General features: G+C 42.0%; 4 protein-coding genes across 16 annotated transcripts; 2 read left to right on the forward strand and 2 right to left on the reverse strand.

Annotated features, from left to right (window-relative positions):
- The first annotated feature begins 8,199 nt into the window (after positions 1-8,199).
- LOC101389390 (transcription factor CP2-like protein 1) lies at positions 8,200-17,478 on the forward strand. Its single transcript, XM_087441090.1, has 15 exons — positions 8,200-8,352; positions 8,839-8,990; positions 9,112-9,185; positions 10,201-10,306; positions 10,415-10,521; positions 12,891-13,043; positions 13,285-13,395; positions 13,911-14,008; positions 14,267-14,321; positions 14,601-14,694; positions 15,086-15,176; positions 15,645-15,727; positions 16,234-16,379; positions 16,524-16,575; positions 17,172-17,478. Exons 1-15 carry the CDS (start codon positions 8,270-8,272, stop codon positions 17,207-17,209), a joined length of 1,443 nt encoding a protein of 480 aa, XP_087297216.1. The 5' UTR covers positions 8,200-8,269; the 3' UTR covers positions 17,210-17,478.
- A 2,096-nt stretch (positions 17,479-19,574) lies between these two features.
- FBXL20 (F-box and leucine rich repeat protein 20) lies at positions 19,575-134,795 on the reverse strand. 6 transcript variants are annotated; one of them, XM_014790743.2, is made up of 15 exons: positions 134,467-134,795; positions 85,514-85,575; positions 64,359-64,413; positions 61,602-61,676; positions 59,976-60,070; positions 59,240-59,308; positions 41,743-41,838; positions 39,690-39,816; positions 38,363-38,437; positions 35,254-35,384; positions 32,948-33,008; positions 31,403-31,447; positions 29,947-30,003; positions 28,499-28,711; positions 19,575-26,997 (listed from the first exon to the last, which is right to left on the reverse strand). In XM_014790743.2, exons 1-15 carry the CDS (start codon positions 134,512-134,514, stop codon positions 26,890-26,892), a joined length of 1,317 nt encoding a protein of 438 aa, XP_014646229.1. In that variant the 5' UTR covers positions 134,515-134,795; the 3' UTR covers positions 19,575-26,889. The 6 variants fall into 6 exon arrangements, with proteins under 6 accessions (XP_014646229.1, XP_087297211.1, XP_004434636.1 ...); XM_087441085.1 differs by lacking the exon at positions 134,467-134,795 and adding an exon at positions 133,632-133,964; XM_004434579.3 differs by lacking the exon at positions 134,467-134,795 and adding an exon at positions 133,625-133,912.
- A 4,042-nt stretch (positions 134,796-138,837) lies between these two features.
- MED1 (mediator complex subunit 1) lies at positions 138,838-161,358 on the reverse strand. Of its 2 annotated transcripts, XM_004434577.2 has the most exons (17): positions 161,132-161,358; positions 158,806-158,912; positions 156,507-156,585; positions 154,869-154,923; positions 154,632-154,764; positions 153,910-153,938; positions 151,560-151,631; positions 150,940-151,014; positions 150,349-150,422; positions 149,645-149,734; positions 148,774-148,885; positions 147,903-148,027; positions 147,524-147,642; positions 146,537-146,738; positions 144,478-144,573; positions 144,254-144,359; positions 138,838-142,346 (listed from the first exon to the last, which is right to left on the reverse strand). In XM_004434577.2, the coding sequence occupies exons 1-17, from the start codon at positions 161,154-161,156 to the stop codon at positions 139,100-139,102; spliced, it is 4,746 nt and encodes a 1,581-aa protein (XP_004434634.2). In that variant the 5' UTR covers positions 161,157-161,358; the 3' UTR covers positions 138,838-139,099. The 2 variants fall into 2 exon arrangements, with proteins under 2 accessions (XP_004434634.2, XP_087297217.1); XM_087441091.1 differs by lacking the exons at positions 154,632-154,764; positions 156,507-156,585; positions 158,806-158,912; positions 161,132-161,358 and having other exon boundaries at positions 154,869-154,929.
- A 6,108-nt stretch (positions 161,359-167,466) lies between these two features.
- CDK12 (cyclin dependent kinase 12) lies at positions 167,467-240,600 on the forward strand. 7 transcript variants are annotated; one of them, XR_015554716.1, is made up of 17 exons: positions 167,468-168,563; positions 172,733-173,617; positions 180,637-180,813; positions 181,619-181,758; positions 182,554-182,724; positions 185,805-185,994; positions 192,466-192,522; positions 192,903-193,004; positions 198,737-198,814; positions 200,042-200,158; positions 200,872-201,003; positions 203,007-203,218; positions 204,388-204,837; positions 220,706-220,814; positions 221,281-221,424; positions 225,092-225,191; positions 240,346-240,600. XR_015554716.1 is itself a non-coding variant. In XM_014790740.2 (15 exons), the coding sequence occupies exons 1-15, from the start codon at positions 167,515-167,517 to the stop codon at positions 220,707-220,709; spliced, it is 4,182 nt and encodes a 1,393-aa protein (XP_014646226.1). In that variant the 5' UTR covers positions 167,467-167,514; the 3' UTR covers positions 220,710-220,787. The 7 variants fall into 7 exon arrangements, 4 of the variants coding, with proteins under 4 accessions (XP_014646226.1, XP_004434632.1, XP_004434633.1 ...); XR_015554714.1 differs by lacking the exon at positions 240,346-240,600 and adding an exon at positions 227,272-229,486; XR_015554715.1 differs by lacking the exons at positions 221,281-221,424; positions 240,346-240,600 and adding an exon at positions 227,272-229,467.
- Positions 240,601-270,215: the final 29,615 nt, after the last annotated feature.

The raw sequence follows: 270,215 nt of genomic DNA on the forward strand, positions 1-270,215 counted from the left end.
TGGAGCCTGTTATTCCACGGGGAGTGGACACAGAAGGAGAGTCTCACTGGACTCGGGGAAGCATTCCCAGGGGAATCAGTGTCACCGGTGACCAAGGAAAGGCAGGAAAGTTGGTGGGCCCTGGGGCCCATCTAGTCTCACATCAGAAGCCTGAGGTGGGACAGATGTGGAGGAGGCAGTGGGCTGGATCCCATGACCTCTGGATGTCCTTTCTGGCTCACAGCCTTGATGTTTCAGAGCTGTCTTTCATGAACTAAGTCTGAGTCATTGTCTCAGTGCCGACAACTCCCACTGCAGTGGCTAGGGACAAGGCAGGAGCAGCCAGGCTAGCTCCTCTGGGGAAGGAGGAACATTGTCCCATCTCAAGTTCAGAGGGCAGAAATGAGGGATGAGCCGAGCAAGGAGCAAGATCCTACAGAGGGATAAGCGGCAGTCACACTCTCAGAAGGGCTCTGTAGACCAGAAGTCTAATGGGCTACTGGGGTGCCTCTTACTAGGAGAGCCGAGTGAACCAGAGGGGGCGCTGGGCTCTCTGGAGCCCAGGGACAGAAGGATGGACGAGATAACTTCGAATCTGTGTGCAGCACAATGTCCAGCATGTTAAGAGAGCCTGGTCCCCATTCTGATCTGATTTTTCTTCCTGTTCTGTGACCTTGGGCTGGAGGGACTATGGTTTTCTTTCTATTTATTTATTTATTTATTTATTTATTTATTTATTTATTTTCCCCCCAAAGCCCCAGCAGATAGTTGTATGTCACAGTTGCACATCCTTCCAGTTGCTGTACGTGGGACGCGGCCCCAGCATGGCCGGAGAAGCGGTGCGTCGGTGCGCGCCCGGGATCCGAACCCCGGCCGCCAGCAGCGGAGCGCGCGCACCCAACCACCAAGCCACGGGGCCGGCCCTGGTTTTCTTTTTAGATTGGCAGAATTGGACTAGATCAGGTAGAAATGGGGAGTTGGATTGAAATGGGGACAATAATTGTACACCTCTTAGTGTTCTTTTGAGGATTAAATGAGTTAGTATATATAAAGATCTGGGCAGAGTAAGTGCACAATAAATAGTTATTATTATTATTATGCATCCTTAACCTTGAGCTTGCAAGTGAGCTTCAGGGAATTCATGAACTCCTTGAAGCTGTGTAAAAATTTGGAGGATAAGCATTTTCTGGGGGAGAGTCCAGAGATTCATCTGCTCCTTAGAGACTCTAAGAGCCCAAAAGGTTAAGTGCCACTGGTCTGAATGACCCCCAGGGCCCCCTCCACTCTGAGTGGTCGAGATTCTCTGATGTGGAGGATTGCATGTCCTTCCCTGAGGACTGACCTATTTCCTCCCATAAGCACTTTCAGGTCAATCTCCTTCCTGCTGTGGCCTCTGCTCCCATGGGTTGCCAAGGGCAGCCCAAGCTGAAAACATGAGTGGCTGGCCTTTCTCTCCAGCTTTAGAATCAGGGCTCCTAGGGTGGGGGAGCCTGTCATGGTTGAGGCCAAGTCTGAATTCTCATCTCCCAGCTGGGGAGAGGAAGAAGGCCCAGGCTCAGTGGGGCTGGGGATGCAGAGAACGCAGTGAGAGGCCTGGCCTTGCCCAGTCTCCCCTATGTCCCCCTGCCAGCCCACCCCGGAGCCGCAGAGGCAGATACCTCTCTAATGAGCTAAGGCCCATGGCTGGCATCGGTAATTACGATTTTATGAAAATATAGAAGCCTCTTACGCAAGTGCCTGACACACTTCCCGACTGTGGCATCTGGGACAGCCAGGTCCCCAGGGGCTGGAGGAGGGCCCCTCCACCCCCTGCCGCCACCAACCCCTGGAGCTCGGGACACTGGCATAGTGCCGCCCCCCCACTGCCGGTGGCACTGTCCCTATCACGCTGTGGGTGAGCTGTTCCCTCTCTCTGTGCCCCAGGCTCCCTGGAGGGGAACAACCTGGGCTCCGGTGCATGCAGTCCCTCGCCCATCCCCCACCAAGCCGGGCTCTCCAGGAGACCTGTTCTCCTGTTGGGGGGTAATGAGGTTGGGATGTTTCGGTCTCCTCCACGAGGAAAACCTCTCCTTCCAGGAAGACATTCCCTTCTAGCCTGTTCCTTTTCTCCTTGAGGCTGGGGAAATAGGGCTGACAGCAGCCATGGTGTGGGGTGGATCACAGCCCCTGGTGCCCTTCCCCAGGCCCTGTGCCATTTTGCCCACCCCCTACCTCCTATGCCTCTGCGAGTGTCCTGAAGCCACTACTTTCTTTCTCTAGTCCATTCCCCCTACCCTCCCACAAAGCACTTGTTACCACGGTAACAGCAATGTCTTCTCTTTGGAGTAAACAAGGAGGTGGAGCCCAGTGGACTGGTGGGGAGGGCTGTTAAGGGTTAGAACTTTAGAGGGATGAGCATCGGGGGTCCCAAATTGTTAAAGGAGGATCTTTTGCTGGAGAGGGGCCCTAGGCACAGACTAGGGTGGAGGCTGTTGCTGAGAGCTGATGGGAAGGAGGGAGGATGCAGTTTGCAAGCAACTGGGCCCAGGCGTTAGAGGTGAGGGTGACTCTGGCTCACTAAGTGGGAGGAGCGTGAGGGTGACGATGCCAAGGAGATGTCGAGGCAGGGAGGTTGGAGCCTGCCTTTAACTCCTCCCTCAAGGTCCAGCTCATTAACTCCTCCTAAGGAGAGGTTTTCTGGCTGGAAGAGTCTAGACCCAGCTGAAAAAGCATGGGGGAACCTGGAGCCAGCCTGGGCACGCACTGCCCACAGAAATCAGCAGTAGATGTCCTGCAGGAGGGGCGTCCAGGCAAGGCCTTAAAGGGTGGACATTTGAGACATCTAAACCATTAGGTCCTATTAAGTGCTTGGAGTGGCTCTGGGCACTGGGGGTGTCTGCTCTCTGTAAATCCTGATCCAGAGAGCACAGTAGTACAGAGGGTCTCTCTGAGCGGACTTAGGGGTAGGGAACAGTGGGGACAGAGATGTGTCTCAAGCTGTTTGACAGAGGCCATCAGGTGGACTGGAAGTCAGAGGGACCAGAGTATTCTAGGCAGAGGGAACAGCCTGGGCAAAGGCTCAGAGATGTGAAACAGAACGGCCTGGTCTGGAAGCTGCAGGTAAGCAAGGAGGAGGAGGAGTGAGAGGGATGGGCAGCAAAAAGTGGACGAATGGCCTTGAATGCTGGAGCTGGGTTTTCCCGCACAAAGGAGCTCCTCAGTCTCCCTCACAGGAGCCCAGCTGAGCTTCCAGCAGTTCCATGGGGCCGGGGGCAGAGGCAAAACGGTTCACTCAGAACGTGCAAGGAATTTAAAGCTGTGGCTCTACATTAAATGTTTGTGCAGGCCTTGCATTCGACTCCAAGAATATCCAGGTTGGTTTTCCTACCAAAAAATAATTTTAAGCACTAACCACTATGTGCCACTGATGCCCTGGAAGGTGGGCCACGCTTACCCAGGGCTTTCCACAGCCCAGCTTGAGAATGGTGCTGAGAGTGACGGGAAGCCATGGAGGGTCTCCACAGAGGAAGAGTATTAGGGAGACTCCTCTGGCTCCCAAGAGCAGCAAACTGGAAACAGAGAGCCAGGGTAGTGGGCTTTTAGGGTCCTTTTGGACAAAGGCTTCGCTGTGGGGATGGACGGGAAGGAGTCCTCTGTCTTGGCCAGGGTGACTGGGTGGACGGCAGGTGTGCAGGGCAGTGAGATGACTCAGGTTCCAGCCTACTCCTTACTAGCTAAGAAGTTGCACACCCGTTTCCTAGTCTGTAAATGGGGACTGTCTTACCTCATGAGGTGGTTGTACAACCTTAAATCCTCAGGGCAAGCTGTGTCCATTGCCTGCAATGCCCTCCCTCCTGCAGCCTCCACAAGCTGCTCATCCCAAGGGAATTCCCAAATCAAGCAGGACCCCGATCATAGCCACACCTGATGAGACCACAAATCCTACTTCCTGCCCCTCCTGCCCTGTCATTAGTGCCCACTCATCTATCAAACCCACATCAGCCCAACCACTGTCATTCATATTACTCATCTTCAGGGCTCACAGCCCAGGAGTGGAATGGAAAATATTTTGTTCCCATTTTGCAGCTGGGGAGGCTGAAGCTAGGAAAGGCCCGAGGTCACTGTGTGATCATTGGAATCCAGGTTCCTGGGTCTGATACTTCTTTGGGAGCTGTTGAATGAATGAATGCATGAATGAGGAACGCGTCCCCCATCAGCCCCTTTCTTTGGGGGAGGGGTAGACCTCATTCTCCAGCTGTTCAGGTTGGAATGCTGCCTGGAGATTCATTTTAATTATTTTGTGTGTGTGTGTGAGGAAGATCAGCCCTGAGCTAACATCCAATGCCAATCCTCCTCTTTTTTTGCTGAGAATGATTGGCCCTGGGCTAACATCCGTGCCCATCTTCCTCTACTTTATATGGGACGCCGCCACAGCATGGCTTGACAAGTGGTGCGTCAGTGCGCACCCGGGATCCGAACCTGCAAACCCTGGGCCACCGAAGCAGAACGTGTGCACTCAACCGCTGCGCCACTGGGCCAGCCCCTGGAGATTCATTTTAAAATTCCACACATATTTATCAGGCAAAGTGGGGCACAATACAGTGATTAAGAGCAGGGACTGTGACCCAGATGGCTTGGGTTCAGACCTGGGCTCTGTCTTCTCCTAGCTGTGTGACCTTGAGCTAGCTACTCAACCTCTCTGAGCCTCAGTTTCCCCATCTGTAGGATGGGAGGCAATAATAGAATAGTAGAAAAAATGGCAGGTACCTCATAAGGTAGACTGTTTGAAAAGCACTCTGAAGTCACACTGAGCACTGAAGAACTGTTTATTAAATAATCAGACCCTCTATGCTTATAAGTGTTATATAAATAAACCTATACTTGTAAGTGTTAAATAAACAAACCTATGATGTACTAGGCCCTGGGGATACACGGAGAAAAAGACACCTACAGTTACTGAGGGCTCAGTTATTATCTCATTCAGTTTTCACCCTAGCCCTATGGCATAGAGGCTCTCATCATCCCCTTTTTATAGTAGCAGCATGAAGCTCAGAGAGGTTAAGTTACTTGCCCGAAGCCACACAGCTGCCCTTGAACTCAGAGTCTGTCTCAAGAAACAAACTCTTAACTCCAACACTAGTGCACCTCTTGGACCCCTCAAGGGGCTTCCACTCTGATGGGAAAACGGACATTAGACAATGTGCACAAAGAATGAAATGCATATCGAGATGACTGCCAAGAAGGAATCTGGTGAAGGGCGGAGACAGGACATAGAGAACATAAACGCCAACTGGCTGGGCTGCGGGAAGGGTTAAGAAGCAGGCAGTGTCTGAAGTGTGAACAGAGAGCACCTTTCCTAGGTGAGACTTCCTGGTGGTTGCGAGGGACTCTCAGGAATGAAGGATTCGAGGCTTAGCGCCCGGCCTACACGCTGTCTAACTCGAGGGAGCGCTGTTTAGTGTGGTGCCCCATGGAGCTCTCTCTGGCCGGCAGACATTTAGCTGGGAGGAGAGAGCACTCCTCCTGGAGTGGGGGCATTTGTGTACAGAGACACACTGACCACACAGGGATTGCCATATAGTATCGTCAGCCTCGTGTGTGTGTGTGTGTGCACGCGTGCTCTCATAAGTTTCTTTTTAAAATTATTTTGCCTGGAATTCAGGGTCCAAGCACTTTTGTCCACCAATGTGGGGGTAACAGGGGGTGCCTGAGCCCTGGGTAAGGTAGCGTTCCACTCACTCAGGTGCCCTGCCCTGGGGCCCACACACTAGTGTGAGGAAGAGAGAGAGCATGAGCCTGGTACACAGTAGGCACTCAATAACGTTTTGTTGACTTAATGAATGAGGAACCTTTCTCCTCTCAGCCACTCTCTCTGTGAGGGAGGGGTAAACCTCACTCTCCAACTCTCCAGTTTGGAATGTTGCCTGGGGATAGAAAACAAAACAAAACAAAACAAAACATTTTAGTTAGAGGAGAAGAAGGACACTGAATCCTTATTTCTCAGCAATTTTTACAGATAGAAAGTTACTTCCTTGGCTTAGGGAACCCCAAAGGATATTATTAGGATTGGGTTAAGCCATGGCCTAGAAAACGATAAAGCATTTGGGATGGGAAAAATCCATTAAAAAAAATCAAACCAAGGAATTATCCCTGAAATTAGCTGTGTGTGGGGAAGTTTCTGGAACAGTCATGTCTATACTGCTAGGACTGGGCTCTGGGGTCCTTGGTGGTGTCCCTGCTATCCCAAGGGGAGGTCCTGAGAATTAAACCCTGGAACAAGGTGCAACTCCGGAGAATTTCCTTTAATCCTCACTGCCACACTAAGTGGGAAGGAGGGCTCGCTCCCATTTTACAGATGCAGAAGGTGGGTTCAGAAAGGTGAAGAGATGGAATCCGGGCAGTCCTCCTGCCTCGTGGTGGCATCATACCCCCCAGGGCCTGAGACTCCTCTGAGAGTGGAAAGCTGGACCACAAGTTTCCTAAGGCCTCTCTGAGCCTAAGGATGGGCTGTTCAGACCCTGCACTGTGGCCAGCCCAGGGGCACAGTGAAGGAGTGGGGTGGAGGGCTGCGAGTGGCCAGGCTCCATACACCTCAAGCCCTGGCTTTTTTCTTTAGAGAGAGGACAAAGGACAACCAGGAACAGGCCCAGCAATGTCTGGATGGGCACAGAAGTGCAGAGACTCTGAGATGGGTGGGAGGAGGGAGTGGCAGCGAGAGTAGGGGAGAGGTGGGCTCAGAGCGGGAGGGGGAAGAAACAGACAGCTTTGGGGGTGGAGGGCGAGCAGGCGGGGGACTGGCAGTTGGAGACGCACTCTAGGACCAGCTCCTGGTGGCATCCTCCAAGGGGGCCCACACCAGCCTCCTTTTCCACCTTATCTCCTCTGCCCCACCGCCACTCCCACAGGCCAAGGCCAAGCCCCACCTGGACCCCTCCTACTCCCCTGCCTCTGCCCTTTCTGGGAGCCTGGTCTGCCCAACCTTGGAGGGTTCCACGGGGGCCTCCTGGCCTTGAATCCAACTTTGGACTCTCCCAGTCTTGGGGATAACATCGTGGGGATCTTGAGGACTCAGATTCCTTTGGCCCCCCTGCCTGGAATGTTTCCCATTCCCTCAGGGCTTCTCCCCTTTCTCCCCCCCCTGCATTTTGTCTGGCTTCATGGGAGGACAAAGCCTGTACAAGACAAGGGCCAGATACCTGGAGATGGAGGTACCTTGCCTGGTATGTGAGGGGTACTCTTGGGCTTTCCCTCTCCCCCAGACAGGCCCCCCAGAATCACAAAGCATGGATAGCTAGGGTCACATGCCGTCAGGCCATGTTTTTAGAGCCCTGTTTCTGCTCTCTGCAGGTCCTAGTCTGTTTATACCAAACACAGTAGTGGGGGATGGGTGCAGGGGGCTAGGGCTGCCTGTGTACAGTGACAACAGAGTTCTGAGCATGGGGAAGGAAGCCGTCCCCCAGACAGACTGTATTTGTCCATAAACACAGTTTGCCTCATGCCCCAAGGCAGAGGAGAGACAAAGAAACCAGCCCACTGGAGCTCCTCTCCTTCTATTGCCCTGGGAGTGGGCACTCCCAGGCACACCCTCCTCCTCCCCACAGGTGGGGTCTCCCTCCCAGTGCACCCTCTGAGTTGTTTCCACAGCAAGCTGGACTATGTTCTGTAAACTCCAGTCCCCTAGCCTGGCAGCCCCCAGTGAAAGGACAGGTGTCCTGCCATCACTGCACCTGTGTGTGTGTGCGTGTGTGTGTGTGTGTGTGCGTGTGTGTGCGCGCGCGCAGTAGGGGAGAGGAGGGAGGCCAGTGGGGAGCAAAGGCCCTTTGTAGGTCCATGTGATGCTGTGTGTCTGCCTGTCCTGTCCCCTGGAGTGGACAGGCTCCTCTCAGGGGGTCATGTGAGGGGTCCAGGCCCATGGTTTCCAGGACTCTGCACAGCTTGCGGATCTGGAGCCCATCTTGAAGACTGAGTGTGCCCCCTCATTGTCCCTGGGCCTCTTGGGGAAGGCGGGGGAGTGCACATTCATCCTCATGACTTTGTTTTGCTGCATCACCATCTCCCCTTCAAGTTAATGATTGGTGGGGAGCCCTGGGGACGTCATTTCTTGAGCCCCCCCAGCTTGGGCTGCCTCATGGGTCTCGACTTTCCTAAAGCCCTGGGTGCTCAGCTAGTGAGAGGCCCTGGGCCTTGCTCCACCCTTTATGCATATGTTTCTGTGTATAAAGGCTGAGGCCCCAGGTGGACGGCCCAGTGGGTCCAGCCCAACCCAGTGCAGAGCTCTCTGTCACACAGCTGGCCCTGCTCCCTTTCCAAGATGCTGTTTTGGCACAACCAGCCGGAGCACCTGTGGCCCAGTCCTGGGGAACTGTACCCCGGACCTCCAAGCAGCCTGCTCAGGTAAGGGCCAGATCCCTTTCCCCCAGCCCCCACGCAGGCCCTGGTCTGAGTTGAGGTGGACATGGTAGGGCCATCTGTTTCAAGTGGGTGGGCTTCGTGCTCTGGGTGCCTTTTGGGGTGGGGAAGTGGTCAAATGTACCTGGAGTTTAGGGGGTCCCAGGATGTCTCAAACACCCTGACCACCTACCCCTCAGGACACTTTTTTGGGGCATTTACTGGGTGTCAGGCAAGCCCTGAGGCTGCACGCAGGTAATTGATGGCAGATGTTTGCAGATGTTTAGCAGTATCTGGGATTTGCATCTTAGGGGAGGTCTCCCCGAGGCCAGAGGAGCTGAATGGGGGCCCCTTAGGCCCTGGCTGCTGCTGGGGTTCCTGCCACAGGAAACTGTAGGCTCCCTGGAGGGAGGAGCTGGCAGAGAGTCAAAGCCTCTCAAGGGATGGGGTGGACAGGGCAGAAAGCTGGCGGTGCCCTCCTCTCCCTGGCAGGGAGTCCCTGCCCTTGCCCTACCTGAAGCAGGAAGAGCTGCCCAACATCCCCGGCACGGAGCCTCCCTGCCCTGCATTCCAATATGTGCTCTGTGCAGCCACCTCGCCGGCCATGAAGCAGCAAGAGGAGACCCTCACCTACCTGAACCAGGGTTCGCTGGGCCTGGGGAAGGAAAGGGGCTTGGGAGGCTGGGCCCAGGGTGGGCTGGGGGTGGCAAGCACCATCTCTGCCCCTCAGAGTGAGGCTCACACACCCTCTTCATCTCTCCCTAGGCCAGTCCTATGAGGTGCGGATGCTCTGGAACCCCAAGCTGGGTGATACCACCCAGTGCCCCCAGGTGCTGAAGGTAGGTGCATCCCCTCCCAGAACCGGCAAGGGCTGGGTATAACTGTCCCTCTGGGAGGGAAGCCAATGTCATCACTGTGATGTCATTGTCAAGTAGAACCCTCTTAAGTCCACTTTTTTTGGTGTGTGTGTGAGGAAGACCAGCCCTGAGCTAACATCTGATGCCAATCTTCCTCTTTTTGCTGAGGAAGATTGGCCCTGGGCTAGCATCCATGCCCATCCTCCTCTACTTTATATGGGACGCCGCCACAGCATGGCTTGACAAGTGATGCCTCGGTGTGCACCCGGGATCCGAACCTGCAAACCCCTGGCCGCCGAAGCGGAGCGTGCGCGCTTAACTGCTGCGCCACCGGGCTGGCCCCTCAAGTCCGCTTGTTAATTTGACCTTCACAACAGCTCAGCAGGGCGCAGGAATTGTTGAGGAAACAGGCACAGAGAGGTTAAGTCTTTTCTCAAGGACACAGAGCCAGTAAGTAGCAGAACCAGGATTTAGAAGTACATTTACATAGCATTATTCAACACATGATTTCTTCTCTCAAAAAAATTGTTTATTTAGCTCCCATTCTTTGCCAGAAACTATTCTATGGGCTAGAGATTCAGCAGTAAAGAAATAGGTAGTTCCCTCCCTTAGGGGGCTTGCGTTCTACTGAGTGAGATGAACATGTAATTACACAAATTACATGCAATTACAAATTGATTTACAGATTGCAAATTGATAAGTGCTGCAAAGAAAAGACATGGGTAGAGTGACTAAGAGTGGGAAGGGATTAACTCCCCCATTTTACAGATGAGGAAACTGAGGCTCAGGGTCTCTAGGTTAGTTCCCTAGTTTCACAGCTTGTGAGTGGCAGGTGGGCATCTGGACATGGATCTAGTGATTCTAAGTCCTTATGCCCCCTGGGGGTGGGAAGCAAGGTGGGGGAGAGGGTGGGGTTGGCCTACCCTAGGTATGGAAATCGGTTCCCAAATGCTCGGGCACCCTCTGACCTGTGACCCGTGCCCTCCTGTACCTGCAGAGCGTGGTGCGTGTGGTGTTCCACGACCGGCGCCTGCAGTACACGGAGCAGCAGCAACTGGCAGGGTGGAGATGGAGCCGGCCTGGGGACCGCATCCTGGACATTGGTGAGTGGGGAGGGACCAGGGACCCTTTAGGGCCACCTTCTGGCTTGGAAGCCCTTGTGGGTGAGGAGGGCTGAGACTTGCTCCCTGTCTGCCACCCTGTGCCTGCAGATGTGCCCCTGTCCATGGGGGTGATAGAACCCCAAGTCCTGCCCTCACAGCTCAACATGGTGGAGTTTCATTGGGACCCAACCAAGAGGACCTCCCTCTTCCTACAGGTGAGTCTGAAGCTGGGACTGGGAGGAGGCTGGAGGTCAGATGGGGGTGGCAGCAGCCTCGGTGGGAAAGGAAGGTGAGTGTGGGTGGGGGTGAGCGGACAATAAGAATGTATCACTACCAGAAAGCACCTTCAGGAAAAAAATATGGATAAATGTTTATCGAATCTCACCATAGAGCAAGACTTGTGAAACACTAAGCAGTGGAAGAAACTGCCAAACGCAGGACAGAACATGGTTTCATAAAAAGTAATGGTCTGCGATACGTAGGCAAAATTAAAAGGAGACATCAAATGGGAAAAATAATTGCCATATATGACATATAGTGTGTTATATCCTAAATATATAGAAAGTTCTTACATATCAATAAGAAAAAATACATGAAACCTCAATAGAAAAGTGGGAAAAGGATATGAGACAATTTATAAAGAAGGATACAAATTGTCAGTAAATGTAGACAGTTCAACCTCATAAAATGCTAATTAAAATTACATACATAGACTTTAAAGACTTTTAAAAGACTTTTAAAAAACTATTAATGGTAAGGTTTGGAGAAACAGACACCCTCAGATCCTGAGAATGCAAATTGGTGCACCCATTCTGTAGGTAGGGTGGCACATGGGAAAAACATTAAATTAATGTCATACTCTTTTACCCAGTAGTTCCACTTTAAGAAATTTATCCTATAGCAGTGTTTAATACGTACACATAGATATATTTACCAGCTATTCACGGCAGCACTGTTTTTGAAGGATTTTAAACAACCAAAATGCCCATCGGAAGAGGATTGACTTTGAAATGTTTTAGTACAGGCTTACGATGGAAATTGTGTAGCCATTAAAATGATTCCTCTGAGGGGCCTGCCTGGCGGCGCAAGTGGTTGAGTGGGCGCGCTCCGCTGCGGCGGCCCAGGGTTCGCCAGTTTGGATCCCAGGCGCGCACCCACGCACCACTTGTTGGGCCATGCTGTGGCGGCATCCCATATAAAGTAGAGGAAGATGCGCACCGATGTTAGCTCAGGGCCAGTCTTCTTCAGCAAAAAAGAAGAGGATTGGCATCGGATGTTAGCTGAGGGCTGGTCTTCCTCACAAACAAAACAAAACAAAATGATTCCTCTGAGAAATATTTACTGACAAGAGAACTGCTTTCCCATAAACAAAGAAAAGGCAGAAGACAAACTTGTATTTAAAGTTTGATTTCTATTTTGTAAAAATAAAAAAGTGTGTGTATACACAAGTCTTTTTTTTTTTTTTTTTTCCCTTGCCCAGAGAAAAGATAGAAAGAGACCATACTGGAACGTTAACAGTGCGATCGCTGAGAAGTAGAGAGATGGGAGAGGCCTATATTCGTCTTCATATTTTTTTGACGATCTCCACATTTTCTATGTTGAATAGATTTCCCTTTATAATCAAACAATATTGCCAAAAGTCACCTGAAAGTCCCTTTTATGAGTGCCTGCCATGGTGTAAGCAGCTGGACTAGGAGTCAGGCCAATGTGGCACAATTTCAGTTCCACCACTTCCTAGCGTGGACCTTGCCCAGGTCACATAATCTCTGTGAGCCTTAGTTTCCCCACCTATAAAGTTAGCCCCTTGAACTGTTCTTCACAGGATTGTGGGAGGGCTGTAGTGGGCAGTGGGTGTGAACAGAGGGGAAGACCCTACCTGCCCTTGGAATCCTGGGGCCAGGCAGAACACAGGCTGCAGGCTGTGTGAGGTGGGGCCAGGAAAGTTTCCTGGGGTAGACTGCCAGATTTAGCAAATAAAATACAGGACACTCAGTTAAATTTGAATTATATATATATACATATATATATATATATATGTATATATATATGTATTTCACTATAAGTATGTCTCATGCAATACTTGGGACACACTTACACTAAAAAATTATTTATCTGAAATTCAAATTTAACTGAGCACACTGTATTTTGACTGGCAGTCCTACGCCAGAAGGGGACGTCTTGGCGCAGATGTGCGCAGGGAGAGCTTTCCAGGTAGAGGATTCTCAGGAGAACTCTGCAGGTGTGTTGGGGGTCGTGATCAGGCTGGCTAGGTGGGTCAGTGGGCTCGTTGATGGGTAAGAGAGTGCAGCCATGCAGAAAGGCTTGACTTGGCTCTTTAAGGTGCTCCCACGCCAGGGTCAGGAACTTTGCTTCTCATCCCATAACCATGGGGAGCCATGGAAGGATTTCCAACAAGGGAAAGAACCTAACAAAGTGACGCTTAAAAATAGACACTGGTTGGGGATGGAAAGTTGCTGTGGTAAGGGCTGACAGGTGACAGGCAGGTAAGAGGTTTTAGGTGGAATCTCTTGAATGTGAGTGGGACCTGGAGTCACCCTGCTTTCTCTTTGCTTCTTCACCTCAGGTTCACTGCATCAGCACTGAGTTCACACCTCGGAAAAAGGGTGGAGAGAAAGGCGTTCCCTTCCGCCTCCAGATCGACACTTTCAAGCCCAGTGACAAGGAGCTTCCGCCCGAGCACCTGCATTCGGCTGGCTGCCTCATCAAGGTGTTCAAGGTACAGGCAGAACCAGGGCCCCTTTCACCTCCCTCTGAGGGCTGTCACCTTGCCTTGCTGTCTGTGTGGATTCTGGCCCTGCTTTGCTGTGGACGCTCAGCCTGCGATCCTCATCTCTGGGACTGTTTCCTTCTCTGTACATGGAGGGATGGGACTTGATCTCCTTCTTAGAGTCCCTTCTGTAACGAGAAGTGGGCAGATAGAGGGGGCCTTTCCTTGTTTCCTTGTCACCCTCCTGTAGCCCAAAGGAGCTGACCGGAAACTGAAAACTGACTGGGAGAAGATTGAGAAACAGCCTCTGCATGAGAGACACAAGTATCAGGTCGCCTGTGAGAGCACGGTCTTCGTGGAGGTGTGTGTGTTGGGGCGGTGGAGGCAGGAGGGGAGGTTTAGAGAAAAGATCCTCACCGTACACATGGGGAAATTGAGGCCTCAAGGGCTGTGACTGCTCCAGGAACATCACAGCCCCACAGTGATTCCACTGGTTTTCTACAAGGATAAACTACACTGTCGTTCAAGACTTCCAGGAGCTGATACTTTCCAGGCTGCCTCTCCTGTGCCCTGCTATCGCTGCCACCTCACTTCTGCTCCCTCTGCCTGGAGCACCTCCCTTCCTGCTGCTGCTTCTGGCTAGGTCTTCCAGGAAGCCTTCCCCAACTATCCCAGACAGATCTGCAGGCTAGTTTACTTTCTTCCTTTGTGTGGAAACTTTGTCTGTGTGTCAGGGACTCCTTCTAGGGCAGGGACCAAGTCTGGCCCAAGGCAGGTCTCTTGTCAGCTCTTAAGATACAGATGGAGGGGGGTGAGCCAACAGCCACCATTGCACTCGGACTGTCCAGGCCAACCTTGCTGTTTGTTTACCCACAGTGTCCACCGTGGCCAGAGCCCAGTGCAGAGCCCCACTCGCCTCTCAGCCCTCAGGCTCTGACATCCCCCTACTCCTGTAAGCTCCTGTCCCCAGAGAGGTGAGGTGGGATAAGCACCTCCCATCAGCTCTTCTGGGTGAGAGTGAAGGGAAGAGCTCCTCAGCCCTGGCATCGGGGGAGGGACAGGGTTGAGCGTGTGGCTGAGGCGGGTGAAGAGGCTCAGCCAGGTGCCTTCTGGGGAATATGTGGGATGCACCCAGCAAGCTCCGCATCCCAGGGCAGGCCTGGGGAATAGTGGTGAGGCGGGAGACTGGCTGCACTGCTCCGCAGAGCCCCTGACTCTCTACACCCTCCCAGACTCTGCTCCTCACCACCATTCGCCTTGGACACCTTGGGGGGCAGCCCAGCTGAAGTGAGTCTTCCCTTTCCAACCCTCTCAACCCACTATCCCAAAGCCTTCTCAGCGGCTTCATCTCGCTCTCCAGAATAGGGTGGCCCTGCCCCCTGGTGGACAGATGCAGTATGGCCACAAATCGCAAAACTTCCTGATAGGATTGGGCACTTCCCGTGGGCAGGATGAGCCTCTCCTCTCAGACTTGGGGTCCCGAGGGCAGGGGCTGTGTTTCCCCTCCCCTTTGTTTTCAGTCCATGGGTCCATGGTATTACCTGGATCGCCTTTTTTATGCCTCAGGATCTGAACCCTGGAGCCTCCATCCTAGAGACGCAGCAGTGGTTGCATCGACACCGGTTCTCCAGCTATTGCCGGATGCTGGCCAATTTCACTGGTGAGGCTCAGGTCTGGCAGGGACAAAACCTGTAGGGGACTGAGGGCAGGACAGTCAGACAGGAAGCCTGTCTCTGTCCTGGCTTGCTGTGTGCCCTTCAACTAACTTTTATTTAGGGCTGAAAGTTGCCAGGCACTATGCTTGCTAGGCTCTCTTTTCATGTATTGTCCTATATAATTTATACACTATCCCTTGAGGACAGGGCTCAGAAAGGTTAAATAACTTGCCCAAGGATACAAAGCTAGCAAGCAGCAGAGCTGGGATTTGAATCTAAGTCTGACTCCCATGTCTGGACATACTAGGGCTATTCGTAGACTAATATTGGACGGTGTTCCTTGCCACCCTTGATCCCAGGCCTCTTTCCCTAATCTGGCCCTGTCTGACCCTGCAGGCACTGATCTGCTGAAGCTTACCCGCCAGGACCTTATCCAGATCTGCGGGGCTGCCGATGGGATCCGCCTTTTCAATACTCTTAGAGACAGGTGCTGGGCACTGCCAACTAGGGTCCCCTTCCCACTGTAGTGGCACTTACCAACTCAGCTAGCAGTGGTGTTTCATAGAATGTTCAAGCTGGAAGGCACCTAAAAGACCACTTAGTTCCACTGCCTCTTTTTACAGAGGAAGAAACTCAGGCCCAAGAAGGACAGTGACCTGCCTGAGGTCAGAGCAAGGCTGGCAGGGCTGGGCTAAAAAGTTAGGCTCCTGTGACCTCTTCTTTCTGTGGCCATCCCATCTGCATGACTTAATTTCTGGGGACAGAGATCGATTTTCCTCATCTTCTCTCCCCCTAGGTCCAACTTGCATTAAATGTCTAAGAAATGCTTGGTGACCTCTCTCCCTAGAGACTTGGGAGGAGGCGGGGACTCTCCCAGGTGGCTTATGGTGGCTATAAGTGGGAGCCGTTAGTTCAGGTATGAAGGGCTGATACATAGACTGTTTTCCTGGCCCAGGCCCATCCGTCATCGGCTGACTTTATATGTGGCTCAGGAGGCCTCTAGGCAAGAGAACGAGGTTCCTGAGAACCCCGACTCAGGTGAGGTTCTAGCCTCTCTCTCCAGAAAACAAGAAATTCAGGTGTGGCTGCATGAAACCTCTTCTGGCCTCGGGAGAGGATGATGCTCCACCATTCCTCGGACCCGGGATGCCCTCCTTGGCATTCCCCTGTCTTCCATAACCAGATTAGTCCTCTCCTTCCAGGATGTCTCCCTGGGTTTACTCCACCATGTTCTACTCCCTAACCCCATCTGATTTTGTCATTCTATTAGTATGAGGGATCAGAACATTATAATTGTTATTGTATTTGGGTTTCAGTCATTCATATATAGGTGTCCCATCTCCTCTTTAAACTGGGGGCTCCCCTCAGTGTGAGGTCTCCCCAAAGGTGAAGACTAAGTGGATTTATAAGCTTTTCCTTCTTTACTCCTTCTCCTCCCACCCCTGCCCCTCCCCATGAGGCTGTCACTTTGCCCCCTCCTTCCTCCTGGTATCTGGGGCTCCCTCCCCCACTGACCTCTGCCTCTCTGCTGCCCACACCCCCAGGCTTTTACCAAGAAATCTCTCTGAATGAACTCAGTGCTGTGGAGCTGATGGGGAAACTGGCGGAGCGCTTGGCTCTCCCAGCCAATCAGATCCACCGCCTTTTCCACCAGGGCCCTGGGGGCATCCTCATTCTCCTCAGTGACCAGGTAAATGGGCAGCGGTGCCCTGCAAGGCCCCACAAAGGCCTTGATCACTCATCCACCTCAGGCCCAGTTTCCCTCTCCCTGCCCTAGCTTATTCTGTTTGGCTCTAAGAACAGAACTGCCTTAGTGACCCCTTCTCCCTTGCAGGTGGTTCAGAATCTTAAGGATGAATCATACTTTGTGGCTGTGGTGAAGAAAGGTAGGGGTTTTAGAAGAACTGTGTTTGGCAGGACCTAGAAAGGGTAAGATTGTATTTATATCGTCTCAATGAGATTAAAAGGTTTCTTGAAGGTGCGTGTATGTGTTGGGGGGAAGGGGGGAGCAGTGTCCCAATCAACTGGTAAACATTTGCTGAAGGCCAGCTTTGTTTGTGTGAAAGGGACAGAGACTCAGATAGCTAAAAGATCGCTATTTATTGCTCAGGAAAAACGTGACTGAGTAAATGCATTTTCATGAGAGAAAAAATGCCGCAGTTTCAATGTCAGGCAGTTTATTAGAGGGTAAGGTAAGCCGCCCCCACCCCCACCCCCACCCCCCAAATCATACAGGGCAGAAGGGCAGGTGCGTGCTGGACGTTCCCTGGCACAGAGCACCTCCGACTTGTGGGTCTGGTTATTCAGATACCTGCTAAGCTATAGAGCACACAGGGAGGTTTCCTAAAGAGGTTTATTCCAGGTGGGCTTGGAAGAACACTTGGGTGTGGCAGATGTAGTGCAGGCAGCTTGGAGGTTTGGGAGCAGCCCAGTAGTGGTCGTTGGTGCCTCATCCCAATGGTGCCCTTTTTACTGCTTTCAGTGCAGAATCCAGATGGCTACTACCTGGTTCTGACCTAGGCCCAGGGGCACCCTGCTGCAAGGAGACCAGTGCCAGCCTGGTTCTCTGGAGCCCTGTGTTCACCAGAAGCCTTGTTAAAATCCTCGGCTGCTTCACTGGGCTCCAGCTGAAGAGCCCAACTGTCATGTGTCCTACCCGTGGGGAGGAGGCAAGCAGCCCCCAGGCTCACCTTTCTTTCTGCTCAGCAGCAACAGTTGTTGGAACCCAGGACACAGCCCCCCAAGCTGAGCTGAGATGGCCAAAGCTGTGAGGAAAAAAGCCTGGTGATATGGATAAGGAGCTTCTGCCCCAACAGTGCTGCTGAAAACTGAGTGTTTTAATTCGTATTTAAAATTTTATTCAGCCCTTCCTGTTTCTAAATTAAAAGTTATTTTTAAAAGACATATATTTAACATGTCGTTCAATTTTCTTGGTGTTATGGTCCTCCTGGGGAAACGTCTTCCGCTTAAACTGTAGAGTACGGCAAGGGATGGAGTCTGGGACAGAGAAATAAATAAATCTGGCTGGATTTTTTTTTCAATTAGTTTGGGCAAAAACGAATCACTAAAGCCTTCAAAAGACCATTCAACTATCAATCACTGCACTTATTTAAAACTTCAGCTCTAGAGATTTGGGAAATACTATAGCTATTCTTGAACCCTGAGGCTATGGGGCTTTATTTAAAATATGTAGTTGAATTTATTAATCTTTTAATTTTTAGGTCTTAAATCTTTCCCTACATTAAGGTCATAAATATAATTTCCTATGCATATTTTTCAAAGTTTAAATTTTAATTTTGCATTTCACTTTTAGGTCTGTAATCCACCTGAAACTGATTTTTTTTGTGCATCTCTTTTTCCATGTAGAAAACCAATTTTATATTAAATCAAGTGCTTTTAAAAAAGGTAAGTGATATTGGGTCATATCTTATTGTGCTCATTTCTTTTCATCCCCTTCCTTCAAAATTTTATTATGAAAAATTTCAAACATGTTGAAAAGGGAAAACCCATACAAATGGAGTGGAAGACAGGCCAAGGTGGCCTCTTTAAACTATCTGCTTAATTTCTTATTAATCATTTACCTCAGTTATCATTTACTGATCATCTTTGACTGATCATCTTTGGTCTTAAAACCAGGTGGCAGGGCCAGCCTGGTGGCGCAAGCAATTAAGTGCACGCTCCGCTGCGGCTGCCCGGGGTTCGCCGGTTCGGATCCCAGGCACGCACCCATGCACCGCTTGTTAAGCCATGCTGTGGTGGTGTCCCATATAAAGTAGAGGTAGATGGGCACGAATGTTAGCCCAGGGCCAGTCTTCCTCAGCAAAAAAAAGGAGGATTGGCATTGGATGTTAGCTCAGGACTGGTCTTCCTCACACACACAAAAAAACAGGTGGCCTCTGGCTAGGGAGGGTAGGGAGGAGGAAGGCTCTAAACACTTACATGAATTAATTAACAATGAATGGGGGAAAGGGAAGTTCGCTTATCCTTTGAAGTTCAAAGACCTAGAAACTGCCTCCCTCATGTCCAAGGCTGACTCAATATGGACAACTGCACTATTGGAAGGGACTATGTTGGCCCCAGATGCCCAGTCCAGACCAGGCCTTGATCTCATGCAGGATCAGTGGATTTCAAGTGGGGCCTGCGATTCCACAGGGCTCTCCAGGGTGTTTCATGGCAGGGTAGACACCTGAGATTTCAATTTAGGGTGCTGATTTGGCTCCACTGCTCATCTCCACCAAAAGGATAGGGGCCCTGTTGCATTAACCTTTGTGTATCTCTCAGTCTAGAGCTTCTAGCACAGACTACATACTGAAATACTTGTTGAAAGGAAGGGAATAAAAGCCGGTAACATGTGTTTACCATGTGCATTATTATCTCTTTTAATCTCCACAACTCTGAAGTAGGTACTGTTATGCCCACCTTACCAAAGAATAACGGAGACAGAAGGGTTAACTGGCTGAGATCAGAAGGGTGGGCAGAAGTCAGGCAATCTGAGTTCGGAGCCTGTGTGGTTAATCATCACACCACTCCATCCTCTCTCTCTCCCTAGTCCACATAAGGGCAATGCTCTGCACAGGGAAGGGACTCAGGTTGAACTGTCAGTATCAAATTAGTTAAGGCAAAGGTGTTTAGAAACTGATTTATGCCTTCCATTTCTTTTAAGAGACAAGTGGAGTTCAGGGTATTAAATAAAGGTTAATAAAGAGCTATTAAATAGAGGCTATTAAATAATTAATAAATAGAGAGTACTAATTAAAGGATATTTAAAAAATATAAAGATGCCAAAAAGAAGCCCCGTCATTCAGCCTCAGGAGCCTTTGTAGTTCTAGGGTTCAAAGAAGTTAAGAATCACAGCTCCAAGTAAGGCTATTTCTGCAGCAAAACGAAAAGTCTTCACAGCTTATTTCCTTTAATTACATCATAAAACAAATTAGAACATACAGGAAACAATAATAGTTACATAACAATTTACTTTATATATTTATATATAAAAAACATATTTTTTTAGTCCAAAGATTTTAAAGCAAAAGGAATCCTCTACTGCCACCTTGGATTTTATTTATTTTAAATAACCCTCCCTCCCCCCATCCTCAAGCGCCAAAAGTATTGAGTGGAAACACAGTCACTTGGACAGCTAATGGAACCTGGTGTTAAGCCACCATGTAGGGAACTGTGTCAGTCCCAGCGACTGGCTAAGCCTTGGGGTAGGCCTGGTGGGGAAACAAGTAAGCAGCAGCTCCCACACACTGAAGCACTCCAGGGTAGGCCGAATGGCTGGGGAAGGCTTAGGCCAGACAGCGATGTCTGGGATCAGACCCTGCCAGTCAACCGTTCTCTGCATTTTATCCTCTAAAGGGAGTGGGGTGGGGTGGTGCAGAGATGAAACAGCCAGGTTGAAGATAAACATTTCTCTCACAGCACCCCTCACCCACCCATCTCTGTCCCCAAGCAGGGTCTAACAGGCAAGAGTAGTCCTCACAGTCCTCAGAGCCCTGCACAGACCACATTTGTCAGGTCTGTGCCCTCAGGGTCACTGGAAGGTGGGCAAAGGTGAGGAGAGCAGTTGGGAAATGCGAGGCAGGTTACTTGGAAACAATTTCCAGGAGGAAAAAGGAGGTGGACAGAGTGGGAGGCATGTGAAGGTTGAGTCACACAAATGGAATGGAGAAAGGCAAAATTAAGAAGGCCTTTCTTCCCATACACTAACCCTTCGGACTGGGCAGTTACAGATCCTCAGGGGCCAGCTCTGAGAGCTGCAGCACGGTGAGAAAAGACACAAGTAGCTTTCGATGAGCCCCTCCCATGGATGCTGTATATGTTAGAAGTTAATGTGTAATTTGGGGGTAGGTTGAGGAGGGAAGTAAGAGAAGAAATCTCAGGCTCACCTCTTCCTGCAATTATTAGAAATTAGTCATCAGAGAAGCACAGATCAATTATTCTTAAGGGAAGGAAAAAAGCAATGTAAACCTAGGCAAGTAGCAGCAAAGGTTTCACTTATTACAGATCTATTATATAGCACTAGGAAAGAAAATCATTCACGTCTGCAGGGGGAAAAAAGTAAAGTAATTAATCAAACCATGCCAGTTAGAGACTCCTTTTCAAGTTAGAATTTTCTAAGACTTTAGGTTCTCATTCACTAGTGCCATAAAAAAGAGAAACAAACTAGAATAATGACTTCAGGGGCTGAGAAGGGTTAGGCTAGGATAAGAAACACACGTGTGTGTGAGCAGCAGTGTGATACAGATTTGAATTAAGAAGTAGTAAGAGACAAAGACAAGCGAAACTTAGTGGGGCCAAGTTTCCTTCTTCAACTTTAATAAAAAAAGACATCACTTCAAAGATTTCCCTGGGTTCTTCTGCAGTATAGACACCTCTCTTTTCCCATCTCTTCTCGGGGTGGGGATTCTCATTTACTGCCTACCTGCTCTTGCCCCAGTGAAAACCATGCCCAGAATCAGCTGGGAAGCAATGGTGGTTCTTTCGGTGGTACCAATCCCCATCAGATGACTCCGGTTAGGTGTGTGGAAAGTAGAAGCCCTCCTGGCCACTAAGAAGTGCATGGAGTTTGTTAGATGAACAGGAAAGTCAATCGACCACATGTGAGGCAGCTGTTGCGACATATTCACGACAGATGCTTGTACCTGAAGCAAATTACCCCAGTTCCAAAACTGATTTTCTCCTTCGCTTTGAATCTTATCTACCATTTCCCCACCCTAATTCTTCAAAACAAGACACTGCAAAACAGAGAAAATAGAAAGGGCCAACTGATACAGTTTTGGTTGCTCATGGTTCTTTTTCCTAAAACAAACCACCCTGGCTGAGGAAGCATTGAGACGCAATACCTGTGAACCAAACTCTACCAAGGGCTTACTCAAAAAACACATGAGGCAGAGATGGAAGAAGTACATTATGGAATTTCTCTTAAGATTCCACATGTGAGCTTGTCCAACAAATTTTTTTCTGCAGAAAAGTGTAACTTTCTTGGGCTCCAAAGATTCACTCAGACTCAGTTGAGAGGTTCTTACTGACTTTCCTAGGAATCAAAGGCTTCAGAGATGCAGAATTAATGTTCCTAAGGATAACAATAGACAAAATAGGTAGACTTGCCTTGGCGGGAGGAGGGGAGCTGCAGAAGCCCTTCATGCAGAAAACTCGCCTCAAATGGTAGTTTCTGGCAGGTGGAAAGTTTGTCCCAAGTGAGAGGACAAGGTTAGAGCAGCATGTTCTTTGCTGGAGAACAAGATGTTAAGTTAGGGCATCTGGATATAGCAAATACAGCCAAATTTTATTCCCAAATTACCTGGGTTAATTATACCCTATTGACATGACCTTATACAGTTTTCTGTATCTCCCAATCTTACAATTACAATTAGAATCTTAAAATTTATGACAGAAATAAAGGTGAGAAGAGGCTGAGACTCCATATTTCCCCTCACCCTTCTAGTGCTTTAGAGTTCTTTGGTCCAAGATCATTGTAAGGGGGAGGGTTCTGCCTCAAGACCTCCAATCAAACATCCTATGCCTCTTCTCAAACAAGACTCAGCTGATTCACACTGCCTGGGTTTCAGGTAGTTAAACATCCTAAAACTGTGGGCAGATAGAGAAGGCAATCTTCTTATAAAATGTTCCAGAAGCTCAAAGCATACCACTGAAAGAGTCTGTCAGCAGCACGCACAATGGGGATAGAAACCTAACCTTAAATCATGCACACAAGGAGGGAAAAGGCAGAATAGACCAATTTCCTTTAATCTCCTCCTCTCTCACTGGGACAACTGTCATGAGCAGTCTGTGACTTTCAGCACAGTAATTAAATGGCCAAGGGTCAACTGTGATCTGCACGTGTTCCTCCACTCCGAACAACACCGTCCTCTAAGAACATGCAGCCCACAGGCAGGTAGAAAACCACCTTCTTCTCTCAAGGGACAGTCGCACATTTCCTAACCACTTCAAACCAAGACAGGTCCCATCGCGTACTTTGTTTAGCCCCTCATGGCATTAGTGGGCTATCAAACCAGTAACAATGCATTTTGCAAGGCAGTTAGAAGAAATAAAAGAGGCCGGCCCTGTGGCTTGGCGGTTAAGTGCGCGCGCTGCGATGCTGGTGGCCCGGGTTCGGATCCCGGGTGCGCATCGAGGCACCACTTCTCCGTTCATCCTGAGGCCGAGTCCCACATACAGCAACTAGAAGGATGTGCAGCTACGACACACAACTATCCACTGGGGCTTTGGGGGGAAAAAATAAAAAAAATAAACAAAATCTTTAAAAAAAAATAAAAAATAAAAAAAAAAAAATAAAAGAACTTGACTGCTGTAGTGTTATAGCTACATTGAACTGTTCACACAGTCTGGAAAGCCCAAAATAAAGCATCATGAAAATATTTACCAGGTTTCCCTCTTAATGTATGATATAAGGAATACGTAGAATTTCTGACTTAGATATCTGCTAAATCAACTTAATGGATGTCTAAATTCACAAAAACTATTTAAGAAATACTTTTACATCCACTAAACAGCAGAATAGGAGGAGAAAACATTTTTTACATAAAGCACAATATGCTTTCATATTCCAAATGTTGGAAAACAGGATGACGCCAGATCCCCTTCCTCCTCATATCCAACAGTTTGATTTCAAATTCAGTAAGCAGACATCAAAGACCACTCACTAAAAAATGGCCTGAGCCACATGACAGTTACTGAATTCAAGACTGCCCAGGGTAGTTTGCCTAGATCAGGACAAGGACCCAAAAAAGAAGCTGGACTGGAGACACTTGAGAATAAATCAGCAGCATCATTGGGAGTGAGATGGAGGCTTTAAATAGAGGACAAGGATGGGCGTAGGAAGGAAATGGGAGAAGTCAATGCAAAAAAAAAAAAAAAAAACTGGCATCACTTTGGGTCTGATGAAGAGAATATAAAAGATATTGATGTAGCAAACAAACGATGCTGGAAAATGTAAGGGGAAAAGGCTGCTTAGAAAAGAGATGATCTGGATTTTAATAACTTTCTCCAGAGGCAATGCAATCATTCCTTCTGGCTATCTGCAGGTTTATGGCAACAGCTGGGTACCTTCTTATCCCAAATCTCTTCTCTGTTAACAGTATTTTTTCATTACAGAAGGCATAACGTGGAGGGGCTCTGGAGTCAGACAAATAGACCAACAGTTTTTCCTAAGGATAGTTTTTCCTACACCTCTGAAGCCTTACTGAATTTTCAAAAGTGTCTCTGATGTTGAGACAGGAAGTATTATGTTCAGATATCAGGACCCTTTCCACCTGACCAGAACTTACCATGTTCTGGGTTCTCAAACTCCTGGTACATTTCATCAGCTGGCATAGCTTGCAGATTGGCATAAAAATATATTTCCTTCCAAGTTTGATGGGCCTGCAGTTTTCTTGAGAAAAGAACAAGGCTCCTGCCTGACCATATACAAGCCAGTGCTGCACACTCCAGGGCCTTTATTCTCTTACTTGACTCTGTTCTTGTCCCAAAGAGGCAGAGATCGCCTGGGCAAGTCCACATGGACCTGCATTTAAGTAGGTCTTTAAGTAGAGCAATAGCATTTCTGAGACGTTCATGTACTGGTGAATAGCGTGGTTTTTTTGTTTTGTGAGGAAGATTAGCCCTGAGCTAACATCTGTTGCCAATCCTCTTCTTTTTGCTGAGGGAGACTGGCCCTGGGCTAACATCCGTGCCCATCTTCCTCCACTTTATATGGGACACTGCCACAGCATGGCTTGACAAGTGGTGCATCGGTGCATGTCCGGGATCCCAACCCAGGGCCGCCGCAGCAGAGCGCACGCACTTAACCGCTACACCACCGGGCAGGCCCTGAATAGGGTGTTTTAAACTTACATATATTTTTAAGTAAAGAAATACCTTAATAGCCTCAACTATTGGGCAATTCAAATCCACACACACTAATCAATTAGGGTTTTATGGCCAATTTGTTCAGGCACTATAAAAAAAATTACACGTTAGAGCAGATGGCCCCTAAATATTTCTTTTTAGTTTTGTTTGAACGAGTGACTTGGGGACCCAAATATTATCAACCACATCTGGAAGTGTGTGTGCATGTGTGTACATTTGTATGTGTGGGGTATAGCCAGGAGAGCGAATCTCACTTTAAAAAGTATATTTCTTATCTGGTAATTGGCAAAGAGGATAAGCGGAAAGGGGAATAAAAAATACAAGTAATTTGAGCTTTTGAAAGGGCATAATAATAAAATAGAATTTAAAAGAAATATAACATGTTAAATAATGGTGGAAAGTACAGATTTCTAGGACCCTTTCATCTGATTGCTTGTGGAGAAATAAACAACACTTTATTATTCTTACATATGCTTGTACAGCCAGCACCTGCAGTATTAAAACAAGCCTTTTAACAGCCTGCATCACGCAGAAGATGATCTAAGATCATGGTGGATTGCACATTAACATTCTAAAAGGCCAAAAAAAAAAGTCATCCTATGAAAAATCACACAAGGTTTCTAATCTTGGGGTTTAGAAATCTACTTCTTGTACTTTAGAAACTCATTTTATTTCCTTCATCTTCCATGATTGTTTTGGAGGGGAGGGAAGCTTTTTCTTCGACTCTTTGAATCATGAGCACTGAACACCCTGCCCTCAGCTCTGGTGACCAGGCTGGGCCGAGCCACTAAAGCCCCTACTTCCCCTCAATGTTCTCTTTCTGCTGCCCCAATGCCTTCACCTGGCTACCCTTGTATTTCATTCATGGGGAAGTCTGGAGCACAAGAGAGATATGGTTTACAGGTTCTGAAAAGGTTCTGGTCCTTTGAGGCTCCAACATTAGATATGATACCATCAACAAGAACAAACAGCTGACCAGCTGTTATAGGGTCATTCTTGTATCCCAGATAGGCTAAAATGGGGGGTGGGGCAGAAACCAACCACCTAGACTGCACAGCTCCTCTCCCAGCACTCCTGCTAAAGCAAAACAACATTACAGACACAAATCAGAGATGCTGCTGATCACACCTAGATTTCAGTGAACACACAACATGTCTGAGCTTGGGTGGTGAGGGCTTTCAGGCTCAGTTTTGGAATTTGCCATTCTACCCTTTACTAATAAGGCATTTCTCTCTCCTTACTAAGTTAGTGGCGTTTGATGGAAGGAAAATGTGTAGGTGGAATATTCGGCATATCATGTGTATTATCAAATATCACAAGACATAACAGAAACCAAAAGGCAAAGTTTGTTTTCATCAAAATAGTTTTAGCTCAATTTCTTCTCATAACCTTTCTTGCTTTTGTTATAGGTTCCCTTCAGACTGGCAAAGATTCAGCAGGGCCCCCTAATGGTAAAATTTAGAAATAAAAAAATATTTATTGATAATGTCTCTTTTAAAAATGTTTGGCAACCCCAACTAATCATTCAAAATGCAAACTGTAAACACAACAGCAGCAAACGAGTAACAACTGAGTGTGAGTAAGCAGACTATAAACAGATGACTGACTGAGCAAGAGTGCAGGAGGGAGCAACAGAGAACGAAAGACAGGTGCACAAGTGTACTACAGAGAGTGACAATTTGCGTGAATAAGTAATCACATTTGGACCACAGCGATTTCAATGCAACCATTTAGGAAACCTCTGGGCCAAATACTAAAACACAAGAGGAGGAATGGACGAGCCTTCTTTGTGAGCATGCTCAGCATGTTGGCATGGGAATAAGGAAGCACAGAAGCTCTGTAGTCATCTCACAGTGGATGACTACCATTTATAGGATGCAAAGAAATTCTCTTCCTGGTCCCTGGATACAGCATATATTGTTTTTTTATGCTTTCCTTGACCCTGGAGGACTGCAGTTGCTGCTCCAATATCACCAAAGAAACCCCTTAAGAAAATAAAGAAACCACAGTAGCAGTAACACTGGGTTTGCTGGAATACCCCCTTTCCTTCTACCTTGCCTATGATTTTCTTCTGGGCATGTCCAACAGGAATGGTTAAGTTTTACCAATCCACTTGATAAAGCCAGCACAAACTTCAGTTCCCTGGTCACAGAGCTAGAGTAGGTGGGGGTGAGGGTGGGTACGTGTATGCATGTGTGGCTCTGGAGATCTGGACGCTGCCCTCACTTTGTAACCCTTGCCCAGAACACTGGGGTTGCTTCCACTGGAGACTCCACGGTAATTCTAGAAGTGTCATTAAATACTCAGTTCACCACCGTTGACCACCTCCTTTGTCATAGGATGATGCAGCATCTGCAGAAGCGCTGTCTGCTGCCCCCTACTGATGGGGGTGGAGTGACAGGTGCGAAGTAGGCGTGGACTTTAATATTGGGTAAATGGGTCTGAAAAAAGACAGAAACATTACTGAGAGGGCTTAAACAGAAAGAGCAATGTTGCTTTTCAGAAAAAACACTGAGGGGTTGAGTGGACATGAAAGCAGCGCAACCAGTCGGGATGTTGAGAGGCCTGGTTATTTGTACCATCCCAAGTTATTCTAAATGACCAAATCAGCTCACATAACTTTGGCACACATTTCCATAATAATAAAACTGGGCGAAAACTTCATACTACTCTCTTAACCTGTCCCAAAGGGATTCCTACTTGGATTCCCATAGTTGAAAGAAACTATAAAAGCTTAAAATAATAATTTTTTCCAATCATTGTGGACAACGTTTCTTCTGATATTTAAAAAAAATCTCATTATCTTCCTTTAACAACATGCTTCTAGATTTTACTACATATATAGTTTCTGAATTCCTACTATGTTCAAGGCACTGTGCTAGTTACATAAGAGGGGTACAAAGATGGTCAAGATGGAGATCCTGCTCTTAGGGAACTTAGAGTCTAGACATGCACGTAAACAGCTAAATAAAAGTGGAAAAGTGCTAAGTGACGTGAAGAACAGATAAAGACTCTTCAGGATTCAGGGATGGAAGAGATTCCTGACAGCTAGGCGGGTCCAGGAACCCTAGTATAAGGAGGCCATGGAAGAGGCTCTAGTCGACCCATGGGTCTCCTTCTCTTCTGTTGTACAAGAAATATGGCCACAAGGCTTCCCCACTGCAGGTATGCTCTCAGTCCCCTGGGTCTGAAGGGAGAGGAGGAACTGAGGCCAACTGAACTCAAGATGAGGTTTGGTATCCTTTATGCACTCAGAGGCCATATGGCCAACATGGATTTTTTTATAGGTTGGTTATAAGGGCCTAACTAAGCACAGTGCCTTTCCCAGACCAGGTGTGAAGCAGATGTTCCAATAAATGTCTGTTGAGCTGAATAATCTAACATATAGATTCATCCAGCCGTTTATAACCTCCTTGCTGGCAACCTGTCTTCCAACCATTTGGCTATGCATGGGTCTCTCTATTATGGAGGATGGGGCAAAAAAAAAGGGTAAAAAACTACTTGATCCATTTGTTATCTTAAAAAATAAGAACTCCAGGAAAGGGGTTTGATGTGAAAGGAAATACAAATTAAATTCTTAAACCCCATGTGACTAAATATTTTGTTATTCCTTTCTTTCCTTTAAACCCCAAAATCTAGCATGTGCTTTTTTGACTCTGGGCATGTTATTAAGCCCTGGACATTACCGGAGAGACTCTGCTGGGAGGAGACCTACTTTTCTTCCCTTCAGTGGGTATTTTCCTACTAAATTTCCATCTGGAACAACAGGTAAAAACTATCTACCCTTATGTTTGCTCTCAATTTTTTTCTCTCTTTGCTAAATGTCCAAGTAAATATAAAAATCTGGAATCTAAATCTAAAAAAAAAAGGAAATGGGGGAGGGAGAAAGAAGGAAAGAGTGCTGAGAACACTAGAGCTAGAGAGTGACACAGCCATCTTTACCCTGAGTCTCTTGATTCCAGCCCGTGTGATTTGCTGGCAGTCATAGAGTTCTATCCGCTCAAGGCTGTGACAGCTCTTCAAGTGCTCCAGGGATGCATCTGTGATTAGTGGGCAGTTGTCCAGTTCAATCACCTCCAGCTGGTCATGGGCGCAGGCACCGTTCCCCAGGTGACGAATTCCATCGTCTGTGATCAGCTCACAGTGCGACAGACTCTGCAGCCAAATAGAGCAAGGAAGGACACTGTAATATCTTAGGGCATTCTTCTAGCCAGAGGCCTGTGTACAATCGGAAAGGAGACCTTTCTGGTTTGATTTTGATGTATGTGGAGCCATCACTGGATCCATGTGGTGAAATGAAGAAAACAAAATTAGTTGCTAGGGTTCTGCTTTTGACAATAAATGATTAACATTTCTGCGTGTGATTCTAAACATATTTTGTGAATTCATGTAATGAACGTGAAATAGCTCATAAACAAAATAAGATATCCACCCCCCACACAAATTAACATTTTCTTCTCTATAGGGACAAGTGGAACTGAAGCTTTTCCTGCACAAAATTTTCTGGAATTTGGACTAAATACTGAATACCTGGTACAGGAGCATGGCCAAACAGTTAATTAACTGAAGATGATTCTTACAGCTGTCAAGTGTGGTTACCTCTTCACATAAATCTCTTCACTTTACCAATTTTCCTTAAATCCCTGGTTCCTCCACTCGAAACTCAGAACCCTTGACCTAATTTTGTATAGTACTGTAATTTGGTTAGTGCCACCAAACACACCAAAAATGAGCCTAGATACAGAATACAGTCATGCACCACATAATGACCTTTCAGTCAATGATGGACCACATATACAATGTGTTCCCATAAGATTAGTACTATATAGCCTTGGTGTGTAGTAGGCTAGACCACCTAGGTTTGTGTAAGTACACTCTATGATGTCTGCACAATGACAAAATCACCTAATGATGCATTTCTCAAAAGGTATCCCTGTCGTTAAGCAATGCATGACTGTAGTCAAGCAGAATGCTTTCCCATAGTGTTACTGGAAGCAGTAGCAGAGAAATTCCTCGAGTAAAGCCTTGATTGGTTCTGATTTATGGGAACATTTGGTCCCAAGGTGAAGCAAATTGTATTTTGGGCCATCTCGGCCCCTGGATCTCTGGAAATTTAAACATCATTCAGGTTGGAGTATAATTCATGTGGGGGGGAGAACTCATACTCTCCATGTCGGGTTTCAATATCCAAGTATTGATACAGAAAACATTTAACTTTTCCATTCCTATCGCAGTTTCCCCCTTCACTCAGGTCCTCCCTTGGTCCTCTGTAAGTTGACGATTTGGAGACATATGCTTTCCCAAAATGGTAGCCAGACACCAAGAGGAAAGCAAGATCTGGGTTTTGATTAAATCTAATAAACACATAAAACTTTCAAAGTCAAACTCACCAATACTTGAAGCCGAGGACAGTGTATAGAAAGTTGGATTAATGTGCTATCTGTTATCTAAAAGAAACACATAAGTTATTTTAGGCATAATCCCAAAAATACTCATGGACCGTACCTTATTCTTGACTACATTTGTATCCTAGACTGATATCTTGATAGCAATAATCAAAAAACAGAATCTTAACGTTGAAATCCCATCAGCTACCTGAACCTGTTCTTTGAGAACATATCCAGACTAGGCTTGAACACATCTAGTCATCTCTAGTCTTCACCATTGAACATGTGTGTTGAAAATTCTGTTTTGTTTTTGAAATCAAGGAAAATCTGTCCCCTCGTAACTTCTTCCCACTGGACTTTGTTCTTCCTCCTCAGAACCATCACAGAAAAGAATCAGAAGACACTGCTCCATGAAAAAAATCAATGTAGGAACATCCTCATATTTTTAGATATTTGGCCTCTATTTCATAAGCCAACTCAGGATCGATAACCTGGGTGTCAGTTATTTTCCCAAGGGTGGCAGAAAGGGGCTCCTGGAATCTGGGTTAACTATGAACATTCAGGAAGGAAGAACAGTCTTTTACAGTTATCTTAGGATGGAAAGTAAATCAGTGCCTCTTTTCAAATACTTCTCCAATTCTGAGATGATGATGATGATTATAACTTACATAGCTTCACAGGGACTAAGAAATGGCAGAAGGTGGGGAGTTGGGGTGGGCAGGCAGGTGCACATCCCTCAGAAGTACTAACACTGGAAAGGACACACAGGACACTCAGGCATGTGCAAAACATAGATGGATGTGAACAAGTTTTAGTTTAGTAAGAACTAATAGTTGCTGAGTAGTGTCCAGATAACAAATAATTTAGAAAAAATTAACCTCTATATTTACCGAAGTATCTTCTTTATTTTTACCATTAAAAAAATTCATTGCTCTATTTTCTTTTTAGGCATCTCCCTTCAACATTTCTCCCCAATCAACTAATAATCTCAAGCTCTTAAAATTGGTAATAAAAGAAATTGTTGATAAGAAGGTATATGGTCAGTCTGCCTGCCCAAAGGGCAGGGTTCCATATGGAGTCAGGTCTCTAGGGCTGATGATCTATGGGGTCCAGGATCCAGTTAAGCTAAAAAAGGGCAGTGCTATATATCAGTGTGATGAGGCTTTAATTATTTACTAGTATCACAACCCTGTAGGTCTAAGAAAACATCTTGACGTTGTTATGGCCTGAACGCTTGGGTCTTCTTTCTTTCCAATGGCAACCTTACTGATTGTATTTTCCTAGTTCCTTAACACATACACCATGAGCACCTCGGCCTGGTATGTGTGGAGGACACCTCAATAAACAGAGAGCCAGCAGTGCTGCCAGGCGCTACACTAGCGTAGGGAATGTCCTGATGTGCCTGTATTATGTAAGTTTCTATCATACTGTATTTCTGAGTAAAAATCCACAATCTTACCTGAACACACTCTTCCAAGTCCATCTTTTCAAGCTCATGGCAATTCTACAAAATACAAAACCAAACATTTAAAATATGAGAAAAACTTAAGGCCAGAAAACAAAAGTAGTAGTATAAATATACTGATGAAATAAATCTTAAGAATTTCAGAGTTAGTGTCTTTCTAACGTCACTTTGTCTTATTCCATTAATTACACATTTTAAAAGGCCTTGATCACAGATAAATTTCTCAATTATTCCACATTTAAAGTGTCTAACATCTTACAAGTCCAAGGGAATAAATATGCTGAACACTAATACTGAGCTAACACAGAGATCCTTTCAACCATAACTAATCTAATGAAAATTATTTCTTTGGAAGGGTGGAAGGTAAGCTTTATATCCTCATTTAGTTATGCCCTGTGCCACCCCCCACTCAATTAGTATTCCATCAATCTGCCTGATAGCAAATGTCCTTCCCCATGTTCCATTACACTGGTCAAAGACAGTATAATTTTAAATATTACTATTATACAGTGATTTATAAACCACTCCAAGTATTAAAATCTTCTGGAGAATACAGAAAATCTCTTAAAACTTCTCCATTTAAACAGGCTTATATGGGGGCCAGCCCTGTGGCGTAGCAGTTAAGTGCGCACACTCCGCTGCTTGCGGCACAGGTTCGGATCCCGGGCGTGCATCGACACACTGCTTGTCAGGCCATGCTTGTCAGGCCATGCTGTGGCGGTGTCCCATATAAAACTGGAGGAGGATGGGCACGGATGTTAGCTCAGGGCCAGTCTTCCTCAGCAAAAAGAGGAGGATTGGCAGATGTTAGCTCAGGGCTGATCTTTCTCACACACACACACACACAAAATAAATAAATAAATTAATAAATTAATTAAAAAAAATAAAATAAAATAAACAGGCTTATATGGGGGGCTGGCACGGTGGAGCAAGCGGTTAAGTGTGCACGTTCCACCTCAGCAGCCCGGGGTTTGCAGGTTCGGATCCCAGGCGTGCACCAACGCACCGCTTGTCAAGCCATGCTGTGGTGGCGTCCCACAGAAAGTAGAGAAAGATAGGCATGGATGTTAGCTCAGAGCCAATCTTCCTCAGCAAAAAAAAAAAAAAAAAAAGAGGAGGATTGGCATTGAATGTTAGCTCAGGGCTGATATTCCTCACAAAACAAACAAACAAACAAATAAACAGGAGAACATGTTTCTTCCAAAATTACCCTCATCCACCAGTAGCATACCAAATAATGAAGTAAGTTTCTTTCACGAAGCACTAGGAAGTCCCTGCTTAGTTTATCATCTTATGAAAATGTGGAAAATCAAGTCTCATGAAGGAGCATCACGTCCTCCAATGCATGTCTGCATTTCCAGAGCAGTTTGTATCCTACAGGCCTGTAGCTGTAGCATGAGAACACTCAGAACACCAGCCACAGAGTTCCCCCATAACCCACACCCTTGATTCTGCTGCCATTCCACATTTCCCTCATTGCTCACTTTTCTGAAATAAAAATCCCGAACAAGACTTATAGAACCCGGAGAAAATACTTACCCTGGCCAGAGTGGTAAAGCCTACATCTGTTAATTGAGAACACCTTGCCACTTCTAATATTCTGTAAAAAAACAAAGTGAAAGTCAAGCCCTCTGTCCCTGAAAACTGGGTTTACTAAAACAGCAAGAATTTAAGAAAACCACCTCCTATTCCCTAAGGACTATATAATATAGAGTGACATTAACAGCTAAGCAAGTTTGTATACAGATCTTGCCATTCATTTTCACAGAGCCATCATCAAGTGGTCCTGAAAATATCACACTTCAGGGTGATATAAGCAGAAGAATATAATAGAAGCTTGTAGTTAATGCCAAAATGCATGAGAAATGCATTTAAAAGCCTTCTTGATGGCATACTGCTTACCACCCCCCCCCCCCCCCCCAGGGCAGCCTGCTCCTAGAAAACAAAGGAAACAGAGATAAATACTCTGTTTCGGCTAATAGCTTGCTAAAGTAAATTATTTTCTTTCCCCATTTTACATGTAGGTTCACATGGATTTAAACAGCTTTTAAAAATGCTATGAAGGGACTGGTTAATGACAGGCCTGTCGCAAATATGAAACTCCATACTTATGAAAAAATACCCATAAGTTTCCTGTCTCCTCCCACAGGTTCCCAGGGAGGCCCAGTGGGGAGGGGAACTGAGCTGGCAGCCACTCTCCTATCCAGGAACTGCTAAACACCAATTTAAAGACCAACCACAAGACTGGGGAATCAAAAGTAGCTCTTTTCTGTAAAAGTTTGGTGGTGTGTGCATGACAGTACCAAAGAACATTTACAGGTTTGCTTACAAATTACTTACTACAGAAGTTGAAAAAAAAAATAAAGCTGAAGTATAAGAAATCAATATCAATTGACAATCCATTAGAAATGACGGCTGTATCTAATGAGAAAGCATGATCTGATTGAAACCCAACTTCTGAGTATCACATTTGAGAGCCTTTCTATTCTAACAATAAAGTAAACCATGAAGGAGGACGGACTGAACACCCCTCTCTTCAAAACAGAAAACGGTAATACGTAATATTTTTGGAGAGCTCCTGAATAGTACCCTGCTCTAGGCTTCTGATACTACTAATTTTGACCATAAGTCTATGATCTATTAAGGAATTTTGATACTGTAGGCAAATTTTCTTTCAATAATTATGGTTAGGCCCATGGTAAGGTGATTACAAAAAAAGTTTTAAGTAAATTTTATTGGTTTACAATGATTATTATATGTAAGACAAGTGGTTTCACGGGTTCCACAGCCAGACTGCCTGAGTTTGAATCTTTGCTTCTGCACTTACTAGCTGGGAGACCTTGAACAGGTTATTTGACTTCTCTGTGCTTTGGTTTTCTCATCTATAATATGGAGATAATAACAGCTCTTACATGGTGTTATGATGATTAAATGAACTAATATTTGTATACCACTTAAAACAATGGCTAACATATAATAAGTACAATAAAAGTTTTGTTTTAAAAAACAAAAAATGTATGTGGGGATCATCCTTATTTATTAAAAAATAGTGTATTGTATGCTCTTATACAATCAATACGGGTTTGATACTATGTACATGCTAACACAGCATTCTTAGTAATATTCAGCCAACCCTACATTTAGGCAGAGAAGAAGAGCCACAGAGAAATAAGGCTTGTTCTTTTTAATTAATTAATTAATTTGTTTATTTATTGTTCCCCCCAAAGCCCCAGTAGATAGTTGTATGTCATAGCTGCACTTCCTTCTAGTTGCTGTATGTGGGACACGGCCTCAGCATGGCCAGAGAAGCGGTGTGTCGGTGCGTGCCCGGGATCCGAACCAGTGCCACCAGCAGCGGAGCACATGCACCTAACCACTAAACCATGGGGCCGGCCCGATAAGGCTTGTTCTAAAAGACCATCAGCACAAAGGAGGTTCTCTCGTGGGGCTATTTTTTATTTTTAAATACTCCCTGCTATACACCTGGCAACATTACCACAATATAAGTGACCACAGGGTGAGCTTTTAAAAACTTTCTTCAGAAAGGCATTATATGAAAGCATTAATAAGAGAAAATGCCTTTATTTCTTTTCTCAAGTAACAAAAAAAAAATGTTGATTTTTTTCTAGTATGGATAGGAAGAAGCAGAAAATGGGGACTACTGCCCCTCGGTTCAGGCCAATTACATGTAATCAAATGAGGTACAAAGCAAGTAGCTGGGCTTCCAAAAAGGTACTGGCCTTGGAGTATCTACCTTAAAATTTCAGCTTCCAAGGAATAAATATGGGTGAAGGAGGCCTCTGTTCCTTTCCCCTGATTTTTTGAGCTAAACAAGAAATGTTTACCTAAGCCGCGGGCAGTTCTGACCTAGAGCATTCAGGATGGCATCTGTGATGTTGGAGCAGCCGGAGGCACAGAGGGACTGTAACTTATGGCACCCTCTGCATATAGTAATGAGACCTTCATCTGTGATTTGCTAAAAAACAAGAGTAAAAAACCCCATAGATATTAGTAACTTAACAGAAGAAAAAGAAGGAAAAAAGTTACCTCCGCGAAAATGAGCACCAAAAAGAAAAAAAAAAGATTTACTATACAAGTTCAAAATTGATAATGATATTAAGTTACTGAAAAAAATGAAACAACTTGTAGATGACAGCTGCAATCTTGTTATCAACCATAGATCCATTTATTTCCATATTTTAGTTTTATAATATAAAGAATATCTTAATTTATGGAGATAAACAGTTGTGTCCAACTCAAATACAACTTTGTACGTTTTAAATCATTCTAGAATTAAGAAAGAAGACACAAAAAGATGTTACATTAAAAAAAAGGAAAAAAAAAGATGTCACATATAAACATCTTTTTTTTTTTTTTTTTTTTTTAAAGATTTTATTTATTTTATTTTTCCCCCCAAAGCCCCAGTGGATAGTTGTGTGTCGTAGCTGCACATCCTTCTAGTTGCTGTATGTGGGACTCGGCCTCAGGATGAACGGAGAAGTGGTGCCTCAATGCACACCCGGGATCCGAACCCGGGCCAGCAGCATCGCAGCGCGCACACTTAACCACCAAGCCACAGGGCCGGCCCTAAACATCTTAACATGTTGGATATGATCAGAACTTCAATCTGTCCTGCTAGGTTCATTAATTTTGGGTAAGCCTCAGAATAAAGCTCTCCTATCACCTTTGTTTAATCAAACAGTATCCTGAGGTTGCAAGGACAACTGAAAAAAAAAATAAATCAAACATGAAATATTCACTTTTTAAATTAGTATGTTCTCAATATTGTACAACTGAAACAAAATACAGAAAAAAACGGATACTAAGGCAAATACAAGATCTGTCATGAAGATAAATTAATGAGGTATAGACACATATGGAAGTACCTAAAAAAGTGCCACACAAATGTGATATACCGTTATTACTAAACAAGGATAACTAAAATGTAAAGGGAGAAGCAGCAGTCAATAAACATGCATATTTAGCAGGCTAATGGAATTTGTGTCCCACAATATTAGGAAAGTACTGTAGGGCTGTGCTGCGTTTTCCTGTTAATGTTTTAAAGTCGATAAGGGATTCCCTAGGAAGAAAGATGAGGAAAGTCATATCACCAATACTTTTAATTTTAAAAAGAGTAAAATTTACTTAACTTTTACGTTTTCAAATTAGTTAAAGAAAGAGAATGGATCAAGAATGTACTTTGGTCACTTCAATAGTTTTGGGCAGGAACATGAAGTCTCATGAATGTTGAGAATCATTTCATCACACTGTACAAAAGAAGTGACTCATACCCTAAGATCTGGGTGAGGGAAACAGTAAAATAAACATATGATAGAACTAGTTCTTTATGCTTACCAACTGTGATTTCTGCCTGCTGGAAGGATAAAGGAAACAAAACTAAAATGGCAAATGGTAGGCATGGTATATATGTACGTGTAAGTTTGTGTGTAACACACATATATATACAGAGTACGTGTGTGTATGTACAGTTATGTGCCACATAACGACATTTCAGTCAATGATGAATCGCATACATGACAGTGGTCCCATAAGATTAGCACCATATAGCCTTGGTGTGTAGTACGCTAGACCATCTAAGTTTGTGTAAGTACAATCTATGATGTTTGCACAATGATGAAATCGCCTAATGATGCATTTCTCAGAACATATCCCCATTGTTAAATGATGCATGACTGTATATAAATAAAACCCGTAGATGCCCACAACAGTTCTTTCCTATCACCGTAAGCTGATGGTTTCATGTTTTCAATAGCTGTGTAAGCTCTTTCTCTCAGGCCAAATATTTCAGTTTCATAAATGAAATTAGGTAAATTCTGGTAGTTAGCATCATGAGAATCAGAATTAAAAGGAATGTCATTCCTTTAACTCAGTCTCAGGAGACTCCTAAGCAGATTATCATCAGCATCATCCCTTAAGGGCTGGAAGGACAGGCTGCTGAAACTGCACAAAATGTGGCCCTTTCTGTATCACCTTTTTTTTTTTGTGAGGAAGATCAGCCCTGTGCTAACAGCCGTGTCCATCTTCCTCCACTTTATATGGGATGCCGCCACAGCATGGCTTGCCAAGCTGTGTGTCGGTGCGCGCCCGGGATCCGAACCTGCGGCGAACCCTGGGCCACCGCAGCGGAGCGCACGCACTTAATTGCTTGCGCCACCGGGCCGGCCCCCTGTATCACCTTTAAACTAGTATCACCTTTAAACTAAACAATCACAATGCTCTCAGGTTTCAAGTGATCAAACAAGAAGGGGGGGTATAATAAGCAGAAGGCTTAGCAAAAAAACAAGGAAAACCCTCATTAACTTTTTTCATTGCTATGAGAGGCTCCAACTCAAAGGCAACACACATATGTAATTTTTAAGGCAGGAGAGAAAAGCTACAGGTGTATTGTCAATGTCTAGGATCCTGAATAGTTTCAGCAAATTTTCTGAGCAAAATTCAGGGGGGTTTGGCGATAGACACAAAAAGTTGACAGTCTAATAAACAAGCCAAATGTAAACCTCAAATACTACTTGAAAATAATTTAAAGGGTACACTTTGCTTGTCATCTGTTTAGATCAGCATGGTACCCAACAGTTATGATCCACTAATAGATCTTAATTGGTGTGATTGCAATTAATTTACCAAAAATACGTTAAATACTGAAGTTTGCGAATAAAATTACTTCTAAAAAGTAGAGTTTTCTTAAGCCAAAAAGAAACGGGTGGAGTTACAGTTAGCTTATTTGGAATTCTGTAAAAGCTACCCTCTATCTTATCTATGTTAAAGCCCCTAGGAGTGCGTATTGTTAAGCATGTAAAGAATTATCTGTGTGTTTACTGTGTCCCCCAGGGCTGAAGTGGGACAACCCCTGGTCTTGATGATGGAAACTCTTCAAGTAATATTACTGAAATGAATTACAGAAGATACAGAAGAGTTGTAGGAAGGATGGCTTACTAAGCAAGTCTGCAAGTTCAAAGTCACCAGTTCAGGACAGTGTGCACCTATGTACTTGAGTGCTTCATCTTCTAGCTAGAGAGATTAAAAAGAAAGAGAAAAAATTATTACTGACGTTGTTTCAAAGGATAAAGATTTAAGAGTGTACACATTGATCAATACAGTCTAAATATAGCCAACCAAGTTTCAAAGGAACAATGAACCAAAAACAATGAAATACCATCACATAAAGGTATAATTCATAGGATTAGTACGGTTATCAGCATTTTTCATCAGTTCTGACCACATCAAATTCATATTATCGCCAAATCAAGGAAAAGATAAAACATTGCCTAATGTTTATAAATTTTTCTTCTGATAAATTAAATATGGCTCACAGCATTTTGCTGAGGGATTATGAAGCTAAAATAATTTTCACATATCTACATTCTCTATAGTTTTTTAAAAACAAACTTTTGGGAGCAGGAGCTGAGAAAGGAACCCACAGTTTATCTGCTGCTGGTAGATCAGCACCATGCACAGAGTGCAGAGAACAGACGGCAAGTAATTGATTATAATGATGCATTTCAATCAATATTTTTCAGGATTCCATAAATAACCAGAAGCTTAAGCTGTTGTTTTAAGGCAGTCATACTTTCAAAGCTCTGTTTCAAACAATGGAACCCTTCCCACTATGGTGAAAGAATGAGGGCATTTTTAATGGACTCCAAGGGTTGGTTTTAGTAACCATTAATAAATTAAGGTGATAAGAGCCTAGCCCTACTTTATCAGTCTCTTCTAAACCCACTCTTGATCCTTCCAGAGGCTACCATGTCAATTTCTTTTTTTTTCCCACTGTAAAACACTGAGATAGCAAAATTTTTAATGACAAAATATGTTGGATTTGTAATGTGACTGGCAGGAAATAAGCATCAACACTATAAAATGTGGGTTTGCTGTATACTTGGTACATTTAAGAAAAGCCTCTGGTGGTTAAACAACTAGTGAAAATTGCTAAGACTACCTTCCTTGCCTATCCAGTTCAAGATCTCAGGCAGTGACAACATGACACGGTTTCTTTTCAGATTAAATTGCATGAAACTCTTCTTGCCTATGGTGCATGTTCCGTATGATTTTGTCTCCCCATCTTGCCTCCTCTCAAAAATTTATCTTTGGTCAGATGTTAATTCTTCTCATATTTTTTTACTCAACGGAAAACAAATTTTTGGCAAGCAAGTGTCTTTGGTCAATAATACACAACAACTACATATACCTCAAGCCAACATCTGGGGCTGCCTACAAAGTTTATCGTTCCTCTATCATTCATAAGCACTACATGGAGTATTACCTGTGTGCAGCCTTTTAAGAATAAGGCCTTGAGCCCTCCACAGCCTCTCACTAGTGCTTGGATGCCATCCTTGGTTACTTGGTCACACCAGGAAATGTTCAATTGTTCCAATAGTGGACATCCCTCACTTAGGATAAAACAAAATGAAACAAACATATGACTAAACCCAATTCCAAAGGCACCAAAGTATCATTTTATTGACTATTTAGTCAGGGAATGGATACAGCCCCAAGCTCTCCCCCAAAAATATACACATTACTTAATGTAGATTTAGAATATAGGTAATCCCATAACAACAACAAAAAATGTGGATTTATCAATGTTTGTGGTGCTCATGTGGGACTGTATCACTAGGAGAGCTATCTCAAATCCAGCTTAACCAATAAGCACAAAATACAATCTTGTTTTCCAGACATATTAAATTTTTATGGAGATTCATACTTTTCAAAATATATTCTTTTTGCACTTATCACATATTTAAAAGGTCTCTATATAGGAAATACAAATTAAGTGACTTATTCAGGTTGACAGTAATTAAAGAGTTTAGATTCAAACCCAGATTCTCTATCAAATAAATCTACTACTTATTAAAGTAATAATGAGAACATTTAAATTTTTGTTTAAAAAACTACAAAGGATCTACAAGTTTTCCTTATCTAGGAAGTATTCAGACTACTGTTTCTACAGGCTGAACTTAGGATATATTGTATTCAATACCTGTCTTCTATCAAATGCTAGCTTCATCTTTGATCTCTGATGTCACATTTGAACTATGGAAGAATCCTGAACTCTACGACATTCTTTGGAAAATATCGCCTTAATTGTTTTATAAAATAAAGCCAGGGGATCTTGGTTCAAGTTCATTCTTCAACATTAACAGTGTGACTTCAGGCAAGCCCTGTAGGAAGCTGCCCAAACGTCTCAATTCAAGATTAGCCATAGCCCCTTGTATGTTGTCCCCAAATGATGCACTCATTTCAATCACAGCACTCATCACACTGCAATGTGAGGACATGTTTAGTGGTTTTTTTCCTCCCACTAGACTCTGAGCAACTTAAGGCCAGCAACAATATCTTATTCAGTTACATCTCATGGTTAAATCACAGTACCTGGCATTCCAAAATGTTCCACATTTTCTTATCTATAAAGTGTCTGTCCTATCTACCTTGCAAGGGTTTCAAATAAATGAGATCATTTATGTGAAAATATTTTATAAACTATAAATATTGTTATATTATCCTATTTATTATCGTATATGGCAAACAGCCTTAGACACATATGTGCTCAATATTCATAAGGAAGGTCTAGAAGGAGCCACACTTTTAGATTCCTTATACTTAACTAAATCCCCATTTCTTGTTTTAATAGCTTAATTCCTACTATTCATAAACGTAACCAATACATGGGACTGCAATCATTTATAAAAGGTCAATAAAAAAGTAAAGTTACAAACAGAGTGGGCATTTCACTCTCCTAAGAAACATCTTCTATAGTGTACTTTAAAAAATACATTAAAACAATTAAAATTTATTGAGTGCTTACTATATGGCAGGAACCCTGCTAAGCACTTTATATATATTAGGTCCAACCACATGAAACTGTTGTTTTTATAAGACAAAAACTGTCAAATACTGGCAACTTTATATGGTTTGGCCTAATATCATCAAATAATAACAGTCCTCATAACAATCCTATGAGATGACAAGGAAAAGCTTACAAGGGTTATATGTGTTCAAGGTATGTGGTTAATAACCTGACTCCAGAACGCTGCTTTAATCACTAAGCTCTAATAATACGTGCCATTTTGGGGAGGGAGAGGGCAGTCAGGACAAGCCTTCATAAAAATCTAATCATTCATGTATAAACTGTACTTACACTGTTCAGAAATCCTAGTTACCTCTAGTCATTTCACCTGAATGTGTCCTGTAATATGGGCAAGTGATAAAACTACAGTATATATCCATAAAACATAGTTTCCTTCAATTCCAATTTTCAGCTATTAAAAAAAAGTATTTGTTCTGATAATTGGACATTCTTGTTATAAGAAATTTACCTCAGAGCTTTCAGAGACATGTTTGTTATTGATGTACAGGAAGCCAAGTCAAGGTGCCTGAGTTTGGAACAGAACTTGCTAAGGCTAGTACATGTACTGAAAAATGGAAAAAGGAGAAAATAATGAATACAAAAATAAGAACATCCTTAGTATATCATACACGATTCTCATTAAACATGTATGTATATATAAGAACTGTAAAACTTCCATACCCCAAATAAAAGCAGTTATAAATCCTGGGACCTTTCACGTTGAGAAACAGGCAGATGCCATTCACAAAGAATAAAAAAGGCTGTGCTGTGTATGAGAATTTGCATGAGGGGAAGATGGTGCTTGATTCACATTTAGAAATGTTAATAGCTACTGAAAGCAAACTACATATGTGCTGATAAGAGATATGCACGCACTTTGCAAATCCAGAAACACCAGGACGCTAGCTAGTACCTGCTAGCAAGTAATGCAACATGAAGATTGAAAGCTCTGTCTCTGCTCTTTCACTTAAATCTCTGCTCAAGATAACCTTTTGCCTGGGAGTAATGAAATTATTGGGTTTTTGCAAGGTATACAGAGGATGGACCACTACTGGGCTGCAACAAGCTAAGTTATGTAATATTACTATCTACTTTATGAATTTCTTAAAGGCTCTTTTTCCACAGTGGTCAGGTTCTCAGTTTAATTTTTTTAACTTATGGAAAATTTCAAATATACACAAGAGTGAATAACAGAGAGCACAGATGTATTACCATTAAGCTTTTTTTTTTTTGTGAGGAAGATCAGCCCTGAGCTAACATCCATGCTAATCCTCCTCTTTTTGCTGAGGAAGATCTGCTCTGAGCTAACATCTATTGCCAATCCTCCTCCTTTTTTTTTCCCCCAAAGCCCCAGTAGACAGTTGTATGTCATAGTTGCACATCCTTCTAGTTGCTGTATGTGGGACGTGGCCTCAGCATGGTCGGAGAAGCAGTGCGTCGGTGCGTGCCCGGGATCCGAACCCGGGCCACCAATAGCGGAGCGCGCGCACTTAACCGCTAAGCCACAGGGCCGGCCCTACCATTAAGCTTTGACATTTATCAATATTCTACTATTGCTATTTCATCTATTTCCCTCCTTTTTTTTGTTCCAGTATTTTAAAGCAAATCCTAGACATATTATTTCACCTGTAAATATTCCAGGACATATTTCTAATAGATAAGGACTTTAATTCCTTAATACCTGATACCCAGTCTGTGTTCAAGTTTCCCCAGTTGTCTCATAAATGCCTTTGTCAAGCTATTTGTTTAAATTAGGATCCAAATAAGAGCCATACATTCTACTTGGTTGATGTTTCTTAGGACTTCATGTGGACCTATGTTTCCATTTCCTCTGGGTAGATGCCTAGGAGTAGAATTGCTAGGTCCTGTACTAAGCTTATGTTTGACTTTTTAAGAAACTGCCAAACTGTTTTCCAAAGTGGCTGTACCATTTTACTTCATACCAGCATTATATGAAGGTTTCAGTTTCTCCACATTCTTGCCAACACTTGGCATTGTCTCTCTTTTTCAGTATAGTCATTTTAGTGGGTACAGAATGTAATCCTATTGGGGTTTTATTTTGTAATTCTGTAATGAACACCCTTTCTTGTGCTTACTAGCCATTCATCTCTTTCCTTGGTGAAATATCTACCCAAGTTTTTATCCCAATTATTAACTGAGTTGCCTTATTATTGATTTTAAGAGTTCTCTATATGGTCTTGATACATACTTTCTTTAATTTCTCTCAGTAATGTTTTGTGGTTTTCAGTGTAGATATCTGGCACTTCTTTTAGAATTATGTTATCTGCAAGTAAGGACAGTTTTACTTCTTTCCTATGGGTATGCTCTTTTTTGTTTTTCCAATTTATTGCACTGGCTAGAATCTCCAATAGAACGATGAACAGAAATGCTGAGAGTTAACATCCTTGCCTTGCTCCTGACCACAGAGTAAAGCACTCAGTCTTTCACCATTAAGTATGATGTCAGCAGTAGGTTTTTCATAGATGTCTTTGATCAGATAGAGGAAACTCCCTTCTATTTCCACTTTGTTGAGAATTTTTATCATGAATGGGTGTTGGATTTTGCCACGTGCTTTTTCTGTATCTAATGATGTATGCTATCTATTGTTGCATAACAAATTACCCCAAAACTGAGTAACTTAAAACAACAAGTATTTATTATCTCACAGTTTTTGGGTCAGGAATACAGGCATAGGCAGCTTAGCAGGGTGCCTCTGACTCCGACTCTCACAAGGCTGCAATCAAGGTACTGGCCACAGTTACAATCATCTCAAAGGTTAACTGGGTGCAGATTCCCTTCCAAGTTCATTTAGGTGGCTATTGCCAGAACTCAGAAGATCCGATTCCAAGCTCACTCATTTGGGTTTTGGTAGGTTTCAGGTCCTTGCTGGCTGTTGGCCAGAGACCTCAGTTCTCTGCCACATCAGCCTCTCCACAGAGCTACTCACAACTGGGCAGCTTGCTTCCCCCAGAGCCAGAGCCCTGAGAGAAAGCAGAGCAAGACAGAAGTCACAGTCTTTTTGTAACCTAATCTCCAAAGCAACATCCAATCTCTTTTATAGTATTCTATTGTTAGAAACGAGTCACTAGATCCAGTCCATGCAAAAGGGGAAAAGATTACACAACGGTGTGAATACTAGGAGGTAGGGGTTACTTGGGGGCCATTTTAGGGGCTGCCTATCACACTGAGATATCATGTGGGTTCTGGCCTGTATTCCAGAGGACAGTAAATCTCACCAGCTGTATGTGGCCCACAAGTCAAGAACGCTTTTAACGCTTTTAAACAGTTGAAAGAAAACCAAAAGAAGATACTATTTTGTGACATGCGAAAATTATATGAAATTCAGAACTCAGCACCCAGAAATAAAGTTTTATCGGAACACAGCCATGCTCATTTATGTCCTGTCCATGGCTGCTTTTGTAAAACATTGGCAGGGTTGAGTAGTTGTGACAGAGACTGTATGGCCAACAAAGCCTAAATATTTCCTTATTTGGCTTTGTATAAAAAAAGTTTGCTGACCCCTGCTTTATTCTACTGTTATGAGATATTATAATTTTCAGATGTTAAATCACACTTGTATTTCTGATATAAAACCCACTTGGTTATGATCCAAAATCCTTTTATATGTTGGCTGGATTCAGTTTGTTAAAATTCTGTTAAGTATTTTTGCATCTGTGTTCCTGAGGGATACTGATCAGTAGATTTCCTTTTATTGTGATGTCTTTGTTTGGCTTGCTATCAGAAGAATACCGGCCTCACAGAGGAAGTTATGAAGTGTTTCCTATTTTATGAATGAGTTTGAAGATTGGTATTATTTCTTCTTTAAATATTTGATGAACTCACCAGTGAAGCCATCCGGGCCTGGGCTTTTCTTTGTGGGACGATTTTGAATTGTTCACTGAATTTACTTGTCATAGATCTGTTCAGATTGTCAGATTATTCTTCTCTTGAGTCAAATTTGGTAATTTGTGCCTTCCCAGGAATTTGTCCATTTCATCTAGGTTGTCTGTCAGCATAAAGTTATTTATGATATTTCTTAAGGTCTGTCCTTCATTCCTGCTTTTGATAATTTGTTTCTTCTCTCTTATGTTCTTAGTCTAGGTTTGTCAATTTTTTGGATTTTTTTCAAAGAACCAGCTTTTGGTTTCATTGACTTTATTACTGTTTTTCTGCTTCCTATTTCACTGATATCCAATCTAATCTTTATTATTTCCTTTTTCTGCTCGCTTTGGGCTTAGTTTGCTCTTCTTTTTCTAATTTCCTAATGTTGAAGTTTGTTATTGATTTCAGCTTTCTTTCCTCTTCTCTGACGTAGGAATTCAGAGCTATATCACTGCTGTAGTTGCATCCCCTAAATTCTGATAGCTTTTCATTTTCTTTCAGTTCAAAATATTTTTAAGATTTCTCTTGTGATTTTTGTCTGTAAGAAGTATGTTGCTTAATTTCCAAATACTTGGGGTTTTCCCAGATTTTGTTCTGTTGTGAATATCTAGTTTAATCCTCTAGATCTGGTCAGAGAACATTTTATTTTATTTTAATCTTCTTAAATTTATTAAGGCTTGTTTAGTGGTCCAATCTATGCTCTATCCTGGAGAATGTTCCAAGTCTGTTTGTAAAGAATGTTTATTCTGTAATCATTGGGTGGAGTGTTCTATTTGCATAGTATTTTTCCATCTTTTTACTTTCAACTTCTTTCTGTCTTTGAATCTAAAGCATGTCTCTTGTAGACAGCATATAGTGTGCTTTTTAGTCCACACTGACAATCTCTGTCTTTTGGGTGAAGTGTTCAGTCTGTCTACTTTTTTTTTTTTTTTTGGTGAGGAAGATTAGCCCTGAGCTAACATCCATTGCCAATCCTCCTCTTTTTGCCAAGGAAGATTGGCCCTGGGCTAACATCTGTGCTCATCTTCCTCTACTTTACATGGGACACCACCACAGCATGGCTTGACAAGTGGTGTGTCGGTCCGTGCCTGGGATCCGAACCTGCTAACCCTGGTCTGTCGAAGTGGAGTACGTGAACCTAACCGCTATGCCACCGGGCCAGCCCCAGTCTGTCCACTTTTAATAGAATTATCGATATGGTTGGATTTTGCATCCCATTTTGCTATCTTCTTCTCTCTGTTTCATGCTTTTTTTGGTTTGTTTTTCTGTTTCTCCTTTACTGTTTTCTTGTGTTAAGTATACCATTTCAACTCCTCTGCTGATTTTTTACTATTTTTTTAAGTTATTTTCTTATAGTTTGCTCATGGATTATAATATGTATCTTAATTTACCACGATTTATTTCAGGACAATAACTTAACTCTCACAAAACACAAGCATTTTGCTCCAATATATCACCATTCCCTGCTCCCTCCTTTGTCCTATTATTTTCATATGTTCAAATATATTTCATATATTACTTCTATATATGTTACAAATACAGTGTTATAATTATTGCTTTATACAATCTTATATCTTCTAAAGAAGTTAAGAGAAGATATGAGAAAGTTATAGAGTCTTAGATTTACCCACATATTTACCATTTCTGATGCTCTTCATTTACCAATTCCTGTGGATCTGAGTTACCATATGGTATTTATTTCCTTCCATCCTGAAGGACTTCCTTTAGTATTTCTTACGAGGCACATTTGCCAGCAACAAATTCTCTCCGTTTTTGTTTACCTAGGAATGTCATTACTTGGCCCTCATTTTTGAAGGATAGTTTTGCTAGATAGAGAATTCTTGTTTTTTCCTTTTGGCACATTGAATATGTCACATGGCTCTGGCTTCCACTGTTTCTGATTAGGTCACCCATTAATCATACATTCCTTTCTTGTACATGAGTTATTTTCCTCTTGCTGCTTTCAAAATTTTCTCTTTGTTTTTAGTTTTCAACAGTTTGGCTCTAATGTGTCTAGGTGTGGATATCTCTGTTTTTATCCTTCTTGGGTTCACTGAACTTCTTAGATCTATAAAATAATATTTTTCACCAAATTTGGGAAGTTTTCTGCCATTAATTCCTCACATTTTTTTTCTGCCCCCTCTCTCCTGTCTAGGATTCCCATTTTATGTATGTTGGTACATTGGTGTTGTCCCACAGGTTTCTTGAGGCTCTGTCCATTTTTCTTTAATTCTCTCTGTTCTTCAGACTGGATAATTTCTACAGATCTCTAAATCTACTGATTATCTGTTCTGCTATCTTCCCCCTGCCGCCAGCTTTACTGAGATATAACTGACATATAACACTGTGTAAGTTTAAGGTGTACAATGTGATGATTTGACATACAAATACATCGTGAAATGTTTACCACAATAAGGTTAGTTAACACGTTCTTCGCCTCACATAATCACCATTTTATTGTTGTTAGGATGAAAATACTTAAAATCTACTCTTATAGCAACTTTCAACTATACAATATAGTATTATTAACTATAGTCATCATGCTATATATTAGCTCCCTGGAACTTATTTGTCTTATAACTACATCTCCTTATTTTGTTCTGTTATCTCTAACGTGCTAGTGAGACTGCTACTGAAGTTTTCAGATATTGTATTTCCAATTCCAGAATTTCCATTTGGCTCATATTTTACAATTTCTATCTCTTTATTGATATTCTCTATTTAACACGTCATTGTCATCATACTTTGCTTTTTTCATATGCAAATACTTAAAAAAATTGAGATATATTTGACATATAACATTATATTAATTTCAGGGGTATAATAAAATGATTCAGTATAAGTATATATTATGAAATGATCACAGTAAGCCCATCCATTACCATACACAGCTCCAATTTTTTTCTCATGATAAGAACTTTTAAGATCTACTTTCCTGGGCTGGCCCCGTGGCTTGGTGGTTAAGTGCGCGCGCTCCGCTGCTGGCGGCCTGGGTTCGGGTCCTGGGCGCGCACCAATGCACCGCTTCTCCGGCCATACTGAGGCCACATCCCACATACAGCAACTAGAAGGATGTGCAGCTATGACATACAACTATCTACTGGGGCTTCGGGGGAATAAATAAATAAATAAAATTATAAAAAAAAATCTTTAATTTTAAAAAATCTAGTTTCAGTATACATGACTTGCATATATTTTTATTAAGTTTATTCTTAAGTATTTTATGTTCTTGGATGTTACCATGTTATATTTAAAATGTTTTTCCAATTGTCCAATGCTGATATATAGATACAGAATTGATCTTTGCCTATTTGCCATGTTTCCTGTGAACTTGCTCAAACCCTATCATGCCATTTATTTCTTACTTTCCAATCTGCATGCCTTTTTCTTCCCCTTTATTATACTAGATGGACTTCCAGTACAATGTTGAATAGATGTGACAGACCCAAGATCCTTGCTTTGTTTCTGATCTTAGGGAGAAATTGTTCAGTCTTTTATGATTAAATATGATGTTAGGGCCAGTCCCGGTGGCCTAGTGGTTAAGTTTGGCTCCACTTTGGCGGCCCAGGTTCGGTTCCTGGGCGTGGACCTACATCACTCGCCTGTCAGTGGCCATCCTCACAAACAAAAAAAGAAAAGAAAAAAAAGAGGAAGACTGGCAACAGATGTTAGCTCAGGAGAATCTTGCTCAGCAAATAAATAAATAAATATGATGTTAGCAGCAAGTTTTTCATATATAAAATTTATCAGGTTGAGCAAGTTTTCTTTTCCTAGTTTGTTTAGAAATTTTATCATTAATGGGTAATTAATTTTGTAAAATGCCTTTTCTGGATCTATTTATATGACTGTATGATTTTTCTTCTTCGATCTGTTATTAAGCTGAAACTTAATAACACTGATTTTGCATTTTAAAACAACCTTACATTTCTGGGATAAATCCAAATTGGTTACGATTTATTACCCTTTTCATATACTGCTGGATTCAATTTGACAATATTTTGTTAAGGATTTTTACATGTCTATGAGGGATACTGGCCTGTAGTTTCCTTTTCTTATAATTCTTGTCTGATTTTTGATGGCTTCAAAAAATGAGTTAGAAAGTTTTCCCTCATCCTCTATTATGTTTTGAAAGATTTTTTCTTAAGATTAATATCATCCTTTTCTGAAATGTTTGATAGAATTCAATACTGAAGCTATCTAAGCCTAGAGATTTTTTGTTATTTTGTTTTCAGTGGTAAGGTTTTTTTTTTTTTTTTTTTTTGTGAGGCAGACTGGCCCTGAGCTAACATCTGTGCCAATCTTTATTTTTTGTATGTGGGACGCTGCCACAGCATGGCTTGATGAAGTGTGTAGGTCCGTGCCCAGCATCTGAATCTGTGAACCCCAGGCCGCCAAAGTGGAGTGTGCAAACTTAACCCCTATGCCATGGGGCCGGGCGCCTTGGTGGTAAGGTTTTTAATCATAAATCCAATTTTTTGTGTGTGTGTGAGGAAGATCAGCCCTGAGCTAACATCTGCCAATCCTCCTCTTTTTTTGCTGAGGAAGACTGGCCCTGGGCTAACATCCGTGCCCATCTTCCTCCACTTTATATGGGACGCCACCACAGCACGGCTTGACAAGCAGTGCCTCAGTGCGTGCCCAGGATCTGAACCCGGGCCGCCAGCAGCGGAGTGCGTGTACTTAACCACTAGGCCACCGGGCCGGCCATATAAATCTAATTTTTAAAGATATAAGGTTATTCAGATTTTCTATTTCTTCTTATCAGTTTTAGTAATTTGTGTCTTTCAAAGAATTTATCCATTTTATCTAAGCTGTCAAGTTACCGGCATAAAATTGCTCATTATATTCTCTTACTATCCTTTTAACATGTGTAGAATCTATAGTGATATTTCTTTTTAGAATCTTGGTATTGGCAATTTATGTCTTTCTTGACTAATCTAGATAGAGGTTGACCAAGCCTACTGATTTTCTTCCAATCCATGTGCATGGGATGTCTTTCCATTTTTTTCTGTCATCATCAATTTCTTTCTATAATGTCTTGTAGTTTTCATTGTATAGGTCTTTCACCTCCTTGCTAAGATTTATTCCTAGATATTTTATTCCTTTTGATATAAATGTAAATGGTATTATCTTTTTGAGCTCTCTGTTAGTTTTATTAGCATACAGAAATGCAACTGATTTTTGTAGACTGATTTTGTACCCTGCGACTTAGCTGTAGTTGTTGATTATTTCTAATAGTTTTCCAATGGATTCTATATATAAAATCATGTCATCTGCAAATAGTGAGAGTTTCACTTCTTTGTTGCCTATTTGGATTCCTTTTATTCCCTTTTCTTGCCTAATTGCTCTGGCCAAAACCTCCAGTACTATGTTGAGTAAGAGTGGTGACAGTAGGCAGCCCTGCCTCATTCCCATTCTCAGAGGAATGGCTTTCAGTCTTTCCCCTTTGAGGATGACGTTGGCTGTGGGTTTGTCATAAATAGCCTTTATTATGTTGAGGTACTTTCCTTATATACCCATTTTGTTGAGAGTTTTTATCATAAATGGATGTTATATCTTGTCAAATGCCTTCTCTGCGTTTATTGAGATGACCATGTGGTTTTTATTCTTTGTTTTGTTGACGTGGTGTATCACGTTGATTGATTCGCTGATGTTGAACCATCCCTGCGTCCCTGGTATAAATCCCACTTGATCATGGTGTATAACCTTTTTAATGTATTGCTGTATTCGGTTTGCCAATATTTTGTTGAGGATTTTTGCATCTATGTTCATCAGCAATATTGGCCTGTAATTTTCCTTCTTTGTATTGTCTTTCTCTGGCTTTGGTATCAGGGTGATGTTGGCCTCGTAGAATGAGTTAGGAAGTGTTCCATTTTCCTCTATTTTTTGGAATAGTTTGAGAAGGATGGGTATTAAATCTTCTTTGAATGTTTGGTAAAATTCACCGGAGAAGCCATCTGGTCCTGGACTTTTATTTTTTGGGAGGTTTTTGATTACTATTTCAATCTCTTTACTTGTGATTGGTCTATTCAGATTCTCCATTTCTTCTTGGTTCAGTTTTGGGAGGCTGTATCAGTCTAAGAATTTATCCATTTCTTCTAGATTGTCCAATTTGTTGGCATATAATTTCTCATAGTAGTCTCTTATAATCCTCTGTATTTCCGTGGTATCCATTGTAATTTCTCCTCTTTCATTTCTAATTTTATTTACTTGAGCCTTTTCTCTTTTTTTCTTAGTAAGTCTAGCTAAGGGTTTGTCAACTTTGTTTATCTTCTCAAAGAACCAACTCTTTGTTTCATTAATCCTTTCTACTGTTTTTTTGGTCTCAATTTCATTTATTTCTGCTCTGGTTTTTATTATTTCTCTCCTTCTGCTGACTTTGGGCTTTGTTTGTTCTTCTTTTTCTAGTTCTGTTAGGTGTAATTTAAGGTTGCTTATTTGGGCTTTTTCTTGTTTGTTAAGGTGGGCTTGTATCACTATGAGTTTCCCTCTCAGGACTGCTTTTGCTGCATCCCATATGATTTGTCTGGTATTGCATATTTTCATTTTCGTTTGTTTCCGGATAGTTTTTGATTTCTCCTTTAATTTCATCGATGATCCATTGGTTGTTCAGTAGCATGTTGTTTAATCTCCACATTTTTTTCACTTTCCCAGGTTTTTTTTCGTGGTTGATTTCCAGTTTCATAGCATTATGGTCTGAAAAGATGCTTGTTATGATTTCAATCTTCTTAAATTTATTGAGGCTTGCTTTGTTTCCCAACATATGGTCTATCCTTGAGAATGTTCCATGCATGCTTGAGAAGAATGTGTAGTCAGCTGTTTTTGGATGGAGTGCTCTGTATATGTCTACTAGGTCCACCTCGTCCAGTTTTTCATTTAAGTCCACTGTTTGTTTATTGACTTTTTATCTGGATGATCTATCCACTGATGTAAGTGGGGTATTAAGATCCCCTACTATTATTGTGTTGTTGTTAATGTCTCCTTTTAGGTTTATTAATAGTTGCTTTATGTACTTTGGTGCTCCTATGTTGGGTGCATATATATTTATAATTGATATGTCTTCTTGGTGGAGTGTCCCTTTTATCATTATATATTTCCCTTCTTTGTCTCTCTTAACCTGTTTTATCTTGAAGTCTACTTTGTCTGATATGAGTAGGGCAACACCTGCTTTCTTTTGTTTGCCATTAGCTTGGAGTATAGTTTTCCATCCTTTCACTCTGAGCCTGGGCTTGTCTTTAGAGCTGAGATGCGTTTCCTGGAGGCAGCATATTGTTGGGTCTTGCTTTTTAATCCATCCTGCCACTCTGTATCTTTTGATTGGAGAGCTCAATCCATTTACATTTAGGGTAATTATTGATATATGAGGGCTTAATGTTGCTGTTTTGTCATTTATTTTCCGGTTCTTTTGCATTTCCTTTGTTTCTGGTCCCATTTGTTTCAGACTGCCAATTCAGTTTGGTTGTTCTGTCTTAATGACTCTTCTAGTTTTCTGTTTATCATATGTGATTTTGTTCTGATTATTTGTTTAGTGGTTACCTTGAGGTCTGTATAAAAAATCTTGTGTATGAGATAGTCCATTATCTGATGGCCTCTTATTTCCTTATACTAAGTCAATTCAACCTCTTTCCTCTTCCCCTTCTAAGTAGTTCTTGTTATACCTTATCCTATCTTGCGTTGTGGGTGTGTGTTTACAGTGATGAGGTTATATTTATTTTTGGTGAATTCCTTCCTTTGATCTCTGATTTTGGTATTTAAGTGGTTGCTAACCTATTCTGGTAAAGATCTACTATTTTTCTGATTTTGTCTACCTATTTTTCTCCTTGCTCCAAGCTTTATATTTCCTTTCTCTTCTTTTTTTCAGGCCTGAGGGCCTTCTTGAGTATGTCTTATAGTGGGGGTCTCGTGGCCATGCACTCCCTTAGCTTTTGTTTATCTGGGAAAGTTACTATTTCTCCATCATATTTGAAGGATATTTTTTTGTTTTGTTTTTTGTTTTTTTGTGAGGAAGATCAGCCCTGAGCTAACATCTGCCAATCCTCCTCTTTTGCTGAGGAAGACTGGCCCTGGCTAACATCCGTGCACATCTTCCTCTACTTTATATGGGGCACCGCCACAGCATGGCTTGCCAAGTGATGTGTTGGTGCGTGCCCAGGATCCGAACCGGCGAACCCTAGGCCACCACAGCAGAGCGCGCGCACTCAACCGCTTGCACCACTGGGCCGGCCCCTGAAGGATGTTTTTGCTGGATAGAGTATTCTTGGCTGAAAGTTTCTGTCTTTCAGTATTTTGAATATATCATTCCAGTCTCTCCTAGCCTGTAAAGTTTCTGTTGAGAAATCTGCTGAGAGCCTGATGGGAGTTCCTTTGTACGTTATTTTTTGTTTTTGTCTAGCTGCCCTTAATATGGTTTCTTTGTCACTGACTTTAGCCAAGCTTACCACTATACGTCATGGAGTGGGCCTATGCCTGTTGACGTATTTAGGTGACCTATTGGCTTCACTTGCTGGTATTGCCTGCTCCCTCCCCAGATTTGGGAAGTTCTCAGCTATTATTTCCTTGAACAGGCTCTCTGTTCCTCTTTCCCACTTTTCTCCATCAGGAATACCTGTAATTCTTATGTTACATTTCCTAATAGAGTCAGATATTTCTCAGAGACTTTCTTCATTTCTTTTTAGTATTAGTTCTCTCTCCTCTTCCATCTGGAGCATATCTGTATTCTTATCCTCTATAACGCTAATTCTTTCCTCCATATTGTCAGCTCTGTTCTTTAAAGATTCCAGATTCTCCCTTCCCTCCTCCATTGTGTTCTTCATCTCCATCAGTACTGATTGGTTTTTCTTTATGATTTCAATCTCTTTTGTGAAGAAACTCCTAATCTCATTGAATTGTCTGTCTGTGTTATCTCGTATCTCGTTGAGTTTTTTTATGATAGCTATTTTGTTTTGTTTTGTTTTTTTTTTTTTTAAGATTTTATTTATTTTATTTTTTTTCCCCCCAAAGCCCCAGTGGATAGTTGTATGTCGTAGCTGCACATCCTTCTAGTTGCTGTATGTGGGACTCGGCCTCAGGATGAACGGAGAAGCGGTGCCTCGATGCGCACCCGGGATCCGAACCCGGGCCACCAGCATCGCAGCGCGCGCACTTAACCACCAAGCCACAGGGCCGGCCCTATGATAGCTATTTTGAAATCTCTGTCATTTAGGTTATGGATTTCTGTGTCTTCAGGGTTGGTTTCTGGGTGCTGGTCATTTTCCTCTGGTCTGGTGATTTCATGTACCTTTACATCGTGGTTCCTGAATTTGTTTTGTTTTTCTTCATCCTGGAAATATCTGGTTGCAATTTCCACCCGCTGCCACCATGTGGGGGTTAAGGGCTGTGTAATCTGAGGTCCCTGCACTCTGCCCCAGCTGCTTGCTGCCACTGGCCGGCCGCTTGGTCAGCTGAGCTGCAGTGTCCGGCATGCGGGTGGTGGGGGGTGAGGTTGGGGGGTCTTTCTCTTTTGCCTGCTGGGTCCCTGGTGTGGGAGGCTTCTCTCTCGCCCCTCGTTATCCGCTCTCCTTGGGTGCTCAGATGTTGATGGTACCCGTGTAGCAGTTCTGAGTCCTCTGTGTGGGAGTTTCCCACTGGCTGAGAGAGCCCCAAGAGCTGCGGCTTCCCCGCAGAGGGCCGCCCCTCCCCCCTCTCTGGGAGCCACGAGGATCGGGATCGCTGATCTGATGGGGAGGGAGAGGAGTTCTCCTTACCTCTCCCCACTTCCTCCGGGGGCCCCAGCATGTTCCATTCTCAGATGTGCAGCAGTGTGGATCTTTCCGATCTTCCTTTTCACTGTCTAGGAGTCCACTGTTGGTCTGTGACTGTTCCTTTTGTTGTATCTTATTGGGGGAAGATTTTACGGGAAAGCTCACTCCACCATGACGCTGACATCACTCCCAAGCCTACTGATTTTATTTCAAAGAACCAGCTTCTGGTTTCATGGATTTTCTCTACTCTATGCCTACTTTTAATTTCATTCATTTACAGCATTACCTTTTTTATTTCTTTCCTTTTACTTATTTCGGATTTATTTTTCTTTTGCTAGTTTTCTAAGGAGAAGATTAGATCCTTGATTTTAAACCTTTCTTTTCTAATATAAGCACTTAAAGCTATATAGTTTTCTCTAAGCACTGCCTTCGGTGCATTCCACAAGTTTCAAATGTTGTGTTTTCATTATCACACAGGAAAACATATTTTCTGATTTTCTTTGTACTTTACTCCTTGGCCCATGGGTTATTCAGAAGGGTAATACTTAATTTTCAAATTTTATAGATATGTATTATTGTTACCTAATTTTGTTGAGGCTACAGAACACACTCACCATGATTTCAAGCCTTCTAAATTGATTGAAATTTGATTTACAACCCATTATTCAGTGTGTCTTAATGAACATTCCAAGTGCACTTGAAAAGAATGCTTCTTTTTTTGAGGAAGATCAGCCCTGAGCTAACATCCACGCCAATCCTCCTCTTTTTGCTGAGGAAGACCGGCCCTGAGCTAACATCTATTGCCAATCCTCCTCCATTTTTTTTTTTCTCCTTTTTCTCCCCAAAGCTCCAGTAGATAGGTGTATGCCATAGTTGCACATCCTTCTGGTTGCTGTATGTGGGATGCCGCCTCAGCATAGCCAGACAAGCAGTGCGTCGGTGCGTGCCCGGGATCCGAACCCGGGCCGCCAGTAGCGGAGCACACGCACTTAACTGCTAAGCCACGGGGCCGGCCCTGAAAAGAATGCTTTTTTTGGTGCTTTTTGGTATAGCATTCTAAAAATGTCAAATAGGACAAGTTCATTGATAGTGTTGCTCAAGTCTTCTATAGCTTTATACTGTTTTTTGGGCTACTAGTTTAACCATTTACTGAAAGAGGAGGATATTATTTAATATCTTTTCCATTTACTCTTTTTCCTGAAGTTTACATCATTGATATCAATAACCACTAAACTTTCCTGTGATTACTGTTAGTAACAGTATATCTTTTCCCATCTTTTACTCTTAATCTCCATACTATCTTTAAGTTTTCCTTTAAATTCTTGAGCATATATGTAATTGCTTTTTTTTTTTTTAGATTTTATTTATTTATTTTTTTCCCCTTAAAGCCCCAGTAGATAGTTGTACATCATAGCTGCACATCCTTCTAGTTGCTGTATGTGGGACGTGGCCTCAGCATGGCCGGAGAAGCGGTGCGTCGGTGCGCGCCTGGAATCCGAACCCGGGCCGCCAGCAGAGGAGCGCGAGCACTCAACCGCTAAGCCATGGGGCCGGCCCCGTAATTGCTTTTTTAAAACTCTTTATCCATCAATTTTATAATCTCTGTCCTTTCCGGGTCTGATTCTATTGACAGGTTTTTCTTCTGGTTCTTCTTCTGGTGTCATTTCCCGCTTCGTTTCATGTTTTTTTTGCATGTAATTTTTGATTAAATGATGAAAATTCTGTATGCTACATTGCTGAGTGTCTAGATTTTGTTGTCTTCCTTTAAAGAATGTTTAGTTTTGGTTTGGCAGGCAGTTAAGTTAGTTGTGGTTCAATCTGATCCCCAATTTTTTCTTTTAATCATTATTAGGGCAGGTTTGGTTTAGTTCTACACCAAGGTGCGACCTTTCTGAAGTCTCTTTTAAATGTCCCAAGGGGTTCAACGAGCTTTCTCCATTTTGGGTAGTTAGAACTTCCCCCAGCTTTATGTACGCTCTGGCAATTCTTCAGTTTACAGTTTCCCAATAAGTGTTCTTTCCTTATTAGATGTTCTCTGCCCAGCTTTGTGGGGTCTCAATATGTAGACACATATTCTACTATTCATAGATACAAAATCTACTATTCAGCTGAATCTATGTAGATTTCTGTAGCCCTTTTTTGAGTAGTTCTCCCCTCTCTAGACAGAAATTCCAGCCACCTTGGTTTCCCTGAACTCTGATCTCTTTCTCTTCAAATTAACTAGAACTTTGTGCTCTGCCTGGGTTCCTTCTCCTTGCACCATTATCTGGAAAATGCCATCAGGCAGAAAGCCCGGGTAATCATATGGCTCACCTCATTGGTTTCTCAGTCCTGTGTTGCATGTTGTCTAACATTTCAAACTAGGTGTTTTCTATGTTTTGTACAGTTTTACAGTTGTTTACAGCAGGAGGGCAGTTACCATCATTGTCAAAAGCAGAAGTCTCCATCTTTAATTTTTGAAGTTTTTATCATTTTCTTTTATACCGTGTTTAAAGTATCGCATTTCTAAAGTCACTTCTAGTGACAAGCAAAAATCTGAACACTGCCCTGCCAGTGGTTATTTAACGATTTTTAAGATATTAAGTTTTTTTTTTTTAAGAAGCGATAAAGTTAATGTGCTTATGTTAAAAGCTTTTATTTTTTAGAAATGCATATATACAGATTAAATAATACGATGTCTAGGACCTTTTTCAAAATAAGATAAAATGACAAGGGGTAAGTGAGCGGGGGTATAGAATAAACAAGACTAGCCATAAAGTGATAATTTCTCAATTGTCAATTTGAAGCTAGGTGATGGGTTCTCTATCCTATTTTGTCTACTTTGGAATGTTAAAAATGTTTCATAAGAAATCAATAGTCAGTAAAAGAAATTTCTTTCTGTGTGGTTATAGCTCCAACTCAATATGGTTAGGTGTTCATATGTCTTATTTTGTTTTCAATTTTTAGGGACTGCTTTGATTTCTTTTTTACTTGATTCATGTTTTAATTATGTAAAACAATTACATGCCTATTCAAGTGAAACTATAAAACATGATACTTGGAGGTCTCCCTTTCATTCCTGCCTGTTTGTGTTTTCTCTCTCCCCCATAAGTATTCGTTTTTGATTACCTTTTCACTGTTTCTTTTTGAAAATATAAGTAAATATGGATATATGTTTGTATTAGGTCCCCTGGCCCTACAAAAAGTATCTTATTACACAAACTCTTCTGCAGTTTGCTTTCTTAACTTAACAATATGTCCTGGAGATCTCTCTGGAGTACTATATAAAGATTCTCCTCATTCCTTTTATGTAACCAGTCCTCTACTGATAGACATTTGGGTTGTTTACTGTCTTTTTGCTATTAAAAATAATGCAGTATTTGTTATTACAAACAGTAAAAATGAATAGCCTTGTAAATAAATCATATTATATTTTTGCCAGTGTATCTTTGGTATATAGGACAGATACCTTGAAAAAAGCATAAATAATATGTCACTTTTCTAGATACCAGGTAGTCAAATTCTTAATCTCTATAACATTAAGTATTCAAAGGAAAAAAAACCAAACAGGTAATTTATCCAAAGTAAATTTAGGGCTACTGGTATATAGTCATGGTGGGGGAGGGTAGTAAATTTGTCTCTCGTATTAAAGGTTTCCAAATCAATCTATAGGAATAATACTTGTTAGCGGAATCAATTAACAACCACAGTCCTTGTCTTTCAGACACTTTCTTATATTAAAAGTTAACAATGTTGTGACTGCAAAGAAAAGAAAAAAAACCAATGTGCACCCTGTGTTTGGAGTGTCTTCCACTTTCCTTCATTCACTCTATTCTAAAGATCTCATGAGGCCTTTCTGAACAGGAAGATTCAGTGAATAATCCTGGCCCCTGTCTGTGTAAACATGCTTCACTTCACCTCATAATAGGCAACAATTTCCCTACATAATATTTAAATGTTATTTGATACATGTTATTACCAATAGATATCTTTGGGCTGAATTTTTTTCATGTCTACCTTCTATGTCTACTGTGTCTGTTGACAGTAATGTCTTCTGAATGATAGCTCCTAGTAGCTTCTTGAAATATAAGTAGTCTTAGTAATTTATATTAGTATCTCTACTGCATATTCATTGACTACAATTTTTAAGTTTCTCTTTAAATACCAAGCTAGGATTTAGGCCAGATTCCAAAATAAGTTTCTTATTCCATTTCTACTTTAATGTCGCTTTCACCTTTTAAAATATCTTTCCTCTGTAAAACCAAAATGAAACTTGCTAAATGTATCTGGTAGCCTGTATTTAAAGCTAATGTAGGCAGGACACAAGGGGCTATGACTTACCCTTTTGAAACATAAAATACTTACGCATCTGTAGTCTTTGTACACCCATTTAGATTCAGTACTTCAATGTTCCTACAGTTTTGTGCAAAGGTCCTTTACAGGAAAGAAACAAAGTAAAAGGTTTGGAATGAAATGGGCACAATTCAAGGTATTAAAAACAATAATAAAAGATGTTATTATTGGTAATATTGAATGTTGGTACGAAAGTAGTTCACCATTATGAACAAATTAACTTTCAACTATAAACTTATACAGTCATCTTTTTTTTTTTTGGTGAGGAAGATTGGCCCTGAGCTAACATCTGTGCCAGTCTTCCTCTACTTTTGTATACGAGACGCCACCACAGCATGGCTTGATGAGCGGTGTGTAGGTCTGCGCCCCAGATACGAACCAGCGAACCCTGGGCTGCCAAAGTGGAGTGTGCCAACTTAACCACTACGCCACCAGGCTGGCCCTAAACATTGATCTTTTTGTCAGCCCAAGTTAAATTATCCTAACTTTGAGTAAACAAAGTTAAAAAAAAAGTTTACTCAAAGCTCCAAACCATTTATAATATAGGGAATCTGGCTTTTTTCAGGGAGCACTTGTTCTTGTTTTATTCTCAAAACCACCCCATTACTGAATATTTTTGTGTTATAAGCAATGTATGTGTGTTTGGGGTTCAGAATAGCTTAGGAATATAAAAACTATTTTAGCCTTTTCTGAGTGAGATACTATACTTTGGTCAAGAAGATCAGTTAATCAATAGTTACGTTCTTACCTTAATGCATTGTCTCCTACTCCAAGACACCCACGAAGACTTAACTTTCGTAAAAAGCCCCCACATCTTTTTGAAATATTCTCCACTACCCGGCCCTATAAAAAAACGAGAGGTAAACAAAAAAGATAAGCCACCACATTGTTTGAAAGGAAAATATCCTCATTTTTATTAATGTATAAACAAAGATGAGACTTCTGCTTATTTTAAAGACCTAATTAATTCAATAAGAAAATTTCAACTTACTATTTGAGAAAGCTTTCCTCATTAACCCATCTCCCTGAAACACACATAAATCCTATACTGTAATTTATTTTGTTCAATTTTTAAGATATTCTGTATGAGGAAATGGTGCTCTATAGTTCTCTTATGCCACTATATTAATGTAGACTGCCCTTCTGGTTAAACTGCAGTAATTGAAGGACATTAACTCTCATTATTTCTGTATCCTTTCCAAAGTGCTTACTATAATACTGTAAATACATCACAGACTCAATAAACACTTAATGAAAGCTTGCTGAATGATTTTGTGGGCCATGTTGCTTTAAACATTTACATCCATAAAGACCAGAGAAATGCGAAAAACATAAAAACCCAGCATAACGTCAGTGGGTATTATTTTAAAAGCACTTTCTAAAAATAATGGAAAGTTCATGTGAGGCTTTTTTTAAACTTCTTACATGAATCCTCAAGACAATTAAATTCCACTGGAACTTAAAACCCCAATTAAAAAAATTTAAATCCAAATCTCATTTAATCCTTATAATACAATGAGGAAGCTATTATTTCCACTCTACTGCTGGAAAAACCACGGACCACAGAGCTCAAAATCAAGTTAAAATAATTTAAGCTTAAGCTATTATGCTTCTCCATGTTAGAGATAATAGGCTACACTAAGCAATGAAATATGTGGGAAAAGTGAGAAGAGAAAAAAAATCCCTACCAAAAATAATTCAATAAATGACTTTGGCTTTATTCTTTTTTCATTCTCCACAAAAAAACTATCTGTAGGCTCCCCAACAACCAAAATGCTCATCTCAAGAATAATTTATGGGCCAGCCCTGGTGGCCTAGTGGTTAAGTTCGGCATGCTCTGCTTCAGCAGCCCAGGTTTGGATCCTGGGTGTGGACCCACACCACTCATCTGTTAGAGGCCAAGCTGTGGCGGTGGCCCACATACAAAAGTAAAAAGAGGAAGACTGGCAACTGATGTTAGCTCAGGGTAAATCTTCCTCAGCGATAAAAAAAAAAAAAAGGAAGAAGAAGAAGAATTTATGGAAATATCATCCCCCAACAAGTTGTTAACTCTACTTATTCTTCAATAGACAAATAAAAAAAGACTTCTCTAAAATAAGCAAACACAGGTTCACATTTCCACCATACACACAAAAATTTTTTTAGTCTTATTAGAACTAAATAATTTAGTATTATTTCAGTAAAATAATTCTACTCATTCTCAAAAACTGAACAAGCTCTTGGGAAAGTTGCAGGCTCCCATGAGGTTCAGATGCACTGAAAGTAATAGTTTCTTTCTCCAGGGAAAGGAGATTTACATGGTTGGGACTAATCTGTGCCATGCTGTAATTACATTCTAACAAGAGAAATGGGGCCACACACCACATAATCATACCTCAATATCCCTCTGGAAATCAAACAGGTCAATTCGCTGCCAGTTACTGCCATCCAGAGCCAGAACATTCCAGGCCTATTTTGAAGAAAAAGAGAAAGAATGAGCAGAAGCTGAAATGAAGGGGAAAAGCAGCAATATTCAAATTCACAATTCAACCTACTAATGAGTGACCTGACCAAAACATTTCTCAGCTTCCCACCATTAACTCCCAAAAGGTCTGCCTTATTTCTGATTCATACTTTGTTCTCCAATTAGATTATATCATAAATGAGTAGGTATAGAAACTAGCAGCTATGAAGGATCTTACATTAGGGGGTTGGGGAAAGGACAGGTTGTGATAAGTTATCATAGCCAGAAACTGTTTTCTAACTGGAAGATTCTAGTTTCTAATCTCAAAATGACATAGTTCAGCTGATGAAAAAAGCAAGTCTGTTACTCTATCCCTCAACTAGGAACAAGATGAGGGTGAAACCAAAGAAAGAGGACAGTACTGTGAATATTGCTGTCTTCAATACATATTTGCTATCCACAGAATCACTTGGTTGGACTTGAACCTGATATGGTGACCTGGGACTTAAAAAAGACACTATCATTTCTCCATATACACAATAGAACCTTAATGCTTTCCTCATTACCAATTTGCTCACTCGGGCATGTTTTTCAATTGGTCACCTTTCCTTCCAAGTTGATTCAGTGGTAATTTTAAAACAGTAAAAATTTAAGACTTCTCATATATTTCTTCAGTAAGCTAAAGGGAGGTAAGAAAGTTTCTAAGCTTTTCAACATTTTAGGATTGGGTGAAAAATGACTCCAGTAAGAGTTAATTTGTTGTGGATCATCCTGTATTTTAATCAGAAGGCCTTTAAAAGCTTTCCCTATTAAATTTAAAGTATAAACAAAAGTCTTAATATTGTTGAGTTATAAACTTGAATATCATCACTTACTACAACAAATCAAAATATAGATACAATACTGAAATTCTAAAAAGGAAATTGTGGATACACTTATAAGCCCCAGGGTTAACTGTCACATAATCAGCAAGAAATACTGTATGGTAAACAGGTATTATTCTACAAATCTTGAAGGTTTTCTCAGGAGCTCAATATTACTTTTCTTTCTGTGGCTTCATATTTTCCCAATGTTTTCTTAAATGGCTAGCCATGAGAGACACAGACAAAACTTTTAAAGATCATATGTTTACTAGATTCTTGGGCTAAATATACCTCTGATTTGGTTTGTTATTTCTCATTTCCTTATACTACTTTCTCTAGCAAGCAGGAAACATGTCAAACTGAGACTAAAATTAGGAACCACAGGTTCCTCTCTAGAGTTGTGTTGTTTCTTTTTTTTAACAAATTAATTAAATACTTCAAGTGCAGAGAATAACAGGATAACTACTGATGTACCAACTATCTGGATTTAATGAAAATTGGCATTGTGCTTTCCTTTCTTCTAAGTTAAAACATATTAAGAGGACAAAGGAAACTGCAAATGAAAACAACAATTAAAACTCACTCAATTCAACATTCCTGACATGAGACTCTGCAACCAAACAGCTTTAGACACTGGTCTGGGTATTGTTTCTCAATAATGACCTCAGCTTCACTATGGAGACAGAAAGGAAACCCCACTCTTTTGTACCAGCCATGTCTAGAGCAACCACTCAAGTGCCAGAGACAGAAATATCATGAACAGAAATCATCAAAATACTACTGATTGTTTCGAAAATAGCCGATACACAGATTTAGTATGGTTTTTAGGATGCAGACATTACATTAAATGCAATGTGGCAAGACATGGTGAATTTTCTATGGCAAGTTTTGTGGGTTTTCTTCGGCGGGGGGGACTGTTGGTAATTTGGAAAACCTGGGTCCACCTACAAAGATAAACACAATATTCTACGAAATAACCATGTTAAATATCTAGCACCTAGGATTGTACCTAGTACATAGTAGGTTTTCAATAACATCTTTTAAATGAGCAAGCAAAAAGCCATTGTCCACTTTATGAAAAGATGATAATTGCAGGTATTCATTTTATTAAGTTAATTATTGTACATCTGTATTACAAAAGAGACTAGGAATGGTTCATAAAGCAATTTTCCCACAACAGAGATTCTATTCTTTATATTAGTGGAAGCCTTATGTGGAAGATTATGATGTTTTCACTGTTTTGTCACGGCAAAGTCAATTGACAAAAATGGATAATTAAGTGTACTGTAGAAACTGACTTTGAGAATGAAATCTGGTTTGCTCTACAATTTCTTAAATATTAAATTCTGGCTATTATCTTTTGAGGAAAGAATACAGGGAGGTAACATGAGAATTAGACCCTCAACAGCCGTGTGTGTGTGTGTGTGTGTGTGTGTGTGAGAGAGAGAGAGAGAGAACGAGAGAGAACGAGAGAGAGAGAGAGAGCGTAAAATGAAATAGGAAAACATAATGAAACACTACCTTATTACAATTCTGAGCAGAGCCTAACTTTTTAGTTTGCACGTTTATTGCTTTTTCCTTGAAAATGTTTCCTCTGTTTGTATTATACAAATAATCAAGAGTTCCAAAAAATTAAAGTTAGAGACAGTACATATAGTAGAATTCCATTGTAGAATTCCATGGGTTCATGTATGCCACGGGTGAAACAACATCCTTTGAAACATAACACACAGTTAACATCTGAAGTAAATGGTTCGCCTACTACAGAAGCTGATATTGTGAGTGCCAGGAAGGGGTCCCCTGTAATCATGTCAACCATTCTTACCCTGGAGACCTGAGCACAGCGACACAAGGTAACAACATCCAGAAAAGAAAATATCCTAAAAAGAGATGGAGACAAACTTTATTATACGACAAAGTAGTTTCTCCTGAGTTTTGCCTATAAATAATTGGCTATGTTAATACACGCACAAAAAGGCAGAAGTTCTTGTAAACAACCACACAAAAAGCTGGAGCAATTTACAAAGATAATACTACCCATATAAAACACAGGAGGAGAGAGTAATCTTTGACTTGATAATATATGTGTAAGTACCAGACAAGTTCAATTACTTACATCAAGGGATGATAAAATTACATCAGTCAGAAATATTTTAAGTAAAAAAACAATTTTCACACTTCTGGTTATCAAAAGAAATAGGTTAGGGGAGGGATATCTTTATAAAGAATTTTACAGTTATGAAAAAAAGGATAAAATAATACTGTAATGCCTAAAAAATAGTGATTATAAAATGCTATATCTCTATATATTTAAATCTAATTTAGGAAATTATAAAACGCATTTAACACATCAATGTTAGGAAATATGTACCTCCTAGAATTCTTCTCAGTCTTACAGAGGTTAAATATTTATTTTGAAGCATTATTATTTGAAATAATTTATTTGCTTAAAGCCTGATAACTCTCTACACTATAAGCCACCTGTGAAAACAGGTCCGAGTGGGAACAGAGTGAATAGCTAACTTCTGCTTAAAGCCCTTCTTACCCATGAACACCCTCTAAGGTCATTTTGATCTGAATAACAAGGTAAGCTCTTCCACTAGTGGCAAAAAGTAAAATATAACATGTACTTTAAAGATTTGAGTAAATTAAATTTTGCTAAAAGAATTTTATGGCATTCTTTGAGATAACTGGAGATACCTGGAGTGTTACAAAATGGAGACCAGGAAGCATTAATTTAGAGAAGAATGAAGGCTAGATTTTCTATTCTGTAATTACTTTAAATGTAAAAAGCTTCTGAGTTAGCTTAAAAGAACAAAATTTTGTTGTTTAGTGATTAGAAGCTATCAGTCACATTTTGAAACTTGGAATAATCTGAGTTAATAATTACATCAGACAGAGAGTTATGTGCATTCTGTAAATATTTTCAGTTTTTCAAAACTTTTTTTTATTTGGGTAAAATATACATAACATAAAATTTACCATTTTAACCATTTTTAAGTATACAGTTCAACGGCATTTACATTCACGTTGTTGTGCAACCATCACTATCATCCATCTCCAGAACTTTTTCACCTTCCCAAACTGAAATTTCCTACCCATTAAACAATAACTCCTCATTCCTCCCTCCCCTAGCCCCTGGCAACCATCACTCTACTTTCTTTCTCTATGAATCTGACTACTCTAGGTACTTCATATGAGTGGAATCCTATGGTATTTACCCTTTTGTGACTGGCTTATTTTACTTAGCATAATATCTTCAAGGTTCATCCATGTTGTAGCATGTCAGAATTTACTTCCTTTTTAATGCTGAGTAATATTCCATTGTATGTGTACACCACACTCTGTACATCTGCTCATAGACGGAAAGGCTGGATGTCTCTCTTGTTCCCTTGAGGTGGCCTTGCTACCGCCCTGATGGGTCTCCTTAATAGCATGAATCTCCCATCTTCTTTCATGTGTGTGAGGAAGACCAGCCCTGAGCTAACATCCATTGCCAATCTTCCTCTTTTTGCTGAGGAAGATTGGCTCCGGGCTTATATCTGTGCCCATCTTCCTCTACTTTATATGGGACACCGCCACAGCATGGCTTGACAAGCGATGCATTGGTGCGCGCCGGGGATCTCAATCTGTGAACTCTGGGCTGCCGAAGTGGAGTGCGCGAACTTAACCTCTACGCCACCAGGCCGGCCCCTCCCATCTTCTTCAATACTGATTACCAACTCCACTCCCAAATAAATATATATACCCTCAATCTAGGTACCCCAATTCCTGAAACAATAAGTTTATCTAATGCAACAAACATTCCTGCATTGCTAAAATGCTGCTGCTTTTTCCTGTCACCACTATATAGTACCTTAATGTGGAGTTTCATAATCTCAAGATCCTGCTTCTGCCAAATCATCACTAATCGCTGAACAATTTTTATAAATATAATATTACACATGGGGGGGCACAGGTGACAAGCTTTACAGGTAACCATCCTAGTCAGACTTCAGTTCCTTTCAACAAAAACGTTCTCTACAAAAGAAAGCACAATAAATGGACATGAAACATCAGGCTGGGGGTCAAATGCAGACCTAGGAGACTCTCTGAAGCACACATCCCAACAATGACAATTCCATTCTTAGAATACTGACTGAGGATCTAAATGTCCAGATGTCAAAGAGTTAGCTTTTCATCTGGATTTTGACATTATAGTACATTAAAAAGAGAGAGAGAAGACAAATAACATTCACTGTGCTCCTCTATTCAAGTAATAAGAGCTCGGCCTTTGCAATCCTGATTTGGTTCCCTAGTAAGGCGGCTGTGATAAGCCTCAATGCTTGAATCCCTTCTACTACTCCAAAGGAGTCTGTCTAAATGTCTGCTATTATTTAGTAACCTTTGATTTCTATTTATTTTACGTACCTGAAAATAGAGATAATTATCTTTAGAAACCCAAATATAAGAATTGGTGGGACAGGCTGCCAAGGGTTTTAGCTAGAACGGGGAGCTCACAAGGAGTATTTATTCTTCCAAATATGGTAACATTAACTTAAATAAAAGCATCACTATACTTACAAATACGTATTTGCAGGATAAATCAAAGGGAAATGATACTGATATCTCTACATGATAGGCAGAATAATAAACTACATTATACTCAGGACTTTCTTGCTTTTCATCATGTAGGCTAGGTATCTCAGACAGCGTTTACAGTGGTCCTTTTCTCCACACTTTAATCCTTTGTAATTCCTTTTCAGGATACCTATGGCAATAACCAGAATGGTTAAGATCAAAGAGATAAGAAAACTGAGATGGGGGCCGGCCCTGTGGCTTGGCGGTTAAGTGCGCGCGCTGCGATGCTGGCGGCCCGGGTTCGGATCCCGGGTGCACATCGAGGCACCGCTTCTCCGTTCATCCTGAGGCCGAGTCCCACATGCAGCAGCTGGAGGGATGTGCAGCTGCGACACGCAACTATCCACTGGGACTTTGGGGGGAAAAAATAAAATAAAAAAAAAAAAAAAAAGAAAACTGAGATGGAATGAAGGGTCTGCTATTGTTGAAGGATCCTGCTTGACTGCTTCAATAAAAGTCCTCCCCCATCTCTTATTAACACATTGTTGAAAAACCGGCCTTGCTTTAGGCTGCCCAGGTTTAAGCGAAGTAGGCCTCAACTTCTCCACTCTTGATAAAGAATATCAGGAAGCAAAAAAACCTTGGCCCAGGTTTCTGAGACATCATATGGGAGAAGGCAGGGTACAACAATATATCTTATTGTTGTACCAAAAAAGAAAGAAAAAAACCCAAACCCTTAACACCAAATCCTTAGAGGAGAACATGGGCTGGATGTTAAAATCAATACTGAAAGTAGATTTGGGGATATGGTTACCCATGGTACAGTTCTGCAAAAAGGATTTATTCCCAACTTTCTTTCCCTTCACAGTCTTATGACAAATATCCCAAATCTTAATGAGTAAAAATGGTTATCAGAATGTTCATGGCAGCATCATACAAAATAACAAAAAGTTAGAAACTACCTTAATATACGTCAATAAAAAAATGCTTAACCCATGGGGGCCGGCCCGGTGGCACAAGCAGTTGGGTGCGCATGCTTCGCTGCAGCGGCCCGGGGTTCGCCGGTTCGGATCCTGGGCACGCACCGACACACCGCTTGTTAAGCCATGCTGTGGCGGTGCCCCATATAAAGTAGAGGAAGATGGGCATGGATACTGGCCCAGGGCCAGTCTTCCTCAGCAAAGAAGAGGAGGATTGGCATCGGATGTTAGCTCAGGTCCTCCTCACACACACACACACACAAAATGCTTAACTCGAATAGCTGAAGCAACCCTGAGAAAAAATAACAAAGCTGGAGGCATCACAATCTCTGACTTCAAAATATACTACAAAGCTATAGTAATCAAAACAGCATGGTACTGGTACAAAAAACAGACACACAGATCAATGGAACAGAACTGAAAGCCCAGAAATAGGGCCGGCCCTGTGGCTTAGCGGTTAAGTGTACGCGCTCCGCTGCTGGCGGCCCGGGTTCAGATCCCGGGTGCACACTGACGTACCACTTCTCTGGCCATGCTGAGGCCGCGTCCCACATACAGCAACTAGAAGGATGTGTAGCTATGACATACAACTATCTACTGGGGCTTTGGGGGAAAAAATAAATAAATAAAATTATTAAAAAAAAAAAAAAAAAAAGCCCAGAAATAAAACCACACACCAACGGGACAGCAAATCTTCGATAAAGGAGTTAAGAACATACAATAGAGAAAGGAAAATCTCTTCAATAAGTGGTGCTGGGAAAACTGGACAGCCTCACGCAAAAGAACGAAAATAGATTATTATCTTTCTCCATCCACGAAAATTAACTCAAAATGGATTAAAGACTTGAAGGTAAGACATGAAACCATAAAACTCCTAGAAGAAAATATAGACAGAACATTCTCTGACACTGGGCTTAGAAGGATCTTTTCGAATATCATATCTACTCGGCAAGGGAAACAAAAGAGAAAATTAACAAATGGGACTTCATGAGACTAAAGTTTCTGCAAGGCAAAGGAAACCAGGAACAAAACGAAAAGACAACCCACCAACTGGGAAAAAATATTTGCAAATCATATATCCAACAAGGGGTTAATCTCCAAAATATACAAAGAACTCATACAACTTAACAACAACAAAACAAAAAACCTGATAAAAAATGGGCAGAGGACATGAACAGATGTTTTTCCAAAGAAAATATACAGATGGCCAACAGGCACATGAAAAGATGTTCAACACCACTAATCCTTAGGGAAATGCAAATCAAAACCACAATGAGATATCACCTTACATCCGTTAGAACGGCCATAATCACCAAGACAAAAAATGATAAATGTTGGAGAGGATGTGAACCTTCATACACTGCTGGTGGGAATGCCAACTAGTGTAGCCACCATTGAAAACAGTACGGAGATTTCTCAAAAAATTAAAAATAGAAATACCATACAATCCAGCTATTCCACTAGTGGGTATTTATCCAAAGAACTTGAAATCAGTAATTCAAAGAGACTTATGCACCCCTATGTTCAATGCAGCATTATTCACAATAGCCAAGACGTGGAAGCAACCCAAGTGCCCATCAACTGATGAATGGATAAAGAAAATGTGGTGTATATATATACAATGGAATACTACTCAGCCATAAAAAGACAAAATCGTCCCATTTGCAACAATATGGATGGACCTTGAGGGTATTATGTTAAGCAAAATAAGCCTGACAGAGAAAGACAAACACCATATGATTTCATTCACATGTGGACGATAAACAAACACATGGTCAAAGAGAACAGATTAGTGGTTACCAGAGGGGAAGGGGGTTGGGGGGTGGGCATAAAGGGTACAGGGGGACATACATATGGTGACTGTACAACTGAAATTTCACAATGTTATAAACTATTTCATCTCAATAAAAAAAATGCTTTAATAACAGTACATTCATTCAATGGACTACTGTACTTAGCAGCCATTAAAAAGAATGAGGTAGAGCTACATGAACTGACCTAAAAAGATGTTAATGATTACTAAATGACAGAAACAAAAGTTGTAGAACAGTATTTAGGTTTTCATTTTTGAAAAATATAAAATATGTATACATGAACACATGCATTTAAGTATTGTACATATCATATATCTAGATATATGTTACCTTTGTAGGGGAGAAGAGGCTTTTTTGGTGGGAGTGAGCGTTGAGAGAGCAAGGATAAGGAAGCCATTTATTTATTATTTTATATTTTTTAAAAGTATTGGGCTCAGGAGTAATTTACATTTTATTTGTTAAAAACATTTTTTTTTAAGGCACTAGATAAAGATCTTTGGCCACATGATGTGTTAAAGCCTGCTCTGAATTTAGAGTTCTAATACTTGTCTACTGTCTGGCAGAAACTATACCACATTTTCAAAATTGCAAACTTCTTATTCCTCACAAGAGACCATCAGTTAGCAGGACTTGTTCATTAAAACTGTATGCTAGTGTCTTTATTATCTAATGACAAATGTAGGTTTACTAGGCCACTGTTGTACGTAAGAGGACTTCTAGTATAATTATGACATTATGGCTATCATCCATGATCTTGTGCAGAACTCTGCTAAAAGCAATGTATGTTACCTGTAGCTATCGTGGATTTATTTGAGCTTTGACTCTTTAGATAAGAACAAGTTATAGATTAAGTTATAAGAGCTCTCTCTCTATACACACTTGGCTATTAATGTGAACACAAAGATGACATCTTCCACATTCCTAAGTGAAACAGAGCTGGCAGACACAATCTCTTCAAGATCAGATAATCTTTAACCTCTTAAATTAGGGCTGTGCTTTGGCTCCCCCTTCCCTTTTAACTTGAATGTCAATGCGAAACTGCTCTTAAAGCAAATGCACACCTCTGGCCATGAGGAATAGAAAAATACGTTTCTTATGTGTTTTTAAAATGATCTTATTGTCACAAATAAGGAGAGGACACATCAGACAATGAGTCTTGTTATTCAGCTTCTTAGAGTTAACTATTATTTTAACCAAGATTATATTCAGCAGAAATTATGCAAACCTAATCAATTCCTATCTGGTAATACGATGTAGCACACTAAATCATTTAGTTCCTTAGGTGTACAAGTGACTACCACTTTATTATTATTTTTTTTAAGGTTTTCTTTGTTTTATAATTTTATTTATTTTTTCCCCCAAAGCTCCAGTAGATAGTTGTATGTCATAGCTGCACTTCCTTCTAGTTGCTGTATGTGGGACGCAGCCTCAGCATGGCCAGAGAAGCAGTGCGTAGGTGCGCACCTGGGATCCGAACCCGGGCCGCCAGCAGCGGAGCGCGAGCACTTAACTGCTAAGCCACGGGGCCAGCCCACCACTTTATTATTAACCAGACGGAGTTGACTAGGAAGTTCTATCTCTCTAAATGAGATGCACTATAGGAATGTTAATGAGGTTTTCTTTGACCATGTTGAGCAACTGGCAATAACACCTTCTATGAATATTTTCTAGGCAAAAATTATCTTAGCTATGCTCTGTGGTACAGAATTTTGAGCAATTCATTAACCATTTGTTTACATGCTGGAAATAATTTAGAATTTTTTCTTAAGGAAATAAAATTCAACATGAAAATAGTATAGTTCTTTTTTGGTGTCAAGTCTTGGTTAGGCTTTTTATTTTTCATCGAAGAGTGACAAATCTACTACTTCTTCACCTTGTTTGAAGTATAAGAATCAATCATCAATCCACAACTAAGAACATGTGTACTCTAGAACCTCATAAGAAATACAGTCCTCGGGGCTGGCCCCATGGCGTAGCGGTTAAGTGCACGCACTCCGCTGCTAGTGGCCCAGGTTCGGATCCCGGGTGCGCAGCAATGCACCGCTTGTTAGGCCATGCTGTGGTGGCGTCCCATATAAAGTAGAGGAAGATGGGTACAGATGTTAGCTCAGGGCCAGTCTTGCCCAGCAAAAAGAGGAGGACTGGCATGGATGTTAGCTCAGGGCTGATCTTCCTCACAAAAAAATAAATACATAAAATTAAATTAAATTAAATTAAAAAGAAATATAGTCCTTGTGTTATCCTAATCCTATGAAAAGTCCAGCTAAGAGAAGTGATATTTATAGAACATCATCTAGGGCCGGCCCCGTGGCTTAGCGGTTAAGTACGTGCGCTCCACTGCTGGCGGTCCGGGTTCGGATCCCGGGCGCGCACTGACGCACCGCTTCTCCAGCCATGCTGAGGCTGCGTCCCACATACAGCAACTAGAAGGATGTGCAGCTATGACATACAACTATCTACTGGGGCTTTGGGGGGAAAAAATAAATAAATAAAATCTTTAAAAAAAAAAAAAAAAAGAACATCATCTAAAGGACATTCACGCATGGTTCCTTTAAGTATGCTACATTCTGTCTGTGGTAGGCATGGTGACTGACTCTCCAACATCCATTTCATCCCAGTTAATTACTCTAAACTTGTCACAGTGATTGGTTCAGGCCTAAACCAACTTGGGCTAATGAGATATAAGAGGAGGCTTTATTGGAGTATTAATGCCAGCCCATCTCTCCCCTCAGAGTGAACAAAGACACGTGTTGATCCAGTATTTGATGGTATCCATCCTGTGTCCATAAGGAAAAGCAGCTTTAGGACCAAGCTGATGCTGTTTATGGCAGAACACAGACAGAAAATGCTAATGACATTGTGGATCCCTTAAATCAATAAACCTTGGGATGTAGGTAGCCTGATCTATGTTTGTATTTTCTTTTTATAAGATAACCTCCCATACTGTTTAAGCCAATTTGAGTTGAAGTTTCAATTACCTGCAGCTGAAAGCAACTTTGGATCAACTGGACTGTCAGAAGCACCCATTTTTAGACACTATTATTTTGTTTTTAACTTATAAAATGTCCTATAAGATGTGACCATATGAAAGCTGTGACTGAATTTGCTATGGAACTTTATCTACCAAATCTAAGTAGACTCTCATTTGAGAAATTTCTCTTAGAAACTAGTGCTAGGAAGAGCTCTGTTTTCATGTTGTAATACGTTTATTTCTTCTTTTCTGTTAAGAATGATATTTCATTTATGCTGCCAATAAGATTAAAGCTAAATTTGAGACCCAACTATAGCAAGTGTGTAAGCTCTTACAAGGGTGCATCTGTTTCCTTTCTGGCTTTGGTTTTCTACTTTTCTTTACATTTTTCATGGTCCTGATTATTTATTTGTATTTATTATATTTGCTCCTGATCTAAGCCACCTCAAATGCTCTGGAGACAAATTAGATTAGTAAATAAAATCAAATAGGTTCCAGAGTTACTGACATACCAATTTACATATATATTAGATTAAGATATGCACAAAATATTGCTAACTCATAAGACTTCAACCACTTTAATATAGAACATTTAAGCCAAGAGAAAATGTATAAGAGTACAATTTATCTGGACATATGGCCAAACCTCAATATCTGCCACACACACCTCTTTTCTAAAGGGTTTCTACCACATCAATCACCAGGTGATGACACCAACTTGGTACCTGACTGAACCAAGGTTGACACCTGACCCAAAGGCTGCCAATCTATGGGATAGCCACTAGGCTATAGGATGTTTGGGCCCCAAAGTTCTTTATTTCAGTGTCTGAAAGGCCTTGTGTTTCCTCCTGGTTTCCTTATTTCTCATGGGTACTGGTCAATCCAACAGAGATAATATAATACAGTCTCTTAGTCTTTCATGGCTTTTGTTATTATATATATGTTGATGACTTCTAAATCATGCTGCTAGGCTTTAGATCTGTGTACATATCTGCTGCCCCCCCCCCAAAGCCCCAGTAGATAGTTGCATGTCATAGTTGCACAGCCTTCTAGTTGCTGTATGTGGGATGCGGCCTCAGCACGGCCGGAGAAGCGGTGCGTCAGTGCGCACCTGGGATCCGAACCCGGGTCGCCAGCAGCAGAGCGCGTGCACCTAACCGCTAAGCCACGGGGCCAGCCCTACATATCTGCTTTTGACATCTCACTTAGATATCCACAACTACCAAAACTAGACTCATTTTCACTATTTTCGTCCCATTAACTCTGTTCCTCCTATTTTCTTTACTTAGTGTTTCCACCATCCACTTAGTAGAAAGCAAAAAACTTGGGCATCATCTTTGACTCCTTCCCCATACTCCCATTAGCATCACATCAAATCAATCAGCAAATATATTGCCAATTCCAACTCTTAAGAATCTCTTGATTGAGTCCATTTTCTCCCTAGCCTATCACTACCACGGGGTTCAGGCCATCACTCTCCCCAATAAAGATTACTGCAATAACTTTCTATTTGCTTTCCTTGCCTTCAGCAATAAACATTTTAAAAAAACAAAACCGCAAAGTATGAAAAGTGAAATACTTCTCTCTTCAATCTCAGTTCACCAGAGGTAATTACTAATAACTTAAATAATGGCTATGAAGAAATGCCCGGGGGGGGGGGGGTCACACTCTTTAGACTAGACAGAAGACTAGCAATCACCCATTTAAAAAATTAACAAATTAGTCAACTCTTCATGTTATCTTTGGGACCAATTGCGTCTAAGGGAAGAGGGGCCAGCATCAAAGAAAAAGTCCAAGAAAGCTTTGATACAGCTGAGTCAGAAAGTGTGGGATAAGGTTGAAGAATCACTGAACATGCCCAGAACAGCATAAAAGGAAGCACAGGCTTTTTATCATATGGGCAGAATTTTTTGTTTTAAATTATATAGAAATAAAAACTTACTGGGCCAGCCCAGTGGCGTAGCGGTTAAGTGCGCACACTCCGCTTCAGCGGCCTGGGGTTCGCAGGTTTGGATCCCGGGCGTGCACCAACGCACCGCTTGTCAAGCCATGCTGTGGTGGTGTCCCATATAAAGTAGAGGAAGATGGGCAGAGATGTTAGCATAGGGCCAATCCTCCTCCGCAAAAAAGAGGAGGATTGGCATCGGATGTTAGCTCAGAGCTGATCTTCCTCACAAAAAAAAAAACCACTTACCATATAATTGTATATTTTATTACAACTATATTTATTATTACAAATTTATTATAAATTATTAGATTATACATTAAAAATAAAATTTTATATAAATTATATACATATATTTGTATATATACAAATTTATCCTCCTAAAGTGCACAATTCAATGGTTTTTAGCATATCCACAATATTGTGCAACCATCATCACTATCTAATTTCAGAAAATTTTCATCACCCTCAAAAGAAACCCTGTACCCGTTAGCACTCACTCCCTATCCCCCCCTTACCCCAGCCCCTGGAAACCCCCATCTCCATAGATTTGTATTTTCTGGACAGTCCATATAAATGGAATAATACAGTATGTAGACTTTACGCCTGGCTTCTTTCACTTAGCAGGGTTTTTGTGTGTGTGTGTGTGTGAGGAAGATCGGCCCTGAGCTAACATCTGCCAATCCTCTTTTTGCTGAGGAAGACTGGCCCTGGGCTAACCTCCATGCCCATCCTCCTCCACTTTATATGGGACTCCACCACAGCATGGCTTGCCAAGCGGTGCGTCAGTGCGTGCCCGGGATCCAAACCGGCGAACCCCGGGCCACCGCAGCGGAGCGCACGTACTTAACCGCTTGCGCCACCAGGCCGTCCCCTCACTTAGCAGGTTTTTAATCATACATTCATGTTGTAGCACATGTCTGTACTTCATTCCTTTTTATGGCTGAATTATATTCCACCGTATGAATATATCATATTTGTTTATCCATTCTTCAGTTGATGGACATTTGGGTTGTTTCCACTTTTTGGCTATTATGAATAATGCTGCTATGAACATTCATGTATAAGTTTTGTTTTTTTTTTAAATAATTTTATTTATTTATTTTTCCCCCAAAGGCCCAGTAGATAGTTGTATGTCATAGTTGCACAACCTTCTAGTTGCTGTATGTGGGACGCAGCCTCAGCATGGCCGGAGAAGCACTGCGTCGGTGCACGCCCGGCATCCGAACCCGGGCCGCCAGCAGCGGAGCACGCACACTTAACCGCTAAGCCACGGGACTGGCCCTAATGTATAAGTTTTTGTGTGACCATATTCAAGTACAGGAGTGGAAATGCTGAGTTGTAAGAGTAAGGAGAATATCCACGAGGAGAATGGCCTAGCATGAGATAACGGACAACAAGCAGGATAAGTGGGCAGGCTGGAGTGGGGTGTCACAGGTTAAGGGGGCTGAGAAGGACACCCATGCAGTTGATTCAGCACAAGGAGTTGGGAGCCCGAAAGAAGTGAGGGTGTCCACACACTGGGGTGACCTATCATGGGGTGTCAGAGGCTGAGCTGGTGAGGAGGTCATCCACACGGAGGAGAAACTCAGCATGAGTTCTGGAACCCAAGCAGGACAGGAAGGTGTCCACACAGAGGAGGGGGGTGGCCTGGTATGAGATGTCTTAACCTAATGGGGTGAAGAGGGAATCCTTGTGAGAGTGTGAGACTGGTTATAATCAGGAAGACCAAGTAAATAACAAAATCTATTAAGGATAACAGAAGTCAGGTTTCTCGCTGTCACAGAAGGGAGATACAAATCTGGAAAGCGAGAAAACTCGACTGAATGATATAGTGTTGGATCAGAATTGACGATATCAGTGGGAATACACTTTTCAACACATATAGCTATAGAAATAGATGTGAATATGCGTGTGTGTACACCAACTCTTAAAGCATATTTTTCTTTTGCAAGAAAGAAAAAATATTTTAATTAAAATATTTGATGGGCCGGCCCCGTGGCTTGGTGGTTAAGTGCGCGCGCTCTGATGCTGGTGGCCCAGGTTCGGATCCCGGGTGCGCACCGAGGCACCACTTCTCCGTCCATCCTGAGGCCGAGTCCCACATACAGCAACTAGAAGGATGTGCAGCTATGACATACAACTATCTACTGGGGCTTTGGGGGGGAAAATAAATAAAATAAAATCTTTAAAAAAAATAAAAATAAAAATAAAATATTTGTTAACTACTTTTAAAATTTAAAAAAACCTTAATTTTTGGAAGTATATCTGTATTTTCTTCCTTCTCTTTTTTATTTTGTATTTTCTTATCATATGTGCCTGCGTGCTTTCCTCCATTCCTTCCTTCCCGGAGACAATAACAAAAGCAGGAAAGATACGTAGTATGCTGAGCTTACAACATGATTTGCCAACTTCTGACTCTAAATACTCCATACATAAATGTCAGCAAAAGACACTATTTAATATAGTTCATTATTATACAGATGGGAATAATAAAGCTCAGACTGGGTTTCTGAAAGCACTCTGTTCAGTATGTCCAGTATGAATAATCCATAACAAAACGTGGCTAACAGCCATATATAGCTTGAAAGACAACAAAAACATAGTTTTAGGAGAATTGAATCAAAAATATTAATTTCATGTTTTTATGATTATGTTTGCTAAGTTCTTGATAGTCTATAAAACAATTCTGTCTTCAAAAAACATGCAGAATATAATTGACAACTTAAAAAGAGTTCTTCCAGGATGAATATTTTTGAAGCATTATAAACAATTATTACATGTTAAGATGCTTAGAATAAATTTGCTCTAAAAAGATCTTGAAATAGGACAAAAATAAATTATCATTTGGGAAACGCAGTTCTGAATTTTTTTCAGAGCTCAAAGTTTTCATCATCTTTTAAATAAATTAAATTTAGTCCATCTAGTATTCCATAATTGTAGTGCAACTTTTCTTGATTAAGTGCACACTCAACATGCTATATAAAAACTGATAGCCTATAGTCATTCCCTGAATGCAGCACAATTGAAACTACTTGATTCAATGTTTTAATGCGGTAGAAGTAAATTAGTTATCACACCCTTCAAAAAATACAGACACAACTATTAACCCTGAACAAAATATAAAAAACAACCAAGAGAAGGCTGGACAGTGAACAAATGCAGGGAGAAATTAAAGGAGAAAAGGGAACAAAAAGAGACTTCACAGTTTTTTAATAGCTTTTATCTAAAAGCAGGTTATTACTTTGGGATCTTAGAACTTGGACAGAAATCTGTGAAGGGGAACCAGAGAACAGAGTTTGGAGCAACCATAGGCAATGGAAAGTGAGGAGAGAAAGGACAGAGCCAGAGTGAGGGAGTACGTATTCTATCCAAATCTCTGACTGACCTCTGAATACTGCAAGCTTGGGGCAGACCCCAGCAGCTCAGGGTAAAGAAACTGAACTTACATTTCAGGGGCCACCCACAATAGAGGAAACAAAGTTTTGCAGGCTGGGTACAGCCAAGTTAACTATCTGCTAAAAACAAACAAATAAATACATTGAATAAGGATGGAGAGAAAAACCCCAAACTGAATACAAACAGAGATGAATGAAATGAACCATATTTTAAATGAATAATGATAAAAAAGAACTAACCAAAGTAACTTCTGAACTCTCAATATCTTCTTCTGTATATCATCAGGCAAAACACAAAAGACAAAAAACCCCAAAACATACACACACCCCTATCCACCTTGAATTCCTAGCAATTAAACTGAAAGAAAAGCTACTAGAAATCATCAACATTGTAAGCTTCTTCGAACAGAATATGAGATGCCATGAGTGCAGAAAAGGGTTAACACAGCAGACCTAGCCTTAGAAAGGCCTGCTCGCAATGTTGGCCCTTGGATGGCATCTGAGAACTTGGATTTTGGGAGAGTTTCCACTATTTCCTGATAGACAACGTTTCACTTTTGTTGTCACAATTTGTTGCTGGAGGATTCAAGCACATCCTGTGTGACTCCACTGGGAAAGGACTCTTGGAAGCTTACGCTTGCTTTCCTCTCTATTTCACCCCACGCACCTTTTCCCTTTGCTAATTTTGCTTTGTATGCTTTCCCTATAATAAATCACAGCCATGAGTATGGCTATATGCTGAGTCCTGTGAGGCCTCCTAGTAAATCACCAAACCCAGGGGTAGTCTTGGGGACCCCCAACACAGCATGCTTATCTATTTTAGACAAAAAATAATCCTAGCCAATTCATTCTTTCCATCAAAGTTCAGAAAGTTCATCTCCCACCAACTCACACATACATATCACATGACAGTTAGGACCCAACACCCCCAACAGTTGAAAACATAATGAAAAAAATTGCAGATTCTTATAAGTAATAATAATCCTCATTCTGAAACTGCACTTTGTTTTATAGCTAGAAGGACATGTGTGGGCTCAAGCAGTCTTATCACTCATGTCATTTTTACAGTTATCAATATCATCCTCTGAAGGAATCTTGAAGAAACAAGTCACTTGACAGTAGTTCTTGGGAAACAGACACAGTCTTTGTCCTATGACCACTGACATTCATTTTTCAAGAGGTACTCCTAAATAAATGCATATGGTTATGCTCTGAAAGAGAGTACTGTCAACCCTGCTAACTGAATTTCACATTATGCAAACGGGAGATTCCCTCTTGATAGAGCATATTTAATAATAACTTTGTTTCAAAAGGGAAGGAAGAGAATCAGTAAGTCTGTAAAAGTTAAGAGGAAACAAGAACACTTGCTTAATTCATTGTTAACTTGGCTGTGGCCTTGCATTTATAAGGAAGTAGTATGGTCCTAACAACACAATTTTTCTCCTTGTAGGTTAATATATGTTGGATTGAATCATGTAATATGTAACTTAAAACCTAACCAAGCCAAATGTTGTATATTAAACTATATTTTTTAAAATACCTAATACTCAGGGCCGGCCTGGTGGCTTAGTGGTTAAGTGCGCGGGCTCTGCTACTGACGGCCCGGGGTTTGGATCCCGGGTGTGCACCGACGCACCGCTTCTCAGGCCATGCTGAGGCCGCGTCCCACATACAGCAACTAGAAGGATGTGCAACTATGACATGCAACTATCTACTGGGGCTTTGGGGAAGAAAAAAAAAAAGGAGGAGGATTGGCAATAGATGTTAGCTCAGAGCCAGTCTTCCTCAGCAAAAAGAGGAGGATTAGCAGGGATGTTAGCTCAGGGCTGATCTCCTTCACACACAAAAAATAATAATAATAATTGAACAAGTAAATGGAACAGAAGGGAAAGTTCTTCCTTACAGGAGAATTCTAATTAATAAATGTAGAAAGCATTATGGAAGTAGAAAACCTTGGCAAACATGACAGTGGTAACTGCTCCAGGTAACATCAATGGATGTGGAAATTAGTGGACAAAAATAAGATGAGTAACAGAACATTTACGTACTCTCAACATATCTTCCCCACAAGACATTTATCAATTACAAAGAGAAAAATAATTTCACAGTGGAGAAACAAAGACACTATCCTAACTAAGTGATCAAAGTTAACATCACCAGTAATAAGCATTTTGACATCATGTGCCTCCTGTTATGACACATGGAGAAGGGCACAACACCATTTTTGCAGTATACTTGCCAAAATGCATAACCTGAATTTAATCATGACAAAATATCAGACAAAGCCAAATTGACGGACATTCTATAAAATAACTGACCGATACTCTTCAAAAATACCAATACTGGGCCGGCCCTGTGGCTTAGCGGTTAAGTGCGCACGCTCCGCTACTGTCGTCCCGGGTTCAGATCCCGGGCACACACCGACGCACTGCTTGTCTGGCCATGCTGAGGCTGCGTCCCACATACAGCAACTAGGAGGATGTGCAACTATGACATACAACTATCTACTGGGGCTTTGGGGAAAAAAAAGGAGGAGGATTGGCAATAGATGTTAGCTCAGAGCCAGTCTTCCTCAGCAAAAAGAGGAGGATTAGCACGGATGTTAGCTCAGGGCTGATCTTTCTCACAAAAAAAAAAAAAAGTACCAATATTATGAAAGATATAGAAAGAATAAGGAACTGTCCTAGATTAAAGGAAACTAAGCAGCATGACAATTTAATGGAACGTGTAATCCTGGATTGGATCCTAGGCCAGAAAAAAAATATTACTGGGACAATGGAGGAATTTGAGTAAGGTCTGTCAATTAGTTAATAGTACTGTATCAATGTTAATTTCCTGATTTTGATAACTGTATTGTTAATATAAAATATTAATACTTGGAGAAGGGTATTCTCCAATTCTTTGTACTATTTTTGCAACTTTTTGTGAGTATGACACTATATCAAAATGAAGAGCTACAAATAAGAACATCTAAAAGAAAGATACACAAAGGCATAATGAAAAGAAAGTTTTTCTTCTATTCCTATCTTTCAATTACCCAGTTTCCCTTCCCAGGGGCATCTGCTGTTTCTAGTCATGAGCTACATACTTTAAACAAAATTTAAACTTTTTTAGGAAATATCACATTCAATTAATTTCAATTAATTATAAACACTCCAGATTGAATTTATTGATATTTACACTGATCAACTGCTATCTGTTTAGTGTAATGTCAAAATATCAAGAAAGCCTCTTTCCTACTTGTCTTTAATGATTTAACAAAATCCACCATTTATATACTTAATTGCATCATAAATAGTATGTTTTATGGTGTCAAATCATTTCCTTCCTTCCTAGGATATCAATTTCACTCCATCTCCAATTTAGGAAGGGATAGGTTCTCATCAGTAAGTACAGAATCAAGTGTTTGGAACTCAAGCTCATTTCCTCACAAAAAATCATACTATATGTGGTAGATAGGTTCCCTGCCTAGTTTAGAAAGCAGCCAATTTAAACTATAATGTGAACAAGGGTCAGTTCCAATATAAAACATATAAATTAGAACCAAATTCTCATTCATAAAAATGTTGTTATGGAAAAAAATATCTCCAGTGTTTCAACTTGATAAGTCAGTCACATATCATCCTTCTTCAATCTGCCCCCTCTTCCAACCTCCTAACTCATGGCTGCTTTTTTCCATACCCTAGAAAAAGAGTCAGATACTCTTTACTTTCCTTCCCACTCACAAACCCTGGCATGGCAGCGTGCTAAGCTAAATGGCAAAGGTAGTGCTAGCATGTAGTTATATTATTCCTCACTGTAACCAATGCTGAAGAGTGAGGAGGACAGGCAGAATTAAGGAGAGAAGATTCATATATGGGTGTGTGTATATATGGTAAACTGTAATACTATTCACATATATTCACACAGGCTGTCTCCTATATAATTCCCAACTCCATCAATGTTAGGCTTGGGCATGTAATTTGCTTTGGGCAATGGAATGAAAGTGGACACGAGGTACACTCCATCTGAGTAGAAGCTTTAAAATCATTTAGGTGATCTGGCTTGGTCTCTTGTGTACCTGTCCTTAGCCTCAGATAGAGGCTGCTCTTTCAGTCTCCCAGGAATGAGAAGCTAAGTGCAACGGACCCAAAGTTGACCTACTACCTGTAAGAGAGCCACTGCCAACCTGTAGCCTCATGTAAAGGTAAGAAAAAAAGCCACTGAGATTTAGGAGTCATTTGTGGTAGCAAAAGCTGGTTGATACAGGAATTCCTCTACATCCAGTTTCCCCTGCAATACTGCCTGTCTGGCAACTATAGACCTGATAGCTCAGCAACATGTACTAGAATGAGGTCAGAAACAGTGACTAAATCAAAACCACAATAAGATATCACCTCACATCTGTTAGAATGGCTATTATCAAAAAGACAAGAAACAGTAAGTATAGGCAAGGATGTGGAGAAAAGGGAATCCTTGTGCACTGTTGGTGGGAATGTACATTGGTGCAGCCACATGGAAAACAGTATGAAGGCTCCTCAAAAAATTAAAAATAGAACTACCATATGGTCCAGCAATTCTACTTCCAGGTATTTATTTGAAGGAAACAAATATACTAACTCTGAAAGACATCTGCACTCCTTTGTTCACTGCAGCATTATTTACAATAGTCAAGACGTGGAGGGCCGGCCCCGTGGCTTGGCGGTTAAGTGCGTGCGCTCCGCTGCCGGCGGCCCGGGTTCGGATCCCGGGTGCGCACCGAGGCACCACTCCTCCAGCCATGCTGAGGCCGCGTCCCACATACAGCAACTAGAAGGATGTGCAGCTATGACAGACAACTATGTACTGGGGCTTTGGGGGAAAAATAAATAAATAAAATCTTTAAAAAAAAAAAAAAAAGACGTGGAAGCAACTTAAGTGTTCATCGATGAACGAATGGATAAAGGAAATGTGGAGTACCTATACAATGGAATATTATTCAGCTATAAAAAAGAAATATTGCCATTTGCAACAACATGGGTGGACCTTGAGGGCATTATGCTACGTGAAATAAGTCAGACAGAAAAAGACAAATATTGTATGATCTCCTTATACGTGGAATCTAAAAAACAACAACAAAAAACAAAACAAAACAAAACACTAAACTCATAGATACAGAGAACAGATTGTTGGTTGCCAGTGGCAGGGGAGTGAAGGGCTGGGTGAAGTGGGTGAAGGTAGTCCAAAGGTACAAACTTCCAGTTATAAAATAAGTAAGTCCTAGGGATGTAATATACAGCAAAGTGAGTACAGTTAATAATATTAATATTATACTGTATATTTGAAAGTTGCTAAACGAGTAAATCTTAAAAGTTCTCATCATAAGAAACAAAATTTTATATCTTTGTGTGGTGATGGACATTAACTAGATTTACCGTGGTGATCATTTTGCAATACATACAAATATGGAATCATTATGTTTTACACCTGAAACTAATATAATGTTATATGTCAATTATATGTCAAAGAAAGAAAAGAAAAAGAAAGAGCGACTAAAGCCAGAAAGAGCAGGGATAGTCAATGCTGCAGTCTAAAGAATTACAGAAAAGGTTATCTATGTTACCCTCATCTCTTGCCTAGATTTCTTTTTTTCGAGAGGAAGACTGGCCCTGAGCTAACCTCTGTCAATCTTCCTCTTTTTGCTGAGGAAGATCAGCCCTGAGCTAACATCCGTGCCCATATTCCTCTACTCTGCATATGGGATGCCACCACAGCACGGCCTGATGAGTGGTGCGTCAGTCCGTGCCTGGGATTCGAACCTACAAACCCTGGGCCGCCGAAGCAGAGCAAGCAAACTTAACCGCTAAGCCACCAGGCTGGCTCTTTGCCTAGATTTCTTTAATAGCCTTCTTATTGCTCTCCACTCCTATCCCCCAATCTGGTTAGCACATAGTATCGAGACTAATCCTTTAAAAATATAAACCAGATCATGTTACTCCCCTGCCACATCATGAGGGGTCTTGTAGGCCACTGTAAGGAATTTGGGTTTCATGGCAAAAATGGAAAAACTCTAATAAAATATAAAAATGTAAACTATAACAGTGTGCGGCCAGTTACCAAAGAGTCAAATAATTTCCCTAAATCTTAGTGAGATTTAAGGTAAACTCCTGTAGTAAAAAATAACACTTAATATTCAAAATAATGGCATTACATAAAAAAAATGAGGTATGTTAGTGTACTCAGTTTATGATAACAGTGAAGAACATAATCTATTTAAAAAATATTTCTCTTTAAGATGGCTACAGTTTTGCTGAAATTTGAAGGATACTCAAGATATTACTCAATGTATTCAGGATATATTCTCCAATGGCTCTGGGTAGTCTAGGGTGTACTGCTATTATTTCAACATAGTCAACCAGTATGTATGTATGCATTGCTTCCATGGAAAAATCCATTCCAAGTTCAATTCAGTTATTTTTTTCTTAGTATTGCTAATGTGTAAGGTACCATTATAAGGGATTGGATTGGTTACGGGCTAGACTGTAGTAGCAACTAAGAGCAAGAAGTAGATGCCTTTGAGCACAATAACTTGTTAACTTCTAACATTTGCAAATGTGAATGTACCTTTCTTCCGCAGTCCTGATATTGTACATAAGTGAACAAAGAATGGTATGATTCAACGCCCAAATAATGAGCACTGAAAATAATTCCCCTGATGCCTGCTTCTGCCTAGGTGATGCCTAAGTCAGAGGTATGTAAATTGGGGGCTGTGTGTTTTATGTTATGGGTGATCCCAAATGTAGTTTCTACATGTTAAAAACAAGGATGGTAAAATCATAAGTGTAACATAGGAAAGGAAAGAGTTTCAAATAACTTTCACCTTTTTATCTTTAAAATAAAGGGTTATAACTCTTCTATACGGTGCCTCAGTATATGTAATATTTTGTTGCAAATATAAGTCACTTCATAGACACATTTTGATATTGGGATTGGGAAGTGAGGGAAAGGGATGGATTAGAATCACTCTTCAAAAAAACCAGTACTATAATAAAATAAAACATATTACCTCTTTCACATTATATACAAGGGAAAATTAATTAACAAAATCATATACTATAGGTACAAACTGGGTAGGCGAAAATTGTTACTAAATTAAACATTCAAAATCTTGATTCATATCTAGAAAATATAGAGTAAGACTGTTTAACAAAAGAATCAATAAATTTATAAATTCAGATAATCCAGATGTTAAACATATACATGTATGAAAATAAGTAACAAGTCTAAAAATTTTTAAACAGGCAAATATGATATACACACACAAAAAACCCATAAAATTAGCATTCAGACTTACCGTAATAGGAGTTCTTTGGGAAGTTTTTTATTGATTACAGCTTCATCACTATTGGAGAACATCTGCAAAACAAAATCATTGTGTCAAGTATTACTTAACATTTTACTATATTCAACTCAATAGTTTAGAGGTAATCTTCCTAGGAGAGAGGTGAACAAGTATAGTGGATATTCTAAACTTATAATAATATATTAAAGTCATATTTTCAAAGACTCCTTAGGCTGAAAAACATCTTTGAGACATTTAATTTGCTCCCTGTCTTTAGAAAAAATGAACTAATAGGGGTGAGAAAGATGACATTATGTGCCAGATACCGTTTTAAGTGTTTTTCATGTATTAATATACTGAATCTTCATACTATTCCTAATCTTCATTTTAGATATAAGGAAACTGATTTACAAAAGGTTTACTTGCTTAAAATCACATCACCACAGAGGGATGGTTTAAAAATGCCATTAAGGTAAGGTGATTCCTCAAACCTAACTCACATTTACTTGTTCAAGGAGGTGCTCAGAAACCTGGAATGGGGAACAGTCTCTTCTGTGTCTTATATCTCATGCAGAAAACCAATAATGCTTCATAACCACCAGCATATGCATTCTTGATGCACACAAATGACCACTTAACAAATTAATAAAATAATTCACAATGGATACTTTTAAATAGCCACCATTTCTTCCACAAAGGAGATCATCCGGTAAACTTGTCTAGTACGCTACATAAAAAAACCACATACCTATACCCAGTAAAAAGCATAGTAAAAATAGCAAATAGATGCCATTGAAGCTGAGAGAAACATGTTCAGTCCCTATTACTAAGTGTTACAGAGATGCCTCTTGACTTCATGCAATGAAACTGACCAAACACCCTGCCAATATCAGGCACTTTTCCAGGGAATGTGATACAAAGAATAGAAGACATTATCTCTGTACTGAAGGAGTTCTTGCTCTACAATGAAGAACAGAGAAATAAGCAAATGCTTTACTAATTATTAGAGATAAATGACAGGAGGTATATGACAGCAGAGGATGAAACAACTAACTCTGCCCGAAGGTATTATCTAAACTGGGTCTTAAAGGAAGGCCAGCAGTTAACTAGGAAAAAAAGAGGAGATAAGATGTATAAAATGTTGGAGTCATACATGAAGCTCCTGGCATTTCATGATTCAACGCAGAAGCAAGGGAGGGGAAGTAGAAGGAGTAGGGAAGTAGTGGACAGAATGTACTTTCCCCTCAATCTCAGACATACAAAGAATAATTACAATTAATATCTTCTAATAACTATAATAACCTACCTTCTAGCTAAATGGAAAGCTCTGCAAGGACAGAGACCACGCCTTTCATGTTTGCTGTCATATTTCCAGGATTGAGCACAGAGTCTGAAACATGGTAGAAACTCAATAAATCTAATAAATGATCTGTTAAGTGGATGGTGGGGTTAGGTCATGAAAGAACATTGTATACCAGGCTACAAATTTGAAACAATTCTGTAGAGAAGAGAAACCTAAAGAAATCAAACTCTGGACTGCTAGCAAGGAGATAAGCTAAGAATATATTGAAATTATAATTCAAGTAAAAGATGGTCTCTGTCAGATCTACAAGGGCAGTAGAAATGAAAAGAAACGAGAGAAAAGAACGATTTTAAAGAAGCAAAAGGACTTGGTGACAGAAAGTTGGATCATGTACCAAGTTTTAGTGCAGCAAACAGACTACTTACAATAAAAGTAATGCTATTACAAAGGCTATTTATGACAAACCCACAGCCAACATCATACTCAATGGGGAAAGGCTGAAAGTCATTCCTCTGAGAACAGGAATGAGACAAGGCTGCCCACTCTCACCACTCTTATTGAACATAGAACTGGAGGTTTTGGCCAGAGCAATGAGGCAAGAAAAAAGAATAAAAGGAATCCAAATAGGCAACAAAGAAGTGAAACTCTCACTATTTGCAGACGACATGATTTTATATATAGAAAACTCTAAAGAATCCATTGAAAAACTATTAGAAATAATCAACAACTACAGCAAGGTCGCAGGATACAAAATCAATCTACAAAAGTCAGTTGCATTTCTGTATGCTAATAATAACAAACTAACAGAAAGAGAGCTCAAAAAGATAATACTATTTACAATTGCACCAAAAAGAAAAAAATATCTAGGAATAAATCTTACCAAGGAGGTGAAAGACCTATACAATGAAAACTACAAGACATTATTGAAAGAAATCGATGATGACAGACAGAAATGGAAAGACATCCCATGCCCATGGATTGGAAGAATAAACATAGTTAAAATGTCTATATTACCTAAAGCAATCTACAGATTCAATGCTATCTCAGTCAGAATCCCAATGACAGGGGCCGGCCCCGTGGAGTAGTGGTTAAGTGCGAGTGCTCCGCTGCTGGCAGCCCGGGTTCAGATCCTGGGTGCCTACTGACGCACCACTTGTCAGGCCATGCTGTGGTGGCGTCCCACATCAAGTGGAGGAAGATGGGCACGGATGTTAGCTCAGGGCCGGTCTTCCGCAGCAAAAAGAGGAGGATTGGCATGGATGTTAGCTCAGGGCTGATCTTCTTCACAAAAAAAAAAAAAAAAAAGAAAAGAAAAGAATCCCAATGACATTCTTCATGGAAATAGAAAAAAGAATACTAAAATTCATATGGGGCAACAAAAGATCCCAAATAGCTAAAGCAATCCTAAGAAAAAAGAACAAAGCTGGAGGCATCACAATCTCTGACTTCAAAACATACTACAAAGCAATAGTAATCAAAACAGCATGGTACTGGTACAAAAACAGACACACAGATCAATGGAACAGAATTGCAAGCCCAGAAATAAAACCACACATATACGGACAGCAAATCTTCGACAAAGGAGCTAAGAACATACAATGGAGAAAGGAAAGTCTCTTCAATAAATGGTGTTGGGAAAACTGGACAGCCACATGCAAAAGAACGAAAGTGGACCATCTGCTATCGCCATTCACAAAAATTAACTCAAAATGGATCAAAGACCTGAAGGTGAGACCTGAAACTATAAGACTCACAGAAGAAAATACAGGCAACACACTATTTGACATTGGTCATAAAGGAATCTTTTCAGATGACATGCCTACTCAGACTAGGGAAACTAAAGAAAAAATAAACAAGTGGGACTTCATCAGATTAAAGAGCTTCTACAAGACAAATGAAATCAGAATCAAAATGAACAGACAACTCTCCAGCTGGGAGAAAATATTTGCAAAACATGTATCTGACAAGGCGTTCATCTCCATAATATATAAAGAACTCACACAACTAAACAACAAAAACACAAACAACCCGATCAAAAAATGGGCAGAGGAAATGAACAGACACTTCTCCAAAGAAGACATACAGATGGCCAATAGGCACATGAAAAGATGTTCAACATCACTAATCATCAGGGAAATACAAATCAAAACAACACTAAGATATCACCTCACGCCCGTTAGAATGGCTATAATCACCAAGACAAAAAACAACAAATGTTGGAGAGGATGTGGAGAAACAGGAACCCTCATACACAGCTGGTGGGAATGCAAACTGGTGCAGCCTCTATGGAAAACGGTATGGAGATTCCTCAAAGAATTAAAAATAGAAATACCCTATGATCCAGCTATCCCACTACTGGGAATCTATCCAAGGAACCTGAAATCAACAATCCAGAGGTTTATGCACCCCTATGTTCATTGTAGCATTATTCACTATAGCCAAGAAGTGGAAGCAACCCAAGTGTCCCTCGACTGATGACTGGATCAAGAAGATGTGGTATATATATACAATGGAATACTACTCAGCCATTAAAAAAAAGAGAAAATCGTGCCATCTGCAGCAACATGGATGGACCTGGAGGGTATTATGTTAAGTGAAATAAGGCAGAAAGAGAAAGACAAACACCGTATGATCTCACTCATATGTGGAATATAAACCAACACATGAACAGAGAAAACTGTATTGTGGTTACCAGGGGCAATGGGGGTAGGGAGTGGGCACAAGGGGTGAAGGGAGACATGTATATAGTGATGGACAAACAAAAATGTACAACCAAAAATTTCACAATGTTATAAACTATTAAAACATCAATTAAAAAAAGGAAAAAACGAACACACACACACAAAAGTAATGCTATTGCCTGACAATTACATGTTTTAGGAAATTATCTGACATCAAAGAATAATCTGCTTCCCTACAATTTCTACCCACTAGTGGAAGTCATTAAAAAAAAAAATCATATCCCTATTCTATAAGGCAGTCTTTCAAAATGAAGCCATCTAAGATGCTACACCATTATGATCATTATTCTCCGGGTACACTGATAGGAAAGAACACATGAAAGAGTTAAGTACTAAAAAGTTAAATAATCAAGAGTCGATGACATAAACAACAATGTCTTGCAAAGACAGCTCAACTATCAAAAATTGAGACTTGGGCAACTTTTCAGAGTTAAGATAGCAAACAACATATATCTTAAGCTTGAGATCTTTGGAAAAAAAGAAGTTTGTAAGTACAAAATGGTATCACTAAACGCCCAATCTACTCGACTATGCCCAACTCAAATCCACAAAAAGTAAAAGATAATCATTTTTATATTAGAAATGCTAAGCTCTTTATCTTGTATGCTCCAAGTCAAAGCTGCATATCTCACCTAGTAAGGTACTATGCTCACTTGAATATACACAGTAATTAAATTAATAAAAAGTATGAACATGTTACATGTTGTTCACATGACTTCTACAACTGTAGATGACAAAGGAACAAAAATCCTACCTAGTAGGTAATTTCTTTCCTTGCTTCAGTCTAGAGAGACTGAATGCTATTGTCTCTAGGGGAACATGAAGGTATGTGAAGGGAAAAAGGAATAGACAGTGTCCTGGGAGGATCTGGGAAACATCAGGTGTATAGGACATCTGTCCAGGTTTATATTTCCCTCCCTTTCCTTATGCACATGTATATCCTACTCGAAGTTTGCAAGAAAGGAAAAGATCAGTGGTTCACAAACTGTGGTCACTTCACCATAAGCATCAACTGGGACCTCATTAGAAATGCAAACTCTTGGGCTATACCCCAGACCTATAGAATCAGAAACTGGGGGTTGGGGGGGAGGTGAAGGGAATGAAGGGCCATCTGTAGTTTAACAAGCCCTCCAGGTGATATTGATGCTTCCTAAAGTTCGAGAACCAGTGGACCAGATAAAGTAGATTGAGGATCTTAGGACTCAAGAAATTACAGCTCTAACAGATAATCAGAATATTTTATTATTTGAAGTGACACAGCAATGGAGCTTTGAAAATAATCCTAGAGGTAGACACACAATAATTGTAGATGTTTTCTAGAAAATCCAAATGGCTTCTGCTCCAGTTCATGGTATTGTTTGTAAAACAAATGTTTCACAGAAGCAATAGAATATATGTTTTAGATATTTCACCATTTCAGCTGAATCCAAACTCTAGGTTTCTCATGCAAAATACAAAGAGTGTCAAAACCAATTAGATCCAAGCTATAATGTATTACAACAAATTTGTGAAGCATTTTAGATATAATCATTGTAGAGGAAGTAACTGTTAAAACATTTGACATTCTTAGGTAATCTGATTTTACATTAACACAGAAATATATCATTATGTATTTTTATAACCTACCCAGAAACAATTACGACGACGTAGTCAGGGGAAACACATGAGGACAACTAGATTGTTCTCTATTATTTGTTTCAAGGTAGGACATCAGGCTCTAAACAAGTAAACAGACACTGCAACAGCCCTGTCTTCTAGGGATAGGACATTCTCAAATATTCAGGTTTTTAAAAATCTAAGTGATCTGGTTTGTCATACATTAGCATTTATTGTTGCCTGTATAAAAGTATAACTGTTTTTCTATAAATTACATGGCTCATAAATATAACTTTGAAACCACTTGTTACAAATTATAATTACATCATCTAATAGAGTTCCTGAACGGTAAGAAGCATTTCTTGCTATTATTTTAGATTGATCAGCTTTTAAATCTTTGGCAGATTTTGGAGATTAGTTTACTAACATAATAAATTTAAACGCTTAGCACACAAACAAGAACAAGGAAACCAATTCAAAAGCCTTTAAATCCAGGATCTGAGTGAGAAATGACAGATAGGTTGAACAAAGGAAATAGGAAAGAAAGAAATACTTGCTCAACAGTGACCCCTACCGATTAAATTATAGTTAACTCCAAAAAAGGAAATGAAAAGATCTGACCTAGGGCCGGCCCCGTGGCTTGGTGGTTTAGTGCCTGCATTCCACTACTGGCGGCCCGGGTTCGGATCCCGGGCGCGCACCAACGTACCGCTTCTCTGGCCACGCTGAGGCCGTGTCCCACGTACAGCAACTAGAAGGATGTGCAACTATGACATACAACTATCTACTGGGGCTTTGGGGGGAAAAAACAAGGAGGAGGACTGGCAATAGATGTTAGCTCAGGGCTGGTCTTGCTCAGCAAAAAGAGGAGGATTAGCATGGATGTTAGCTCAGGGCTGATCTTCCTCTCACACACAAAAAAAGATCTGACCTATATTATTTAAGCTTTATAGAAGAAATACAAAATTTAATAAGTATTTTGGCAGAGAATATTAGTTATCTCCCAATATCCATTCTCCTCTTCTACAGTAACAGAATTCCCAATTTTTAGCTAGCACATGGCTGTGTGGAAAGATTTTATTTTCCTTGCAGCTGGATAAGGCCAGGTTACTAAGTTCTGGCCAATGCGATGTAAGAAAAAGTGATGTGTGCAATTTTGTAAGTGTCCTTAAAGAGAGAGGATGTGCCCCTTTACTCCTTCCTTAATTCTGCTGCTTGAAGTGTGGTTAGGATGACTGAACTCCATCTTGTATCATGAAATTGAAGGCCACAGAATTAAAGAAAAGCAGAAAACTGGGAAAAGCCTGAGATGACTGCAGAGATACCATGCTTCTGGACTTTATACAAGAGTAAAATAAACTTCTATCATATTTAAGCCACTTTTAATTTGGGTCTCTGATACATCCAGCTAAATTTACTAATACATTTTTGATTTTAAAAGGTATCTGTGGGCCGGCCCTGTGGCTTGGTGGTTAGGTGCGCGCGCTGCGATGCTGGTGGCCCAGGTTCGGATCCCGGGTGCGCATCGAGGCACCACTTCTCCGTTCATCCTGAGGCCGAGTCCCGCATACAGCAGCTGGAAGGATGTGCAGCTACGACGTACAACTATCCACTGGGGCTTTGGGGGCGGGGGGAAGGTATCTGTTGTTTTGCAAGATCAAAAGAGTTCTGGAGATTGGTTGCACAACACTGTTAGTATATTGTACACTTAAAAGTGGTTAAGATGGCAAATTTCACATTATATGTATGTTTCCATAATTAAAAAACATTTTTAAGGTAATTTTTTTCACATTTTAACATTTCTGAATTTGGAAGCATCTTACAATTAAAATCAAAAACGTTTTTTGTGGTTTATAAAATAATGGTGCATTTAATAATTCACAGCAACTTTTAATTATATACAGTCATGCACCACATAACAATGTTTCAGTCAACAACAGACTGCATATATGATGGTGGTCCCATAAGATTAGTACCATATAGCCTAGGTGTGTGGTAGGCTATACCATCTAGGTTTGTCTAAGTACACTGTATGATGTTCACATGACAAAATCACTTAACAATGCATTTCTCAGAATGTATCACAACTGACACATGGCTGCACAGTAAACTATAACCAGTAAGAAGAAAACAGGAATAAAATTAAGGACCGTTTGCTTCTCCTCAAACAGGCTCTGTGCTTTTTGTTTATGCTATTTTCTGTAGAGCACTCGTGCAACCAAACTTGCCTATTATGTCATTAGAAATAGATTAATGTCCACTGGATATGGTGTCTACGCCATGAAGCCTTCCTCACGTGATTGTTTGGATGTGATTGTTCCCTCTCCTATGAAACCCCGAAGAACCTCAAAGTTCAGAACACCAGTTCTGAGCTGCTGTGGTATCCCTTATTTCAGACTGTAAGCTCTGAGAGGAAAGGGGCCTTGTCTGTTTAGTTCACTGCAGCATAGTCAGCAACCAACACAGTACCTAGAAATTGCTAAACCAGTGAATGTGATTTATACTATAGGAATCTGAATACTCTTTTGATTGTAAATTCCCAGCAGGTTTCCATGGTTTTTTCACTTTGTATCTCTATAATACAGTGCTTTGCAAAAAACATAACAAATAAAAATATTTAATAAAATGAATGTTACCCTAAATTTAGTAAATAAGATGCAAATGACATCAGCACAGTAACAGATTGAATATCATTACAACAAATAACTTAACAATTACAATATCTGAAGAAACAAAAGTTTGGAGGCTCAATCTATGGCCCATTTATTTCAAGGGATATGAGTTACATTAAATTTCTTCTTAAAAAAAAGTTGTAATAATTGCTAAGTTTTCACCATTAAGGAATCATTTGTATACAGCTTTTTTTTTTTTTTTTTTTTTTGGTGAGGAAGACTGACCCTGAGCTAACATCTGTGCCCATCTTCCTCTATTTTGTATGTGGGATGCCGCCACAGCATGGCTTGATGAGTGGTGCATAGGTCCACACCTGGGATCCAAACCTGCAAAGCTTGGGCCGCTGAAGCAGAACACGTGAAATTAACCACTACGCCACAGGGCCAGCCCCTGTATATAGCATTTTTAAACAGCTTTATTATGGTATAATTCATGTACCATAAAACTCACTGGTTTTAAGTGTATACTTCAATAATTTTTAGTAAATTTATAAAGCTGTGCAATGCAACCATTACAATTCACTCTTGATGAACTTCCATCACCCCAAAAACATTCCACGTGCATGTGTGCAATCAATGCCTGTGCTAATTCCCAGCCTCTAGCAACCACTACTCTACTGTCTGTCTCTACCGATTTTCCTTTTCTGGACATTCCAAAAAATGGAAACATAAAATGTCATCTTTTGCATCTGACTTCCTTTATTCTGCATTATGTTTTTGAAGCTCATTTATGTTGTAGCATGCACCAGTGGTTTGTTCCTTTTTACTGCTGAATAGTATTCCAGTGTATGGAATGCCATATCTTGTTTACTCATTCCTAGCTGACAGACATTTGGATTGCTACAATTTTTTTACTATTATGAATAATGATGCTATGATCATTCTCATACAAGCCTTTGGGTGGTTGAAGTATGTTTTCATTTCTCATGGATTGAATCTAAGGTGGAGAATTGCTGAGTTGTATCGTATGCTAAGTTCATTTTAAACTTTTAAGGAAATCGCTCAATTGTTTTCCAAAGTGGCTGTACCATTTTACATCCCCACCAGCAATGTATACGGATTCCAGTCCATATTTTTACCATCACTTGCTACTGTCTATCTTTTTAATTTTAGCCAATCTAATAAGGTAGTATTTCACTGTGGTTTCAATTTGCATTTGCCTAATTGCTAATGCTGTTGAGCATCTTTTCATGTGCTTGTTAGCCATTCAAATGACTTCTTTGATGAAACGTGTATTCAAATCATTTGCCCATTTATTTGGGTTATCTTCTTAGCATTGCAATTTAAGGGCTCTTTACATATTTAATGGCTCTCTATATATACAGGCCCTTTACCTACCACATGATTTGCAAATATTTTCTCCCATTCTATGGGTCGTATCTTCTATTTCTTGATGGTATCGTTTGAAGCACAAATGTTCTTTATTTTAATAAAGTCCAATTTATACATTTTTTAATGGATCATGCTTTTGATGTCATACATATGAACTCTGCTTAACCAAAGGTCATAAAGATTATCTGCTACATTTTATTCTAGAATTTTTGTAGTTTTAGTTCTTACATTTAGGCTCATGATCCATTTTGAGTTAATTTTTGTATACTGTGTGAGGTGAGGACCCAAGTTCACCTTTTCCCATTTAGATACCCCAACCGTTTCAACACCATTTGTTTAAAAGACTATTCTTTTCCCATTTAATTGCCTTTATTGAAAACCAACTGACCAGAAATGTAAGCATTTATTTTTGGATTCTCAATACTGTTTCATTAATCTATATATCTATTTTTCTGCCAAAAGCTCACTGTCTTGATTACCATAGCTTTATAGTAAGTTTTGAAATCAGGCAACGTTAAGTCCTCTTATTTGGTTCTTCTTTTTCAAAATCATTAATTTTAATTGAAGTAAAAATTGGTATATAACATTATGTTAAGTTCCAGGTGTACAACATTATAATTCGACATTTGCATACACTACAAAGTGATTACCACCAAAAGTCTAGTTACCATTCATCACCATACAAGTGACCCCCTTTACCCATTTTGCCCATGCCCCCAACTCTCCTCCACTCTGGTAACCACCAATCTGTTCACCGTATCTTTGAGTTTGTTTTTGTTTTGTTTATTTGTTTTGGGTTTTTTAAGATTCCACATGAGTGAAATCATACAGCATTTGTCTTTCTCCGCATGACTTATTTCACTTAGCATAATACCCTCAAGGTCTATCCATGTTGTTGCAAATGGCAGAATTTCATTCTTTTTTATGGCTGAGTAGTATTCCATTGTATATATACAACACATCTTCTTTGTCCATTCATCCATCAATGGACACTTCAGTTGTTTCCATATCTTGGCTATTATAAATAATGCTGCAATGAACAAAGGGGTACATATATCTTTTCAAATTAGTGTTTTTGTATACCTCAGATAAATACCCAGAAGTAGAACAGCTGGCTCTTTTGATAGCTCTATTTTTATTTTTTGAGGAATCTTCATACTGTTTTCCATAGTGACTGCACCAATTCACATTCCCACCAACAGTGTATGAGGATTCCCTTTTCTCCACATCCTTTCCTTTTTTAAAATCATTTTGAAAATTCTGAGACCTGTGCATTTCCATACAAATTTTAAAACGAGCTTGCCAATTTCTGCAAAAAACCTGCTGGGATTTTGATAGAGATTGCATTGATTCTATACATCAATTTGGAGAAAACTGACATCTTAACAATACTGAATCTTTCAAACCACAAACTTGGAACGTCTGTTCACTTATTTAGGTCTTCTTTAGTTTCTCCCAGCAGTATAATTTTCAGTGTATAAGTCTTATGTTTATTCCCAAGTATCTTATCCTTTCTGATGCTATTGTGAATTGAACTGTCTTCTTAATTTCATTCTAGGATTATTCAATGCTAGTATGTAGTACATCTTCTATTCATTATGTTTAACCTATTGTGGCTTTGACTCTAAAATGTGTCTCTTCTACACAGATTCTTGTTTTTTTATCCAGTCTGACAATCTATGCCTTTTGATTTTAGTATATGACCCATTCACATTTAATGTAATTATGGGTTTGCTTGGATGTCTTTCATTTTGTTTTCTATGTCTCATGTCTTTTTTTCCTCTATTTCTCTTTTATTATCTTCTTTTGTGTTAGATACTTTCTAGTATATCACTGTAATTCCTTTGTTTTATTTTTTTTTAATTTATCACAATCTATTTTAGATTACTACTAATTTATTCTGGTAAAATACAAAAACTTTGCTCCAACAGAAATCCATTTCCTCTCCCTTCCTTTCTGTTATTATCATGTTACATATTTATCTTAAAATCTCAATAATATAGTTTTAGAATTATTGTTATGCAATTATCTTTTAATTCAGTTAAACTAATAAAACAGAAAATTTTATTTATAGCTTTCTATTTTACCTCTGTAATTACCTTTTACAGTGCTTTTTCTTTGGGTTACTATCTGGAACCATACCCTTCAGCTTGAAGGACTTCCTTCAGTATTTCATGTAAGGCAGGTCTGCAACAACAAATTCTCTGTGTTTGCTTATCTGGAAATGTCTTTATTTTGCCTAAATTTTTCAATAATAGCTTTCCTGGATATAGAATTCACATAAATTTTTTATTTTTTTGATTTATTTTTAAAGGGAAATTCACATAAAACACACCATTTTAAAGTGTACAATTCAGTGGCATTTAGTGCATTCACAATGTTCTGCAACTACCACCTCTCTCCAGTTTCAAAATTTTTCATCCTCTAAAACACCCTGTACTCATTAAGTAATCATTCCTAAGACCTACCACCCCATAGCCTCCCACACCAGGACCTAGCCAACCACTAATCTCCTTTCTATCACTATGAATTTCCCCATTCTGAATACTTCACATAAATGAAATCATTCAATATGTGACCTTTTACATCTAGCTTATTTCACTTTTTGTAACATTTTTGAGGTTCATTCATATCGTACCATGTCTCAGTAACCCATTCCATTTTATGGCTGAATAATATTCCACTGTATGAATATACCAGATTTTGTTTATCCATTCATCCATCAACATACACTTGGATTGCTTCTATCTTTAGGCCACTGTGAATATTGCTGCTATGAACACTATTTGTGCACAAGTATTTTGATGAATAGTCTGTTTTCAATTCTTTTCATAGCTATCTAGGAGTGGAATTTCTGGGTCATATGGTGTTTCTATGTCTAACTTTTTAAGGAACTGTCAAACTGTTTTCCACAGTGGCTGCACCATTTTACATTCCCACCAGCAATGTGCAAGCGTTCAAATTTTTCCACCTCATTGGCGACGGTTCTTATTTTCCTTTCTTTTTGTTTCTATTTTTAAGTATACTCATCCTAGTGGGTGTGAAGTGCTATCTCACTGTGGTTTTGATTTGCATTTCCCTAATGACTAATGATGTTGAACATATTTTTATCATCTTTTCATATTTATATATCATCTTTTTTTTTTTAATTTTTTATTTATTTACCCCAAAGCCCCAGTAGACAGTTGTATGTCATAGTTGCACATCCTTCTAGTTGCTGTATGTGGGACGCGGCCTCAGCATGGCCAGAGAAGCAGTGTGTCAGTGCACACCCGGGATCCGAACCCAGGCAGCCAGCAGCAGAGTGTGCGCACTTAACTGCTAAGCCACGGGGCCGGCCCTATCATCTTTGATATATAAATTTATATATCATCTTTGAGGAAACGTCTATTCAAGTCCTTTGCCCTTTTAAAAACTGGGTTTTGTTGTACCTTACTTGTAGGAGTTCTTCATATATTCTGGATATTAGACCCTTATCAGATATATGATTCGCAAATAACTTCTGACATTTTTTAGGTTGTCTTTTCATTTTCTTGAGGGTGTCTTTTGATGTGAATACAGAATTCTTAATTGACAGTTTTTTCTTCCTACACTTTGTTACCCAACTGCTTTCTGGTTGCCATCGTTTCTGATGAAAAGTCAGCTGTTAATTATATTGCTGATACTTTGTATATCATGAATTGTTTTTGTCTTGTTTTCCAGATTTTTTCTTTGTATCTGGATTTAAATAGTTCAATAAAAATGTGTCTAGATGTAGATCTCTTTGTGTTAATCCTACTTGGAGATCGCTGAAATCTTTTGGATGTGCAGATAAATATTTTTCATCAAATTTGGGAAATTTTTACCTATTCTTTCTTTTTTTTTTTTTTTTGAGAAAGATCAGCCCTGAGCTAACATCCATGCCAATCCTCCTCTTTTTGCTGAGGAAGACCGGCCCTAAGCTAACATCTATTGCAAATCCTCCTCCTTTTTTTTTTCCCCTTTTTCTCCCCACAGCCCCAGTAGATAGTTGTACATCATAGCTGCACATCCTTCTAGTCGCTGTATGTGGGACGCTGCCTCGGCATGGCCAGACAAGCGGTGCGTTGGTGCACGCCTGGGATCGAACCCGGGCCACCAGTAGCGGAGCGTGCACACTTAACTGCTAAGCCACGTGGCCGGCCCCTACCTATTATTTCTTCCATTATTTTTTTCTCTCTCTAACCTCCTTCTGAGACTCTTATTATATGTTATGTTGGTACAACTGACATGTCACAGATCTCTGAGGTTCTGTTCATTTCATTCCTTTTTTGGTGAAGTTGGATAATTTTTATTGATCTGTCTTCAAGCTCACTGATTCTCTCTCTGTGATCTCCAATCTGCTATTGGGTTTCTCTAGTGACTTTTTCAGTTATTCTATTTTTCAACTCCAGAACTTCCATTTGGTTCTTTTTTAGAATTATTATCTCTTTATTGATATTCTCTACTCAGTGAGTCACTGTCATCATAATTTCCTTTAATTATTTAAACCTGATTTCCTTTAGTCTTTGAACATATTTATATTAGCTGCTTTGAAAGTGGTAACTGGCCTTTTGAAACTGTATATGGTAAAGTACAGTAAGAAATATACTAAAGAGAGAACTGCACAGTTTGCAAAGAAATATCCAGGGTCTAGAACTTGCTAGATTGGAAAACAAAATTATTCTTCATCTTCTGTCTCTCAAGCCAACAGGATTCTCAAAATGAGAACTATCCTCAGAGTAAATATCAGATCAAGGGTATGGCTGTAAATTCCTTTTAAGACCTCAGGAATTTTTTTTTTATTGATGTCTTAATAGTTTATAACATTGTGTAATTTTGGTTGTACATTATTGTTTGTCAGTCACCACATAAACGCCTCCCTTCACCCCTTGTGCCCACCTCCCAACCCCCTTGCCCCTGGTAACCACCATACAGTTCTCTCTGTCCCCATGTTGGTTTATATTCCACATATGAGTGAAATCATGCAGTGTTTGTCTTTCTCTCCAGCTTATTTCACTTAACATAATGCTCTCCATGTCCATCCATGCTGTTGCCAATGGGACGATTTTATCTTTTTTATGGCTGAGTAGTATTCCATTGTGTGTGTGTGTGTGTGTGTGTGTGTGTGTATGTGTATATATATATATATACCACATCTTCCTTATCCAATCATCAGTCGAAGACCTCAGGAATTTTTAAAGCCATGCCTCGCTGACTCTCTCAACTAGACAAAAAGGCCTATAAGAAGCGTAAGGGAGGGGCCGGCCCCGTGGCTTAGCAGTTAAGTGCACATGCTCCGCTACTGGCGGCCTGGGTTCGGATCCCGGGCGTGCACCGACGCACCGCCTGTCAGGCCATGCTGAGGCCGCGTCCCACATACAGCAACTAGAAGGATGTGCAACTATGACATACAACTGTCTACTGGGGCTTTGGGGAGAAAAAAGAAAACAAGGAGGAGGACTGGCAATAGATGTTAGCTCAGAGCTGGTCTTCCTCAGCAAAAAGAGGAGGATTAGCACGGATGTTAGCTCAGGGCTGATCTTCCTCACAGTGAAAAAAAAAAAAGAAGCGTAAGGGAAATATACCACAGTAGCCTGACACAGCAAAGTAGAGTGAGTTCTATCTTAAAATGAGTTATAATGGTGTAGCTTTTGGGACACAGAATAACACCAATTAGATTCATAGAAAATCGCAGAAATTTTAAAGGAAGTTGTACAAGCTGGATTAAAAGGGACAGAGACTGTTCAAAATGAAAAAACGCCTCTAGGCCCGCAACTTTCTACAGGAAGGAAGTATGTGAGACAGCTACTTGGCTTCATAAGATATTTCTTATGTAAAAAGCAGAGACCTCCCAGGAAGCAGCGTTAAGAGCTAAGAACGTGGTACCAAGAATCACAGAAAACAATGAAACAAGGAACCATTCCCAGGTAGCAAAACTGGGCCCCAATCAAGTCACACTTCCTGCTCCTGGAGTAGGTGAACCTGACATGTGCCCACCTAGATTTCAGAATTGATATGGACCAATAACTGCCATGTGCCTCCTGTTACTTCTTTATTTGGGGAATGTCTATTACCGTTATTCTATCCCTGTGACAACAATGTATGTTACATGTATGAAGCAAATAACTTTTCTTTTTAGTTCCTAGGTTTCTGGATCAAGAGGAACTGCACATGAGGACCCTCATCCACCTCTGAATCTCATGCAGATAACAAGTTACAGGTCTTCACCTTTATCTTTTGTTAGGTCTTGGGAGGGGATATTTTGCATGTGCTAAGAATGGGAATCATTCAAGCCAGAGGCGAGACCACGGCAGAACCTTATAATAATAGTTCCCAACAAATCTTATCTCCTTGTGGCAACGCCCTTTTGCAGTGGGATTTTGCTGCCCTCCTCCCCCCTTCAAAAGGTAGGTCTGTTTTCCCAACCTTTGCATCTGAGCTGACATGGTGAATTAATCAGACCAAAAGAATGTGGTGGAAGTAACACTGTGTGATTTCCAAGGCTAAGCCTTAAGAAAGGCTTACTGAAGCTTTACCCTCCTGAAATACTCCCATCACCATGTAAGAAAGGCCCGGCTAAACTTCTTAATTATGAGAGACTATGCAGAAAAAGAGTACCAGCTGACAGTAACACAAAGGTCTCAGACTCAACTGAGGCCATCTTAGACACTCAAGCCACCAGATGACTGCAGCTTCAGGAGTGATCTTTTCCAGCAACCACCTGAAGAACTGCCGGGCTGAATAATTAATTGTTTTAAGCCACTAAGTTTTAAAGTGGTTGTTAACAGCAAAAGCTATGAAAATAGGCTGTACATTTAAAAAGTTTATGACTCATGATGTAAATTTCACAGATTTGAATAAAACTTGAGACATAAAATGGTAGCCCAACCCAAGTCAAATCTTTTGGTGGGAGGAAAATTTTAGGGAGATTAAGAATGAATTTTCATAAACAAAAATCCAGAGTTGAAGCTGCAGAAGATTTTTTTTAAAACTACTTTTTCCTATAAGTAATTTTTACTGATTATGCCATTCCCTCAGTCAACCAACACCAGATGTTTTTCCGATTGGCTAGTTTTCTTGCCAGAATCTAAGAGAAAAAACATTTTTGTATGGGTAAATAAACCTAAAACAAAATAAGTTTGTAATTCCTCCACCCAACATCTTGTCCCTAGTAGAAATATAATTGCTTTTTAGAAGAAAACTACTGCCAGTGCATTACCATCTCATGACTAAATTTATCCAAAGAAATCCCTAGATAAAAACACCAAGGAAGGGATACATTTAGAAAACAGACACATTACTTAATAGGTCAGACTTACTGCTTTGGACACCTTCTAACATCTGACTCAATATTCCAAGTTTTCTTTTATCCTGACTTCTGTTCTGTTTACTGAACCAAAATCTATATCCACTACCAATTCACTGTTCTCAGTTTAAAATAAGTATACATTTTTATTCTGTTTTCTGTTGAATATTTCTTTCACTTACTCAGTTTTAACTATCCTCAACAACATTCTAGGGCCCTCAGGACTCCAGGGCCTTTGATGAACCACTAAATAGAATCAGAACTCACTTTGGGTGCTGCTCAATCCTGGAAATCTTCCAAGCCCTGTTGAAAATTTCTTTTGCCGTTATGAAATGAAAGGAAAGAATTGAAAATTCAAAGTAGCAATATAATTACATGTCTTTTTCTCTCCTCCTCCTCCATTTCCCCCAGCCCCACCCCACCTATATACACACAAAAGAACTAAGAGGTAGATAATGCAAGGCAATGATGGGATCTGACTCAGGACTAGCAAGCATTTAACTGAATCTCATATTCCAAAATGCCACAGAGGTTGGTAAATCAAGGGAAAGTAGAGTTTGATTTCCTCATGTACAAATTCTGGTCAATGTGCCAGAAAGTGAAAACTGGCAGAATCTGTGGAATTTTCCAAGACATATGTCAGATAGTAATTTTACAATTCACTCACAGACACATATTTTAAATCATCTTACTGCTACGGAAATATTTCCAAAGCAATAGTATTTTAATATAGCCATGCTACTTATTTGTAGAAAAAGCATTCCCTTGTTTTAGATATTATAAGAGACAAAGTACACAGTACCCTAGCTATCCTAACTGCATGCCAGATATCATATTTTGGATTTAAAAGGAACCAAAAGAAACAATATGTTAAATTAGAATAAAGACTGTTTGGAGGGAAGAAATAACTTCGTAAGAAAGTCATTAAGGGAAAGTGATACTAAGTTAATAGATCAAGGAAATCTATTAGTCTTCTTAGGCCAGGATATGAACAACACAGTGGTGCTATTATGAACAAGATAGCTAAACAAAGGACGCATGATATAGCTAGGTATTTGGCTGGTATTAATTAATTGATAAATATCTAGAAAGAAGTGTCTATAATATGCCATATAACTGAACTGAATTTTCCCATAAAGAGTCAACCAAGACAAAAGGACTTTAGAAAAATAGAGTCCACTCTCTCTACACCCTATCAAATCTTCTAGGAGGTTCTTCTGATATTTGCCTCTATTTTTCTAAATGTGCTTGATTTATCAAATCTAGATATTATCTACTGACATCCTGCAATGGAATATAACCACTTAGCTTTGATCTCTAACCCCACCCTCCACACCCTATGTAATTGTATCACAGCACAGAGTCAGTGTGAATGTAGGATTGGACAGATACTCATTCAGTGCTGAGACAATTAGAACAAAGGACTATGCACTCCTCCTTACAAATTAATGACTACCTCATGTTTTTCTACTTTCTACATATTTTTAACTTTTCCTCAAATGCCCTAACATCTGTCACATGTCTGTCAATATTTTCCACATGTTCAAACACAGCAGACACTGTTTTTTCTAGGAGGCAAACCTTCCCAGAACCCTTTGTTCTTTCTTCTGCTTCATTCTGTTGGGGGATTCTCTAGACCGGCAACCCAGCTATCATCCTTGGGCTCTCCCTTGGCTCTTCTCTTTGATGGAATTCTGCTTTTTGGACCCAATTTCTTCTCCCTTGCTATTTAAGGGCGCATCCCCTACTAACTTATGAAAAAAAGGCTCATGAGATCTGAAATTTTGGAGTCACTTGCATGGCTAAAAATATCTTTATTCTAGACTCACATTTGACTGATAATTTGGCTGGGAATAAAATTTGAAGTTGGAAATCCTTTCCACTGAAGATATCTGAAGACAAGGCTTGATGCATTTCTATCTTCTTATGTTACTGCTGTGATGTGTAATACCATTCGGATTGGTCCTTTGAATGTAATCTCTAGTTACTCCTTCTGGAAGCTTCTAGTATAGTCTCTACAAGTCCCAGTTTACTGAAATTTCATGATCAAGCCTCTTGGTCTGTGTCTTTTTTATTTTGCAAATCTATGATTCAATTTGGAAAATACTTTGGAAATTTTTTTGGTATCATTTCTCACTATTTTCTATATCCTTTCATTTTTGAATTTCTGTTAGTAAAATACTGGACCTCCTGGTTTATCTTTAATTTTTAAAATTATTTTTCTCATATTTCCTTCATTTAATTGTTTTGTTCTAATTCCTAGGAAACTGCTTCAACTTAACTTCCAATCTTTCCACGAATTTTTTTGGGGGATGGGGGGATTATATTTTTTATTTCCAAGAGTTATTTCTTATTTGTTGAAAGATTTTCAAAATAGCATCCTGTTCTTTTGAAGATGTAACATTTCATTTCTGGGAGATTAATACACGTTCTTCCTCTCCACCCAACCTTCAGGTTTTCCCCCCTGTTCTCTGCCTTGTCTCTTTTATTTTGTTTGTTTGGTTGTTTGGCCTCTCATTTTGGAGGCTTTCCTGAACTATCTGGTTATCCTTAGCTGTCTATTCCTATTTATGGCATTAAAAAGCTAAATGGAAGCTGTGATTTCACAGACCCACCATTCTGTATGCAGATTTTCATTTAGTTCCTTGCTCCATACCGCTATTCTCTTCATGCATCTGATGTTCCTGGATGCAGAACCCTCAGCTTCCATTTTCTTGGAGAAAAAATCTCCAGTTTCCTAGAGAGGGAAGAAGTAGTTGGCATAGGATTCAACCACTTCATATAAGACTTTCAACCATTACCTATTTTTTTAATTGATGTTTTAATAGTTTATAACATTGTGAAATTTTTGGTTGTACATTTTTGTTTGTCCATCACCAGATGTGTCTCCCTTCACTGCTTGTGTCCACTTCCTACCCCCATCGCCCCTGGTAACCACAATACAGTTTTCTCTGTCCATGTGTTGGTTTATATTCCACATATGAGTGAGATCACACAGTGTTTGTCTTTCTCTTTCTGGGGATTTCGCTTAACAAAATACCCTCCAGGTCCATGAGTGTTGTTGCAAATGGCACAATTTTGTCTTTTTTTATGGCTCAGTAGTATTCCATTGTATATATATACCACATCTTCTTGATCCAGTCATCAGTCGAGGGACACTTGGGTTGCTTCCACTTCTTGGCTATAGTGAATAATGCTACAATGAACATAGGGGTGCATAAGCCTCTTTGGATTGTTGATTTCCGGTTCCTTGGATAGATTCCCAGTAGTGGGATAGCTGGATCATAGGGTATTTCTATTTTTAATTCTTTGAGGAATCTCCATACCGTTTTCCATAGAGGCTGCACCAGTTTGCATTCCCACCAGCTGTGTATGAGGGTTCCTGTTTCTCCATATCTTCTCCAACATTTGTTGTTTTTTGTCTTGGTGATTATAGCCATTCTAACGGGCGTGAGGTGATATCTTAGTGTTGTTTTGATTTGTATTTCCCTGATGATTAGTGATGTTGAACATCTTTTCATGTGCCTATTGGCCATCTGTATGTCTTCTTTGGAGAAGTGTCTGTTCATTTCCTCTGCCCATTTTTTGATCGGGTTGTTTGTGTTTTTGTTGTTCAGCTGTGTGAGTTCTTTATATACTGTGGAGATTAACCGCTTGTCAGATATATGTTTTGCAACTATTTTCTCCCAGCTGGTGGGTTGTCTGTTCATCTTGATTCTGGTTTCATTTGTCTTGCAGAAGCTCTTTAATCTGATGAAGTCCCACTTGTTTATTTTTTCTTTAGTTTCCCTAGTCTGGGTAGGCATGTCATCCAAAAAGATTCTTTTATGACCAATGTCAAGTAGTGTGTTGCCTATATATTCTTCTATGAGTTTTATAGTTTCAGGTCTCATCTTCAGGTCTTTGATCCATTTTGAGTTAATTTTTGTGAATGGCAATAGCAGATGGTCCATTTTCATTCTTTTGCATGTGGCTGTCCAGTTTTCACACCACCATTTATTGAAGAGACTTTCCTTTCTCCATTGTATGTTCTTAGCTCCTTTGTCGAAAATTAGCTGTCCATATATGTGTGGTTTTATTTCTGGGCTTTCAATTCTGTTCCATTGATCTGTGTGTCTGTTTTTGTACCAGTACCATGCTGTTTTGATTACTACTGCTTTGTAGTATGTTTTGAAGTCAGGGATTGTGATGCCTCCAGCTTTGTTCTTTTTTCTTAGGATTGCTTTAGCTATTCGGGGTCTTTTGTTGCCCCATATGAATTTTAGTATTCTTTCTTCTATTTCCGTGAAGAATGTCATTGGGATTCTGATTGGGATTGCATTGAATCTGTAGATTGCTTTAGGTACAACCATTACCTACTTTTTTTTTTTTTTTTGTGAGGAAGATCAGCCCTGAGCTAACATCCATGCTAATCCTCCTCTTTTTGCTGAGGAAGACCGGCTCTGAGCTAACATCTATTGCCAATCCTCCTCCTTTTTTTTTTTTCCTCAAAGCCCCAGCAGATAGTTGTATGTTATAGTTGCACATCCTTCTAGTTGCTGTATGTGGGATGCGGCCTCATCATGGCCGGAGAAGCGGTGCGTCGGTGCGCGCCCTGGATCCGAACCTGGGCGGCCAGCAGTGGAGCATGCGCACTCAACCGCTAAGCCACGGGGCCGGCCCAACCATTACCTACTTTTAATCTCAAGCCTTATCCCTGTCTTTTCAGAGAGTTTTTGCTACCAAGCGTTGAGTCTTTTTGGAGATTTGTTGGGTAAACTTGCTTGCTTGCCTCTCCAGACAACACAGGGTGTCCCTTTCTCCACTTGGCTAAATCACTTAACACTCTTCCATCTAAAAATGGCTGAAATTTCTCATCTCTCGTCGTTTCTTTCTTCCACTCATTTTTTGTCCCTGTGGTCTTAGGCCTCTTTTTTCCCTTTACTATAATTTTAGTGCTATTTGAAAAGGAAAGGAAATAGATGAATTGAGTCAAACCCATGTTTAACCAAAATTCTCATGCACTAGTTTTAGATATCTTGGATAAAATCATACTTACTAAATTTGTGCAAACCATAAAATTCATTAGGATGAAGAATACCTTGGATAACAGAATCGGGATTTAACATGATTTCAAAAGGATAGTATCAAGAGGAAACTGAACAGGGATAAATCTTTCATTTAGATTAAGCAATTATGGGTTATATGAATACAAAACAAAAACTTCGAAGCTATTTAGAAAAATTTATCATTTTTCTTTCTCTCTCTCTCTTTTTTTTGGTGAGGAAGATTAGCCCTGAGCTCACATCTGTTGCCAATCCTCCTCTTTTTGCTGAGGAAGATGGGCACTGAGCTAACATCTGTGCCCATCTTCCTCCATTTTATGCGGGACGCCTGTCACAGCATGGCTTGATAAGCGATGATAAGGTCCACGCCCGGGATCTGAACCTGCGAACCCCAGGCTGCCACTGAAACAGAGCGCACGAACTTAACCACTACGCCACCGGGCCAGCCCCTACCATTTTTCTCAAGACAGTTCTAGAACCTCTCAGTATCCTGAAATCCATATTCTAAATAGCTTAAATTAGAAGTTCTAAATTTAAATAGCTTAAATAAATTTGTAAAACTGTGAGCATTACTGGTCAGCCAGCCTTCCCAATATCAGGGATGCTATGGAGTAGATTCTTTCATTGAGAAGGCGCTTGAACTAGATGACATTAAGTTTGCTAACACTAAAAAAACCAATAAAAATAAAGAAACCAAGAGACATAGAGGGTTATTATATAACAATAAAGGGGTCAATTCATCAAGAAGATTTAACAATTGTAAACATCTATGCATCCAACATCAGAGCACTTAAATACATAAAGCAAATACTAACAAAACTAAAAGGAGAAATAAACAGCAATACAATAATAGCATGGGATTTTAATACCCTACTCAACAATGGATAGAACTTCCAGACAGAGAATCAATAGGGAAACAGAAGATTTGAACACTACAGACCAAATGGACCTAACAAACATATACATAATATTCCATTCTGCAGCAGCAGAATACTCATTCTTCTCAAGCACACACAGAACATTCTCCAGGACAGAACGTATGTTAGGCCACAAAACAAATCTCAACAAAATCAATAAGATAGAAATTATATCACATCAAGTATCTTTCCTGATCACAATGGTAGTCCGATGCATGTTTTCCAACACCATCAAGCAGTTCTTCAATCCTTAACAGACACTGACTGATGCCCTAGAAATTTAACTCAATTCTGTCACTATCTACCAGGAGATAGCATCATATCCCACAAGTTAAGGGCTCAGTCCCAAGAGACTGCCCCCAGTTCAGATGCCAATTGCAAGCCCAGGTTGATACCTGTGCTTCTTACCAATTGGCTATAAACTGGGTGGTTCCCACAATCCCCTCCTCAGGTTCAATTAATTTGCGTGAGCAGTTCACGGAACTCAGAAACATTAACTTATATTTGCCAGTTTATTTATAAAGGATACAGATGAACAGCCAGATGAAGAGGTACACAGGGTGAGGTGTGGAAGGGTTCTGAGCACAGGAGCTTCTGTCCTCTTAAGAACTGGGGTGGACTACCCTCCTGGTGTGTGGATGCCACCAACATGGAAGATCTCTGAACCTCGTCCTTTTGGGTTTTTATGGAAGTCACGCCTTCATTACATAGGCGTGACTGATTAAATCACTGGCCACTGGTGACTGGTTCAACCTCCAGCCCCTCTCTCCTCCCCAGAAGTGGCAGCAGGGGACAGGGGAGATGATGGGGGACTGAAAGTTCCAACCCTCTAGTCATGGTTAGTTCCCCTGGCAACCAGCATCCAACCTTAGGTTACCTAGAGACTTTCCAAAAGTCACCTTATTAACATAAACTCAGGTGTGGTTCAAAGGGGCTTGTTATGAATAACAAGACACCATTTCACCTTTATGGGTCTGAACTGAGGACAAAACACCAAATATTATAACAAAAGATGTTCCAATTGCTCTTACCGCTTAGGAAATTCCAAGGGTTTTGGGAGTTGTCAGCCAGGAATCATGGACAAAGACCAAACTATGTATTTATTATAAACCATAATATCACAGGTATGAAACTAGAAACCAGGAACAAGAGAGAAATTGGAAAATTCACAAATACATGCAAATTAAACAACCATACTACTAAACGACCAATAGAGCAAAGAAATCAGAAGAGAAATCAAAAAAATCTTGAGACAAACAAAAATGGAAACATATATCAAAACTTATGGGATGCAGCAAAAGCAGGTCTAAGGAGAAAGTTTGTAGCTATAAATGCCTACATTAAGAAAAAAGGAAGATCTCAAATAAATAATCAAACATTACACCTCAAGAAACTAGAAAAAAGAACAGGGGCCAGCCTCATGGTGTAGTGGTTAAGTTCGCAGGCTCTGCTTTGGCGGTCTGGGGTTCTCAGGTTTGGATCCCGAGGGTGGACCTACGCACAGCACATCAGGCCATGCTGTGGCAGTGTCCCACAGACAAAATAGAGGAAGATGGTATGGTACAAATGTTAGCTCAGGGCTAGTCTTCCTCAGCAAAAAGAAGATGATTGGCAATGGATGTTAGCTCAGGGCCAATCTTCCTCACCAAAAAATTAAAAAAAAAAAAAAGAAGAGCAAAATAAGTCCAAAGTTAGCAGAAGGAAATAATAAAGATTAGAACAGAAATAAATGAAATAGAGAATGGAAACCAACAGAAAAGATTAATGAAACTAAGAGCTGGTTCTTTGAAAAGATAAAATTGACAAACCTATAGCTAGACTAATAAAGGAAAAAAGAGAACTAAAATAAAATTATAAATGAAAGAGGAGATATTACAACTGATACCACAGAAATACAAAGGATCATAAGAGACTACTATAAACAATCTCCCAAATAAGGCAACTGCTTAAGATGTAGCCAATCAAATAATTTGTTTACTTTTATTCTGCATCTTATCTTTAAAAACTTTGCCCTTAGCTCCTATCAGTGGAGCACTTCTAAAACATCCGCTGGGGCCAGCCCCATGCCTTAGCGGTTAAGTGCTTGTGCTCCACTACTGACGGCCCAGGTTTGGATCCTGGGTGCGCACCAACGCACAGCTTCTCCGGCCATGCTGAGGCCGTGTCCCACATACAGCAACTAGAAAGATGTGCAACTATGACATAACAATTATCTACTGGGGCTGTGGGGGGGGCGGGAAGGAGGAGGACTGGCAATAGATGTTAGCTCAGAGCCGGTCTTCCTCAGCAAAAAAAAAAAAAAAGAGGAAGATTAGCATGGATGTTAGCTCAGGGCTGATCTTCCTCACACACAAAAAAATCTGCTGGTCTAGTGCTGTGCAATTTGAATCTATGTTTGCTCAAATAAACTCTTTAAAATCTTAATGTGCATCGGTTTATCTTTTAACACTTCTAAGACGGAATTATGAATAAGTAGAAAATCTGAACAGAGCAATAACGAGCAAGGAAATTGAATCAGTAAAGAAAAATCTCCCTTGGGCCGGCCCCGTGGCTTAGCCGGTAAGCGCGCGTGCTCCACTGCTGGCGGCCCAGGTTCGGATCCGGGGCGCGCACCGACACACCGCTTGTCTGGCCATGCTGAGGCCGTGTCCCACATACAGCAACTAGAAGGATGTGCAGCTATGACATACAACTATCTACTGGGGCTTTGGGGGAAAAATAAATAAATAAAATTATAAAAAATAAAATAAAAATAAAGTATTTAAAAAAAAAAAAGAAAAACCTCCCAACAAAGAAAAGCCCAAGACTAGATGGTTTCACTGGTAAATTCTACGATGCATTTAAGGAAAAATTAATGTCAATCCTTCTCAAACTCTTCCCAAAAAACTGAAGAGGAGAAAACACTCCCAAACTCATTTTACAAAGCTAGCATTACCCTGATACCAAAGCCAGATAAGGAAACTATAAGAAAACAATAGGCCAATATCTCTGATGAATACAGATACAAAAATTCGGGCCGGCCCAGTGGCTTAGCAGTTGAGTGCACACACTCCACTACTGGTGGCCCGGGTTCGGATCCCGGGCGCGCACCAACGCACCGCTTCTCCAGCCATGCTGAGGCGGTGTCCCACATAAAGCAACTAGAAGGATGTGCAACTATGACATACAACTGTCTACTGGGGCTTTGGGGGAAAAAAAAAGGAGGAGGATTGGCAATAGATGTTAGCTCAGGGCTGATCTTCCTCACACACACAAAAAAAAGATACAAAAATTCTTAACAAATAATAGCAAACCAAATTCAACAGCACATTAAAAGAATCATACACCATGATCAAGTGGGATTTATCCCTGGGATGCAAAGATGATTCAACACACACAAATCAATCAAAGTGATACACCACATTAACAGAATGAAAGATAAAAATATGATCATCTCAATAGATACAGAAAAAATCATTTAACATCCTTTCATGATAAAAATTGTCAACAAATTGGATATAGAAGGAATGTACCTCAACACAATAAAGGTCATATGTGACAAGCCCACAGCTAATATCACACTCAACAGTGAAAAGTCAAAAGATTTTCCTTCAATATCAGAAACAAGACAAGGGTGCCCACTCTCACCACTCCTATTCAACATAGTACTGGAAGTCCTAAACACAGTAATCAGACAAGAAAAAGAAATAAAAGGCATCCAAATCAGAAGGAAGAAGTAAAAGTGTCTCTGTGCATGACATGATCTTAGATACAGAAAATCTTTAAAACTCCACCAAAAAACTGTTTGAACTAATAAACAAATTCATTAACGTTGCAGATTATAAAATAAACAGAAAAAATCAGATGCATTTCCATACACTAACAACAAACTAGTTGAAAAATAAAGAAAACAATCCCACTTACAATAGCACCAAAAATAATAAAATACTGGCTGCCGGCCCAGTGGCATAGCGGTTAAGCTTGCTTGCTCTGCTTCGGCAGCCCAAGGTTTGCTGGTTCAGACCCTGGGTGCACACCTACGCACCGCTCATCAAGCCATGCTGAGGCAGTGTTCCACACAGAGCAACTAGAAGGGTGTACAACTATGACATACAACTATCTACTGGGGCTTTGGGGAAGAAAAAAAAGGAAAAAAGGAGGAAGATTGGCAACAGATGTTAGCTCAGGGCCAATCTTCCTCAAAATAAATAAATAAATAAAAATAAATAAATAAAATGCTTAGCAATAAATTTAACCAAGAAGGTAAAAGATCAGCAAAATAAAAACTATAAGACATTGATGAAAAAAACTAAAGAAGACACAAATGGAAAGACATCCCATGTTCATGGGTCAGAAGAATTAATATTGTTAAAATGCCCATACTACCCAAAGTGATCTACAGATTCAACACAATCTCTACCAAAATTCCAATGGCATTTTTCATAGAAATAGAAAAAATAATCTTAAAATTCATATGGAACAACAAAAAACCCCAAATAGCCAAAGCAATGTTGAGGAAGAAGAAAAAGCTGGAGGCATCACACTTTCTGATTTGAAACTATATTACAAAGTTATAGTAGTCAAAACCACGTGGTACCGGCATAAAAACAGACACATACACCAATGGAGTAGAATCAAAAGCCCAAAAATAAACCCATGCATAGACAGTCAACTAATCTTCGAAAAGGGAGCCAAGAATACTTGACGGGGAAAGGACAGTCTCCTCAATAAATAGTGTTGGGAAAACTGGATATTCACATGCAAAAGAATGTGAATATCCTCTACGAATGTGAATAAACCTCTATCTTACATTGCTCACAAAAATTAACTCAAAATGGATTAAAGACTCAAATAAATGTAAGACCTGAAACTGTAAAACTCCTAAAAGAAAACATAGTGAAAATGCTCCTTGACATTGCTCTCGGGAATGATTTTTAGGGTATGACACCAAAAGTACAGGCAAGGAAAGCAAAAATCAACAAGTGAGACTATATCAAACTAATCTACACAGCAAAAGAAATGATCAACAAAATGAAAAGGCAACCTATGTAATGGAAGAAAATATTTGCAAACCATATATCTGATAAGGGGTTAATATCCAAAATATAAGGAACTCATATAACAACAGCAAAAAAACAGGCAATCCGACTAAAAAACGGGCAAAGGATCTGACTAAACATTTTTCCAAAGAAGATATATAAATGGCAGGTACATAAAAAGGTGTTCAATATCACGGAAATGCAAATCAAAACCACAATGAGATATCACCTCACCCCTGTTAGAATGGCTATTATCAAAAAGACAGGAGAAGATAAGTGTTGTTGAGGATGTGGAGAAAAGGGAATCCTTGTGCGCTGTTGGTGGGACTGTAAATTGGTGCAGCCACTATCCAAAACAGTATGCAGGTTCCTCAAAAACATAAAAATAAAACTACCATATAATCCGGCACTCCCACTTCTGGGTATATATCCAAAGGAAATGAAATTACTATCTCAAAGAGATATCTGCACCTGCAGGTTCACTGCAGCAGTATTTACAATAGCCAAGACATGGAAACAACCTAAGTGTCTGTCAACAGATGAATGGATAAAGAAAATGTGGTATGTATGCGTGTGTGTATATATAAAATGGAAGAACAAGGAATTCTGAAATCCCACCTCTCCATAAAAGTAACCAAAAAACGGGCAAAATAATTTTTTTCTGAACTTTGGAAATTAACCAAAGACTTGCAATAACCCAAAGAGTGTATATTCAAGAAAAAAGGCTGAATCTCAGTAAGAACAGAGAGTTTTGTGGCATTTTAACTTACCCCAATCCCCAGATCAGCAGTAGCCTTGAAAATAACAGCTTGCATTGCTGGTAACTGAGGAACCAGAACAGATCTCATTTTCAAAGTGTTGTAATTATTTGTCTTGACCTGCCTTGTCACTCCCTGAAAGACCAGCTCAAAAGGCTTGTCTTTATTTTGCCCTACTCAAAAGGGGCCTAGTGCTAAAGAAACTATCCCACTTTGTCCAAAACATTTACAGTCAAATGTTTTAGTCACTGCTGCCTGAGGGGCAGAAAACCAGTTGGGGCAAACGATAGACTAATCAAAGAGCTTGGCAGAAAAGGACCAGAGAATGAGATGCCCATAAGGGCATTGAAAAGCTCCAATATATTCCTGGGAATCTAGAAGGCCACACGCATGCCCAGGGTTGTGCACACGCTCAGGAAAGACCTGAGAAGGCTCTAAGCTGTCACCTCTGGCTGATCTTGAGGCTCTGCAGAAGCAGGAAGTGAAGGCTAAGCCATAATTGTAAACTGCCTGGCTGTGTGTTGAAGACATGCCCTAACATGTACAAAGAGCCCCTCAGCAAAGACTGAGAGAATTTTTGGTTCCAGGCATTTAAGGAAATCTCTGTACATTCATTAGCTGACTACAAAGCTAATGGAACAGAGATTTCAGTAGCCAGACACGACAAAGAATATACTTTACAGAATTAGTTTGGAAAAGACACTTAACAAACACTACTACTACAATAAACAGCATGAACAAACCCAGGAGGGGGCAGAATGTGATTTCTAGAATTGCCACATTTTATTTTATCTTATTTTTTTGTGAGGAGATCAGCCCTGTGCTAACATCTGCCAATCCGCCTCTTTTCTTTTTTTTTTTTTTTTTTTGCCGAGGAAGACTGGCCCTGGGCTAACATCCGTGCCCATCTTCCTCCACTTTATATGGGATGCCGCCACAGCATGGCTTGCCAAGCAGTGTGTAGGTGCGCACCCGGGATCCGAACCAGCAAACCCCGGGTCGCCCCAGCGGAGCGCGCGCACTTAACCGCTTGCGCACCAGGCCGGCCCCTAGAGTTGCCACATTTTAATATTCAAAATGTCTAGTTTTCAACAAAAAAATTACAAAGTATGTAAAGAAATTATTTGCAAACCATATACAAGGGTCTAGTATCCAAAATAAAGAACTCTTACAACTCAACAATAAAAACAGAAATAACTCACTTTAAAAATGTGTAAATAATGTGAATAGACATTTCTCCAAAGAAGATGTACAAATGGTCAAAAAGCACCTGAAAAGATGTTCAACATCATCAGCCATTAGGGAAATACAAAACAAAACTACAATGAGACATCACCTCACACCCACTAGGATGTTATAACAAAAAAAGGGGGCCAGAGGTGGGGGAGGGGAGAGAACAACTGATAGCAAGGATATGGAGAAGTTTGAACCATTGTATGTTGCTGATGAGAATGTAAAACAGTGCAACTGCTGTGGAAAAGAGTTCAGCAGTTCCTGAAAATGTTAAATATAGAATTACCACATAACCCAGCAATTCCACTCCTAACTACATACCAAAAAGAATTGAAAATAGGTTTCAAACACATACTTGTTCATAAGAATATTCATAACAGTACTATTCACAATAGCCAAAATGTGGAAACAACCCAAATATCTGTTAATGAATGAACGGATAAACAAAATGTGGTATATCCATACAGTGGATTATTCAGCCATAAGAAAGAATGAAGTACTGATACATGCTTCAACATGGATGAACCTTGGAAACATCATGCTAAGTAAAGAAGCCAGTCAAAAGATCACATACTGTATGATTCCATTCATATGAAAGCCCAGAAAAGACGAATCTGCAGAGACAGAAAGTAAATCAGTGGTTGCTTAGAACAAGAGGGTGGTGGGGTAAAGGGGATAATAGATAAAGGGTACAAGTTTATTTCTGAAGTCTAGAAAATGTTCCAGAATAGACTGTGGTGATAGTTTGCATATAACTGTGAATATACTAAAAGCCACTAAATTATACACTATAAACTTCTTTGTAATGTGAATTACATCTCAATAAAAAATATAATTTAAAAATGTGTACTCAAAGAGTTCTTTGAAGAAGAAAGACAACAATAAACTCACAGTGGACTTCTCTTCAGTAACAACAGAGTTCAGAAGACAACGGAGAAGTATCTTTAGAGTGCTGCAGGAAAATAACTACAACTGAAAACCTTGTACCCTAGCTGACCACAGCTGACCCCAGCAATGAGGGGAAAAAAGATGTTTCCATATATAGAGAAATTAGGTGAATTCACCACCCACAGGTCCACAGTAAAAGAACTTTTAAAAAGGATCTACTTTCAGAAGAACCAGGTATTTCTGCTTCTGCTTACCAGAGTGACGGACCAGACTATTCTCACGAACCCTCCAAATAAGGACCACTAGAAAGTTGAGTGAAATATTTAAAATAATGACTATAATAATCGTAGACTTCTATAAAGCATGGAAGAGCAAAAAATAGTATAAAGAACTACCAGTCCAGGGGCTGGCCTCATGGCTTAGCGGTTAAGAGCGCACGCTCTGCTGCTGGCAGCCCAGGTTCGGATCCCAGGCGCTCACCAACGCACCGCTTCTCCGGCCGTGCTGAGGCCACGTCCCACATACAGCAACTAGAAGGACGTGCAATTATGACATACAACTATCTACTGGGGCTTTGGGGGAAAAATAAATAAATAAATATAATTAAAAAAAAAAAAAAAAAAAGAACTACCAGTCCAAAATCTAGAATGTGAGAACCCAAAGAAATAAGCTCAGTACTAAAGAATAAAACAACTTTATATCAATATTATTAGATAAAATTTAATTCAAGGACAACATCATTAAGAGTCAAAGAGGGATATTTTTTATAGATATAGAAACAATTCACCAAGAAAAGTTTAACATTCTTTAAAGTTTATATATCTAACAACAGAGCTTCAAAATATATGAAGCGAAAATTGCACTATAAGAAGAAAGAAACAAAGTTAGACATGGCCTAAGAAGAACTTTAACATTCTTCTTAAAGAAAACAAAAGACAAAAGTGGCAAAAAGTTAATAAAGACCTAGAGGATTTGAATAATACACATAACAAGCTTGATCTAAGAGATATGTGTAATGAACTGAGTCAAATAATAATAACTTAAACTTACTGAAGGCATATTGTGCACTCTTTCAACAACCCTAGATGGAAGGATTCTATTCTTATCTCCATTTCATAAATAAGAAAACAGAGGTGCAGAGATTAAATATATTCTAAGGTCACACAGCTTTAAATAGTGTTCTCAGCCAAAATGTGAACTGATGAAAAAATTAGTTCTGCCATAATTAAACAGTGTACTGTATACCAGTAATTAGAAAACGATAAAATCTTAAGAAAATAATGGATCCTTAATGTTTTATTGGACAAACACTATGATCCCTTTCAAAAGTGTCATCATCCCTTTTGAAGTTTTCTAAGTTTAAATAGCCTTTTTAAAATTTTGTAAGAAACCAATACAAGGTCTACCCTCCCCTCTCTTGCTAAACATCACTAGGTTTTTCCTCCTCCATCTAAGAGTCTTTTTTGTTTCCTCTACTTAACGGTCCTGAGGCCTTCCTCCTCTGTTGATCCATTATATTACATACTGAAATATTAAAAGAAAAACCATAATTTTGACATGTTCAGAAAAGAGGTTATTCTGGTCTCCAGCCTCTGAATGGTAAGCACTTTTCTTCTTCCTTCCTGCAATTCAGTCCTTTTAAAAGGCAGTCTCATTTTAAAATTTTGTGTCTGTGATCTTTTTCTCCACATCAAACCCAAGCATTCAATAAACAGAAAATCCTACTTTGTTCCAACACATAAAATATTTACAAAAAATGATAATATACTTGGCCACAAAGAAAATTTTAAAAATCTGTTATCATACAAGCCACTAATATCACATACAATACAATAAAATCAGAAATGAACAATAAAATAATCCCTTAAGATCAATATGCCAGAAAATTTCAAATACAGACAGGAAATAGCAGAGCTGAGATTTGAACCCACGCATTCTGGTTCCACAGTTGTGCTTCAAACACTAAAGTCCCTCTAATTATTATACTCCAAGTCAGTGTTTCCCAAAGTGTGGTACTCTCTTAGGCATAACCCTCATATTTCTCATAAATGCAAATTCACGAGCCCAGGTGATTTATCAGCTTTCCAGGTGCTTGTTATGTAAAACTGAAGTTTGAAAACCACCACTCTAAATCATGGATGTTAATCCTAGAAGAATCTTTGCTTTGGACTCTTTATAATGTGAGATAAAGAACACTTTATTGTTTAAGCCACTAAAAAGGTTTTCTATTACTTGTAGCTGAGAGCATCCAAACTGGATACAAAAATGAATATACACAAATCAATACACAAACTTTATAGCTTTCTAATGACTGTAAATTCTATCAGCTCTACTTTTAAAATATATCCAGAATCCAATTCCTTCTTACACTTCCACCACAATTATCTTCAAAGTAACGTTACCGCCCAAAGTGGGGTACATCTGCCCACTGCAAGACATGCCAATAGTCAAGTGGCAAGGAGGCAGGAGAGAAAGGACTTTTTAGTACAGGTTGCTAGCAAGGGGGAAGATGGCCCACTCATGGCCGAAAGAACCACCTTACAAAACAAAGATTATAGGCCAGTTATATAGGGGGCAGGTCTCCACATGGGGGAGGCATCTGGTCTCAGGGTGGGGCATCCATCTGATCTCCAGGTGGAGGCAGATATCTTGTCTTAGTTCCTGACAGTCGTTTGTTTTATTGGATATGCATGCGAGACCGGAGCAACGCCCTATACCCTGATCTTTTAGCTGTGCTTGATGATGGCTATCAGCATAGACTCTCTGCCCAGGGGTCATCACATTCCTAAGGAACTCAAAGGAACTAAGTTATCGACTTATTGCAGCTGAGAGGGGCCATAAAATCCATAGAGGATGTCAGCTAATCAGAGATCATTCAAAGTTACAATATTATTTCTTTTCTATAATATGGCTTCCCTTACGTTAACCTTGTATTGAGCTGGTATCAGTAACACTATTACTTTTCCGGATTACTGCAAGAACCTTGAACACCAGTTATATACTACATCTCCACAAAGCAATCTCCACAAAGCAAGGGTGATCCTTTCAAAACATGAATTTTACCATTTTCCTCTTCAGCTCAAAAACCCTTATGGCTTCCTTTGTCAGAATAAAATTCAGAGATTAAAATGGCCACCAAGATCATTCTCGATCTGCTCCGCTCTCCATCCGCTCCCCTCCATTCTCACCCATAACTCTCTGACCTCCTCCTTACCACTGTTACCCAACCTCACCATGTTCACTGTTCCTAGAATACATCAAGCACACTCCCACCTTCATTTGTGCATTCCTTTGCCTGTAATGGTTTTTCCTTGCTGCCTTATTTCTTTAAGTCTACTCAAATGTTAACCTTAACAGTGAGGTCCTCCTTAACCATTCTGTATAAAATATAAACCATTCCCAGCTCCCTTCCTCTTTTTCCTGCCCTTCATTTTTATCCATAGCACTTATCAGCATCAGATATATTATGTAATTACTTTTTTAGCTGTTCATGTCAATCTCCCTTCATTAAATTTTAAACTCCATTAGGGTAGGATTTTGTGTTTTGTCCACTTTCATACCCTCAGCGTCTATAACAATAACAGGCATGTAGAAAGTACTCAACAAACATTTGCTGAGTGAATTAATGATTAGAAAATTGTAACAGAAAAAAAAGCCTATTTGTAATAACATTAAAAATTATAAAGTATGTAGAAATAAAACTAACAAAAACTGTGTAAGATCTTAAACGAAGAAACCGATAAAAATCTGCTGATAAAAGTTGAATAGGGTGGTGAACATGCTGTAATCTACATAGAAATTGAAATATAATGATGTACACCTGAAATTTATGTTATAAACCAATGTTACCTCAATAAAAATAAATAAAAAAAAAAAGGAAAAAAGTTGAATAAATACACATATCATGTTCATGAATAAGAAGGAAAATATTAAAGAGACATCAATTCCCCCAAATTAATGTATAAAGCCAATTAATTAAAATTGTAGTACTGACAATAAAAAAATAGATGGAAGAAACAGAACACAGTTCAAAAAAAGACCTCTGAATTCATTTAAATAGTTTTATGATAGAAATGGCATTTCAAAACCAGTGGGGAGAAGATGGAATAAATTGTGTTAGAACAACTGTCTATCAATATGGAGAGAAGTTCAGTTAGAACTCTACCTCAAGGTAGATTAAATAAATTAAATAAATTAAATAAACTCCAGGTAGATTAAAAACTTAGATGTTAAAAAAAGTTTAATGTAACAAAACAACTATAAAAATACTAGAATAAAATACAAAAGAATATAATCTTGAGATAGGGGACACTTTTTTGTGTGTGTATGAGGAGGAGTGGCCCTGAGCTAACATCCGATGCCAATCCTCCCCTCTTTTTTCTTGAGGAAGATTGGCCCTGGGCTAACATCTGTGCCCATCTTCCTCTACTTTATACGGGACGCCGCCCCAGCATGGCTTAACAAGCGGTATGTCGGTGCGTGCCCAGGATCCGAACCTGAGAACTCCGGGCCGCCGAAGCAGAGCACGCGCACTTAACCACTGCACCAGCAGGCCAGCCCCGAGACTTGTTTTTTATAAACACAAAAAGCAAACATAAAGTTAAGAGACAAACCCACTCAATGAACATCTTTGCAAATATACAGGTAGACAAAGGGTTAGTATCCAATATAAAGAATGCCTAAGGGGGATTAAAAAAAAAAGACAAAACACAATTTTTAAAACTTGACAAAGGATAAAATAGGCAATTTATGGAAGAAATATAAATGATCAATAAAACATGAGGACTAAAACAGGAAGACACTCAACTTCGGTAGTAATGAGGGAAATACAAAATAAAACAATTTTTCATCTATCATTGAAAAATCTTAAAGTTGGGAAACATCACATGTTGGTGAAGATGTGGCAAAACTCATTCACTCATACACTACTGGCCAAAACATAAATTAGGAAGGCGTTTTGACAGTATGTAATAAATCTAAAAAACATATATTCCCTAAGACCCAGAAATTCCTCTTCTTGGTATTTACCATACAGGAAAACTTGTACAGTACACCAGAAGGCATATACAAGAACATCTGTTGCATTCTTGTTAGTAATGCCAAGGAGAAAACCTAACAGTCCATTAACAGCTAGCTACACAAACTAGAATATTAATACTATGTAGCTGTTAAAAGAAATATATCTAACAAATCTCTAAGACATATTGTAGTTAAAGTTTCAGAAGGACAGGCACAGCATGAGGCTAATTATGTAAACACACACACACACACACACACACACACACACACACAAAACTAATGCCATACAAAAAGCAGAGAAAAACTTGCAAGGATACACCCAAAGTTTAAAACTGGCCCTTATCTCTTTAGGTGGAGAAGGGTAAAGTGAAGAGGATCAAGATTGGGGGCAGCATAAGGGAGAATTTTTATCATACTTAAAATGTTTTAACTTTTTGTGTGTGTGTGAGGAAGATCGGCCCTGAGCTAACATCTGCCAATCCTTCTCTTTTCTGCTGAGGAAGACTGGGCGTGGGCTAACATCTATGCCCATCTTCCTCTACTTTATACGGGACGCTGCCACAGCATGGCTTGCCAAGCAGTGCGTAGGTCCACGCCCGGGATCCGAACCAGCAAACCCCGGGCCGCCACAGCGGAGCAGGAGCACTTAACCGCTTGCGCCACCGGGCCGGCCCCAAAATGTTTTAATTTTTTAAATAAAAATTTATTCACGTATTGCTTATGTAAATTAAAACTTTTAATTTTAAAAAACAGAAAAAAAAGCAAGGTGCTAAACCATATGTCTAGTATAATTCTGTTTGTTCAAAAATATGAACATAACCATACATAATTTATAAAAGGATACATAAACATTTAACAATGGTTACGTCTGGAGAATGGGAGGATGGAGGATTACTTTTCACTTGAAACTCACTTTAAGGGTGAACAGAAAATTATACTTTAAGTTCTCCTCCAAGAACAAATACTAAAGCAACAATTTAATCTCCATTTCCAGTCCCAAATTAGACCACAGGCCTATTCCTATAACTGTCTTTTTTGTAAAACAGAAGTGGCAGAAGCAAGACATGTCACTGAAACACAAACCAAGGAACCTGAGGCTACTTTAGGACAGACAAAGAGGTTGCTAAAGTTTCCTTTGGCTAAAATAATGGTAATACTTCACAGAGACTGCACACCAACTCAGCTGCAGTAAATAAAAACTAGAAGAAAGATCACCGAGCTAGTCTTGGTTAATTTTTACTTAAGATTTCAATCTGATCACTGCCTTTTTCAAGAGTACCAGTGGCATTAAGCATAACAACTACCTACAAATACTATTTGGCTCTCTGTGGACCTTCAACCTGAATGGGTATCCAGGACTAATTCTGCAGAGGAATAACATTGTTTCCAATTAAGGTAGTGTGGAGCATACATGTGCTCCCCTGGTTCCCAGCCTGACTGCTGCTGCATTCAATCCTGTGGTTTATCACTCTCATGTTAATTTCTCTCTGAAACAATACTGTTACTAGGGAATACTGACAAAACCCCATCCAACTGACAACAGCCAGAACATGTAAAGCATTGAGGAACAAAACTGGATCCTAGGTAGGTATGTAGTATTATCAAGACTAAAAAGGTAATGTATGAGTTAATTATACATTTCATTTGAATACATAACTCCAGAACACCTTATAGTTTATGGATGGGATCACTTTAAATGTAAATTTCACATTACTGAAATAAATAATTTAAACACTCTAGAAGACAGTAATAGTGTTTCTTGGTATCTTTCTGATACTAAAAAGTTATTTTGATTCTACTAAACCTACTTGATCTTTTACCTAGAAATGTCTATGTTTATTCATAAAATACTACATCCTAAATTTTTATTTTAACTCAATAGTAGTATACTGCTACCTTTCATCTTTAATAATATACTATGTAAAACTGAACAAAATGCTGCCCAGACTTTATAAATCAAACCTAAGAACAAAACTTGCAAAAACGCTGAATATGAAGCCTTAAAAACTTATATTCAAGGTTCTACAAATACTTACTATAAAACTGTTCTAATATCGCACCCCTAGTCTTCATGAGGAAGAATAATAGTAATCAGATCAGTTTTACTCAACACATACGAGATGATATTCTAACAGCTTTTGGTCCAACTGTGATTTATTGCACAAGTATCTGAAAGGAATTTACTACTTGGTATGGTTTATACAGAATATTTGTTCATGATTGTTTAGGGGAGTTATTTAAATAGGCTAGTAAAGTATGGCTAATAAGCCAAAGTAAGGGTTCAATTCCCATACTTTGCAGTCCCCACACAACTAACTTCGCTGAATTCTATGGCCACAAACTCAAGGGTTCATCAATCCTAATCAAACATCTTATAAATGCCTGCTATGGAGCAAGAGAAGAATAATGGGTGAATTGCTCAAAACAACCCATTCTCAGTCACCATACCCTAGAGGCAAGTATAACAGACTTCATGTCAACTGGATTAAAGTTCTGGCTTTTATAGTCAACTATTTAAGGTTGGGAAAATAGGTTTTCAGAGAATCTGCTTTCTTATCTATAAAATAGAGAAATATCCTCAACATAACATATAAGAATTTTTGTTAAGTTCAAACGAAATCATAAACATGCTCGTCAATGTGTACAACTATTAACTTGTTACTTAAGATAGTTCAAAATATCTGTCCTTCTGAAGGGGAGTTAGTAGGATGCCCTATATACTATCTGTGAGGGTCAGCATTATGCAGAGTCATTCATAAATTCCTTAACAAGACTTATTCTTTGCCTTAAAAACAAATGGAAGACTGCGTGTATAACTACTTACTATATAACCAATTCCTGGAACTACTGGGGAAAGAGTTACTTTCCTGTTACTCTTCTTCCAACTTTGTTTAATGTCTGCTTAAATCTCTGAGGAATGTTTGGCTTTAGAATGAGCAGCTACTCTGATTAGCTCTGTCATTAGTAGTGCTATTTTGTTTCCCTCAAGATGTATCAGTAAAACCAAAGATATTATTAATAAAAACTTGCCTATATTTTCCCTTGGTCCTCCCTTGTAACCATGGATAGAATGTCAGAGAGAAAGATAAATAATTCACATACTTGTATTCTTAAAAATAAATTCTTACACGTGACAGCAAAGTGCTAATATTTTTCAAAAGCAGGGTCAGTGGATTTTTTCTTTTAAAAGCACTAAATAAAGTGTAATGCATCTCATATAGCAGTATGAGGATCACAGAAAGTATGAATGCTTTTCATAAAATTGGTTTTTATCTCACTCTCCCATTTATCTATCACTGCATTTACCAGAATCCACTAAATTATTTTTCTCATCTTTCTTCCAAACTAGACTACAAACTCCCTGAGGCAGAAACAATGTTTTGGAGCAGCTTTGTACCTCTAACTATCTGACACATAGTTACTGCTAAATAAATTTTGAATAAAACTGAACTCTCAACAATAGCATGCCTTGGTTTTCTATACTGAGATTTTCTGAGCCCTAGACAAGGTCAGATAAGCTTTGCTGGGCTCCCGGACATACCTGTTCTTGGTAGCCTGAGAGGCCATATAGTGTGGTATGGTGGTATCATTAGTGAACAATGTATTCGATCACGTAAAATGTACAAGTTGTAAAATAACTATATTTTAGGTGCTGTACATTAGATACTGCACCTTGTTTCTAAGGCTAAAACATCTAGGATAGGATAGAAACCTGAGAGAAGAGGTATTGATTTTATGATGTCAAATTCATAGTATGTAAATCTATTTTCCCATGGAGTTCAGGTTGCAAATACAAGTTACCTTTTGTATCTCCCTTATCACAGTGTTTCTTTAACAGAAATTTACATCACTATCTCTTAAAGAATTTCTAGGCAACTTGCATGCCCAGATCTACTCCCATTCAGTGAATGCGGTGGTTTCTAGGGATTAGTATTATGCAAAATCTTCACTAGTGATTCTGATAACCATTGAGGTTGTTACTTATTTATCTCTACTACAGAACTCAGTTACAATAAATGAAATTCAGTTTCATTTATTTCTCCTCAATAATGTCCATTTAACTCAGGCAGTACTATTGAAAAGTATGAGTTTTAGGTTTACTCTTTAATTAACATTAATTCAGTTTGTATTATGATAGGGAAACAGATATTTAAAATCTTATTTTAGAGCTGTAAGGACAAAGAGGTAAGTGGTTTCTCCCAGGGCTCAGTGTGAGTTCACAGTAGTGCCAACATTAGGTCCCTTGAGATCCTGATTCCTATATTTAGGCCAAACTTTTCTGTCTGGACCAGAGAGTGATGAGCTCAGATGAAATTTATGTCACTTAGGGCCTATAATTCACCTTTTGAGGCATATAATCTAAATACAATTATTCCATCTTAAGGAATGTGCTGACCTCAGTAAAAATGCATTTTTTTGTTGTTGTGGAAATCTAGACTTGGGAAGCTCCTTTTGTATAACTCCAGTCAGCTGTGACTAAGAATACCAACTATTAAGTCCCTTATCTTCCTGAAGTTACAGTTCATGATAATATGTTAGGAAAGTTACAGCATTAAATAAATGTTTTAACTTATCCAAGGAGAATTCCAAAATATATCAGGTTTTTTCCCTACAAATGGGTTGCAGAAATAAGTTATGATGTGATTTTTCAAAATGAGCTTTTTTATTTGAAGGACATGTAAACAATTTTCAAAAAGCTGATAAGGATGAGAGTGGGGAAAGTGTATTAGCAACGCAGGGCTCTTTTTCAAAAATAAATGCATCTCTACTTGTTCATGTTCAATCATGCCATAGTTTTATTTTCTACAAATCAGAGAAGGAAGGAATGTCCAGTGTCTGGGGTAAAAGCTGACTGATCTAGTGTTTTAAATGTCAACTTACAATTTGGTGCCAGATTCTCATCTTAGGAGACATTTATCCACATCTGCCTAACAATTAACATAATAATAGTTGCAGTATAAACTCCAGATTGAAACACTGCTAAATCATTGCTCTTCAACTAGATTAAAATTCATAGGTATTCCTGTTTAATAAACCCAATATATAAAACTGAATCAAATGAATAAAGATAATTACATTCTTTCCTTTATAATAGATTTTTTCCTTTAAATTCTAAATTCCTTTAAAGCATTTAAAACAATAATTTACAAAAAGTCTAAGTAAACACTTCTCCATAAAGTAATATAATAATAGTCATCATTTACTGAGCCCTTATTGTATGGTAGACAATTTGCTAAATGCTATGCAAACATTATAGAATTTAATCCTCACAATCCAGTGCAGTAGGTATTACACCCATTTTAGATACTGAAAACTTGAGACTTGGAGAGATTCAATAACTTGTCCAAGGTCACAAAGATGGTTGAGTGGCAAACCCAGGCTTCAAACCCAGCCTTCAAAGCTAATGTTCTTCAATAGATTCTCTATATATAAATACATAAACTCTACAAATCCTGAGAAATTGGATTACAGCACACTAAACTCCAAGATATCACACAACCATTATACCCATTCCTCACTCCCTTGGCAAGGTGTTTATTTGGACAGACATACGTACTGCAGGTTTTTTTCTTCCAGTGTCCGCCTCCATTTTTATCAGAATTCAGGGCAAAAACAAGCAGGAATCAAAAACAGAATACAGGGCCGGTCCGGTGGCTTAGCGGTTAAGTGCGCACACTCTGCTGCTGGCAGCCCCGGTTCGGATCCCGGGCGCGCACCGACGCACCGCTTCTCCGACCATGCTGAGGCCGCGTCCCACATACAGCAACTAGAAGGATGTGCAGCTATGACACACAACTATCTACTGGGGCTTTGGGGGGAAAATAAATAAAATAAAATCTTTAAAAAAAAAAAAAACAGAATACAGGTTAAGATCACACGAAGTCTAACTGTTTCGTCCTTACTAGCAGTTGTAAGAAAAGAAATGTAAGAACACTGGCAATAAACTGAATATCTAATCTCTAACCTACAGCAAGTTGGCAGATTTATTTACAGAGAATCACAGAATTTCCATGCCAGAAGAAACGAGTTGAGACAATGGAGATCCAGAGAGGTGACTTACCCAAGGTCACACAGATACCAGTACATATACATACAGAAACATGCACACACACACGTATACATATACATACATACATACATGTATAAAATATATATATGGGAGTACTTATTTCATAGTTCAGAATTGAACTATTTCCCTTTGAAAAATCCTTACGACATCACCTTAATGCTTTCATTCTCTCCTTACTCAAATTAATTTCCAATTTAATTACTCAAATTAATTTCCAATTTAGAACATCAAAAGATATAGATGAACTGGTTCAAAAAAAAAGACGACAAAAAGAGATGACATTCTAACAGAGACTCTGGAAAACCTTGCGGCTAACAGTTATAGTTGACATCAAATTTTTAATTTGCAGGGAACTGCAAATCCCTTCTTTTCTTTTTCTTCACTCCACTCACCTCTAAAAAGGAAAAAAGAAAACAAAAAACAAAACAAAACTGGCTCTTCCATGGTAACTGTAACTCAGGATACACTGAGTTGCCAATGACCTTCCCTGGGCCTAAACTGTCAACCAAGGGTAACATATGCACAACAACAGGTACTCTACATTTAAAAACCTACCCTAATCTAGAAATTTTACTGTTTTCTTTTTGCCTGTCCCTCCTGCCACATAAATTCCCTCACTCTGCAGATAGTAAAGCACCCAGAATAGCTATACCCATAGCATCTTATTATTATTGCAAATTGTAAGGAAAACTGAGAATGTTTTTCCAGTTTTTACTTTTAAATGATTATGAAATGGTATCTGCCTGCATCCTCCAGTTGATCAGACAGTCACAGGCACCAACAAATACCAAAATAGTTGGTACATCTGATTATATAAAATTGAGCAGGCCTTTGATATATTGCCGACTTTCACCTCCATGTTGTTAGATTACTGCCTTAGCACCGAAGTAAAGCAAGATCAATTTACTACTTACTTTCAGTGTTCTAGTTCCCTTTTTTAGCTTTTACTAGAAATTCCTGGGATGAAGGACAAAAATGACAGAAGATATTGCCAATATTTGTTTCCTAACTGACTAACTCTTTGTCTACCATGATTTAATAGGCAACTTTAACCTCACAGCAACCTGAGAGACTGAGCAAAAATGGATTAAATTAAATTACATTTCCATCTGATTACAACTGTCAGATATGAGGCTTATTAAAGCCAACAGAATACCAGAAAATCAAATTGGAGGAAATATGATTAGGGAATAAAGAGGTTACTCACCTATAGCTATAACTCACATGCCTACTAAATAGTTATTTAATATATGCTCAAAATAACTACCCAGCAGGGCTGGCCCCGTGGCTTAGCGGTTAAGTGCGCACGCCCCGCTACTGGCGGCCCGGGTTTGGATCCCGGGCAGGCACCGACGCACCACTTCTCCGGCCATGCTGAGGCCGCGTCCCACATACAGCAACTAGCAGGATGTGCAACTATGACATACAACTATCTACTGGGGCTTTGGGGGAAAAAAAGGAGGATTGGCAATAGATGTTAGCTCAGAGCCGGTCTTCCTCAGCAAAAAGAGGAGGATTAGCATGGAGGTTAGGTCAGGGCTGATCTTCCCCACAAAAAAATAAAATAAAATAACTACTCAGCAAAGCCACTCTTTTAAGAGAAACAGTCTTCAAAAGCTAATGTAAATTTGTTTTGGATTTATTACATTTGAATACATATCTTTGTTTTTTAAAGTTATATAATTAAGCAAGATGAAGCAAGCACAATACTATTGCACAGACCAATACCACCACCTATTGTTAGTTTCTATTAAGTTAAAATCTTTTATCAAATGGGTCCAAGTGCATTAAGACACAAAACTACAAAACCACAGTTGGATGCCTTCATTTCTGAGTCAATTTTTGGGTGGGGGTCTGATCTAAGAATTCACTAAGTCTGGAAGATCACGTAGGAAAACAGTGTAAAGGCAACTATGCACAAGCAGCTAAATTTGGTCAGTTTAAAGGCATTCTTGGTTCTTCCTCCCTCCCTTGGATTTTCCTCATGTAATGGAATATTTTATTTTCAACATCTAAAAATACCCTTCCAAAACCGCAGTACTAGTTAGATTACTGAAAATTTTAATTCAGTTTCCAAACTGTCACCAGTTGGGAAACAATAACCTAAGGGCTAGGGCTAGGAATGGAATCCTTGGCCTGTAACAAAAGTACTTATTAATTTGCAAGAAAAATGAGACCAAGATTTGAAAAAAGACAACTCTGGGGATGAAAATAGAAGGACTTTAAAAATTAAGATGAAAAAACAACACTGACACTAACAGCTAAAACTGACAAATGACCTAAAACATAAGAATATAAGACTCAAAGTGTGAATACTTCTAACAGAAATACTGATTTAAAGAATGAAAATCTTCAGTGTAGAAACAGGTTACATCTAAGAATGTAGGGCTTAAATATCAAGAATACATTTGGTAAAGTTTTTGCCAAGCTAAAAATTTTTAACAACTTAATAGAAAACATAATTTTCTTTTTTTTTCTTTTGTGAGGAAGATCAGCTCCGAGCTAACATCCATGCTAATCCTCCTCTTTTTGCTGAGGAAGACAGCTCTGAGCTAACATCTATTGCCAATCCTCCTCCTTTTTTTTTCCCCTCCAAAGCCCCAGATGGATAGTTGTATGTCATAGTTGCACATCCTTCTAGTTGCTGTATGTGGGATGCGGCCTCAGCATGGCCAGAGAAGCAGTGCATAGGTGCTCGCCCAGGATCCAAACCTGGGCCGCCAGTAGCAGAGCACGCACACTTAACCGCTAAGCCACTGGGGCCAGCCCTAATGTTAAACTTTTTAATAAATCCAAATAAAACAGAATTTTTCCTTTAATAGTACTACTATTCTTATAATGGAGCTACTAAGAGTATGACAAAGTAGAGAGGCTTAACTAAAAAAAAAACCTAAACTTGCATTCAAGGGCTAGCCTAGATATTTACACGTGCCTTCATTAATTTCACTGAGTGTTAAGATAACACAGGTTACAGTACTTTAAGTGAAGGATAGCTTCATTCTCTTGATAGCAAAGACATAATAAAATATACCAGATAGAGAACTTTAGGAAAGCTCTTTTCTACACATTTTATGCTATGTTATGCTAAAAACAGAGCAGAATGATAGACTGGAGTCAAAAAAATGCAGACTGGAATTTGGCTCCCCCACTTACTGGCTGTACAACTGAACACTTCTCAGTCTCTAGCTTTCCTCAACTGTAAAACAGAATTGTGAGAATTAGAAGTAACTGAGGTAAAACATCTAGCTTAGCGCTTGGCTTTCAATCATTGTTATTAAATTTGAAAGGAAATTATCAAAATTTGCCACAAAACTACGTTTACTATAAGCAATATAACAAAAAGTATTTGAATGATGAATTTCAACTAAGAGACTATAACAATTCAGCACACATTATGTTAACTTACAAGGGTTATTACTGCACAGATTAGTGCCAAAGTGACACAGCAAAGAACAATGATTTTTACATCTCTCTATCTTTTTAACTCTTTTATCCAACAGTCATCTACTTTGGCTATTCTACAGAATGCTACATATCCAGCTAACAGGTACTCTTCTCCCTTGATTTTAACTTAAATTTTTTTTTCTACAGCTCTACCCCTGTGCGATTTAAAGTGTGTGGCCTCCGGCCCGTGGCTTAGCGGTTAAGTGAACGCGCTCCGCTGCTGGCGGCCTGGGTTCGGATCCTGGGCATGCACCAACGCACTGCTTCTCTGGCCATGCTGAGGCCGTGTCCCACATACAGCAACTAGAAGGATGTGCAGCTATGACATACAACTATCTACTGGGGCTTAGGGGGAAAAAAATAAAATAAATAAAATTTAAAAAAAAAGTGCGTGGCCTCCAGTACAACATCCAAAAACATGAAACACACAATATTCTCTATAAAAAGATTTTAATGAATCAATCATAAAAAGATAAGCTTCAGCTATCTTCTCTCCAGAAAAAAAATGTGGCCAAGAAAACAATCTTTCACTTTCTGTATTAACCATAACTAATTTCAAATTAGTTATCTGCTATAAAAATTTCCTGCATTCACAAAAATTCTCAGAAATCAGCTATCCACTTAAAATCATAAAGTTATCAGTCCTTTAAAAAGCATCGTGTAATTTTGAGAATTAAAAAAAGTTTGATGTAAATGTTTTAGATATGAAAAGCCTGCTGTATCTTATTTACTTCATTTATCCACTGAAAGTAAATATCTTAAATATTTTCAATGAATTAGCAATATATTACTTCATAAGAGACCAAATAGTTTATTGTTTTGCTACTTGTAAATTAAGTCAGTAAAGAGGTAAATGATTTTAAGAAATAGATAATGAAACTCATTAACACATATCATTTCCAGCCCTTCTCATTTATATTCTGGCATGGAACACTTCAGATAATAAAAGAGTAGCTTCGGGTTTATAAATAAACACTTCAATCATGAACACCGCACAAGGGGGTTCCCCCCTCCTCTTATTCTTTTTTATCTTCTCAGACACGTTTAGAAACCTTCAGTTGCCAGTTACATACCAATCAAGGTAAATGAATATGTTTAATGAAGCAATAAATTTTCTTATTCTTTTAGTACCACCACTACAGATACTACAAATTAAAATATAAGATAATTATACAAATAGGATATAGCAATGCAATTTTAAAGCACATAGTACAAAAGAACTCTTTCCAACAGTTACACAACCTAAAAGTGAATAGCAAAATGATAAAGAGCAGACTGCAATAGCAAAAGACTATCCCTCATTCACATCTTCAGTATTTGGGTTTTGCTTTCAAGATTCCTGTTAACTGCTAAATGTCTATTCAGTAATTTTAATGACGGTCTGGACTTTTACGGCAGTACTGAATACGAAACCACCATAAATTAAGCTTACTGGGCCTCTCTACATTAGGGCAACATAAAGTTCTACTAAAGTAAACACCAAATCATATCTACTATAATACTTTCTTCCCATTAAGTTAAATATGAAAACTCTAAGACCACTTCCTTGATTTTCTCCACTCTTTGCCTCCAACAGTAATATCATGGCTCTGAATTTAAACCTCCCCCAAACACTTTCTATCTTGATCTTTGTGGATAAACTAAAATATTTTTCCCACAAGCATAAAAAGAAATCAAAGAATAGACTAAACGAAGACCCTTAGGTAACAATTTCACCCTCTGCACCTAAGTTGGCAAGTTTCCTGAAACTTTTGTCTCACCGTCTTACAATTTCATCCTTCAAATGGAAATGAAGAAAAACACCAAGTGAGATGTACACTGAGCTGTGAGTGATCCCAGGTCAGCCTGATTCTCTGCCAGAAAAGGCCAGGTAACATTTACTCTTCGTGTTGTAGAAGTTTCTTTCTCTCTTTTATCCCCTCAATAAACCTACCTGTAAATTACTATACTACCGTAATTGATCTGTAATTACAACACTTCACTTCCCAAAGGAATCACTTCCCTACATGGTGAATACTTTCCGAAGACTTTCAGATGTTTTCTTATTTCTTCATCCATTCCTCAATTCCAAGGAACCTCTCTTGCCAGACGATGAAAAGTTTTAGAGACAGACTTAAACGGATTTTCTAAAGTCTCTCAGACCTTCGTCCCAATCTCAAAGCCTCTACACATCTAAGAGTTCCCAGAAACAATGAGCTACAAAAGTACAGACTAAACGGGAAAGAAGAGGAAGTATCAGAACAATACCCAAACCAAACACAGCACCAAAAACCCGTGGTCGTCTCTACCATCCCAGTCTACCACTCCCACTTCCCTAGTTTCACCGAGGTCTCTCAAACTCGGAGAAATGGCCCCCTGGCCCATCATTTCCCCCTCACTTCAAGAAGAAACGCTTCGAGAAGGTGGCAGAAAGAAAAGAAGCAGGCTCCGATCGATCAGGGCTGTGATGCTTTTTCTGCCGGGTGGAGGGAGAAAAGCCAAGGGTTGTGTAAAGAATGGAAAACTGAGTGATACTGGGGGGAGGGGGGAATTAGAGCGCCAGAGCTAATCCCCTGCCGGGGCCCACGGGTGAAAGAACCAGGAGGCGACCAGCCAGAACTAGGGAAGCCGGGCTGCACTGGGCTTTCGGGTCGCGAGAAAGGGGAAAGAAGTCTGGCAGCCGCAGCGGCCGGCGGGTGACGGCGCCAGGCAAGGGAGGAGGCTCCGTGCGTAGCGAATTTTTCGGGGCACGAGCGCGGAAATCGCCTTCCTCACGCCGTCCTAGCCCCCCCAAGTTCACACCTCAAACCTGCTCTTGGTCACTCCGTTCACGTCTCTCCTCATGGGGCCGGCGGGTGCGGCCGGGGCCCGGCGCTGCGGCGTGCGGAGTGCAAAGACGGGGGCCCCGGGCAGGCCCCGGAGTTCCGGGACCGGGAGGAGGCAGAGGAGCGGCGGGTAGGGGCCGTAGGCGGGGAGGGGAGACCTCTTGACTCCAACAGGGCCTCCTCCACCTCACGCGGTGCCAGCGACGGCGACGACTGCTCGTCGCTAGCTCTTCTCTCTCCTCAGCCTCAACTTCAACCCAAAACAAAAACACTCCCCACCTGCCAGCAACGCCGCTCCTCATTGGGCAGAGCCGCCCGGGCCTCGGAACTGCGTGGGGAGGGGGAGGAGGAGGAGGAGCGCGCGGCGGCCGCGGTCGCGGTCGCGGCGGCAGCGGCGCGGGATCACCCCTCCCCCACTCCCGGGCGCAGCCCGCGACGGTCCGCCCGGGAGCAGCCGGAGCGCGGCGGCAGCGGCGGTGCGGCCCGCTATCGCCTCCAAGGCACACAAGCCCACCGCGAGGAGAGGCAGGGAAGTGCCTATATGTCTGTGTGTATTTGTGTATGGGAGGGGCTGTGGGGCGGGTGCGAGTGCGCGCGTGCTCGCGGACCGGTGAGAGAGAGGAAAGCAAGACAACTGCACACAGCACCGGAGCCCCCGCTTCTACCCTCCGCGGGCAAACAGCACGCACCAACCCACCAAGCACTTGAGCTTTCTGGCTTGTCCTCCCAACCCCCTAAGTCTTGTCGCTTCTTCCCCGGTAGCCTGCGCTGACACACATGTCCTTCCCGGCCACCCAACTCCCTTCTCCTCTCACTCACTGTCGCCTTGAACCCAAAGTGTAGCAGGCGGTCCCTGCTCGGAGCCATTTTCCTCCTCTTTCTGGTTGTCTCTAGATTGAGGCAGTGCTGCTGCTGCTGCTGCTGCTGCCGCCGCCGCCGCCGCCTTTGCTGCCGATGCCGCCGCCTCTCCCGCCCCCGTGGATTGCATTACCGGGTGTTGCAGGGAGGCCTGGGGGGCCGCTGCGGGGCGTGGGTCTCCCTGTGCATGGATCAGGAGGGCAGGGGAATAATTGCGTTTCCCTCTGCTCCGGGGATATCCAGCGAGGCCGAACCTCGAGCCTTGGGGTCAGGGGGTGCAACGCTGGAGCTGGGAGACCATTCTTTAACTGGGGGAGGGGCGCGCTTTGGTGGAGGTGGGGGCGGGCGAGGCAGAAGGGCCTTTGGCTTCCCCCGCCCCTCCGCTGCCTGGCCGCTGCTGGCGCCCAATGGGCTCTGGTGCCTGCCCGTTCTCCAATCAGGGCTCTGGTTGGTGAGAACCTGATCCTGACGCCACTTTGGCGGGAGAAACAAGCGTGTCGAACGAGTAGGCGGGGGCATTTGCCGAGTGGATACTACGAAATTCATCTGACTTCTTGGCTCATTTTATAGAAGCTAGCTTGTATCATCATACTATTATACTTTAGCAACTCCAGCCCTTAAGGTCTCGAAATTTATGACCGAATTACCATGAATTAAAGAATAAGAGTTTACCCTTAAAAGAGCGACAAACTACAGAATTGTGTGCCAAAGATAAATTAAAATCTGTATTATAAATTCCAGCCGTCCTGGCAAGACCACTGCTCTTAATTGTATTCCAAAGCAGATAAGAGTTTGTCTTCATACCTCTTTTAATTCGTAGTTTTAGTGACTGGCTTGTTAAGAATCTGGTTAAGAGATGAGCTTATTTAAGAGCAACTAGTGCTGGAGATGTTTAAATTTTTTTAGGCATATTTTAGTTGGAAGGCTTATTACCCAACTCTTCAAGCACTTTTTTTTTTCTTTTAATCTTTTCGTTTTCATCTTAGAAAGGGCTTCCTAAGGGAACCTAGCTTCAGAAACTCATTCTCAGGCCCACAAACCCAGCTCTAGGTGTTAAAATCTTCGTCTGTCCCAGATTCTTTTAATGTTATTACTTCACTTCAGCCATATAAAAACAGCCTTTTAGTTCCGTCTCATCTAAGAGCAGTTTTCTGCGAGCAAGAACTACTGATGAATTTGGTGACTAAGGCCTTCAAAAGATAGTAAAATTGGCTGGAGCAGATAAATCAAATGAAGAAAACTTTCACAGGTCTGTTTCCCTATGTCAGTTATCCTTTCCAGTTAATCTGTTTCGAGTAATACTTACTCAGGGAAGACTTTTGTTTTTTGATTGAATTTTTGATTGATTGGACTTTTAAAAAGCTGAATAAATGAAAATTATTCAAAGCTTAAAAATTTATCACACATAGGCATATTACTTTTTATCAAAGAAATTTATTTGCATGTAAATAAACAGGTTCTTTTGTAATGTTTCGGGAAAAAAATCCCACAGATTTTGTCTACTTTCAAAAAAATGAAAAACCCCAAAGTATTTACAGAACGGCCATATGCACAGAAAATCAAATTGGAAAGATTTTTTTTAGAAAAGACCCTCCCCAACTGCTCCTGATGTACATTTTTAAAACTCAAAATTTAAAGCCCAACTTTTACAGCTGAGCATGTTTCCCAACCTAGCTTCTGAGATGTTAAGTACTTCCTACCCCTCACAAAACTAACTCAAGAGTAGAAATAAGCAGGGAGGGGGTTTGAAAAGAAAAAAGATAGAAAGAAAATGAGATTGCCCAGGGATTGTGAAATATGAGTTTCCTATACTGGCATCTGCTTTAAGTGACTCAGCTGGATACTGTATGATTCACTGGCTCCCTGAAAGGGTTTCTTCTGAGAATTCATGATATTGCTGCACTAAATTTTCAGACCTAGGCCTTAAGGAAAATCTTTCCAAGAGTCATCAACCTCAAACCTGGTTTTGGCAATTAAATCCTGCTTCATCTCCCTCCCCCCGCCCCCCCCACTCCCCAAATACTTTTGTTTTAAAACACGTTTTGAACCTGAAATCTTCATGTACATCAGAGCAGGTTTTGACCAAGAACCCCTAACATGAAGCCAAAAGACAGAAGAGGAATCAGGTCAAACTAAGAATACATAAGACACCAGCAGCAGAAGATAGGTAGATGACTTCATGTCCTTGCCGTCTTTTGAAACAGGAGAATGAGTACACCTAGACAGGAGGGAGGTGTCCCAGGCTTGGTTTATTCTGCCTCTTCTCCTCCACCCTGTGGAGAAATGCAGTGCTCCCTGGTTCTCAGGCAGGGTGAAGCAGTTTAGCCCCGGCTCCCTGTTAAGCAAGTTCAGATGCTGGGTCAGTGTGTGGGGTGTGCCCATCGACATTTCAGGGGCTTATCCTTCATCCAGATCCTAACTCGGGATTCTTTGATCTGGGATGAAGACAGAAAGAGAGAAAAAGCTTCCCAGTTTACTCATTTTGGTATTTGTTGGCTCTGCTTGGGGGAGCTGAGCCCCTGATACTATGCAGTACATTCCCCATAAGATTTTCCCCACCCAGAACAAACTTAAAAATCATGTAACTTTTTTTTTGTTTTTTCCTGCAGAAACCAATGGGATAGGATTCAAAACTAGGTGAGAAACTTGTGAGAAATCCAACCTGGTTGTATGTCTGAGAGGCTGCTACTGTATCAGCATCACAAGATAAAGCACTCTGGTATCACCGCCCATGTCCTCCTTAGTGTGACCCAAGACATTTGACTCTGATATGGTAACCGATAACTTTTCTTGCTCCACTTTGCAATGTTTCGTTTCCTACTTCTTATTACCTTGGGACACAAAAGTGGCAGAGTTGTTGAGAGCTGATGACCAGAAAAGGGAGAACACTAGAGGAAATCAGAGACAGTCAGGAAAGAAAGCCAAAGCTGATTTTCCAACTCTATGCTAACTGCAACCTGCAGAAAGAGCTGAATATAGAAATCTTCTTCTTCAACATCTGATGAAGTCACTCCATTTATGACATACACACACACAAAATGAATCACCTGGCTTTTTTTTTTTCTTTTTTAATCCAGAAGAGTTGTGCTGGGGACTGTGCCCCGTCCTGCTGATACAGATCCTGAATGGAATCATCAGGAATGGCACAGTGCAGGTGTCAAAATCAAAGTAAGGCCGCAGAATTTTGAGAGGACCCTCCAAATACTGAGAACTTGTGTTGCACTCAAATGGTCTCCTGGATTTCTATATTTATGAGAAGGGCTTCTTATTGATGTCCCCCAGAATCCAGACTCAGACCAATTCTTCCAAAAAGGTCCAATTGTGTTGCTACATAGTAGCAAGGGTTTATCTTCATGCCCACCTAGCATTCCAGGCCCCCATTACTTCAAGTGAGCTTGAAATTATTTTAAGTGAACTATGGCTGCAAATTTTTTACTGTTTTATCTAAGGGAGCATACAGTGGAGTGATTAAAGTCTGGACTCCTTTTCCTTCTGCTGAAGAGAAACGAGGAGCCCAGCTCTCAGGAATGGCATCAGTTCTCCTACAAACAAAATGCTGGGATGTGGACTTTTGGCACATTGTGGAAATAGGAGAACTATTAATTCTGTAATGGTTTTTATGCCACTGCATCAGGGAGGCTGTCCCACATTAAACCTTACTGCATCTGAAAACATGTTTATATCCCAAGAAGCCAGCCCAGCTTTTTTTAAAGGGAAAAAAACTATAAATCAATACCTCCACAGGGAGGTAACTCCTAATATTCCTATGATGTCTGAACCCTATGAAAAACCCCCTGACACAAAAATACCATTTTGGTTTTTCTACTTAACTCCAAAGGTGGGCCTGACTCATCTGCTTGGGCTTGATGCTACACCACCAGCACAAGCTACAAGCTCCCTACCACCAAATAAACCTTGCTCTTCCACCTCCCATCATTTTGAACCCTGAACCTCATAGAATAGAAAGAAACACTGTATAAAAACAGATAAAGGGTTAAAATATTACAAATAAATAGCTAAAATTATCTTCCCTCCCCCCATCACTCCTAAGAAACAGACACCAAACATTACTTAAGTGTCCAAAATGACCAAAGTCCTTCATTTGCCCATGCTTCAAATGGACAACTACCCAAACAAAGGTGAACAACCTTCATGCAAATGCATCAAGGAATGTATTGCTTTTTCATTTTCTGCCCAGCCCTTCAAATACATGCACTAAAATGAGTTTAAAACGTAGCCTAAAAATGGAAAAAGGGAGAAAAAAATATATATGAATATTTCCCACAAAACTGTTTCCCTCCCTTCCCTCTCCCTATGCCCCTCCCACCCCCTCCCTTTCATAAGCAAGTATTTTAACTTTTTTTTTTTCTGACAAAGGAACAAGTGATTCTTGGTAACCAGAATCAAACCCTATGGTCTCTTTAGTAGGGTCTGGCTATGCCTTTCTAAATTCACCCAACTCAGTGTCAAAGCCATGCCATTTAAGATTCTTAAACACAAAATCAGACCTGTCTGACTCACCGCTTATGGTGGTTTGCCTACAAACTTATTAGTTTTTCTCTGGCCATGTTTTTTGTCTTAAAAAGTAAGGTTCCTAATTGCCAATCAGGGCCACATCCATAAGATCATCATCTTCCTCCCCAATCATAAAGTCAGGGCTGAGCCTTGAGGGCCTGTCTGTAGATAAGATTGTATTACTTGTCATAGACAAGGACTGGTCTGAAGAGATGGGTGATTTAGACCAACTCTCTGGCTTGATGCTATGAGATTTTTTCTTGTCTCGGTCTTTGTCCCGGTCACGGTCCCTATCTTTGTCTTTTACTTTCTTCTTTTCTTTTTTGTGCTTCTTATGCTTCTCTGTGCTATATTCTGGAAGTGGTCGGATGCCATCATCTGAGCTGGGACTGTTTTGATAAGATTTCTCTGCTATGGAGGACCCTGACTCACTTTCACTGTCCAGATTCTGGGGAGTATATGCTGGTGACTTACTATGGCTGGGAGAGCCACGTTCATGCTTTGGAGTGGAACCGCTGATAAGTGGAGAGCCATAGTTTTTGGAAGAGGCCATCTGAGGCCTGAGCCCTTCACCACTACTTTCCCCAGGTTTCTGCAGAGTCACTTTGGCTTTAATGCTGGGGGATCCCCCATCATGCTTGCTGATGATAATTTTTGCCACACCCGTGCTCCCCACATTTTTTGACTCTGAGGTCTTCTTAGACGAATCCACTGAGCCCCCCGAGGTGGAAACCTTTGATTTGTCTTTATCACTTTTCTCACGCTTGCCCTGAAACTCCCCTCCTGACATGTTATGTTTGGAGGATATAGGATGGCTAGAATTTGTGCTCACCCCCATCTGGCCGTCCATTGGGTCTTCACCCCCAGGGCCACTGGTCACAACCCCATGCTTCAGTTTATCTATGACAGCTGTTAAGGACGGCTTCTTATTTCTACTGGGAGATTTCCCTTTGGAACTCCCATGCTGGTTCTGAGAGGATGACATGGAAGAGCCACTTGAGGAAAAGGAAGAGGAGGATGCTGTACAAGAATTAGATGATGGGGGAGTTTTCTGAGACAATGAGCCTGAGGATCCTAACCCTGAAGATGACTTCATGCCAGTGCTTGAACTAGTTCCAGACATATGAGAACCACCAGAACCTGAACTGATAGGGGACTTGGCTTTAGAGGATGGAGGAGTCCCAGGAACAGGCTTCATTGGAGAAGCAAGCTTATCAGAGCCTCCAGGTGGCCTTGAATGAGAAGGGGATATGTTTGGTTTACTTAAAGAAGGATTCATAAGTGATGATGGCTTCCCTTGAGGTTTCATCTTGGTGCTGCTGGAGCCACTGCTCAGTCCATGCTTGGTAATGGGAGACGACCCTGGCTTCCCCCCAGACTGGGATGAATTTTTGGACTGGCTACATCCAGAAGACCCTTGGCTAGAATATACACTGCTACTTAACTTGGAACTTGAGGAACCATCTGATTTACTGCTTTTCATCTTGCCTGAGGTGGAAGCAGAAGATGAGGAAGAAGAGGAGGAAGAATGGCTATGGTGGCTTTTACTGCCTGAGGAAGACACAGAACCACTGCTGGTATACTGGCTGTGAGAGGAGGGCTTGCCTACCATCACAGTTCCCTTAGGAATCTGAATAGTGATTTTGGGAATGGGTGGTGTAGCAACACCTGGGGGAGTCTGAGATCTTCCTGAACTGCCTGGAGATTTGGATCCACCTGTACTGGTAGGTGGGGTGAAAGGTCGGTTAGAACTGTGAGATGGAGACTTTCCCTCAGTGTCTGCCTTCTTCCGCTTTGGAGGCTTATCTTTGCTTTTGCCATCATTAGAAGGGGTCCGACTGCGTTTCCCTGGTTTGCTATCTAATCCTGGCCCTGACAGACTACTATTACTGGTGCCATTGCCTTCCTTTACTCTCTTTTGAGTCTTTTCTTTCCCTAAGTCGCCAGTGGTCAATAAAGGACTCTGGCTACCACTGTGGTGCTCCATAAGATCTGCAGGACCCAAAGCCTTACCAGCCACTGCTATAATACTGAAATCAACTGTGTCAGCTTGGTTATTGCCTTTAAACTTAGTCTCCCCATTATCGCCTCCAAGCATTGGCACCCCCAAAGTATTTAGTGCCTGAGATGCAAATCCTTTGAAATCATCATTATCTCCACTTTGGCTGCTTTCATCAAAATATTCTTCTCCAAAACCACTTTGGCTCTGGCTGTTCAACAAATCAGGATTGAAATCTACTCCATCAGGAAAAAAATGATTGGTAGGAGAGTCACTACTGGGGCTTCCAGCAGCATCTGCAATAAGGTCAGCTGGGTCAGTGTATGGATTTTCATTATTATTGGTTTGAAAGACATCAGGGTCAAAGAGGGCACTCTGAGAATGCCCAGAGCTTGAAGAATCTCGAACAGGGGTACCAATGGGTGGGCAATCGTCACCAGTGCTGGGAAGCTTAGAGGCTTCTTCTGCAATGTCTGAAAGGATATCAGTTACATCTGGGCCAATGCTGTCTGAACTGGATAGTCGGACCATCCTTTGAATACTGGGTTGGGGGTGAGGTACTGGTTGTGGGTAAGTTGTTGGGGGAGTGCTACACTGGCTTGCAGCTGGAGTGATATGTGGCGTATCCAGCGTGTCAGCTGTCATGTTGACATCAAAGATAGGGTTCTGTGAGTCAACATCCATTGAAAATAGCTCCCTCTGAAAGTCATCTTCAGTCTGGTGCTTGGGTTTGTCAGGTGGTAATCTTGATGACTTCTTCTTCTTTGTCTTGTTGCTTCCCGAGCACATTTCCATCCGGGGTGAGCCGGAAGAGGAGTTCTGCCTTTCTAAAGGGCTGCTTCCATAAAGAGTTGAGAAATCCTGTGCAGGATTATCTTTAAGAAGGTTCATAAGCATCGGGTGGTTCTTGGTGTTGCCGGCCATCGAAGAGACAGGTGGCGGCGTGTGATGAGGAGGGGTCGGACTCGAGCCAATGGTAGACCCCCCGTTCCCTGTGATTTGCAACAAACTGGTAAGAATTGGGTTCTGAGACACCTTGCTGAAGTCCTCCCCATGGCCCACCGACTCATGCCGATCTTTGATGCTCATGCTCATATTAAACAAGGTGGTAATGGGACCCCCCGGAAAGGTGTTGGTTGGTGTAGTGGTACCACTCATTGGGTTGTTGCCTGTGGTCATGCCATACCCTGGGCTGCTAGCCGGGGGCAGGTTCTTTTTCACCATGTCTTCAACTGTCTCTGCAATGAGGGACAGTGCTGGGGTGTCGGCCTGAATGGTTTCAGCTTTCCTCCGAATAGCCCTCATCGTCACAGGGATGGACATACATCTATAAGATAAGCAGAAAAAAACAAAAGTTAACATTGCACTAGCTGCTGAGTGAAACCCATTTTTCATCTGGGAAAACAAGCCTCAATTTTGCCAGAGTTTTAGATATGCCATCAGAGGTTTGCAGTGAGCAGTTTTCAGGTAAAGCAAATAACCCGAAAGGCAGGAGCAGTTCTATGAAATGCCAGAGTTTGGGGTAAATTCATTCTAAAAAGAATCTGGAGCAGCAGGCAATTGTCAACCTCTTTTATCTTTTGAAGCACCACCAAAACAAACCAACCATAAACAAGAGTCCAAATAAATAGACATCATATCGAACTAAAAGAAAACTGGTAATAATGAACTCAGTAAAAAATGTCCTCCTTTTGGGGCTTCATATGTGATTAATGGGATATATGATTTAGCTTAATTAATGAACTGCTAGAAAAATCTCTTGACCCATCAAGTTCTAAACCTTAATGGCTGGGGTGGGCCCGGTTGCGCAGCGGTTAAGCGCGCGCGCTCCACTTCAGCGGCCCGGGATTCACAGGTTCGGATCCCGGGTGCACACCAACGCACCACTTGTCAAGCCATGCTGTGGTGGCGTCCCATATAAAGTAGAGGAATATGGGCACGGATGTTAGACTAGGGCCAATCTTCCTTGGCAAAAAGAGGAAGATTGGCATCGGATGTTAGCTCACGGCTGATCTTCCTCACACACCCACAAAAAAATAATAAAAAATAAACCTTAATGGCTTAGATCACCCCAAAGCTATGTGAAAATTGTTACTACTGGTATGAAATCTTGTTTATTTATTTTTTTAATTTTTTTTTTCCCCCCAAAGCCCCAGTAGATAGTTGTACATCATAGTTGCACATCCTTCTAGTTGCTGTATGTGGGACGCGGCCTCAGCATGGCCGGAGAAGCGGTGCGTCGGTGCGCGCCCGGGATCCGAACCCGGGCCGCCAGCAGCGGAGCGTGCGCACTTAACCGCTAAGCCACGGGGCCGGCCCAAATCTTGTTTATTTTAAAGCAAATCACTTTTTATCTTACAGATAAATTTATATTTATAAACATATGTTTGAAAACATTTTGCTCTAGAACATGTCAGCAATCTTTCTTAAGGGACCAGATAGTAATATTTTAGGCTTTTGAAGATCATATAGTTTCTGTCTGACTACTCTGCCATCTTAACTCAAAAGCTGCCATAGACAATATGTAAATGAACAGGCACAGCTGTGTTCCGATAAAATTTATTTACAAAACAGGCCACTAGTACCAGCTCTAGAAAAATCTCAAAATTACATATTAATGTTTCTGGGCAGCTGACTGGCTTAAGTATCTTCTCACATACTGCCATTTGACCTGTTACATATGTTAAAAAGTGACACAAGGGACAAGACTAGTGGCGTAGTGGTTAAGTTCACGCACTCCGCTTCAGCGGCCTGGGGTTCACGGGTTCGGGTGCTGGGCGTGGACCTACACACCACTCATCAAGCCATGCTGTGGCAGCGTCCCACGTATACAGTAGAGGAAGATGGGCACAGATGTTAGTTCAGGGACAATCTTCCTCAAGCAAAAAGAGGAAGATTGGCAACAGATGTTAGCTCAGGGCCAATCTTCCTCACCAAAAAAAAAAAAGTGACACAGAGGAAAAGCGAAAAAAGACCTACATCTTATTTCATCTCTCTTGCTCCTAGAGAACCCTAATGCCAGGCCTGTAGTTACCTACTTTACTACCTACAGCTCTCATAATGGTATTTAAAAAACGAAAGCTCATATTGCTCTTGAATCTGAAAGCAGAGAAGGATGAATTCAAAGCAGTGACTAAATGCTTTCCTCCTAAATTTCCAATTCACTCTAATACTGAAAACAACATTCATTATACACCTCTTAATAGGACTCTGATGGAAAAGGGCCAGTGCTACCTTTGAACAACTTTGGCAATGAAGTCATCTGTGCAGATGAGTGCATCTGACAGCCCCTTGTAGAGTTTACAGCTCACATGTGTTGAGTCCTGCACATCCATTACCACTGAAAGACAAAATATATAGGAACTTTTTGAGATAGATTCAGCTTTGAACTTTTCAAAAAAAGGTAAAGGGACTAAACTGCTGCCCTGAGAGAGGTGCTAGCCACCCACACAACTCACCACACACCAGGGAGTCATTCACAGGGTGCTGAAAAGATACACTGAAACGGGACTCTGAGAGGGGACACACTTCAAATTGCAGGAGCCCAGGAGAATCTAAAAGGCAAAGAAAAGGATCATAAAATTATATAAGACTTGAGACAAGTAAATAATAATCTCTACACAAAATGAAATTCTCTCCCTCCTTGGAAACTAAATCCCACAGATTTTTTTTTTTAACATTTTTTTTAAATTTTTTAATTAATTAATTTATTTATTTTTCACCCAAAGCCCCAGTAGATAGTTGTATGTCATAGTTGCACATCCTTCTAGCTGCTGTACGTGGGACACGGCCTGAGCATGGCCTGAGAAGCGGTGCGTCGGTGCGCACCCGGGATCCGAACCCCGGCCGCCAGCATCGGAGCGGGCGCACTTAACCGCTAAGCCACGGGGCTGGCCCAATCCCCCACATTTTTTAACACACAAAACCTATACTATGTCATCCACAGGTGATAAAAAGAATCATATTCCAAGGAATCTGCCAGTTTAGGTTATAAATACTCCAAAACAAAGATGTAACTAATCTTAAATTTTCTAAACTAAAGGTATTTAATCCCTAAATTGTTAAAGACCTTGGCAGATATAAACACCCTGCCTTGAAAGCAAATTCTGAAAATAAACGTAGCCAAGAGGAATTTCTCATTCAATGTGATAAGCAGATATCCAGAACCACTGCCATAAACCCTGCTTTCTATCAGTGTTTGCAGCTGTTAGCTGTGCAACCCAAAGTCTGATAAGCAGGGATGTAGGTGCTATAATCTAAAATGATATATTTAGGGGCAGCCCTAGTGGCGTAGTGGTTAAGATTCAGCATGTTCCACTTCGGTGGCCTGGGTTCGGTTCCTGGGTGCAGACCTACACCACTTGTGGCCATGCTGGGGCAGCAACCCACGTACAAAATAGAGGAAGACTGGCAACATGGAAGACTGGCAACAGATGTTATCTCAGGGTGAATCTTCCTCAGCAAAAAGAGAGGAAGATTGGCAACAGATGTTAGCTCAGGGTGACTCTTCCTCAGCAAAAATAAATCAATAAAATGATATATTTATGCCAAATACACATACATCTGTCATAATAGGTTCCTAAGCCAAACATGCTAGCAGCCTAGAGACAATGATCATATCTTTTCTTGGGAAAAATCATGCATCCCTGTAGGACTAACTTCATAAATACCTTACTAAAACCATTTTTAGATGCCCTGAAGCTATTTGGAGAATTCTCCTAGGATTCAAATACATGAAATAGAAGGGCAATAGGCACACCTGCATATGCTCTGTGTCATTACTCCAACTCTCTAAAATTTCTCATTTCTAAAGCAATTCTTATTCCCATAAAAGACATCTCCTGATTTACCCTCCCTGTTTCTTCTTGCCTACCATTTGCACTGATACATCTCTCTCACAGAAGTGCTTTACAACTAAGGTAAAAAAAATTTGACTATGGTTAACTAGAGCAGCCAAAATTCACATCAAGGTTTCTAATAGCAAACTGTGTTTGAAAAACATCAGCATTCCAGAATCCTGGGAGAAAAAGAAAAGGGCACAGGTCTCACCCCTTTTCAAGCTATATGATTAAGTTCTCCAAAGAATGGGGAGAGGAAATATACTCAGGACTAAAAGCTAGGAAGCACTGTCCTAACAACCTAAAGTTTAGATATCCAAAAATCCTCTCTTCGTACAGGATCCCAAGTTCTATCTTATATATCTACTGCAAGGTTCAGGCCTTTAGGTACCCAGTTATATCACTATATGAAGAAAAAGAGTAAGTCCACTGCAAAAAAAACAGTGGTCTTTCAAATCCCAATTTACAGATTGGTTCCATCAAAATTATTTGTGGAGCTTAAACTAGATTCCCAACTCCTCCCACTGGGGTTCTAATTCAGTTCATCTGGGTGTGTAAACCAACTATCTGTATTTTTAAAAGCTGTTCCACAGGTGATATGATGGGCCACCAAATTAGAGAACCGGTAGAGTAATCAGTTTCCATTTACCAGTAACTATATCAAAAGGAAAGGCAGTACCTTCTTTCAAAATAGTTCTTTTGACACAGCTTCCAATTAGGGTGTTATAGGCCACTTGGTGTCTGATCAGATTTAGGATAAGAGGAACCCGGCCAGGATGTTGAAAGGTGATTTTGTTAACAAGGGTTCCCTGTAGACTTCTGCCATCTGGAAGAGGAGCATCCTTGTTGAGGAAATAGCAATGCTGCTGACCTGGAAGAGCCTGGGTAAAAGGAAAAAAAGAAACAAATTCTATTTACTCACCCATTGTACTCCAACCACAAACTATCCTGAAAAGAAATCTACTCCACAAAAATCAGCAGCAATTTCTTGGTGAATAAAAACTCCACAGTGAATTCTTTGGTCAGCTGATGTTATAAATGCCAATTACTCAGTTGGCTGAAAAGACCCGTTTTTTGTAAATATTCTTCTATTGGTTTCCTAACCTAGCTAACATAAAAATTACCTCAGAAATCTAAGAGGTTCCTGAACCATACGTGCAAAATCTGTATTTTTAACAAAACACCCTATATAATTATAATGTAGCCACAATTTGGCAACTACTACTTTAGTCTAGGCTATTATCAAACATTCAAACAAATTCAAGTCCAGATGAGGTTTTGGAAGCTGAACCTTTCTTTACTCATTCTAGCACCTTCTTCTCTGTATGTACTTCAAGGACCTTCCCAGATTATAACCTCATGATACTTGAAAGAATTGAACAGTAAGAACTCTTAACACCTACTTATAAAAGCTCAGAATACCGTTAAAGAGACTTTCATCTGAAATTTCAACAATGAAATGTACATTGTTGTTTCCTGACTTGGAAGCTCATGCTCTCTTCCTTTAGTATGTTTTAGAGCTTTCTGTAATTTCCTGCCTGACTGAGAAAATTGGATATGACCCAGCAGTCCAAAAGAATGTTATCTGACTTCAGTAATCCTATAAAGGAAGATTCTGATCTTGGGTCCAAACATAATCTACAACAATCCACAGGGCCTTACTTACAGCATAAAATCGCATGTTGTGATTCAAAGGTATGGAGTCAGGGTCCTTTGACAGCTCAAATTGAGTGATCAGTTCATAGAGGGGTACATAAGTTGGTTGAGTTTCAAACAATGGAATTCCTGGAAAAATAAGGATCAATATAATGACCACAATAAAATCAAAACATTGACAGCTCAGTTTTCCCTTCATGACTTCTACTTCATTCATCCATTTTTTTCAAAAAGTACTAAGCATTTACTAGTACAAAGCACCATGACATCTATACCCATCAGGTTTTTTTTGAGGCCTGCCAAGACTGAAAGAGGTCTCAGATAATCTGATTTTGAAGTTTGCTTTTCATATTCATAAGAAGTATTACCTCCTGATGCTTAAAACTCACCTGTGCAATTCTGAAGTTTCTGAACAAATGCTCTAGATACTGGGATTGGCTGGGGAAATTTCAAGAAGAAACAGGCAGGGAGATCAACACTGTTGGCACTGGTGACTGAGGAGAAGGAAGGGGTCCTTCAAAAAAAAAAGAAGGGGGTGGATTGGATTTTGACTTGATATGAAAATGAAAAATCTAAACACCTATTCTTAGACATGTCTGTATCATATAAACATACAAAACCTATCAAAAAGCTCACTCTTTCAACTTTCTTCCCCCAATTCCAAAACATCCTATTTGTTAACCCAAAAATATTTAATCAAACATCTATCCTGAGGCATGTTCTCTAGTTATTACTCCAACATTAACTCCATATCCACATAAGTCCCATAAGAAAAAATGGAGCAATCATTAAACCAGAGGAATTAGCACAGTTTGTGAGCAGACTTCAGAGAGGAACATTCAAATACTGCAGATATTGAAAAGAGCAATTAAGTGGATACAACAAAAAGCCAGTCTCTAGAAAGTCAAGTGGGGAAAGAGCCAAGTGAAAGTAATACTGTTTCATACCAGGCTTAAAGTTGAAAAAATGGACTTTGGTACCCTAGAATTATATTTAACTTACTATTTGTTTTTTGTGTGTGTGAGGAGGTCAGCCCTGTGCTAACATCTGCCAATCCTCCTCTTTTTTTGCTGAGGAAGACTGGCCCTGGGCTAACATCCGTGCCCATCTTCTTCCATTTTATATGGGACGCTGCCACAGCATGGCTTGCCAAGCGATACATCGGTGCATGCCCGGGATCTGAACCGGCGAACCCCGGGCCGCCGCAGCGAAGCGCACACACTTAACCACTTGCGCCACCGACCGGCCCCCTTAACTTACCATTTGTTGTCAACTGGATGTGACCCCATAATTAATGGTGCAATTGGGAGTTTATACATAGCAGATGTTCCTTCAATTGTCACTGATGCATTCATGCCCAAAGATCGAGGAACTAAGAATATGAAAGAAAAATGGTATTCTCCGAACTAATACAAATTATAAGGATCTTAACATTTAAAAAAAACAGGCTAACTTCTGCATAATTTCTCAGCCCTAATTTGTCTGTCAGATACTGTAATACCTTTATAACTCAGAAATGCTAGAAGTTACCTTTCTAACCAACCAATATTTCTGTCAGTAAATAAAACAAAATATAGTAAGCAATGCAGTCCAAGGAAAAGTTTTTTTAAAAGGCTCATTACCAATACTACTTTTTCCAACTTCAGAATGCATTTAAAATAGAATTATAATTATAGGATAGTCAATGATTGAAGTTACAAGGGGACCAAATGCAGTATTAGGCCACTTCTCATTATGTTTTAGCAAATTAAAATGCAAATAGAAAATAACATCCATTACTGTAATTCTTTAGTAAGTTGGCTAATTTCTTCACCTTTAAAGTAATAACTAAAGGGGATTATTTCAAGTCAGATGGTTTATATCTTTTCATTCACTCATTTACTTATTCAAAAGCACTATTAAACTGTTATTATTATGTATATATGTGTACATATATATGTATATAAGTATCTGTGTGTGTGTGTGTATCAGGTGCAAACTCTGGGAGGAATGGCAAACTCATTAGGGAGTGACAAACTTATCAGGGAGTAGCAAACCAAAAAGTACAGGCAGGCCTGGGCATTCAAATTTTTAAAAATATTTTTTTAAACACTGAGCAAAACCTTCAGTTGTTTTACAGTTAAAGTCTTACCATTATTCTCATGCAAAATGATGGGAGATGACGTTTTATCATCCAGCAGGTCAGAAGGAGAGGCATAGTATTTCAAGTTCATTAAATGACCTATGAAAAATAAAACATCACTACACCTTTATCAGGTAGATTAAAAATAAAAACATTCCCATTTCTTTTTTGTGTGTGTGAGGAAGATCAGCCCTGTGCTAACATCTGCCAATCCTCCTCTTTTTTTGCTGAGGAAGACTGGCCCTGGGCTAACATCCGTGCCCATCTTCCTCCACTTTATATGGGACTCCGCCACAGCATGGCTTGCCAAGCGGTGCGTCGGTGCACGCCCAGAATCCAAACCGGCGAACCCCGGGCCACAGCAGCAGAGCGCGTGCACTTAACCGCTTGCGCCACTGGGCCGGCCCAAAACATTCCCATTTCTATAAATCTATATACAAGAAAATAGTTCCACAGATATGAGGACTCATGCTCCAAAGCAGCTTAGGAAATATGACAGAAGCATAAGTATTGATTCTAGTGGCAACAATTTACTTCACAATTAAAAAAATAAAACTGGGAGAGGACAGGTGTTGACACCTTATAAATTATTAAAAAATATATAAATCACTGGTAATCTTCTCCCTCTCTTTATAACCCAAGGTGAAATTTTAAGTAATGACCCTCAACTAAAATGAGACATTTTTCTAAATAAGCAAAATAGGATCACATACCCCCACTTCTTGGAGTGAGATAGCCAACACTGCCGTGAAGAATCTTATCCAAGGGACCAGCATTGGTTGCTTTCCTGCAAGACAAATGATCTATGTTTGCTTGTGTTTAAGCCCTGAAGGTATTAGTGCACAATGTGATAATGAGTTCAGCTCTTAAAAGCCTTGTAATACTATCCTAACAACTCTATCCTATAATTGGGCGTATAACAATTGTATTTCACCTTCAAAGTGAAGGGATTATTTTCAAGTATACACCAATATGTAATATGATGAACAAAAATTACAACTAGACTACTATTTATCAGATGGGAGGCCAGATTTGACAAGTCTTCAGATAAAACCTATTGAATATCAACCAATAAATTACAGATACTGATACTCAGAAAATGGAATGCCATCATCATTTGGGAAGTAAAAGGAGATGGACAAGATTTATAATATAGGTAAAATATAGATGTATAATAATATAGATATTTAGATATCCATAATATAGAAATATAAAATAGGACCCTAGTAACCCCCTAGATGAAAAACTTTAAGAACAAGGTACTCAGAAAGGTCATACAGAATTTACACCTTAGCCAGTCTTACCAATACATAACTGCCATTTTAGATAGATCCTGTTCTAAGGACTGGAGAGCCAAGTACATTTTAGTCTTCAGTTTGCTAGAGAGTAGAAGAAGAGAACAAGAGTTAAATAGTTGAAAAATACACACACACACACACACACACACACACAAACACTGATATTGAAAGCCTAAAGAGCAAGTCTATATTGGAGGCAACTAAAATATCCATTAAAAAAAAAAACTTTAAAATGTTAAAAAAAAAATCAATAGTGAGCTATCAAAGCTAATTTTTATCTCTGTTTAAAAGAGCCAAGCAGGTTAGAATCCCAACAGAATCCCAAGTAGGTTAAAAAAAATGACAATCTAGTTCCACAACGACTAATTTCTTTCAGCCTAGAAATCAATGTTGAAGAAATCTCAAGGATTATAGTCTATCTTTTAGCGTTATAATCCATCAATGCAGGTACTGTTTATTTAAAATACTTTTAAAAGACATAAAGTTGGAAGCTGAGCTATGTATTGTCAGTATGAATAGAAATCACAAATGAGATAGGCAGAAGAGTTGGCAAATTTCTAAGCACAAAATGGTTTATAGAGTTATACTGATTTTTCCAACAAAAGCAAAAAAATAAAAATACTTACTTGTCTCCTGGAAGGTTATAAAGATTAACAAGACCCTTAAGGTGCTTAGAAAATTCATCAAAATTTTTTTCCCTATAAGGAATTCAGGGAAAAGGGGAGAAGGAGGAGAATAAAACATACAATTACTACTCAATCTTAACAGCAAAGTGCCAAAAATCATGGCTATATAAAACATTTTAATAATTTGCTTTATTCTTTTTCTCCCAGCCAAAGTTTTCTAGAATCAATCAAAAGTAGAAAAGGAAAATGAAATGTTTTCCTTTCTCTGCCCCATTTTTCTGAAGAAGGTGCTAATAAGCAGTACAAAGGATAGTCAAAAAGACCTGATAATTCATATACTAATTCACTCCTACATAATGAGACCTGGGTTTAGATAAATCACTTTCTTTTACTCTTAATATGTAACTGAGATGACTGGATGTCATGAGGGAAAAAAACACTTTTGTTTGGAGAAGAAATAGAAGTAAATAAATTGGGAAGATAGAACACTTGCACGTAAATGGCAAGATGAGAGAGGGGAAATGAACACTATGAGAGAGATGGGACACCTAGAGAAAAGGGGATGGGTAAACTGCAAACTGCAAACTCCAAAATGTTCCTATGACTAGATCTGCCCCAGGAAAAAGAAACTACCACCATCACCCCCGGCCTCCTCCTAGAACCCAATACTATTCAGGCTTGGATTCTTAATCAAATGGGCTTTTGTGGGCAGGCTTAGGAATCCAATCCAACTCAACAATACTAACTCTCAAACTTTAAAAAAAAAAATGTCTCTTGAAAGCTAAATTGCCCCGACAATGTCAGATACTTGGTCAGGCATTTTTGAGCATTTATTGAACACTCAATGCCCAAAGTGCCATGAGACAGTAAAAAGAAACAAGAGCAGGGCCGGCCCAGTGGCTTAGCGGTTAAGTGCGCATGCTCCGCTACAGGCGGCCCGGGTTCGGATCCCGGGCATGCACCACCGCACCGCTTCTCCGGCCATGCTGAGGCCGCGTCCCACATACAGCAACTAGAGGGATGTGCAACTATAACATAAAACTATCTACTGAGGCTTTGGGGAAGAAAAAAAGGAGGAGGATTGGCAATAGATGTTAGCTCAGAGCCGGTCTTCCTCAGCAAAAAGAGGAGGATTAGCACGGATGTTAGCTCAGGGCTGATCTCCCTCACAAAAAAAAAAAAAAAAAAGAAACAAGAGCAGCAGCAAAATGTATTCCCTACCTTAAAATTACCGTCTATACAATGACTAAAAATATCAGATAAAGGCTAATATTCTTTTTGAGGTACCCACTTCCAAACATGCTTACAAATTAGCTTTAGAACACCATCAGTTCCTAAGTTGGTGCAGTCTTCTACTCCAGATTAGAACCTGAAATATTGGCTTTCTGAACTATTCTGGTAATACACCTTTGCTAGACTTATTGATTCAATGAAATCATAAAAGGTTATTTTTTATGTTGCACTGCAATTTTTTTAAAGCTGGTTCAAATTTGGTGCATTTGGCTATAAGCACATTAAACTGATCATTGAGAAAGCTGTGTGTAAAACTTATTTCCTCAATATTAACACCCCTTCTAAGACATCTCCATGTGGTATTTGAGAACGTCACTATATTTAAAACATAAAATTGATGTAATGATTTTCTCAAATTCCCAGAAAGTTAATTCTGGGTCTAAATTTAAGCATGGAAATTTCCACTCAATTCAAAGGGAAAAAATAAGCCAGTGGAAAAAGCCATCAACTACTAAAAGGACTGTCTTCAAGCCTAGTACTCTACTATGCTGAGAGTTTATCACACATATACCTTAAATGTAAAACAATTTTTCTCAAAATTAAAGTGAAAAAAAGTTCTTTTCATGGTATTGACTCAATTTTCTCAAGCCTTCTCTGATTCAATAATTAGGTTCCATTTATTTTTGTTCCACACAGAATTCCTAAGGCTAGATCAGTAGTTCACAACCAGGAATGATTTTGCCCTCTAGGGGACATCTGACAATATCTGGAGATATTCTAATTGTCACAACTCAGGAGGTACTACTGGCAACTAGTGGGAGAGACCAAGGATGCTGTTAAACATCCTACAATGCACAGGGTAGCCCCCTAAGAGCACAGAATTTTCCAATCCAATTTGTCAAAACTGCCAAGGTTGAGAAACCCTGGGATAGACTGAGTAGGATAAGAAATCAAGGTAAGTCAATTCTAAAAATGAACAAGTACAGACTCTAAAAAATCTTGACCCAAGAAAATAAATTTCTTCCTCAGGAAAGTAACTTCTGACCAGCCTCAAAACCCAGCTATAAAGAACAGCATCATCTGCCAATATCAGGGAATATAAATGTCATTTGCTCACCTTAGCTGCTGTACAAGCTCTGGACAGCTCTGAAATAAAAGAAATCATATTAAAACTTTAAACTACCTTCAGACTTTTAAAGACATCAAATTTTTTCTCTTTTATTAATAGTACATGCTTTATAACAAAAACATTAAAACTATACAAGGTTCTAATATTAAGGTATCAAAAAGCATCTTCTTCCTACTTGGTAAACTATGGGGTTGGGGTGGGAAATTAAAAATCAAAATATACGAAATAGTTTATAAAAGAATCAACTTTCAGTAGCTTGTTTAAAACATTAGGACCTCTCTTTAATGCCATCCTTGGAATCCATATCCAACTGTCTGGTTACACACATTTTATATTCATCTATGAAACATTAGCTATGTACAAGATTATCTGTCCTTCTTGATTACAAGCTTTTTGAGGATAGGAACTTTAAGTTATTTATCTCTGTATCCCCAGCACCTATTCAATTGCGGCTCATGTTTGTTGATATGAAATGGAAAGGGTTCCTCTGGTGTTTCCACTTGTCAAAGCCTTTGGATGATGTCAGAGATGGACCCATGTTATTCTAAATTCCATTCTATAGCTATTGATGTTGTAGCCCATCACATCATCTCTATAGTGGCTCATGAAAAAACCTAAACCCAAACTATTTCAAACCCCAACAATTCATTTTAATATTAATGTCCCTAAGTAAACCCCACAGATTCCAGTGAAATATCAACAACACATACCACAGGATTCTCCCCATGGTGAGCCACTTTTACATCACAAAGCTGTCCTGCAGGATCTAACTGCACTTCCACATAGAACATATCTGACGTGATGTAACATTCAGTGCCACTGGCACTGAGATGAGAGCCCAGTCTAGCAGGAACAAATCAAAACAAAAATTAATAGAGGACACATAAATAAAGCCACCCAAAGTCAACACTAAGGTAAACATTTCTGCCTACAGATAGACTACTTACCCATTCTGTCTTGCTATAGACTCCAGACGATCAGTCATTGCTGGTAAAGATGTCACTATGAAAGGGTGAAAAAAGGAAATCACAAAGGATGCTCCAAATAACTTAAATTATATTCTTCAAAGACAGAAACATGCTGAGGAGTATAACCATCCTTCCAAAGCCATAAACACATTCAATAGTTCAAATGCTTATAATTTGCACAAAGTTCATTGGTCAGGCTTAGCTGTGACCTAGGTAGTAATAAGGGTCAAAAAAAACATCTATTTGAAAAAATTATTGGACCTTTCTCTTCTCCCTTTTCCATTACTTATTTGGGACAAGTTATCTTTAACTGAAAGAAGAAATATTTATCTGCTAATGTTAGAATAAGGAAGATTAACATCAAAACCAACATAAACACTCAATGTTCATAGCAGCATTATTCACAATAGCCAAAAGGTGGAAACAACCCAAGTGTCCATTGATGGATAAATGGATAAACAAAATGTGGTATATGATGCAATAAAATATTATTCAGCTTTCTTAAAAAGGAAGGAAATTGTGACATATGCTACAAAACGGATGAACCCTGACGACATTACGCTAAGTGAAATAAGTCAAAAAGGACAAATACTGTATGATTCCACTTATATGAGATATCTAGAGTAGTCTTGACTAAAGTAGAATGGTGGTTATCAGGAGCTGGGGAGAGGGGGATATGAAGAGTTATTGTTTAATGGGTACAGAATTTCAGCTTGGGAAGATGGAAAAGTTCTGGAGATGGATGGTGGTGATGGTTTCACAACAATGTGAATGTACTTAATGCCACTGAACTGTACATTTAAAAAGGGTTAAAATTGGGGCCGGCCCGGTGGCGTAGCGGTTAAGTGCATGCACTCCGCTGTGGCGGCCCAGGGTTCACAGGTTCGGATCCCAGGCGCACACCGACCCATCGCTTGTCAAGCCATGCTGTGGCGGTGTCCCGTATAAAGTAGAGGAAGATGGGCACAGATGTTAGCCCAGGGCCAATCTTCCTCAGCAAAAAGAAGATTGGCAGCAGATGTTAGCTCAGGGCTAATCTTCTTCACAAAAAAATAAATAAAAATAAAAGGGGTTAAAATGGTAAATTTCATGTTATGTACATTTTACCACAATTGAAAAAACGAAAGCAATATTCAGCTAAATCAGGTTCATTTGCGGTGGATCAGAGGAAAATCTATCTTTAATTTCATTTTCCCCCCAAAATAGATAGAAGTAGTAATGAATGCATAATCAAGCTCATGATTTAAATTTTATGTTTGCTTTCCTGAAAACACTGTCCATAAACACTGTAAAAATATTTTAGATAGAGTTAAAATGTCCATCTTCTAATTAGAAGAGAACATGTGAAGAAAAAAAAAAAAGAATTCTTCCTTGCTATCTTTTAGTTACCCTTCATCAATTATATTTTGAGTCTCTACCAGCCTACAAAATAAGATCAAAAATAAATGTTTCAAAAGTTCAGGTAAGAGCTCATCTCAACTCCATAAGGAAAGCAAGAACACCACCTAGCATAGACAGTTGACCTATCTCAATTTATATTTCTAGTGTAAATATAAAACAGTCTTTCTTAAACTGGGGGTTTTAAGAAATCAGCATATTTCAAAGATGTTTACAAACCTTTGAGAGCTTTCTGCAATGTCTCCAAACAGCTGACCAAATGTTGGTGCCCTCCAGAACTCATCACAACCCTCTTCTCCTGTATTAAGTGGGAAAACATTTGAAGTAAAATTTAACCAAGCCAACAGTGTTTCAGGTAAACATACACATTATCCTACTAGGAATATTTCAGCATAGTCTATAGACAATATGCTATAGTCTCTATACTCTATATTCTCTATATACTCTAGGTAGTCTGTAGACTCTTAACTGTTACTCTGTCCATCCATCCAAGGGAGGAAAAGTTCATATACACAGATACATCCATATCTATATACACTAAGGTAGAAAAAGGTATTCCCAGATCTAAAATAAGATAACCTTCAGAGAAAATTAGGAAGAACCAAAATGTAATAAATAAGATCAGCCTTCTGTAGAATTAACTATATCCTAAGATTTAGTCAGTTAAATGGAGTGGCTTAGGAGACTTGGCAATTCCCAGATCCAACAAGGTGATTTGCATGTAATCTATGAAATACAAGCAGATCATGGTAAAACTAGATTGACTCTAAGAAACAAATATGTAGTCCAGAAAAGGGACTCCCAAAGAGCAAAAAATTTGGCATAGTTTTTCTAACTCTATCCAGAGAAGTTTCTCTCTGCACAACATTCCACAAAAAGTTTCTCTCTTGCACAGTTCCCAGAACTGTGAACAGTTTTATAATACCCGGATAGTTTTTCAGCCTTTTCCATTCCCAAATCCATCTCTCATTGCTCTAATTTCACCCTCACAAAACAAACATGTGATTAGTTAATAATCCGGCTTCCCTTGTACCTTGAATAGACAAGGGGGTGCTCTGGACAATGGATACCAGTATTTTGGTAACTGGAAAGATAAACCCTCTGTTGTAAATTAATAAATTGGCATTCTGATTTACACATTAATCTACTGAGATTTTGTTAGCATGTCAGTTTTTGAAAATTCTTCCAAGTCTTACTATACCAATAAATTAGGTTTCTGAATCTGCAAAAGTGAGAAGTAGACAATGGAAGCTATGGTGACCAACCAAGACACTGGTACCCCAAGAGAGGGTCTTAGTAGCCACCTGGAATTCCTCAATCTCATGATGTCTCTCTAATGCAATATCATTTATAGAACATATTTCAAACTAGAATATGGCTGCCTTGCAGTATAAAAATGACAACCTCTGAATTTCCAGACTGGAAAAATTGCCATTCTTTTATTTAAGACATTTTTTAAAAAAATACCTTCTATGTACACAATCCTGAACCAAAAGATACACATAACATTTGTGGAATTTACAGTTACAGAAATCTTTTAGCAACACGACACTCTGATAGCCATTATCTCCTTTGATCCTTACAACAAAACTATGTGGAAAAGCAAACTGGTGTTGTGTGCATCTACTTTCCAGATGAGGAAACTGAGACTCAGAGAGATTAAATAATTTTCCCAAAGTCATGTAGGTAGTAAGTACTGGAGTCAAGCCTAAAATATAGGTCTTTGACAGCAAATTCAATTATTTTGCAAGTGCTCTACTGATATGACCATTTTAAACACTAATAAATCTACTAAACTGAACTTACTCTGGACCCAAAGTAAGATTTGGAGGGGAGGAGGGGGTACTTTCATTCAAATACAACATATATACAGAGAAGTATATGAATCTTAAGTAAAGAGATCCATGAATTATCACAAAGTGAACACACCCATATTACCACTGCCCAGGTCAAATCATAGAAGTAAAGTTTTCCTACATTATTGACTACCTCTGGAATCATATGGATGAACTTTCAACATCCTGCCAACACCCCCCACCCCCCTACTCCCTGTCTTCCACTTAACTAGGGCTCCCCATATGGTGAATGACTCAGGAAGTAGTACTGTAGAAAAAGAGCTTGACAGAGTGAACAGGTGAAGCTAATTAAGAATAAATTGCAAATTCTACTAGTAGTATAAATACAATAAAAGTACTATCACATTAGAATCAACAGCTTTACAGGAAGTGAAGAATAAATGTCTCTCTATAGCAATCTATCCTGTGTGCCTCTATAGGTGTATTTCTTATCACCTTTGCCTAAAGTAACCCAGTGTACTGTAACTCATGATTAACACCATTTTATAAATATACCTCCCTCTTAGACTCTTAAAGTTGATAGCCAGTGTACTCAGGTGTTTTATGATAAATAAAACTGCAGACACACTACAATAACTACTTTTAAAAAGTCTACACAGGAGCTTAGCTTATTAAATAATTATCTAAGCACAACACTTTATCCACTTCACTACAATCCTCACCATGACTTGACGCACAAGCTTAATGGTTTCACTCCAAGGTCTGTTTTGGTTAAATTTTGCATGGAGCCGTTCCAAGAGAGAACTCATCTTACTCAGCTTTTCCGATTCTACGATATAAATCAGAAAACATAATTAGAAACTCTTCTTTCAAGACCTTCCACAGTTTTTCCTGCAAATGAAACTCCCATACTTCATCCTGTTAAGAACTCAGTTAAAATATTTTTCAGTGTCATTTACTTCAAAACATACAAAGAGGGGCTGACCCCATGGCTTAGCGGTTAGGTGCACGCGCTCCGCCACTGGTGGCCCGGGTTCAGATCCCCGGCGTGCACCGACGCACCACTTCTCTGGCCATGCTGAGGCCACGTCCCACATACAGCAACTAGAGGGATGTGCAACTATGACATACAACTATCTACCGGGGCTTTGGGGAGAAAAGGCAAAAAAAAAAAACATACAAAGAAATTTATTTTTAATGATAAGAAGACACACAAATTATGGGTCTAATCTAACAAACACCATAGAACAAGACGGCTTTCTATTCAAACTTTTAATAAGAACCAAAAAAAGAACCATCTCTAATAATGTTTCAGGATTGAGACTACATTTCATGGCAAAATCATTTCATGATATGCATGAAATCCTTTGTATGATACATTTGAACATGGCCTTACTATGATTAGTTGGTTTTCAGTGTGAAAATACAGACTTTCTTAATTTTTTGACATAATTTTAAGAGATCAATTTATAAGTACTATCAAGAAAACAGGCTTTATTTCCCATTCAGATTTTTCCTATTTGAATTCAAACTAAAACTATATGGACAGGGAAGACATCACTGACTAAAGATACCAGTGTTTTGGACAACAGATACCAGGATGAGTTTCCAGCAGAGGTAACAGAAAGGTAGAAAAGACTGGCTCCTGGATTAGGTGTGTGAACAAACCTACACTCTCCAACCCTCTTCTAATTCTTGTACTGCTTAGTATGAGCAAGGACCTGTGCTAGAGACCACTGGCAATGCAAAAACACACAATATGCCTGAGATGACATCTGTGAGGGGGTGTGGATAAGTTAATGTGGAAATAACCATCACACAAAGCCAAAAGAGATATGCTCTTAAAAACAGAGACACATTCTATTGAAATTCAAAGGAGGAAAAGTTCATAATTAGTTGCGGAGATGCTACAAAAAAGATGTCATTGAAAGATGAATAGAATGTCAGCAATCAGAGTTGAGGCAGTGACATCTAAATCAAGATTCAAACACCTTCCTCCAAAGCCCTCATCTTCTAGAAAACTGGTTTGGGGGCTGTTTCAGCCAGTTTATAGTGCTGGACACATTTCTGGCAATTCCCACTTTCAAGACATTCATTCAAGCACTATTGTACGTGTGGGGTCTACAACAGCGAGCAAACTAGACAAAATTCCTGCCTCATCGAGTTTCCATTTTTACACTTGTCATTCCTCTATACCCGAGGAGTATACCTTTCTTCTTCCTCTCATTCAAAACACACTCCCCTTCTTTTCCTTGAGAAGCCTGAAGATAAATATCTTTACACAAATGTTCAAATCAAACATTCTTTGAGCAACTATTATGTGCCAGGGACCATGCAACGATGAGGAACACAAGGGCCCTGATCTACAAAGCTCAGAGTAAAGTGGAGAAGAAGAATTAACAACAATACAGTGAGCTGTATTAATAGCACTATGTCCAAAATACTAAGGAAGCATTTAAGCCGGAATGCGAAACTTTAGAGAATCTAAGTAAGTTTCCACAGAAAAGTCATTCTTCAGCATTTCTAAGTTAGGCCAGCCATTGAAAGGATGAAATTCAGCGCATTTTTAAAATATACAATAGCACAAGATCGGAACACTGTGGCATTCTAGGGAACTGCTGGCTTTTAATATTTTAAGGACCTAATCATTTCCCTTACGCCAAAACATCCTCCAGTACTTTGACACACTGCTCTGTTATTTTTTGTCATTATTCAGACGTCTCTTCTGGAACGAGATGTAAGCAAGTTTTAGATTCACTCGCCTGTTCTCCCATCACTTTAGACTAAAAACGCTCTGAGGCCCAATTGATTGCCCCTAGCTATGCAGGAAACCTTCACAGAAGTTGGGAGCCCCCATTACCCCAAAGTCGGAGCTCTCCATCACCAGGGAAGGCACAGTCAGAATATAAAACCCACACATACCCCGCCTCCTGGACTCTGCGCCCCCGGGAAAGTGGCCCCCGCGGAGGCATCGGTCCCCCAGCTCCTCTTACAGGTTGGCTCCCCCCAGCTGTGTCCCGCCCCCCTCTTTCCCCCTCAGTCACTCACCCTCGGTTTCCCCCTGAGCCTTCATCCTGACGGTGGGGAGGGCCCGATTCCTACACAAAAGGATAAGCCCTTCCCCACCAATAACGGGGGAACCAAGTTGGTTCGGGATCCCGGGACGCAGGGCACCAGCAGTCCCCACTCTTCCCGGGAAGGCTCAGTCTGAAGTCCCCGGCGGCAAGAAGAGAAGGGTGCTCGCGGCCGCCGCCATCTTCCCCAACGGAACTTCCCAAAAATCGCGAGATTAACCGTGATCCTGCGAGAGAGAGGAAAAGGGCTGGGCACCAAAATATCGCGTAAAATGGTTAATAGGGTGCTTCTCGCGAGATTCTTCCAACAGCGTTCCCTCTCGTCTGTCTCAGACTTTTGGCGCTAGGCGTAGAGTTAGCCAGCGGGTGCTCTTCGGGTCTTTTGCGAAAACTGGTGTTTTCGTTTTGGCATTTAAGCAATTCGCAGATTAAAATCCCCCACTCTCTTTACTGAAAGACTAGCTTTTTGGAGAATATTGGTATCGGAAATATTTTACTAAAGATAGTATGTTTTCTTGAGATACTAGATGGATTAATTATGCCATAAAAAAGATATTGGCCGGGCCGCCCGGCGTAGCGGTGAAGTTCATGCGCTCTGCTTGGGCGGCCCGGTTCGCCGGCTTGGATCCTGGGCGTGGATCTGCGTACCGCTCATCAAGTCATGCTGAGGAGGCGTCCGACATAGACAACTAGAAGGACGTGCAACTATGACACACACAACTGTCTACTGGGGCTTTGGGGAGAAAAGAGGAAAAAAGAAGGAAGATTGGCAACAGATGTTAGCTTAGAGCCAATCTTCCTCAAAAAAAAAAGATATTGGCTCTTTGTAACTTGACGTTCCAAGCCAGCCCAGTACCCTTAATTCCTATTTCCTAATTTTTAATTTCAGACATAATTTCTTGAGCAATTCCAATATTTTTGAAGATCTGGGAGATTTTGGATTAAGGTAAATTGTTAGCAATCAGAGCATCAGATGCTGTTAATTATATTTAGAGTCTTAAAGGCGTTCACAACTGATTGTGTCCCTTTTTTGCAATCATAGTCAAAACAAGCAGGTTAGCTCATACTCTACAAGTCACAAAGAATGTGTAGTCGTATCTCTTGTATCAGTAAATCCTCACAAAGAGAAATTTGGCGTAATGTTGAGAAGTTCATGGCCGCTGGAACTGAAGAACCAGGCTAAAATATAACAATGCTAGCATTAGGTGAAAGTTCTTAACATAATTAAGGCTACTTTTTTTTTTTTTACCATACACATCCTTGAAAATAACTGCTGAAAAGTTGGATTTTATGTAGTTTGCTGCAAGGATACTAAGGAGTGGACTTCTGCTGGCTCTCTAGTCTCAGACTTTCCCCACATTTCAAAAATGCTATTCAAACATCCTCCAAAGCAATTCCAGCAGATAACTATAGTTCAGGTGAGCAGGCACAGCAGTGTAAATTTAATAATAACAAAACTTTGGAAATGTCTGGGAACATGTTTTTATTGCCACAAAGATACCTATAACCATGCTCCTTGAAAGTAGAATTCAAATTTTATTTCCTGCTTATTCCTCTTATCCTCATTCCTTTGAGTCACTACATAGTGAGTTTCTTGGGGCAGGAATTGCCCCTCATTTCTGAATTCCCACTACCTAGCACTATACCTGGGCATAGTAGGCAAATCTTTTCCTGGGCCTGCAAAGCCTTGCTAGACCCAGCTCTTCTGCCCTTGCCAACCCCCAGCCACACTGGGCTTCTTCATGTGCAGAAAATTCCTGTACTCCTTCCTCTTCCAAGGTCCTCAAACAGGCCTTTTTAACTGCTGGGAGGCTTTCCCCTATTCCAGTCTTTTCACCTCATTAAGGCCCTCTTATTCAGATTTCAATTTAAATGTCTCTTCCTCTAACTAGCGAAGCAAGCCTTCTCTAAGCCCTGATTTGATCAGATTCTCTGTTATATTATTATTTCTTTAATAGCACTTTCACCATGAAAATTAATTAAGTGCATGATGATTTCTTCAATGCCTGTCTTCCCTGCTAGACTGTCAACTCTGGGAGGGCTGCACTGGTTCGGTTTCTTTCACTACTGTCTAGTGACATTGCCTAGCCCAGCTCCTGACACATATCAGCGACTCAGTGTATATTGTTGAGATAAATTGATAGGGTTGCCAGATAAAATACAGAATGCTCAGTTAAATTTGAATTTCAGATTTCTATATTTTTTAGCATAGAAGTATGTTCCGAATATTATATAATGTAAATCTAGCAACCTTAAAATTGATGAAGTACACACAGCATTTATCCACGAGAGAATTTCCAAAGATAGTTCATATTTTAAAGATTTTATTTATTTATTTATTTTTCCCCCCAAAGCCCCAGTAGATAGTTGTATGTCATAGCTGCACATCCTTCCAGTTGCTGCATGTGGGACACGGCCTCAGCATGGCCGGAGAAGCGGTGCGTCAGCGCGCACCCGGGATCCGAACCCGGGTCGCCAGCAGCGGAGCGCGCTCACTTAACCGCTAAGCCACGGGGCTGGCCCAATAGTTCATATTTTAAATGCTATTTCCTTTCCTGTTGTCAAACAAAGTGCTCTTCATTCAGCAAGTATCTACGGGGTGCTAATACTTGTGTATTAGGAGCTGGTAATATAAACATGAAAACAGCCCTAGCCCTTGATGGGCTCACCTAATTTAGACTTCTGAAAATATGAATGGTCGCTATAATCATAGGTACTCAAAAAATTTTTGTTAATTTATTATTATGCCCAAAGTATCAATGTTAGCTACACAGCTACACTTCCTCATGGAAACTCTCTGTACAAGTAAACAATAATGTCTGTTCTAAGTGTAGCTAGAAATTTTAACCCTTATAAAGCTTGAAAATGGAGTACACTTTACCAAATTCCGCTCATAGAATAGAATAAGTTATAATTTCTCATCTGAAAATGCAGATGAAATGACATTGTTAAAAAATTTGTACTCTAGATGTAAAGATAGGAGAGATGTGTCATTAAACAAGAAAAGCATTTAAGGCCCACACAGGAAACATCTTTCTACATGGCAAGAAAGAGACAATGGACAGATTTTAAGGGACTCATCTTTGAGGGAGACTTTGGAGGACTCTTGAAATCTAAAATCTAAACCAATAAATTAGGGGCCAGCCCGGTGGCGCAAGCGGTTAAGTGCGTGCACTCTGCTGTGGCAGCTCAGGGTTCGCCGGTTCGGATCCCAGGCGCGCACCAACGCACCGCTTGGCAAGCCATGCTGTGGCGGCATCCCATATAAAGTGGAGGAAGATGGGCATGGATGTTACCTCAGGGCCAGTCTTCCTCAGCAAAAAAAGAGGAGGATTGGCAGATGTTAGCTTAGGGCCGATCTTTCTCACAAAAAATAAATAAATAAACAACAAATTAGTCTGTGGGGGGCAAAGTTATTGTAACTTTAGTTAAATATTTCCTCTTGTGTACAGCCTAAAGAGAAGCTTTCTGACCTGTTTTGGGGGATTTACAGAGAAAGTATAGTCATTACCTGACTGATCACCTTGGGGTTCACAGATTTGCCCTGACTCCCTGCCCCGGGAGGTCATGCAAATAAAGCAAATGGCACAGTCCTGGAATTTCTGAGTTCAAAGTTTTTCTGTAGAGTGAACTAACCTTTATTTTACAAAAGCAGTATTCTCACTAGTTGTTGAACCAATCCAGGCAGTTTACAATCTGAGATTTCCAGGAATAGAATTTTTTCCCCCAGCTTTATGTAATTGATGTTAGAGTAGACTTTTATCCACCAAAAAGAGAAAATGTAGTGCACTAGAACGAGTACTGGTTTAGGATTAAAGAAAGAGCTGTCCCTGCCCCTGGCACTGACTACATTTAGTATAAATGTGCTCCTATTCTTTCTGAGTCTCAGTTTCAACCTTTAGTAGATGCATATAATAATACCCATCCTGGCTACCTCACCAGGTTATTTATTTGTTCAACTGATATTTATTGACAAACTTAAAAGAGTTCTGTGGAAAACTGAAAAGTGCTATAGAATATAAGATATAAAACTTCAATGAAAAGCTTCACTTTTTTTAAAATTTTTATTTATTTATTTTCCCCCCAAAGCCCCCGTAGATAGTTGTATGTCATAGCTGTACATCCTTCTAGTTGCATGTATGTGGGACGCAGCCAGGCCAGAGAAGCAGTGTGTTGGGGCGCGCCCAGGATGCGAACCCCGGCCGCCAGTAGCGGAGCGCACACACTTAACCGCTAAGCCACGGGGCCGGCCCCACTCTTTTTTGTCTTTAATCAAGATTTATGGACTCAATACAGGTAGGGGCCAGCCAGTGGCTTAGTGGTTAAGTTGGTGTGCTCCGCTTCAGGGGCCTGGGGTTGGCAGGTTCAGATTCCGTTGTGGACCTATGCATCAAGCCTTGTCGTGGTGGTGTCCCATATACAGAATAGAGGAAGACTGGCACAGATGTTAGCTCAGGGACAATCTTCCTCACCAAAAAAACCCCCCACAACATTTAGGTAAAAAACTTTTTTTGGTACCCATGAGACCAAAAGTAACAAGAACATTTTCAGGGAGTGATTTTGAGAGTGGATTCTTCTGCCTTCATTCAGAATTATTAGGCTCCTAATTTACTGGGTGATCTTCCCTTCTTTGCTTAGATACAAATCATATGTCAACTCTTCCTAGCCCAATTCAAATGCCCTACTTTCATAAAGCTTTCTCTTAACATTCCTAAACTCCTTTTCCACCTCTGCAGTTCTCTGTATCATCCTTATGATATTTATCACCTTATATCTTGTGATATGAATATATTCTCTATGTCCTACTTGAGGGCCCTGAGTGAGCCTTATTACACAGAGAAGGATGTTAAAGTCTCACAGATAAATCTGTTGAAGAAAAGAAGCTTGGACAAGTCACTTAACTTCTCTGTGCCTTAGTTTCTCACTTAACCCTATTTCAGAGGGTTGCTGTGAAGATAGAATGAGTTAATGTGTGCGAAGGAGTTTTGAAAAGTAAAAAAATGAGGGCAGTGTAAGATACTATTTTTTCTTATTCAAAAATATTATGCTTTTCTTGTTCATAATTATAATCTTTTGTGTGAAGATAAAAGGCTAAGTGATTCCAGAAGAGCTGTAGATGATCCCAAGAAGTGATGAGCTTTCAAGTTCTGAGATTTTAAGGAGCGTGAACAGGGGTCATGCCACAAAATGAAAGAGCTTTTGCTTTAGTGTCAGACATGAAGAGTCTTGTCTTTGACACTTGCTGGACTAGCTTTGTTACCCTAAGTTAAACTCTTCTGAGTCTGGGGTCCTTATCTGTAAAATAGGGATGAGGATATTGTGTTTTGCGGGGTAGTACGAGAATTAGACATAACGCACGTAGTATACGCTATAAAAGTGGAAAGCACTGTTAATACTTAGGGCCTTGGGTTGAAATGTCCCCACATTCGCCTTGTCTTGTTGACAATATTTTCATCCCGGTAGTTAAAAGATTTGTTAAAAGTATGCAAAAACTAGTTTGCGCCGGAGCCGGAGTATTTGTTCAACGAGTTATCAATAAAGTTTGAATAAAAAAAAAACCCCTAGCTCCGTTTCAATAAAGCTTTGATCAAATAGGGAGCGGGGAGGTTATCGCGAGAATCTGCTGGAAGGCGTTTCTTGCTCGGGACCTGCTCTCGCGTTGTTTGACCAACAGTGGCGAGAGGTGAAAGGGAAGCACGAAGTACCGCGAGAGCCGACCGGATTCTCGCGATATTTCCTGGGATTGCCCCCTCCCCCTCTCTTGCAAGTGCCGTTTCGGTTTAACCTAGTGTGTGACTGTGAGTCTGTGTGAGGGAGCGAGTGAGTGTGTGAGGTACTGAGGTGAGGCAAAGGCAAGAAAAGGGGCTCCCTCAGGAGCGAGGGACAAAGGGGTCGTGAGGCATCTAGGCCGCGGGACCCCAGCGACAGGAAGCCGCCCCGAGCCGGGCTACCGGGTAGGGGAAGGGCCCGCGTAGTCCTCACAGGGCCCCAGAGCCGGAGTCGGCCCCACAGCCCCGGGCCGTCGGCTTCGTACTTCCTCGACCTCCCCGGCGCCGGGGCCTGAGGATTGGCTCGGCGGGGGGAGGAGGGGAAACAGACTTGAGCAGCTACCCGTTGTCTCGCAACTCCACTGCTGAGGAACTCTAATTTCTTCCCTGGCTCCTTCACCCCCCACCTCATGTAGGAGGGTGCTGAGGAGTCGGGAGGGAGGAGGAGCCTGGGCTACCGTCCCTTCCCTCCCCACCCCCTTCTAGGGGCGCTTTGGTAGGCGTGGGGTAGGGGTTGGGGGGGAGGGTGGGGGTTACTTTTTGAAGTGCTGGGGAACTTTTTCCCCTTTTTGAGGCCAGGGGAAAGGGAATGCCCAATCCAGAGAGACATGGGGGCAAGAAGGACGGGACTGGAGGAGCTTCTGGAACTTTGCAGCCGTCATCGGGAGGTGGCAGCTCCAACAGCAGAGAGCGTCACCGCTTGGTGTCGAAGCACAAGCGGCATAAGTCCAAGCACTCCAAAGACATGGGGTTGGTGACCCCCGAAGCAGCACCTTTGGGTACAATTATCAAACCTTTGGTGGAATATGATGACATCAGCTCAGATTCAGATACCTTCTCTGACGACATGGCCTTCAAAGTAGACAGGAGGGAGAATGATGAACGTCGTGGAACTGATCGGAGTGACCGCCTGCACAAACATCGTCACCACCAGCACAGACGTTCCCGGGACTTACTAAAAACTAAACAGACAGAGAAAGAAAAAAACCAGGAAGTCTCCAGTAAGTCGGGATCGATGAAGGACCGGATTTCATGCAGTTCAAAGCGTTCCAATGAGGAGAATGATGACTATGGAAAGGCACAGATAGCCAAAAGCAGCAGCAACAAGGAATCGAGGTCATCCAAACTCCATAAGGAGAAGACCCGGAAAGAACGGGAATTGAAGTCTGGGCACAAAGACCGGAGTAAAAGTCATCGGAAAAGGGAAACACCCAAAAGTTACAAAACAGTGGACAGCCCCAAACGGAGATCCAGGAGTCCCCACAGGAAATGGTCTGACAGCCCCAAGCAAGATGATAGCCCCTCAGGAGCTTCTTATGGCCAAGATTATGACCTTAGTCCCCCAAGATCTCACACCTCTAGCAATTATGACTCCTACAAGAAGAGTCCTGGAAGTACCTCAAGAAGGCAGTCAATTAGCCCACCTTACAAGGAGCCTTCGGCCTACCAGTCCAGCACCCGGTCCCCCAGTCCCTACAGTAGACGACAGAGGTCTGTGAGTCCCTACAGCCGGAGACGATCGTCCAGCTATGAAAGGAGTGGCTCTTACAGTGGGAGATCACCTAGTCCCTATGGTCGACGGCGGTCCAGCAGCCCTTTCATGAGCAAACGATCTCTGAGTCGGAGTCCACTCCCCAGGTGAGCTGTTTGTCTAACAGTCCTTTTTTACTTAGGGTGGGTTATGAAGAACGAGCAATTAGTCATGTTAACATTTTGTTGAAGACCCCAGTGTTCATCGTTGACTAGAACACTTTACTAATGGCTAGTCATTCAAATAGATGAATCTGGTCTCTTCTTAACCCAGATTTTGAGAAGTGGGGAGTTCACATGGCTAAAATTACTAAAGGTAGGTACTTGCAGTGGTGGGATCTTCGGTTGTAAGTTCCTGTGTGTGAAAAATCATAGGCTTCTGCTTATTGAGTACATAGAATTGATAATGGTTCCCAGAGTTTCTCTAGCTATTTCTGTTGCTTTGTCTTAATTTTTTTTTAAATCATCTTGGTATTAGTGCTTTAGACTTCATTGGACCTGATTGGAGATGTAAGAAATTACATATTTTCATTTGTATTATCTTGAGGCTGTTTGCCTAGGTTATCTGCCATTTGTGCTGTCCACTGAGACTCCAGACCTGTAAGTTTATTTATTTCCTAAATGACAATGTTTTGATGACTCCTGTCTTTTAACTAGTGTTTCTAGTGGAAATTCAGCTGATTAGTCCTTTTTCCTTTTGAGGGGATAGCCTAGCAGAAATCTCTTCCAAGGATAATTTGATTTTCTTTACAGCATCACCATTGACCTACCCTGTGACCACTGGCAATTTTCGAAATCTTTCTCTAAAAATCGGTAATAGTGCCTTCACCATGATATTTTTGCGAGAAAGGCATGTTTGAAATTTATTTGTTGGAGTGAATTATCTACGGAAAACTGTGTTCTTGTTTCTAGATGATGAGATGTACCTCCCTCTTTGTGGACTCACCTTTGTCCAGAACCTGGGCTTTGGAGTTATACCTGAGTGGAATCCTAATCTTGTTTTGTGGCCTTTGGCAAATAATTTAATTTCTCCATGCCTGAGTTTCTTCATGTGTAAAATGGGAACAGTAACTACCTACTTCTAGAGTTGTTGTGAGGATTAAATTAGTAAATATCAAGTGCATAGCACAGTGCCTGCCTGGTACTTGGAGCCACTCAGTAATACTATGAGTGAGGAAAATGTTGAACACTAGTAGAGAAATTATGCTAATTTGGAAAAATCCATGCACGTCTTTTATATGTCAATATGAGTAATTTTTGCTGACTTAAAGTTATAATTATTCATAAACTAGTTTGAATTCATTAAGCTGCAGAGTTCCTAGCTATCAGGGTCTAAAGTTCCTTAGTTTTTTTCCCCCCCATTTTATCACAATTTTTCAAGGACAGAAAAGTTGAAAGAATTGTAATGAGGATCCATATATGTACCACCTAGACTCTATGTTAATATTTGCTATATATTTTATCTCTATCCATCTCTCCCTCAATCCATCTTTTGTTTTGATTCATCTCAGAGTAAGTTGCACACATCAGTTTACTTCATTGATAAACACTTTAGCATGTATACCATTAGCTAGAGTTCACTTTTTTTTGGAGGGGTGAGGGTTTGTACAATTTATATATAATGAAATGGATAAGTTTTAAGTGTACCATTTGTAAAATTTCTTAGTTTTTCCTAAGAAATATTCTCAGACTATTTGTTTTCTTGAGGGAGTAGTTTCATTGTTTCTTCTGAGAATTTTTATTGTTGTGGGGTTTGGGAATAAAGAAGTGCATTGAGGCTAAAACACTAAAACAAGTTTCAGTAAGAACTACTGCTTTGCAATGATCCTTTTGGATTCATATCTCAAGTTCTCTCTTCCTCCACTCACTTAAATTGGAACTAGTGCAGTAATGGTAAAAATAAATCAAGAAAGAATTGGAGAGGACCGGCCCCGTAGCTTAGCGGTTAAGTGCTCGCGCTCCGCTGCTGGCGGCCCGGGTTCGGATCCCCGGATCCTGGGTGCACACCGACGCACCGCTTCTCCGGCCATGCTGAGGCCGCGTCCCACATACAGCAACTAGAAGGATATGCAGCTATGACATACAACTATCTACTGGGGCTTTGGGGGAAAAATAAATAAATAAATAAGAATTATTAAAAGAAAGAAAGAATTGGAGACACAATATGATAGTATAGGATGCAAATATGAACACTATGTCATAATCCCAGAGTCACATGGCACATTTTTAGTTGGCTTATAGAGAGCATTTTATGTTTGTATGTATGCATTGCATATTTTTCTTCATTTTTTGAAATTCCAAACAGTACACAAATTTCATAGAGTAGAGGAACATACAGATCTTTTCTGTGGTATTCTCTGTGTTTTTTCCTTGGGAGGCACAGTCAAAATGAAAGAAGCTACATTGTTTTAAAAGACTGAAAATGCTTTGGCAGAAATGCAAGATCTGTGCACCCACCAAATTAGTAGTGATTAATAGCAATTTCATTTCAAATGGAAGGAACCTAACAATTCAGGGGAAAAATAACATTTTTTTGAAGACAAATTTTTTATTGCAGCCTGCGTTTATCTCTTTGTTGTCCCTTCTCCCTCCCTCTTTTTCCTTGAAGAGTGGATCTGGACCTCAGATACAGCATCTGTATCACTAAAAATGCCATAAGTATATGGCCATCCAAATGTCCTATGAACAGTAGGCTTCTGTTCAGAAGTTGAAGGGTTTGTAGCAGAGTTCCTTAGGAAGATTTAGTCACTCTGAAAGATGAAAGAAATAATGGTTTGTAGAGCATGGTCTTTGACATTACTTAGTCTTTGGGTTTTTAGAAGTTTACCTTGGGATAGAGATGTTAGTTTTGTCCCAGCTATAATTCAATCAGAGAAAACCTCTTGTTTCAGCCAGTTATTTACAAGAGAAGTATTAGTTTTCCTAAAGGTAAGTGGATATTTGGTAAATCCACTTAACTACTTTCAATATTTTGTGTTCTCATGTTCATGTATATGTTGTTTTCATTATTTTTAGTACTTTGATTCCAGTAATGACTTTGTATTTTAACTAACTTTTTGGAGCAAACTTCCAAAAAGTGGTATAGGTATAAGAAAACCATGGCTAACATTATATAAATTGTTTCCCCTACACATATATGCTATTTGTTTTCAAACATTTTGATTCATGGCAGTCTTAACCAGTGATCAAAGATCAAGAGAGATATTGAAGATCTGGAATGAGAACAATTTGTTTTAGACTACTGGGCAAATTATGTTTTGTCCAGTCACATTTTTAGTGCTAACTTTTTTTTTCCCTTCACATTGAGGCCTGAGCACTTTAGGCTTTATTAAACAGCAAAAAGAATTAACGAGGGTTGGATTTCAGTTTAGAATAATCTGCATCATAGATTTCCAGGTTTTCCTTCCCAATCCTTCCTTAATAATGAAGAAAATAAATTGAACATGCAATAATACCTTGCTTTATGAGTTCCTAAAAAGTTGATTGGAAATCATTTTATATTTGAAAGTACCAGAAGCCATCATAGTTTTGAGAACTTCTAATAAATTATTTTGTTAAGACAATTTACAATTTCTCCAGTTTATCTGTTTCATAAGTCTTAGCTCTTGTATGTTGGGGGTTTGTTTAGTAGAGGCACAACTTAATTATAAACTGAGTGTACAAGGAACAAAATCTTTTCTTAGTTAAAAACGTTAGGTTTTAGTGAAGCATGCTAGTTACTTTTAGCTTCCTGATTGATATAACCCACCTTTAGTATAAAGTATGACTTTTTTTAATCATGTTTTCATTTTATTAGATATTTAAACCAAAATTTAAAAATTAATCATTATGAATATGGGTATTTTCCAATGTGGGGAAAAACTATCCATCCATCTTCCTTCAGTTGAATAAGTAGTGAATAATTTTTAGTGTTATATGATTAAAATATGTTGTCATGCAGGATTTAGTTCCTTCTAATCTATTTTTTAAATAAACTTTATTTTTTAGAACAGTTAGATTTACAGAAAAGTTGTGAAGATGGTACAAAGAGTTCTTATATGACCTTGCACCCAGTTTCCCCTATTAACATCTTATATTAGTATGGTACATTTATTACAATTAATGAACCAATATTGATGCATTATTATTATTTAATGGTACCTAATCTATTTTTAAGATTGCTAAATTACTCAAAGTGTAATTTTTAAGTTACAGTTCTCCATAGTTTGTTTAACTGATCTCTTTTCCTCTGTATTGCTGTAGCCTGTCCATTTTAAACTGCCCTTTTCTTTTTCCAGTAGGAAATCTATGAAGTCTAGAAGTAGAAGTCCTGCATATTCAAGACACTCATCTTCTCATAGTAAAAAGAAGAGATCCGGGTCACGCAGTCGACATTCCAGTATCTCACCTGTCAGGCTTCCATTGAACTCCAGCTTGGGAGCTGAACTCAGTAGGAAAAAGAAGGAAAGAGCAGCTGCTGCTGCTGCAGCAAAAATGGATGGAAAGGAATCCAAGGGTTCACCTATATTTTTGCCTAGAAAAGAGAACAGTTCAGTAGAGTCTAAGGATTCAGGCTTGGAGTCTAAAAAGTTACCCAGAGGTGTAAAATTGGAAAAGTCTGCCCCAGATACTGAACTGGTGAATGTAACACATCTAAACACAGAGGTCAAAAATTCTTTAGATACAGGGAAAGTAAAGTTGGATGAGAACTCTGAGAAGCATCCTGTTCTTAAAGATTTGAAAGCACAGGGAACAAGAGACTCTAAACTCGTAGCATTGAAAGAGGAGATTGTTACTCCAAAAGAGACAGAGACATCAGAAAAGGAGACCCCTCCACCTCTCCCCACAGTTACTTCTCCTCCACCTCCTTTACCAACTACTACCCCTCCACCTCAGACACCTCCTTTGCCACCTTTGCCACCACTACCAGCTCTTCCACAGCAACCACCTCTGCCTCCCCAACCAGCATTTAGTCAGGTTCTTGCTTCTAGTACTTCAACTTTGCCCCCTTCTACCCACCCAAGGACATCTACTCTGTCCTTTCAGGCAAATTCTCAGCCCCCTGTACAGGTTTCTGTGAAGACTCAAGTATCTTTAACAGCTGCTATTCCACACCTAAAAACTTCAACGTTGCCTCCTCTGCCCCTCCCACCCTTATTACCAGGAGATGATGACATGGATAGGTAAGTCCCATAGTTAACTGGGAAAACTTAACCCTCTTGATCTAAGTGTAATACCTTTTCTGTTCTCAAACTTTGTTAAAACTCCTCTAATGCATGGCTATTTAGAATGCTTTTATGAATAGGAAATGCCTTTGATGTTTGGTTTTCAGTGGAAAAGTCCTTATTTATGACATTATTACTTAGGAAGGGAGAATTACAATTTGAGGTGTAGTAACTCTTTTTGTCATAAGTTTATTGATAAGGCTAATTTTGATTGACATTTTAAAAAATCAGTAGCGTAGCGTTTTTCTCCCTAAATTTGTATGTTGAGAAATTTAATAGCTGTAGAAAAATTAAAAGAATAATACAATTAACACCCTTATATTCTTCACCTACATTCACCAATTGTTAACTTTTTGCCCTATTTGCTTTAACTGTAAATATCATGACACTTCTGAATTCTTTAGCATGTCTCTCCTAACAAGAACATTTTCCTATATCATAATAATACCTTTATCACCATAAAAAACTTACATTGACTTAATTAATGTAATATTAATAATCATATCAATAACATAATATAAATAATAATATTAAATATCCTCAGTGGTCCCAAAAATGTCTTTTATAGCTTTTCTTTTCCTCCTGATCCAGGAGAAAAATAAACCAGGTTTTTTTTTTACAAGTGCTGCTTTAAAAAAAATTATCCTGTAAGAAGCAAAACAACAATATGTAGAATCTTTAATTAGAATATAAATTTACAGTGGAGGGACCGGCCCCGTGGCTTAGCGGTTAAGTGCGCTCACTCCGCTACTGGTGGCCTGGGTTCGGATCCCGGGCGCGCACCGCGGCACTGCTTGTCTGGCCATGCTGAGGCAGCGTCCCACACACAGCAAGTATAAGGATGTGCAACTATGACATAAAACTGTCTACTGGGGCTTTGGGGAGAAAAAGGGAAAAGAAAAAGGAGGAGGATTGGCAATAGATGTTAGCTCAGTGCCGGTCTTCCTCAGCAAAAAGAGAAGGATTGGCATGGATGTTAGCTCAGGGCTGATCTTCCTCACAAAAAAATAATAAAATAAAATTAAATAAATAAATAAATAAATTCACAATGGAATGACGGGAAGAGCTCTAATTTTAGTGAGTCCTCTGACTATTGAGAACTGAAATGATTATGAAGCATGAATCTAATTTTATGGAAGGCATTAGGAAATATATTTATTTAATTTCTTGGTAGGACTATCCAGGCAAGTATCACGAAACAAACGTGATTTAGCAGTGACATACACCATGGCAATGTCTGTTAACTGTTTTTTCTACTGAGATCTTGCCCTCTTCTTCTCTAGGATATGAGTTTCATTTATTGCAACAAACTTTCATTGTAAGCACAAAAATAAGTACCAGTGATCTTGTATCGCAGACCAATTTCGAAGCCTCCCTTGCTTTCCAGGTGACATCAGTAATTTCAATGGTGATCCATTTCAGCCCTTTAAGTCAGTATTTTTCCAGACTACCCTCTGTGCCTTTTAAGGAGGTGCAAGTGCAATAAATGGGGGGGGGGGGGAAAGACTTTTATTTTTTATTTTTATTTTTTTTTAAAGATTTTATTTATTTATTTTTTCCCCCCAAAGCCCCAGTAGATAGTTGTATGTCATAGCTGCACATCCTTCTAGTTGCTGTATGTGAGACTCGGCCTCAGGATGGATGGAGAAATGGTGCCTCGGTGTGCGCCCGGGGTCCGAACCCAGGCCGCCAGCGGTGGAGCGCACGCACTTAACCGCTAAGCCACGGGGCCGGCCCTAAATGTGATTTTTAAAGAAAAATTCCACATGCTCTTTCTCATATTAATAGGTATTTAGTAATTCTGCCATATCCTGAGAACTACAAAGGAGAAGAACAGAACCTGAAATTTCTGTAGAAAAATGTGTTTGAGGTACACAATATACTTCTCATAGATACAAGCTATGTGTTTTTATTGTTTTTGTTGGAAAAAGAAATAGTCAGTTGAGCATTATACAAAAGGACCCTAGGCCATTATCTACCCATAGGTTCCTCCTTTAAATATTAGTTTTCATAGTGGCTAGAACAATATCAGTGTGGCTAAGAATCTTCATTTGAACTGTTTACTTGGCTAACTAAATAACTTCTGAAGCTACCTACCATGTGTCAGTGCAGAGTGCAGATTTCCAGAAGTGGAATGATTTTGATAGAAGGCACATAGGGGTTTCTGTCTTTCAGATTGGGGATGAAGGTAAAGTAAGACCATTCAGTGCTTATTTGATTATGTGTGGCTGTCTTTAAGAATGTGTATGAGAGAGAATGAAGTGATCAAAACTATTTTTGTTATAGATCAATTCTGATTCTGAAAGTATAACTTTTATTTCATAGTCCAGTATACTTATTTTTAAATGTGTGGTGATGATCAGTTTTCCACATACAATATAAGTAAATTATTTTTTTTATTTTTTTTTTAAATTTATTTTATTTTTTCCCCGCAAAGCCCCAGTAGATAGTTGTATGTCATAGTTGCACATCCTTCTAGTTGCTGTACGTGGGACGTGGCCTCAGCATGGCTGGAGAAGCGGTGCGTCAGTGCGCACCCGGGATCCAAACCCGGGCCACCAGCAGCGGAGCGCACGCACTTAACCACTAAGCCACGGGGCCGGCCTAAGTAAATTATTAAAGGTAGAAGAATAGAAATGAAGATTTTCTTCACTATCAGTTTTATTTTTTCACTATGTATTAATTTTATTGATTTATTTATTTATTTTTGTGAGGAAGATCAGCCTTGAGCTAACATCTGCCTATCCTCCTCTTTTTGCTGAGGAGGACTGGCCCTGGGCTAACATCCGTGCCCATCTTCCTCCACTTTATATGGGACGCCGCCACAGCATGGCCTGACAAGCGGTGCATCGGTGTGCACCCGGGATCCGAACCCGGGCCCCCGCAGTGGAGCGCACACACTTAACTGCTCTGCCGCTGGGCCAGCCCCTGACTATGTATTAATTTTAAATTCAAGATGGTTTTTGTTTTTGTCTTTATTTTACTTATTTATTTGTTAATTTTTGGTGCACTCTACCCATGTACCAGCTGCACATATCTTTCACATGAAAAATAATTTTTGTGTAAGAAAAATTTTCAGGAATAAATCTGAAAGTCTCATATGGAACGCACTTGTATTCCTCTGTTTTCTCATGTGAGACTGCAGCAGCTTAAATGTTGAGAATGTGACTTATACATCTTTTTATTGCCTATAGTGCTTTAAACATAGAACACAGTGCAATAAGTAAATATTGGTTATTTGTTTTTTGGGGAGTTTTTTTGCTGAGAAAGATTTGCCCTGAGCTAACATCCGTTGCCAATCTTCCTCTTTTTGCTCGAGGAAGATTCACCCTGAGCTAACACCTGTGCCAGTCTTCCTCTGTTTTGTATATGGGTCGCTGTCACAGTATGGCCTTCGACGAGTGGTGTAGATCTGCACCTGGGAACTGAACTTGGGTCACTGAAGCAGAGTGCACCAAACTTAACCACTAGGCAACTGGGCCAGCCCCAATATTTGTTATTTGAATGAATAAGTAAAACTGCTGAAGGAGCCAGGGTCAGGGCTTGTATGAAATGACACTGGCCATGTAGTTAAGAAATCAGTTGGCACATGGATGACATAAAACTTGTATTAGAAGATTTGTCTTCTTTTAAGGTTCTTTTGAGAAAAGAATGAAGCTTTTCTTTCAAACGTATGTATTGGGCAGGAGTGTATTAACCCAGGTATCAAATGCAGGAGTGAATTTAACTAATGATATTGCAAAAGCCTTTTGGATTGATGGTCTACAGTTCTTGGTTTCAAGAAGCAAAGGCTGCCAAACACCCCCCTCAATATAGTACATTCTTCATGAACATAGCTGTTCATGGGGATCTCCTGCTTTTAAGGAGCTGGTCTGTATAATCTTCTTTAAAATTTCAGTTAACCACATAGGGCTTTTCAAATCTTCTTTTCTTCTCTACTTTTTTTTTTTTTTTTTGGTGAGGAAGATCAGCACTGAGCTAACATCTGATGCCAATCCTCCTCTTTTTGCTGAGGAAGATTGGCCCTGAGCTAACATCCGTGCCCATCTTCCTCTGCTTTATATGGGATGCTGCCACAGCATGGCTCTACAAGCAGTGCATCGGTGCAGGATCTGAACCGGTAAACCCCAGGCTGCTGCAGCGGAGCACGCGCACTTAACCGCTTGCGCCACCAGGCCAGCCCTCTATTTTTTTTTTTTGATAGCCTGGTTCATTTGGAGTTTATTAGACTTCAGTAGAGTCGACATTATTATTTCTTTTTTTTTTTGCCGAGGAAGATTCACCCTGAGCTAACATCTGTTGCCAATCTTCCTCTTTTTGCTTGAGAAAGATTCGCCCTGAGCTCACATCTGTGCCAGTCTTCCTCTGTTTTGTATGTGGGTTGCCGTCACAGCATGGCTGCCAATGGGTGGCGTAGGTCCACACCTGGGAACTGAACCCAGGCTGCTGAAGCAGAGCACGCTGAGCTTAACCACTAGGCCCGGGCCTGGCCCCGAGTCTACATTATTCTTAAAGACTGTATCTTTAAAGTATTGAGCTTTGAAGAAAAGAAAGGATCTGTGTGAGCATTCAAATTTGATTTAGGATTTTGCTTATAGAATGCTTGGTTCTCATTTTTAATGTATTCAACTCAAATTTTTAATAGAAGTTTGTAAAAATAAATCACTTTTTAAATAACCTGCTTTAAGGGGAAGGGGATAAATGATCATATTTAAGTTAGTTTATGCTATTAAATTTTGAAAATTATCTATTAAGAAATTAATTTTTAAAAATAGTTCATCTGTAAATTTGTATTCTTTCTTTATTAACAGTAAAGACTTTTTATTAGAAGTGTCTACATTGTACCTACAAATTAAATCCCATCATCATGAATTTCAAGAGACTATCCAGAGTCTAAAATTTGGGTAGTCCTGGAACTTGGCAACTGTTTTTTTAATTTTTTATTATTTTACACGAGCTTTATGCGACCCACTCACCACATGTGAACCCGTCTACAGGTATAAATGGGGAACCAGGAAGTACTGATATTGATAAGGTAGATCAGCACTTCCTGGTACTGAATCTTCAAATAATGACTTAGATATTCAGTATTTCTCCCCTGTGTTAGACCCTCTCTGCATCTATCATATGTCCTCAGCACTATGAGAGCTATATTTTACTGAGTACCCCAAACTAAAGGCTAAAGACCGTTATGTTGTTAAGCATTGCAATTTTATGGGCCATCGTTATTTCAAGGTTTTTGGTACATTGGACTTTGTTGAAACAGGATTTGACCTCTATTCAACTTGTATGCCCTGAACTGGTAGTATATATCCTATCAAACACATTCTTTCTTGAAATAAACATGCTAAAAATGTAATTTTTCAGAAGCAATGTATGTTTTCCTAGTAGCAAACTATATTTGAACCCATAAAGTAAACCTTGGAGAAAACAAGACCTAAATTTAAAACATACTGAACTTACATGAAATGATGGTGAAAGAATTCAGATACTTTGATTCTAGTGAAGCAGAACCAAGAAGTAATCTATTTCTGAATCATGAGGAATTGAAATTTGTAAAGAATATTCTGACATTAGTAGTTGAGAAATTAGGAATTTTCTTTCCCTGACTGTCTTAAAAATTGGAGAAATTGTTAAAATCTTTATTGCATCCTGACTCAAGAGTTTTCTGGTGATAGGCTTTGTTCCCAGGGTAGAAAAATCTTAGTGCAAATTATTATAATGTTGTGTGTTCATCTCTATCAATAGTTTAACAGAAAGTTTCAGATGATCATTTTGCACTCCATTGACTACCGCAGTTCTGGTTGATGTGGTTCAAACTAATCTAGATTCTGTTGTTCTGTCTGATTTATAAGAGATTAAAGTGATGAAAATTGGTAGGAAGTAGTAGCTTTTGAGATTATGTTTCACATACAAGGGCAGCAGTTTGCTTTAAAAAGATACATTGCAAGGAATAGATCTGTTCTTTATGGTTCTATGGAAGTATTCATGAAATAATATATATTTTTATAACCACTTGTCAAAAAAGTGGAGGAGGCTTCTACAGTGGTTAGGGTTCTCAGATCCTGTTCAACCTTCTGATACTGTGACGGAATAGAAAAGACTATCTAGCATGATTTTATTTGTAGGCATGAATTAGTATGCTGTGCTGTCTTTTCTGAGGACATGCATGGCACAAAGTCCTTCCTTTACTCATAAATAAATTGAGATGGTTAAAAAATTGGATCTGAAAACTGACTTTTCTAATCTATTCCAGAAAAGCCATCCTCCCCGCCCCCCAACTACTATAATTTGTTGATTATCATGAGAGGCTTTCTGCTACCAGCTGCTTTAATGGTTCTGAAATAGTTGCTTAAACTCTTTCTCCTTAGATTTTTAGATTGAGGGTTATTTATCCATTTTGGCTGGTCAGATAGGATTGCCTTTTGCTTCCAAACTAATAGAATTAAGTCAGTGTATTTTTTACTGGTTTTTATTTCCAGCTTAGCTATATTTCTTGCTTTTTCCTTTTTCCAAGTTCTCTCTATAGCTTTAGTAATATAGTAGTGTTACATTGTTGAGCTTTCATTCATTATTTAAATCTTTGCTGGTTAAAATATAGAGTAGGTTTGGTGACTCCATGAGTTGCAGTGGTACTTTGGGAATTTAAGGTGATTACTTCCTGCATTTTATTTCATTTCAGTAAAAATCCAAATAGAATCTTAGGAAGAACATTAAAGAAAGAGTTCGTTAAAGGACCTACAAGTAATATCTCAAATTTTTTATGGTTTCTTTAATATACTATGGATTTCTTTTTGCAAAGTCCAAGTATCTTGAGCTGTGATAAATTCTATATCTTTATATTACAGGGTTTTTTCCCTTAAAAGTAAAATCTTTGTAATCTTTTAATAGCCAGACGTTATAATCTTTGAAAAGTTTTATTTGTGCATTCCTTAGGTAATTGTGATCTTTTTCTTCTCTCCCTCTCTATTGTTTAGTCCAAAAGAAACTCAACCTTCAAAACCTGTAAAGAAAGAGAAGGAACAAAGGCCACGTCACTTACTCATGGACCTCCCTCTCCCTCCAGAGCTCCCTGGTGGGGATCCCTCTCCCCCAGACTCTCCAGAACCAAAGGCAATCACACCACCTCAGCAACCGTATAAAAAGAGACCAAAGTGAGTTTTTGGAGGGACTTACCCTTAATTACAGCTTTCTTCCTTACCTCTGGGCCCAAATCTCACACTTTCTTCTACTATCCACACTAGTAGGGTTGGGCCTAATCTATATCTTTCATTTTATTTTAATGGATAAAAGCCTATCTGCACTCACAGATACCCAGCTATGTTTTTTAGAAAAGCAATATTTTCCCAAATCTAAATATACTACGAACATTGATCCCATGGTATCTTTTGAGTTCATAATACTTACAATATTAAAGAAGAAAAAAGCCCTTTTATTCAAGGTGTGTCAACCATGTACACATTAGTGAAAAATTAATATATGTGCGATTTTTTTTTTTTTCTTCCTAAATCACATAAGTTGCCACGCTATGAATGTAGAAGAATCTGGGTTTGATGTTCTGATTGTTAGCATTCCTCTCTTGATAAAAGTAGTTACCATTTATTGATCAAGTACTATTGCCAAATTTTTATATTTTATTTTCATGATAACCCTATGATGTAGGGATTCTTTTCCCATTCTATAGTTGAGGAAGCCAATACTCGTGAGGTCAGAAAGTAAGCAGCAAATCTGTTATTTGATGTTATGTCTTCCTGAAGCAAAAAATCTGTCTTAGCCAGTGTAAGAGACTGTTTGAACTGTTTATTTCATAATCATTTGGTTACTCCCTTTTTAATAAAGAAATTCATAAAAGAGTCAGGAGCCACAGAAATTATTAAAGAATTCTGTTCTCTTCTTTGAGTAGACTTAACTTTTTAAAATAAATTTTTTTGTTTTTTATTTTTGTTTTGCCTTTTTTAGAATTTGTTGTCCTCGTTATGGAGAAAGAAGACAAACAGAAAGCGACTGGGGGAAACGCTGTGTGGACAAGTTTGACATTATTGGGATTATTGGAGAGGGAACCTATGGCCAAGTATATAAAGCCAAGGACAAAGATACAGGTAAATACTGCCACAAAATTCTAGATGTCAGAAGGTTAAAAATTTAGCAGTACTAATGTCTTAAGTGGGTTCAAAAGTAAAAGTAAATTTTGAGTTCTAATTTCATTTCCAAAAATTCCTAAATAGACTGAATTTTTCCAAAAGAATAACATAATTATTACTGGTTAGAAACCTTCCTCTTTGAGCCAGCCTTGGTGGCCTAGTGGTTAAAGTTGGGCGTGCTCTGCTTTGGTGGCCTGGGATTTGGTTCCCAGGTGCAGAACCACACCACTTATCTGTCAGTAGCCATGCTGTGGCAGCAGCTCACATAGAACTGGAAGGACTTAGCACTAGAATATACAACTATATACTGGAGCTTTAGGGAGGAAAAAAAATAATAATAAAAAAATAAAAAATAAATAAAAACCTTCCTTTTTTTTGTTGTCCATTGTAAATGTTTTATAATAAGCTTGCTGGGAATTTAAGAGAGAGTAGAATTAAAATTTGTAAATTACTCTTTGGTGAGAGGTTAGTCCTTGAAGATAAAGTGAACTAGTTGAATTATTGATATATTTTAATAATCCAAAATTTTTAGGCCTAACTGAGTATTGAATTAAAAATTTCAAATCTTAAAAAAAAGTCAAAGATAAGAAAGGGAATATAGGGATTTTATCTTTTTAGATACAAAAGTATCTAGCATATAGCATTAAAGTAGACATTGTCTGTCTTTCAGAGCAAGGGCATATATTGGCTGGTTCATGATGGTGGCCAAAAAATACTAATTGATGATGTAACAGTTTGAATTTGTTGTGACAGGGGAGCTGGTGGCCCTGAAGAAGGTGAGGCTAGATAATGAGAAAGAGGGCTTCCCAATCACAGCCATTCGTGAGATCAAAATCCTTCGTCAGCTAATCCACCGAAGTGTTGTTAACATGAAGGAAATTGTCACAGATAAACAAGATGCACTGGATTTCAAGAAGGACAAAGGTACTAGCAAAGAACCATATTTCTACAGGGTAGATTGGTACATCTTATTTTCTTTTCTTAGCTTGTGTGCCTGCTTGAATTTTTTTAACAGGTTGTAGTAAAGTCCAGTTTCTTTCTTGAATCTTTACCAGAATTAAGATGTTAGCAGATTGCTTTGTGCTGAACAGTGTTTATTTTATAAAATGTCTATTCTTCATCAATGTGCTGTTATACTTTTAGAAATCATTGTTAATCATTAAAATTAGAGTCTGCTGGAAATTAAAACCAATTTTTATCAGTTACTCTCATTTTTAAATCATTCTCTTTGGTTATTGTTTATATGCATCCATATTTTTACATAGTTTTGCACTGACACAGTTTAGAATTCAAAGCAGGTATTTCTAAAACAATCTTCAGGTTACATAGTGGTTTGTTTTCCTGGATTTGTAACTTTTGTCTCTGTTTGGGGGATAAAATTGTTTGTTGTTTCCACACTTATGTTTGAAGTAGTCTCTATATAACATCCAACCTACTTTTATAAAGCAAATCTGAAGGTTTAAAGATCGGCAACTGTGAAGAGATGGCATCTGTAAATATAATCTGGAGTATTAAGAGAGAATATGGTTGAAGTACATAAAATTAGGAAGGTAATGGATGAAGTTAAGCTGGACTTATTTACAGAGCCTCAAAGATATTAGCACTAGGGGAGTAATAGCTCTTGAGTTTGGTAGAAGTAGTTTTAAAGCAAGTAGAAGGAAGTTCTACGTATGCAACAGTATTAGATAAATTTATGCAAGTTAGATCTGAATGGAGTTAAGAATACTAGGTTTATTTCTGGGTATGCCCTTTTTCTTTTTTTTTTTTTTTTTTTTAAAGATTTTATTTATTTTTTGCCCCCAAAGCCCCAGTAGATAGTTGTATGTCACAGCCGCACACCCTTCCAGTTGTTGCATGTGGGACTCGGCCCCAGGATGGACAGAGAAGTGGTGCCTCGATGCGCACCCGGGATCCGAACCCGGGCCGCCAGCATCGCAGCGCGCGCACTTAACCACCAAGCCACAGGGCCGGCCCATGCCCTTTTTCTAATTATAAAAATAATACAATGTGTAGCTAGTTTCTGTAAGGATGCACAAGAAAATGTTAATTGGTTGCTTCTGGAAAGGGGAGTTTCATCTATGCCATTCTGTACTATTTAAACAGTTTACCATGTAGTGTTGAAATTCTTTTTAAAATAGTCATAAAATAATAAATAAATGAATGGATGGATATCATGCATGCCCATTGAGGAAAAATTATAAATATAGAAGAATAAAAAAAATAAAATGGCAATCACTTCTCTTTCACTCGGTCCCAATATACCACCATTCGTAGAAAACCACTGTAGTATTAGCATTTTGGCATATTTCTTTCTAGTACTTTATATTATATATATTGTATTTATTTTAACATAACTGAGATCAAAATGTGTTTAATGTTTTATAACTTGTCATAAGCAATTTCCCATATCATTAAGATGTTTTAATGACTGCATAAAGATAGATGAGTCCAAATTTCCTTTACCAGTCCCTGTTGACAAATTAGTTGCCAGTTTAAAAAAATATTATAATGGGCGGGCCCGGTGGCATAGTGGTTAAGTTTGCGTGCTCTACTTCCGTGGCCCGGGGTTTGCAGGTTCGGATCCAAGGTGCAGGCTGACGCACCACTCGTCAAGCCATGCTGTGGCGGCGTCCCATATAAAGTAGAGGAAGATGGGCACGGATGTTAGCTCAAAGCTAATCTTCCTCAGCGAGAAAAAAAAGAGGGGGTTGGCAATGGATGTTAGCTCAGAGCCAGTCTTCCTCTGACACACACAGAATATTATAATAGCACTGTATTGAGCATCTTTGCATTTTGATTTATTTCTTGGTATAGTTTCTTAGAAGTAGAATTATTTGGTTAAAGGGATTTTCATATTTAATATTAGATTACTTTTAAGAAAAATAGTAATAACTTATGTCCCACCAGTAAGTGCCCATCCCACTTTATCCTAACATTGAATATATCTTTTTAAAAAATTGTCATCTTGATAAGTGAAGTATGATATCATTATTTTGGATTGCATTCCTAATATTACTTATGAGTTTTTTTACACATTTACCAATTTTACTTATTTTCTCTTTTTGAGTTGTTCTTTTGTGTTCTTTGTCCTGAGGTCTTAGCTAAATCTCTCTAAGATATTCCTTTAATGCAATGGCTTAACTTTTGGGGGGTGATGGGTCTCTTTAAACATCTTATGGATCCGCTCTTCAAAAAAATATGTTTAAAATGTTGCATACTATTTCAGAGAGTTCAAAAAGAGTCCTTGAAGCTTACCGCCTACATTAAGAATCCTTGTCTTTATGCTAGTAGGAGACAGAATTTTAGACTGGACAGATCATTGTCTAGCTAGGTCTAGTATTTCTTATGATGCAGTATTTGCTTCTATCATGCACCCTGCCGAAAGGGAAAAAATAGTGTGGATTTCAAATCTTTTACAGTTCTCTTAGCATACTTTTCCTTTTATCTACTTCTAAATTTAGGGAGTTGGATTAGATGATTCACCTTTCTTTCAATTCCTAAATACTATGAATTTCACTGATAATTTATACTAAATATACTGTGCTACCCCTAGCCCAGTGATCCTATTAACTAAGGTAAAGACTTCTACAAAAGTAGTCATAGACAATATGTAACAAATGGGCATGGTTGTGCGTTACAAATAAAACTTTATTTACAGCAACAGACAGCAGACTGGATTTGGCTCAAGGTCTGTAATTTGCCGACTGATTTAGATCTTAAAAGATTAATAATACAAGCTGATGGGGGCAGTTGTCCCCCTCAAGACCTAACTAGTCCAAAGAGCACTGGACCAGGAGTCAGAAGATTAGTTTAAATAGTAGTTTTGTTATTTCTTATTAGAAAGGGCAAATTATTCAAATACTCTTCAGTTTCAGTTTCTTCATCTAGAAAATTAAGCGGTTGTTCCAGAGAACCTTATGGTCAACTCCAAAATTATATTAAAATTTGAGGCATTTCAGCATCCTTTTTCTCTTGTTTTAAACTTTTTCTTTCATTTTATGTAGGTGCCTTTTACCTTGTATTTGAGTACATGGACCATGACTTAATGGGACTGCTAGAATCTGGTTTGGTGCACTTTTCTGAGGACCATATCAAGTCATTCATGAAACAGCTAATGGAAGGATTGGATTATTGTCACAAAAAGAATTTCCTGCATCGGGATATTAAATGTTCTAACATTTTGCTGAATAACAGGTAACATAGTAACCAAATGAGGTTAAGCATTTTCTCTCTGTCTTCTGAACCCCTTAGTTTCAGCTAGTTAATTGGGGTTATAGGTGGACCCAGTAATGCAGTTTTTTGCATTTACATACATCTGGTGTTTATACCTTAGGAACAACTTATGATAGGGGTACTCTGATCAGCAGAGTCTCCAGAGTCAGTGTTGGTAAGGAATTAACAGAGGTAGGATGATTGTTAAGGTTTTTTTAATTGCAAACATTTTAGGGTATCACTCACATTCTACAGGAATATTCAGAGAGTTTTTTTATCATAGTTAATAAATAATATTGTTGTGGTCCTAGGCAAATTCAAACACACATTGAGTTCTTAGTGAAATTCTCCCTTGTTTAGTGGGGAGAAATGTGCCTGCTCTTTTAGCTGCTCTTGAGACTTGCTCAGTTATCGAATTTCAGAGTAAACACAGGTGTACTTGATGGTTGACTTTTCTGCCCAGTACTTACTCCCATGTTTTAATAGTGTAGACAGACAGGAATTCGATGATGAACAGTGTTAATTCTTCAGAAGTTTTTATCATCTGCTTTCTTCCTCTCTGGCTATTTGCCTAAACTGGGATCACTGCACTGATGATATGATATGTATTATGCACACTAGTCTTTGGTAATACCCCTACCTATTGAGAAATAAATAGCAAATCTAGTACCATTGAAGTCAGGCCAATGTTTGGTTCTTTAGGTAATTGGGCTGTTTACAGCCATCTTTGTCTGATTCACCCATTGTTTTAAACATTTCTGTTCAATAATATATAACAAACATTATCTAGAAAGGAATATAGAATGATTATTACATATTTCCTGTCTTTGTGAACAAACCCTATATCCAGGGTCATCCAAGACTGTCCTGGTTTTAGCACTAGAAGTCCCACATGGGATAGTTGGTCACTGGAGAGTTCAGAGTTTAGTAGGAGAGCTAAACAAATATATTGCTCCATTTAGTAAACATTTGTGTATTTTTGTGTGTGTGAGGAAGATCAGCCCTGAGCTAACATCTGATGCCAGTCCTCCTCTTTTTTGCTGAGGAAGATTGGCCCGGGGCTAACATCTGTGCCCATCTTCCTCTATTCTGTATGGGACACCGCCACAGCATGGCTTGACAAGTGGTGCGTCAGTGCACGCCTGGGATCTGAACCTGTGAACCCCGGGCTGCCGAAGCGGAGCACATGCACTTAACCGCTGCGCCACTGGGCCAGCCCCCAGTAAACATTTGTTAAGCCTTTTTTTTCCTTGAATTTTGGAGCTCCTAGGAAGATGAAATCACAAGGAATGAGTAGGAATTTATCAGAAAGACTGACAACAGAGGGTTAAGTTTCTAGGCAAAAGGAATTGCATGGACAAAAGCACATCAATGTGAAAATAATATAACATGTTATGTCTGGAAAACTGTAAACAGGTCAGTATTGCTAGGGCAAGAAAAGTGAAGCACATAATGACGAGATGAAGCTGAACAGTTGCAAGGAGCTAATTTAAGGATCTTGTATATCTCGCTAAGGAGCTTAAACTTTCTCTTTAGGTGACAGTCATTGAAGAGTGCTGTTGGGTTAATTTTTTGTTTCTAAATTATATAATTAATGTGTTGTTTTGAATCATATATACACACACACACACATATATATATATGTACTTAAGTACCTTTAGGAGACAAAACATGATGTTAAAAGATTCTGTCACTATTTCTGTGACCCACAGTTCTCGTTAAAGCTGGGCTTGGTTAGTCTACATCTATAGTAATAATACTTCAAGAACTTAATGATGATGGCTATCAGTTTGTAGCTTTCTGGGCTATAGTCTTAATATTCTTTTTTCTGTTCCTTTTTCTTCTCCATGGGGGGATGTCTCAGGCCAGGGAATAACTGCTTGGTGTTCTTTCTGGTGGGTCGGACCACTCTCTGTCCCTGATTTCCCGTATTCAGGAAGCTGATGAGGTTCTAGACTGAACTGAACTTTCTCTTCAGGTTGCTAAGCAGGATGTAGGAGTCTCATAGTCTAGTCTGATCCCTCCATCCTCTGCTCTTGCTTATTTAGCTCTGTCTACACAGAGACTTCTGAAGGAGGATTAGCATGGATGTTAGCTCAGGGCTGACCTTCCTCACAAAAAAAAAAAAAAAAAAAAAGGTAATGACAAGTCATGGGCCGGCCCCGTGGCTTAGCGGTTAAGTGTGTGCATTCTGCTGCTGGCGGCCCGGGTTCGGATCCCAGGCGCGCACCGACGCCCCGCTTCTCTGGCCATGCTGAGGCCACGTCCCACATACAGCAACTGGAGGGATGTGCAGCTGTGACATACAACTATCTACTGGGGATTTGGGAAAAAATAAATAAATAAAATTATAAAAAAAAAAATTATACACAGAGACTTCTGGGTGAGATAGCCTGGAGAGAATGGTAAGGAGTCCTTAGCTGGACAAGGAAGAGAAAGCAGTTGATGAGAGAGAGAGGAGGGCAGGGCTCAGCTCCATGATGTTCAGTATATCTTAATTACTCTACTATAAATGAGACCAAACTATTTTAGATAGAGGAGAGACACAATTAGTCTCCTCTTTTAGAAAAGTCACTAAGTGGTCACTATATGGGGTATAGACTGGAGGCAGGGAGACATATTAAGAACACCATAAGAGGGCTGGCTCCGTGGCTTAGCGGTTAAGTGCGCGCGCTCCGCTGGCGGCCCGGGTTCGGGTCCTGGGCACGCACCGACACACTGCTTGTCCAGCCGTGCTGAGGCCGCGTCCCACATACAGCAGCTAGAAGGATGTGCAACTATGACATACAACTATCTACTGGGGCTTTGGGGGAAAAAAATAAATAAATAAAATTATAAAAAAAAAAAAAAGAACAGCATAAGAAATAATCAGTGCTTGAACTAACCAAGGCATTGCTAGTAGATATGGACAGGATAGACTCAGTACATCAATAAACTTCAGTGAGTGAATGAATGGTGGGTAATGAAGTATTTTAAGATAACTCAGATTTTTGACTTGAGAAACTAGCTAGATGGGTGGCACAATGGTCAGTCTAGGGAATACAGAAGGAAGAGCTGGATGTGTGGGGTGAAGAGTAAGTCCCTTGTGGATATGTCTGTTACGTATCCAGGGTATTGATGTCTAATAGGCATATAGTCACATGGAAGTTCCACATTAGTGGTATAGATTCGGGAGTTATCGAGCATAGAAAAAATGTGAGAAGATGGAATCTGAGGGAATGGTCAGAGATAAGAAAAAAATAAGGACATAGCACGAATGCAAAATAGGCAAGCTTAAGAAGTGAGCGGTCACAGATGTCAGATGATGCAGATAGATTTTATTTTATTTATTTATTTATTTTTCCCCCAAAGCCCCAGTAGATAGTTGTATGTCATAGTTGCACATCCTTCTAGTTGCTGTATGTGGAACGCGGCCTCAATGTGGCCAGAGAAGCGGTGCGTTGGTGCGCGCCCGGGATCTGAACCCGGGCCGCCAGCAGCGGAGCGCGTGCACTTAACCACTAAGCCACGGGGCCGGCCCCGATGCAGATGGATTAAAACTTAAGAAGAGAATCTGAGGGGCCGGCCCTGTAGCGTAATGGTTAAGTTCACGCACTCCGCTTCGGTGGCCTGGGTTTCACAGGTTCGGATCTCAGGCAAGGACCTATGCACTGCTCATCAAGCCATGCTGTGGCGGCATCCCATATATAAAGTAGAGGACAATTGGCATAAACGTTAGCTCAGGGCCACTCTTCCTCAGGCAAAAAGAGGGGGATTGACAACAGATGTTAGCTCAGGGCCAATCTTCCTCACCAAAAAAAAAAAGAGAGAGGGAGAAGCTGAAAATTAAAAGGTCAGTGGTGACAATGTGGGGTAAGTGGGTGGGTAGCACAATTAATGGGAAGGTGATTGTAGGTGTGTCTTTAATTTTTTATTTTTATTAGTTTTTTATTTAAGGATGCAGAGGTTTCAGCATATTTAAATACTAAGGGAAAAGAAAATCAATAGAGAGGGAGAAGTTGAAGGTTCAGGAAAGAACCAAAGAATTTAAAGGAGCAAAGTTGTAGAGGAGATGGGATCAAGGCCATAGGTGGCAGTGGCCACAAGTATAGGTATTGCTTATCCTTGAAGAAAAGAGATTGACACATTTTTTTCCATAAGTGAAGGAATTTTCCATAAGTGAAGGAAAAGAAGAAAGAAAGGTTATAGGTGCAAAAGATAGGATGTTAAGTAGCTCCCACCTGATGACTTCTGTTTTCAATGAAGACGAGGTCACTTACTGAGAGTGAGAGGGGAGGGGTTGGATTAGGAAATATACTAGGTACTGGTGATGTTTAGATTTAGCCTAATTTTCCATAACTGTATCGCCATTTTAACTTGCAGTCGTACTGTGTGCCTTGAGTCTTGGATCATCTCAGGCTCTCAGAGTAAGGATGACAATAAATTTGAGGAACACTTTTTGTTTCAGTGTAGGGTTCAAGTCAGCTATTCTTTTCCTTTTTGCTTTTCTCAGAATTTGCTTATAAATTGAACTTAAAAATGTAATGATGTTTTGGGCAAGTGGGTTAAGCTGCCCATAATCTTTACTAGGAATGATAAGGATTGATTTAATGTAAAATTTTGTTGCTAGTAGTTACCTTGTTTTAATATTCTGTTCCATTGCTCATACTTTGAGGAGCACCTCCTAGCTTAGCCCGTTTTTTCTTCTATTTCACTTTTCTGCCTGATCTGAGCTATCAGGCATCTGAGAGATCCCCAGTCCCTTAACAGAGTGAGCTGGCTTTTCATTCCCCAAGAGATAACACAAGCTGTAAATGTGAATAAATAGGCCACACAAGAATTTAGATATATGATTAATCTAAAATAGTTAATAAATGGTTTTTAAATAGTTTCCCAACGTTTTTTGTTACAGTTTATTGAAATATTATTTGACATCACTGTCCAAGACAAAATACTTAGAGTGAAATGTGGGTGTGATCCCTTTAAGAGAGTGGTTCCCAAAGTGTGGTTCTCAGACCAGAAGTATTGGCATCACGTGTGGACATGTTAGAAGTGTGAATTCATGGGCCATGGCCTACTCTGAATCAGCATCTCTGGGAATGGGGCCCAGGAAACTTTTAACGAGCTTTCCAGATTATTCTTATTTCATATTAAAGTTTGAGAACCCCTCTAAGGTCATAGTTGTATATCTTTATGGGTATAGGAAGTGATGGCAGTATGTTGGTAGGAGGGGGCCTCGTTCATCATAAATATAGTTTGCTCAGATCAAAGCTATTGATTTGATCTGATTGAAAAAGTCTATTCAGGGCCAGCCCCGTGGCTTAGCGGTTAAGTGCGTGCGCTCTGCTGCTGGCCGCCCGGGTTCGGATCCCGGGCGCGCACCAACGCACTGCTTCCCCGGCCATGCCGAAGCCGCGTCCCACGTACAGCAACTAGAAGGATGTGCAGCTATGACATACAACTATCTACTGGGGCTTTGGGGGAAAAAAAATAAATAAATAAAATTATTTTAAAAAAAAAAAAAAAAGTCTGTTCATTCCCCTAAGCCACAATGTTGCTGTGGTTTACTTTTTATCATGAAAAATGTCACATTGCAATAAAAAAATTGAGACACTAATGTAATTAATAATACGTATACAATTAATGTTTTACTGTATTTGCTTGCTTTTTATTTTTCTGCTTGTGTTATTTATTTTTTATTTTTTGTGAGTAAGATCAGCTCTGAGCTAACATTAGATGCCAATCCTCCTCTTTTTTGCTGAGGAAGATTGGCCCTGGGCTAACATCCGTGCCCATCTTCCTCTACTTTATATGGGACTCCGCCACAGCATGGCTTGACAAGCGGTGCTTCGGTGCACGCCCAGGAACCTGTGAACCCATGGGCTGCTGAAGTGGAGTGCACGCACTTAACCGGTCACTTAACTACTGTGCCACTGGGCCAGCCCCTGCTTGCGTTATTTTAAAGTAAATTACAGACCTCCTTACGTTTGACCCTAAATACTCTGACAAAATTACCTATTATCTTCTAACAGTCCATATTTGGCATTTTCTCAGTTATGTCAAAATTATCTTTTGTATAGCTAGTTTGTTCAAACCAGAATCAGTCAAGGATTGTGAATTGGATTTGGTTGTCTCTCTTGATCTAGAGCAGCCAGTTCCCTTTTCCCCAACAATAAGTGTTTAATCTAGCAGATTCCAGCCACTGTTGTTTGCCAAGAAATAAAAAAATTTTTAGTTAAGGAATCGAATCCAAAAATATAGTAGTAGTCCAAAAAAACACCTAAGGCTTTGTAAACTGCAGTAGTCAAAAGAGGTTTAATCTGGAAGAGTGACCCTTAAGAGTAGAAATAAGAGAGGAGAGGTTAAAATTCATTTTTGTAATTCCTTTAACTCCTAAATTAGCACTTAACTTTTTAGGTGTAATTTCAAGGCCACTGCTATTACTTATGAAAATAATTGTTTTTTGTTTTACAGTGGGCAAATCAAGCTAGCAGATTTTGGACTTGCTCGGCTTTATAACTCTGAAGAGAGGTGAGGCATTCATCAAAATTACATGTGGGAGATAGGAAAGAATCCTTTTTATTCTTGGATATCCTAGTATTCTGCAAGTTACAATAACTGTCCGAGTTCCCTAATTTTCTAAATGTTTTTACCACTTACATTTTAGATGATAAATTCTATCTAAATTCTTGAATCAGCCTTAGACTGAAGTAAATCAACCCAAATTAGAATGGAAGTTATTTCTACATCTCCTACTTCTGTCCAGTTTACTTTTGAACTGTTAGGTTGCTATGGAGCTGTTTTGACAATCCCATCTTCAATTGGCAGCTATTTCTAATTGCATTTAATTGTACAGATATTTCATCAGAAGCCATTGTAAATTTATATCATGGTTGTTTTTTACATTTCAGTCGCCCTTATACAAACAAAGTCATTACTCTTTGGTACCGACCTCCAGAACTTCTGCTGGGAGAGGAGCGTTATACACCAGCCATAGATGTTTGGAGCTGTGGGTAAGGCTCTCTTCACTTTTTCTTTTGTTTGTAACTCACATATTGTTGAACTGGTATCTTATTTTCTCTCTACATGGGCTTTTTGCAGCTTTTCTTTTTTTTTTTTTTTAACTTTTTTTTATTTATTTATTTTTTCCCCAAAACCCCAGTACATAGTTGTATGTCATAGCTGCACATCCTTCTAGTTGCTGTATGTGGGACGCGACCTCAGCATGGCGGGAGAAGCAGTGCATCGGTGCGCGCCCGGGATCCGAACCCGGGCCACCAGCAGCGGAGCGCACGCACTTAACCGCTAAGCCACGCGGCCGGCCCCGCAGCTTTTCTTTAAGTTCGAAAAGATAGGGATAAACTTTTAGCCAGATTTCAGAGAAATCTGTAGAATATTTCTTTTTTTTTTTTTTTTTTTTTGGTGAAGCGATCAACCCTGTGCTAACATCTGCCAATCCTCCTCTTTTTTTTGCCGAGGAAGACTGGCCCTGGGCTAACATCCGTGCCCATCTTCCTCCACTTTATATGGGACGCTGCCACAGCATGGCTTGCCAAACAGTGTGTCGGTGCACGCCCGGGATCCGAACCGGCGAATCCCGGGCCGCCGCAGCGGAGCGCGAGCACTTAACCGCTTGCGCCACCAGGCTGGCCCCTGTAGAATATTTCTTAATATCAGAGGCACCACTTTTTTTTTAATATTTCCCTAATTGTCTTTTGTTTTTTTTCCTTCTAACTTAGTTTAAATTGGGATCCAAACACATTCAAATAAGGTCCATAGATTGCAGTTGATTATCTCAAGTCTTTTAATTATAGATTCTCCCTCCATCTCTGTTGGGTTTTTTCTTTCCTTCCTTACAATTTCCTAAGAAGAAATTGGGTCATTTGTCCAGTAGAGTTTCCCACAGTCTGGATTTTGCTGATTGTATCCTCTTGGTGTTTTTTAGCATGGTTCTCTATCCCTTTTACTTCCAGTAAAATGTAGGTGAATTCAAGTTTGATTCCTAACCACCCACTGACCCTGAAACTACTTTGCAGGTGGTTTTGAGTACTTCTGACAGATTATATAGTCAGTAGTACATCAAAGTTGGGGGTAGGAGGAAATGGGAGCCTCTGCCCAGAGTACAGGCAGTAACTGGGTCCATTATCTGTTGAGAATTTAAAAACAAGCAATCCACTACAAATTAGTCTGCTTTTTATTATCACCTTATACAGGCAATTCTAAACAATGTCTGATAAAATATTCATCCCTATCAGGGCAAATGTACACATACACCACTTTTCATAATATGCAATTCTCTCTTGTTTTTTTGTTTTGTTTTTTTTTGGTGAGGAAGATCAGCCCTGTGCTAACATCTGCCAATCCTCCTCTTTTTTGCTGAGGAAGACTGGCCTTGGGCTAACATCCATGCCCAGCTTCCTCTACTTTATATGGAACGCCACCATAGCATGGCTCACCAAGCAGTGCATTGGTGCGTGCCGGGGATCCAAACCGGCGAACCCCGGGCTGCCGCAGCGGAGCGCGCGCACTTAACCGCTTGCGCCACTGGGCTGGCCCCAAATCCTCCTCTTTTTTTGCTGAGAAAGACTGGCCCTGGGCTAACGTCCGTGCCCATCTTCCTCCCCTTTATATGAGACGCCGCCACAGCATGGCTTGCCAAGCCGTACGTTGGTGTGCGGGCCCCCAATTTTCTCTTTTTAAAATGTTATCAGCCGTTAATGATCCACATCCATTACTTCCTTTGTGGTTGTTTTGTGAGGGTGATAGTCTCATTATATCATTCCTTCCTGGAGTAAAGATAGCTTGCCTATTGGCTAACCCTAGGTACAAATGATACAGAAAAGGTAGGGATAGGGGCCGGCCTGGTGGTGTAGTGGTTAAGTGCTCGCGCCCCGCTTCAGCGGCCCAAGGGTTCGCAGGTTCGGATCCCTGGCACGCATCGACGCACTGCTTGTCAAGCCATGCTGTGGCGGCGTCCCATATAAAATAGAGGAAGATGGGCACGAATCTCAGCCCGGGGCCAATCTTCCTTGGCAAAAAGAGGAGGATTGGAATCGGATGTTAGCTCAGGGCTGATCTTCTTCCCCAAAAAAAGGAAAAGGTAGGGATAAAGGTGTAATTCTTTCGTTTTATTTACCAGTTTTCAAGATAATGAGGTGGTTTCCTAACATCCTGCAAAGATGACCCAAAAGAGGATTTTTTTGGGTTTGTTTTTTAGTTTTATTATGAACTCATGGATTTAAACATATTCTGGTTTTTTTTTTGTTTGTGAGGAAGATCGGCCCTAAGCTAATATCTGCCAATCTTCCTCTTTTTGCTGAGGAAGACTGGCCCTGGGCTAACATTCATGCCCATCTTCCTCCACTTTATATGGGACGCCGCCATAGCATGCCTTGACAAGCAGTGCCTCAGTGCGTGCCCGGGATCTGAACCGGTGAACCCCGGGCCGCCGCAGCGGAGCGCGCACACTTACCGTTTGTGCCACCGGGCTGGCCCCTAAACATATTCTGTTTTAATCCATTATGGTTATCCTTCTTATTCCTTTTCAAACTGTTCAGTCTTTGTCCAGTGGGAGTTTATTCAGGTTAATTCTTGAGTCTTTTTGACACAACCATAGTGGTCTTTGATTTTCTGGTTCCAGGCTCATCCTGTTCATTTCCTGCTGCAGACCTGGAATCAGCCATTTCTCTGAGTAGTATTAGTTCCTTTTAGTGGAAAATGATATTTAGAGACTACAGTTTGTGTGTTAAGGGGCACATTTTAAATGGGCCATGTTAGTTATTGTTTCTTATGCTGTATGATTTATTCATATGTATGCTGTCCTTAATCTCCATACTTGAGAATTCTGACATATATACTTCCCAGTGGAACATATCACTTTTTTCCATTCTTTCCCTCTCTATTAATGTCAGTCTTTAAAATGAGTACTGCAGGGGTTTTCTTTTTTTTTTCTTTTTTTTTTTTTTTTTTTGTGAGAAAGATCAGCCCTGAGCTAACATCCGTGCTAATCCTCCTCCTTTTGCTGAGGAAGACCAGCTCTGAGCTAACATCTATTGCCAATCCTCCTCCTTTTTTTTCCCCAAAGCCCCAGTAGATAGTTTTATGTCATAGTTGCACATCCTTCTAGTTGCTGTATGTGGGGTGCGGCCTCAGCATGGCCGGAGAAGTGGTGCATCGGTGCGCAGCCCGGGATCTGAACTCGGGCCGCCAGTAGCGGAGCGCGCGCACTTAACCGCTAAGCCATAGGGCCGCCCCCAGGGGTTTTATTTCAAAATTCAAAAGAGTGATGGAGAAAGAGCATATTTTCTGTGGTGGCCTACCCTACTCAAATGCAGCTTTAGTTAAATTTTACTGACTCAAGCTGGGTATGTGTGTTCTGGACTATTGGCTTTAACAGTATTAGCATTTAAATTGTCACAACTAGGCTCTAAAGTTAATGCCCCATTAAGACGCACAGGGAAAGTTCATAGCTCTGTTGGTATTATTATTTTAGTCTGTGCAACCTGCCACCTCAGTGCAGTAGCAAAGTGTTGATTACATAGTGATGTCTTCCCTACCAAAGGAGTGGAAATTGAAATAAAAGAAAACACAAAAACACAATTGGAAATCAAAATTATAGAAAATTAGACCTTCTTTAAAGCCCAGTGACTCATTGAGTTGAGATTTTGTTTGACTTTTGATGTGAGCTTGCTAATTTGGTGATCCGTGGTAGTCCCTCTGAAGATATTTTTGTGGTATGTTCTTTATAGAAAATTGATGGTTAAAACTGCTCATTCAGTTTGAAAATCAGTTTGAAAATCAAGGGAGACACTAGACAGACTAGTACAACAAATTATACGTAGAGTTTGAAAGCCCACGTGGGTTGGTTGGTTGGTTGGTTTTTTTCTACCTCTTATTTTACCAGTTGTGACAACACTATATTTGGAATTTGATTTGGCAGTTAATGTTGGATTAAATTTTACTTTTTACTTTTTTATTTCTGGATAAGGTTTAAGAGAATAATGGAAGTAAGAATTTATCATTTCAGGGTAACAAATGCTAATAGAAAGGTGCTAATAACTTTAAAAGCTAGGTTTGTTTTGCTTTCTCAAATTTAGACAAACTACAGAATTTCAAAGTAAAACTATATAAACACTGATTTTGTATTTGTAAGTAAATCTCATTTCAAAGCACAGGCCAGAGAAGAGATTCATTGTCCATTTTTTTCTTTTCCCACTTTTCAAAAAATAAAATATATCAGGCATATGAAAAAGTATAGAGCATTCATGTAATTTTTTTGTTTTAAATTTATTTTGAAATAATCTGAAGTGTACAGAAAAGTTACTAGAATAGTACAAAGAACTTAACCTTTATCCAGGTTAACTGAATTTTTTTAACCTTAAAATTGAGGTATACAATAAACTGCATATATTTAAATTAAGTTTTGACATATTGTATACACCAGTGAAACCATCACCACAACCAAGGTAATGATCACCTCCAAAAGTTTCCCTGTGCTCCTTTGTAGTCATATATATTTTATATTCATATAATTTTATATGAATATATGTATATGTGCATATGGTTATCATACAACATGCAATATATACATGGAGTAAAATGTGTGTGTTTATATATTTATCACATATTTTTTTCCAGAACTATTTGAAAGTAGTTGTATATATCATGCTTCTTTCCCTCTAATATTTAATGTGCATTTCCTAAGAACGAAGATATTCTCTTATATAATCACAGTACAATGATCAAATTCAGGAAATTTAACGTTGACACACTATCTTTATTTAATAGAGTACTTTAGCCTACATTCCGTATACTAATTTTGTTAGTACCCTAGTAATGTCCTGGAAACAATAACTCACCTGATAAAGCATCCAATCCAGTATTATATATTACATTTAGTTGTCATTCTTTAATCTGGAACAGTTCCCTAGCCTTTCATAACATTTATATTTTTGAAGAATACAGACCAGTTACTATAAAGGTTCAAGTTATGAATTTTTGGCTGGAATACTCCATAAGTGTTCTTTTCAAGGTATTACATTTGTACTTCCTTGAACCCTATTTGCCTCTTATTGATGTTAATTTTGGTCTCTTGGTCAAGGTGTTGTCTTTTTTCTCCACTAAATAGTTACTAGTTTTCCTTTTGTAATTAATAAATAATCTGTGCAGAGATCTTGGAGACTATGTAAATATATCAATATAGTTTTGAAAGACCTTTTCAAAATGTAAAGATGTTTAGGCATAATGTATTTGAAAGTCCTGTTGAAACTGACCCTGGTTAATGACAATAAACTTTTCTTTACAAGTACAGTGCCAAAAGGGCTATGGTATAGTACACTTTCTACAGAGCAGATGAATGAAAAAAGCTAATATTCTCTTTATAGGAACTGCTGAGCATTCTTATAAAATTGAAGTGTCAGGTTTTTTTTTTAGTCTTTATTTCCTTTAATTTTCATTGGAATTGACAAAAAAAAGATTGTTGACTCCTTTTCTCTGCTTATAGACTGTCCTTTATAGGTGGTAAATGTTTGATCTACTGGCAAATTTAATTAACTCCTTTATACAGCACTGTTTATTTTCACTGCAAGAAACATTTTCTTTTACAAAACTCAGACACTGCAGTTTTGGGCTAATTTACAACGTGGGCTATGGGATGCAGCCAAATATACTATAAAAGTTTATTGAGACACACTTTAAATAGGATCCAGGGATTTCTCTCCTGACCTCTCAATGTTACTCTTTCTAGATGCATCCTTGGGGAACTGTTCACCAAGAAGCCTATTTTTCAAGCCAATCTGGAACTGGCTCAGCTAGAACTGATCAGGTACAGCTGTGCATGTGCTCTCAGTGCCCAGGTGTGATATGTAATCTCATCTTCTAACTTCTAACACTTTTCAGTCAGTCTCCTAAATGATTTTATGCTCCTTATGTCCAAGTAAGTTTCTCTTCACTCAATCAGGTTTACCATGTGTTTTGTCATGGGCTGTATGTGTAAAGAAGTTGTATTCCGCCTACTTTTTATGTCTTACTTTGCATATTTTTTTATTACTTCTCCATATAAAAGCATGCTGTTTTCAGGATAGTTCCATTCTTAGGTTATATTAAGGTCAGATTTATTCAGCAAGCATTTATTGAACCTGTTCTGTAACAGATTCCTTTCTCTGTTACACTTCAGGATTCAGAGGTATATAAAATAGGTCCCTGCCGTCAAAGAGCTCAGAGTTTAGTAAGTGATACAGCATGTAAACAGATAATTATAAGATTTTAGATTTTATTTATTTATTTTTCCCCCCAAAGCCCCAGTAGATAGTTGTGTGTCACAGCTGCACATCCTTCTAGTTGCTGCATGTGGGACGTGGCCTCAGCATGGCCGGAGAAGCAGCGCGTCGGTGCGAGCCCGGGATCCGAACCCGGGTCGCCAGCAGTGGAGCGCGCTCACCCAACCACCAAGCCACGGGGCCGGCCCAAAACAGATAATTATAAAATAGAACCTATAATAGAGGATTTCGGGAAGGCCTGTGGTTGGAATGGAATTTGGGGGGTTTTTTTTTCAATAAGATTAAAGGGAAGACTACAACAGGCTAATGTAGACTTTTTTTAAAGGTGGTATATAACTCATTGTTTGTTATGCAGTAAACTCAATTTTCTATCAAAATTTCCAGTCTTAGGCTCTCTTCTGCCAGTTTTCCCTATAGGGACATTAAAGGACCAGCTCAGCACTTTGAAATTAATACTAACTGAACAGAACAAAATTGGTAATGCAAACCTATGTGGAGGATTCAAAACATGTTATACAAAACCAAATATGTGGATCATTTTGGACTATTGTGCCAGTATTTTCTGTTAACTGTCTTGTAACCGGTTCTTTCTGTCCCAGTCCTTCTGTCGTTAAAGCAGTGAGCTCAGCTTTTATCTTCCTGCATGCCCTCTAATTTAATAAGCCAAGATTCCCCAGACCCCAGGAGGCAATAATTTCTGCTTCTAGAACCCCCAGAAATTCATAATGCTGACTCACTTACTTCCTTGTTCTTGCTTTTTGTTTTGTTTTCAGTCGACTCTGTGGTAGCCCTTGTCCAGCTGTGTGGCCTGATGTTATCAAGCTGCCCTACTTCAATACCATGAAACCGAAGAAGCAATATAGAAGGCGTCTACGAGAAGAATTCTCTTTGTGAGTTTGGCAAAAATGTACATCTAGTTTCTGTGTTTGGCTAGTGTTTGGACTTGACTTTTTCCTAGCCTAGGGAGTTAGTGTTGTCCCAGTTTATTATGGCAACACATCATAGGAAAACATTTTATTTTTGAACGATATATGAGTTTTATTATAGTCCTTTTGTTTTTTTTGGTGAGGAAGATCAGCCCTGAGCTAACATCTGTGCCAATCCTCCTCTTGTTGCTGAGGAAGATTGGCCCTGGCTAACATCAGTGCCCATCTTCCTCTACTTGATATGGGACGCCGCCACAGCATGGCCTGACAAGCAGTGCATCGGTGCGCGCCCGGGATCCGAACCCAGGCTGCCAGCAGCAGAGCACACGCACTTAACTGCTACGCCACGGGGCTGGCCCCCATAGTCCTTTTGTAATGTTCTCTTCTGAAGGCTTTGGATGATAGAAAACCATTTTATTTTGAACAATATATAAATTTTCTTACAGTCCTTTTGGTCTTCTCAAGACAAAAAGAGAACTGCTGGCTTCACGTTTTCTACCTTTATTATAACATTTCTTAAATCCTTTGTGGAAGCAAATTTGCTTGGCTGTTTAGCCAGCTTCCAACTCCCTTTCCACAGTTTTTTGTGGAGCTGGATATCCAGAGACCTTTGACACAGGTTACAGGTTTAAGAACTGTGGGGTCATTGTGAACTTGTTCATTCTCTCTCTCCACAGCATTCCTTCAGCAGCACTTGATTTACTGGACCACATGCTGACACTAGACCCTAGCAAACGTTGCACAGCTGAACAGACCCTACAGAGTGATTTCCTTAAAGATGTCGAGCTCAGCAAAATGGATCCTCCAGAGTAAGTGCTGGTGGCCATATAGTGACCCTGAACCTCCCTCTAGGCCTCAGGAGATGAGAAACACAAAATAATAGGTTTTTTAAAGGAACTGCAAGTGGCCAAGTGCTAAATGGAGTGATGTTCTTGAGTATTAGTGTTGATAAGAGGTTTGTTTTGTTGCTTTATGTTTTATTTTTAAACAAGGAATAGAGTAGTATATTTGTTCTAATTTGACTCAATCTATCATCTTTTATTCCTGCATCCCCAGCCTTATTGCCCTATATAACCTCTTTGAAAGTATTCCTTCTAGTTTTTGCTCTTAACTATTCCCTCTGCTTGAATCCCATGTCTGGGGTGACCATGTACATCCCACATTTGCAAGGACGGTCCTGATTTTAATAGTTTGCTTCACTGTCATGTCATATGTCCTGAATTTTGCTGTAGAAAATATGGTCTTTGAATGCATCTCTTTTTCATCAGAATCTTATGAATTTCCTGTATTCTAGAGGATCCTCAGATGTTCTACACTCACATCTCACATTCTGGCAGATAAAAAGTCTTTTATCTTTGAATTTGTCACTGACAACATTATAGCTTTCATGTCAGAGTTTTTGGGTGTTTCTTACAAAAAGACTGTATCTTAAAGAAATGGATAGGATGTTAGTACATGAGTAGGTAGTAACTACAGATCTGATTATTCCAAAGAAATGTCCAAATTCATTTACTGCACTAGAATTTTGATACATTGAATGTGGCTTGAAATACATAAGCTTTTTACTGAAATTTGGGAACTGTTGTTATAGAAAGATTTTGGCTATGGTAATCTTTATTGTAGGAAGATTTGACCTACTAGGACTGTTTGCGTTATTGAGTGTGAGGAAGTCTGGAAATATATTAAATATATTAAAATATACTAATAAATCCACCAATGAAAATATCCAGTCATGGAAATTTGGTGGGCAGAAAGAAAAAAGAACCAATTTTTTTTTTTTTTTGAGGAAGATTGGCCCTGAGCTAACATCTGTTGCCAATCTTCCTCTTTTTCCCCTTTCTCCCCAAAGCCCCAGTAGATAGTTGTATAATCCTAGTTGTAGGTCCTTCTAGTTCTTCTCTGTGGGACCCCGCCTCAGCATGGCTTGATGAGCGGTGAGTAGGTTTACGCCCAGGATCCAAACCGGCAAACCCTGGGCTGCCGAAGCAGAACGCGCAAACTTAACTGCTGCGCCACTGGGCCAGCCCCCAAGAACCAGTGTTTTGGTTCTCACAGACCAAATAACACATAAATTGATTTTACACAGAGGTGGTTTAATCATGATATACTTATGTGGTTCCAAGATTTAGATCACCACCTTGCCTGGACTTTTTGTTGATATTAACGAGCCATTCATCTCTGTCCTATTTATTCCCAACTGAACTTGACCAATAAAGTTCTTTATTCTTGTTACGCCAAGCAAGAACAGTTATGAGACTTAACTATTTGGCTGGAATGTGACATTTATATAGCAGGTCTGTCTCTGGTATTAGCAAGATCCTTATTTCTCACTGTAGAACTCTTTTGGACTTTTGTTTCCTCAGACTACCATATGCCATGATTCCTTTTATAATGCTACTAATCCATTTACTAACTTTGCTGGTTATTTTTCTGTTTTCCTTATCCTTTCCATTTCCTGCTGTTCTTTGCCTTACCATTTTATTTTATTTATTATTTTTTTTGTGAGAAAGATCAGCCCTGAACTAACATCCATGCCAATCCTCCTCTTTTTGCTGAGGAAGACTGGCCCTGGGCTAACATCTGTGTCCATCTTCCTCCACTTTATATGGGACACCGCCACACCATGGCCTGACAAGCAGTGCATCAGTGCGTGCCCGGGATCTGAACCCGGGCTGCCGGCAGCGGAGCGCATGCACTTAACTGCTACGCCACGGGGCTGGCCCCTTTGCCTTACCATTTTAATCTCTTGTTCCTCCATTCACTCACTACTGCATTCCCACACACATTTCTCTTTTGCTTTGTCTTTTTCCAGCCTCCCGCACTGGCAGGATTGCCATGAATTATGGAGTAAGAAACGGCGACGGCAGCGACAAAGTGGTGTTGTGGTAGAAGAGCCACCTCCATCCAAAGCCTCTCGAAAAGAGACGACCTCAGGGACAAGTGCTGAGCCTGTGAAGAACAGCAGTCCAGCACCACCTCAGCCTCCTCCTGCCAAAGTGGAGCCTGGGGCTGGGGATGCAATAGGTCAGTGCTGGGATGGAGCCTTTGTGTTTTTATTAAGCACATTTTTGCAGGTTTTGAAGGTCAAATGCAAGGATTTGTGTGTGTGTGTCTTTTAGTTTTTAGCTACTGAAGCATTAATAAAGAAGTTGGTGTCTTCGTTATGGGGAGAAGGAGATAAACCAAGTTTTGTATAAGTGGTCTAGAAAGTCTACAATAGATTATTTTCCTTTCCTGAAATAAGGAACACTGTATCTCAATTAGATGTGTGGCATAAATCAGTGAATTAGGTAAGCCAAATTTATTTTAGGGTTATTTCACCTATGGCTTTCTAACACATGTAATTTGGAGCCCTGTTTATGTTAGATTTGATAAGACCTTCTTAGAATCTAATCATGTTAAATCACAATTGGTAAATGTAGTTAGTTCCATAGACTGTTATTTGATCTAAGTATGTCCAAACCTGTGTAATAATGAACCGTTATAACAAAATAGTTGTGCTATAATACCACCAAATTTTCTGAACTACAAGTATTCTTTCTTTGGTTCTCAGTGCTGGCTGTGCATTAGAATCATCTAGGAAGCTTTAAAAATAAACACCCCCAAACAATTGCCAGATCTCTAGGGATGAGGCCTGAGGCATCTGAATTTTAAAGTCTCTCTTAGTAATTCTCATGTACAGTAAGGGTTGAAAATCACTGACCTTGAAGAATATGGGTAAAATGAAATCATGTTTACTCACAATACAGAGATGTTTTAGTTAGTCCCTGTATTTTTTTTTTGTGTGTGTGTGTGGGGAAGATCAGCTGTGAGCTAACATCCATGCCAATCCTCCTCTTTTTGCTGAGGAAGACTGGCCCTGAGCTAACATCCGTGCCCATCTTCCTCTAGGGACGCCGCCACAGCATGGCTTGCCAAGCGGTGCATTGGTGCGCGCCCAGGATCCAAACCCGGGCCTCCAGCAGCGGAGCGCGCGCACTTAACCGCTACGCTGTGGGGCCGGCCCCAGTCCCTGTATTTTTAAGCAAAAATATAAAAAATAGCAAACTGTCATGACTATTTGAGACATGAAAAATGAGACATTCAAAATGAAACTTCATTCATTGGGTATTATAAGTTGCTGTTGCCAGTTGAAGAAGGCAAAGGTTCTTGCCCTGCCTCATTCTCTTATATTGGGTTCATTGTCTCCACAGGCCTTGGTGACATCACACAGCAGTTGAATCAAAGTGAATTGGCAGTGTTATTGAACCTGCTGCAGAGCCAAACTGACCTGAGCATCCCTCAAATGGCTCAGCTGCTTAACATCCACTCCAACCCAGAGATACAGCAGCAGCTGGAGGCCCTGAACCAATCCATCAGTGCCCTAACAGAAGCTTCCCAGCAGCAGAATTCAGAGCCTGTGGCCCTAGAAGAGTCTTTGAAGGAGGCACCCCCTGCCCCAGTGGTTCAGCCTTCAGCAGAACAGACGACCCCTGAAACTTCAAGCACACCAGCTGACATGCAGAATATGTTGGCAGTTCTTTTGAGTCAGCTGATGAAAACCCAGGAGCCATCAGGCAGCCTGGAGGAAAACAACAGTGACAAGAACAGTGGGTCACAGGGGCCCCGAAGAACTCCCACAATGCCACAGGAGGAGGCAGCAGGTAAACAGACCGGTCATGAATCTCATTGAGCTCAGGTGCTGTTGATCCTCTTAAAAATCTCTTTAACATTTTCTTTTTCACATCAATGGCCTTGGTTTCAGTTTTTCTGTAACCTAGTCTACAGGAGACCATAGCACCAAGTGATGTATTTCTTGCCCGGTTTCTTTTATTTAAGTCTCAAAGCTTCTCAAAGCACCTTTCATATACTGATTGTTTTTCCATTTCCTAGGAGGTAGGTAAGTAAAGCCCCTGTGTTCTAACGCACGGAAACCACAGTCATAGCTAGTGGATGCATTTTGAACCACTGTGTGTATGGTGGCAGCTAGTACTAGCACTTGAAAATCTGCCTTCCAAACAAACAGATTGTACAAATAGTTAGTTGTACTCTAGTGTAGTGGATGCTAGATACCAGAGTCTTGCCTGAAAGATACAGTCAAGAAAAACCTAATAAAAGATCGTTGTTAATTTCCTGAAGAATAATTTGGAAATATTTCTAAGTAGATAATACCATACATTTCCTTTCCAAAAAATAATAGCATATAAAAATGATTTCTTTAAATCTGTATTCCTGAAAGAGATAATTGAATGGACCCCAGATTAGTAAATGACCATTATATAAAGAAAAAAGGAAATATGTTGTACCTTGATCTCACATTACCACAGTTTGCAATTTATTAGAGGAAAAAGAAGTTTAAATTTTCTAATCAATTCTGATTCACAGTCTGTTTGTGAAATCTTTACTTATCTGAAAGTGTTTTCAACTCCTTGGAAATTTTCGCTATCCGTGAAGACCCCATGAATTGGGGAATGAAAAGAAGCACAAGGGCTGACGAGGTACACTAACCTCTTCAACTTTAGGGTCCTGCATTCACATTTCATATGGGTTGGTGCAGAAAGTATATGCCTTATGTCCACTGGTATAGGGTCAAATATATAAGTTATTTTTCATATGTCTAGCTTTTTAAAACTGGAAGATAACAAATAAAATTATCCCCTTTACAGATAGGGAAACTGCAATCCAGGGAGTTTAAATAAGTCTGCCTGTGGTCCCACTGCTGAAACCATATTATTGGCAGAGGCAGAACTAGAACTCCTGTAGTTTCTTAGTGTGTTTCTTTTTAATGTGTTCCTAGTGCATTTTGCTACTTTGTCATACTTATTGCAATTGTTTTAAGAGACTCTGGGACATGGAATAATGGAGAAAGCTAATCTAGAACTAAAGCAGGCCTCTTTGTCTCATCTCTCACACCACCCCCCCAAAAAAAAATTCAGCTATAATTAAAAATACCTAAAAGAGGTGGTTCAAATTAAGTAGCATAGTGATTGAAAGAAATTCACCCGGTACTTGAGCCAACAAGCTGTCAGTCAAATGGTGAAATTGAACGAAAATTAAGGCCTGGCAGATGGTCAGAAATTGTTGGATTGACTTTTCAGAGGAGAGTAAAAATGCCACTCCTAATTATTACAGTCACCCCTGGATTATCCAGTTGGTGGCTCTCCCATATCTCTCCTGTTCTTGTTTCTCCCCTGCTGCCTTTTATTTGGCCATTTTACTGTTCATTAGCACTTCCACCAGAGGGCAGACTGAATAAGAGAAGGTGAAAATCTATCACTTTGGCTACTGTTCTACTCTCTATTTGTTGGGAAAGGGTTATGGTTGAAATCTGAGTCAAATTAAGTTTTTAAGTTATTTGTACGTTTCATTAATACCTCCCTCTATTAGTATAGACTGTTAAGGATTGGCAATATTGTTAACACTTTAAATCTTATAACAGTATGATTTTTTTCAGTGTGATCTTTATTTTTAGTTCCTTTAAGAAATTTTATTAACCTTTCTTTAATAGTTCTTTACAGTCCATCTGCTTTTCCTACTTTGAAATAGTTTTCATCCTCTCATACATGTGAAAGAATTTGAGCTCAAGAAGTAGTTCTTTTGAAACACAAACTAGGCTATTTACCTAAAAGGCAAAGTTTAGATATGAAAAGTCGTATAGTTGGAAGAATGTAAGTTCAGCTTTGCCCACTTTTGCAGTTAGGCATTTTTAAAGTTGTTTGCCCTCAGTATTAAAAAAAAAAAAACCCTCCTGTTCCATTTCATGTGTAGTCCAAAAAATACTTTTAAAAATAATTGGTACTGTGATGTTCTTATGTAGTGAGATATGTAGTATTGACAGTAAAAAGCTCTGAAATCTGTAGACGTTTAAGTCCAGTTAGCTCTCCTTTTTCAGGATGTCTGCTTTCAAGTTGTGAGTTTTCCTTAGCTAGTTTTTTGTCCTTAAATTCATTTTTCCTTATCACCTAGTCAACCAGCCAATCTGTCAACAAGTAACTTGGGTGGGTACTTTATATAGGGTGACCAGCTTGTCCCTGTACTGTCTTGATTTTAAAACTGAAAGTTGGCAACTTGGGAACCCCTTCAGTCCTGGGCAAATTGGGACTGTTGGTCACTCTACTTCTATGTTACATATAGCACCTCATCCTTCCACTGCACAACTTTACAATTTTGTAGTGTTTTCAGAGTGCTTTCATCTGCACGCCAAGGGAATGCATACTTACTTTACTGATTGTCTTTGTAAAATATAATTGTGGTAAATATGCTATCAAAATATCTAATTATAACTAAAAACTATTTTTGGCTTGTCTGAGTAATGACTTTATATCACCAGCTCAATAATAAAGAATTGACTATATGGACATTTAAAAATATGCTTCCACAGGGAACAGAAAAATGGTTCATTTGGAAGATATCCCAAAACATTAAACCTTTTCTTCGGCAGGGTGACTCCCAACTCTAAAGGCACTGTTCTGGCTGTACTTGATTTTGTATGTCCTCAAACTTACACCATTTTACATCTCTACTCTCCTGCCTTGGCACTTGTTCATTATCAGACAATGATTGCCATGCTTAGGCAAATTTAGCCAGCAGTGGGGGAAAAAATGTCTGGGGAGTGGTTCAAAAAAGACAAAGATCTTTGGAAAGACAGAGTATAGTATTTCATACATTTCTAAATACTCACTTCTTGTGACTGTCTCCAAGATAAACAGATGTTTATCCCATCCCATTCTGCATGACATTGCTATAGTCATTTTTTTTCATAGCATGGAAAAAATGCAAGAGGTTGGAAAACAACATAGAAAATTATGATAGATTACTTTAGTCTTTATAATTACTGTAACGTAGGAAGCTGAATGACAGTATGGTGGTTAATATCCCTTTCTTCAGAATGTGATTACAGGGAGAGGGGACTGAAGTTTGGAGAAGCAAGTGTGTATTTATACATGACGGTAATGAAAGGTTTTTACTTTATTTCATCTCTCCTGTATATTATTTAAGTTCTATTTCAGGTGTTAAACATTCTGTAAAACGTGTTAGCTAAGTCCATGCAAGGTCTCCTATTGTACAGCAAGATTATGTCCTAGAAATGTGATGACAGCTTGTGTATCGTTCACTCTCATCTTCCTTCTTTATACTTTATTTTCATTAATGTTTTGATCCAACAGCAAAAAGGGGAGGGGAGGCTGCCAACAGCCTACATATTAGAACAGTTCCTTAAGGAAGGAAATGGAGGAAATCTCAGACGAAAATCAGGACAATCGTTTGAAACATATGATCTTTTTACACCAGCTGTTAGATGCAGAATACAACTGTTTTACTTTTATTAATCACTTGGTTTTATTTATAAATTGCCATTTCCTGATCCCAAGATTTTATTCTTTATATATATTTGGTTACTTGTACTGATATTTGTTTTTGTTGGGCAGTGTGTGTGTGCGCGTTTGTGTTTATAATCACATGTGATTTTTAAGATGGTGTTTAAAAGAAGTAACCCTTCCACAGCATGTCCTCCTCACATTCTTCCACCAGAGAAGAGGCCCCCTGAGCCCCCCGGACCTCCACCGCCGCCACCTCCACCCCCTCTGGTTGAAGGCGATCTTTCCAGCGCCCCCCAGGAGTTGAACCCAGCCGTGACAGCCGCCTTGCTGCAACTTTTAACCCAGCCTGAAGCAGAGCCTTCTGGCCACCTGCCACATGAGCACCAGGCCTTGAGATCAATGGAATACTCCACCCGACCCCATCCCAACAGGACTTATGGAAACACTGATGGGCCTGAAACAGGGTTCAGTGCCACTGACACTGATGAACGCGACTCTGGTCCAGCCTTGACAGAATCCTTGGCCCAGACCCTGGTGAAGAACAGGACCTTCTCAGGCTCTGTGAGCCACCTTGGGGAGTCCAGCAGTTACCAGGGCACAGGGTCAGTGCAGTTCCCAGGGGACCAGGACCTCCGTTTTGCCAGGGTCCCCTTAGCATTACACTCAGTGGTCGGGCAACCATTTCTGAAGGCTGAGGGAAGCAGCAACTCTGTGGTACATGCAGAGACCAAATTGCAAAACTATGGGGAGCTGGGGCCGGGAACCACTGGGGCCAGCAGCTCAGGAGCAGGCCTTAACTGGGGGTCCCCAGCTCAGTCTTCTGCTTATGGAAAACTCTATAGGGGGCCTACAAGAGTCCCTCCAAGAGGGGGAAGAGGGAGAGGAGTTCCTTACTAACCCAGAGACTTCAGTGTCCTGAAAGAGTCCTTCCCTATCCATTCTTCCATCCAGTCCTCTGAACCTTTAAAGAAATCATTTGCCAGAGCGAGGTAATCATCTGCATTTGGCTACTGCAAAGCTATCCGTTGTATTCCTTGCTCACTTGCTACTAGCAGGCGACTTAAAAATAATGATGTTGGCACCAGTTCCCCCTGGATGGGCTATAGCCAGAACATTTACTTCAACTCTACCTAGTAGATATAAGTAGAGAATATGGAGAGGGTCATTAAATTGAAAAGTAAATGTTTTTATTAGTTCATTGCCTGCACTTCTTGAGCAGAAGAAAAAGAGAACAATTTCAATTTTGAGATGGCTCAGGAGAGGGTCTCTTTAGGTTTTTTATGTTCTGGGGTTTTTTTATGGTTTCTTTTGAATTTAGTTTTTTTCTTCTTTAAAGAATAGCATTCACAGAATTTGAGTTGCTCTTAGGCTTTTGCTGTAAGGGAAACAGAGTGACTGGCTGATTTAAATAAATGTTTCCTTCCTCTCCACCATCTCACATTTTTGCTCTCAAGTGAACATTTTTCCCCCCATTGAGCATCTTGAACATACCTTTTTTCCAAATAAATTGCTCATCCTTAAAGTTGGCTCCACTTTGACAAAAGACATGCCCTCTTTCCCTGCACATGAAGCAGGTTATAGAAAGTGGCATTCTTGGGCAAGTAGGTAGACTTTACCCGATCTCGTCCCTTTTTTACCCCATCTTTATAGAGTTTCTCTTTCTCTCTTTCTCTGTGTCTCTTTTTGAGGCATTTGTTTGGAAAAAATTAATCGTTGAGATGCCCAAGAACCTGGGATAATTCTTTACTTTTTTTGAAATAAAGGAAAGGAAATTCAAACTCCTATATTGTTCTCTGTAACTCTTCAATTCTAAAATGTTTTTTGTTTTTTTAAACCATGTTCCAATGGTGAAGTTGATTTATAAATGCAGACAGTCTAGGACATTGCTGCTGAGCTGGGGTTGGAGATGATGCCTCCATACCTAGAGGGCTAGTAAGAACAGTTAGCACACTGTTTACACATATATTTTTATGTCAAAAAAACTTTGAAACAGTGCATTGTAATATTGTCAAAGAGAAAAAAAAATACATCCAGAAAATACATGGAAATGTAACCTAGTTTAGGGTGAATATTTTTCTGAAGATATATCAATACCTGAGACCTTTTTTAAAAAATAATTTTAAAAGAGCAGACCCTGAGAAAGAACAGTATTGACATATACACATCTTAGCATGTATATCCTGCCAATTCCTTTAGGGATTTTTTCTCCAGAGAGATTTGGTTTTGGTTTTGATTTTGGTGAAAGGGGTTAAATTATGACTTCATGGCAAGAATTTTGCCTTATTATAAACAGGAAATGGAAAAGAGAAAGGCTTTCAGGGTGGGTAACTTGGAAGTCTTCTCGTTCTGGCTTCCATTTCTGTGTGAGTACCAGCATATAATGTGTTTTAAAAACATACACGTTCATATAAATTACCTGCACAGACTTAGACCGTTGTGAAACGTAGGTTAGCCTCCTTTTACAAAGAAGGCAAACATGCTTCAAAATCTTGGAGAATAGTTTTCAGAACTCAAGTAAAGTTTCATGTTTCAATGCCAAGTTCTTATATTAAAAAATAAAAACTACTTGTAAGAGAGGTGCGCTAATAAAAAAAAAAACTTAAAAGAAATGAAAGAAGAACCCTCTTCAGATACTTACATGAAGACTGTTTTCCCCGTTACTGAAATAGGTAGATATCCAATGTGTGTATTTCTTTATTATTCTCTGGGTTTTGGTCTGACCTTGCCCTCAGGGCCAAACGTTGATTAGAAAGAGAACCTTCTAGCCATTTTGGCATTGATGGCTTTTTATAACAGTGTGTCCAATTAAATTTGCTAGGCTCACTGACATGCTATTGGTAAATTGCATTAAAGTTCATCTGAACCTTTTGTCTGTTGACTTCTTAGTCCTCAGACATGGGCCTTTGTATTTTAGAATATTTGAATTTGAGGCATTGGGCCCCTTTCTCCATTTTTCATTAAAGAACGTAAGCCTGGGATACTTTAGAAAGTATCCAATGAAAAAAATTGGTTTCCCATCAAATATGAATAAAAGTTTCTCTATATTTTAATTGTATTTTGGTTATCAGCAGTCATCAATAATGTTTTTCCCTCCCTCTTCCCACTTCTTATTTTTAATTATGCCAAATATTCTAAATAATATACTTAAGTCTCCATTCCCCCATCCCTACTACTAGGGAAGGGGGTGAGTGTATGTGTGCATGTGTGTATGTGTGTGTATGATCCCATCTCACCCCCCCCCCCCATTTTTGGACTCTAACCTTTAAAATGAAGAAAAAAAAAAGTTTGGTAATTTTGACTATTTCTGAAAGCAGAGGAAAAAAGAAACTCACTTAAATATCCTGGAATCTGTATGGAGGAAAAAGAGGTATTTGTTAATTTTTCAGCTGTGTTATGTATAAACGTGATGGAAGTAAAGATTTGACAGAATTTCAACTTGACTATTAGAAAATTACAAACCAAATTAATTATATTCAAAAGTGGTTTTGTTTTTGTTTTAATTATTATACCATGGGAGATATTATGTCCATTAAATACATTGTTTTGAACAGATGAGAAATCTGATTCTGTTCGTGAATGAGAGGCAAAACTGGTTTGACCATAATCATTTTTGTGGTTTTGAAAACAAATTTGCTTTACCCAGTTTCCTTAGTTTTTTCTTCAGCTATCCATAGGAATGATAAGGATTTGAAAACAACATCAGATCTATATGTTTAAATGCAGGGCAGTTAGCACAAATTTGTAAGTAGGACTTCTGTTAGCTTATGCCACAGACATCACCCAACCACTTGTGTGTGTGTGTGTGTATAATATGCATATATAGTTACAGTACTAAAATGGTTACCAGCAGGTTTTGAGAGAGAATGCTGCATCAGAAAAGTGTCAGTTGCCACCTCATTCTTCGTGATTTAGGTTCCTGACACTGTATTCCTTTCTCTCTCTCTCGTTTTTGCCCTCCATCGGGTGTACCTTGTCTATGTACAGATATTTTGTAATATATTAAATTTTTTTCTTTCAGTTTATAAAAATGGAAAGTGGAGATTGGAAAATTAAATATTTCCTGTTACTATACCACTTTTGCTCCATTGCATTTACTTCTTAATCTGTACCTTCTGAGCAGATCTAATTATGTATAAAGGGCATTTTTCCTCCACTTTATATCTTAGGAGTCCTCTGTCTCAGAATCACTGTAGACTTATAAACTACCCAAAAAAACAGTAGTTCTCAGAGTTGGAAGAGGTGCTTCAAAACACTAGTCTAGGAACTAGAGAATAAAAAAAGAGTTGGGGAAAACCATAAGATGTGATTTTTTAAAGTAGAAAACAGTTACATAAATGACGGTGCCAGGCTGTCAAAAGAGTTGAGCTTCATGTACCCCGACTCCTCCTGAAAGGAGAGGTAAGTGGGTTTGAACTCAACTGTCATCAAGGGAAGTTGGTAAGAGGCTCTTTAGACCAAAGAATAGTCTCTTAAACCAGAACCTCCCATCCCCCACCAGTTCCTATGTTACTGTGAGTAGGGTCAGCATGGGGATTAGTGTTCCTAGCTCTATTGAGATTTCCTGATGCATTGCCAATCCAGGAAGTGAGTCAAAGTTGTTTATAAGGGTAAAATTCCTTTTATCTCCAAAATATTTCCTATCTCCACCTGAGGAAAGAATTCCTTTCCCTTTTTCATGGTTTAGGACACTGAGAACTAAATTTCTCTTGTATGTGCTACAATCCTGCTAGTTATAAGTAGGCGGAGAGCAGATAAAATCCATCAGGAAACAGGAAGAAGGGAGATAGGTATCAGGAAGTTGTGAGTGGGGTGAGCAATCACACAAGGTTAAGGGATACACCAGAACAAGGAAATTAGGAAGAAGTTGAATTCAAAAACTGGTGATGAGGGTTGCCAGCCTGGTTTTGAATGCCCAAAGTTTAAGTGTGATGTTCCCTTGCCTGTGGGCTGTCATGTCTTGACCCAGAAGGAGAACGGGGAGCTCAAGATTGTTCCAATTCCTGGAATCCTGTGTTCCTGGTTAGCCTCCAAGGAAAAGGAATTCATTTTCGGTCTTCATATATTGCAAGTTCATGACTAGGAGTGTGAACTTCAACCTCCTAGAGAATATTGTTTCCACTTCATAGCAGTGGCTGTCTTTAATTCTGGGCCTAAAGGCTGAGGACTTAACTAACCTATACTTTTTTCTCTGTCACACTCAAGGCTATTCCTAACTAGAAACCATACTGTGCAGTACCTAGATTTCTTAAGCACTGTCTTCCCAGACAGGCATCCTTAACTGTATGGCAAGGTTAATGCCTCAAAGAAGTAAACAGTTAATGGTGCTAAACTGGAATTTCCATTGTTATTAAAGATTGCCCCATAACTTGACTGTTTTTTAAGTACTGAGTTACTTGTCTGTTCACAACTTAGTCATTCTGAAGAGCTAGGTGGAATGGAAGTGGGGAGTTCCTCAAGTGAGGAAATATTCAACCATTCCAAGGGAGAGGTGGAACTGCTAAGTGTTCTGGTTGTCCTGAGGGGACATTCCTGGTGAGCATTCCTGGATACTTTGGTTAATTTTACTGTCCAGGTGTGGCATTCCTCATCTATAGGAACACTAGTGTCCCTATAGCTTTAGAAATACTTTCAAGTGAGAGTTTCTCCAAGAGTTGACAGACTTTGGGGGAATTATGACACCGGAAGGAATTACTGGTGGTAACTTTACCACTCCTCACTATATGTATGCAGCTGTCTCTCATCTCCTGTCCACCCACTTCTTTTCATTTCCTATTTTTCTCTCTTCCCACTCACTACCCAGCTCATATGCTTTAGGCCTATCAGAGGTATTGATTGCTTAACCCTGCAGGGTACTGCTTCATAGTTTTGAAGGGTAATGAGAGGCAATTCAGAAGACAAATATCTATTCCAGATCCTTAATTTATGGGGTGATAGGTGAAGGAGAATGCAAAATAACCATGCTTTCTTACTGCTGAGAGCTATGAAAGAAGCTTTTAATTTATGTTGTGTGGGGTACAAGAGATTTTCTTCTACTGTTCTAGGAAAGGCAGAGAGTGTCAGTCTTCACTTCTTCATCCTCATCCCTCATATCCTGAGACTGTTGCTTTTGCTGATGACATTTCTAAGCTCAGTTGCAGATAGTATCTGTGGGAAGTAAAGCTTGGTGAGAAGAGGGCTCTGCTATCCATTAGAAAGCAGGCTGCTTTGATGCCCTGGTGATTAATCACTAGGGTGCCAAAATGCTGTGGCTACTGGATTGCTCTCATTATATCTCTATCTCAAAAATTAGTAGTCCAAGGAGGAGAGAAAGAAGCTGATATGAAGTTAGTCTTTAATACTCTTTAGATGGGTATTTGTTAGCGAAGCTTACTCAATATGCAGCTCTCAACCACAGCATACTTTTCTGTAATGAGAGAGGATAGCCATGAAATGTAAATTCACTTAGACTTAGGTTCCTTAGGAACTGAAAATAGATAGATTTTTGGATGTTTTGCTCTAGCATGGTTGTAAACGGAAGATAATGTTGATAGTTTTAAAGGAATGAAGGATATTTTATCCAAGCCAAACCATCCCCGAGGGAGGCAGCATGGAGAGCTTAAAACGGCTACGATGTAGCAGTCAGAGCTAAGTGAAAAACAAACCCTGGGTCTTGGAGAGTGTCCTTTCTTTACCTTAAGAAGCCTACCTGGTGGGCTGTCTCAAGGAGAGTATCCTGCTCCCTCCTGTGTGTCTCAGAACTACAACAATGCCTCACCCTTGGTGAGGATCAGCTTGTAGACAGACAACGCTCCCCACCAAGGCTAATGCAATTTTGAACGCTTTCAGCCCTGGAGAAAAGAGGCTGAATTCAGACTTAAAGAAAGCTTAGGAGCCTGATCTCTTTTGTAAGTTTGGGAACTTTTGAGTTTGGCCATGTACCAGTATTTAAAATTTCTGTTAGGGAACCAAAGGTCTCATATAAAATAAAGCAATATGAGAAGGAGATGGAAAGAAGGGAAAGAAGGAAGAACTAGAGCCGTCTGGTAGCTGGGCTGCAGAAACAGACAGGGTATAATTGCTTAGAAAGAAGAGAGAGGGGTGTGGGGTGGAAGGAAAAATTGTTGGGCTAGTGAAAGTTAGGGGCTAATTGCCTTAATGGTTCATGATTCATTTCAGGGAGGTCCCATTAAAGCATTACTGTGAGTAAAGAATTCCCCTTGATTACAGTAGTGTTACCTTTATGGTTGGAGGATAGGCCTAGAACCCTTAGGCCGAGGGATGCTCTGAAGACATTTTCACTAGGGAAGCTAGATTATATTAAGCAAATAACTTATATAGGGACATTTTGCTTAGCACTGCTGTCTACATAGTTCAAGAGAGTAATTCAGGAATAAGGAAGGAATGATATGGATGCATCATGTTAAGAAGTAATTTGTATTTTTTGAGTTTTAAAACTGAAAATGGTTTTATGTATTTTAGGTCAACCTGGAAACTAGTATTATTCCTCTCCTCTTCATTTTAGATCCAAGTGAAGGCAGTGCATAGAAGAGCAAACAAACCAAAATATGTGAATTAGAGTCACAGAATGTTAGAGCTACAAAAGGACATTAGTTTCTCTAGTTCAGTGCCATCTTTAGCCAGTGAAAAAATGGGCCCTGAAAGGTTGAGAAACCGATGGTGTTGGGAGGAAGAAGGGAGAGAACCGGAACTAACATTGTCAGGAACCTACAATGTGTCAGGCACTCTGCTTTGCTTTTATTGTCTTGATTCTTAAGCAGCTTAAGGCTAAAGGATGGAAAGAATAAAGGGCAAATCCCTCTTATTGTCTTGAGCAATATGTAGGAGATAAAGGGGAGTGACAGATCACTTTTTCTAGTCTAACCACACAGGGCTAAACTAGAGGAAGTGAAGAGTCAGCATTTGAGAGTGAGGTTAATCTAAGGAAGTACTCGCTAAATAGTTGAGACTCTTGAATTACTTCTCTATTCCTAGAGACCTTCCAATACTGTGATGGTCAGAGGCAGGCTAGAGGCAGGCCTCGTAGGGAACAAGATTACTGTTGGCTCTGGGATTGATTTGCATTCTAGAAAATCAGGTCATGACCTGAGAGTATAGGATTAATCTTAGAAATAGGGAACAAAATGGGGCTTCTCATCCTAAGGGATTTTCAAAGAAAATAGTGTTTATATACTATGAATCAAGGAGATAAACAAATTCTTTTGGTGACCGTGCTTGTTTTGGGGGGGTTTTGTTTTTAACACACTTTGAAGTCATGAAACAATTTGTAATTTTGGAAAGACTTGGTGCCAAGTTCAATGTTGGTAGAGGCAGGTGGCAGCCTGAAAACTGACGGAATAAGATTGTATTCCTTGTAGTTGATCAGTATCATTGATCAGTAATGATCAATATCATTAGCTGAGTCATGTCCTAATACAGGGTAACTTCTGGGGAAGATTAGGGGAGGACCCACCTTTAGGAAGCTTCTGGGTCTAGTGAGAGATGAGTCTTAAACCTGGGTGGGAAACGGGAAATCAGTATTTACAAGTCAGCACATTAATGCAGGTTATAAAATAAAATAGTAACCTAGTACAGAGGGAGCCAAAGCAAAGGAATAATCAGAAAAATTGGAGTTAACCAGGAAAGATTCTTTGAAGGTAATGAAGATAGAGAGCATGGAACAGAATAGAGGAAGGTGATCAGAGGGAGAAAACTTACGGAAGAAGGTTTATGTGTTTTTTGCAGAGGGCTGTGAATGGGCTAGTCAGGGTGGTACGGGAAAGCAATATTAGGAAATGAAGTTGGAGGAGCAATCTTGTTGGCCTGAATGAGGAATTTGAATTTGATTCGGTAAGCAGTAACAGGGAGCAGAGCATGATGGGATGAATATGATGTTGAGAACTTTTGCAGCTATACTGGGTCAAGGAAACAGGAAAGCTTGCTAGGATATTATTGTTCTTGTCCATATGTGAGGCCCTGGGGGCCTGCACTAGAGTAGGACAAGGGGAATGAGAAGAAAGGAGGTCCTTAGGAATTAGCAAGGCTTGGTGATAGTTTGGGTGTGAGGAGAGGGACAAAAGCCTGAAGATGACGACCCCAGGACATATCTATGCTGTTGATGGTGATGAGAGCTTGGAAAGAGGTAGCTGCTTTGTTTTTAAGAAGTAGGAAATGTTTGCTTTATTAACTGCTTGATGGGGTGTGTCTCTGTTCGGTATTGCAGAGTCTAAGAGGGTGCACTGCCCCTGGAAAATAGTGGAGCACGTGCTGTGTGCCCAGATGATCATTTGCATTCTGCCCTTTTCAGGTTGGAGAACCAGGTGAAAGAGAGTTTATTGCTGGGGTGTGCCTGCAGGCTTGAAGAATGCTGTCCCACTCTGGATCTGGGAAAGAAGTTTTTTGCCAGTTTCTTCCCCTTTAATGCTTTGAAAATGGGATATGACTAGCCTGTGGCAGCATGTGCCTGTGGATGCACAATTCTCTGGCTTGATTCTTGGAAGGCCTTTTTCTGTACCTCCCTGGGGGTCATTTGTATCTCTGGTTCCTGCTCCCAGAGCCATAAAGTGGGAGCCCCCATTTATTAATTGGGTTGGGACTGGGGAGGAGGTCGGCGGGGGACTCTTTAGTGCGGCATGCGGGGGTCTTCCCGAATGAGCCCATTAGCCAGCCCCAGTAGCAGCTGAAACGGGGCTGCAGCCAAGTCCTCTCTGTTTCAAAAACCCTCCATCGCCTGCAGCAGATCAGAACAAGGCCTGCGGGAGCCCTTAGCTTCTGATTGCAGCTGTGAGGAAGGACAAAACAATTTATAGGAAGCCAAGTAGCTCCTGTCTCACTGTCTCTTTCTTTCTGACTTTGAGGAGGGGGGAGAGTAGGGTGTAGTGTCCCCTCCCACCATAGCTGCTTACAAGTCATGTATAGGCCTCAAGTAGGAGAGAACACGATGAGTATGTATGTGCATTGATTGGACACTTACGTTGATGCTCTGGGTGTGTTTACACATGTCCTTACTTTCTTCTTCCATTCACACACAGTTGTATTGGATAAGCAGCCACTACTTATGCGGGGCTCTCTAGGGCAAAGCCAACTGTATGCTCAGACTCTTAAACAGTCTAAGGTGTGTGTTGGGGGTGCATATCAGTTGCTTATCATACTCTTTCCTGCCCCATATCTGCCTTGTCTCCTATCTGCTTTATCAAGATTCAGCGTTAGAGTTAGATCACCTTCTTAATATCTTTTCTTCATGATAGAAGGAGTTTGGAACCTAAAGGAAGGCCTCCTACTAGGACTCACTTGTTTGTCCTTTTAGTTAGGCCGGTGTGAGAAAGGCAGGCATCTACAGGGATGCTTCTTTCTGCAGTGGCCCAGAGAGGTGTGAAGGGCAGGAAAGTCTCACTTCTGATGGAAAGGCACTTGTCTCTTCTCCCTTTATAGAATCATAGGTGGTCAAAGCTAGAAAGGGACCCTAGAGATCACCTAATTCAACCTCTTAGTTTACAGAGCAGGAAACCAAGGCTTAGGGAAGCGAAATGCCTTGCCCACAGTCTCACAGTGAGTGAGTTAGTGGCCGCCAGCCAAGACTAGACTCCAAGAGGCCAGAATCTTAACTTTCATGAGTATAGGGCCCCTAACTTTAAGATCACCAACTCCTAAGAGCCCTGGGCTTCCTCAGGAAAGGAAGGTAAGGCTGTGAGATTTTGAGGGGGGAGGGACAGATTGAGGGGGAAAAGGAGATTTAAAAACCGTTAGTAGAAAAACTGAGAAGCTTTATATATTTTTACTTCAATCACATGCAAATTGTACAAGTCTAATTTTTATTTAGAGTCAAGAGCTCTGGTTCATCAGGAAGCAAGTGGCAGCCACTGCCAAAGATCCTGATGCCCTCAGAGTTACCACAAAGTTCAAGGAGCACTTTGACACCATCTCTGGGGGTTGGATAGCAGGAAAAGATCCTAGAGGCAATGTGAGGAATTTACCCTAAATCTCAACTCGGGCTCCTTTGCATTACAATACAGCTATATTGAAAAGCAAAATCAGAAGGAAGGGAGAAAGAAAACACATCTCATCTGCTGGGAAACTGAGAGGAATCTCTTAATTAGAGAAGGGATTATAGAACTCGGAGTAAAATGAGATATTCTCTGAGATTACAGGAAATTGGCGTGGGGAGGAGGGAACCCTCTACTTCTCTTCCTGTTTTTTTAGTTTTGAGTTGTTGTTTTTCTCCTTTGATGAGGCAGAAGGAAGGTGGTTATGGTGTTCCACAGAGACCTAAGCTTTAAATAGTGTGTTCAATAAGCTGACATGCCCATTCTGAAGTCATCTCACTCTGGTGCTGAGACTCCCTTCCCCTCTTTGGACCTTTCTCAGATGTATCTGCAGTCCCTTCTAATGCTTATTTTCTACACATATGAGTCTGAGAGCCACTGATGAGCAGAAGGGGAATGCTGAAGAGTCCCTAAGCTGGAAGCAGAATCTTGGAGGAAGAAAGGCACCACTGGGCAGCTTAGAGAAAAAGTTATAGGTCTAGGTCAGAGGGGCAAGGGATCTGCAAAATGAGCATTTTCTGCTGATGACAAAGAAATAGATTTCAATACATATCCTTTACATTTTCTCCATCTCACCCTAATTGATAGCATAGGGAGAATGTGGAGTTGGTACCCATACAAATTCATCCCTACCTAGGGAATGTGTGATAAGACCTACTTGCCCAAATTGCGTCGTCTGCTGTCCCTCAAACTTCCATTCTGTTTCATAGGACCTTTTTTTTTGCCTCAAGCCCTTCTTGAAGAAGTTGTTTTGGACAAGAGAGCCTCGAATACAAGCTGATGATCTGATCTAAAACTAGATGGCCTCCTCTGAGTCACCTTCTTGCATTAACTTGGCATTAACTTTGAACCTTCATTACCCTTTATAATTTTGGGTGTCACAGCTTCTATTTCTGTTGAATTTCTAACTTACCTCTTAAGTGTAGGAACCATGGTTTTTATTTTATCAGATTGGAGCTGGTTCCCTGGAGGTAGGAATCTTAGAACAGTTACAGCTCTCTCTGGAAGCATACCTAAGGTTCATCTGAATCCTTCTGGGCTTCATGAATTCAGGTTTGAGGGAATTGGAAGAGTGGTGACTGTCACTATCACTGTTACCTATCAAGGCCATGCTTCCTGGGTGAAAGACCAAAAGTCCTGTTTGGTGTCTAGTCCCTTGTCTCATGTCTAATGTAACCTGTCATTTTCCTTTACAGGTGACAGCAGCAGCAGGAGGGATGGCCTCTGAGGAATTTGGTGATGTCCATCAGCCACCTGGCATCCAGAGCCCTGGCAAGTTCACTCTTTCACAGACTCTAAAGCCAGGTAGGGACCTAAGGCTAATTAGATACCTCTGGCCTGCTTCTGTAAGGATAAACACACACACACACTTGCACACACACACACACACACACAGTCTCAGAGAAGTTTCTTATTCCCAAAGATCTCCAGAGGAGTTTTCTTAGCTTTTTATTTGACCCCATTATGGTGTTCTAACTTTTGATTAACAATTTCTCCCTCCTTGCTAGAGTGGGTAACCCCCTTTATTGGCATTGGTGGTCATTTCATTCTTGTTCTTTCCTCTTGGCCAGCTGTGCTAATGGACATTCCTCTACGGTGGGATGCTGATGTCGATTACTCTCAGCCTGTTCTCTAGAGCACGTGCCCCACTCACCCACCACCTCATACACACACAGAGCCCTGCCTTCTTCTTCCCCAAGAAGCTATTTTCTCTCCTTTTCTTTTGAGTCAGGATAGGGCAGTGCTATCAGCTTCTCCACCTCCTTTCCAGGTTTGATGGGAGATCCCATCTGTCCAAACACTATGCAAGACACCAGAAGTAGAAGCTTACAAGCCTGCTTCTCTCCATCCTCAGTGCCTAGAATCAGGCAGGTCACCAGCCTTCAGTGCCTGGCCCCACTCTTCTTGTTGCCAGGTAGGTATGCTCCTCTCCCTACCCACCAACCCCTAACAGGGGTCATATTTCTCTCTGGGAGTATTTCTCTGTTGTTAAATATCTCCAACAAGGGGAAGGCCTTGGTGGCTCAGCTCTCTGCCTTGGTGACTTCCAGCCCTAATCTTCAGCAAGAGAGACCTCCCTTATGTCAAATTTCCATCCCCTCTCTATAATTCAGAACCATTTCCCCCATTTAGTGGGTGTGGGAAGAAGGGACGAGTGAACAGATAGTATTTAACACTGGAGGGGAAGGGTCTAATGACAGGCAGCCTTTCGCTTGGGGCTAGAAGTCTGAAGCCCCAGATGTGCATTCTGTCCAATGGCCTGGCATCCTTAGAGAGTACCTGGATGTTTTGAGGGAAAGGTGTTTTATCTGGTGTCCATTCTCGAGGACAGGGATTTCAGGCTCTGAGAGTCTGTCCCTGTTTATTCCCAGACCCCCAGGAAGTGGAGAATGTATTGCCGTAGGGCAGAACCCACCATGAGGTGGTACTCTGTCTCGAGCTTAGATGACAGCTCTTCTCTGGCACCTGTAGAGATTTGGCTGGGGTGCCAGAGCCTCTCCTGCCATTGGAGGTGACATCAGCTTACCCTTATGACGTTAGGCCTCCTCTCTCAGCAGTGCCTCTCTCACTCGTGCAATCCAGACAGCACAAGCACCAGGCCTAAATAAGTGCCAGCTCTGGGTAAGGTGCTCCCTTCCCCTGGTAGGTATATACCTTGAGTTGGAGTTAGGATGGGGTGGATGGAGGGATAGGACAGGTGTTAGAAAACAGAAATGTCCCTGGAAGTGGTTGAGCAGTAGGTATGCATGTGGTATCTTGATGGCGCAGAGAGCACCAACGTTTATAACCCTGCCTACCTGCCTGTCAACCTGGATGTCTGATTCCTCAAAGCAGCTGGCCTACTTAGGCAGCTGCAGTCTTGGTTTCTGCCACACGAGGGTGCTGCTGACCAATTAAAACTCCTGCCCCTTAGCAGACAGAGTTTGGGCATGGAGGGCACCCTTTCCCTAAGATAGGGGTCATAAACACTCCAAGAGAGCTTAAGAGCTGGGGCCCAAAAATCCAGAAGAGTACTTAGCACCATTTATTCTTCCTTAAAAATGGCCTGAGACTCTGAAGACTCTGCCCTAGTGGCCTGATAATCTCAGTATGTTCCCAGCTGAACTTGGGAAGCCCCCTAGCTCTAGGCACCAAACATCTTGCACAGGTGCTTCTCTCTCTCAAGTTGTAGCAGGTTCCAACTGTCCACCGCACTATCTCCCTGCTTCCAAGACAGTCACTTTAGAGCTCTGAGGGTGGGGGTACCTGTGGTTTTCAGAGAAAACATCTCTTACAATGTACAAATCTCAAAAATCTCTTACTTCGCTTAAAAGTATCTTTGTTAGTGAGAGAGTGTTGGAGAGAGGACAGAGAAGAGGGAGAGTGGCAAAGTTCAGCCTTCTATGCCCCCATTACCTCCCCCAGCATCAACCTGCAGAGCTCAAGACAGTCTAGTGGATGTTTGCAGCCTGAGTGGCTGGAGGACACCCCAGGACTCTGAGCCAAAAAAAAAGATGTCAGAAAGCAGAATGGGGAACAAGGCTTCTTTGGCCCATGGGCCTCATACTGACCTCATACCCGTGTAATGGCTCTGCCAGAGATCCAAGTGGCCATGGGGCCCTTATGGAGATGAGATATCCCACAACTGATCCTCAGTCTTCATGAAGCCCTTCCAGGCTGAACAGGCTACGGGAGATGACAGAGATTCTCCTCCTCCCTCCAACCCCCATGCCCGAGGGCCCCTCCCCAGGAGGACAGCTTGATTAAACAGTCGGTGCTGCTGGAATTACTGCACAGCTGGCACTACCCCCAGCACCCTGAGCAGAGCAGCAGCACAGATTAAAATCTCCAATTAGCGTTAAAGTGAAGTGAGGAGGTATTGAGGCTGCCAAGGAGACCAGGCGGGAGCCCTGGGTTGGCGAATCCCCCCACTCCTGCCTAGAGTCTGTGAGCACCCTTGGTCACCTCTTCTTTCCAGCTCCTCTCCCAACAGCTCTCAGTACCCATTCGCTTTACATTGCTTGGGGCCAGAGGGCTTTACAAGGGGCGGGGGGAGGCGGGTCAGATGCCTTACCTGACAAAATGCTGGGGACACCATAAGTGTGGAGGAGAATGAGCGTAATCAGTGCTCTTCAAGGGAGATGCCCTACTCACAGCCTACCAGGCATCCAGGTTGAGGCGACTTCACACTACTGCTGTTTCTTTTTGCCTAGAGAAAGGGGAAAAACAGGACAGGTCCTTCCAGACCCTCTTACCTATAAGATGCTAAGGGATGTAGTGCCTACACAAACATCTATCCTTGTATATTTTATCCTATCTGACCCATCTGTTCCCACCCAAATTATGGCTCCTTCCTTCCTCTTTCTCTCCCTTCTTTTCTTAGCTTTCCTGTGGGCAGGGGTAGGCACAGTCTGGCTTGGGAGCATCACCGTGCCCTGCCACCTGGGTCCCAGCCAGCCCCTCTTTATCTTCTTTGCAGTTTAGGGAAGAGCAGGGATATGCAAAGAATGGAGGCCTCAGACTCTCCCAACCCCTGAACATCACACCCCCTCCTAAGGGCCCTCTACCATTTACAGTTCTGCCCTTCACCCATCAAGCCCAGAAGGAGGGCAGCACAACTAGCCACGCCCTAGGATTTCCCTCTGCCCCTTTAAGGGAAATGGAGGTAGGTACCCAGCTGACTGAACCTACTCACACCTCCAGAAATTAGACACCAGGGCACAGTGCCACCCTCCCAGGCTGGCACATGTTACCCTGGCAGAGGTTCAAATAGTCCTCCCCTCTACATCCCCACCCCATGTCTTCCTCTTCTCTCTCCCTCTTTCTTCCTGTCTGTCTCTCTTTTTTTTTCTCAGCTCAAAGCACAGCTGAGCCTGAAAAGGGCGGGGGCTGGGGGGAGGACCAAGCTGGGGCAGGGGGGTGGAGAGCTCCAATAGCACGTTTTCACCTGCCATTTAATTGGATGTATTTTTAATTAATGGGACCTCAGGGACCAACATGAGACAATCTGATCTCTGAATAGGGACAGGGGAGGGATTGGGTAAGGGAGGAGGATTGGGCCACTGGGTGCGGTTACCGGGAACCCAGGCCCATCAATCACTGGCCACTTTGCGTTCTGGCATGGAGAATAGTGAGGTGGAGGAGGAGGGGAGGCACTGGGGCGAGGTGCCAGGATTTACCCCCAACTGCTAAGACCTCCAAAAAGGATGGAACTGTACTGGTTGACTCAGGTCTGGGGCCCAAAAGTGCAGCCAGAATATTAGGTAAGGCTGTTTTCTTGCTCCTAGGGTTTTGTCCAGTTGGGCTTGTCCCAGTGAGTGCTGTAAAAATGTGAAAGGAAGGTGGGGACAGAGCATTGAGGTCCTTGAAGAGAGAGGACAAGAGCTAGGGACCATAGAACCAGAGACACTGTGGTGAGAGGGAAGAGAAGGGCAGAGTTCAGAAATATTTCTCTACATTTAGACATAAAATAAGTGCCATCAAGATTACATGCAGAACGGCATACAAATGAGGCCTGGTGCCTTTTGGGTATGAATCATAAAACCTTGCTGTTTCAAGGAAGAGAACTTGGAGTTCATCTTGCCGAACCCTTCATTTTACAGATGTGGAAATGGAGACCCAGAGAGGGGAAGTCAGTTGAATCCTGTCCTGGAGCTGCTGTGTGTTTCTGGATTTGAAGAGTTCCTGGGAACACAGGGAAAGGTAGGTAGGTAGGGTGTGGGAGGAAAGTCAGGGGAAGAGGGTCAGTAGGATATTATTCTCTATTGTGTCTCTGGCCCCTGAGTCTTGGAAGCAACTCAGAGGAGTCAGGCAGGTGCATTATTAGGGGGACTTTTCCCTCATACAGCCTGTTCCAGGGGTCATCTCATTTATTCCCTTGCTTCTAAGCAGGCAGATCCCCCACAGCCGCCCCCCCCTCCCTTGGGATTCTACCATATTCTATAAGGTCCACAGGAAGGGAAATGCACCAACTACCCCAGTTCCTTAACCAAGAAATAAATCCCTCAATGATGACTAAATATTAAGCTTTTTTTGAGATCTTATCACAAGTTTCCCTGCCACAATATAAGCTGCTAGAGAAAATTATGCCAAAAAATGTAGCAAGGAGTGGTCTTTTACCTCTTATCCCATGTCTAAGCCAAGAACAGAGACAGAATGAAACTCAAGGCACTGAATGCTGAGTCAGAAATGCCCCTTTATTCATGTGGTGCCACGGCCCCAGAACTCTAGTCAGGCCCCATCTGGCTCTGTGTGGTGTTAGTGCACACTGGAGAGAAGGGCATGTTTCCAGCTGTCCCCATCCCCACCTTCCTGCTTGCTTCACTGTTCAGACACTAGGGTTAAGGAGGGAAAGAATGAAGGAAAAGAGTAGCTTTCTCACCAGGTTGCCAAAGGTGGCATTTCCTGGCATCTTCTCCCTTCCTCAAAAATTTTAACATTTTTTTTCTATATTTCATGAGATTAAGTTGAGATCAGGGCAAGGATGAACACAGAGCTTGGAAAGCAGTGTGGGTAGAAACTTTGTTACACTCTCCAAGCCCCCAACACCTTTCCCCTACTCCCAGAATTGTCTGCTCCTCTATCTTAGTACCCCTGAGGTTTTTTTTTTGTTTTGTTTTTTTGCTGAGGAAGATTTGCCCTGAGCTAACATCTCTTGCCACTCTTTCTCTTTTTGCTTGAGAAATATTTTCCCTGAGCTAATATCTGTGCCAATCTTCCTCTATTTTGTATGTGAGGCATCGCCACAGCATGGCCACTGACAGACAAGTGGTGTACGTCTGCTCCTGGGAACCAAACCCAGACCGCCGAAGTGGAGTGCACTAAATATAACCACTAGTCCACAGGGCCAACCCCTTAGTACCCCTGTTTTATATCCCCAGAAGCCCTAGGGAAGAGCAGGATATGCCTCTCTAAGTGCCCCCAGCCTCAACCTGCCCTGTCCTTAGACCCTCAGGGTCATCTCCTTGGCTGTCTGATTCTCTGACACCTTTACTGCCAACAAGATGAAAAGGGCTTCCTTGCATTCCCCCAAGACAGTCTGGAAAGAATTCATCTAGCTCCCCACCCTGCTTCCAAGGGCCTACAGGGGTAAGGGTAATAGAGGAGAACTGTGCCAGGTAGTTGAAAAGGAAGATTCTCTTGTCAAGGGAGGTCAGGAGAAGCCTGAAAGTGGGGAGCAGATAGGAGAAATTTGGGAACTGAGGCCTGTGACTGGCTGCCTAACATAGGGCAGGCCGTTCATATTGAGTATTGTTTGGGGGATTTATTAGATGGCTCCTGTTTATAGAGCTGCTGTTTCTCCTCTGAAACACAGAGCAGTGGAGAAGAGCATGCAGTGAAGAAGAAGGAGACAGGGTGTCAGGCTTTCTTTAGGCCCTCTTTTTCACCCCTTGTCCACCCCTACTCCAACAATGGAGGTATATTGGAGGGGCAAAAAGGCCCTTAAAGCATTTAATCTAGATTATGGATGTTTCTCTAAGGAACAGGGCCTCTCTTCCCCCAATCCCCACCAGCCCTGCCTCACACTTCAAAGGTATGTGGCACACTCTAAAAGTGCCGGATCTGCTGCCCTGGAGTCAGAGCCTGGAGCTTGCTCTGGAGTCCAGAAGAAACCCTGAGCCTTTGCAGGGAAAGAGGGATAGACTTAAAGTAAGTGGAAGGCAGAGGTAGCAGTACCCAGAATCCTCTGCACTCTGGAGAAAAGGGAATCGTTCAGGAGCTCAGTATTGGCCCAGGGTTTAGCTTTTACTCTGACGAGACCCCTTTCCTCTTTCTCTCTCAGTGTGTCCCACTGGTTGGTGAGAGATCCAGATGTCTGCACCTCCTATTTTAACACCTTGAAGGTTGTCATGCAGATCCCCTCTCTAGCTCCCAAAGCCATGAAGGAAGGGAAGAAAGCATCTCAGAGGTGGCAGTGTCATGATGGCCATGAGCACCCAGGAGAGAGGCCAAGGAGAAGAAACATTGACCAGAGAGGGAACCAGGAGGAGATGCCTGCTCCTGAACCAGCCTCTTTACCTAATCCTCTCCCACGCCCCCTCTCACATGCCGACAATGCTGTGTGCCCAAGTGCCAGCTCTCCTGGCTGGTGATCCTGCTCTGCCATGCAAGCAGCCGGCTTTCTGCTCCAGCACAGAGCACATGATGGGGTCTCTTGCACTCCTTTGATCACTCATCTCAATGTGTCTGTGTTGCAGATTCCTAGAGATGAAGGAGGGAGCTCTGGCCCTGCGAATAGGAAGATGGTGGGCTCCGGCGCCCTTTGGGTACATATCTGCCTGGCTGGAGGAGGGGGGAGGAAGAAGGCTGCTGGCAGCTCACTTGAGCTCAAGATTCTGATGACTCATAGCAATGGGGGCGGCTCATGAAAACAACAGAGAAGAAGGGGGTCCAGGCCTGTTAGACCTCTCTTTTACCCTATTTCTCCCCGACTCTCAGCTCTGTGGACAAAGGTCTCTCATCTGGATTGTTGAGCAAGAAAAGGCCCTAGAAAGAAGAGAGGGAAATGGGAGAGGAGAGAGCAAGAAAAGCTGAGCGTACCTAGTGAGAGACTTCCCAGTAAGGAAAGAATAGGAGAGGCCAGTTATTCTTGCCTTACTGTATCCATTGGCTGCACAGAGTGTACTGGGCATCCACATGTGCTGGGGCAGTTCAGCACTCCTGGGCACCTTCCAGAAGAGGAGCTTTCCAGGCAGACACAGCTACTCTTCCCTGCCCTCACTACTTGTCCAGAGCTCTAGGTACCCAGCTGACACCACATGACTTAGGAATTTTTTTTTCAAAAAAGCACTGTTCCAAGAACCAGGAAGGATTACACTTGGTCTCGGGACTCTCTTCCCTGGAAACAGACGTCATAGATCTCCAAAGTTGCTGATTTCCTCTTCCCTTACAGGCCAAGTTGGCAATGTTCATTTTCTCTATCCTTTCTGAATTAGGGGGATGATAGGATACTGTGTTTGAGATCACACCAACAGAAAGGGACCAGAAGGTGGACCAGGAGAACCATTCATGCCTCCAACCACAGGACCAGGTGCCTCCTTGTTTCAGCAAAGGGAAGCAGCAATCTTGGATACCAATGTATCCAGATACGTAATAATAAATACCCTTGCTCTAACCTCAGAGAAGGATTTGCTAAGAGGAGGGGAGTTCTCTGACAGCCTGAATTTTCATTTGCCTGTTTGTATTCCTTTCGTTACTGTTGGCTCTGCTCTCCAGCTGGGGTGAGCGTCCCTCTGCTCCTGGAGATCCAGAGACAATTTTGATTGGAGAAAGGACAGACCAACCACTCTTCATGTAGAGAGATGGGACCCGCTCCACTCTCCCAGCTCTCCCTGGCAGCATCAGGAGCCCAAGGGCCCTTGCTGGAACACCGATAATAAAGCTCAGTCCTGAACTGAACCAACACATTACCTGGCTCTTGTATAAGTGGTGCTATGAGAGGGATCCTGGGTGCACCCAGGTGGGGTGTAGGCAGATGTGGGGACTTCAGCCCCAGAGGAGAGAGAAGAATCACTCCTTGGTACCACATGCTCCTCCTCTTTCTCAAACCTTCTCCTCGGTCCCTCTTTTACCTCCCTTCAGCCAACTCCACTCCTGGCCACCTTATCCCCTCCAATCTGAGAAGACATGGTAAGTAGTTGTCTGTTCCTACACTTTTCTCTCTCTCACTCTCCTCCTCTCCTCCCAGTTCCCAGCCAAGAGTTATCCCATTTGAACTCTTTCCACCAGTGAATGCCATCAGGATCTGAACCTAGAATCCCCAGCCTCTGCCACCCCTCTGACTCTGAGAATGCCTCTCTGACTCTGAGACTGACTCATCAGTCCTCACAAATATAGCCAGGCCAAGGCTGGTATGTCCACTGGCACCAAGGGCCCTGACCTGAAGCAGAGGGCAGCGCTAGGGGTGCAGTGAGGCCTGGCCCTAAATGCGTGTATGTCTGTGCATTGGGCACGCTGGTTTATTAGTGTTATTTCAGCATTGTGATGCAGAGAGAGTAAGTGTAACAGCTGCTCCTTGCTTGCAGTGTTTATTGTTACCTAGAGACAACCTCCTGGCTTTTTCCCAGCTCCCCCTCCCCCCCAGCCCAACCCCCTCCCTGCCAACAGTCCTACTCTCCACACACTGATGGGAAATTTATAGCTTGCCCATACCATGCCTTTAACCCTCTCCTATCTATAGGATAGGTGGGGCGAGGGAAGCCAAAGTGAGCAGTGGGCATGCTTGGGCCCCAGCAGGGTAGAATAGTGTATGGAGGAGAGAGGGAGGGACGGAGGGAGGGAGGGAGGGAGAAGACACCTCCCCTCCACAATCTGTGTGTCCAGACTCAGGTCCCAGTTGCCCTCCTGGATCTCATGTTGAGAGAAAAGAGCTTTGGACCTAGCCTTGGGATCCCAGCATCCTCCTCACAAGATTATTCTCTTCCCTGGGCATCTCTGAGCCCCCTAGTTGGGCTGCCGGTCCTGGGCAAGTACATCGAGATAGTATTGAAGAAGAGAAGTAAATACAGAGTGGCAGAACCCCCAGCCCGCTCCTTTCTATAGAGATGTCATATTGAGACAAAAAAGAGGTTGTGGCATGAGGGGTGCTAGCCAGATCTGTACAGCATGTCAAACATGAAGCTGGCTGCTGAGCCTAGTGGGAAAAACTTAACTTCACTCTGAGCCCAAAATTAAGGTCCTGAGAGAGTCCCAGGCCGTCCTCCAAGCTGATCTTGGTCTGGTTAGGCTATTCCTTTCTGCTTTTCTTCCTGGTCCATTTTCTCCTGCTAATCTTTTGGTTTGATACCTTGGGGCAGATCCAAGAGACCAAGGGGACTGAGGCATCCTAGTCATGGTCTCAACAGAACTCAGGAGAACTGGGGAAGCTCCTCTATCCGCTCCTAACCTAGGACCTTTCATGGAGGGGTACCATGTCATATTCACCATCCCCACTGGAAACGAGAGGAAAAGGGATCGGATTTTAGCAGAAAGGATAGAGGTTGGACATATGAAAAAACTTACTCATGTGCTGTAAGACTTCAGAATGGGCTGGCTTCTCTTCAGAGATTTTTTGTGTGTGTGAGGAAGATCAGCCCTGAGCTAACATCCATGCCAATCCTCCTCTTTTTGCCGAGGAAGACCGGCCCTGAGCTAACATCTATTGCCAATCCTCCTCCTTTTTTTTTTCCCCCCTTTTTCTCCCCAAAGCCCCAGTAGATAGTTGTATGTCATAGTTGCACATCCTTCTAGTTGCTGTATGTGGGATGCCACCTCAGCATGGCCGGATAAGCGGTGCGTCAGTGCGCACCCGGGATCCGAACCTGGGCCGCCAGTAGCGGAGCGTGTGCACTTAACCGCTAAGCCACGGGGCCAGCCCCTCTTCAGAGATTTTTCTTCTGCCTAGGATGGGTTTAAGTCTGTGCCTACCCAAGGCGCATTGGAAAAACAGGGTTACTTTTTTGGGGCTCCTCCAAATTAGGCCTCCGTGCAGTTTCCACACAGTGCACTGCCTCAGGCCTTCTAAATCTACTATGTGTGGTGTACTATGTGTGGTGGTTAGATCGCAAGTTTTGGAGGCACACAGCCTTGGGTTCTAGTGCCAGCACTGCCATTCACCAGCTGTGCTACCTTGGTAAGTCACTTAATCTTTTTGAGCCCTAGTTTCCTTGTCTGTGAAATGCAGATAAACAATCTCTTAAGGTTGTAGAGAGAATTGAGTGAAATAATGTGTGTAAAACACCTAGGACAGTGCCTGATACTCAGTAGGTGCTGAATCAATGGTTGATGCAATAGAGTCTATTACTTTTATGGAGTTGGCAGGGCTGACATTGCTTCAAAGACTCCATTAGTCCCCTGAAATTGTAGGCCAAATATGTGTATGTGCATATACTGGGGAAAATGTCTATGGTTTTCTTCGTGGAGCAGGGGGTGGAAGTCTCCTGGAAAGGAAGTAGCCCCGATCTCTTGACTCAGACTGCCCAAGAAGTCAATTCCCTCATTTCCCTGCCTTTCAAGCCAGAAGTACCTTAGGCAGTGTTCCACCTGGAAGTACAGCTTCATCTAAGATGGAGCTGGGAGAGACAGCCATTAGGATAGCAACACCTAGCATTTGGCAGGCACTTTACAGTTTGTCAAGTACATTTACCTACGTTAGCTCTTTTGATACCCAGAACATTTCAGTAAAGTGAAGAGAACTATCATTTATTGAGTGCCTACTATATGCCAGGCATTGTGCTGGGTGTATTTTTTTTTAAGTATGTTTGAAGTCTGTAGAGTGTTTCATCACCTAGATATGCCATGATTTATAAGGCTCATCTCCTATTTTTAATCATTTAGATATTTTTACTGTAATAATATCACAATCAACATCTTAATATATAAAACTTCATGCATTTTTTATAGTAAATTCCAAGAAGTGGAATTATGGGTCAACAGATACAAATATCCTCCCCTCCCCATAGTTATGATCATTTTATTGATGTACCCTAATGAGAATAATGTTTTTTAATCTTCCTCTTTGGAATTCTGCGATGGAAACACAAGGGCAGCCCCTTATCCCTCCTTTACCCAACAGAGACATTAATAATCTATCATAGCTTTTTTTTAATTGAGGTAATTATAGATTCACATGCAGTTGTAAGAAATAATACAGAGAGATCCTTTGTACATATTATCTACTTTCACCCAATAGTAACATTTTATAAAACGATAGTATAATATCACAGCCAAAATATTGACATTAATAAAATCCACCAGTCTTATTCAGATTTCCCCAGTTTTACTTGTTCTTGTGTATGTATGTATGTATGTTAAGTTCTATGCAGTTTTATTTTCTGTGTAAATTCATATATCTACCCCTACAGTCAAGATAACTGAACAGTTTTCAACACCACAAGGATTCCTCATGTTGCCCTTTTGTAATCATGCCCACCTCACCCCTCCTGAACCCTTGACAACCACTAATCTATCTTCCACTTCTAAAATTTTGTCATTTCAAACATGAAGTCATATACTATACAACTCTTTAGGATTGGCTTTTTTCACTCGGCATAATTCTCTGGAGGTCCATCCCAAGTTTTTGTATGTATCCATGGTTTAGTCCTTTTATTTATATGACAATATGAATGTACCACAGTTTGTTAAGCGTTCACCTGTTAAAGGACACTTTGTACTCTCACTTTGTATTCACTAGCAATTAATGAAGTAGTTCATTTTATGTGGTGTGCTGAGTGTTTCATATTCACAATTATTAAGCTTCTTAACCCTTCAGGCATGCCACTATGATTATATCCATTTTATAGATGAGGAAAATTGAGACTCACAGTAAATGATTTTCTCGCAATTACATGCTGTTAAATGGCAAACAAGAGCCTGGAACCCAAGATAATAGGGCTCTTTCACTACACCGGGCTTTCTCAGACATTGCTTAAGTTGCTGGGAAGAGGGTGTGGGTGGAACCAGAAGAGAGGTGTTGGAGGCAGGAAGAACATTGGAGCAGCCCGGGTCAGTTCAGGTCCTCACTGCTAACTTTGCTTCATAGGTTAGAAGAACATCAGTGTCATGGAGCAGGGGGCAAGATGGCATGTGCCTTTGAAATTGTTTCCCTTTTGCCAGGGAAGAATGGGGCTCAAGTGGATGGAGCCATGAGAAATCTGCCTACAGACCTGGGACCTGGAATGGGAGAGGGAGGATCCAGCCTTTGGGTGTCTATCAGAGAATGAGTAGTCAAGGCTTTCCTTGAAAATGTGAAGTTGAATGTGTCTCTGATGAGGTCTGAGGAAACTGAGGACCATGACAAGTGAGCTGTCTGTTCTGGAGGGGTAAGGGAGATATAGCACTTTTCTTTTGGTGGTAGTGGGGAAACTATAGGTCATTTAGATATACACACACACAAACCTTGGTTAGGCTCAGTGTCTGGGACACAGTACAGAGGGCAAGCAGAGTGGAAGCAGAAATGCTAGTCCAACGCTTATTGCTGACTACCGCTGCTCTTTCCCTCCAACTGAAGTCATGGACAGTTAAGTCAGAAGGAGCTGGAGAAATTGTTTGGTCTGTCCCTCAGCCTTTGGGCACTGGTTGAAGCTGACAGGTGGAAACCTAGAGTTGGCTCGGACGTGATGGATGGTAGAGATGCCAACTTTCAGAAGAGGTTTGGCTCCTCTCCTGGGAGCTGTGTCTGGCCAAAGGCTGCCTCCTCCCACCTCCTGCTGGAACCAGCTCCTTTATAGTTGATGTTACCATTGCTCCTTTGGCCTATTCCAGTGGCTGTGGACTCATAACAATTTTCCCCATCTATTTACGGCTCCAGAACCAGGCTGAGAGCACATATCACTCTTCTCCATCTCCCTTGGCCCATCAGAAATGGCATATCTTCTCGCAGTGGCACCCACCATGCTTACCCAGTAATTCCAGTCATGGGGGATAAACACTGAGGCCTTCAGGATTTATAGGGACTACATTGCATTGTTGAAACAACAAGAGATGTCCATTCTGAATGTCTTTTGGTTGGGAATTCTTAAACAAAGGGAGACCACTCTTTACCAGCTCTTACCCCTACTGAGATTTCCTGACTGTCAGAGGTCCTAAATGTGGCTAAAAGACAGCTACCTTCCACTGGAGTTGGAGCTGGAACCAAGATGGTTGCTTACCAGGAAATCTCAGGACCCCCCACCCCACTTACTCCCTTTCCTTGGCTGCTCCTCTACTCCAGGTCCCCTCCTCTCCTGCCACCACTCCCTTCCCGTTCCTCCTTTCTCTTCTCTCTCTCTCTCAGCAAGTTTTTTATGTGATTACAGGCACTGCATGGTAATTAGTGCTAAACTCATTTGCACAACTACAGTTAATTGGCTACAACAATTAATTAATGTGTTGGAAATTTGGCACTGGAAAAAAAAAGTTTTTCATCAAGAAAAGGGCAAAAAATTGTAGAGTGAGGTACCGGTAAAAATCGAGGGCAGGCTTCAGAAGCTCAGCTGGGCCTCAAACTTCAGGCTGGCTGCAGATGCCTTCCTACTCTCAACTTCAACACATTTTCCTCTTTCATTTTTTTTCCTCTTTCTTTCTTTCACTATTTCTCTTCTCTCTCTCTTTTTTTTTTTTTTTACAACTTAAGCAAACTCATTTCCCTGATAAAATATAGCATGACTAATGGCTAGAGCATGTAAAAATCATTGGGAAAATGTCCTTGGAAGACGAATGCATTTTCAGCAGAATAATTAACTTAATTAACAAATTCACATGCATATTCATCAGGCTATTAATGTCTTCTCGGCTCAGCTTGATGAACATTGCGGTAATAACCATCTCATTTACATACTGCATTCTACTGCGATCCAAAACAGAGACAACATACAGGCGTATATATACACACACACACATACACACACACTTGCATGAATACACACAACATGCCTGGGCTGCTTTGACTTCCAGGTTGGCTGGGAGTGTGTGTGTGAGTGTGTGTGTGTGTGTGTGTGTGTGTGTGAGAGAGAGAGAGGCAGGGGATGTGGGAACGCGACTGGGTGGTGTGATCTTTAGAGGGTCATGAGTGAGGTGGCCTAGGAATGTCCACATGTGGATGTGGATGTCTGAGAGAACTTTAATTTTCTCTCTCTCTCGCTCGCTCTCTCTCTCTCTCTTTCCTTATTTCCTTTTCTCTGTGTCATTTTCTCTCTTCTTCTCTCGCCTCGCCCCCCACCATGTCTCTCTAGGGAAAAACTTGGTATCGGTGCCAACTTTTTCCCCCTTCCTCTCCTCCCTCACTCTCCTTCCCCTCTCCCAACTGCTGCCAGCCGGCATCAGCGCCGAATTGCCATCTCCTTGAGCTCTCTGTGGAGCAATCTCAGAGAGCAGTAAGGTGTGACGCGGGGCTCTGCTGGCTTCGCAGCACCGCCTGCGGAAAGAGCGCAGGATGGCGGAGGAAGATTAAGAGAAATCGCGAGTAGGGCTCGGCTGCCATTGGTGTGTGCAAACGCCGAGGAGGAAGGGAGAGGGAGAGCGAAGGCGGCGGGGGGGGGGGGGGGGGGGGCGGGGAGGAACCAGCAGCTGTCAGCCTAATTCTTCTAACACTCTGCTTGTGGTCATATTAGAAAAACACATTATGCCCCTCGGTGCCACTCACTTATACTTGACATACGTTAATGTTCTATATCTCCATTCTCGGGTCTTGACGACGGTGGACTTAGGGTCAAGAAGGGTGGTATTGTGAGTGGCCAAGGGGCACAAAAGATCCTGCCTCCTCATTTTGTCCTGACCTCCAATCCCAGTCTGTACTAGCCCTTTAGAAAGCAAGCCTGGGCCCAGAGTTTGCATCTGATGCCTCCTGGCCCAGCTTTTTGCAGCCCCTCAGGAGATGCAGAGGTCAGAGGACACCTGGAAGCCCTTTCCCCTAAAAGTCACTCCCCGTTTAGAGTCTTAATAGGTCACTGTAGGGCCAAATGAGACCAGCTTTGTAGCACCACTACCCCTAACCTTTCTAGGACCCTCCCTCTTAAATCAGAAGTTGGGAGTCAGAGAAAGGAGTCCGTGATAGTCAGTGCTCCCTGAGGGGGTTACAGAGAAGCTATAAACAAAACAAGGCCAGGATTGTTTCTGGGTTGCTATGGAAACCAGGTTCCCTTCTCCTGGCAGGAAGGGAGGGGTGCCTGAGGCCTTCCTCTTTCCACCAATCCTGAAGGCTGTAAAGGCGGAGTTTACTAAGGCCTGGGGAATAGGGATGGTCTTGGAGGACAAACCAACCATTTCTAGCAGCTTTGCTTGTCAGTCCATAGCCCTTTGACCCTCACCTTCCTCACCCTCTTACCCCAATATTTAGTCAAAGGAGACTTTTTCCTCACAGTGCCTTGTCCTCTATGGAGACCTGTTGCTTAGCAACCCCTAGTGCCTTCTTCCTAATAACTTGCAGGGACTGAGAGATATAATATCTGTCTCTATATTCAGTTCCCCTCCTCTTTCTATTTATATTTAATAACTGAAGGCCTGTCTTGGGTTCCCTTGGCACATGTTTTAGAGGGCTTTTAGAGGATTAAGCTGTAGCCTGAAGAAATAAAGTTACACCTGAGGAAGAACTTCCAAGCAGGGAAGAGTGGGAGAAAAGACTAGAGTAGGTAGGGAAGCTGTGGAATCATATTCTCTTAAGTATAGGTAGAGAGAAAAAAAAATTAGAACTTGGAATGTGCAGAGGGGATGTCCACAGGGATCCCCAAGGGTCCTCTCCTGGACCTGGAGTAGACCCTAACAGAGCTGCTTTCTGGGCTAGCATTTTCCAATCCTCACATTCCATCCTGCCCCTCCTTCCTGACCACTTCCAGTCTAGAGCCTTCTCATATTTTTATATGTGGGAGGCCTGTCCCTTTGGGGATGTCCAGTTTCCTAGTGTCTGGATGTTGGTATCCAGGAAGGGGGGCTGTGTCAATGTATATTCAGCAAGGCCTGGGTATCTCCCAAAGTTTTTCAGTCACAGGGAAAGAGTTCTTCTAAGATCTTTACTAGAAAACCCCAGTCCTGACCTGGCAGTGGGGGGGTGGCGGGGGAGGCTGTACAATATCACTAAAAATGAGGAGCAAGGAAGGCCTAAGGGTATCCTAGTGGCTGCACGTAGAGTCAGGAGACCTGGGTTTGGGCACCCTCTCCTTACTCTCCTGTGATCCAAGTTATTCACTTAATCTTTTAAACCCCTTGTTCTTCATCTGTAGAGCAAGAATAATAATGTTTACCTCCCTGGACTTTCATGGGATCAGTTAAAGCAATATGTGAAAGGAAACACTCTGAAAACTGTCACATTTAACTAAAACATTATTTTAAGGTCTGGAAAAGACCTCTGGCTGCCAGGGAGAGGGAGGCATCATGAATCCAGCCCCACCTGGGCTTAGTAACACCATTAGTTTGTGGGCCAGAGGGTGTGATTCTTTGCCCTCTGGTAGCTGGGGTGGGGAGCTATAAATTAAAATCAAGCACAAAGCTGTCTAGGGAGAGTAGCACGCAGTGTCCCTATCATCTTCCCCCGCTCCAGTCCCAACCTCTGACCTCTAGTTCTCCCTGCCGACACGCCACCCTGACCTGCCACCCTTCTCCTCAGTCAGCACCTTCACTGCCGTCGTGCTAGCTCACAGACTGTACAATTTCACCCTCCATACCCCGCTTCTCAGCACCTCCTCCAACCCGAGCCTTCTGTAGGAGACAGATGGGATGTCTGTGATGGAAAAGGCTCTGGGCTCTACGCCGCCTTGGGTGGGCAGCCCCCCTCCCCATCTCCCCACTACTCCCTCTCCCTACCTAAGACACTCAGATTCACCCCAGGCAGCTTGGGGAGCTGTTCAGGATTCCAACTCTCTTCCCTTCTCAGACTTGGCACCAGAAGCAGAGCCAGAATGGCATCTTTCTCCAAGACCTAGACCCCAGCCCCTCTTCATGGAAGACCAATTCAAAGGAGGAAGTAGGTTAGGGAATGGTAGGGCTCCATGTAAAGGGACTAATGTGGAGAGGCAGGGAGAGGCCCAGAGTCCCTCACTGAGGACCGGATGGCTAGGGTTTGCGGCCTAAGTTGACAGACAAGGCTAAACCTAGGCAGTTCCTTTGTTCCAGAAATCTGGGGTCCCTGGAGGGAGGCTCCGCTTGGGGAGGGGGAAAAGGGAACTAACATTACAGAGCACCACCTGTGAGCCAGGCATGATGCCAGAGCCTTTTCATACCTGTACTCACAACTAGCAGGTGAGGAGTCCGGGCAAATAGGTGTCTCATGAGCTCTTAGCATCTCTCAGCACAGTTGACCACCTCCTCCTTTGATATCATTGCCAATTCTCCTACCGCTCTAGCTGCTCTTTCTCTGTCTCCTTTGCAAGCTCATCCTCAACTCCTTAGACTTAGCCAAGTCCCCCGATACACACTTTTATGGTACTATATATCCTTCTTTCAGAGCATTTAGCACAGTTATTTCACACTTATATGTGCAGTCATTTGAATAATGATTCTATTTCCCCCACCAGATGGAAAGTTCCATGAGGGCAGTGACCATGTCTGTCTGTGTTCATCACTGTGCTCTCAGTGCCCAGCACAGTGCCTAGCATAAAGCAACTGTTTGGTAAATATTTGTTGAATGAGTGAATAAATGACAAAAGGACATCTCTCTGGTCTAAACTCAGCTTCTTAGCCACTTCCTCACCCCAGAGCTGACTCAACCCCAGTGTGTGGACCAGAGAACAGGATACGTAGGCGGTCAGCCCACCTCATTCTCCCTGGAAAAAGCCATCAGGACAGGACTAGCCCAAGTTCCAGAACATGGGGCCCCTGCCCTGCTGGAGCCTGGCCCTGCCTGTCTGCTCTCCAGCTTCTCCAGGGAATGAGAGAATTCCAAGTCTCAACCACCTCTCCCCATATTGGGGCCTAAAATCACTCATGAGCTGGAGGGAAGGAGTTCCACTGGAGAAGGGTGCTCTGCAGAAAATTCCTCTTTTCTGCCTTAGCTGAGACTGCAGAGACCATCTACTGCCACTCTTCTGTTTGCTTCTGTCCCCTTCCCCTGGACTTCAGAGAAGGGGATGGTTTGACCAAGTGGGAGGGATAGATGGTAAGACCAGGACAGGCTGCTTGTTCCTTGAAATGTCTGGGGGGCTGGTGATGAGCCTCAGCCAGGTGATTGGAGCAGAGAGACACAGGATCCTCAAAGGACTTGAGGCTGCACCCTTTAGACCTGGGAAGCAGGGAGTGGACAAAATGACCTCTGGGAGGTGGCCAGCCTTCAGCCCAAGGCTTTATCTGACTTCTCTGCTGCCCTTGCCGTCTGACCTCAAACAGTATTGCCGAAGCTACAGGAAGTTCAAGTTCGGCCAGGCCTGGCAGCCCGTTACTCTCCCTGGCCACTTCCCATTCTAGCCAACCACCCAGCCCAGAGCATCTCTCCCACACAGCTCAGCACCAATACCCAGTCCTCACTGTGGCCTCTCACCGAGTCCCCTTATCCTCACGGTGCCCCTCGGCAGCCAGGTACCTGGGGTCTTGGATCTGGAAGCCACTCTAGGCAGTGTTGCTCTCTGACCCCACCTGTTCTCTGGGCCCCCAATGAAGTAGGACAACTCAGGCTGTGGGCCAAGTCCTTGTGTCCTCATCAAAAGCAACATCTGTCCCCTCCAAGAAGATAACCCTGGGAAGAGGGGAATGAGACAGGCACAGGGGAGAAACCCTGATCCTGCCTGGGCCCTCACCCCAGATTCCACTGCAGGCACAGATTGAGGGTGAGGACTAAGACAGCCACAGAGGCCTACACTCACACATGTCCCTACACAGGCCTTCATGCCTCTGAGCCCCAGAATATGAGGGCCCCTCCTGGGCTCACCCAGCTACCTGGGCTGCTGCTTCTGCCAAGCCAGCCTTCTTTTATTCATGTGTTGTTTTATTGCTGGCAAATGCTGCTGCTTGCCGCTGTTGGAGGCGTTCCTGCCAAATCCATCCCAACATCTTGGCCTGGCATCAGGGCGGCATGCTAATGTGGAAATTTAAAGAGCCGCTCAGCTTTAAATCAGAATTTTAAATGAGCAGCAGTGCTCCAGAGGGACCTGGGCAAAACCGAGCAGTAGCTGATCCACCCTTCCTACTCCCACTCCCATAGCATCCCCCCACTTCCTCCCACCTCTCCCCTTGACTTGGACACTAGATGAGAGAGTTACATGGGACACACTAGGGAAAGAGGGAGCTACTGGGGCAGAAGAATTGGTGCAAAATGGGGTCATCTAGGCCAGTAAAGTGCTGGGATCCCCCAACTCAGGTCCAAGAAGGGATCCACTGCTTGCTGTAGTGGGCAAATGGAGGCAGGGCCCCTCCACACAAGGGAGCAGGGCTGGGGATGGTGAAACTGACATTCCTACTCCACTTTCCATTTTACCAGGAAACGAGAAGAAAAGGCCCAGAGCAGAGAAGAAGGAAGGTGGAACTCCGTGAAGACCCTCATGTGTAACATTCACTAGTGCACACTGGGATATGTGCACACAGCTGTGCATGCAGGTCAGGATGCTTGCTGAAGCCCCCTATAGCACATGTACACACAGCTCGCACATCACCCACGCATGGAGAGGAATTATTCACATATGCAGGGCAGTCTTTCTCCCCATAGTCAGGCCACTGTCCTAACCAGAGCAAGCTGGTTTCTGCAAGTTGCTAGCCTGAGTTGCCCCAGGTTTTTCCATAAATCCTAATGTACCAACATTCCCCAGCTCCTGGCAGCTACCTGGAGTCAACTGTAATGGTGATGGAGCCCCACAGCAACTCTGCCAGGATAGGGGTGGGGGGCACCTGAGCTCATCCTGTGCACCTGTCTTGGCTACAATGTGGTGCCTTCTCTGGTGATTATCAGATGACAGGCTCTGACATCTCATCTGGGAGAGAGGTGAGGCATCTCACCTCATCTAACCTCTCACCTGGCATAGCCTTGGTTTCAGAGGGAAGAGGGGGCTAATGGGAGGTGAGAGAGACAGAATCTGTGCTTCTCTGTGACCCCCTTTCCTCCTTGCCTGTTTCCAGGAGATAGGTGGCCCCACATGATCAGAAAACATTTATCGAGTGCCTACTCCCAAGGGGACACTGTGCCTAGTTTAGCACAGTACCTCACAATTTTATGGGGTGGGTTGATGACAGCCCCAAGAATCTGGATGTCCTGCCCCCATTGGAGGATCCACAGTAACTCACATGGTAACCTCAACCTTACCCATGTTAGGCTGCCAGGCCAAGGGATGCTCCCTGACCTTCCCCAGGATTCCCCCTCCCTCAAAGAAGGAGCCAGCTCCTCCATGGACTGGTGTGGCTGCCAGCCAAGAGGCTTGGGGCAGGCCTGGGGCATGCAGCTAGCACCTGCCCGCCAAATCCCCAAGGAACACCCTCCTCCCCCACTCCATAGCACCATTCAGATGGCCCCTGGGCTACAGGGAGATAGAGCTCACCCCTCCCCTTTCTCAGAGAAAACTTCAAGCTGGAAAGCCCATCACCACCCTTTCCACTGTAACCTGCTCCAAGGTCCTTGACCAGACTAGATATACGAAAGACCTACCAGGTACTTTTTCCAAGCGGGACCAAACACTTAACACAGTAGGGGTTGGGCTGGTGCTAGGTAAGGGGCCTTGAGGGGTGAGGCCTGGGCTAGAATTATGGGAGAAGTTATTGAGGTCAAGAGATGGATGAGGAAGAACTTGATGGGAGTGAGATAGGATGGGAGACATGAAGGGAAGGGGCTGAATGAATCTGCCTCTCTCATCTAATTAGCAATATGCAAATAATATGCAAATAACCCCCTCTTTGTTTAGAGACCACAGGGCCTGTGCTTTTTGGAAATAGGCTACAGAGGGACCACTAGGCAGTGTCTCTGAGACCTTCAGACATGGGACATGCAGGCTCAAGAGAGAGGCCAGAGTGCGGCCATCTGGTTCTAGCTTATTTCCTGGATGGACTCACTCTCTATGGGCCTCAGTTTCCCTGTGTGTGAAATGGCAGGACTGGACTGGATGGTCTCTTAAGTACTGACAGTACTGACAGTCCAGGGTTCTCTGAACTGGGGCCCAGTGCCAGCCCAGGGTGGAGGGGTTGATTCCACTCTGGGGTAGAAGCTACTTGGCTCTTTTGCCCCTGCTGCCCACCTCAGCAGTTGTGTCATACCACCCTCCACATCCCTCTGCACCTGCCATGCCAAAGGTGGGCAGTTTGCTGCAGGCACTGTCTCCTACTCCTTGTCTTTACTCACACTGTTTCCTCTGCTTGGAATGCCCTTCCTGCTTTAGCCCCTCACCTGGCTAACTCCGACTCGAAACGCCTTACCTACCTTACCCTTCCACCTTCTGGGCATCCCTATGCACTGTTTACTTCTCTCATTTCCCACTAGATGGTGAACTCCTAGAGGGCACATACTGGGTTTTGTTCAAGACGGAATCTCCAATGTAAGTGTATTAGTTTCTTAAGGCTGCTGTAACAAATTACCACAACCTTGGTGGCTTAAAACAACAGTTTATTCTCTCACATTTCTGGAGGCCAGTAGTTCAACATCAGTGCCACTGGGCCAAAATAAAGGTGTCAGCAGGACTGTGCTCTCTCTGGAGGCTCTAAGGGAGAATCTGTTCTTTCAGCCTCTAGTGGCTGCCAGCATTCCTTTGCTTGTGGCCACATCACTCCAGTTTCTGCCTCTGTCTTCACATTGCCTTCTACTCTTCTGTGTGTGTATAATCTCCCTCTGCCTCTCTCTTTTAAGGACACTTGTGATGGCATTTAGAGCCCACCCAGATGATCCAGGATAATCTCCCCATTTCAAGATTCTTAATTTAATCACATCTGCAAAGACCCTTTTTCCAGATAAGGTAACATTCACAGGTTTCAGGGATTAGGATGTGGACATATCTTTGGGAGCTATTATCAGACTACCAAAATAAGCAAAGACTTCTTTAAATTTACCATTTGTTAAGCATCTACCATGTGCCAGACACCACACATACATTTTTCTCACTGCATTTAAGTCTTATAATAACCCTGAAAGGTAGATATTAATGCCTCTACTCTACAAATGAGGAAACTGAATGAGTCTCAGGGAGATTGAGTCACCTGCCCAAGTTCACATAGCTGATGAGTGACAGAGCCAAGATTTGAAACCAGATGAGCTTGGCTCCAAAGCCAGCATGATTTTTGCCTCACCGACAGCTTCTGAGCCTACCCCAGGCCCTGGCCCAAATTTCTTACCTGAATGGATGTGCAGAAACAGAAAGATAGGTGGACAAGAGAAGGGAAGATGAGGTCCAGCCTTCCTAATGATATTGACTCAGGCTTTCTTTTGCCAAAGCCCCCTTACCATTCCTCTAATCCTCCCCCACCACCCCTGACCCCTTGTTTCAGAAGCCTGGAATCTCCCCCAGTTTGCATCCCCCTGCCAACTATTGCTGCCCAGAAGGGTGGCACAGAGCCTGGACTTCAGGCAGGAGATATCAAATCACAGAACCAGAGGGACTTCTGGAGGTCACCTCTTCTAGCCCTCTGCCCACATACAGGCCTTCCCATGAGAACAGGGCAGACAGGGTCAGGGTAGTGGGCAGCAGAAGGGAGAAGTAGCCATCTTTTCTTTCAGCTACCCTTTCTTCTCACTTCTTCAACGATTTGTATTGGGAAGTCCTCCTCAGGTCTAACCTTCTAGACATCATGCTGTAATGGAAGCTGACCAGAGTCAGAAGTCCTGTGACCCAGTCCTAGATTGTCCAAAACTTAAAACGAGATTTTGGCTAAGTCCCTTCACCTCCTGGGCCGCTAATTCTTTGTCTTTAAAATGGGATCATTATATCGACGATCTCACAGGGCTGTTGTGGGGATAATAACACAGTCCAGGAAAGAAGCATCTAACCCACGGCCTGGAGCAAGGCAGGTGCTGCAGGAATATTTTGTAACAGCCCCTCAGCCCTCCAGCCTAAGCCCCTTCCTCCTGGGTGACACAGGGCTTTGCTCACCTCAGCCAATCTGGTCGGCCTTGCGCGCTAGACTGTGAACTCCTCTTGGCAGGACCTTGTTCATTTTTTAATCACTGCCCGTTCCCCTCCCCAGTGTCTAGCCCAGGCTCAATCTACATTGGATAAGTAAGCGAGTGAGGGTCTGAGTTGGGCCCCCAAGTCCGGAGAGGCACAGAGCCTGACTCCCACCACTAACCCTTCTGGACACTACCCTTTCCCTTGGGGTCCAGGAGGCGGCAGCGGCGAGGAAAGAAGGCGCGGCGGCTTTAAGATTCCTCTCAGGCGTCTCGGTTGCCAAGGCGCTGTTGCCAGGGATCTGCGCGGAGCTGCGTCCGGCCTCCGCGCGCCGGCCCCGGGCTTCCGCCGCCGCCGTCTCCGCCGCCGGGCCGCGCCGGGCTCGGCTCCTCCGAACCGTCTGGCGGACTTGGCACCGGCCCCGGCTCCTCAGTGCCCCCGCGGTGCGTGGCAGGCTGTGGCTTCATTATCCTGATTGATTCCTCCTGCTCCCCGACACCGTGGGGGCCCCAGCCAAGGAAGGGGGGGCCGAGGCGGCATCTGCGGGCCCCTTCCCGACCCTCGCCCCCAGCCTCTCCTCGGGTTGCTGGCCCCTCGGTATCCTGCTGGAGTGGGCCGGGCGAGGAGGGAGGGCCAACCAGGCCTTTGTCCCCCTGGTGGGCGTGGAGGGGCAGAGTGCCTGGCTCAGAGCTCCGGCCCAAGATGCCCGCCCTGGGCCACAAACGCCGCTGGTCTCCCGGCCTGCCCTCAACAAAGGTTTTGCGCCTTCCGCAGGAGGATACCGAGCGTTTGGGATGGGGAAGGAGCACAGTGATGGAGTGAGAACTTAGAATAAGCCTTGGCAAAATGGGAAAGGTGACATCTTCGAGGAGCACTGATCACGTGGGTGTAGACCAGGTGGCAAGTGTCTTATCTCATGCCTTCCTGGGCGCCTTAAGTACAGTTCCCAGGTGAAGCAGAGACAGAGTCTGCCCGGAATCACAGGACAGGCCAAGGATCTGAACTCAAAGGAAGGCCAAGGGCTTCCGTGAGTTAGAGAACTTATCCCCAAATCTAGCATGGGGTGGTCTGGCCATGAAATCATGGCACCCCCCAGGAAACCAAGTGCTGAGGTGATGCTCAGTGAAAAGAGCATCTTCTGGGGGCCAGACCTAAGATTAGAGGGGCTTCTTATTCTGCCACTTGGTTTGTGATCTGGGCAAGTCACTTTACCTTTCTTAGCCTTGGTTTATTCATCTGTAAAATGAGGTTAAGACTTTCCTGACAATTGTCAATGGCTAAATAGGATAATATGTTGATGGCAGGACCCAACCTAAATTCTCTGGCAAGAAGGAGAAAGGGAGATGAGGGGCTGGCTTCCATCCCTGCTACTGTGTTGGGTGGATCCCTCTTCTCTCCTTGAAGGAGGTAAGTCTCTTCCATATGCTTAAATCCCTTTTTAACTGGAAGATGACCTGGAACTTTCCAGCTGGAGTTGCTTCCTTGTCAAGGTAGAAGGGCAAAACTGCTCTCTACCTCATTGGCATGGCGTGGATTTAATTTCTAAATTCACATCAGGCTCTCCACCACTCCTATCCCTCTTTGGGTGGGTCCTCTCTTCCTACAAGCCTTGACAGTCTTCCTCTAGTGCCTCTGCCTTATCCTGTCCAAAGGCCAGACCTGGGGAATTTCATATATAAGTTTGGTCCTTTTGGTTAACTCCAACCTTTAGCTCCCCTCAGCTCTGGGAAAGAAGGAGCTGGTGGAGAATGTGATGCCAGTTTTTCCAGACCTGTGACGCTTGTTGTGTTTGTGAACATGATCTGGGCCACTCTGGCAACTCAGTGCCTATGTCTGTGTCTGTTTCCTCATCTGTGAGTTCATTAATTTATTCTTCCAACCGATACTTCCTGGGTGACCACACTGGGGCAGCATGGTACACCCAGCAGGTGGGAAAGTGGAAATAACACAGAGTGGGTGGGAAGAACTCCACTCTGAAGCTGCTAATGTTCTAGGAGGGAAAACAGACAGACATACATGTCAGCCTCTCCAGTACTAGGGTATTTGCTTCAGGAGGACCTCCCAGATTCTAGAATATTCCACAATTTGATGCTTCCCCCATCCTTCCTGAATACAGCAGACTCTTGCCCTGGACTTTTCAGCCAGAGGCTAATTGCTTTCCTATGGGAAAAGACATCCTAAAATTTGAGTCTGGAGATTTTGTTCATTCGATTTTGTTGGAATTATCTATTTTTATAACAGTCATACATTACTTTCATATTCAAGGACACAATAAAAACATTCCCAGTTTGGGAAAAAAGATGTCAGGGAGGATTTTATTTTCCTCTGGTGACCAGAGACAGGTCAGCACATGTATCTATGCCCTTGATCAATGTATCCCTGTGAGCGGCTACCTCAGTCTACCTACTGACTTGGCCTGCTCCATCCTCGGCGCCTGTGGGCCTGGGCTCCATTTCCTATTAATGCAAACCACGTGGGACCCTCTCTGCGGCGTTTCTAGGCAGAAGAGGAAGCCACAGCCACCTAGTGGCTGCCAGGGAGGCTGGCAGGAAGGGGCATTTCCACCAGGCGTCTCCAGGGAAACAGCGAGCTCCCCAGAGAAGGGACATTTGGAAATAAAATTCTTGCTGCTGTGTGTTTGTATGTGTATGTGTGTTGGGGCGGGAGAGGGAGTTAAGAAACCTCCCCAGCCCCCGCTGCTCTTCTCTCTTCAGGGAAAGCTCTCTCAGCAGCCCTCAACTCCTCCCAAAACTCCAGCCTACTCCCTGGAAACAGGGTAGTCTCTGCTGGGACTGGACAAGTGGCCTAGAAAATGTCGCTTCATATTCATGATGTGGGTGGAGAAGAGTACTGGATTGAGAGTCAGAGGTTCACATCCTTGGCTGCCCTGCCTCACCTTGTGGCCCTGGTCAGTTACACCCCTTTTCTGAGTCCTGGGTTCCTCCTCTGGAAAATGAGGTATACTGGATGAGATTTCCTTGTCATTCTTAGTCCCCATCTTGGGGCTCCTCCACAAGGCCCAAGAATACAGTTGGGGCATTCCAAGTGATTCTTTCCTTTACTTGGAGCAGATACTTAATAGGAGCTAATGATTCCTTGTGTGACCTTGACTGGTCACTTAAACCAGCCTAAGCCCTTCACCTGCACATTCATTCATTCAGATATTTGTGGGTGCTTATTGAGAGTGAAGTCTGTACTAAGAGAGTCCAGAGACTGCCCACATTTGAAAGAGGCACCTCAGTCCCGTGTGGTCCCCCACCCCCGCCCCCCGCTGTTCTGCACCAGAGGCCAGCTGCATGCCACATTCCTTTCATGATGACCCCCTTCACACGGAGCTGCAGGGCCCTGGAATCTTCTCTTCCCATAGTGCTCTAAGTCAACCTAAAGGAGAAGCCATGGTGCCTCCTGAGGGATAGAGATGAGGGTGATGTCCCTGCCTTCTCCCCTCTCTCACACCCACCTGGTTCCCTTTGTCCTCCCTTGCTCTTGAGGGACCACGCCCCCAGTCCCAGCCCAATCCACCCCTCCCTGGTAAAATATGGGACGCCCAAATTGGGGACAGGAGCCCTTTGGAATCCACAGGCAGAGTTCAGAGAGACTGTAAAAACAAATGGCTCTCTCCCAACTGGAGTGCCTTTCCTCCTGGCCTCACCTCCTAGAGAGACCGCCCCTTTCCTCAAGAGATGCCACCTTCTGGGCAAGTAGGGGTTGCTGAGAGAGCTCTCCATACAAGAGGCAACCCCCACAACTTCTGGAGGAGACAGAGGAGCTCCAGAAAGGAACAGGGCTGAGGGCCCTGCAGAGACCAGGGGCCCAGGCCTCCTTCGGGTGTCCTCTTAGGAGGAGACGTGCTCTCATGGGCTGACCTGACCTTGTGGCTTCTCAGCCCTAGGTCTTCCCTGGGGGAGGGGCCAGGGAGTTGGAGGTGGGAGAGAAGAAGGGAGGAAAGGGAGGTGGAGATACAGCAGAAGCAGGGAGGGGGAGTGTTGATCTGGAGTCTGTCACCTTTACTGGGCACCTACTGTGTGCAAGGCAATGAGCTCTGTCCCAGTTTTACCTGGATTATCTCATCCAGTCCTCACCCCAGCCCTGTGCCAGGGTTATTATCCTGCTTTGACAGAGAAGGAAACTGAGACTCAGAAGCATTATATAACTTGCCCAAGGTCACACAGCTTGTCAGGAGTGAAGCCAGGAGCCTAGCCCAGGTCTGTTGGCCTCCAGTGGGTTCTCCCTGCTGCCAGAAAGTCGTCGTCCTGGAAAAGCAGGTCTGGGTTTGGGGTTTTCAGTCAGAGCTCATCAGGATCCCCAGAGGCAAATCTATTGTCATCTGCCCTCCTCCTCCTCACCCATCTGCCAGGCAAGTCGCAGGTGAGTTCCCCGCCATGGCCCCTGCCCCAGCCTCAGGTGCTAGCTCAGCCTTGCCTGGCTCCCTGCCTCTCCCTGGTGCCCCCAAGGTGGCTCTGAGGTCACCCCACACCTCAATGCCTTCCATTCTGCATTTCTAGGTCTCAGAATGCATAGGAAAAAGCAGGAAGAGAGAGGAGGTCAATTGAAGGTTGGAAGCAGGGGCTCTGGTCTTGGGCAAAAGATTGGGGCGCCTGGTTATCTTCTATTCAAATGAACCCCTTCCCTAACTCCCCCCTCACCCCCAGAGACAGCCAGAGCTTTGCTTAGTTAATGAAATACAAAAGAAGGAATCAGGGAGTGGGGGGTGGCTTGAGAGCGCTGGAAAGCAAGGGAGAAAGGAAAAGTTGGGTCTCTTCCAAAGAGTTAATGTTCCACAGTATGATCGATTAGGTGTCAGATGTAATTTCAAACCAATACAAGATGAATGGCATAATTTTCCCTCTCTCATTTTAGACAGAATTAAGAATCCATTAGCTAACACAAATTTTTGGCAAGTTTAATAGGAGCTCAAATCTACATTCGAAGGAAAGGCTCCCCAAAGCCTGTTTCAAGCTTTTACTCCTCAGGCCCTTGGCCTCCAATGTCCCCTTGACCCTCACAAGCCCTCTGTTGTCTGTCCCCACATGAAGCCCTCTCTCCCTTCCCATGGTCCCCCTTTCCAGCCCAGCCTGAGATTAACTGGCCTGACCCCTCTCACAAAGGCTAGGCCTGCCCACCATTGTCTTCTAGTGGCAATGGGTGAGGGGGAGGGGGTGGAGGGGCTGGCAGTGGGCCCAGGAAAGGGGGGAGGTTGCTGAATTGGCCCCAGGCTTCAGACAAACCCTAGGGACAGGGGTGAACTGGGGCTTTGGGGCTAAGTCTCAGCTACTCCTCAGTTTCACCTCCAGAAAAGTTATTTTTTTTATCCTAGACAAAGCATTGCCCAGTTCCTAAGGGGGACTCAAACCCCATTCTTCCTCAGTATCTCTTACATTTACATATATTAATCCACAAAGTAAACCTGAGAGATGGGAAGAACAGCTATCATCCCATTTTATAGATGAGGAAACTGGGGCTCAAAGGGGTTGATTGGAGTCAGTTGGGTCCAGGGGTGGAACTTGGCTCTGCTACTTGCTTGCTTACTAGGCCCCTAAGGCATTTATCTCTGGGCCTCAGTTTTCTCATCTGTAAAATGGGAAGAACATTTGTACCCAGCTCATAGGATTATCCTAAGGAACAAATAAGAAAGCTTTTGGTAAAAGAGAGACTTCATGACTGTCCATCTAGGCAGAGGTGCCAAGTGTCCCCCTGCTCTAGACTGTGAATCAGCTCCGGCCCCTACCCTCTGAGCTCACAGCCTAGTGGAGGAGACAGACATGTAGACCAAGCCCTGCCCTGAAAGGCAAAAGAAGTTAGAATAATAATTATGGCAGCTTACTCTTACTGGGTACTTACTCTGTGCCAAGTGTAGGAGCAAATTCTTTGCACTTGGTAACTCATTTACTCCTTAACACCTTATCAGATAGATACTATTATCCTGACCCTACTTTCGAGATCAGGAAACTGAGGCTCAGACAGGTGAAGTAACTTGCCTAAGGTCACCCAGCTAGGAAGTGGCAGAGCTAGAATTCCAACCCAGGCAGCCTGGTCCTAAGGCCTGTGGCTCTTAACCTGACGTGAAGCAGAGGTAAGGGCTGAAATGTTGAAGCACCAGGAAGTGATCAACCCTGGTATTCACTGGTTCTGGTGTCTGGGGAAGCTTCGCAGATGACCGTAGGCTTGAATTAGGTCTTAACTGATGAGTAGGAGTTTACCAGGTGGGCAAGGAGAGAAAGAGCATTCTAGGCGGTGAGAACTGTGTGCAAAGGCACAGAAAGAAGTCTCAGCATGGGCAATGATGAGTAACACATGGTGCCGACCAAAACTTGGGATTCATGTGGAGGGTGGAAGGAAACAAGGTTGGATGAGCAGGCTAGGTGCTTTGTTCTAACAATCATGCTCTCAACATTGGGAATTCTTTCCTATTGTCTAACTCTTATAGATAGCCTTGCATGCCATGCTCAGGAGTTATGACCTTTCCATGTTGTCATAATAATAAGTAGAGCTAGCATCTTCCATGTGCCAAATGCTTTATATTGATTGCCTTGTTTCTTCATTACAATAACCACACAAAGCAGGTACTGTTATCCTATTTTTCAGATGAGTAAACTGAGGCTCAGGGTTATTAAGTAACTTGCCCAAGAGACACAGCTAGAAAGCAACAGAGCTGAGCATCAAACCCAGGTCTGACGCCAGAGCCCAAACTCTTAATCACTATGCTTGCTGTGTCCTGGTAGGCAGTGGGGAACTTTGGAGGAATTTTCAGCAGGGAGTGATGGGTTTGGATCGAGTTTCATAAAAAGAATTCTGGCAGCGTAGAGGTTGAATTGGAGCAGAGTGAGACCGGAGGTAGGGAAGCCAGTAAGGAAACCATTGCTCTGGTCCAGATGGAGAACATTGTGGGGAAAGGCCCTCCCTCATCTATCAGGACAAAAGAGAGGGCCTCCTGAAGCCTAAGTAATAATAATCATAATACCACTAACGATTAAGTGCCTGCCTTGTGCCAGGAACTTCCCATAAGCCATATCCAACTTGTACAATCTGCTGGTACAACAGGCAGATACTGTTAGCCCCATTTTACAGATGAGAAAGCTGAGGCTCAGAGAGCTTGACCAACTTCTCTGGAATACACAGTTGTGATCAGGCAGAGCTGGGACTCGCCTGAAGCCCTAGCTTTTCCTTCCACCTCACTGCCAGAAGGTGGTTGGGCCACACATCAGAGGTCAGCTCTTCCCTCTTGACATGGCTTAATATTCCCTGGGATACATATGGAGCTGGCCCTCTGCTTTGGCCCCAGCAATTGTCTTTGAGCTAAGGGAGGTAGAAAAAGGGATGAGGAGGAGTGGAGGAAAAGAGAAGTTGGAGAGGGATGAGCTGTGGAGCTCTGAGGGGAGAGCCAGCAGTCATTTTCACTTGATACTGACCATTCAGGAAGATGTGCAGGAAGGCATACAGGAAGATGAGTGCATTTCATTCTCTTAGCCCTTAAATAGAGAAGAGGCCTCATACCTTTACTTCATTTCCTAATTTTTGGGAAGTCCTTCCTGCTGCCTAATTCCCATCCTTCCTAATGGAGTCACAAACAACCCCAGTTGCCAGTTTCGAGGGAGAGCCCCTGCTCCTGCATCCCACATATCTTGTCACCTTCCTCATGGGGTTGGGAGTCAGGGGATGGGGGAGTATTCTGCCTACTTACCTTTATGTCACTGCATACCCAGAGGTGGGGTGAGGGTGGGTACGTTCCCAGGGTATCCCACTGAAAGGAGAAAATGATCGGGCCCCCTGGCCTAGCCCCTCCTCAGCAGAGAGGGAAGGAATAGCAGTGTCTGGGGTGGGAGGAGAAGGGAGGAGGAGACCTGCTAGGGCCACAGCCTGAAAAACAGACCAAGGGCTCCTGGCTTGAAGGGAGGAGGATCTGCAAGTTTTAGTAAATTCCTCAGCATCATAGCCAAGGGTATATAAAGGAACCCATATCCCTGCCTGGGCTAGAAATTGCAGGAGCAGGGAAGTCCTGGGTCAGCCCAGGGTCACCCTAAGGGGAGGAACTTGGGGAGAAGGCTGGAGGGAATACTTAAGAGAAAATGGCTTTGAGAGAAAGAACTTGGGCTTTGGAAGCAAAGGGGCTCAAGTTAGAATCCGAGCCCTCTTGCTACAAAGGCCAAAGTACCTGGGGCAGGTTTGCTCATTTATCTGAAATATTTTTGTTGATATCCTACTATGTGCCAGGCACCATATGAGGCTCTGGGATATTTCAAAGATCCTTGCCTTCAAGGAACTTACATTCTAGCTGGGAGACAGACATAATACATCAGTAAATTATATTTATGTTAGAAAGTAGTAAGTGCTGTGGGGGGAACGTTCATGAAAAAGTGATCTAGATTGGAAGGTGGAGGTTGCCATTTAAAGTAGGGGGTCAGCGTAAGCCTCATTTGGACGGGTAGCATTTGAGCTAAGACCTGCAGGAGGTGAAGAAGTTGACAGTGTGGATGTCAGGGAGCAGGCAGCAAACAGGCTGTAAGGCAGGCCTGGGCCTGAAGGGCCCAAAGTGGCCAGTGGACTGGAGGAATCGAGGGAGAGCAGCAGCAGGTGAGGTCTGAGTGGGAATGGAGGGAGGCACAGACTGTACAGGGTCCCGTAGGCCTTTGTACAGACTTTAGTTTTCTCTGGGAGTAAAATGAGGAGCCCTGGCCAAATTTCCAGCAGAGGCAAAACATGATCAGACAAATGTTTCAAAAGATCACTGTAGCTCCTATAGGGAGAATAGACTGGGGCTGGGGGAGGGGAGTAGGGGAGAGGCAAGGGAAGAAGCAGGGAGATCAGGTAGTTGCTGAATCTGCCTGAGTCTCAATTTTCTCATCTGTCATATGGGAATAAAATTGTGTCCCAGGATTTATTTGATTAAAGATTTGTGAGTATATCCCCAGCCTTTAGCAGGTTCAATGAAGTTTTGTTGAATGAAAAAATGAATGACTATCAGTCCATGCCCTCCTCACATACGTAACTCCTACCCCAAGCCCTGAAACAGCTCAGAAGGTTGTGGAAACCAATAAACCTGGATTCTCATGATTAGCCACTCTTCTTCATCTGTAAAATGGGGATAATCATACATACTCCCCAAGATAATTGTAACAATTAAATAAAATAACATGTCTGAACCTGTATTGCCCAACAGGGAGCCACTAGCCACATGTGGCTATTTAAATTTAAATTAATTAAAATTAAATAAAATTTAAAATTCATTTCCTCTGTCACATTTAGCCACATTTCAAATGCTTGATAATCTTATGCTGGCTAGTGACTACCATACTGAACAGAACAGAAATAGAATATGTCCATCCTTGCAGAAAGTTCTGTCTGACAGCACTAGTCTAAGCACCCAACTCAGGGCCTGGCCCAGTAAGGGAGCACCGTCACTCTTGGAAGACTCCAGTAGTGAGACTGATTATCCTCCCAATAGCCCTCCAAAGATCATCCATTTGATGTTCTCCAGGGTTGAGTCTGAAAACTGAGTGGGGAAGAGTCAGGGGCTGGTGAGGGCAGGAGGAGAGAAGGAGGATGGACAAGTCCAGAGGTTAGAGAGCTGGAGTCAAGGATTGCTTAGGAGGTGGAGGAGTGTGAAACATGTCTGAGCCAGGAAAGAAAAGAAGACCAAGAGGGAAAAGGCACCCAGGAGCTGGACCCTGGGATGGGTCTTCATTGCCTGCCCCTGGAGAATAGATGCCACTTTTGAGATCCTTGATCTCAATACCTTTATTATTGAGTCCATTCATTCATGCAACATTTATTTATTTATTTTTTAATTTTTATTTATTTATTTATTTCCCCCAAAGCCCCAGTAGATAGTTGTATGTCATAGTTGCACAGCCTTCTAGTTGCTGTATGTGGGACGCGGCCTCAGCATGGCGGGAGAAGCGGTGCGTCGGTGCGCGCCCGGATCCGAACCCGGGCCGCCAGCAGCGGAGCACACGCACTTAACCGCTAAGCCACGGGGCCGGCCCATGCAACATTTATTTATTGAGCACCTACTATGTACCTGGTCCTGTCCTAGGTGCTGGCAGTGTTACTGTAAATAAAGCCCCCGCCCACAGGGAGCTTGTGTATGAATGTGGGGTGAGGAAACTAGACAGTAGACATAATAAATGTGTAACATACATAGCATGTTAGGTGGCGATATGTACTAAAGAGAAAAATAAGCAACGAAGGAGGATAGGGAAAGGAGGTGCAGTTTTGGATAGGGTAGACAGGAAAAGCTTCTTAGAGATGGTGATGTTTTATTTTGGTTGCCTAGGGGGTTTGGGGAAATGGGGAGTGAGTGCTAATGGGTATGAGTTTCTTTTTGGGATAGTGAAAATGTTTAAAATTGATTGAGCTATGTGATGGTTCACATAGCTCTTTGAATATACTAAAAAACCATTGAACTATACACTTTAAACGAGTAAATTATATCTTTTTTTTTTTTTTAACTTTTTTGTGTGTGTGTGAGGAAGATCGGCCCTGAGCTAACATCTGCCAATCCTCCTCTTTTTGCTGAGGAAGACTGGCCCTAGGCTAACATCCATGCCCATCTTCCTCCACTCTATATGGGACGCCACCACAGCATGGCTTGCCAAGCGGCGCGTGGGTGTGCGCCTGGGATCGGAACCAGCGAACCCTAGGCTGCCACGGCGGAGTGCACGCACTTAACCACTTGTGCCACCAGGCCCGCCCCGAATTATATCTTAATAAAGCTGTTTTTTAAAAAAATTACTCTCGCTGCTGCACCAAAAATAGACTGAAGGGGACCAAAGGCAGAAGCTGTGGTCATCTAGGAGAGAGGGGACGGTGCCTTGGGCCAGAGTAGTAGCAGTGGGGTGATGAGAAGTGCTCAGATTCTGGATTTATTTTGAAGGCAGAGCAGAAGATTTGCTTTTGAATAAGGTGTGGGGTGTAAAAGACCATTGTCAAGGATGCTCCAGAGTTTTGGGCTTAGGAAACCAGAAGAGTTGAAGAACTGGAGTCCTGGAAAGGGAGAGGGGCTGGCTTGAGGGCGCCAGTCACCAAGGATAGCACCAGGACTCTGAAAGGAGGCAATATTATTAGTTAGGTTCTAAGACCCTGGCCTTTTAATTCGAATTCTAACCCTACCATATTGCAGAAGCTTCTGCAGCTTCAGTTTCCTCAGCCTGTCTTCAGGGAGCTGCAAAGACTGATTAGGACAGACCTGATTCATTTAAGATGCTGAGAGAACATTTGTTCCTTCTCTTTCTCCTTTCTTCCTGACCTTCCACCTGAGACAGCTCTGAGCCAGGAGCCCACGAAAGAATGAGGAAGGGGAATATTGTAGACCTTAGGCCCCAGAGGGAGGGCTGGGCTGGGGTCTGGGCATTGCTCCCCCAGCTGTCTGAGTCGAGCAGTGGGGAGAGAAGTGGGGGAACATACTCACCCCCCTGAGCCTGAACTGCAGGCAGCCTGGTTTCCATGCCTCCACCTTCTCTGGGTACAGGAGGGCTGGTGCCTACACATTTGAAGTTGGCAGAGGATGATCTCCAAGCCAATTCTCCCCAAGCCAATGGGAGATTCTAGGAAGCCTTTAATTACCGCCTCAGAGTGGATGCTAGGTTAATGCAATGATTCGAAAGGTATATTTTTCAATTACATTTAACGAAAAGATTTATAGTCAAGTAAAATATAATTAGGAGGCTGCAAGCAGACAGGCTTCCTGAGAGGAAGAAAGAGAGATGAGACAGACCTCTAATGGGGCAGGTTGGAGTCCAGGCTACAGGACCTGCTTACCTTTCCCCTCCCTCTTCTAAGATGTCAAAGCACTCATCAATTCAGCCATTCAAACACATTGACTAAGTACCTACTTCATGCTAGGCCCAGAGTTTACTGTGGGAACAGAACAAGTACTATGGTCCCTGCCCTCAGAGAGCTCACAGACCAGCAGGAGAGGCTGACAAAAAACAAGTCAACAATTAAGTAAAGTGCTGCAAAGGAATAACAGAAGGCTGAACTAGAGAATAACTGGGGGATACTTTTGGATAAAGGCATCAGAAAAATTTCTCTTGGGAGTGAGGGGACAAACTAAGACTTGAAGGAGCCAGGCCAAGAAAAGGAGCCAGCCAAGAAAAGAGTGGGAGGGAGGTGAGAGGATTGGTTGGACCAAGAAAGCAGCCCAGTCCCTAGGGTAGGAAGGTGACCTTAGTGTTTGCAGAGTGGAAAGAAAGCCCAGTGAGCTGGGACATGGAGAGGGAGAGTCAGAAAATGATACTGGGGAGGGAGGCAGGGACCAGACCCAGCTGGTAAGGAGTTTGGATTTAATCTATGTGCTAAGGAAGCCAGTGCAGAGTTTTAATCCAGGGAGTGAAAGGCCCGGCTTGTATTTTAAAAAAATTACCCTAGCTGCTGTGGGAGAATGGGTCAGAGAGGGGCAAGGTGGGAAGCTATAGCAGAGATCTAGATGAGAGGTGATATGACCTGGCTTAGGGGGAAGCATCGAGGAAGGAGAGAAGAGCCAGGACTTAGGGCACATATTGGAGTGAGAATCAGTGGTTCTTGGTGAGAGTCTATATAGAGAGTGAAAAGTAGGGAGAATTCAAGGACGACTCCCAGATTTCTGGCTTGAGCAACTAACTGAGTGCTGCCATTTATTGAAATTGGGAAGCCAAGAGAAGAAAAGGGTGGGAAGACATGTGCATAAAGAGTTCAGACTTGGAATGGAGACCTTCTAGGGTCTTCCCTGGCCCTAAAAGATGGAGATCTAGATGCCCCACCACAAGGGGGTCCCCTCTCACCCCTGCCCTCTGCTGCTTCCCAGCTTGTTCTTCAGCTTTTTTGCATGTCTAACTTCCATTCCTCCTGCTCCACTTGGGAATGTATGCCTCTCGAATTTGTAGAGAGAATTGTCATTCCCAGCTCCCTTTAACTGCCTAGATTCCTGAAATTCCACCTCTAAATTCATACTACACTCGTAAGACACTGTGCTGGAGGCTTTGGCTACATTATTTCCTCCAATCCTGCTAACCACTCTTTTCACAGTATTAATATAACAATACTAATAGCGAGCACTTCATGACAACTCTCTTGAGCTAAGCCCTTTACATGAATTGTCATATTTAAACCTCACTGAGAAATAACCTTCCCAGGGTCACACAGCCAGTCGTATTGAGATTGGGATGAGAAATCTAGGATTGTCTCCAGTAGACCAGACTCTCTGGGGGGATGAGGACTGCATGGGTGATGGAAGGGAGGAGCCATTTGGATGCCTCTCCCCTCCCCCTCACTCATTTTTCCCCAGATGAAGCACAGAGGCAGCATTATCCTCCAGACTCCCCTGGGTGCAGAGAGCAGATACCCCTGATGACAACCCCAGGGCCTGCACTGTGCTGGGGAAATCTGCCCATTTCTTGAGGAAGGAACAGTTGTTGTAGGAGCTACCAGACCCTTAGAGTGGTTGCCTGGTATCATAGGAGGGAAGTGCCCACCCATGTAATGAGGGGTCCTGTTCTGTAACACAAAGGGGTGATTCTGGCTTCCCCCATCCTCTGAGAATGGCTTAGGTGTTTGTGTATGTGTGTGTACATTTGTGCAGGAACTGGTGTGCAAAGGGCCAGGTGATTTGCACACATGTGCAACCCAGAACAAGCCTGCCTTCTGTACATTTCCCTCAAGATATGTGTGTGTGAGGTGATGGTTATCTGCTTGTCTTGGCCCTCACAAAGGCAAGTAACTTGTACATTTCTTCATGCATGTGCCTGTGAGTGGTGTTCATGCAGGATGGAAATGGCCTGGCCCCAGAGTTGAGTTCTGAGCTCAGCTCCCCACCCCTTCTTGCCTGTCTCCAGCTCTCTACATCCCCCCCCCAACTCCGATGCCGGGCAGAATGCCCTCAGCCTGTGCCGGCTGGCACACATGCCACATGGTGCCTGGCGCGCATCTGGGCAAGGATGACGCCCCCAGGCCCGGCTGGGATACTAAGCCACCCGCTGCCTCCCCCACTTCCAGAACAGAGCGTCCCCATACCGTCCCCTTTCTCAGCCAGGGACACAGGGAGCAGGCGGGGACACGGCACAGACAGATACAAACACACAGATGCACCCAGAGACGCCCACAGGCGTGTGCCCCAGAGAGGCACAGATATAGGCATTCACACACGCCTGGGTACACTCACACACTCACACATGCACATTCACACATGCCCAAAGAAACTCGTGGGCAATCACCATTTGCACAGATCCCGATAGGTTCCCGGCCAGCAGGTTAGGGAAATCCGCCCCGTGTCTCTCTCCGTGGTGCTGAAACCAGACCGTCCTCCTTACGGAAGGATGAGACAGGGAAAAGATGGGAGGAGACCTGGGATGGGTGGTGGACAAGACAGAAGGAATGGAGGAGAGAGATGAGAAGAGAGGGGGAAATCTATGGGTATCAGAGAGGGACAGAGTTGAGAGGATAACAGGGGAACCAAGGAATGCCTGAACACTGGAACTCAGAGAGGGAAGTGAGGATGGAAGGTGATCTCAGCCCCCCATCCCTGCCGAAGTGCAGGCTTAGGCTCAAGGATTTATTCACCTTTGCCCTTCAGGGCTGAGAATGGGAAGAATTTGGTAAGAGTTCCATGGCAGGTAAGGGACCCTAGATGTGTGGTTTCTGTGGCCTGCACTTGTCCCTTTCTGAGTGCTTCCTTGCCCTGGAAGACCTTAAAATAGTAGGGGAAGGAGACAGACACCAGGAAAGCCTAATAATGACCCTGCAAATAGCTCCCCACCTGATTTCTTATCCCAATTTGTGTTGGGCAAGTGGACAACAATGTTGATCTGGATTTGTTCTGGGATTGCAGGGATTTAGTGACTGCTTAGTGTTTATCCACAAGATTGGATTATGGGTTTCTATCTCCCTCTCTTGAGACAAAAACTTCCCTCTGGTGGGATTGCCTGTAGGCATGGCTCCCCCAGCAGCAGCCTCTTAGTTGTGAAATTTATGGAACATGAGTAATGCCCACTTTCCTCGTTGGAGGGTGATTTTCAAGGACCAAGGGGCTTATCATATAACTAGACAAGAAGGTATGAAGGGGAAGATAAGAGAGAGAAAATAAAGGAAAGGAGAGGAGAAAGAATTATGGAGATGGATGAAAGGATGAAAGAAGGAAGGTAAGGGAATGAGATTGGAGAAAGAGGAAGGAGGTGGGTGGAGATGCAGATGGCAGGAGTGAAAGAAGGCATGAGTGACCCAGACAGACTTGCAGTGTCCAGGGAAGGGCAGGAGAATTATGCCAGGTAGAGCAAATTGCTTCCCTTGAGCTTCCCAGGGACCTAGATTAGACTGAAAGTCCAACCTAGTCTTGCAGCTGTTCACAATGGCATCCTCCACCCAGAGCTTCAGTCAGAAAGACCCCATGGGCCAGACTATGTATGTGAGGAGCAGCTGCCCTAGTGAAGAAGGTGGGGTCATACGCGGTCAAGTCTGTGTGTGTGGTTTCCTCACGGATGGGATGGGGAGATTGGGTGCCTTCTTGGGGGTGTTTCCATCTATTTGCCTGTGGGCAGTGCCAGGAAGAGAAAGCCACATGTGGGCGTGTTCAACGGAGAGTGGAGACTGGGTTGACTGAGGGTAAGGAGCAGGCAGAGAAAGAAGAGAGGCATTAGGAGAGGAGTAAGTGGAAAAGAAAGGATATTGGATCTCCTAAAAATTTTTGGACCTTCTAATTATCCTCTCTTTTCCCTATCAAGCTAGTCATATGTGTCCCAGTGTCCTTGTCTGTAGCATAGATATAATGAGAGTCCCAACTTCATAGGGTGGTTGAGATGATTATCAGCTAATGTATAATGCCTAAGTTAGTTACTGATACATAATAAGCTCCAAATATATGTTAGCTTCCTGTTGTTGTTATTGTTGTATCTTGATCTTGCACTGGGATCAGTTGGGAAATCTTTCTTCATGGTTAACTAGATCTTTTGCTACAGCCTTGGGTTCAACCTTTAGGTCTCCCTTTGGGCACCATGGACGACTATGATTTCCCAGCTCTTCAAGTTTACTCCTGAAGAGAGGGAGCCAAGAGGCTTTCTGAGGTACAGAGTGGGAATCCCATGGTAAGGAAAGTGACAGAGTCTAGGGAACAGTGTTCCCACCAGGGGGGGGCAGTCAAGGATGTTTTCCTGGATTCCTGAAAAAGCTATACGCTGGGCCTACATCAGTGCCTCCCTGCCCAGACTGGAACTTCAGCACTCCATCCTGTTCAGTGCAGGGTCCCTGGCCCCACGGAAGCCTGTACAGGTATGGACATGTGGTTCATTTCTTCCAGACTGCTCTTCCAACCCCAATCCCTTCTCCTTTTTTCTACCTACTCTTCTGCTCCTTTCTTGTTCCCTTCTCAGGAATCTAGTTGGGAGGAAAGGAATTCCCTCACTACTTAGTGGGGTTGGATTTTCCCACCGTGCACAGGCAAAATGGATGGTCTCATTCTGGAGGTCAAGGAAGCATGTGGGAGTTGGCACAAGGAGGGGTGAGTGGTGGCAGGGCAGCCCCCATGTCCTCCCATTTTCCCCAGCTCCTGTCTCATCACTGTCACCATTCAATCATAGCAGATGGGCTGCAGCTGTGAGCGCCAGCCCGGCACACAGGCTGGTCCGTGCCACTTGGGAGAGAAGGAAGTGAAAGGGAGGGAGGGAAAGAGGAGGGATGAAGGGAGGAGGGAGAGAGGAAAGGGAAGAAGAAGAGGAGGAGGAAAAGGAAGAGAGTGGAGGAGGAAAGAGATGGTTTGAAGAGAAAGGAGACTTGGTATCTTTTATGCCTTTCTCTTCCCAGCAGGAGAGCAGAGGCCAGGGCTGGGCTCACAAGCTGGGCAGTGCCAGGCGAGATGGGCATATGCCCTTGATTACTACCAGGACCGCAGGCCAAGCCTCCACAGCCGCCACGGCCTCATAAATCAGTTTTTAAGTAGCAACCACATGGACATTTCCCAGCTGAGAGGCCTGGCCTCTGTCAGGCCAGCTAGGGCAGCCCTAGTGGAAGGGCAGATGCCAGGCTGGGGCACAGAAAAGAGAGAAGTGGTCATCAAGCCTTGGTGGGAAGTGGGGTTGGAGCTTGTTCAGGCAAAACCTGGGGACAGGGGCCCCCGCCAGTGAGGAGTAGGTAAGAAGATGACAAGTGGCTGGCAGTGGGTCTAGAGCCCCCTGTTGGGGCTCCTAGACCCTGTCCTGGGTTCTCCCGGGGAAGTTGCTTACAGATGAGGGAGGATGATGTTGCTACTGGAACTCCCTCCTTACAGGAGCCCCTCCCATTAAGAATAGAGTCTGTGTGAGTGTGAGGGCAGTATGTGGGCCTGTGCACTTGTGTATCTGAATATGCTCAGAGCTCCTGGTGGGTAGGAAGGTATCTCCCCAATCTCTAGCCCAGGCCCAGCACAGACCAAGCATCCAGTAAAATAATGAATGAATGAATGAATAAGTGATTGAGTGTGAAGGGGGCCAGTTATGTGTATTCACAGGAGTGGGAGGATTTATATCTGAGTGTATATGAGTGTGTATGATGGCCGAGTCTGTATGTATGTGTATATGTGTGTGGGGGTGTGTCTGTGGGTGCTCTGGGGAGATCCATTCTGATAGACATCCCTCCACACCCTCTCTTTCAGGATGTACAGCCCTCCCCTGAGCCCTGATTCTCCCCTTCTGAGGACCCCCCATAGCACACAGCTCCCGCATGGCACACCCCCAAGCCCCACCCCCTGCTTGGTGCCCCTTCTTCCCCCATCCGCAGGCCAGCCTTAGTGGCTAAGGGTAGGGACACAGGGTGGTGGGGAGTTGGGAGGAGGGGTGCGGGAGTCCCGCGCCTGGAAGGCGGGCAGAGCGGGGGCAGAGCAGGGCGGGCGGGGTGGGGGCGCCCAGCCTTCTTGCGCCCTACGTCTCCCTGAGTGAACAGATGTCTCGGAATTTTAGATGTGCTCTCCGCCCCTCCTCGCAATAACTACCCCTTCCCCCCCCATCTCAGCTGGCACTGGCTGTGGCGTGGCGACCCTCCCCTCCCCCGCCTCGGATAGCGGAACCGGCTGATGGATCAGGGAGCACGGCCCGAGGCCTGCCTGGGCCAAGAGGCGGGGGAGGCCCGCGGGGTCGTGGCAGCGGGCTGGGCCGAATCCCGGAGGCTCCTGGCTCGGAGAGAACCGGGTCGGCGCTGCCCCAGCCTCTTGCCTTCTTCTCTCCTTCCGCGCGTCCTCAGCCTTTAACTCTCTTCTCTCTCTGTCGGCGATCTCCAGTCTCTCTGTCCCTCTGGGTCTCTGCCCCACCCCGCAACCCATCCCGCCAACCACGTCTATGCAAACCCTCCATACAGACCCTCACACTTTGTGACGGAAACTCCTCCTGGCAACTGCGGTGGAATTCTCCCCTCCAGAGACCCCTTTCCCTGCATTCTGTGAGCCACCCCCCCACCCCCCGCAACTGGCCGCCTGCCTGCCCTTAGTAGAAACCCGGAGTTAATCCGGAAAACGCGGAGGAAGGGCAGGAGGGGAGTGGGATCGAGATTAGGGAGGCCGAGGATAACGGGTCGGCGCAGGCTGAGACACCCAAATTTTTAAATCACTGCTAATTAATGAACAATCCAATTCCGTGGACCTCCAACTTGGGGAAGGGGGAGGGACCCGCTGAGGGCAGGAGGGGGCCTTGGCAGGGCTTGGCAGGCAGGGTGGTGCCAGGCGCCCTCCCCCACCCCACCCCCACCCGCCAGCATTCCGAGGTAACAGGCATTTGTTACCCAGCTCGTGCCAGGAGCGATTGGCAGGTTCGAGTAGGCACAGTCATTCCGCACACAGATGTCCCTGCGTTCACTCTTCTGATATGAATTCTGTCAGCTCCAAATCTGAGGGAGATGAGCAGACAGCCACACAGACAGAGTTACAGACAGACACAGACAGAGCAATTGTCTGGAGGACACAGAACTCCACAGATATTTATTTTTCTTCCTTGAAAAAAATGTTTTAAATGAAAGAAAAATAAGAAAGGCGCCCACTAATTTGGGGGGACACATCTGAACTCCTGAGAGTGTCCCTCACTCCTTCCATCCTCCTCTGGTTGCCTGCCCAGACTTTTCCAGTCTCCCCCAGGCCCCCACAACATCATCCCTGAACTTCAAATTTGAGTGGTTACAACCAAAACCACTGACTTCTGGGAAGTCTGCTCCTTTACACAGGACCCGAAATTCCTGAATCCCTGCAAGTTCTAGAATACGACCAAGGTGCAGGTTCCAGCATTCTAGAATCTCTGAACTTGAAAATTCCTGGACTCCCGCTCCTGGGCATATTGTGCTCGGTGCCCAAACCTTGTATTACCCTCTTCAGTTGAGAGAAGGAAGTGGGTACTGTCCGGTGCCCTGTAATGGAGGGCTCCACATACCTGGTCCTCACTGGCTGTCCCCAGCCTTGGCAACCAGCCAAAAATGGAGCCTGCCCTTTGAATTAGAAATGTGGAGAGTTCAAGCCCCCTGACTTCTGCCCCTTTCCGGCACTCACTCCCAGCTCCAGTTCCCATCCTGACCCTCCACACCTGACCTGGCCATCCCGCCTATGCCCACCCCAGCAGCTGTGGGAGCGAGCTGGTTGGTCACTGGGCATCTGTGAGCAGGATGGGCATCAAGAGCCACTGGGGTAGAAGAGGTGGGCAAAGGGGGCAAGGAAACTCGCTAATGTTGGAGAAGACGGGCACAGAGGGGTTTGGGTTGCGGTTTGTTGGGTTCTGTTTTTTAATCTTTCTTTCTTTTTTCTTTCTTTCTTTCTTTCTCTTTCTTTCTTTCTTTCTTTTTTTTTTTTAAAGAAAAAGCCCCCATCCTGTGTCATCATTTTTATGGGATCTGCAATTCTGGCAAAAATCTGTCTTTAATTTAGCTGTCCATATAAAAATCCTCACTGTATAATAATGAACAGATGCCATGGAATTTAAGCTGGAGCCTCGACTCCTCCCCGCCTTCCCCCCGCGCCTGGCACCGGGCACCGGGCACCGGCTGAGTGGCACAGACTGGCACCGAGGCTCGCGTGAGGGGTGGGCAGGGGGCGACCTGGGCTCGGAGCCAGGGCACTGGGGTGGTGAAGGGGTGTCCAGGGGCCTGGCGTGGCCAGGCGGGAGCTTTTTCGTGGCGGCACCAAGGACGAAGTGTCTGAGGGATTTTTCTGTCTTTTTCTACAAAATGATCAGGAGTTAAGGATTTTGGTTTGGTTTTGCTTAGGGGCTTTGTGGTTCTTCTCAGATTTTTAAAAAAGCACTACCCTTTCCCCAATATAAAACCCAATGTTTTCGATATTGTAATTGAGTTGTTTTTAACCCTCCCCCCTGCGCAGCGCCCCGGCCTCGGCCTCCGAGCCCAGCCGAGCGCGAGTTCGCTGCAAGCGGGATCCGTTCCGCATCCGGCCCGCCCGCAGCCTCCGCGGTATCCCGGACTCTGGCGCCTCCGGGGACTCCTGGGCAGCTCCCGCGGGGCAGGAGTACCCTGTTGCCCTCCAGGAATGACGCCCCCTGTGGCATCTGATTGGGGAACAGGAGGGATTAAGGGATTAAGGCAAGAGAGAAAGCCCTACTTGCCCACACCAATTCTCTCGCTTTTCCCAAAGGGAAAGAAAAAAACTGTGGGAGTCGGGTGTCCCCTGCTGCCTCCGCCTGCGGTCGAGAAAGCAGGCGTCGGCTCCGGATTGAAGGGACGGTTCTGAGCACCGCCCCCCCCCTCCCCCCGCCTTTAATGCGACTCTGGCGAGAACAGATGTCCCAAGCCGGGCGGACTGCCCAGACCCCGCCCAGCTGTGCCCTTGGCGAACACTTGGCTGAGGGTAGGAACTGGCGTGCGGGTCCCCAAAGGGGATTGGAGGCTCCCTTGGCCCCAGCGGGACCTGACCCCTCAGCCTTGGCCTCCTGGCCAGCGCAGCCTTCGGCGGGAGGCGGAAGCGTCCCGGAAAGACCCGTTCCTAATTCAATTAATTTGAAAAGAGGCATGAGACGCAGACAGAGGTGGAGAGAAGCTGAGAGAAAGGTTCGAATAACCAAACACCAGGCAAACGCTTCGGGTGTGGAACCCTGGCAGCCTGAGTCTGCCTTGTGCGACCGAACTGTGCTCCTGCGCTGGAATGGGCTGGCGAGTTGGCAGCGCCGGAGCCACACCCCGCCACACAACTGGGCAGCGTCTCCATCCAACGCAGTGCCCCAGCTCCCTTGGCACAGGCAGCATCTAGGGGTTCCCTCGCCCTCTCCCCTCCAAGTGCCCCAACTTTCCTTCCTGGCGTTAGGGGGCTGAGGCTCCCCAGCCCCTTTCATCTCCCCCCAGAAACCCGTTGCCTTCCTGCCTATAAGTCCAGCCTTGGTCTGGCCTTCTCATGCTGGCACTCCCTGGCAGGCAGGGTGCTCCTATGCCAGTGCTTTAGGATAGAGAGTTTCAGAGAGCAGAACAGACCTCCCAAGGTGGCTGTGCCCTTTTTTGCCACTTCTCACCCAAGAAAACTTTGTCCAGAATTTTTTAAGGTGCAGGACAGAAAGGCAGAGGCTGCTTCAGGGTTTGGAAGAGGAGCAGGGTTACAAGGTTTCTCACAGTCCAGGTCTTCACCTCCCCACTGGACCTGTGGCCAGTGCCTAGGTGCCCCAGCCCTAAAGAAAGAAAACTGACAGTGTCTTGGGCTGTGAGCTGGGGAGCCTGTTGCAGCAGCTGAGGCCCATCAGCGCCCCCCCTCCCATATCTCTCGAAAAGAAGCTTTCTCCTTTGAGCACATAGCAGCAGGTCAGGTGTAGAGTCCTAGGCTTACCCCTGTTGTCACAAGGGGGGACTGGGAGTGGAGGTCGAAGCCAAGGCTGGTCAGACCTGGCCTGAGCTATCTCTTTCTTCCCACCTTCCTTGAGAACTGAACTGTGGAATCTAGAACTATCCCTCAGTCTCAATGCCCCCTCAAATAAACAGATTCCTCCCAGGAGCTGGCAACTTGGGTTTAAAGATTCTGGAAAAGAGGAGGAAACAAAGATCACCCAAGAGGCAACGAAATCTCTGGCCTCTGTGGGAGATCCTTGCATCCACGGACTTGTGGATTTTCCCATAAAAAGGAAAAAGAGAGAAGCAAACACAACCGAGGGGAGTCTAGGAAGTGTCAGAGCTTCCCTGTCGCTGACTCCCACAAGGCTCAGTTTCCCTGGATTGTACTCAGTGGTTTATTGGGCTGTCCCTTTGGGTGATGAAATCAGAGCCAGGCATTTGCTGGAGGTTCACTGGGGGTCAGAGGCTCACCTTCGAGATTCTGGCTGGAATGGGCTTAAACAGAGAAGGGAGAAGCAGCAATGGCTTCTCCTCCCTTTCCTCCTAAGGGACAAATGGCCTGGACTCAGAGATGTCTCTGTTTCCTTGTCGTTTCCAAATGCTGGACTTCGGATGAGGGCCAGAAAATCAAGGGGAAGATCCCCTCCTGATTGATCCCGGATCCAACCTACGGGTTTGGCTGCCCAGGAGTTGAGCTGAGCCGGCTGGTGTGTGCTTGGAGATCCCGCTGCTCAGGCTAGGGCAAGGAGGGCGTCCTTTTTGCGACTTCTCCCCTTGCCCCCTCCCTCCCACCGCTCTCGCCCCTTTTAGCCTCGCCCCCCCCCCCACACACACAGCTCCTTCTGTTCCTGGAGCTTCTCTGTGTGTGTGCGAGCTCAAAGAGAGCAAGCCAGAGAAAAAGACCTGCGAGGGGGAGTTTGGGGCTGAATGTCTGCGCGCATCTTCTTCTCCTGCTCATCTTGCCATCTCGCCAGGGAGGTTGAGTGTTGAGGAGGGGGGCGATGGGAGGATAGAGTGCAGCCAGAGTGCAGGGAGTGTGGGGGAAGGGTCAGGAATTAGGAAAGGGGCGACTCCTTTGGACGCCGGGATTCACAAGAATCGGAGGCACTCCCTTGGGATCCCCCCACCCCAAAAGGGGCCTGGGCTCCCCCCACCAGCCTGAGGTGACCACGAACACAGTGGTCAAGATTCGTCAACATCTTTTGAAAGGGGCTGGAATCTGGCTTCAAAAACAGAACGGAGCTGCGTGGAGTAGCTGGAAGAAGGAAGCTAGGAGTCTGTGGTCTGGCCAGGGGAGCCACATGGAAGGGTCTTTTGCTCCCAGCCCCAAGCCACCTGGATGCTGCCCAGCCCGGACTTCAGAGAGGGTTCTGGGAAACAGGCTGAGTGGGAGAGAAGCCCAGTTAACCTTGCTCCCAGGGCAGGATAAGACTCAGGCCTCGGGATGGGTGCTGAGTTCCTTTTCTCTCCGGTTGCCACTGCCAGGCCTTGGCCCACGCCCTCAGCAGACCAGAATCCTTCAGATTTGGGTCTGGGATGCGGGCCTTGCTCCATACTCCACGCAAGAAGTGGAGAAGAAGTAAGGTGGGTCAGTTCCTTTCTCCCAAGTATAGGGGTGATTCAGAGGTCTATAAGACCCCCTTAGACCACCGACAAGGGTGAATCCAGGGAATGAAGGGCTCAGTTCTTAATTTCACTCTAGAGAGGCAATCTTATGAGAATTTCAGAGGAGGTGAAATTTTGAAAGGATTCCAGTGAAATTCTCCGAAAGCTGTGGGCGAATTCTGCCCAGAATTCCGGCAGGGCATTGGGAAGAGCCTCAGGCTGTGCCGCGCTCCCCAGGGCCAGACACGAGAGGTCTCCCTCTGCGGCCGGAAGGCGTGAGGGTGATGAGAGTCAGCACCCGGGAGTGGACAGCTCCCGGCCTGGGGCTGCTCCGCCTGCAGCTGTCCTGGGGTGGAGGAGGAGAGCATTGTCTCTACTGTGGAGACAGAGAGGGTTTGGGGGTGGTCATTTAGGCGACCCGCTGAGCTCAAGGTCAGGCAGTATAATCCAATCCACCCTTTCGCATTTAGGGCTTCCTTCTTCAACTACCTTTCCCTTTCCTGCTTTTGTCAGGGCACTTTAATTTTGCGGGTCTTGGATCCAACCTTTAAAAGCCTTAGCATGCCTGACCTCAAGCCCCAACCCCAATAGTACAATCCCCATCTCAGCCCTAAAACGAGCAAAAGTGTTTTCGAAATAATTTAAGTAAACAGCATCAGAAACAGCCAGGTCCAGTACTTCTAAGTGTGTTCAGGCTTTGGGATGAGGGTCTTTGAGACTTAGACCCCTCTCCAGATATTCCAGGGGTATGGTGGGCACTGGTGTCTGAGAGAGGGGTCCTTTCAGGGAAGTCAGTTCAGAGTTGCCTCTGCCCCTGAGGCTCGGAGAAAGAGAATTATGAGGCTACTTTGACTGGGAAGCCGCTTGGGCAGGACAGGCTCCTCCGCAGTGCCCTTCTTGCGCCTCTCTAGGTTGAGGGCTTCCCTCTGCCCAGAGCTGCACCAGGCAGGAAGGAGGGTGTCCTGGTGTGGAGCGGGGAGGTTCCTGCTGCCCTGTCAGGGAAACTCATGGCTAAGCCAAGCTCCACTCTACGGGGTTGGCACCTAGACTCAGGCCCCCTCATAGAGCTCTGGGGTGTTCCTCCAAGCTCATCAACACCCCTACAAATTTCAACATTCCTGAGGATAAAAATGGCCAATTCCCCTGAGTCCTCTGAAACACAAATTTAAGACTGAAAAGACTTCCTCCATTAATATTTCATCCTCATGACCTTATAATTTTTTTTTATTTAAAAATATCCCTGCCTGGCTCAAATGGTTATCTCTTTATCTCTACACACTTGCTTTTTGCAACAGTGGGCAAAGGGTTGTAAAATGACCAGCTGCTCCAAATTCGGTCATTTTTCAGTGATGAAAAGATATTTTGTTTTCAAAGGAGGTGCGTGTGCATGTTTGGGAACTGAAGGAGTATAAGGAGATTAGTGTGTTGCTTTGTGCTGGGGGCGTGTGTGAGTCTGTGTAAGGTCTGGGAGGGGCAGCAAGTGTAGCTGTTTCGCTGCCCACTGGGTGTGTGTGAGGGGGTTTGTAGGGTGGGACTCCCACCCAAGAGTGTCCAGGGTCCCTCTGCCTGGCCTCTGCACAGTCACTTGACTCTGTATCTCCATCACCCCCAGCCCCAGCTCAATCCCCGGAATGAAATGAGGCCACCGTGAGAAACCGGACCGGCTTTGCATCTCATTTACATAAATATTTATTAATCGTCATTAAACTGAACAGAAACACGCAATGCACTTCGGGTGTCCGACGGGAGTTTCATCTTCGCTACAAGAGGAAGGTAAAATTGCGCGTGAGTGTGTGGGTGTGTCGCCTGTGGGTTTGCATCTTTGCATCGTGTGTTTGGACGCCTGATCTCCTGCCTCCGGTGGGGAGAGGTTCTCCTTTTGCCCCCTTTTTGGGAAACCTCCAGAAGGAGCCCTCAGCCCTCTCCCTGCCCACCTGTCAGCCAGAGCCAAGAGGACGCCTCCGACAAAAACTCCCTCTCCAGCCACCGGAAATCGCCAGGCGCCTGGCACCCACCGAGGCACAGTCGGGCAGGGGCAGGGCTGCCCCAGGTCTCCGTCTCCACCCCTTACCCCGGGAAGGGACAGAGTTGCCTGCGGGGAAGGGGGGGGCCGGCGAGCTCTCCTCCCTCGGCCCTGGGACGCCCGCGCCGGGCCTGCGTGTGCGTTAGGTGTGGTGTGCGTGTGTGTGTCTCTCATGCAAACCCTCCCTCCCCAAACCGACCCCCCCAACAATTTGCCATTCCATACAAATTTGGAAACAGGTTTTTAAAAAACAGCATGACGCACAACGGGGACGGGGCAGGGGGAGGGCAGTGGCACTGGGGCCCCAAATCTCGGAGTCACTGATTGTAAGAACCTGGGGAGGGGGAGGGGGCGGCGCCGGCCCCCACTTCACCAAAGTGCACAGACCCGCGCCTGGTCGGCGCGGCCCCGCGGGCCGGGAGGGATATCCCGGGGCCGGGCCCGCCGCTAGGCTCAGTCAGAACCTCCTTGCATAGATATTTGTGTCTTTTTATTATTGGTAGTAGTATTTTTTGCCTTTTATTGCTTCTAAAAGTTCTTACTGCGTTTTCTCTGCGATCCGGACTCTGCGTTCGGCCTCCGCCGCCTCTTAGCTTTTTTTTTTTTTTGTATGTTTGTTTGTTTAAAAAAAGGAAAAGGGAAAACGGATTCTAGTTACAAATTGTCTTGGCCTCTCTTTCCTCTCAATCCACCTTCCCTCCCGCCAAAATTAAAATCACAAAACGCTGAGACTAGGGATTGGGGGTGAGGGCGTTCTAGGTCCAGGCTCGGGTGCCCTGACTTCTGCCCTCTTCTAGAAAGAGGGGGCGCCCGGTTCCTTTCTGCCTTGGCAGCTCGGTGTCTGTTTTAAAAATAATAATAAGGAGAGGGGGAAAACAGTATCCCACAGCTCAGCTGCCCCCTTACCAACGCCTT

The sequence above is a fragment of the Ceratotherium simum genome, chromosome 16, assembly GCF_057802395.1.
Source record: "Ceratotherium simum simum isolate JZ-2026a chromosome 16, ASM5780239v1, whole genome shotgun sequence".
Classification (NCBI taxonomy): Eukaryota; Metazoa; Chordata; class Mammalia; order Perissodactyla; family Rhinocerotidae; genus Ceratotherium; species Ceratotherium simum.

Coding starts and splice junctions, on each gene's coding strand:
- LOC101389390 (XM_087441090.1), top strand. CDS start 8,270: ATGCTGTTTTGGCACAACCAGCCGGAGCACCTGTGGCCCAGTCCTGGG. Junction 14,009..14,266: donor AAGCTCCTGTCCCCAGAGAG/GTGAGGTGGGAT, acceptor ACACCCTCCCAG/ACTCTGCTCCTCACCACCAT. Junction 14,695..15,085: donor GATGCTGGCCAATTTCACTG/GTGAGGCTCAGG, acceptor CTGACCCTGCAG/GCACTGATCTGCTGAAGCTT.
- FBXL20 (XM_087441085.1), bottom strand. CDS start 133,949: ATGAGGAGCGGCGTTGCTGGCAGGTGGGGAGTGTTTTTGTTTTGGGTT. Junction 61,677..64,358: donor GCTGTGCTCAGGTCTCCAGG/GTAAGAATGGTT, acceptor TCTTCAAAATAG/GCCTGGAATGTTCTGGCTCT. Junction 30,004..31,402: donor ACTTGGAAGAGTGTGTTCAG/GTAAGATTGTGG, acceptor TGTTTCTTTTAG/ATAACAGATAGCACATTAAT.
- MED1 (XM_004434577.2), bottom strand. CDS start 161,156: ATGAAGGCTCAGGGGGAAACCGAGG. Junction 158,913..161,131: donor GGCTCAGGGGGAAACCGAGG/GTGAGTGACTGA, acceptor TTTATATCGTAG/AATCGGAAAAGCTGAGTAAG. Junction 144,360..144,477: donor GAATGACTCCCTGGTGTGTG/GTGAGTTGTGTG, acceptor TTTGTCTTTCAG/TGGTAATGGATGTGCAGGAC.
- CDK12 (XM_004434575.3), top strand. CDS start 167,515: ATGCCCAATCCAGAGAGACATGGGGGCAAGAAGGACGGGACTGGAGGA. Junction 201,004..203,006: donor AGCAAAATGGATCCTCCAGA/GTAAGTGCTGGT, acceptor GTCTTTTTCCAG/CCTCCCGCACTGGCAGGATT. Junction 203,219..204,387: donor TGGGGCTGGGGATGCAATAG/GTCAGTGCTGGG, acceptor TTGTCTCCACAG/GCCTTGGTGACATCACACAG.